We start from the raw sequence: 243,756 nt of genomic DNA, 5'->3' as shown, positions 1-243,756 counted from the left end.
GACTTTAAACGAACTCCGCTCCCTCCCAGTGGATTAATGCCTTTCCCTCACCTTGCTACTCTAGCTCTTTAATAACTGCTTGCTTGAAGGTCACCCAGTGGTGGCCTCTCAAACCTAACAGTTTGTTAAGTCATTCTGGTAATTACTGTTAGCCCAATGACGGAAGAGATTGGTGGGGGCTAAAAATATTTACCGACAGGGTGTTCTGTACAGAAAGGGAGCCGGGCGTGGTGGTGCACACCTTTAATTCCAGCACTCCGGAGGCAGAGGCAGGAGGATCGATGTGAGTTCAAGGCCAAACTGGTCTACAAAGACAGCCAAGGCTACACAGAGAGACCCTGTCTTGAAAAACAAAAACAAAAACAAAAAAAGGGAAAAAACTCCTGACAACGGGAATAGGCTGAAGACCAATAAAGGGTCTTTGAAGTGGGAAAATGGCTCAGTGTAGAGCTCTTCCCTAGCATGCGTGATGCCTTAAAGGAGAGGAAAAGAGGATGACTACGCTGAAGAAGGTGGGTGGGGCTAGAAGGCAAAGTGCAAAAGGCTAGACTCTGACACCTGTGATTACAGGGGGCTCGTCCTGATGACCTACAGCAGTGCTCCCCAACTTTCCTCATGCTGTGATGACCTCAGCCACAAAATTTCCATTGCTCCTTCTTAACTGCAATTCTGCTACTGTTGTGAATAGTGTAAATGCCTGTTTTCTGATGGTTTTAGGTGACACCTGGGAAAGGGGCATTGGACCCTCAAGGGGGTCACGACCCACAGGTTGAGAACTGCTGATCTTTACCAACACCCTACTTTAAAGTAACCTGATCAGTAATCTGTCATGTTGGGTGGCGTCACAACTCAGGGGTTAGGATAGAGATACAGTCAGGGCAGTCATTTCCTGGGTATCTCATACCCACGCCTGACTCTGAGCCTACTGGTGTGCTGCCAGAGATTTGTTGGGTTTCCAAGGCGGGGTGGAGAGGACTCAGCAAGAGAAGCCCTACTTGCTCACTGAGATGTGCGCTCCAGTGTGTTTACTGTTGGACGAGCCCATCAGGGCCTGGCCTAGCCTTTTCTGGCCTCTTATTCTCCGAGGCCCAGTCTCTACTTTGCTGCCTAGAACTCTTAAGACATCATCAGAGCAGAAACGTGTCCCTTCTAAAGGGCCTCTGTTATGGATCTGCACATCCAAGTCATTCCAAATGTAATGTATCTTATTTCTGGGCATATGTTGGCACCCACTTGTAATCCTAACACTTGGGAGGCAGAGCCAACAGGATCTTGATTTAGAGACCAACGTAAGTTCTACCTCAAGACTGTCTCAAAACCTCAAGGCATTCTCTTAGTTGGGCATGGTGGTACAAGCCTTTAACCCTACCACCCTGGTGCCAGAGACAAGCAGATTTCTGTGAGTTTGAGGCCATCCTGATGTACACCAAGGCTATGTATACATATCCTGTCTCAAAAAGCTAAAATCTAACTTCTCATACTAACTCTAACCTGAAGAAAACTGCCAGGCTATTTAAGTAGCAGAGGAATTTTTTCTGGTGGCCATCCAGAATTGGAAAGAGGAGGGACATGTAAAACTTTTTTTTTTCTCCTTCTTCTCTGCTAACTAAAAAAAATATTGCATACACTCTAAGTATAAAATAGGCTTGTATATAATAGAGTACAGAGAAATAACAAGAGGAGAGTTTAGTTCTATAAGTCAGAAAAGGAAATTTAATAAATATTCCAAATAAATATATAATAAAACTATGAAATAAAACATCAAGAATGGGCAACTAATGGCCTGAGGTTTATACAGAAGGGGGCGAGGGATGTGTAATAAAAGCTGTTTATGCTTTAGGAGCTAAGAACCAAATTCTTTTGTTGTTGTTCTTTGCTGACATTTTATCTACCAGGGTGAGAATGATTGGGCCATCATCCTACCCATTCCCAGGCCAAGCTTAGCATGTGCGCCCATTGAAGTCTACCCTAGGTTTTCTACAAAGGCAAGCAGTAATAGACCAGTAACCTTCCCTCCACTCCCCCTACCCCTTTTTTGGCCTTACCGCTGCCCATAACCTATTATTTCATATCAAACATAGCTACTATATTCTATTTCATTGAAAATTTTTGCATAAAGAACCAAAATCTGGTTCCTTTGAAGAAAATGTGTGATAGCACATGCCTCTTTCATCACAGCATGTGGGAGGCAGACACGGTAGATCTGAGGCTAGTCTTGTCTATAGGGAGCTCTGGGTCAGCCAGAGCAACAGAGTGAGGCTGTCTCCAAACCAAAATGGAACCTACAAAACATTTACCACTGCTTACGTCAAACTTGACGTGTGCACTGCTCCGAGCTGCTCTGTCACTCTCTGGGGGATTGGACTCACAAGTGTTCAAGACCACTCACTCTTTGTGCCTTCTAACATGGACTTAAGAGTAACTACAGGATCTGCTTTCTGGTCCTAGGCTGCCTAGATTCTGAGCACTGCATGGCAGCTGTGAAAAACGTGTGAAGAAGTAGAAGGCGTAAGGTCTGGATTGGTGGTTTTGGCTAGTTTACAGGCAGTGATGATGATTCAGTCAGGAAGGAAAATATATAATTTATCCAAAAATAGTTCTAAAATATAGAAAAACATCTCAATCCTTCAGGGCAAAGAACTGCCCCTTATTTACATTCACAAAGCTGTTGGGAGAACTCAGGACTAAGCCAGGGACACTGAGGCAGGGCCTCCTCCATGGGCACGCCAGTGGCCTACCGCACGAGTAGACAAACAGAAAACAGAGGAACATTTGGTCATCTCTTCAAAAACAGAAGAATCATCAGAGGCAAAAGAAATGACTCAATCTGGGGTTAATTCCAAGTTCTCCCAAACCCTAAGGCAGATTTTTGAAAGCTTGGACGAATGTCTGTCTCTTGGAGAAACAGGGTCAGAAGCAGCTGATCTGAACGGCTTATTACCATGATACCAATGGGACACGCTGTTTTTCATTTTTCCTCCTCAAAATCCAGGTGGACAAGGGGCTGGGTGGGGAAATTATCAAATAATCGAAGCACAAGGGAAAGGTTACATGGCAAGAGCCCTACACCAGCTTCTTGGCCTCAAAGAAGCTCTTGAGGTGACGCATCTGCCAGATGCCAGTGAGGATGAGGATGACCGTCTGGGCGATGGACCACCACAGCACCCTCTGGTTGGTGCTCTCACTGGTCAGACGGAAGCGCTCTTCACGATACTGCATGGGACAGTGAACAGAGGATTAGAACGGGCAGGAAAACAGAACCTGCTATTATAAGGCCTTCCATCTGTGTGACCACACAACTCCCAGACCGAATGCCTCTGGAATACCACCTGTAATTCCACTCAGTGGCTAGTCTCCTCACTGAGGCAGAAAGAACAGTAACATGGTGAGTGGGGAGTCAGTGTTAACACTAATCAGGATCACACACGAAAAACCCGAACTGCAGTTTGGGAAATGGAGTGTTTGATGGCTCCAGATTCTCTCGGAAGGTGTAAGTTACGCACGCAGGTGGTAATGACAATTACATGAATCCACTTAATGCCACAGGACTGTACACTTAGAAATGATTGAAATGATAAGTTTTTTTTATATATTTCATAACAAAAAAAACCTCAAGGGGTTAAAAAAAAAAAAGAAAAGAAAACTCAAAGAGAAAAGAAAAACCAAAGGGTCTACAGCCACCGCACTACCCCGAACACTTGAGAGCTGATCTCAGAATCAAAGTAGGGGCAGGACTCATTAGTGCTTGGATGGGGGACCATGTGGAAATACTAGGTGGTCTCAGCTTTTAAAACACACACATAAACACACACACATATATATCATAATTATATATAAATTATGTATATGTATAATTATAGTAAATATAATTATATGTACATAAATTATACACACGTGTGTGTGTGTGTGTGTGTGTGTGTGTGTGTGTGTGTATAGCTGAAGGCATGGCCCAATGGTAGAGATCTTGCCTAACATTCAGGTAAGGCCCTGGGTTCAACCCTTGGCACTGTAGACATAGACATGAAGTGAGGAAAAGCAAACCTCCCCTAGGTAGTAGACTGATAACTCCCAATTCAATCTCTGAAAAAATGTATCTCCCAAGTAGGAAAGGCCCCGCAAGAAACACCGCCTCGTGGGTTTAAAGGTCAACCAACCGCAGCCACAAGCTCGAGGCAATGCCCGGCCTTACCCTCTGATAATCCTGCTCCTTCTGGATCTGCTCCACCTGATCAAGCAGCTGGCGAGCACGAAGCTGTAGCTCTGTTAGCTTATCCTTAGCAGCAATCTCAGGGTAGTTGTTGGCATGCTCCCCCACCTGGATGTCCAGGTGCACCCGCTACGAGGAAACAGGAGGAATGAGTGGGTACCGCCCACTGCCCAACCCTGTTACGGAGTTCCTTTCTTGTCTCTGGCTAAGTGAGGAAGAAAGACAAGCCTGGTTTCCCCAACTCTAACTGTGCCCACCCGCCCCCACCCTCAAAAGCCAGGGGCGAAAAAAAGACAGCAATAAGTCAACTCTGGAAGCAGGTGAGAGCCGCTTAAGACCCACGAGCCTCTTACCAGTTTGCCTCCAGCAAAGAGAGCCATCCTGGTGGAGTTGGAGTGCAGACAAATCTGATGGTCACCGGGTGTGTGGGAAGTGAACGTGAAGCGGCCCTCGGAGCCATATTGGCGGGACAGCACCACCTGCAGTATGCATCAAACCCCAAATTTAAGCCACCACCTTTTATCCCAGCACTTGAGAAGCAGAGGCAGGCGGATCTCTGAGTTCGAGGCCAGCCTGGTCTACAGAGTGAGTTCCAGGACAGCCAGGACTACAACAGAGAAACCCTGTCTCGAAAAACCAAAACCAAACAAACAAGCCTCAGTTTTACTACGGTGTCCCAAAATGCAAGAGCTGGTACCTAGGGACTTTTACCCTGGACCAAGGAGGTACTTTACATCTCTTAAGGACATTAATGGACAGAGAGAGCCTTCCCAACCAGGGGTGGAGGTTTACCTTGCTGTCCGGATCCTTCACCTCTACGTGCATGCCCAGGCCAGGGGTGGATGGCAGGAAGACCTCCTTCTGCTTGTCCCACATCTGAGTTCGATAGTTGCCTGTGGGACAGACACACAGTCACGCCCGGCGCCCCCAACAAATAGTCCCGGGGTGCTGGGCAGGTGCTGGCCTCAAGACACTCTCAGGATGGGGGCGAGCTGACAGGGAAGGAGGGGTGCTTCCGAGGACCAGGAGAAAACAAAGGGCCCTTCCACCCTCAGCCCCCTGACCGATGACCATGGTCTCGTCGGGTATTTCTTCGATGAAGCAGCGCTTCTCGGTCTCGCCGATGTGGAAATAGAGCCCACGGGTACCCGCAGCACACACAGTAAGCACCAGCAGCACAAACCGCACCATCGCCTGCAGTCCCCGGACCCCTACACCTGCCATCGCGCCTCCGCCTCGCGCATGCGCACGCTTGCGCACTGCTCGGCTTTTGCGCCGCAGCCTGAAAACGGAAAGCGCGCCTGCGCAGTGCTGCGGGTCCTCAGCCCCGCTACCCGCCTCCCTCAACCAGGCACCGGACCACAGGCCGTAGTGTTGAACTGCTCTGCGCCTGCGGTCCTCCGAGCGTAGACTAACCTTACAGAGAGAAAAATCGTGCGCAGTGACACTGCCCGAGGCTTTTTTCTGTCTCTTGTTGTTGGGCTTAAATGCCCGTGCGAGGCTCCACTGTGAGCCTGCGCACTGCACACTGTGAGGCCAAGCTAGAGAACTTAACACGTACAGTGCTAGGTGCGAGGAGACCTTGTGATTTGGACTCGGAGGCGCGAGGTGGTCAGCCTCTAGCCCTCGAGGCCTGAACAGCACGAGTTCTTGTCTCCAGTGGCCGAAGTAAAGTAAACCCTGCTCATGAACATGCTTCAGAAGAAACACATTTGTGTCCTTTCACCGTTGCAGGCTTTACTGAGTAATAATAAATTCACAAGTTAGTCAGCTTCTTTGGCTACAATCTGCCAAGTAGTATCCATTTGGCAATCACGTGGAGGTTTCTTGCTTGGTTTTGGACAGGGTCTCAAGTATCCGAGATTGGTCTGGACTTTGTGCTATTTAGCCTGCGCAGCCGTGTTTCTTCTGCCTCCATCTCCTGAGCTGTGGGTCATCACACCTGGTGCTGCTGGGGTGCTGACGACGGCGTTTCCTGAAAGCTGCCCAAGTTCTCTGCCAACAAAGCTACTACCAACCCAAGCAAAGGTTCTTTTATTCCAATCTTAATTACTAATCCTATCTCTCAGGTCCCACTTTATACATCATACAATGATTATATCTAGGCATATGTCCTAGCATCAGTTGTCAAATTGACCTGACGGGGAAGAGGGAGCCTCGATTGAGGACTAGCGTCTATTCGACCGGCTTATGTGCTCGCCTGTAGGGCATTTTCTTGGCTCTTAGTTGATGAAGGAGGAGGGACTAGATCATAGTTGGTGGAAGCATCCCGGGGCAGGTCCTGGGTTGTATAAGGAAAGCAGCTGAGAGAGCCAAAGGAGTCAAGCCAGTGAACGGCACTTCCCCATGGGCTCTGCTTCAGAGTCGGCCTCCATGTTCCTGCCCTGGCTTCCTTCAGTCTGGACCGTAACCCATAAATCAATAAACCGTTTCCTCCCAAGCTGCTTTTGGTCACTGTGTTTATCAAACCAACAGCAACCACACAGACAGACAGTTGTAGTTTTGTTGTAGTCCAGGACAGCCAGGGCTACACAGAGAGAAACCCTGTCAACAAAATAGCTGAGTATCTTCCCAGCTATAGTACCTGAAGCTTTTTGTTTGTTTGTTTGTTTGTTTTTTGAGACAGGGTTTCTCTGTGTAGCCTTGGCTGTACTGGACTTGGCTCTGTAAACCAGGCTGGCCTTGAACTCACAGAAATCCACCTGCCTCTGCCTCCCAAGTGCTGGGATTAAAGGAGTGCACCACCACCGCCCGGTGTACCTGAAGCTTTTAATGAATATAGTGTCTCCCTGTCATTATTTGGGAGCTGGGGTGGGCATAGACAGTCCATACTTTTACAGTAAGTAAGATACAAATTGGTAACTACGGGCTGGAGAGATGGCTCAGAGGTTAAGAGCACTAGCTGCTCTTCCAAAGGCCCTGAGTTCAACTCCCAGCATCCACTTAGTGGCTCATAACCATCTATAATGAGATCTGGTGCCCTTTTCTGGCATGCAGGCACACATGTGGGCAGAATACTGTATAAAAAATAAATAAATCTAAAAAGAAAGAAAGTGGTAACTAAGATAAGGATATTTCTGTGCAGACCTGACTATATTTTGGTGAGGAGAGACTTTTTCAGACTTCGTTTTTATATGCCTTAGGACCACCTGCCCAGGGGTGTTACCACCCACCAATGTCTGGGCTCTTCCACATCAAGCATTAGCCAAGAAAATGCTCCCCCCCCCACTTGTCTAAAGGCCAATCTTACGGAGGCATTTTCTCAGTTAAGGTCCTTTACTCCCAGATGACTCTAGCTGGGGTCAAGTTGACAAAACAAAACTAACCACCACATACCAATAAACACATAATTTAAAAATTAATCTCTAAAAAGTTAATTAAGATGTTAGGGATTTCTCCTCTTACTGGGAATAGAATCCAGGGCCTTTCATGTGCTAGGTATGTGCTCTACCACTATACTACAATGCCAGCCCAATAATTTTTTTTTTTTTTTTTTTTGGTTTTTCAAGACAGGGTCTCTCTGTGTAGCCTTGGCTGTCCTAGACTCACTTTGTAGACCAGGCCCAATAATTTTTTTTTTATTCTTTCTTCCTTTTCTATCTTCTTCTGAGATAGGGTCTCAGAGCTCAGGTTGGTCTGTAACTTGCAGCCTAGGCTGGCCTCCAATTCATGACCCTCCTGACTCAATCTTCCAATACTAGAACTACAAGCATACACCATGATGCCTGTCAGCAGCAGCAGAGACCCAGCCTAGCCCGTCTGCCAGTAGCCTGAGGCACTCCCTGCTTAGGGACCTCTACTGACCTGCCAGTGACCAGTGCAGAGGAATCGAAGTTGGACTAGAGATTCAACAGAGCCAGAGGATTCTGGGTGATATTGCCCAAGATCCTTTTCCTGAGTTTCTGTGATGGTGTTTGAAGGAGAACAGTCATCATGGGTTCATATGTTTGACTGCTTGATTCCCCAGTTGGTGGAAATGTTTGGGAAGGATTAAGAAGTGTTTCTCTCTCTCTCTCTCTCTCTCTCTCTCTCTCTCTCTCTCTCTCTCTCTTTCTCTTTCTCTCTGTCTCTCTCTTTCTCTCTCTCTCTTTCTGCACTTCTGCTCCAGTTGCCATGCCTGCCTGTCTGCTGCCATGCTCCACACCATATGGTCATGAACTCACTGAACTTGTCAGCCCCAATAAACTGTTTCTTCTATAGGTGGCCTTGGTGTCTCTTCACAGCAGTGAAAAAGCAACTACGGCAGGTTCTCTGAAGCTTTTATTTCATGATACCTAAGGGTTCAAAGCATGAACAGAAGAGTAATGGTGAACGTACATAGTAGTTCTCTACTGAACTAGTAATAGGACTTTCTGCTCCAGATGTGCTCAGGGAGCAGAAAGTCTCATGCCAAACAGCAGCTGTTTGCACAATATCCTTCAATGTACTAAATTTCCACAAGGAGACACCGTGCCTGTGCCATTCCTTGGGCAGATGGAGGCATTCCTCCTAAGATAGTTAAGTTAGATCTACGGGCACAGAGTAGGATAACATAGGAAAGTCTATATTATATGCAGGCTACAGGCCTTACCTAAAGCCAGATCCTAGACTTTATCACAGAAGAGAAAAGTCAGGACAAGTCAGAGTGAAGTCAAGGCAGCAAATGTATTAAGTAGTGATAAGAGGCGGCACACGCTTTAGATTTATATATGACTATTAGAAACATATATAGGCCAGTCAGCACACACCAGAGACACGATGCTTCCTTTTGCTGCTGTTTGTTTGAGACAGAGTCTGCCCTGGAACTCACAGAAATCCAACTTCCCCTGCTACGTAAGGGATGAGATTAAAGACATGTGCCACCTATGCCTGGCAGGTGCGGGCTTCTTGAGGTAAGGACTTAGGTGTCCCTCCGACAGCTGTGTGCGTGTGACTCTGTGGCTACCCAAGTTCCACTGGCCAAAGGATGTCATTTGCAACAAAGTTTAAGGATTACGTAAAGTTTAAAAGTTAAAGAAAATTATATGGTCTGGTTTTTTGTTTTGGTTTTTGGTTTTTGGTTTTTCAAGATAGGGTTTCTCTGTGTAGTCTGTCTGGTCTTCTTATATTCCTTAAAATAATTTCTTTTTGTAAATGAAATGGTAAGGTGCCCCGATGAGAGAGGAGAACTAATATAGTTAACTCTCAATGCCACAAATATTTTGGCCCTAAGTAAATAGTTTGTCATTATTTTAATTTGACGTTCTAACTTTTAAAAAGTACTTTATTTTTATTTTATGTACATTTGTGTTCCGTCTTGTTGCATGTCTGTATGAGGATGCCAGATCTTAGAATTACAGATAGCTGTGAGCTGCCATATGGGTTCTGGGAATTGAACCAGGCTCCTCTGAAAGAGCAGTCAGTGCTCTTAACTACTCCATCTTCTCCCTTTTTTATTTTTATTTTTGCATTGTTTTGTTTGAGACAGGATTTCTCTGTGTAGCCTTGGCTGTCCTGGACTCACTTTGTAGACCAGGCTGGCCTCGAACTCACAGAGATCTGCCTGTCCCTGCCTCCTGAGTGCTGAGATTAAAGGCGTGTGCCATCACACCCAGCTAACTTTAATTTTTGATATTAATATAATTACAAATTTATCCTTCCCTTTCCTCACTTCAAATACTCCCATATACCTCTCCTTTTCTCTTTCAACTTAATAGCTTCTTTTTTCAATGTTATAGCAATAAATGTATATATTCACATACATATATATTCTAAATATAACCCTCTCAGTCTGTATAAAGTTATTTGTATGTGTCAGCTTAGATTTTCAAAACATACTTTATTGAAGGTTCTTAAGCATTTCTTTTTTTTTTTTCCTTAAACATTTCAACCTCCCTTCTAACTCACCGACCAGAGGAAGGGGAGAAAGAAAGTTAATAGGAAAAGGGGGTTACGGACCTATTTAGAACATAGTGCCTTGGGCCATTTCCACTCTGCGTTGTCAGGATACCAGCAGTCCAGGCCAATAACCAATATCAAACAGCGACATGAATCCCTAAAGGAGGCACAGAATCAACAGAGGCAGAAACAGCAGAAACAGCAAGGCTCTGTTGAATCAGCACATGTCAGCAGAAGAGGCCAGGGTCAGCTGGGGTACCATGAGAAGCTCGCTGAGATGTTTCTCTCTGCGAAGTGAAGCCCAGTGAGGACCAGCGAGGCGTTGCTAGGCGGCAGAGCAATGCAAAATCGTCTGTCATCCCGCTGTGCATGGGGTTCTATTTACTCCTTCCAAACATCACTCGCCACCTCAGGAGTCTGCTCCAGCAAGACAGCACATGCCCTCTCCCAAGCCATCTTCCAGAAAAACATCATGTGCCCTCTCACAAGACAGCTCACAGCATACTACCACGAGATACAACTGAGTCTTCAAAGAAACCAGGAACTTCCACTTCATGTATGACTCCAGGGCTGACAGGTTGGTACTGGGTAACCAGCTGGCATGCTCTTCACTGAGGAAAACTGTTTCTCCTGCATCCTCAGTTGCCTCCAGCTCTTCGTGTAGAGTCAGGGCCTCGTGGGCTTTTCTCCATCACTTTGGCTTGTCCATTGGTTGGGTTCTTGTTCAGCCCACTGTCATGCCCGTGAGACTGTATGGATGTGTCCTCACTTATGTTTATACACATTCGCCTGCTTATCCTTCCGTGTGAATACAGTGCATGTCAAGACCAGAAGAGGGAGTGTAATATTCTGGAGCTGGAATGTTGTGACAGATGTGGGTGCTGGGAATCAAACCTGGTTTATCTGCAAGAACATCACGTGCTCTTAACTGCTAAGCTTTCTCTCTAGCCCCTAGTTTATTGGTGTTTTTTAAAGATTTATTTATTTATTATTATGTGTACAAGTGTCTGCTTGCATGTATACCTATAGGCCAGAAGAGGGCATCAGATCACATTACAGATGGTTGTGAACCACCATATGGGTGCTGGGACCTGAACTCAGGACCTTTGGAAGAAGAGGCCGGTGCTCCTAACCACTGAGCTTTCTCTCCAGCCCTAGTTTATTGTTTTTAACATTCTTTTTTGAAAGATTTATTTATTATGTATACAGTGCTCTGCCTACATGTACACCTGCAGGCCAGAAAAGAGCATCAGATCACATTATAGCTGGTTGTGAGCCACCATGTGGTTGCTGGGAATTGAACACAGGAGCTCTGGAAGAGCAATCAGTGCTCTTAACCTCTGAGGCATCTCTCCAGCTCCTGTTTTTAACATCCTTGCTTGAGATGTTTTGTTGTTTTTGTGTTTGTTTGCTTTGGCTTTTCAAGACAGAGTTTCTCTGTGTGTAGCCTTGGCTGTCCTAGACTACCATTGTAGACCAGGCTGGCCTCAAACTCACAGTGATCCACCTGCCTCCCAAGTGCTGGGATTAAAGGCATGCACCACCATGGCCAGCTTGAGATGTTTTTGGGTTACGGGAAAGGCATGTTTTTGGTAGGCAGTTTTGGTAGGTGTTTTGTTTGGATTGGTTTGGTTTTTTGAGACAGGGTCTCTCTGGGTAGCCTTGGCTGTCCTGGACTCACTTTGTAGACCAGGCTGGCCTTGAACTCACAGCAATACACCTACTGCTGCCTCCTGAGTGCTGGGATTAAAGGCGTGCACTCCTGAACCCAGCTTGTTTTTGGGGTTTTGTTTTGTTTTAATCCTGCTTCATGCCTGGCACTCAACTGTAGTGGAAGTTTTGGTGTCTTTAAAAACTCAGTTATGTTATGTAATGATGTTTTTGTTTTAATCCCGGGTGGGGATATGGGGCTGCTTCTGATTGTCCACAGCATCTGACTATTTGGCTCATGCGAGCTCTAAGAGAGGCATGATCTTTGTCAGCTGCAGATAGTTTAATTCTGAGGACTCCAGAGAGGGATAAATGCCAGAGCCCCAAGAGAGGCTGGGGGTGCTTTAAGGAAGGAGGCATTGCTGCTTCCCCTTGCTGGTTCTGGTTGCTGTTGCAGTTTAAGAGAAGTCTGAGATATCCTGAAACAAATATTGGACTTGCCCCCAAGAAGCCCGACCACCCTAACCAGCAGGAAGTAGCTAAAGAGACCTATGCCCCTCTCCCCACTATCTTCTTTCTCTCTTACCTGATGCTAGGGTGTTGGAAGGGATTGGGGTGAAGGGATGTAGAGGCTTAAGGAACCCCAATAAAGTAGTATAAAAAATAAACCCTACAACCAACAGTTTTCTTAGCATGTTAAAAGAAATCCATAGGAATCTACAGAAAGCAGCAGAGTCCAGATGAAAGAATGAAAGTCTTTCTCCTATAACTAAACAAGGAAAGCATTCCACTTCAGCACTGCTGTTCAGTAGTGTATGGGCCCTCTAGCCAGAACAATTAGCTAAGAGGCAAGAGCAGAAGGCATCCAAACTGGAAAATTAAAAAACAAACCATTTCTATTCACAGATGGTATGATCCTATATACAGAAAACTGAAAAAACTAGAAAAAAAAAAGAAAGAAAAAGAAAAGAAAAACGGCTAAAACTAATAATTCTAGTTTCAAGGCACACATTTATACCTCCAAATCAATACACTAGTAACAACCAACCCAAAAAGAAAATGAAGAGAGCTTTCGGTTATAAGTGTATTGAAAAGTGTGAACCATCTTGAGGTAGAAGGCTTTTACAAATCGGGGTCTGGTGGCACAGGTCTTTATTTCCCCCTTTGGTTTTTGAAGGCAGGGTTTCTCTTAGAACTTAGTCTGTAGACCAGGCTGGCCTCAAACTCATAGAGATCTGCCTGCCTCTGCCTCCCAAGTTCTGGGATTAAAGGCATGTGCCACCACTGCCTGCTGGCATAGGTCTTAATTCTAGCCCTTGGGAGGCAGAGTCAGGCAGAGGTAGTTGAAGCTCTTTGAATTCAAGACTGGCTTGCTTTACATAGTGAGTTCCAGGCCACCCAGGGCTACACAATGAGACCCTGCTTCAAAAGAGAGGGGACACTAACATTTTTCCCCTCTGTGGTCAGGTGGTCACGCCTTTAATCTCAACACTCAGGAGGCAGAAGCAGGCAGATCTCTAGGAGTTTGAGGCCAGCCTGGTCTACAGATTGAGTTCTGGGACAGCCAGGGCTCTACAGAGAGACTGTCTCAAAAACAAAAATAAATAAATAAATAAAAACAGACAAACAAACAAAAATCTGAACAAAGCAAAAAAAGTTTTGCTCTGCTGGTAACTGAAACTCCCACTTACTGCATGTTAGGCAAGACAAGTGTTCTATCACAAAATCATATCACAGCTCTGTTAGAAATAAATTTAACAGAGGAGGTAAAAAGACTTGTAAAAATAAAAACTATAAAGTATTGCTCAAAATCATTAAAGAAGTCCTAAATGGAGAGATATGAAAAAAAATAGCCTGAATTCATGGACTGGAGAATTCACCAGTGCTAAGACGTCAATACTATTAGGATTAAAAGTGAGATGCCACACAACTAATATGATATGGAGAGGTTTATTTAGGGGAAGGGAAAGGAATTAGGGCCTGAGTGGGCTATGAGGGTAGAAAGAGGCAGAGACAGAGAGACAATGGGAGAGAGAAAAAAGAAAAAGGGAAAAAGGGGTGCCCCTTAGAGAAAGTGCAAGGGAGAGAAGAGAGGCGTGGGGGCGGGGAACACGGCTTGTCCTTTATATCTGGTGCCTCTGGCACACACCTGGTACCTGGCAGCAGATGATGACATCAAAGGTTGCTAAGCAACCTAGAGGCAGGTCATTTATATGCCAACAAACACTCCCCAGAGTCATCTATAGAGTCAACATAGTTCCCATCCATCTCTAACAATCTTTTGAGATGTGGAAAATCCAGCTCTCAATTTTATATGAAGTGCAAGCAGCCTTGGGTAGCGTACATGCCAAGTGCACTCAGTGAGAGAAAGAATCATTCCTCAACAAATGGCACCCAGAGATTTGAGTTCCATATGCAAGAGGATGGCATGGGAAACTTGCTGCATACCTTTCACACAGATTAGCTCAAAATGGATACGAGCTGCTTGTGGTGGTGAGCGCCTGTAGCCTCAGCCACGCACAGCGCTGAGGCAGGAGAATAACTTGATGTCTGGAGTTTGAAGCCAGCCTGGGAAAGACTGAAATTTTGTCTCAATAAACAAAACGGATAGAAAGACAGACAATCTAAATGTGAGCTAAAAACACAAAACTCTTAGAATGAAGTAAAAAAAATAAACCTTCATGACTTTAGACTCGTCAATGAATTCTTAGATATTACATAAGCAACATTTTAAAATCTAGCTTTTTGTTTGCTGCCCTACATACACCTCAGAGATTGTGAGACCTGCCGGCCCCAGCTGACAGACATGTGATACGTGGCCTCTTGCCTGCTGGCTGCCCTTGGGGGTAGCTTCTCTCCCAGGGCCAAAGCTATCAACAACTCTAGACAGCTTGAGCATCAAGGCAGATGATGACCAGCAGCAAGGTCATTAACGAACAGAATGGAAAAAACAATGAAAATGCCATCACCCAAGCTGTTGGCAACCTTGCCAGCATGGCTGCTCGTGGGGCTGGGGCTGTTTCTGCTGCCCCTGGCTCCATAGCTCCTGTAGCTGGTTTTATCCATCTGTGACTGTGTCTATTCCTATGCCCCCCACCCCACCCCACCCCACAGCAGTGAAGAAAGACTAAAAGAAAAAAAGCTGGCTATAGTGGTTCACGCCTTTAATCCCAGCACTCGGGAGGCAGAGGCAGGCGGATCGCTGTGAATTCTAGGCCAGCCTGGTCTACAAAGTGAGTCCAGGACAGCCAAGGCTATACAGAGAGACCCTGTCTCACAGAAAAAAAACATTAGGTTTGGATAGCAACAGACATGGAAAGAGGAAGTTCAAGGAGCTGAGCACTTCCTACACAATCCCAACTGTACCTAGTTCTTACTTTGAATCTTTAGGCCTCTAGTGTTTTATATCTCACTCAAGAAAGGAATCTTTGGAGAAAATCACAGCCTTATGAACAGATGTTGAAGAATGCTCTTCATAGGTTAAGAATCTGAACAGATGACATGGTACCTTTAACTTTGTCTCCGTGGCCACTGCACAGTGACAGTTGCCAAAATAACCCACTCAGATTCTCAAGGCAGAGGAGATTTCCAATGGCCACAGACAAATAGTTCTGCTCTCTTCTGTCATGTCCCAGCTGCCCAGTGGGTTTTTTTCAGTATCAGGAAAACTATGATTCCCCACTAAGAAATCCAGAAATCTTTTCTAGGCGTGGGCTGTGCCAGTTAGTTTTTTGTCAACTTGACACAGGCTAGAATCATTCTGGAAGAGGCAACCTCAATTGAGAAAATGCCACTATCAGATTGGCCTATAGGGCATTTTCTTGATTAATGATTGATGTAGGAGGGCCCAGGCCACTGTGGGTGGTGCCATGCCTAAGCAGGTCACCCTGGGTTGCATAAGAAACTAGGCTGAGCAAGCCACAGAGAACAACCAGTAAGGCGTGCTCCTCTGGGGCCTGCCTCCGGTTCCTGCCTCCAGGTTTCTGCCTTGCGGTCCTGTTCTGGCTTCCCTTCAATAGCTGTAAAATAAAATAAATCCTTTCCTCGCCAGTTTGCTTTTTGTCATGGTGTTTTATGGCATTAGAAGGCAAACTGAACCAAAGGCTCTCCTTTCTCCCAGACTGACTAAACAAAAGCTCTAAGAAAAAATTAAAAACTAGTCTGATGTGGTAGTAGACACCTGTAGTCCCAGCTACTAAGAAGGCAGGAAGATGGTTTATGTCCAGGAGTTAAAGGACAGCGTAGGTAGGTTACAACATTAAGACCCATTTCAATAGAAAAAGTCAAAGGTGAGAGGATCAGGAGTTCAAGGCCAATTTGGGCTACATATATAGTAAAACCCTGCCTCCAAAGTATCAGTATGTAAGTAAAACCAAAAAAACCCTACTGTAGTGATAATTTTTGATTCATTTAAAAACACAGAACTGCTTTCAGCCCAGGTGTGGGATATGTGGCTGCTTCAGGCTGTACATATCAGCTGACTGTGATCTGCCTTGTGCTCTCCCAGGGGTGTGATTTTGTCATCTGCAGTTTCTGCAAGTATATGACATTTGGAGTTCTGGGGGCTCTTGAGAGGGTATATAAAAGCTTGAGAACTACGGCAGTAGCAGCCCTTTGTCATGCTGCTCGCTGCTGTTGCTGGTCCTCGTTTGCCGAAGTTTGTCAAGTGGTTGTACAAAAAGAGAGGAGAAAAAAAAATTGGATATAGTATCAGGGAAGATCAAACCTGACCTAAGGGACTCGAAATCAGCAGGAAGCAGTCCAAACATAATGACGCCCCCTTTCCTCTCTATCCTTTCTCTCCTGCCTAGTGTTGGGGAGTTGTAGGGGTAGAATCGGGGTGGAGAAGGGTGGTAGATAAAAGACCCAATAAATAACCAAAAAGTCCCAGCCACGCCCTACTTTTGTTTTTAAAGAACATTATCAAGAACATGAAGACAGCCAGGTGTGGTGGCACATGCCTTTAATCCCAGCACTCCTGAGGCAGAGGCAGAAGGATCTGGATCTCTGTGAGTTCGAGGCCAGTCTGGTCTACAAAGTAAGTCCAGCATAGCCAGGGCTACACAGAGTTTAAATATCCAAAGCATGTAAACAGCTTCCTATGACTCAACAGAGGACAACAACAACAACAATGTAAATCCAGGTAAGACCCTGGAATAGAATATACACGACATGAAAAAATAAGTACTGAAAAGACACTTGGTGATGCTAGCTTTCAGGAAGAGCACTTATCAGTGTGTGTACGTTTGTGTGTGCATGCACGGCAACCAGCGCTCACTGACTGGGTGACTAGTGAGCTCTCTGGATCCTGTCTCAGCCTTTGTAATGCTAGTGCCCCCACCTACTTTTTTATGTGGGTGCTGAGGATCGGAACCCGGGTCTTCCCATTTATGCCGCAAGCACTTTACCAACTTGGCAAACCCCCCCCCCCCCCCAGGGCTATCTTTCTATCCGTACCGGCCATCTGAAACACTCCGCAGCTATCCTGAGAAAACCAAGCAATGATCCTAGCTGATGGCCCTGACCAGAGAGGTTCCCGAGGCAGCCAGGGCTGTTTGAAAGAGTTCGTAGAAGAGGCTTTGCTATCATAAGCCTTAGTGCATTCTAAATGACCCTACCACCATTTCCATGTAGGTCACAGGGGAGCGTTTCCCCTGGTGGCCCAAAGGGAGAACTGCTGTGATGGTGCTCACTGTTCGGTGCTAAGAGGCATGCTGGGATTGCAAAACTCCCTTTGTATGGTTTAACCAGGATGCCAAGGCACCCTTTCCTGAGGCCTCTGGGAGATGCTATCCTGTGTTGCTTTCCCTGGTGTTGCAACAGCAAGCCCAGGTTTGTTGGATTTTATTCTAGAAAGGGTTTCTCTGTGTAGCCCTGGCTGTCCTGGAACCCACTCGCTCTGTAGACCAATCTGGCTCCAAACTCAAGAGATCCACCTGCCTCTGCCTCTCTGGTGCTGAGATGAAAGGTGTTGGACACCATTGCTTGGCCAGGCCCAGTTTAAAAAGGACTCTCTTGAGTGGTCCTTTCTTGGCTACTCCTGGGCTGAGGCTGTAACACAAAGAAAGCCTTTGTGTAGGCCTAGGAAAGCAGGGTTCCTTAGCCCTCACCTTCAGCCAGTGTTACGGCGTGCGGTGTAAGGTCCTTGGCCCTAAAGACTTGACACCTGTCCATGCAACCAGGACAAAGGAATTTGAGTACCGAGGCTGTCTTTAAGATGCAGCAGCGAGTTCTAAGTAAGGGCTGAGGAGTCTTGGCTTCTTAGGGCTACCTAAGCACTGTGGACATCCAGGGCTGAGGGTTCCAACTCACTTGCGCCACTGCTGCCGAAGATCCGAGCTCACCTACTCAGGACTTCTATTTCAGTAGAAAAGGACTCCCTAGTCAGCTCACTCATAGCACTGGTGCTATCTGCCATCCGTAACAAGGATAAACTGCCTCAAATCATGAGGTATTTTAAAGGCTGTATTTCTGTCCATCAAAAACTTTGCGCCTATAATCTGCACAAGAGTGGAGTTAAAGAACATGACCATGAAGCCGGGCATGGTGGCATTTGTCTGTAGTTCCCACACTTGGTATACAGGAAGAGTTCAAGGCCAGCCTGAGCGACAAGGCACAGTCTCAAACAACAAAAGGCATAAGGACAAAATGAATCACCCTCCTTTCTGAGACTGGATCCAACTAAGTAGCCAGTTCTGGGATTACAGGTGTGTGTGTCTAAACCTGGCTGAATATTTTGTTTGTTTGTTTGCGTTGCAAGACAGGATTTCTCTGTGTAGCCCTGGCTGTTCTGGAAGTCTATGTAGACCTAGCTGGCCTCAAACTCAGAGATGTGCCTGCCTCTGCCTCTCAAGTGTTAGGCTAAAAGGTGTGCGCCACCACCACCAGGTTCTGGCTAAACACTTTTACACGAGGGAGCGTTTCATGCCAGTGGAGTGTGACAAGTTTGCTAGGAGTATTTTCTCTGTTTATAGCAGGTTCTGGAGAGCCAGGATGATCCAGGCGGGTTTCAGCACAGCTTCCTGTCAGAACACTGGTAGGAACGCCCAAGTCACACGTCGCTACACAACACAACTGCTACTCTTCACAAAGACTGCTGCAAAACAAGAGTCCAAAAACGTGGATCTTGTTTTTCAAACTATTTCGTGCAGTGATACATTTTGCCAACCCAACTATTATTTAGTACAGCTTGTCTGGGATACAAAGCCGGTGGGCCTCAAAGTCGCAACGCCCGCCTGTTAAACGCTGCAATTACCAGCGTGCAACCCACGCCCGAATTTCCTAGATTCTTAACAGGCTTTGGAAGCTCCTCACGTGCAACCACTTTTGACAAGCGAAGCACACACAGTGAGCAACAGGCCGGCTTTGGCCAGCGGCAAAGTTCTGCATTGGCGCGAAGCCCCAGGGCCTGAAACGCAATTCTGTGACGTCATGTTACGCCCACAGCCCTTCTTCGCGCAGGCCGCTCCTCTGGGGCTGGGCTACGCGCTGACGCCACACGCCGGGGCGGGGCCGAGAGTTTGGAGCCCGGAGTGGGGTGTCGGCGCCTCACTCGGGTGGAGCTGAACGGGAGACAGGTAACCTTGGGCGGCAGACGGGGTCAGGTCCAGTGCCGGGAGGCTCGGCGCTTGACATCCGGAGCTCGCGGCCGAGAGTGAGGCCTACGCGCCCTTGCAGCCGGGCTGCCTGAGTGACGGGTGTGAAGCCGGACCGAGCCGGGCTGACGGCCGGAGGGCGGCGATGATGGGCGGGGGGACGAGGTTTGACGGACAGGCGTGGTAGCCAATGGCGTGGCAGGGTCCGCCGGGCGGGCGGAGATTGGCGGGCGCGGACTCGCGCCGGGGGTCGCGGGGCCCAGCGCTATTGGCTCTAGCGGAGGAGCCGGGAAAGGCTGCTGGCTAGGGTGTCGGTGGCTCGGCGGCCCGGGAGAGCCCCCAAGGTCGCCGCGCATCACGTGGCCCTGTCGCTTCCTCTGGCCCGCGCGCGTTCTTTTGTCCTGCGTGTTCTGATCCCAGCAGGCCGCCGTCCTTATGATCGCCGCGCCCGGTCACGGCGCTGACCTTGGTGCCTGCGGCAGCCCCACCTGCCGGTATGAGGTAAAACAGGCTGCCGGCCAAGGTGACACTGGTTTCCCTAGAAACACCATCCACGCACCGCTTTCCTCACGAGAGTGTGTGTGTGTGTGTGTGTGTGAGTGACAGGTGTGAGTTATCCTCTGAATGACTGGGAAGCCTCCTACCGTGCCCTCGCATGAGTTACCAGATCATGTTCTTTTTACCCACCGAGCAGTGTGCCAGTCTCTGAAATGACAAGTTCGGGACGAATACTCACGTGGACACAGGTGTTAAGACAGGGAACTCGAGGGTCAGGGCGTAGGACTATCTACAGGGCGAAGGAGCAGGGTGAGGTGTGGAGAAAGGGGATTAAAGGTACTGAGAAGCCACGGGCTAGGTGCTGTGCGCATGCGTAACCCAACTTCCTGACTGTAAGATCAGAAAATGGCGGCGTTACTCATCATTGGAGGGTGGAGTTTTAGACCCTTGACGTCAAAAGGTCACTCAAGGAACACATCTGCAGGCCAAGGTGGTGGAGGGGGGGGGCGGTCAGTGGTGTCAACCAGTATTTGACTGAGGCCTCTACGGACATGAAAAGCCTTATGCATAGTTTGTGAATCTGTTTTGAATGAACATCTCAGCCTCGTGACCTTTAAGAAGCAAGTAACTAAAAACAGAAGTAATTTTTTTTCCCCAGATTTTCTATGGATTTCATTACTCTTCCAGGCCCGCCTTGTGTTTTTGCGTCCTGTGCTCTGACATTGAGCAGAGGGCACTGTTGGAGGCTTCCTGTTTGCATGATCTTGCAGTCCTGCCCTTGAAGGTGGACCCGGCTAGACTACTTTAAGTAGTTGGCATTTCCCATCCTTGTCACTCTGCATAACATATTATGCAACTTTATTTTTTATTTTAAAAAGTTATTTATTTGTGTGCATGTCGTAGTGGAGGTCAGGGGACAACTTGTGGGAGCTGGTTCTCCTTTGACCGCGTGGGTCCTGGGGATTGAGCTCAGGTGGGCAGCTTTGGTGTCGCAGACCCATCGTGCAGGCCCCTACTTTCTCTCTTGCTACCTGCCCGTTGTTCAGGCTTGCTTGTCTTTTTGATAGCTTGACCTTTCATCATCTCACATCTCTTTCAGCCTCTGGTAATTGCCTTTTCTCTGCTGTCTACTTTATCAGGTAACAGTAGGGCCATTCTTGGAAAGATGGTTAATATTTCCATGAAATGTCTTTTCAGCCTTTTGGTGTCACTATCTTTGAAGTGATATTCTTGTGGCTATTCTGTTTCATCCACCTGACTATCAGTGCTTCTCGTAGTATGTTGGGGTTTATTGTGATAATGTTAGAGTCTTAAGTCTTCCTCTCTGCTTATTTTATTTTCTTCTAATTGTATTTCTCGACTTTGTGATGACCTCCTTTGGATTACTTTAGCGCATATATATATATATATATATATATCTCCCAGGCTGCCCTTGAATCCATGGTTATCCTCCTGTCTCAGCCTACTGAATGCTGGGCTTTACAGGTGTGCCTCACCAGAGCTGGCACTCGGGCTGTGTGTAGGTTAGAGCACAACTTTAGGAAGGCACTTCTCTTCCACCATATGGATCCTGGGGCTCCAATTTGGGTTGTCGTCTTGAGCAGCAGAGATCAAAGTGCTGAGCTTTTTGGTAGTTCTTGTTGGGTGACTTTAGATCGACAGTTCTGTTCTTTAGTAGTAGTTGAACACTGTCTGTATTTCTTGGTTTTCCAGCTTCTGATGAGGATTATATTGTTTTAAATTTTTCTACTCCCTTGAGACAAGATCTCACACTGAACCTGGAGTTACACTGACAGTCAGCAAACCACAGTGGTCCTCCTCTCTCGCCCACTCAACTAATCTCCCAGGGCTTCTTTTTCTTCTAATTTCCTTTTATTATCTTGGGCATAGTTCATTACTGCAGCAATCCACAGGTTGCCATGCATCTATGCTGTGTCAGTAACACTTGGCTTTCAAGTCTGCTGGTCTTCTTGAATCTGTTTGGTTTAAGCCTTTTACCAAGTTAGGGAGTTTTGTTTTGTGTGTGTGTGTGTGTGTGTGTGACAAGTTTCCCTACGTAGCCCTGGCTGTCTTGGGCTGGCCTCGAACTCATACCTGTCTGCGTCTTCCTTCCAAGTGCTGGGATTAAAGACATGTGCTGCCCCACCTAGCCCTATCTGGTAGGCTTTTTCGAGACAGGATTTCTCTGTGTAGCCCTGGCTGTCCTGTACTCTCTTTGTAAACCAGGCTGGCCTCGAACTTATAGAGATCCACCCGCCTCTGCCTCCCGAATGCTGGGATTAAAGCATGTGCCATCATACCTGGCCTTATCTAGTAGTTTTAATAGCTGTGATGTGGTGATGTGTTAGTGTAACTGGCTAGCCCAGATATCTCTCATTCTTTTTTTTTTTTTTTTTTTTTTTTTGGTTTTTTGGTTTTTCAAGACAGGGTTTCTCTGTCTTGGTTGTCCTGGACTTGTTTTGTAGACCAGGCTGGCCAAGAACACACAGAGATCCCCCTCCTCTGCCTCACAGAGATAGGATAAAAGGCATGCACCATCACACCTGGCCCTTACATTTCTAAGCAAAATAGAGTAGGCTCTTCCTGACCGCTAAACAGCAGGGCATGCTGCCTTGTATCTTCAGAGAAACTTGTTACTACTACTACTACTGTAGTTTTGAGTTCCCACCCACAGTATTGCTGGAATCAGGCTCCCAGCTGTTGTTGGAGTAGAGGTGGAGATGAAATCCCTGATTTGTATTTTGACATCATTGAGGATGAGACTATGGTGTTTTCTCTGCTGTTTGACGTCATAGAACAATAGGAGCTTTGTGGCTCCTTTTGTCTACACCTGTTGGCATTTCTTAGAACTTCTCTACTGATTAATCTGAAACATGTGACACAAGGAGAGCGCTCTGTCTGCCTGTCTCTTCAGGTTCCAAGATTCAAGGTTCAAGTCAGCTTACTTTGTCCACTTTTGGAGACTTTTGTTTTAAATTTAACATTTACGTTTGGGGATGCGTTTAGCAGGAAACAGAAATTCTGTGTTGTGCTTTGATAAAATGTTGACATTTTGCTTTCTATAAAGATGTCATAATTTTCACTCTTTAAGAACATACATTGTAGTTCTTTGTGAGATAGGATCTAAGTAAGTGACTCAGGCTGGCCTGGAAAGGGAGATGCTCCAGCCTCAGCCTCATAGTGCTGGGAGCATCATTCTAAGTGACTTTACCTCTTCACCTCCACCCTCACCAGTCTGCCTGCGTAGACCTCTGCAGTCTGATGCTGCAGAGCCCCAGCTAGAGAAAGAGCACTTCAGTCTTCAGTGCTCCTGTAAAGTGCTCAGTAAAGAAGCTTGCTGACTTGGAAGTGCTCCTGGATGACAGCCTGCATTAGATGGGCTAAGTAGGCTGGGATGCTAAATGCTGGAGACGCTACTAATGTTTTACAAGTTACAGTAATTGTTAGACCAAGGTTGCTGATGTTTATTTATCTTGGGACCTTGAATTTCTCAGACATCTTTGTTGGCTTCTTTCTAAGTTGACCTACTTGTTAGTTATATTTCTTCAGTCAAAGAAATACTTGAAGTTTACAAAGTGTTTTAATGGGGCTGGGCATGGTGGCATAAGCCTTTAATCCCAGCACTAGAGAGGCAGAGGCAGGTGGATCACTGTGAGTTAGAGGCCTGCCTGGTCTACAGAAAGCAAGTCCAGGACAGCCAGGGCTACAGAGAAACCCTGTCTTGAAAAAAGAACAAACAAACAAACAAAAACAAAAACCCAAAGTGTTTTAATGTTTCTATTATAGTTACAAAAAGAAACGAGAGAGACGAGTAATTACTGTCGCTACTCTGGGTTCAAAGAGACTGAGCAGGTCAGGTCTAGTATGTAATGCTTACTTAGCAAGTTGGTGTCATTGATACCCGTGGCACTTATCAGTAAAGTGCTTACTAGGCAAGCATGAGGACCTGGGTGTGGTGGCACATGCTTGTCATCCTAGGCTGGGGAGGCAGAGGTGGATCCCTGTGGCCAGCAGGCCTAATTTATTTGAAAAGTTCTAGGTGATTGAGCTACCCTGTCTCCAGAAAAGCAGGACAGCACTTGAGGAATGACACCAGATGTTGACCTTGGACCTACACACTCATGTGCAATAGCACATGCACTTACATGTACATATATTTAATATATGCCTGTTTAATAGACTATATCTATGTTTATGTACCATATATATAATATTTAAATGTTCTGCCTCAGCCTCCAGAGTGTTGGGGTTACAGGGTGAGTCATTATGAACACCTCTTAAAAGTGTCTCTTTACACCGGCCAGGCATGATAGTGCACGCCTTTTTCCTAGTACTGAAGAGGCAGAGGCAGGTGGATCACTGTAAGTATGAGGCCAGGCTGGTCTACAGAGTGAGCTCAGGACAGCCAGGGCTATGCAGAGAAACCCTGTCTCGAAACAAAACAAAAGGCGCCTCTTTACTTCCACCCTCAGCAGTCTACCTGCTTATTGATACCTGCCTAAATATTAGATAATCACATATCTAATATGTAGGTTTATTTTCCCTAAGGTCATGCCATTTAACACCTGAAGTTTTCTTGGCTCTTCTCTTTTCATTCCTTTTTAAACTTATTATTCTCTCATATAGTACATCCTGACCACAGTAGATTTCTAATCGAAGGCCATTGAGCCTAGGTCACTTGTTTCTTTTTTCATCTTGTTCCTTCCAAATACATAGGCTTATTCTCTCCAAAAATTTTCTGCTTGTGCTCATGCCATGTATACACCTGGTGCCTGTGGAGGTGGGAAGAGGGTGTCAGATTCCCTGGACCTGGAGTTACGGTGATTGTGAGTTGGGAATCAAGCATGATTTCGCTGCGGGAGCAGTAGAAGCTCTTAATCATTGAGCCATCTATCCAGCCCCAATTTTACTTCTTACAGTTAAGACTTCGATCCGTTTCGATTTTTGTAGTGTGTAAAGTTCCACCTCTTTCTTTCTCTCCCTTCCTTCCTTCCTTCCTTCCAGCTGCATTATGTAGCCCTGTAGACCACAGTGGGTTGGAATTCAATGACAGCTACCTGCTTCTGCCTCCTGAGTACTGGGAATAAAGGCATAGACCACCATTGCCCCGCTAATGTGTTCTTTTTAATTTAGTTTTTTTAGATTTAATTTTTTTTCTGTATGTGTGTGTTTGGCCTGCATTTATATATGTCTACCACATGCATACCTAGTACTGTTGAGGTCAGAAAGCTGGGGCTTTTATGAGAACCACAAGTGCTGAGTCATCTCTCCAGCCCTAATGTGTTGTTCTTAATGTATTAGGCAAAGCCCCTGGAATTGTGCCTTAAGACCTGCCTATAGGGGTGTGTGTGTGTGTGTGTGTGTGTGTGTGTGTGTGTGTGTGTGTATGTGTGTGTTTTCCCCCCACATATGTAAGAGAGTAGGCTGAAGGACAGGCTATATATACCAAGCCAATTGGAATGTAAGTCTCAGTGTGATAACAGGCCTGTATCCTGGTCGTTCCTAGGTAGACTGCCCTTCCTTACTGAAGGGCAACTTTCTGATGAGTCATTTTAAGGAGGGTTTGAAGCTCTCTAGCTGTTTGTTCTGTTGAAGTCATGCTTTCTCTGATATTTCATATTTATTTCTCAAGGGTAATTTATTTGAGGTTAAGCAACATCAAATTTCTCTACTTTTCAGAATACTAAGAGCATAGAGAATACTCTGTGGTTTCTGCCGTTTTGCAATTAATAATAATCCTTTACCAGTCCTTACTGCCTTTTCTGCAGTCATTTCATACAATATGTAAATGTAAAGATCCTAAGTCAGATGCCCCAGAGGTGCATATCTCCCTGGGGCTAGTGCAGGCATCTTAGGGGATGTGGGTGTGCCAGCTGGACAGCCATGCTCTGTCAAGGCTCTGAGCAAGACCCTGGCTGTTGTGAACACTTTTTAAGCTAGAGTATTTTCCCTCATCAGCTGGGCAGGTTTTATCTCCTTAATGTTCTTTTAAAACTTCTCTCTCTCTTCTTTTAAACAGGTACTGGTGGAAGGCTTCAGGGCAAAATGTTTCACTTAAGGACTTGTGCTGCTAAGTTGAGGCCATTGACGGCCTCCCAGACTGTTAAGACATTTTCACAAAACAAACCAGCAGCAATTAGGACGTTCCAACAGATTCGGTGCTATTCTGCACCTGTAGCTGCTGAACCGTTTCTTAGTGGGACTAGTTCGAACTATGTGGAGGAAATGTACTGTGCCTGGTTGGAGAATCCCAAAAGTGTACATAAGGTAAGGCTCACAGAGTAGTTTCTGTGCTGTGTGTGTTGGTCAGCTGCTCACTGGCTGCCAGGTAAGTGAGTGTATCCAGAAGAGTCAGTGGGCAGCAGGCAGCTGGAGCCAGGCACCATCCACCATGCCAGCTGCGTCCGACTCAGTGAGGCCTCAGTGGAGAACAGTCCTCCTGAGTTATACCCAGCACAGCGCAACACTCTGAGCACACAGTGAAGTGTGTGGAGCTCTTCAGGGACGAGAGGAGTTACAAGTGTGATCCTTCGAACGCTCGAGGAAGCACAAGACTGGCCCTGCACCATCTTCCCTGGAGGTTGCTTTACGATGAAGCTTCTGAAGAAAGAAAGTCTGGAAAAGAATAGGACCTCGAGATGCCCTTTCATCCCGACGACCCTGAGAGAACACATGCCTTTGTGACATCTTAAATTCACCACATATGCTTTCTATATAAACATGTTTAGATCCTTGTGTTTTTATTTTTCTCCTGTCTTTGGTTTCTCTTTATCATCTACATGGGCACTTTCTTCTTAGAGCCTTTTTTTCTATGTTTACCTGAACCCCTCCTGAGGGTGACTAGTTCAGGCTATGGAGATGTGCTGTGCTTGACTGGAGAATCCCAAAACTGCCGCAGTGTCCCTGCCTGCCTCCCCTGGGCTAGTCCAGGCACCTAGGAGCGCCAGCATTGGTTTGGTTTGGTTGTGGCCAGTGACTGTTTATAGGTTTCGATGGGCATTTCTTAGGTTTTGGATGTGGAAGCCAGCTTGATGCAGGGGTTGCAGTACGATGAGGTGGTGAGAGTATATATTCCACAGCTCCCCACTTGCTCCTTACCTCCACGTCTTTGGGAGAATGGAAGGAAGCGGCAGTCATGATGTTCAACATCTTCATGGAGGCTGTGCTCAGCCAAGATGTTTATCTTTCCTGTGGATTGGGCCTATCTGCACTATTGAATCACAGTGCCGTCTCACCTGAAGGCATTTTGTGTCGCTAGCCTGTGACTAGGTGTTTTGTGCAGGAAGGAGGGCCACACTTTTGCTTGCTCACCTCCAAACTTTTACTTTGTTATTGCTGCTCTGAGTATCCTGGCAACCTTCTTCATTTTTTCTTTGTGGACTTTGAAGAGAGTCTAGCCAGGGAACCTCTGAGCTTTCTTTCTTAAACATAGTGTTGTTTACAAAATTTACCTTTGCACTGCTAGTGAAAATCATGCTGGGATTTACCACTAAGCAAACTTATTATTTTTTTAAATGTCTTTGCTACATATCCTCACTGTCAGTGACTTCTTAATTTCTTGGTATTTACAGTGTCTTGATTGCTCTTTAGATTCTCAGTACCTTTTTTGGCACCTTGAGTTCCTCTGGGCTTTGGTTCACTGATCATAATATCTCCAGCTTACCTGGATCTTAAACACCTAACATCTGAATCACCAGAGATTCCTTTCTCTTTGCGCCTTTGTTAAGATTTCCACACCCTTCTTGATCTTTTTCCCCCCTCACTGTGCCCTCCAGGCTTCAAGCATGTTTGTTTCCCACTGAATTCCCCCCTAGATGTTGACTTCTTGACTCCATCATCTGATCTCTGTCTGTGATTAAGTTTTATCTTTAAGTGTTGACACTGAGGGTGGACTTGTTCCTGTGATGGCTGAGCCTCTTGGCTGTTATTTGACAGCAAGGTCCCTTGCTCAGTACTTGCCCATTTCCATGGCAACCTGGAAGTCTTGATTTTTCCTGGTACACATATGGTACATAGGCATTTTTTGTGTGAGATGACCCATAATTTAAGTCAGATTTTCAGAGATAACTTGTGACCTACAGAATGTTAGGATCTGTGACCTTAGAAATACTTCATTTTATTAAAAAATGCTTTGGGGCTGGGGAGATGGTCCAGTGGATGAAGTGCTTTCTGAACAACCATGAAGACTTCAGTTCAGACCCTGTCTCTTGCCACTAAGCACCATGTAAAAAGGCAGGCATGGCAGCCACACCTATAATTCTAGTGCTGGGGATGGAAATTGGAGGATCCTTGGGGGCTTGCCTAGGCCAGCTAGTTTAACTACACTGGCAAATTCCAAATCTAGGAAAAAACTCTGCCTTTAAAAAATAAAGATATCCTGTATCAATGTCTAGCCTCTACACACACACACACACACACACACACACACACACACACACACACACAGAGAGAGAGAGAGAGAGACAGACAGACAGACAGACAAATACTTAGGGTGTAGTTCAGTTGGTAGAGTGTTTGCCCAGCACGTAGAATCCCTGCCTTTAGTCCTTAGCACTTTGTAAAACTGGGCATGGTGGCAGATAATAATCTTAGTGTATACATGGGCGGTAGTGGCAAGAAAATCAGAAACTCGAGTTCATCCTTGCCTACTAGAAAGTTAGAGGACACTACACATTGGGATACGTGAGACAACTGTCTTAAAAAATGTAAAGGCTCTAGAGAGGGGGCTCAGCAGCTTAAGGGCACTTGTTGCTCTTGCAGAGAGCCTGGGTCAGTTTGCAGCAGCCGCGTGGTGCCTCACAGCCACCTGCAACTTCAGTTCCAGGGGACAGGGACCTGACACAAAAATAAAATAAATAGTTAAAAAAAGAAAAGAATGCTTTAATCCCTGGTACTGTTACAGATTTGTTTTGGGATTTTGTTTGTTTGTTTTTCTTTGAAACAAGAGCTTCTCTGTGTATCCTGTGGTGTCCTAGAGCTCACTTTGTTGACCAGGCTGACTTCTAACTCAGAACTCCACCTCCCTCTGCCTCCCAAGTGCTTAAAGATTATTAAAGGTGTGCACTACCAACACCTGGCTGTTTCTTTTGTTTTAAATGGTTCATTTATTCCTATTTTAGAATATTTAATTTAGATAGAAATAATAAAGTTAGAAATGCTTTGAGATTTTATTATCTTATCCATTGATTCTATATTAGAAATGTCTGAGGTCAGGGGCTGGAGAGATGGTTCATGGTTAGGAGCACTGGCTGTTTTTCCAGAGAACCTGGGTTCAATTCCCAGCCCCCACATGGCTATCTGTAACTCCAGTTCCAGGGACATCCTCACATAGACATACACACAGGCAAAACACCAGTGCACATAAAATAAAAATAAATTCTTTAAGGGTCTGGAGAGAATGGCTCAGCGGTTAAGAGTACTGACTGGTTCTCCGAAGGACCTGGGTTCAGTTCCCACCCACCCACATGGCAGCTCACAACTCTCTGAAACTCCAAGATTAGACATCCTCACACATACATGCAGGCAAAACACCAATCAACTTAAAAATTAAAAAAAAACAAAAACAAAAACAGAAATGTCCGAGGTTGGTTTCTATAATTTTTCAGAGAGGTCATGGAGGGAGGCATGTTCTGTTGCCCAGGCCCTGTCCCTGAGTCTTGAGTTCCTGAGCTCAGGCAGTCCTGCTGCAGCTGCAGTAGGCTCTCCAGGTGTGGGCTGCCATGCCTTTTACCACCCCAACACCCCCTTTTGTGGTGCTGAAGATTGAGCCCATGACTCTGTGCATGAGAGGCAATGATTTTTCCATTGAGTCATATCCCTGTCTTATCTTAATTGTATTTTATCTCATTTATTTATTTGGTTGAGACTTGGTCTCACATTGTATTCTTGGCTGGAATTCATTGTATAGCATGGATAGCCTGGTTATGCTGAAATTCTCTTATCTCAGTCTCTGAAGTATTGGGATTATAGACTTGTGCCAACATGCTTGGCCATCTATATTTAAAACAGTAGCCACAGAAACAACTTTTATTTTAAGATGACTAAGGATATAGTTTAGAAGTACTGTGCTTGCCCAACATATATGAGGCCTTGGTCTAGTCCCCAGCATTCCACAGAAAAGTAAAAGTATGTGTAATTGGGAAATTTTTGTCTGTGGTTATATTGCAACAGGTCAGAACTTGGTCCCTTCTTCCTGTGCTGCTCCACAGTGTTCTGTCTTCTGACTTGATGTTTTCTACACCAGGCCTTCTGTCCTTTTGTTCTGTATTGTAGGCATTCAAGAATACGTGGGGGCAGTCTGTATTAGCCTTTAAATCTTTTAATATCTTAACATGTTGGGGATGCATAGAATAGTGACATCTATACTTATGTTTTAAAAACAGTCAAAACTAGCCAAGCATAATGGCACATGTGTGTGATCTCAATGGTTTTTGTTAATGTTTAAAACAAGTAGGTAAGCCACTATCAGTCTTGATACTGTTCTTGTTTAATTCAGTAGAGACACTACCAAGCTCCAGGTATAGTATGGGAGATAGGTCTTTCTGACGAGCTACCAGGTTCTGGCCAGGCTGACATAAATCTAGGTGTAGTCCTGAGAAGGTAGAAGGAGCTGTCCCTTCTCCATAGTGCTCCAGCGCCTGTCTTGAAGATGCTGGTCACTGGTCCTGCTTCCCTTTTGTGCCTGCCCAGCCATTGAGCTTTCCCACAGCTCAGGACTGCAGCGTTCCAGCCCCTTTGTCTTGCTTAACACCTTCCCACGGCACAGCCTCCCTTCTTTCTGATTTTGTTAATTGATACCCATATTCATATATATCCCCCCCCTTTCCTGGAACCCCCAACTTCAGAGATCTGCCTGCCTCTGCCTCCCAAGTGCTGGAACTAGAGGTGTGACACCACTGTTGAGCTATCCATTCTGTTTCTTTTGTTTGTTTGTTTGCTTGTTTTTGGTTTTTGGTTTTTCGAGACAGGGTTTCTTTGTGTAGCCTTGGCTGTCCTGGGCTTGCTTTGTAGACCAGACTGACCTAGAACTCACATTGATCTGCCTCCCGAGTGCTAGGATTAAAGACGTGCGCCACCACGCCTGGCTCCAGCCATGCATTTCTTATTCGGCGTTTTTTCATGTCTTGCTTGTTCATTCCTAAAATACAGTAAGAACTATGGTTCCAGGTGGCTGCTGCAGGAATGAGGGCTCGGCATTCAGAAGCTAGATGGAGAGCTAGCAGCTCCACTTGGCCATGCTGCCCTTTCTGGCCTGCCACTGCCTATGCTTGTGAAACAGTACTTGGTTACTTTCTGAGAGTGAATCAGCTAGCAGGGGAAAGACACAAGTCACATTCACCTTTTCACTCCATCATAGTGATGCTTCTTTGCTCTTAGAAAAGTAGGACCATTTCTATCCCTAATATACATTTGCCCATTTCTGTGGAGCCTTGGGAGTCCTCTCAGGGCAGGGACCTACAGGTTAGTCTTACAGGCGCTTACGCTCATTGTACATGGTGTGGAGAGCTTCCTACTGTGCTCTTCTGAAAGGGACAGCTATGCCAAACAGTCTGCAGGACACTACTCTGGTGCTGTTTTCATGGTTATTTCTGGGAGGAATTCAGAAAAGTTTGTTTAACCTATTTTTTTTTTTTAATTTTTTAGACAGAGTTTCATTATGTTTTCCCAGTTGACTGTGCAGAGCAGGCTGGCCTCCAACACACAGAGATCAGCCTTCTAAGTGCTGGGATTAAAGGCATATGCCACGGCACCTGGCCAGAAAGGCATATATCATGGCACCTGGCCAGAAAGCATTTTAGATGATGTCCTTTGGCGTTTAAAATGCATTTTCCAGGGTGGTTTTTTGTTTGGTTGGTTTTGGTGTGCACGTGTAGGGGTCAGAGATCAGTGTTGGAGTCTTCCTTTACTGCTGCCCACCTTATGTTTTGAGACAGGGTCTCAAACTAATTTCAGAGTTTACTGATGTGCAGCCTGGCCAGCTAGCGGTGAACTCTGGCTGTCTGCCTGTCTCAACTCCACTCTTTCCCAGTGCAGAGATTATAGGCACATGTTACCATACTCTTTTTCTTTCTTTTTTTTTTTTCCGAGACAGGGTTTCTCTGTGTAGCCCTGACTGTCCTGGACTCACTTTGTAGACCAGGCTGGCCTTGAACTCACAGAGATCCACCTGCCTCTGCCTCTTAAGTGCTGGGATTAAAGGCCGTGCCTCTCGAGTGCTGCAGTTTTGAGACAGGGTTTCTTATTGTTACTGCCTTGGAGCTCGTTGAATAGGTTGGGCAGGTGGATGCCATTATGCCTGTTTTGTCTTTGTTTTTTGTTTTGTTTTGTTTTATGGTATATAGGGATCAAATTCAGGTCCTCATGCTTGTATGATTGCCACTTTACTGACTGAGCTATCTTTTCAGCCTTGTTTTAATCTTACTTGTAGTTGATTTTGAATGATTATGAAAACAATACATATTTAAAGTCTGTAGTCAGCTTAAGTAGATTTTTATAATTAAGACTTTAAAGTTGTCCAGCCTGGTCTACAAAGTGAGTCCAGGGCAGCCAAGGCTGCACAGAGAGACCCTGTCTCAAAAAACTCAAAAAAAAAAAAAAAAAGAGAAAAGAAAGACTTTAAAGTTGTCGCTCAATGATCTTCAACTTCTTCTATCAGCAGTGGTTTCAACAATTACAGCTTTTTGTGTTTAACTATACTGGCCCAAACTTGTGCACAATATTGTACTTTAATGGATTTGCATTTTTTTTATGGTTCAAGTGGGGATATCTTTAACTTCTGAAAGCAGCAGGAGTTATAAGGCAGCCTCTTCGCCTGTCTCATGTGTCAGTTTACGGATGGTGACAGCTTTGTTTGTGTGAGAGCTATACTGACTGGTGTGTGAGTTGGCTCAGCTCACTGAGAAGAGAACCCTTGAACTTGTGAAGGGCAGTACAGGTTGTTCTGAGCTGTGCGTGAGAGATGAGGAAGGACGGGTGCAGGGTTGGAGGTAGGGGATAAAGTGAAGGGAGTTAGCAAGGCTTATAACCTCAGCAAGTGGCAGGTTGGGAGGAAAGGCCCTCGGGGTAATGTTTAGGTTCTAAAGGAATCTAAAAGAAGTTCCAAGGTCGAATCAGAAGGTGCTTGCTTACTTCGTATTTTGTTAGGTGCTGTGAGTGTGTGAGTTCTCTTGAGTGGGGCGGGAGACTGGCCAGAGTGGCCTTGAGAGCTAACTCAGGCCAAGTGGAAAGGGAGAAACTACTCTTAGGGCTACTACATCTTTCAGGACAGTTTTTTGTTTTTGTTTTTTTAAACAATTTCCCTTGTACTATATTTTAAAGCAAAAACAAAAAGTCAGAATCAAAGTGAGATTACAAAATAAATTTTAAGGGAAAGGTAAGCACCAACAGTAAAAAGACTTGAGTTGCTTAAGAGCAGCCAGAATGTCCTCCTTCCCATGTGAGAAGGTCAAAGAGTGGAATTTGTAAATCCAGGAAGCAACTCCTTCTTTCCACATGGCATGGGGACGAGAGAGGCGTCCTAAGGGACAATGCCGGGGTTTAGAAAGTAGAAGATATCACCTTGTAGAGACAGCCTGCTCAGTCTTGAGGCTTCCCCTCCCACTCAGGGCTTTCTTGAAGCTGGGCTTAGGCCCCTGGGACTCTTGCTTAAAGTAGGTGTTTAGTTGTGAGATGAGGAGGTGGGCACTTGAAGTCCTCAGCATTCTACCAGAAATTCTGGAGCAGCTGCTTACAACCACCTGGGCTAGGGCTCCTCTCAAAAGACCCAGTCATCCTATGGAGTACAAAACTGGTTGGTACTTACCCAGGTGGCCCCTAGCCAGATCAGCACAGGTAACCCCAGATGATCACTTTTCAGCTGGCTGCCTAAGTAATGTCATATGCAGATCTGGCCTGTTTTCCTACAGAATGTCCTAAGTCTGCTTAAGAGAAGAGTCATGGGGTATATTGGCTGCAGCACTTTCCTATGGGAAAAGTCTGATTCCCAAGAGCATTGCTATAACAAACCATTCCCAAACTGCATCTCGAAGTGGTACAGGAAGACAGGCGCAGTAATCTCAGCACTCAGGAAAGCAGAGGCAAGTGGATCGATGTGAGTTTGAGGCTAACCTGGTCTACAAAGCGAGTACAGGACAGCCAGGGCTATACAGAGAAACCCTCTCTTGAAACTTCCACCCACCCCACCCCCCAAAAAAGTGGTATCTGTGTGATATGTATCTTAATTCAATCAGCTGAAGGCCTCTGGTTTCCCATAGTGGTCCCGTGCAGTCAAGACTCCTGTAGCCAGAGTCTTTGAAGGCCCTAGTCACAGCTGGCAGTAGTTGCTGGTCTTCTCGGTTGCTGCAGTCTTAGTTTTAGGGAAGTTCCAGTGATGGCTGAAGGACTGGCTGAAGAGTCCCTGAGATCTAGGCCCAGATCTCAGGCTGCTGCTCTGAGACATTGGTCTGAGCAGGTTGAGAGACAGCCTCTATCCTGAGAGATGGAGAGGCAGGCCATGTGTGTGCATGGAAGGCCACATAGGACTGACTGGCTAGCCTCCAGCCTGCTTCACTGCGGTCACCTATAGTTTAGGACAGTGCATTCCATAGTCAGAGCTAAGGCAGCTCTTTGTTACTCGTAGGTACTTATCACAAATTAATTCACATACCCAGACAGAAAGTTTAGAAGCATTAGATACGTATACTGTACTGTAAAAACAACGTTGTTGCAGTGGAGCTTGCATTCATTTGTTGTTTTTACTGCCATCTAACTGTGACTGCCCTAGTTTTTTTTTTTTAGTTTGTTTGGAATTTTTGCCTACTATGTAACAGTATCTCTCTATTATTTATAGGCTGTCAACCTCAAGAGTACTAGGATTACAGGCATACATCCATCAGGTCTCTAGTTCCAACTGGCTCCTTGTAATGGGTTTGTAGTATTAGCAAGCATGGATCACAGTGTGCCATGAGGGTTTGCATCACAGATGGGACGGTGCTGGGCAGGAGTCCTACCCTGACTGGGAAAGAGAAGTCCTGCCTAGGAAGCGTGGGAAGTTCAGCTCTCCCTCTTGAATTCTTTTGAGCATTTGTACTGAGCCTTACGCTGGTGGCCACTCTCACATTGGTCTGAGACTTGTTCATATTCACATCTGAAATCATTCCCAGGGCATTTGCTGGAAGGACTCAAACTTACAAGTCAGAACAGATTCCTGGGTTTGGAGGAGAGGGATAGAAAGCATGAAGCCAGCCTTGCTTGTCCATGCTGTGGCTAGGACAGCAGGGCTTGCCCCTCAGAGTAGCACTCGCCATCCTGTACGTAGGTGATCACAGGGCATTGGGTGGGCACTGGGTCACTCAAGGACCATCTGCCTTTTCATTGGATCAGAAAGCTAAAAGGAAGTTTTCTGTTGGTTTTCACTTGTTTCCCTGTAGCTTATATTGATAATAGTAAGTATAATTAGCATTTGAACTTAATTGAGGGTGTATTTGATAATGCTGGGCTTCATCAAAAATTTATCTATCAATGGTAGGTAGGCCTTTGAGCCTGCCCCACCCATATCCCTGGATTATTGTCACATGTCCTTTATTAGTCCTTGGCTGGCCCCAGTACAGGACTACTAAATGCTTTTGGTTTCTATAAATAAACTGGGAGCTCAGAGTTCACTTTTTTTTTTTTTAAAGTTCACAAATGATTTACATTTGAAACCTGTCCTGTTTTAAGTCTTCTTGGCAGAAAGACTATAACCTTAAACCCACTTATGACAGGAGGTTGGCAGGAAGCTCTGAGCTCCTCTTCTGTAGGCCCCCTCCTCCTGTTAGCATTAGGTGGCAGAGGTTACCCTCCGCACAGGAGAGTTAAGCAGTGTGCCCCAAGTGTTTTGCCTCATGACCTAGTTCCAGCACAGCTTTCTTGTCTGGTTCTTCCAGTACTATCTTCCCTTCCTGGTGCAGCCATACAGGGGTCTTCAGCATGTGACCTTTCTCCTTTCACCTTTTTTGGGTCCCCCCTGCTCTTCAAGACTTGGTGCCCTCTCTTCTCAGCATTTATATCCGTTGCATATTCTGTGAATTCACATATTTACTTTTCTTACCTTCCTTGAAAGTAGGAAGCTCATTTTAGTTTGTCTTCTTGTTCCCAAACCTTAGAGCAGGGTGCACACGGTTAGCTTTTAATAGATGTTCCTAAAATTGAACCAGAAATGGATTTTTTTAAAAAAAATTTCACAGCCAGGCGTGGTGTCACACACCTTTAATTCTAGCACTTGGGAGGCAGAGACAGGCAGATCTTTGTAAGTTTGAAGCCAGCCTGGTCTACAAAGTAAGTCCAGGACAGCCAAGGCTACAGAGAGATACCCTGTCAGAATGGGTGCCAGGGGTGGGGGAGCATTTACATTTATTTATTTTGATAGTGGGGGTAGGACCATGGCATGCATGTGGTAGTCAGAGGACAACTCTTGGGAGTTGGTTCTTTCCTCCCAACCATGGGCTCCAAAGATTGAATTCAGGTGCCCAGGCATAGCAGCAGGTGCCCTAAACTATAGAGCCATATCATTGGCCCCAGAAATGGGTTTTTTAAAACCATGTTTTTGCTAGGCATAGTGGTGCACACCTTTAATTTCAGCATTTGGGAGTCAGAGGCAGGCAGATCTCTGAGTTCAAGGCCAGTCTGGGATATATAGTGAGACCCTGTCTCAAAACAAAAATAATGTGTGTGTGTGTCTTTCCTTCCCCCCCCCCAACACAAATACACACTGTACAACTCTTTTTTTTTTTTTTTTTTTTTTTAAAGACGGTCTCTCTGGGGAGCCTCCACTGTCCTGGACTCTCTTTGTAGGCAGGCTGGCCTCGAACTCACAGGAATCCGCCTGCCTCTGCCTCCCGAGTGCAGAGATGAAAGGCATGCGCCACTACACCCAGCTCTATACAACTCTTTTTTTTTTTTAAGATTTATTTATTTATTACATATACAGTGCTTTGCCTGCATAGCAGAAGAGGGCACCAGATCTCATTACAGATGGTTGTGAGCCACCATGTGGTTGCTGGGAATTGAACTCAGGACCTTTGGAAAAGCAGACAGTGCTCTTACCCTCTGAGCCGTCTCTCCAGCCCTGTACAACTCTTTTTAAAGAAAAAATGTCTAATTTGGACCGGTGGGTTGGCTCAGTTAGTAAAGCATGGGCCTGAATTGAATCCCTAACACCCAGGTAAAATAAGGACACAGTGGTCAGTGCACACCTGTAGTCCCATTACTGGGGAGGTGGAGACAGTAGGATCCCTGGGGCTTTCTAAAGCAAGCCAGCTTAGCTGCACCGTGAGCCCTAAAGACAGCGAGAGACCCTGTCGAAAAAGTTATGGTAAAGTGCAGTTGTGGAAGATGATACCCCTGCCTACCATACCCACATGCACACAGATGGCCCACATACATAAACATGTATGCACAAAGAAAACATCTGTATACTTTCTGAGAATTTGATTTTTTGTTTGTTTGTTTGTTTGTTTTGTTTTTCGAGACAGGGTTTCTCTGTGTATCCTTGGCTGTCCTGGACTCACTTTGTACTCCAAGCTGGCCTTGAACTCACAGCGATCCACCTGCCTCTGCCTCCCGAGTGCTGGGATTAAAGGCGTGCGCCACCATGCCCGGCTCTACTTTCTGAGAATTTGAAAACCACTTACTAGATGCAAAGACTAGTGCCTTAGGATAGGCACCTCGTGTTCATGTAGCCCCTCTCCTGTCCAGACCTAATTTTCCTGACAGCTTCCTGTCCCTTGAGTGTCATTTATAATCTTGCTCTCCTACTGTGATCTTTCAACTTTTTCTTTTTAAAAAAGTCTTTATCTCTAATGAGATTTGAGTGCTATGAGCTCATTTTATATATAGTCCAGGTCCTTCATTTCTTTTTGTACATTAGGCCGTGAGTTCATATGGAGTGGGCTCCAGCAGCTCAGGCTCCTTCCCATCAGTCCTCACAAAGTGTGCTGCTCTGGGTGGCCTAGGCTGGCACTGCAGCTGAACCCAGGTGCCCTTCTCCTTGGCCTCCTTCTTCATCTGGTGGTTCTCCTTCACAATCGTCAGGAAGCTATCCCTGCTCTCAGAGTGCTTGGTGTGCTCAGTGTACACATTGCTTCTCTTGGTGAGAATCTTGCCCTTAACCTGCTTGTTCACAATGATGCCCACAGCGTGCTGGGTGACGTCGTAGACTCTTCTGGTTGTGCCATGGTAACACTTAATGGAGCATTCCTTTTTGAACTGTGCCTATTCCCTTGATGTCTACAATATCACCCTTCTTGTAGATTCACATGTATGTGGCCAAAGCAACAACTCCATGTTTCCTAAAAGGCCTAGAGAACATAAGCAAATGCGCCTCCTCTTTCCCTTCCTGTTTGTCATTTTGGCGAGTTACTGCAAGATGGCTGCCACGGCCAAAAGTGAGTGCTGTGAACTTTGAACAGTCTAGTGCTAAGATAGGCAAGGAAACATGTTTTTCTCTGTTTATTAATTGCAAAACATGCCAAGTAAGAGGTTGGAGAGGCAGATTACCGTAGAGGTGGGTGTGGTGGACCTGGGGCAGGAGCACAGGTCAGCATGACTCAGAAGTCACCGCCACCACCCTTCATCCCTCTGGAGCCAGAGTCCAGCTCTGTCTCTGTCTCAAGGACAAGAAACCATTCCTGTTGGGGAAGTGTTTGCTGCTGTGCTGTGCTGTGCTTCCCAGGGAACCAGCTGCTGCTTTCCTTTTTTGTTTCTTTCTGGTACCTGGAGACATTTCTGAAAGTAGAAATTGCTGCCCTTTTTATGGTGACCATTTTGTCCAGGTGATAGCAGGGGATAGTGGGGGAATATTCAGAGAAACAGAAAACCAAGGCTGGTAGCTTAGACTTATTTTCTTCACTCACCAGAAGATGAGAGGTAGTCAGCTTATCATTGATGCCACCAGTGCTGCTGCTTTAATGAGTGGCCCTCTGTCATCTAGGTCACACTGAGCAGGAATTAGTGACGAGGGAGTTGACATTTTTTTCTCTTGAACTTTTCTCACATTTGCAGAGGCTTCATACCTCTTGTGCTGGCCAGGCTCTGATGTCTCAGCCTAATTGTTCTTCACCCCGGTGGGTTAAACTTGAGTTGTGGTGGCAGCCTGGGAACAAATTAGTGATAAATACATAGACGCTCAGGTTGAGATAAATGCAGGAGGAGACCAATGGGGCTGCAGTTGGGGTTAAGGACATCTTCAAAATAGCGACAAATCTGGGTGTTACAGTGACACCTGTGTGAGGTGATGAGTGGGCTTCTCAGGAAGCTGTAGAGAAAGTGAGAGTCTAGAAGTGGGTGGTCAGTAAGGTCTCTAAAGACTACAAAGAACTCCAGACCCAAAGCTGGGGCATTAGAGATGACAGTGGCATGGATGTTAGCATCAGGGGTGGGAGAGATGAAGGCAGGGCTGGGGAGTGGGAGTTGTACATAAGATGCAGGGTTGCAGGGGCAAGAGAAAAAGGAATGGCCTTTGGCTTCCCAAGAAGGAAGTTATGTAGGGGTGCTTCTGGCCTTGAACAGGTGTGTGTGCTTTGGCTACCTGTGGCCGCATGTGTGGGCCAGATGATGGCCTTCACTTTCTAAGCCTATTGAAAAGGAGATCTAACTTGTTAAATGTACTTGGTGTATGTAGTATGAGTTTTGCCAAGTAGGTGTAGTCAGCTTACTGTATACTGAGGCCTCTGATGGTTACCCACTCAGAAACCTATTAGTGTGATGCCAGTCATGGTACAAACGGAGAGGTTTTTAGGTGCAGTTCCAACCCCATCAGGGCACTCTGTCCGTAGTGGAGCTGCATTCCCTACATTTTCCTCTTTGGAAAAAACTAGTATAAACCTGTTCTCTCCCTACCCCCACCCTTGCTAACCCCCTCCCACATTCCTCACTGGCTTTAGTACAAGCAGAGTTTCTGTCACTGGAGTTTTACTTAGCATAAAAGAACGTCACAGGGAGCTGGGTGTGACGCTACCATGCCCCACATTTTACATGTGTGTTTGGGATCTGAACTCAGGTCCTCCAATATGACTGAACTGACTGGCTAACACGCCCCAGGGATGATCTTTACCCCCCCAGCACGAGAATTACAGGTGCACACCATCATACCTGCTCTTTTATATGAGCTCAAACTTGGGCCTTCATGCTGTGTGTCAAGCACTTTGCTAAATGAGCTATATCCCCAGCTCTAGTATTAAACTAGTCTTCCTGCCTCTTAACCTTATGAGTAACCTGCGGAACCAGGAATGGTGGCACACAGTTAGAAGCGCTCTAGGAGTGGAGGCAAAGGGGTAAGAAGTTCAAGGTCCTCCTCAGCTGCATAGCAAGTTGAAGACCAGACTGGGACACACGAGACCTTGTCGGAAAATAAAATCAATCATGCTTGGGATTCAGTTTAAAGGTAGAGAGCCTGCTTAGTGTGTGAGAGGCCCTGGGTTTCCCTTGAGGTGAGGGATGCTTTGAGGATAAAAAGAAGGTGCTTTGGGCTGTGCTGTTCTTCATGGGCTCCGTGCTGTCAGGGTAAGGCCATGAGTGTCAGAGTTGGACAATGAGCCAGCTCCTGCTGCTAGTTTGGAGGGATAGAGCCTTCCTGAGGATAGAGCTGCATGTTGTTAGTCCATGCAGTGCTGGAGTGTGATAGGGTTGGATTGTCTCACCCAGTTTGCTTCGGCATTGATGAGGCTTTTTCTGAAGGCCTTGGTGTGTGTGGCCAAGGAGTTTCTTGGACTGATATTTGAAGATGGACCACTAAACCGTGTGGTCTATGGTCATCTCTTCTAGAATGAGGATAGACGCTCACATGTGCTGTCATTGATCACCCTGATTCTAGAACAGGGTTGGACAGTTGAGACGTCCTGGTCATCTTTGCTTCTAAAACAAGCACCTATAGCCAAGGTATGCAGTCTTCATTAATGATTCCTTCCAGAAGAAAGTTGTACAGCCAAAGTGTGCTGTCCTTGGTTATGGCTGCTTACAGACATGGGGAGTTGTGTTGGGCCTGCTGGAAAAGCTCCCTGAAGTCGGAAGCACCTGGGATATCCAGCGAGTCTCACATGTAGCCATCCTCTATTGACAGGGCCCGAATGGGATGCCAGCTAGGGTCCTCTGTTCCACACCCCACACACACCCAGATAGAAATACTGCTCTCCCCACCTTAGAGAAAGAGCATGTGTGAGTTTTGATGGGAGCTAAACTGATAGAGGAAGATTGAAACCGTGGTTTTGAGAAACTTAGATCCTGGATTTGTGTTGCAAGCACTTAATACCATCTTTTGAAAAGTAAAGTTATAACTTTTTTCATGTCCCAATCAGCTTATGTCTGAATGTTTCTATAGGAAGTTTCATGGTAGGTACCTGAAGATAATATCAGATCTCTTTCCCAAGGTTAATAATTGTTACTAAAATTGTCATTGGAGTATAGTTTACATAATACAACATCATATAAAAGTATACAGTTTTTACTATGTTCACAAGGATGTGCAATGGTATTCCCAGTGCTTTTTGTTTGTTTGGTTGGTTTTGAGACAGGATTTTACTGTATAGCCTTGGCTTACCAAAAATTCACTATATAGACAAGGCTGGCCTCTACCATGCCTCTGCCTCCTAAGTGCAACAATTAAAGGTATTCACCGCCATGCCCAGCCCAAGTGGTTTGTTTTTAAAACAAAAAACAAAAACAAAAGCAAAAAGGCGAGATGGCACACACCTTTAATCCCAGCATTCGGGAGGCAGAGGCAGGCGGATCACTGTGAGTTCAGGGCCAGCCTGGTCTACAAAGCAGTCCAGGACAGCCAAGGCTACACAGAGAAACCCTGTCTCGGAAAAAAAAAAGTGGTTTCTTGTCCCTTTTAAACATTTATTTATTTTTATCTGCATTGGTGTTTTGCCTACATGCGTATCTGTGAGGGTGCCAGATCCCCTGGAACTGATGTTATAGACATGTACAGAGCTGCCATGTAGGTGCTGGGAATTGAGCCCAGATCCTGTGGAAGAACAGCCAGGGCTCTTAACTATTGAGCCCTCTTTCTAGTCCCTTAAAAAAAAATTTTTTTAATGAATACCAAAGAAGTATGTTCTTACTGTAGACTGTTACAGTCATTTCAGAAAAGTTCATAAATATTTTAGAGTGAGAGGCTGCTCTGTTGTATAAGAGGTAGTCAGGCTTTTGTGTGGTTGCTTTTGTGTAGCTTTCTGGTTTATATACCAAGAGCATATAGATATATTCATAAATCAGATATGTTGATACCTGCACAGTGTTATGAAAGAGCTAAGTCAACAGAATCCAAATGATCAAATGGGGTGGGGCAGGGAGCAAAGTCACTGGCAGGTCACTTGCCTACCATGTTTAGAGCCTGGTGTTTATTCCTAGCAGGAACTTTAACAATATCATGATTTATTTATTTGTTTACTGATTTTTCAAAACAGGGTTTCTCTGTGTAGCCTTGGCTGTCCCGGACTCCCTTTGTAGACCAGAGTGTCCTTGAACTCACAGCCTGCCTCGCCTTCCGAGTGCTGGGATTACAAGTGTGCACCACCACGCCTGGCTTAGTATTATGATTTATTGAGTCATCTTTACCTGCTGCCCCCAGGCACAGACATACTCCTTTGAGAGCCACAAACATCCCCACACTGACACCCCCGAAAAGCACATCTAAGTAGTAACTTTACAAGTTCATAGGAAGGTGAGTACAAAAGTCTAATAAAGTTTCATCTCTTAAAATTTCCAGAAAATCTAATCAGAATTTACTGGTGGGGAATTATAGACACACAACTGTTGCAGAGAAGACAGTGCCTCGTCCTTCAAAGCTGTGTTATGGTAGCATGAGCCTGTAATCCCAGTACTGGGGAGACCAAAACAAGTGAATCATGAATTCAAAGCCAGTTTAAGCCTAATAGTGACTTCCATACTCAGATCCTGCCCTCACATTCACACCCCCCCCCAACCTGTCTTTTTTTTTTCCTTCCCAGTGGAAATAAGTCTTCATCTCTGATCTCTACACTATTTTAAGAGGTTAAAGAGATAGCTTAGCAGTTAAGAGCACTAAGAGGACTTAGTTTTGTTCCCACGTCCATAATGGGCAGCTTACAACTACCTGCAACTCCATTTCCAGGGCATCCAGTGCCCTCATCTGGCTTCCACAGGTGCACACATGGTGTTAATTACAAATAACGAAGCACGGACATACACACAGAAATAAGTAAAAATCTTAAAATACATATATCTTTAAATGTTTTAAAATTTACATCTTGTGTGAGGTAGGTTAAGTAATATATAGTATATAATTTACAATACAAAATACAAATTAGACTATTCAAATCTGAAGTAAATAAAAATAGGAATATAAGGAAATGACAGTGTTGCCTTCTTGCAGAGGATAGTTCTTTATGACACTTAAGGAAGAGTCAGGTAACTGTGCTTTTTTTGTCTTTAGTCATGGGACATTTTTTTCCGAAACACCAATGCTGGAGCCCCTCCGGGCACTGCCTACCAGAGCCCTCTTTCCCTGAGTCGAAGCTCCCTGGCTACCGTGGCCCATGCACAGTCCCTGATGGAAGCACAACCTAACGTCGACAAACTTGTGGAGGACCACTTGGCGGTGCAGTCTCTCATCAGAGCATATCAGGTGAGCAAGGGCTGGCTGTCAGTATCATATAAGATACAGTATTTATTCCCTGGGCCTTTTTGGGTGTGCATTGTTTTACTTCCAAATGCCAGCTGTTTCCTTTCTGCTTTGTTCTTATGGAGGCAAACATCAAGTATAAGAGAAAAGAAACAAAACTCCTCTAGTTGAACACATTTTTCAATTTAATGGTCTGTTTCATAATAGCTCATGACTTCTTTTCATAAATAGGCAAGCCGGTATCTGGGCATGGAACGTGAGGTTTTGCACAGCTGGTGATGGGGCGGTGCTGTGGGGTGGAGTTGTGTCCCATCTCAGTTGACAACTGAATCCTGTAAGAAAGTAAATCCATAGAGCTTAGAGACAGAAGCCAGTGGGTAGAGAAGAGGAACTAAGTCTAAAAATGTGGTAAAACAAAGATGCTATATCTAAATTCTTCCAGTAAGCAGCCAGCCTCGTTACATGTGTTCAGCAGGGCTGGGCTTTTTCCACCCTGTCCTTTCTCCATCTCAGCACAAAGATGATCTTCCATGCGTGCTTCTGTTGGAGAATTGAGACCTTAAGATAGATCTGAGGAAGCCAGGCATGGTAGCCCACACCTTTAATCCCAGCACTCTGGAGGCAGAGGCAGGTGGATCTCTGTGAGTTCGAAGCCAGCCTGTTTTACTAAGAGTGAGCCCAGGACAGCCAGGGCTACAACAGAGAAACCCTGTCTCGAAAAACCAAAAAACCAAATAAACTTCTCTTCTGTTCTTTTAAATAGTTCAGATAAAGGGCTTTTAATCCATATAGTAGTGAGAGATGCTGTTTATATGACCTACTCTGTAGCACTAGGGCAGAACCTTACTCCTCCACACATTTGGATATAATGAAGGCAAGCCTTTATTAATAAGATGGACCATGATTATACCGTTTCCAGTCACAATCAACACCTAAGCCTTCATTTTCTTCCTCAGGGAAATAATTGTCTTCTCCCAGCATGTCTCATTTTCACTGATCTAGGAAACTGTAAGGAGCCCAAGATTCCTTTTTAAATATTCAAGGTTGTAATAACTTGAGAAACCTTTTCCTTTTTTATCCTCATAAAAGGGTACTTATGCACAATAATGCTGTGGTGGGGGAGAGGGAGAGAGGGATACTGGGAATTGAACCTATGGCCTTGTCTCTACAATTGAGCTGTATATATCCTGGTCTCTCTTTACATTGAGACAGGATCTCACTCAGTTGCCCAGGCAGGACTTGAATTTTTGATTCTCTGCCCCAGCCTTGCAAGTGGTTTAGATTATAGGTCTGTACTAGCAGGCCCAGCTCCCAGTAATGCATTTTAAAATAAATTGTTCTAAACTGTTTTTAAAAGAACTAAATCTGTTGTATGGATTCACTGAGCTATGTTCCTTTCTAAGAAAGATTTGTATGAAATATAACTTTTACCCCTCCCCAGAGCTCACTGGATCTGTTTAATGACTTGCTTGTGTTATTATTCCAGGTCAGGGGTCATCACATTGCAAAACTTGATCCTCTCGGAATTAGTTGTGTAAATTTTGATGATGCTCCGGTAACTGTTTCTTCAAACGTGGGTGAGAATTAATATGTAAATGCTAATTTTAATGTAATTTTACTTTTTTTTGCCCCTTCCCTCTTTTTTTTCTCCTGTCCTTTTGTGTGTGTCCTTCCCTCTCATCGTTGGCCCACTCATAGATACGAGGGCACCATGTAGCACAGCTGGACCCCCTGGGGATTTTGGATGCTGATCTGGACTCCTCCGTGCCCGCTGACATTATCTCATCCACAGACAAACTTGGTGAGGGTCTGCGAGCAGTCAGCTGCGCTGCTTGAGCTCCTCTCGCTGTGCACAGCCTGTACTAGCCAGGACATCCAGACAGGAGGGAAAGGCTCTTAAGTTTCCTTCGTTCTGATCACTTGAAATTCAGCAGTAATACAACCATAGATTTAAGGATATTGTCTCAATTTTCACCCAGATTGTCCAAGTCTCAATCTGGAAAATAAAATTTCAAAGGAAGGTTCTGTGGCACCGAGAAAAACTGGTCCACTGCTTCAGAGAATAGCTCTTCTGGCCCCAGCTTTCCTTGCAAGGCTGCAGTTGTCAGGGGTGTCCCGTTCTGGAGTATGGTGGGGCCTGCTTGGGCTGGAGGGTGTTCATATTCTTGAGGAAGGAATTCTAGAGCAAGGTTTTCCTGATTTGTAAATGCTGGTGATCACACTGAGGAAACTTTGGAAGGCGTTCCCTACAGCGTCAGGAGGCCAGGGCCTTTGGGTGGTGCATGTGTGGAGAATTGGGATTTGTCACTGTTACCAGAAGATATGCCAACCTGTGCCTTGTCCTCCTTGTGAGGTGAATTGGCATTGAGGTGCTCACTGCAGTTGCTTCCAGAGTTAATTTGCTTATGTCACCGTGCTGCTAACCTGTACTAAAGAAATGATGTGACTAATTATGAAATGACCAGAGTGTTCACAGTAGGCACCTTGCATGCTAATAAAATCGATTATCACCTACTTGCTAATACTCTTGGGGAGAAGATGGAATTAGTGTCCTTGAAGGCACCTTGAGGAACAGTCTCTGGGACTCGGTACCTGCCCTGTAGTCCTACAGGCACTGCTGAGATGTAACCCAGCATTTGGATGTTAATCAGCTACAATTAGAGGACATTATTGATGTTGGACTTGATGTTGACAGTTGTAAATTGTTCTTTAGTGTTCGAGAACACTCGTAGATATTACAGGATTTCCTCCATATTGTATATACTCTTTCAGAAAGTTTAGGAAATATGTAGAAAAACAAACTTTGTCTTTTTCTTGGTTATCTAGACAAAAAAAAATGGTGAGGTAAAGGTGCTGGGGAGATGACTTAGTGAGTAGGAGCCCTTGCTATGTAAGATGAGGACCTGCGTTCAAGCACCCGTGTTAACAGCCCGTGGCCACGTAAGCATGTGACTCCAGCATTGTGCAGAATGGAGACAGGAAGATCACCAGCGTCTGTTGTTGCTAGCCTACCTGCTCCACGTTAAGAGAAAGACCCTGCCTCAAGGAAATAAGGCAGAGATAGCCAGTGACCTCCTCTGGTCTCTGTGCAAGTGTACACACACACACAGAAAGGTGTAGACACTTCTTCCTACCAGCAAGTAAGCAGTCAGCACCAGCTATGTTTCCTCTCATTTAATTCCGTTCTGATAGATTGCTCCACAAAAATAATTTGTTTATGGTGAACTCCAAAATAGAAAATCTGGAAAAGATTAAGATTTTGTGATCCGTGTTGGGTAAGAGGACTTCTAGCTTTTATGGCCTGCATTAGGGAAAAAATTATGAGCCAGGAACCATGGACAAAACCCAACTACTTGAGGCTGGCTAGATGGCTCAGCCACAACCTGAGTTTGGTCTCTGGAACACACATGGTGAAACAAGAGAATAGACCCCTGCAGGTGGTCCTCTGACCTGCACACGTACACTGTGCACGTACGGGCATACAGTTAGGTAACAAATCCGTGTAAAGACTAACTTCTGTCCACGTGGAAATGAAACCAGATCCAAGATGGGAGCTCACGTCCCAAGACTGTGTTTATGAGGCACAGTCATAAGTCTAGGCCTCAGTAACTGCTGACTTTCTACACGTTTGTGTTCAGATTCTATTTACTTTTTGTTTGTTTGTTTAAAGGCAAGAGTCTCATTATGTAGACCATGCTGGCTTCAAACTCAGACAGATCAACCTGTATCTGCCTTCCAAGTGCTGGTATTAAAGGTTTGTGCCACCATACCCAGATGTTCAAATGGCTACAAACCCAGCAAAACACTTACATGTATTTACCACCTTAGTGTAAAGGCTGTTTTAAGGATGTAAACAGTCAGTCAGGTGAAGAGAAGCTGAGGGCACGTCTGGAGGTGTCTCAGGTGTTCTGGAGTTGGAGTGCACCACCATCTTGGCATGTAGACAAATTTTTGTTCAGCCGTCACATGTCTCACAGTACATAGCCTGCAGTACACTGTCCTCGTGGGCTTACATGGAGACTTTATTGCACAGGTGTGATCAAGCTATCTTCTGTCCCCTTCAGACTGTGTAGGTCAAGGCAAGCTGTGGGGGATCCCAGCCTAGCAGTCTTGGGGGGGGAAGTTTAAAAAAAAAAACAACTTATGGAATTCCAGCAGAGCCCAGCCTCCTGAGTCTATACTTTACCAGTCTACCCTATCGTTATATATTTATTTTCCCTTCCTAGGCCTTGCTCAGATCTACTTTGGATAGGGTCATCAGTGTTTTTGTGCTTCTGTGAGGATCATAGTTGAAGATGTTATAAATTATAAAGCTTAAGTGCATAGAAATGCTCAGAGCTCTGAAATCCTCTGACCACTGTCTGTGTCCAGGAGCATATGGGTGCACTAAGAGTTAGGAATGAGAGAAAAGCACATTTGTGCTCTGTTTGTTTTAAGGTAGGGTCTCATGTCACCTAGGCTGGAATAGAACTTGCTTTGTAACCAAGGTTGGCCTTGAACTCCTGATTTTCCTGTTTGTATCTCCAAGGGTCTGGGATCACAATGATGTGCCACTTGATCCTGTAAATTTTATTTATTTTAATTAGAAAAATTAAAACCCTAAGCATATCTTGAATTCTCAGTGTAGGCCAGGCTGGTCTGGAACTTAAGGATTTCCTCGTGGGTCTTCCACATTTTGATTAACATGGCCCTTTGCCACCATGGCTGGTTTCCCTTGAGTCCCACCCCATCAAACTCAGGGCCTCTAGTAAGCTAGATAAATACTCTACCATTTCACTACATCCTATCCCTGATGCTGTGAATTTTAAATACTGTGACATAAAGATATAGGTTAAAAAGGGGTCAGTTGGTAGACGTTTGAAACTGTAGGAGAAGTAGTTTGAATAGCCACCGTTGATGACCACAGGTCTTTTATGAGTCCAGACACTACTCAAGCTCCAGCATCTCTTCCTTGTTGGATGGGCTTTATAATCAATGGCTGACCTTCAGCTAGATGCTTAACCTTCTGTGTCTCAGTCATCTAATCTTTAAGACAGGTGTGGTGGTATCACCTAAGATTGTTTCAGAATTAAGCCGTTCATAGAGGAATATACCTATTGTAAGCTCTCTGTGTAAGCCAGCGTGCCTTTGAACTTGCTGCAGTGATATTTCTGTCTCTGGAATTCTGGGCTTATATTTGTGACCCAGCAGCACACCTAATAATCTCTCCTTCCTGTCTGCCTCTCTGCTTTCCCCTTCTCCCTCTTTTTCCACCCTCTCCTCACTTAGGCTGAGCTCAGAGGGCCCTACTGCCTTATCCTCTTGAATAACTAGGACTACAGGCTTTTCAATGAAAAGTTTTTTTGTTTCTGAGACAGGCTTTCTCTGTGTAGCCTTGGCTATCTCAGACTCACTTTATCGACCAGGCTTCAAACTCACAGAGATCCACCTGCCTCTGCTTCCCCAAGTGCTGGGATTGCAGGTGTGCACCACGGAGCCTGGCTCTTTTGGTTAAAAATGTAAAGATTTTTGGAGCAGCTCTTCAGTTAGTTGTGGATTATATTCCACGACTGTGCTCATGATGTCTGGGCTAGGGTTCCTTTTTCCAAATGTACTCAGGTGGGGTCAGGTTCCAAGTAAGCCTCTGGAGGGCCGTTTAATTGTGAGGGTTGGGCTGTAGACCATACTTTCCTTAACATTCCTGTCGCCCACAGCCATGGTTTGCTCCGAGTGTTTTCTGGCAGTGGGGATAAGGCATCCCACTGTCTCCTGCCAGGAGGAAGGCTCGTGGGTTTAGGAACCAAAGTAGAAACGAGTGTGTCTTGCGAGATGACAGAGTTGTTATGAGTGGACAGGTCTAGACATTGAGCCTCCACCATTGTCCTCTTTTGGAGATAGACAGCTTAACCAGAAACAAATCAACCTGCAGCGCTAACTGCAGCGCGGCGCCTGTTGTCTCAGGGTTCGCGTGCTGTGCTAGTCATGCTCAGCTTGACACAGGAGAGGCTTGACGTCTTGTTCCCTTTAGCTCTTGTCCTCAATTGTTTTCTTTCAAGTACAGTACCAAAATAATTTCCTGCCTAAAATTGCCATAATTTGTGATTTCTGTTACATATTCCACAGCAGCTTCTCATAGGGACAAAGTAATTATTTCTCCTAATCTGAGATTTAAGTATAATTAAAAAATTCAGGCCAGGCATGGTGACACACACCTTTAGTCCCAGCACTCAGGAGCCAGAAGCAGGCAAATCAATGTGAGTTCGAGGCCAGCCTGGTCTACAAAGTGAGTCCAGGACAGCCAAGGCTACACAGAGAAACCCTGTCTTGAAAAATCAAAAAAAAAAAACAAAAACAAAAAAAGATTCAGATTAATATTCTGTAAACAAATAAGGAAAAAATGAAAATTCTCAAACATACCCCTTTAGTGTTTGTAAATTCCTAATAATATTAGGATATAAACCTACATTTGGTTTAAAGGTCTATTTATAAGTCCAAAATTATGTCAGCATTTCAGCCACTCATTTGCCTTTGTGGCATTAGGCACAGTGTGTCAGTGTTCCTGACTTTCTTGGTGCACTGAGAAGCATGAGCTGAAAACTCAATACAGATCTGAGGGTTTGGCGGGGGTCAGGGGTTAGGTTTTGGTGGTGGTGGTGGTGGTGGTGGTGGTGTTTTTGGTTGGTTGGGCTTTTTTGCTATTACTGCTTTTTTGTTTAAGATGCAGTCGTTCTTGTTGTTCGGGTTGGTTTTAAAACCATGTACTCAAGTGACCCTCCCACTTCAGCCTTTCAGATGGCTGAGACTACACCACACCACCCACTTCTAGAATTGCTTTTGAATCACGTCTTTTGGAGTAATAGCAGTTTATTTACCATACATTGCCTGCTGTGTGCAGCATGTTGTCCCTCAGATAGCTGGGGAGTAGTAACAAATAAGCTTCCTTAGGTGACTTCAAGCAGGTCTCCTGGAGCTATATTCAAAGGGCATCAAGACCCAGACCAGGAAGCCCCTAGGTGTTTAACAAGAATTGTTTATGCCCAAGAATTGGTAAATCTCTACACCCCCATGTAAGTGTCCTGCATCTTTTAGAAGTGACAAGCTGTATCCTTAACGGCTTTCGTCTACTCCTGTGGCACACCTGCACTCTATAAGTAATTGCTGAAAAGACTCTAAAAGTACTCAGATGCAATGGGAGACAATTGTGCTTTCTATAAATGACAACACAGTGGTTCTCTTTCAGTCTTTGGCTGTGTCCTTTGTCTTTTGTTTTCAAAGTACAAAAAATTGAGTAAAAGTATCTACATACCCAATACCCAGATAGCAAGCACTATTCCGTACTGTTTTTTAAAAAACAAGAACGAACAATTTCAGTTCCTTTTGAGGCCCTCCCCTGTGTCCAAGCTCTGCGGGATCACTGATGGTATTGACCTGGTCTGTCTTGAGTCTGAAGATCCTAGGAAGAAACTTAAGCTCTTCACCCTCACCTTAAGCGGAGCATTGCTGCTTTTGTCCAGACCTTGGATACTCAGGTCTTAGATGGATGCCCCAGGAGAAGGCAGAGCTTTGCCTGGTTTGCACAGCATAGGTGTTTTTGTTGTTGTGGTGGGGTTTTGTTGTTGTTGTTTTGTTTTTGGTTTTTGGTTTTTCAAGACAGAGTTTCTCTGTGTAACCCTGGCTGTCCTGGACTCGCTTTGTGGACCAGGCTGGCCTCCAACTCACAGCGATCCCCCTGCCTCTGCCTCCTGAGTGCTGGGATTAAAGATGTGCGCCACCACCGCCTGACCAGCATAGATGTCTTAATGATACTGCCTGCTTACTGGGATCTCGTCAGTCAGCCTGAACCCTCCAAACCCTCCACTGGAAGGGAAGCACTTGGCTGCCCTTCATCTGCACACCCTGCCCAGTGCAATGACCGTGACTCTGGAGGAAGAGCTTTGTGTATCTGGTAAATGTTTTGAGCTTCGCTGGTGGCCAGGAACGTTGGGGTAGAAGTGCCTGAAAGCTCTCGGTGGAAGGCAGTGGAAGGCCTGCCGAGCCATGTGTACTTCAGGTTCTTAGGGTGGCTTGGGCTGCTGGGTTCTTCTGTTTCAGCTCAGCCATCTTATCCAGGAAGACTAGACTAAAGATCCTTCTAGTCTTTAGAATCAACTGCCACCTGAATCCAGTTCTGAAAGATGGCTCCTTCACCATTCAGGTCTTTACACTTTCTTTCCCTCCATCTTTGGCCACATCTTGTGGTCTAGAAATATGTGTAACTTCCCAGATAAGCGCTGTATCAGCGGCTTCTTGAGGCTAGGTTACAGCAATGGGATCAAATGATACTGCCTGGGCTTCCCAGTGTCAGGGGAGTGGCCTTCCTGCCTTCTGAGTTACCTTATTCCAGCTCTTCTGTGAATAGGTCCCACATTTACCACTCAGCAAAGAACCCCTGATCACAACCCCATCCTTGTCTGTATGTGTGTGTGTCTGTCTGTGTGTGTGTGTGTGTGTGTGTGTGTGTGTGTGTGTATGTGGGTCAGGGTGTATGTCCATATCCATCCATCTGTCCTTCCATCCCCTTCCGTCCGTGTGACAGTGTCTGTGTTGCCTGTTTCTGTGGTGATGGTATAGGATTTTGGTGTTGAGGTTTTAAACTAACTCACCTGTCTTTTTCCTTCTGCGCTCACCCATGCTACCTCACTCTGCCTCTCAGATCTTGCAGTTTTCAAGGAACGACTTCGAATGCTAACAGTAGGAGGTATGAAAATAATGAGCCTTTCACCTTTCTGGAGTTGAGGGCTTTGTTTGAACAGGATGTGCAACTTTTCCTAGCATGTGATTTTGGGAAAGTTGACACAACATCAATCAGTGTTTCACAGTTTGTTAATTATTTTAAAACACTTTTTTTTTCCTTCACTTATTTAATAGCCATGTAGAGCTGTGGCCCAGTGTGGGCTTGTTTCTGTTCACTTTGTGTTCTGAAGAGCATTTTCATCTTATACATGCTTCACTGTCGCTTTGCTGTGAACTTCCATCTGCAGCATTGCTCACCCTTAGCTCCTGCTGGAGCCAGCGGGGTCCTGAGGCCACATTAGCTCTGCATGGTGCCTTGTCCTGTCCTCTACGTTCTGTTTGTGGGTTTTGCTAGACTCTGGATTCCTTCAGGTTCTGCTTCCTGGGTTTCTAAACCGCTCTCTGTTTAAAAGACAACCAGAGTCTTAGTAAGTACTTTCTGGGAGCACTTTGTGATCCCAGATCTGGGCAGATGCCCTTGAGGAATCCAGAGTTGAGGAGCTGGGGCCATCTGCCTGCTGTCTTCTCGACCTGCCCCTCGCTCTCATGGCCAGTTTCTTTCCTTCAGGCTTCTCTTAAGACATTTTTTTTTCCTTTGTCTTAGTCATAGTAGCTCTGAGATGTTACACTTTGCCATTTGAGACAAATGTAGACTCCTGTAATTGTAAGAATTAATTAATGACTTTCATAACCTTTAGCCAGTGTCCCCAGCGGTAGAGTTGTGACTGTAGCACACGTCAGGGTCAAGACTCTGTCTTTTGCCTCTCACCCTACCACAGTGCTTCGCCTCCGCAGCTACTTTTGTCTTCTCCACTTCTGTAACTTGACATTTTATGAGTGCTATAAAAGTGGAACCACAATACAGAACATTTTGAGGTTGTCACTTTTCCCGTGTTAGTTATGTAAGATACACCCAGATTGCTAGTGTTTTCTGGTGAGTAGTGTCCCATGGTATAGAAATGCAGTTGTTTAAGGGACTCCCATGTTGAGTACCTGGGCTTTTCCAGAGCAAAATGTTTTCATTTTTGTGATACGTAGTTTGTTAAATTTTTTCATCACATTGTGCTTTTGTTGTCAATTTAATTTTCTCTTAGCCTTAGATCACAGAGCTCCCCCTGGTATATTTGATGTGCACAGTGGACTGCACCCGTCATCTCACCACTCACTTCGAAGGCAAGGCAGGAGTGTTCTTTGAGTTGGAGGCAAGCCTGTGCTGTAAATGTTCTCTCATTTCAAATAAGTCTAGAATCCATTTTGAATTTATGTGTGTATAAGATCAGTATCTGTAGCTGGAGAGATGGCTCAGCAGTTAAGAGTACTGACCGGGTTCAATTCCCAGCACCCACATGGCAAGTCAAAATTGTCTGTAACTCCAAAATTGGACAGCCTCACACAGATACACACCAATGCACACAAAATAAAAACAAATTATTAAAAAAAGAAAAAGATCAGTGTCTAAATTGAGATTTATTTAAATACTTATTTTACCCATAGTCTCTTAATTGTTTTGGTGCTGTTGGCCAGAAATCTCTCCTTCAGTAAGTTTTGTGCACTTTTCTTGAAAAATAAGTAGGATGTGGACGGTGAGTAAAGGCACTTGAAGCCAAGCCTGATAGCCCTGAGCTTCGTCCTGGGACTCACATGGTGGGAGGAGAGAGTTGACCCCCACAAGCATGCATGCCTTGGGGCCTGTGTCTCACAGACACACATAGTAACTCAGTATAATAATTAAAAATCACTAGGTCTTATTTGTGTGGATTTACTCTGGATTTTCTGTTTTCCTTAGTGGTGTGTATCCTCCCACCAATATCACAGTTAGATTATTGTGGCTATTAGCATCTCACAGTTATTGTAAGAGTTTTAGAGTCTTTTAGAGTAAGTATTTCTATCTATGTAAAAACTTTGACATTTTATTAAGAATTAGGTTAAGCTTACAGGGGAATTGAGAAGTGTTCCTCCATGGCTTGTTTCTTCTAAGTTGTAAAATACCTAGAGTTTGTGATGTCTTGAGGGTCTTTAGTGACATCATGTTTCATTGCTGACCTTGGTAATTTGTGTTGCCTTTGCTTTATGAAGGGCTTGTCAGGGTGTGTTTGTTTCCCTGGGTTTTCACTATTGTTTCATGTTCCTCGGTTGCATTGATTTCTGCTCTTTTAGTTTTTTAACATCTGTTTGCTGGGTTTTGTTTTGTTTTCCCCTTCTAGTTCTGGGGCCAGGGTTAGAAACTTAGATGATTGCTTAAAACCTTTTTATTTCTGATGTATGCATTTCCTGCAAGTTCTTGGTACTCCTTTAGATTTCCCACGTTTTGATAAATTCAATGCCTTTCCTCCCACACGTTGGGTTTTGTTTGTAAAACTTTGGTTTTGGGGGTTTTGAGGGGGGGGAGTTGCTTTGTTTTTTGTTTGTTTGTTTGTTTGAGACATGATCTCACTGTGTAGCCCGGGTTGGCTTTGAGCTCACTTTGTTTACCCCAGGCTAACCTTAGAACTAGCAGCAGTTGTCCTGTCTTGTCCTCAGTGTTGGGAATACAAGCTTTTTATATTTTAAATATATATCAAATCTACTTCTGCATTTGGGATTGCTATCTTCTCAGTATACTGATTCTTCTGTTATAATGTAGTATCTTTCTATACTCCTAGTAATGTTTTACTCTGAAGTCTACCTTATCTGATACTAATATTCCTTACTTTTATTGGCTTGGTGTTTATACAATATATTTTTCTAATATTTCTATCTGTCTATGTTACAGTATTATAAGTAAGGTTCTTGCAAACAATCATGTGCTTAGGTCCTAGTTTTTCTGTGGAGGTTTTGTTTGGTTTTGTTTTTAATCTACTCTACTAATTCTTTTCATTTAGTGTTATTTATATTTAGTGTGGTTACTGATACAATAAGAGCTTCAGTGTGCCATTTAATTCTTTCTGCTTTTTCTATTTTTCATTTTGTTATTGGAGTTGTTAGTGTCAGAGCCAGAGCCCTGGCAACCCTAACAAGCTAGGCTCAGTTACTCACCCTCAAAAGGCCAGTTAAAGAAAGTAAAGCCAGGCGTGGTGGTGCACATCTGTAATCCCAGCACTCAGGAGGCAGAGGCAGGCGGATCTCTTGAGTTCAAGGACAGCCTGGTCTATAAAGAGAGTTCAGGACAGCCAAGGCTTCATAGAGAAACCGTGTCTCAAACAAAACAAAACAAAACAAAAAAACAACAACAAAAGAAATAAAAAATGATGAGAAACAGAATAAGAAAGTTTATTCAATGTGGTCACAGTGGGAAGAGGAATAAAGAGGTTCAGTGACCCTCCAAAGGCCATCTTTGGGGTCCTGACATAAAGTTCAGGTTTAAGTAAAAGAAAAAGAGCAATGCATAACTCAGAAGCCTGGTCAAGGTGTGGTCCTGCCCGTCATCACCTCAATTATGGTTGTCTGACAGGTTGTCAGAACTGTGTGGAATCTCTTTCCAGGAGACAAACTACTGCTCTCGCTGGTACCAGGCTTCAGCCTTTTCCTTTCCCAGGAAGGAACTCCTGTGGAAATTCCAACTTGTTTAGCATAAGCCAAAGGGAGAGTTATAAGTATCACAGTAGAATATCTTTATTCTTGCAAAACAGCTAAAAGAATTTTTTGGCATTTATTTTCTCTTCGTCTATGGATCTTTAGAAAAATGTGCTGTGAGGGGCAGGAGATGGGTGTATCCAGGCCGTGTGTAAACGTGGAGATCAGAGGTCAGTTTGTGCCATTAGTTCTCTCCTCCCACCTTTATGTGAGTTCCGGGAGGTAAACCAGCTTTACTGACTGAACCGTCTTCTTATCAATCTACTTATGCCTTTTACCCACTGAGCCATCCCACCAGCTCTGTTGTGTGCTTTGAATATTTCTTTAGTGGTTGTGGGATCTTACCTAAGTCTGCCATCACAGACCTTCTGGACACTGCTTCTGTCAGGGGCACTACCTTGCTCCTGTTTTAGTCTCAGAAAGGAGGTAGTTTTAAACTCGCTCTGGGGTCTTCCCTAAAACCTCGATGTGGATGCTCCAGACTTGTAACAAGTTAGAGAGACAGAGAGACAGAGATGGAGACAGGGACACCACACAGCAGGAATCGTCTCAAGTTTCCTGGTCTTGTGAAGTTGCCCCCTCCGGATCCTCACATAGAGCAGCATCTGTGGGGCTCTGTTCTCTCTACTTCTTGAGATTTCTCTGCCCCTGATTCTCTCTACTCCTGTCTGAGATGTGGGAACAGAAGCTGTCTGCCTTCTTTTGGCCTTTCAACAGGGTTACCTTACCTTTTTTCCTACATACAAAGTCTGGAGTTTTTAGTTGGAATTAGTAAAGAAACAGAAGGAATGACTTTTCTACCTGCCCAAAGCATATGTGTGTGGGTTTCATTTCTCAAATGACTGGTGATCTAGAAATGGGTCCAGCACCTCTGCAGCTGCTCAGTGAGGCCCAAGAGCTGTGAATTCCACCTGAAGGACCATCACAGAGCTCATGCCTCCTCATTAGTTCTTCATGCTGTGGTATAGCAAGCAGCACAGTTCTCATCCGCACGTGTGTGCATGACAGGTTAACATCACAGCCTGAGTGTTTTCTATACTAAACAGTGTACTGTTTTGACGCTCTGGTCTTCTTTTTTTATTTGGTGATTGTTGGTGTTTTGTTCTGAAATATAGTCTTCCTGTAACCAACACCAATCCTGAGTTCCTGACCCTCTTGCCTTCACTTCCAAAGTGCTAGGATTATAATAACCACACCTGTTGAGTTTTGGTTTTTTTGTTTTTCCAAGTCAGGGCTTCTGTGTGTAGCCTTGGCGGTCCTAGACTTGCTTTGTAGACCAGGCTGGCCTCAAACTCACAGAGATGCACCTGCCTCGTGCCTTCTGAGTGCTGGGATTAAAGGCACGCGCCACCACACCTGGCCCTGGGCTGAGTTTTGTAAGCCTGGGAAATTTTCTCAAAAATAATTTTATTAAATCAAGCATGGTGGTGGATACCTGTAGTCAAAGCATTTAAGAGGCTGATATTGGAGAACTGCTGCTGAATCAAGGCACTTTGGTCTGTATAACATGAGCCTGTCTTTAAAAACACAACTACAGGGCTGGAGAGACGACTCAGAAGTTAAGAGCACTGCCTATTGCAGAGATCCTGACTTGATTACTAGCAACCACATCTATACTGGGATCTGATGCCCTCTATCTGTAGATGCAGGTAGAGCCCTCATATACATAAAGTAAATATTTTTTTTATTTAAAAATTTGTTTTAAAAAACAGCCACAGAAAATATTTTATTTTTTTCTTCATAAACTCTGTGGAGCTGTTGCTTATAAGCTGGGCTATAAAGGTAAGAGCTTTGTGCTTCCTAAAAGCCCATAACTGCTGTTCCTTTATTGATGATAAAAATAACAGGAAAAAGCAAGTGAGTAGGCTTAAATAAACCACTTTCACCACCATCTTCCTTTAGGTTTTGGGTTGGGGGGTTGTTTTTGTCTTGCTTTTGTTTTAATTGAACTTAAAAGGGCTTTTTAAGACTTGGGGATGTGCTGGTCGCAGTGACATAGGCCTTTAATCCTAGCACTCAAGAAGCAGGTAGATCTCTATGAGTTTGAGGCTGGCCTGGTCTACAGAGCAAGTCTAGGTAAGCCAGGGCTGTTATACAGAGAATCTCTGTCTTAAAAAAAAAAATCAAAGACCTAAGAGCTAGGCGTGGTGGCGCAGCACTCAGGAGGCAGAAGTAGGCATATCTCTGAGTTCGAACTAGGGCTATGTACGGAGATGCTGTCCAAAACAAAGGAGAAGATGCAATTCCCCAACTTAGCTAGAATCATGAGAGTCCTGGGCCACTGATGTTAAAGACTGAAAAGGTGTTTTTTACAAATCCCCCCTGAGAACCAGCACGTTAGTACACAGCTGTAATTCTACTACTCAGAAGACAAATGCAGAAAGATTACCTAAACTTCAAGGCCAACCTGGTCTACATAGCAAGGCCAGCTTAGAGCTTCATAGTGACTCCCAAGGGACAAAACAAAAAAGCCACCCTGGAGTTATGCTTGTGTTTGCAAGCTCCTTGTATTGATATGGTTCCCTGAGTTGTGGTCTCGCAGCAGCCCTTACTTATACTTAATTCAGGCAGGAACAATGATCCTGTTTTATCTCAGGCACTCAGACGTCAGGCTCTGCACACTGTCTGCTGGTTCCATTTTCATGTCTAGGGCCTCAGAAAGTGCTGGCATCAGGTCTTTAAGTGCTAGCGACTCTCAGACTCTGCTCTTTACTCTTCTTGAATTGATAAGTTATTTCAGAATAAGTGCCAAACTGGAAAAGGAACCAGTGCTGTCTGTCATTTGATAGTTTGTGCCTTCAGTGATTTCAAGATAAAATGAACATGATGCTGAAGAAAAGAGCCTCCTATTGCTACCAGTTTGAACCGGCTTCCAGATGAAGACCTGTAATGAGTGCTTCAGGAAGAGTGGATAGAGAAAGAGGGGTTGGCCTGTAGCTGACTAGCACTACATAGTAGTATAGATAGTAGTGTAGAGATGCCTACAATATCTAACAATTGGGATTCTCCAGGGAACGCATTTAGCATTAGCCCAAGCCTAAGGGCTGTTTACCTTTTCTTTGCTACCTCAGATGTACCCTGAAGGACAGTTCTCCCACAAGTCACTTGGTTCCTAGTGACTATTTCTCCCTCACTTTGTAAGCCCAGCTCTTTGTCACTCACTTTATAATATGAACTCATATTACTGTTAAATGGCTCGTATTTGATCTGCTGTTTCTCTATCAGTTCCTGATTTCCTACTATAATTCTCTTAACTTTTTATTTACTTTTTGATTGACTTCTTATGACTCTTTCCACCTCCCAAATTGTCTTTTATCTTGGGACTTTCAAGTAAATTTAACTCTAAATTGTAAATAATTGCCAAACACTGGACTAATATGTACAATAATAGCTTTATATAATCTTAGTGTATAGTTATTATTAAAATGGCTGGGTTTGATGGTAAATATTACTTGTTTTCATATACTTATATATCAGGGGTATATGATATATTTTTCTTTTTTTGCTCCTTGGGGCATCCCTTCTCTTCCCTTCCTGTAAACTGTGACCCATGCATGGCTGTGCCTTGTCCCTCATCGTCTGTAGGGTTCTATGGCCTAGATGAGTCTGACCTTGACAAGGTCTTCCACTTGCCCACCACCACTTTCATCGGGGGACCTGAGTCAGCACTTCCTCTGCGGGAGATCATCCGCCGGCTGGAGGTAAGAACAGTTTTTAGGAAAAGCTTACAGACTCGAGACCAGGCTCTTTGTTTGGTTTTGGTCCTGTGTTTTTAAAAAATGGAAAAATAAGCCTCCTCCCCTGTTTTATAGCTAGAAAACTACTTTTGGATTTAAAAAAACAAAACAAACCACCAATGTTTTCAGATCCCTCTATATTTTTTTTTAAGGTGCAGCTTGTCACCCTGGAAAATCCCAGTACCTGCTTACAGTCCTAGCACCCAGGAGGCAGAGGCAGGCTGATCTCTCAGTTTGAGGCCAGCCTGGTCTACAGAGCTATTGAGCATATGAAATGGGCAAAATTCCTGAATAACTTTTAACTGTTGAAGCAATGTGTTTAATATATTGCATCAAGTAAAGTAGGAAATTTTATTGTATATATTTCTACTTGGAAAATTGAACTTACTAAAGATGTATTTGCTAAGCTCTGTGTAATTACATCACAAGTTAACGCGCGCACACATCATGTGTGGGTAGGCATAGCCACCAGCACAGCAGTGGTGGGTTTATGTGCATACCTTATTCTGAGTTGGGATTGCTCTGAGAACAACGGTTATGGCTTAGGCTTTCTGGGATCTCATTATTTCTACTGGCTCTTGCTGACGTGGAAGATAGCCACACAGCCACACAGATAATGCCCCATATAAGTCAGTCCTCATATAAGAGGCTATGTCCCAAGTGACTTGGCTTTTCTATATATGCCAGCCTTTATCTCTCTTACTGATCTAATGCTGTCAGGACAATAACCAGAAGAAAGCTATTTATACATTTATACCAAGAACCTGTCTCACTTTCTAGAGGTCTTAGTGGGGATTCTTCCTCAGGTATGCACACCACCCCATACAAGCCAAAGCATCTAGTCCCTTCTTTTCCAGATCCTTCAGCACCTTCCTTCCCACTTCTGTGGAATGGAAGAGTGGCTGATGTCTCTCCTGATTTATTTCCCATAAATACTCTGAGTCCTGAGTAGTCCTGATACTGGTGTGAAGGGAAGAGGTAGATAGCCCATAGCATACTCAAGGGTTGCCTTCCCTTTCCTCCAGCTGATGGAAGCTGTTTGTCACATCTGGTAGGTCTCTAAAAAAAATTAGAAGCACCATTTTTCAACCCCCCGTAAACTAGTTTCATTAATGTAGGAGCTAAAAACTCCCTAAACTCACACAACTCCCCCAAACAAACGGAGTTATCCTAAGAATGGAGTCAAGGACAGAGGGGGGAAAAACATTATCTGCTGTCCAGATCTCCAAATGCATCTCTGAGTTAGTGGGTAAAGTAATGCTGATAAATTAGAAATCAAATAGAATTTTTATTTCTAGAGTCTCTAACTCAGAAGTTTCTCTGTGCTTTTATCTGTTTAGTAAAGGAATTCTGCTTACTGCACCTAAAGGGAGTAAAGGAGGGGCCTGGACAGCAGTCACCTGTGCAGGCTCAGTGCCGTAGTGACCAGGGGTGTCTTCTTTGCTCAGGCCCAGCCCGTCAGCAGGACACCAGGGTGACAGAAGTAGAGAAGCCAGTTGTTCACTGCACTAGGAGACAGCTCCTGTGACACTTGTGCTGAGTCATACAGAAGCACATCTTGTACTGCTGGGAGGCAGAGGCTGGAGGATCTCTGAGTTTGAGGCCAGCCTGGTCTACGTAGCAAAATGCCAAGACTACATAGTGAGACCTTGTCTCAAAAAACCAAAAAGAAAAAAAAACATCAAGTGGATTGATTAAAACACCTTCAATTTCAAAGGTCTTTCCAGTAATATGATTTTTCCCTTGGCTGGAAAGGCTGTAATCTGTTGTGGACAAAAGTTCAAGCAAAGCCTGCTTTGTCCCCACTGTGCTAAGAAGAGGCCCCTGACCACAAAGTCAACAAGCCTTTAACTGCCAGTGCCAGATGCACTCGCTGTCTAAACCAAATGGAGGCACAGAAAGGAGTGACCAGGGCGGATACTCAGACTATTTGAAGACAGCTGGAGTTGTGGGTCTGTAAAGTTGGCAGCATCAGACACCCTGTTGCCTTTGCTGTCGCAGTGCTGCTCCCTGATTTGCTTTCACACCTGTGTTCTAGGCCTCCAGGCTGGTGGCATAGGTGGCAAAGGCTCAGCAAGGACTGTGTGTCTGTGCAAGAGTACTAGAGTTGGGCATCCCTAAGATGAGTTTACAAGATCCTCTCCAGTTTCATAGGCTCTTCTCGTCTTAACTTTCTTTCCCTAAGAGCCAGCTATGTTGCTGGTCTCTGCCTTTGCAGAACTGACCACTACCGCCTTTCACAGATGTGGCTCCAGGCTTGTCAGGTCTACTCAAGAACTGTTCTTTTACTAGGGTGTGGTGGTGCATACCTTTATTATTACTTTTTTTGTGGTGCATTCTTTTAATCCAAGATTTTGGGAGACAGATACAGGTGGATCTCTGTGAGTACAAAACCAAGTTGGTCTACATAGTAAGTTCAAAGGCAGCCGGGGCTATATAGAGACCTTGCCTCAAACAAACCAAAAAAATGTCCTTTTTCCTACACTGTCATTAGAAGGACCTCAGAAGCTAAGTGTGACATTTATAAGATGGTAATCCAAGCACTGGGAGGCTAAGGCAGGAGTGATAGCTACATGATTTCTGCTTTCTATGGTAGCACCTCAGGTATATGGGAGAAGGAAGTTTGCTCCTCTCTGGCCTGGATAAAAGGGCAATTGGTCAGGAACTGGAGAGATGGCTCAGTAGTTAAGAGCACTGTCTGTTCTTCCAGAGGTCCTGAATTCAATTCCCAGCAACCACATGGTGGCTCACAACCATCTACGCTAGGACCTGTGCCCTCTTCTGGCCTGCAGGTGTACATGGAGATAGAGTACTCATACATTAACTAAATAGGTCTTTTTAAGGGGGTGAGGGGGCAGTGGATACCTTTATACCATGAGGTCTGGTTAAACATTCCCTTGCCTGTATGGAGGGTGACAGACAGGTAGATGGCTTCTTGCTGGCACACTGGAATACAGTTCATGTTCACCAATGACTCTTGTGTCCCTGTATGCACATATGTGGACAGATGGCTTACTGCCAGCACATTGGTGTGGAATTCATGTTCATTAATGATTTGGAGCAATGCCAGTGGATCCGGCAAAAGTTTGAGACTCCTGGAATCATGCAGTTCACCAATGAGGAGAAGAGGACCCTGCTAGCCAGGCTTGTGCGGTCCACCAGGTAAAGAGCTCCCAAGGAGATCCATGGCCCATTTGTGGGATATGGGTGGCCTGTCCTCCAGGGTGGTAAGCAGGCAGGAGAATAGCATTGACCTCCATTGTGTCCTGTTGTCACTTGAGAATCCCTAACATTGAGGCTGGCCCTATGGACATTGCTCTTCAAGTTGCTTGGTTCTCCATCCAGGTTTGAGGAGTTCCTGCAACGAAAGTGGTCCTCTGAGAAGCGTTTTGGTCTGGAAGGCTGTGAGGTGCTGATCCCTGCCCTCAAGACAATCATTGACAAGTCAAGTGAAAATGGAGTGGACTATGTGATCATGGGAATGCCACACAGGTACTTCAGGCCCGTGAGGCCCTGCTGCTCCTTCGTCAAGTGGCAGCTAGAGATCTGAGAGTGCCTGACTATATAAAGATGTGTTGTTTTCCAAGGTTTTTACCCTCCCACATCAGGATGACTGTAGAGTCTGTCTCAAAGCCAAATACAGTTAGACTTGTGTTTTGTTTCTAGTGAGTTTTGTTAAAATTAAATTCAAATGGACATGGTAGTATATGCCTGTAATCAATAGTACTTGAGAGACTAGAGCAGAAAAATCACAAAATTCAAGTCCAGCCTGGGCAATAGTAAGTTCTAGACTAGTTTTGCTGCACAATGAGAGCGTGTCTCATAAGTAAATCAGCCCATGTCATTGCGGCTGTCTCACTTGTAAGAATGACTGCTGTCTGAGATCTGGGGGAAGCACGGGGCTGGGGCTGGTAGTGTTGTTGGGACGTTCTGCCTTTCTCTTGTCTGTGGGTTTGGCTCATCGTGCCTGCTGGCCAGAGACCTGGTGTCCACACCAACTTTGGGTCACAGCTATTCTTGGGCTACAAACCAAGAGATGCTGTGTCCTGGGTAAGGAGCAGGGTGGAACAGCCTAGCCCTGGAGATTACTCACTGTTGCCTATGTCCCAGAGGACGACTGAACGTGCTTGCGAATGTCATCAGGAAGGAGCTGGAGCAGATTTTCTGTCAGTTTGATTCAAAGCTGGAGGCAGCTGATGAGGTGAGGTTCTGTATGGAGATATAGCCACTGTGGTTGTCTCAGCCTGCCTGAGACCCCCCTGGAACCACTGGGGTTCCCGATGTCTTAACCGAAATGCAGCTCCTCCGGACCATCTACAGTTTGCCTTTCTTATTGGAACCAGCCAACCTCCTCTACCCAGCAGCCTTATATTCCTCCTGCTGGGACAAGAACATTCCTCTGCCCAGCTGACCATAGTTGTGCCTGGGAGAGATGATACTGGGGAAAGCCTTCCCATCCTCCTGCACTTGGCCCTGGGAGTTGCTATTGAGAATCAATCTCTCCAGCCAGCATCACTTGTGTTTTTTTGCTGTTCTTTTGTTTCTCTGTGTGCCCTTGGCTGTCCTTGACTCACTTTTCACATCAGGCTGGCCTCGAGCTTACAGACAGCCACCTGCCTCCGCCCCGCAAGTGCATGTGGCTTACTTGTCATTTTTATCATCAGGGTTCTGGGGACATGAAGTACCACCTGGGAATGTATCACCGCAGGATCAACCGTGTGACCGACAGAAACATCACTCTGTCCTTGGTGGCTAACCCTTCCCACCTAGAGGCTGCTGACCCTGTGGTGATGGGAAAGACCAAAGCTGAGCAGTTCTACTGTGGAGACACTGAAGGGAAAAAGGTGAGTGCCCTCAGAGGCCTGTGAGTAACGCTCCTTCAGCCCTGTATTTCACACTGTGTTCTCCCGGTGTAGTCTCACTTCTTCCTACACTTTGATCACCAAACTGGGTAAAGGTGTGGGGCTCAGGTGTCAGGAAACTTCCATGGCATTTCCTTCTTGTGACAGGAAGTGCTGAATACAGGTTGGCTTGCTCAAATATAAAAATTCTTATCTGACCATAATCTTATTTAACCTCAGGATAGAATTCTTAGTTGTAGTAAATTGTATATTTGTGTTGTTGAGTTGTTTAGTTCTTATTAGTAATGTAAAAACTAAGAAAGCAGAAAAAAATTATTTGATGTACATGGTAATGTACATTGGATGATATGTGAAAAAGACACTGTCAGCCTTCTCTCAAGGATCCTTACTCTCTGTGAAGAAAAAAAGGTAAATAAAAGAAAAGTGGAGAGGGGGCAGGGTGTCAGGAAGTCAGTGATCAGTTAGTGAAGCAGAGCTGCAGAATGAACCATGAAGCACTTTAGAATAAGCATCCATAGATGTGGGATCAAGTTAGACGAGGAATAATTGGCTGGGCATGGTGGTGCATGCTTTTAATCCCAGCACTCGGGAGGCAGAGGCAGGCAAATCTCTGTGAGTTCGAGGCCAGCCCGGTCTACAAAGTGAGTCTAAGACAGCCAAGGCTACACAGAGAAACCCTGTCTCGAAAAAACTGAATGAATGAATAAATAAATAAATATTTAATTGAAGAAGCAATATGATTTGGGGAGGTGGAAAGAAAAGAATGTTCCATGGAGATTAAGATGGAGAGAGGGTTGAGACTTTAGCAGGGCACAGTTTGGTAGGAAGAACCAATCATCTTACTAGGGCCTACAATACTTGTTTATTTATTTAAAGACAAAGTCTCACTATGGAACAGGCTGGCCTCGTCTAAGAGGTCCTGCCTCAGCCATTCCTGAGTGACAGGGTTATACACATGCAGTGCACCACCATACCTGGTTTTGCTATTTAAAATACTATAAATCAAGGCTGAAGAGATGGTTCAGCAGTTAAGAACACTGACTGCTATTCCAAAGGACTGTGGTTCAAGTCCCAGCACCCACATGGCAGTTCTCAACTGTCTGTAACTCCTATTCCCGGGGATCCAACACCCTCACACAGATACACCAATGTACATAAAATAAAAAAAATAATTAAAAAAAATTTTAAACATTGCAACTCATTTCAGCCACTCGTTTTGTGGACTCAACAGTCAAGATGTGTTGTACTTGGTCTTTTGCAGGTGATGTCCATCCTGCTGCATGGTGATGCTGCCTTTGCTGGCCAGGGCATTGTGTATGAGACCTTCCATCTCAGTGACTTGCCATCCTACACAACCCACGGCACCGTGCATGTGGTTGTCAACAACCAGGTAACCTCAGCTGTCTGTCTAGCTACATGTCTTCCTCCTCATTTAAAACCTTCACTGTTTGATGAGTGTGTATATAAGTGGGTTTTTGTTAAAACATGTGGTTAGAGAGCTGGCTCAGCACATGCCGGCTCACAACCATCTATAACTGTGCTCCTAGGGATCTGATGCCCTCTTCTGCTGTGTATGCAAACACCCATACACATAAAATAAATAACTAGGAAAATGTCTTTGGATAACACAGAAAGCCACTTTTTAGAGTGGAAAGATTTTAATTACCTTATTTAAGGAGGGCATTGTTTTAAGTATTTTTGTCTAAAGCCATAGTTATAGGTAATTGGTTTTCTCTTTAAGAAACCAGAGTCCTATATACATGCCTTACTATCTACTCTTTATTTACCACATTATTTGCTGATGTCATCACAGTCTTTTAAAACAGCTTAGTAAAAGTAGTTAATACAGATTGTTTCATAAAACAGGCTTCTGATCTTAGGTTTTCTTCTTTCTAGATCTGCTTCAATTAATAATATAGTTCTCACAGCTAAGATTTGTCCAGTGTTGACACATTATCTATTTCCTATTGTGTCTTCCCATTGAATTGTCTCACCCAATACATGTAACTCTCCCTGACAGATACTCAATATAAATACCATATCAGGCATCAAACAGAGCAAGTGCCACTGTGCCCAGTAACACAGAACAGTCCGCTGAAGGATAGGGGCTCAGAAAGCCAAGAAGGAAGGCAAGGGTGAGGCGATAGCAATTCTCTGTGTACTTGATGACCAAGGGAAAGCTTAAAGATCAAGTAGACAAATGGTGGGGGTGGGGCAAGCAGAGGAAGTCTGTAGTCTAAAGGACTTTATCCATCCCAGATTTTAATATGAGCCTGAGCTGCCATCAGCCAGTGTCCAGAGAAAGCTTAGCCTCCAAAGCACGTGGCTGTGGACCCAAGCTCAAGCCCCAGATCCCATAGAAAAAGTTGTATGTGAGGCCTAGAGAGATGGCTCAGCAATTAATGAGCACTGGTTATTTTTCCAGAGGACCCAGGTTCAATTCCCAGCACCTACATGGTAGCTCATCATTGTCTATAACTCCAATTCCAGGAGATGCAAATCTTCTGGCCTCTGTGGGCACACACATGATGCAAATACATACATACATACATACATACATACATACATACATACATACATACATACATAAAACAAACATAAAACATACATACATATAGGCAAAATACTCATACACATATAAATAAATTTTTTAAAAGGTACATATGAAAAAAGAAAGAAAGGAAAAAAAAGTGCATATGATTGCACACACTTATAATCCCAGAGGTAGAAAGCAGAAGACCAGAGGCTCTCTAGCCTAATTCTTGAACTCAGTCAAGGTCAATGGAGACCCTGTTGTCTCGAGCCAAATAGACGGCAACCTCCTGATAAATATAACACCTGAGGTTGCCCTCTGCCCATCACAGCAGGCCTGGAGAGAGGCTTAGTGGTTACAAGTGCTTGCTGCCGCTTGCTGCCCTTCCAGAGACCTGAGCTGAGTTTCCAGCACCCATGTTGTTTAAAATGAAAAATTAATATTTAACATTCCTAGAAATTAATACAGCTGCAGTTTTCTTTACCCAGCTAGTTCCCCAATGATGACACAGAGAGACTATGACTTATTTATAGCTTTAGGGCACAATAACTGGACATTATAAATCTATTCTGATGCTCCATGGCTAATCTATTTTCCTCTCAGCCAAAATTTCCATAATAAGTACTGGGTGTGGTGATGCACGCCTTTCATCCCAGCACTCAGGGAGGCAGAGGCAAGTGGATCCCTGTGAGTTCGAGGCCAGCCTGGTCTACAAAGTTAGTCCAGGACAGCCAAGGCTATACAGAGAAACTCTGTAATCAAAAAAAAGAAAGAAAGAAAGAAAAAAAAAAAAAAGAAAGAAAGATGGAGAGATCCCCATAATACTTGTGTTTTGGTTTTCTCTGGAATCGGGTCTTTTCTCATTAAGCCTCCTGGACCTCTTTTCATGGCTGAATCTCCCACTTCCTCTCTCTCTCCTCCCCTCACTTGGAAACATGTCCCCCCTTATTCTTTCTAATGCCCAGCTACTGGCTAGCTAGCTTTTATTGGCAAAGCAGAGAACAAATGGTTATCGTGTTTTTACAAACTTGAGACAGGAGATTCTTAGAATAAACATTCCAATGCATTGTCTGGATTGAAACCAAATAATGCGATAGAGAAATCAACATTTGAGTAAACAAGAGTAAACTTTACACAGTGTACAATATCATTAATGCCAGCAAAGTTTGGAGGCTTCAACTTCAACCCCTTCTCCCGGCTTCTGTCGGCTCCCACACACGTGTATCAGGCAGCCACAAACAGACACACACATCCATAAAGTAAAATAAGTATCAAACAATCTGTGCCTATTCTCAGTTCCTCTCCCCTGCTCCGGGTAACGACCATTTTACTTCCTCTTATTTGTTGCTACTCTGGGTACGTTATTTACGTGGCCCCTGTAGTACTTGTCTTCTTAAGGTAATAATGTTCCTTCACTAACCTAAGACCTTCACTGTCCATCTATGTTGTGATGTGTTAGAGTCTGCTTTTTAAATCTGAATAACATTTTGTTAGGAATACAACAAATTTTGTTCAGCTATCCATGTGCAGACACTTGAGTTGCCTCTACACTTACCTGTTGTAACTAACGCTGCTGTGGATGTGGCTTACACATACTCTTCAAGACCCTCCTTGTACTTCTTTTGGCTATACACCATGAGTGGAGTTGCTGACTTACAGAGTGGTTCCACTTAAACTTTTATTTGGAGTTTTTTTTGGGGGGCGGGGGGTTGTTTGGTTTTTAGTTCTCACTCTGTAGGCTAACCTGGTACTCATAAGGTAGACCAACCTAGCCTCAAATGTATAAAGATCTTTTTGCCTCTTGAGTGCTGAACAATTTCAGAGTTTTGTGTTTTCACAAATGTCCTTGGATTTTAGCTGTACTTAACTGAGGATGATGACACTCACCATTAAGCCCAGCAGCGAGGCAGAAACAGACAGATCTGTGGAGTTTGAGGCGATCTGGGTCTACACAATGAGTTTCAGGCCAGCCAGAATTACAGCATGAGACCTTGTTTCAAAGAATAATTTAAAGAAAAAAATAGTCAGGGCAGTAGTTAAATAGTTCATTTGGTAACTTGCTTGCCACACAAGCATGAGGACCTGAGCATAGCATTGGGGAGGCGAAGACAAGCACACACTTGGAACGATCTAGTTATCGATCCTAGCCAAATTACAGGGTCAATGAGAGAAGACACCGGACATTGATGCTTAGCCGCCATTGTACTTGCGTGTCCCCACGAGAACAAGCCACACCATATACCACCCCCACACAAAGAAGTTGGGGCGAGAAGGGAGATAATTTTAAGACATTTGGCCTCTCTAACATTATCTTTTCTGTTTCAGTACTAGGGATCAAACCCAGGGCTTTGTACACACTAGGGAAGCGTGCTACCTCTAGCCTATTGTACATGTAGCAGAGGAGTCGGACAGGTGTGCACTTGTGAAGCAAGATCTGAAACTTATACTTGTATACATTTGCATAAAAAGATCATCTAGAATGGAAAATATGGGGGCTGGAGAGATGGCTTAGAGGTTAAGAGCACTGACTACTCTTCCAGAGGTCCTGAGTTCAATTCCCAGCAACCACATGGTGGCTCACAATGTTTACAAGGTTTTCACAGTCTATAATGTGATCTGATGCCCTCTTCTGGCTTGCAGGTGTACATGCAGGCAGAGCACTGTATACATAATAAATAAATAAATCTAAAAAAAAATAAATAGAATGGAAAGTATAAAAATGTTCATACTACAACCTAGCTCCTCTCCCAATTCCCTATGTTAAACATACATGAATTTTGTTATCAGAGTAGAGGAAAACAAGCCACAGCTAAGAAAGAAGCCACTTGGGGCCCATGCTCATAGTAGCTGAGTAGGAAGTACAGGCTGGGCCCAATACTGCCTCCACCTTCTGTACCCTCTACTACCAGTTTCAGGTACTGTTGCCAGATCATTTGTTCATAATTACAGATTGGCTTCACCACAGACCCTCGGATGGCCCGCTCTTCTCCCTACCCAACTGATGTGGCCCGAGTGGTGAACGCCCCCATTTTCCATGTCAACTCAGATGACCCTGAAGCTGTCATGTATGTATGCAAGGTGGCAGCTGAATGGAGAAGCACCTTCCACAAGGATGTTGTTGTTGATCTGGTAAGTGATGCCACAGTAGCTGTGTCCAAGCAGAGGGTCTGGCCTGTCCCTCACTCACCTGGGGCTTTGCAGTGTCATACTGAAGGCAGGATCCTTCTGGTACCAGAGTGATCAGATTCAGGCTCTCCTCTGAATACTGCTCAGGAGAGCTGTATGGCCCATCTGGTCCTGTCTAAGACTGTTTTATAAATAAAAAATTTCTATTCCAAAGTCACTCTCATTATATCTCATTCACTAGAGCAGATTTGATAGTTTAAAAGAAAGAGAAACAGAATCTTAGCTGTAGAGGAAGTAAATTAAGGCAAAGCAGTCACAGTCATGTTGCCATCAAACAGATGAAATGTCAGATAGACACACACACACACACACTGTTGTTCTTTGCACAGACCAGCCACAGCCGCTCACCATCTGCTCTTGCTGTTCTGACAGGTGTGTTACCGACGCAATGGGCACAATGAAATGGACGAGCCTATGTTCACGCAGCCACTCATGTACAAGCAGATCCGTAAGCAGAAGCCCGTACTGCAGAAGTATGCAGAGCTGCTGGTGTCCCAGGGCGTCGTCAACCAGCCCGAGTATGAGGTATGTCCTGGCAGGCCTTTAGTGGTGTGACAAGGTAGAGAAGATTGTTTTAGGCCAGTCTTTTGGGACCCAAGTGAAAGCATGTGAAGACTTGACAACTATAGCATTTCAGCTTCTATGAGGATCTAGGGTATCAAGATGCTTTTTAAAGGTGGAAGCTGAGAAAAGTGCTCTAGAGATGAGATAGTGGCTGCCCAATAGGTTCTCTCTGTCAACACTGTTTGGGTTGAGAGATTATGAACAAGGGCCCATCCAGCTTGGTAAAGATCCTGTACGATCTGCACAGAGTACTCTGTCCCATGCAGACATTATGGGCAGATGTTCTAGGCACATGGGATGGTGCCAGGGCCCAGATTGGACAGCTGCAGAGGGAACAGCTCTAAAGCCCAGTCCTCTAAAAACACATAAAACTGAAACCAGTTCTTAGGAAAAAATGTTTAAGGCTCAGACTAAACAGAATCTCCAGCTCAGTGAGGCAGGGAGTGAGGAGCACAATGTACAGGCATCTTTCAGATGGTGAAGAGGCTGTGTGTGTTGGAGACTAGCAAGTCTGAGTAAACACAGAGGCTGGTAGTTGGGTGTGCAGAAGTGCAGAGGCACTGAAAGGCCGGGGTGCAGTAGGCCTGTACAACACGTGTGCTGTACTCAGCTGCGTATTCCCACTCACTCTTCTAGGAGGAAATCTCCAAGTACGATAAGATCTGTGAGGAGGCATTTACCAGATCCAAGGATGAGAAGATCTTGCACATCAAGCACTGGCTGGACTCGCCCTGGCCTGGTAAGCAAGGGACCACCCCCACAGCGACTGCTTGAGAATCGGCTGTAACATGAGGCCTCTCTTCCAGAGAGCTCCTGCCTTCTCTTCTGTACCTACAGCGCACAGTGACGGCTCCATTTCAGCTAAGCCTCTGCAGTCACCAGGGGTCACCAAGGCTGTATTACCTCTTAGCTTTCATTTACCCAAAACCATGTGGTGCTGTGCTGAAGTTTCTATAAAGGCTGGGCTGTTGCTCTAGTCTGCTCTGTAGATGTCCTTTCCAAAGCAGATGGCATACCTCAGCCTGTCTTCGTTCTCCTAGGCTTTTTCACCCTGGATGGACAGCCCAGGAGCATGACGTGCCCCTCCACTGGCCTGGAGGAGGATGTCTTGACCCACATTGGGAATGTGGCCAGCTCTGTACCTGTGGAGAACTTTACCATCCACGGAGGTAACCAACCCTGCAGTTGGCTGTGGGAAGACTGGCCTAGCTCAGCACCTCTTAAAGAAGACAGGTTCCCCAGCCATGCCCTATAGCGACTCCCCTGTCCAGAGACCCCTGGCTGTGTTGGTAGACTCGGCTCCCACTCAAGTTCCTTCAATTTGAAAGAAGCAACTAAGAGGTCACCACTCTGCTATCCTAATACTGGTGACAAAGGCTGTGTTAGCTGTCTACCTGGGCTGGGCCTGCAGTCCTGTGAATGCTCTCTCTTGCTCTCTTTCTCTGCAGGCCTGAGCCGGATCTTGAAGACTCGCAAGGAGCTAGTGACGAACCGGACTGTGGACTGGGCCCTCGCAGAATACATGGCGTTTGGATCACTCCTGAAGGAAGGCATCCATGTCCGGCTCAGTGGCCAGGATGTGGAGCGGGGCACCTTCAGGTAGTAAAAATGTTTACCCTTCAGTTCAAAATCAAAGGGAGGGGCTTTGGTATCTCTACTCCAGGGATGGGGGGAGTCATTTCCAGATAAGTCACTGCATCCTCAATTTTTAGGATGCCTTACCTTCCCCCTTTTGTTGCGGATGCTCCGTCTATATGCTAGGAGGGGTCTACCCTGCAGTATCTTAACAGAAAGCCAAGTTGTCACAGCGAAGTCTGTTAGTGCTTCAAGGTTCCAGTGCAATCTGTGCTCCTTACTAATCTTGTCCTTCCGCCTCAGCCATCGACACCATGTGCTCCATGATCAGAATGTAGACAAAAGAACCTGCATCCCCATGAACCACCTTTGGCCAAATCAGGCCCCCTACACCGTATGCAACAGCTCACTGTCTGAGTATGGTGTCCTGGGTAAGTCCAGCCCCAACCCCACCTCAGTCTTCTGCATTCCCTGCCTGGTGCCCTAAACATGTCTTTCTTCTTTCCTGTCCATCATAGGCTTTGAGCTGGGCTTTGCCATGGCTAGCCCTAATGCTCTGGTTCTCTGGGAGGCCCAGTTTGGCGACTTCAACAACATGGCACAGTGTATCATTGACCAGTTCATCTGCCCAGGACAGGCAAAGTGGGTGCGGCAGAATGGCATTGTGTTGCTGCTACCTCATGGCATGGAAGGCATGGTGAGAGCTTCCCCTTGCCCACAGTACTCAAGACCTCACAAGGACCTGTCCAGGACCCCACCCCAAACAAAGACCAGATGGTTCTGTTGGTCCTTCCCACCCATTTCAGATGGGAAGACTAGCCCTTTGGAAGGCAAGCATGGCCCATCTCCATGTACCCTGCACAGCTGTCTCTGGATGAGCAACAGATAGTGCTGATGCTCCTGAGTCTTAAACACCCAGATCCCTCACCCCTGCTGCCTGTGCCTTGCTGGTGGGAGGGGGAGGAACCAAATGAGTTCTGATGTCAGGAAACAAAAACAGAAGTACAGCAGATGTTAGCATGTGAGAACTTGCAGACTAACTTGTGTGTCTGGTTTCAGGGACCAGAGCATTCCTCTGCCCGCCCAGAGCGGTTTCTGCAGATGTGCAATGATGACCCAGATGTCCTGCCTGTGAGTAGAGTGGACCCTGCTACTCAACTGCCTGGGCATCTAGGGGCGGATTCCATTTGGATGTCCTGAAGGGTCAGATCTCAGCTGACTCTTGCTGTCTGACTTAGAGATTGGAGTGGGTGGACCACTGTGGCCCCATGCCTTCTGATCTCACTGAAATAGACTACTTCATTTGTTTCCTGCTCTTGCAGAAGGCCTAGAAACCTGGCCTTAACTCTTATGTGACATTGGCACTGCTATGGTCAAACAAGGCTTTACAGCAATTTAAAAAGAACTCAGAACTACTGGGAGTCAGTTTCTAAGGAAGAGTAGACGTGACTGTAGCCAGCACCCGGTCTCCTATATTTCATGCATCCACTGCCAAGCAGTAGTCGTCAGATGCTGCCAGTGGTTAAGTGGGGCTCTGACTCAGGGAACCTGTGAAGTCTGTTCCTCACTGTCTTCAGGGAGTCCTTGAGTCCCCAGTATGACATCCTGAGGCCCCTCTGCCCCAAGTTGCCCCTTCTCCCAGGCAGAATGCTCACAACTGCCCCCGGACTCTGAGTATTTCCTTCCATGCTACAGGACCTGCAGGAAGACAACTTTGACATCAATCAACTGTACGACTGCAACTGGATTGTTGTCAACTGTTCCACCCCTGGCAACTTCTTCCATGTGCTGCGACGACAGATCCTGCTGCCCTTCCGGAAGCCGGTCAGTGCTGGGATCTCCAGAATGAGCAGGGTGCCAACCTTCCTGTGCTAACACAAGGAAGGACTCCCTGGTGCCTGTTGATTTAGGTTGGTTAAGTGGTACCTAAGGGGAATGCAGATGAGATGTGGTCTCAGGAAACCAGGTCCTGTTGCTTTGAATGCCAGGGAACTGCACATTCTCACTCCCAGACTGAGTCCTCATGTGGTCTTGACCATGGTGTGTAAGAGAGTTGACCAGATACAGTCCTCAGCGTAGCAGGGAAAACAAGCATAGTCACGACATAAGACAGCTTGTCATGTGGGTGTGCTGAGGACTAGAAGAGAGGTGAGAAAGAGGGCCCCAGCAAGGACCAGAGATGCCCAGGAGCCCCAGGAAGCAGCTCTTGAGCTGGGTGTTAAAGCATGAATAAGAGTTGTGTGGAGAAGGTAAGTGGGCAAAATGGTCAGAAAGAGGGTGCCTGGGATAAGGGTACAAGAGGCCCCTGCAGCCCTGGGATGCTGCAAGGGCGTGTGCAAGGCTGAGAGTTCCAGGACGTCTATGTCCCTGGCAGCTTGCAGGCCCACAAGGCGGAACAGCCCTGGTGCTAGGCCTTGTCACGGCTGTAGACTAGCTGACGGAGCATTGTCGCCGACACCACCTGGGAGCTCCCGGTTGGGAAGATGGCCCTGGAGAGTAACACCTCCCTGGAGGAGATAAGGAGCTGTGGGTCTCCCATTGAGAGCTGGGAGACGGGCTGGCCTTGCTGTCTCAGGTCATGCCTTAGATGTCCTCCATCTTGTACCTTCGTTCTAGAATCTTTAAGATATAGTCTACTATGGGCTGTTTTGTCTTTCAGTTAATTGTCTTCACTCCCAAATCCCTGCTGCGCCACCCTGAGGCAAGAACTAGCTTTGACGAGATGCTTCTAGGTAGGTGTGGAAGGCATAGGTGTTTCCTGTGGGGGATGTTAGCTCTGGGAGTTGTTTGCTGTTCTGTAGGGCTTTGGGGGCTTGTAGTTATCAATCTCCTGTGGCTCCTTCTGGATTTTTAATCATGACATAAAGACCTCTGACTGTGAGTTCTCCTGGAAGTAGCAGGGCTTGGTGGTGCATACCTTTAATCCCAGCCCTCAGGAAGCAGAGGCCGCCCCATCTCCAGGGCCAGCCTACTCCACAGAGGAAGTCCAAGCCAGCCGGAGTTACATGGTGAGACCCTGTCTCAAAAAAACCCAAAACAACAACAAAAGACACCACAGTGAGTCTAGGGTCACACGTGCGTGCTTGTGACAACTTAGCACAGTTCAGGATTACGAGGCTCAAAGGAAATCCTTGCAGTGAGGAAAGGATGGTGGAGGGGGGAGCATGCCAGCTGCGCTGCTGAGAGGGGTCTGTGGCGTGAGAGTTGTACGTGGAGGATGACAGGTGGGCTCATGAAGCCAGGACTGCTTCCTCTCAACCCCAAGCGCTGTAGTCTTTCACACAGTGGCCTCTTGTCTGTTGTTTTCTATTTGTGTGTGTGTAGTTAAATTTACATAATGTGGACTCGACTGTCCTAACCATTTGTAAGTCTTGAGTGTCACTAAGGAACATTCTTATTGTTGTACAGCCATCTCTCCTTCCATTTCTAGAGCTTACATCAGGTAAAACTGAACCTCTACCCACTAAGTGCCCGCCACACTTCCTGCTCTTGTCTGGCAACCTCGTCCCAACCAGAATCAGTGAGTAGAGCTGAGCAGCTCTTCTCCAAGGTGCTTAAGACCAGAGATGTTTTGGATTTGAGATTTTTCTAGATTTTGGAATATATTTATAGACCCGAGTCTAAATGTGGACTGCACTTATTTTGTGTGTATCTTGTCCACATGTGATAAAAATCACTCTGTATTTCCAGTGTGCCTGTGCTTTGATTGCAGCCCATCACATAGCAGGCAGATAAATAGTCCACTTGGGGTTGGTATTCAGGATGCTTTCAGATTTTAGGACTTAAAGACTAGGATTACTCAGTCTACACCAGTCTTTTTGTAACTGACTTATTCCAGTCAGTATAATGTCCTCAAGGTTCACCCGTGGTGTAGCGTGTGCCGTCAGGGGTCACCCGTGGTATAGCGTGTGCCGTCATGTCCTGTCTTCTTAAGGTGGAAGAATATTTCAGTCTGCAAACTTGATCTTAGCCAACAGATGATATATTTTATGGATCTGCTGTGTTTGGCTTTATTTCTCATGAGTAACACTGTTTAGTTGGGGGGGGCGGGGTTTGCTTTTGGGTTTTTGGAGGCAGGGTTTCTCTGTGTAGCCTTGGCTGTCTTGGAACTTACTCTGTAGACCAGGCTAGCCTAGAACTCACAGAGATCCGTTTGTCTTTGTCTCCCAAGTGTGGGGTTACAGGCGTGAGCCACTGCACCTGGCTGAGTAATACTGTCTTGAACATAGGTATACAAATAATCCTTCAAGATCCGGACATTATTCTTTTGCCATGTGGATTTCCAGTTTTAGAGCACCATTTTTCAAGACTATTCTTTACCATAGAAAAGCCTTGATGCCTGTGCCGAAAGTTATCTGACCGTGTGTGTGTCCCCTCAGTGTTCAAACTCATAAGAGGTTTGCATAGCAAGTGCTCTGCCCACTGAAACATATTACCCACCCTCACTTTCCATTTGATGCCACTTATTTTTTTTCTTTCTTGCCCAGTTCTATTTAGCACTTGTAGTAGCATGTTGAATACAAGTGAGAAGTGGCGAGAGTGGGCATGCTAGCTTTGTTCTTAACCTTAGAGGAACAGTTTCCACTCTTTTACCAATGAATATAAGTTTTGCCATGGGTTTTCATCTATACTGTGTATCATCCAGTTGAATGTTTAATCATGAGAACAGTCACTTAAGTCTTCTGTTTGTTTGTTTATTTTGTGTGCATTGTGGTTTTGCCTGCATGTGTATCTATGTGAGGGTGTCATACCCCCTGGAACTAGCATCTATATACAATTGTGAGCTGCCATGTGGGTGCTGGGAATTGAACCAGGGACTTCCGGAAGACCCGCCTTTTAACCGCTGAGCCATCTCCCCAGCCCCAAGTCTTCTCTGTTTTGTGAGCACTAGTTCTAGCAACAGTTGTTTGAATATGCCCTCTTGAGTGTGTTAACTTTTTTACTTGTAAACTTACAAGTAGCCGTCAGATGGTGGGGTTTTCGGTTTTTGTTTTTGTTTTTTTGTTTGTTTTTTTTGTTTTTTTGTTTGTTTTTTTGTTTTGTTTTGAGATAGAATCTCTCTATTACATAGTGCTGGCTTTCCTGGAACTCTCCATGTAGAACAAACTGGCCCTAAGCTCACGAGAGCCACTTGCCTCTATGTCTCAAGTGCTAGGCTTAAAGGCATGTGCCACTAAGCCTGTTCTATTTCTTTTTACTTTTGGGTTTTTGGTTTTTGGTGGTTTTCTTTTTTTTTTTTTTCTGTTTTTTCGAGACAGGGTTTCTCTGTGTGTCCTGGACTCACTGTGTAGAACAGTCTGACCTCAAACTCACAGCAATCCACCTGCCTCTGCCTCCCTGAGTGCTAGGACTAATGGCGTGCACCACCACACCCGCTCTTTTTGTTTTTTTAAAGGTCTATTTTATTATCTTACATATATAAATATTTTGCATGCATGCATGCGTGCATGTACGTACCATGTGGTACCTAGTGCCTGAAGAGGACAAAAGAGTATCCCCATGGAAGCTGCCGTGTGTGCTGGGAGTTGGAGCATGTCCTCTACAAGAGCAACAAGTGTCTTAACCCCTGAGCCACCTCTCCAGCTGTCCATCAGATTTGGGGGGGAGGGTTGGTTTGGTTTTTGGTTTGTTTGATTGCTTTTTTTTTTTTTTTTTTTTTTTGCGTGTATTGGTGTTTTGCCTGCATGTATGTCTGTGTGAGGGTGTCAGATCTCCTGGAACTGGAGTTACAGACAGTTGCGAACTGCCATGTGGGTGCTGGGAATTGAACCTGGTCCTCTGGAAGAGAAACTAGTGCTCTTAACTACTGAGCCACCTCTCCAGGTCCCCTCCATCAGATGTTTTAATTTATTTGTTCCTAAAGTGTACAGTAGGCAGGCCTTTTTTGGAGGGAGGGGGTCATCCAGACAGGGTTTCTCTGTGTAATAACCCTGGCTGTCCTGGACTCCTTTTGTAGACCAGGCTGCCTCCAACTCACAGAGGTCTGTCCACCTCTACCTCCCAAGTGCTGGGATTAAAGGCATGTACCACCACGCCTAGCTATAGGCAGGCCTTTTAAAGAATAACCTGCTGTGTCCCAGGTTCCTGCCTACAGCGTGTTGTTGCTGTTGTTGTTGTTGTTGTTGTTGTTGTTGTTGTTGTTGTTGTTGTTGTTGTTGTTGAGACAGGGTTTCTCAGTGTAGCTCTGGCTGTCCTGGACTCGCTTTTGTAGACCAGGCTGGCCTCGAACTCACAACGATCTCCCTCTGCCTCCTGAGTGCTGGGATTAAAGACATGTGCCACCACTGCCCGGCCTGTACAGCTTTTTTTTTTTTTGCCATATCATTTCAGTATATAGCCCTGGCTGGCCTGAAAAGTGCTATGTGGACCAAACTAGCCTCAAACTCACAGAGATCTCCCTCCCTCTGTGCTCTGAGTCCTAGGGTTAAAGATGTGTACCCCCACAGCTGGTTCTGCAACGTTCTTAGTCTGAGCCAATGCACAAGCATCATAAGCTTATGAGGGAGAAGCATCTCTAACCCTCAGAAACCATAGATCCCAGGCACTGTGTGACAGCCCTCAGCTCAGCCATAGTAGCTGTGGAATGGGCCTGGAGAAAGACACAGCCCAGCTGTGGAAATTTTCTTGTAGGAACCCACTTCCAGCGTGTGATCCCAGAAGATGGACCTGCAGCTCAGAACCCAGACAAAGTCAAAAGACTTCTCTTCTGCACTGGCAAGGTGTATTATGACCTCACCCGAGAGCGTAAAGCCAGGGACATGGCAGAGCAGGTGGCTATTACAAGGATTGAGCAGGTGAGAGCATGTGGCATAGCAATACCTGTGGGGTACTTGGGGAGCGATGGTGCTTTGGCAGAACATCATTTGCTGAGGTCCCTAACCTCTCTCACCTGCAATAGCTGCAAGACTTTTCCTTCTGGAATTCAGCCTCCCTTCGCTTAACCCTACCCATCCTCTAAATATCCCTTGGTTGACCTCGCCCCTGCTCTCTCCAGCTATCACCATTCCCCTTCGACCTCCTGCTGAAGGAGGCGCAGAAGTATCCCAATGCCGAGCTGGCCTGGTGCCAGGAAGAACACAAGAATCAAGGCTACTATGACTACGTCAAGCCAAGACTTCGGACCACCATTGACCGTGCCAAGCCCGTCTGGTAAGACCCAAGTCCGTGACGCGGAGACCTACAAAACCTTCCCTCAGGTTGGTGGGCAGTTAACCTGGAAGCAAGCAAGCTCTGACTTCATCTTCGTTGCTCCTTCTCTGTCTCTCAGGTATGCTGGCCGAGACCCAGCAGCTGCTCCAGCCACTGGCAACAAGAAAACTCACCTGACAGAGCTGCAGCGCTTTCTGGACACAGCGTTTGACCTGGACGCCTTCAAGAAATTCTCTTAGATGCTCATGGAGTTGATCAGGCCATGGCCCCCCCCATGTCCATGATGCTCTTTGCTTCTCAACTAAAGAATAGTGCCTCAGCACTGCCCACACTTTGCCCCTCGCTGTGCCACACACCTCCCCCTGTTCTCATAGAAGTTAAGCTATTGTCCACTCCAGTGCTCGGCTGCTCCCCAGGCCAGATCCTGCCCAGCCTGTGCTGACTTCTCTCAGGCTGCACAGCTTTCATGGAGACCAAAAGGAGCAGGACGAGGAAAGAAAGCCCTCTCCAGATGTCCTAGGGAAGGCAACTCTGGCCCCACCACTGTAATCCTCCAGGGTAGGAACAGAAAACCTGTGTGGCTTTCCAGGGTACTAGCCATCCTTGTCACCCAGCAAGTCACAGATTCAAGACTAGGGCTAGCTTCATCTTGCTAGGGCCAAGCTGAGGAGTCAAGGAGGAAGTACAGCTGGCAGAGTTCGGGGCTATCATTCGGCTGTAAGTGGAGGGTGGCACGGGGCAGTTGGAGAGGCCTTAGCAATGACCCTGGGTCCAGCTCTGCTCTCCTGCCTTGGGTCTCGGGCTGTGTGGGGAATTTGCCCTAGCAACCATGCCTGGAGTGATTGGCTTTGAGTAGGATCCAGATGCTCCCGTGGGTCCCAAACCCCAGGCACTGGCTGCCTCTTGGTCCTGCTGACTCTTCTCTCCTAATCCCCTAGCCACTTAATTTTCTTTGTTCCCTTAAACACACGGAAACTGTTCATGAATCTTTTCTTTGCTGTGCCAAGGCAGGTCAAAAGCAGGAGATGAGTGGACAAGGCAAGGTGTCCCAAGGAACCAACTGTCCTTCCTCCCTCTTTTGATCTTCACAGGGACAGATCTGATTTATTTATTTTGATTTTAAAAAAATGAAAAAAAGAACAACCAACTTTGCATTGCATCAGCTTGACCCATAAACTAAGTTATCATGGCCAGCCTGTCTGCTGTCATTCTGTGTTCTACCTCCAGCCAGCCTGCCTGGAAACCTTTTCACTGAGGTGTGGTGCCAGCTGCCACTTGCCTACTGGATTGTGCCCCATAGCTTTCTATACCCTTATGGGCAGGAGCAATCATTATGAGGTACTTAATACGAACTGGGTTAGCTGCTCTGCCTCAATGGACAGTACTCTGCTCCCTGGACTGGGCATTTATATTTGAGTCAGCATTCCTCATGAGTTTGTCGTTTTGTTTTTGTTGGGTTTTTTTTCCCCCGGGTCGGGGGAGGGCTCTTTGTCCCAAAACAAACCTTATGTGTAGCCCTGGCTGTCCTAGACTTGCTCTGGAGACCAGACTGGCCTCAAACTCACAAAGATCTGCCTGCTTCTGCCTCCCGTGTGCTGGGATTAAAGGTGTGTGCCAGCATGGCCAGCTATCATGGACTTGTTTTCAGGATTGTCAATAACTATAATGAGTGCCCAGTAGAGAATGTCCTGGGCTGGGAACAATGGCCCTTACTCTCGGGGTAGGGGGGAAAGGACAGGATACTATTTTGCATCTACCTGTGGTGAGCACACACTCGTTTTTGTTTTTTATTTTTTTTATAGCTGGGTGTGGTGGTGCACACATTTAGTCCTGGCACTCAGGGAGGCAGAGGCAGGTGGATTGCTCTGAGTGTGAGGCCAGCCTGGTCCACAGAGTGAATTCCAGGATAGCCAGGGCAGTTACACCAAAATTGCTGTCTCGAAAAACAAATTGGCTTTTCTTATTCACGTACCTCATAGAAAAGGGGGTTTCTAAACAGGATAGAGCTGTATGAAGAACAACTTTAGGTTGGTCCACACTGTGTTTACACACAGGAGCAGTACTGTCCTAACAGCAGGCAGGCGTAGCAGGGACGCTTGTCAGATGCGCCTTTGCAGACAACCCTGGGCCCACTTAGAGCAGCATCCTGGATAGCGACAGCAGCTCTTGCAGGAGGAGGTGCACGTGCAGTCTTTGCAGTCACGGTTCAGGAGCTGCTGGTGGAGCAGGAGCAATTGAAATCCATTCTGAGATGTAATGAAGCTGTTACAGCAGAGCGATGATGAGGTAGACTATTGGAAGCCACGGTCTGTCAGCACATACTTGTACTTGCCTAGTTTCCTTGGGTAGGTAGCATAGAGCTGTGTGGAAGTGTGCGTGCTGTGACACTGATGACCTCATCCTGTCATCTGGTGAGACCTGTACCACCTCCCCTCAACCTAAACACCATTTAGAAAGGATAGCCCAGGGCAAGGTAGCAGGGAGGCTCACCTCATAGACTGAAATGCTGAAGGAGAGGCAAGAGCAAAGCCCAGATTGTGAAAGCCCAGGTAGCACTTCCTAGAAAGCAGGGATTTGACTTGGCTCATGAAGCAGCTCAGTGTGAAGCTATTAGAAGTAAGCAGGAAGCTGGGCGGTGGTGGCGCACGCCTGTAATCCCAGCACTCAGGAGGCAGAGGCACGTGGATCACTGTGAGTTCAAGGCCCAGTCTACAAAGCAAGTCCAGGACAGCCAAGACTTCACAGAGAAACCAAGTCCTCTATGTGTGGATCAGTGACTCTGAGCACCATAAAGAAGAAATGACTTCATTCTTTTAAAAAGGCCAGATGTGGTGGCGCACGCCCTTAATCCCAGCTCTCAGGAGGCAGAGGTAGGCAGATCTCTGTGAATTGAAGGCCAGCCTGGTCTACAAAGAGAATCTAGACCAACCATAGCTACACAGAGAAACCCTGTCTTGGGGGGGGGGGGGAGTAAGTCAGGCTGGAGAGGTGGCTCAGAGGTTGAGAACACTGGCTGCTCTTCTGGAGGTCCTGAGTTCAATTCCCAGCAACCACATGGTAGCTCATAACAATCTATAATGAGGTCTGATGCCCTCTTCTGGCATGCAGGAACACATGCGGGCAGAACACTGTAAAAAATATCAGTATCTTCAAGAGTGCGGTAGACATGCAAAAAGGAAGACCTCAAGGGAAGATTCTTTGTTTTGGTTGTGGGTTTTTTTTTTCTTTCTTTCTTTCTTTCTTTCCAGTTTCACCTTCCATAGTGTCTGCTCTTACCTCCCCTATCCATACCCCCCCCCTTTCCCTACCCTAACCCTAACCTATTCAGTTTGTTTTGTGACTCACCAAACCTAACCAAAGCCATCTCTGTAACCAAAGGTTTGGAGCTCTCCATTAGAGCCTGGTGAGCTCAGCAGAGTACACAGAACGACAGTCCTTCCCCCACAGAGGAGTCTTGGATCCATTCCTCCCTTCTCTGTGTCTGTCTGTCTCTCTTACACCACACAGTTGCTTTTCCAAATGGTTTCTTTATACCCCTTTTAGCCAGGTTAACCTTCCTCCATCTCACCTCCCCAGTACTTCTGCCTAAATTTTCCACCTATGGAATTCTCCCTCTACTGTTTTTAAACCCATGTCCTACTGTTTCCTCAGCTTTAGGTAGCCCCCTTCCCTGGTTTCCTGGCTTGTATAGGTACTCCTCTTGGACTATACTAAAGAGTGAGAACATGCAGTTTATCCTTCGGAACACGGGTTACATCAGAATAATTTCTTCCAGTTCCATCTATTTCCAAGTTCCATAATTTCATTTTTCTTTGCAGCTTAATGTTCTAGTTTTCTTTCTGTTGCTATATAAAACAATCAAAATAAAAGCAACTTTCAAATCAGTCTGTCATTGAGGGAAGTCAGGGCAGGAAGACCAGCAAGAACTTAAAATAGGGGGCTGGAGAGATGGCTCAGCGGCTTAGAGCATGTGTTCTCACAGAGGTCCCAGGTTCAGTCCCCAGCATCCATTCGGTGGCTCACAGCCATCTATAACTCCAGTTCCAGGGGACCAAATAGCTCTTATAACCTCCTTGGGCACTTGGTATACATGCATATAAGCAGGCAGAATACTCATACACATAAAAATACATCTCTAAAAGCAACGTGGGGGCCAGAGAAATGGCTCTGTGGTTAAGAGCACTGACTGCTCTTCTAGAGAACCTGGGTTCAGTTCCCATCACCCGCATGGCAGCCCTCACCTGTCTGGAACTCCTGTTCCAGGGGATCTGACACCCTCACAGACACACATGCAGGCAGAACAATGCATATAAAAATAAATCAAATGCGGGGATTGGAAAAATGGCTCAGCAGTTAAGAGCATTGATCTTTCAGAGGTTCTGAATTTAATTCCCAGCATCCACGGTGGGATTGACAACCATCTGTGATTGTAGTCCCATGATATCCATCGCCACCTTCTGGTGTGCATACATCAGACAAAACACCCAAACACAAAAACCCCCCTCTTTAAACAGCTTTTTTTGAAATTTTTATTATTATTTTACAGTGCTCTGCCTGCATGTACACCTGCACACCAGAAGAGAGCATCAGATCACATTAGAGATGGCTGTGAGTCACCATGTGGTTGCTAGGTATTGAACTCAGGACCTTTGGAAGAGCGGTCAGTGCCTCGAACTCACAGGGATCCACCTGCCTCTGCCTCCTGAGTGCCGGCTTAGCAGTCAGTGCTCTTCCAGAGGTCCTGAGTTCATTAGCAACCCCATCTATACTAGGATCTGGTTCCCTCTTCTGGCAGACAGGCACACACACGCAGGCAGAATGTTGTATACATAATAAATACATCTTTAAAAAAAAAAAGAAATAAACAATTTCAGGCCGGGCATGGTGGCTCACACCTTTAATCCCAGCACTCAGGAGGCAGAGGCAGGTGGATCCCTGCGAGTTCAAGGCCAGCCTGGTCTACAAAGCACGTCCAGGACAGCCAGGGCTGTTAACACAGAGAAACCCTGTTTCAAAAAGACGAAAACCATAAATTGAAGCAGAAATCATGGAAGAATACTGTTTGCTGGTTCATTGGCTATCTTGGCTCACATTCCACTCAGCTAGACCAAAACCACCTGCCTAGGGGTGGCGCTGCCCACAGTAGGTTGGGCCTTCCTATACAATAATCAATCTCTCACAGACATGTCCACAAACCACCTGTCTTAGTGAGGGTGACTACTGCTATGATAAAACACCATGACCAAAGCAGCTTAGGGGGGAAAGGGTTCATCAGAGTAAGTCAGGACAGCAACTTAAGGGCCAGAGCTGATGCAGAGGCCATAGAGGAATGTTGCGTACTGCCTTGCTTCTCATGGCTTGCTCAGTCGGCTTGTAGAACTCAGGAGGGTCAGCCCAGGGATGGCACCACCCACAGTGTGTCAATCAATTAAGAAAATGCCAGCTGGGCGTGGTGGCACACGCCTTTAATCCCAGCACTCAGGAGGCAGAGGCAGGTGGATCACCGTGAGTTTGAGGCCAGCCTGGTCTACAAAGCGAGTCCAGGACAGTCAAGGCTACACAGAGAAACCCTGTCTCAAAAAACCAAAAAGAAAAAAAAAAAAAAGAAAGAAAGAAAATACCTTACAGACTTGCCTATTTGGAGGCATTTACTTCATTGAGGTTCCCTACTCCCAGATGACTATTTTGTGTTAAGTTGACATAAAACTATCTAGCACACCAACCTAAAACTGTTAATTACTCACTGGAAATTCTTTTGTCCCCTCCTGGGTAATTCTATAATGTCAAGTTGACAGTTTATGCTAAGTAGGACACAGTAATACTGTGCTGTGCATATGGTTGTGAGCCACCATGTGGGAATTGAACCCAGGTCCTCTGTGTAAGAACAAGTATTCTTAACCACTGAGCCATCTCTACAGACCCAGATGGAATTTTAAAGTGGTATAAGTCTGCATTTCCATAATGCCTACAAATGTTGAACCATTTAAATATGTTCCCTAGCCATTTGTCTTTCTTCTTTTGAGAACTCTTTTTTTCATTCTGTATATGTTTTCTTAGTGTTTGCTTCATTATACAGTATATATTCTAGACACTAATCCTTTCCTAGATGTAAAGATTTCCTCCTTTTCTGTGGTGTCTTTCTTGTCTAGTGGCTGGTTGTGAAGTCTAGACCACCTCCACCTCCTGGCTCCACCTCCACAGCTCTGGGATTTATGCCTAGAAAGTCAAGAACAGCTTTTTTTGGAGGGGGCATTTGCGGGGTTTTTTTATTTTGTTTTTTTGAGACAGGGTTTCCCTGTATAGCCCTGGATGTCCCAGACTCACTTTGTAGACCAGGCTGGCTTCAAACTCACAGAGGTCTGCCTGTTTCTGCCTCCCAAGCACCACCGCGCCTAGCTAAGAACAGCTTTTTAACCCAGGTTCCAGAGATGGAGCACAACTTCATGCTTGCAGGCCGATTAAAATATCACCCCAGCCTCTAGGGGTTTTGTTTTTGTTTGGTTTTGGGGAGGTGGCAGTGGGGGTGGGAGACATGATTTCTTTTGTTTGGAGATTGTCTTGGTCACTGTTCTGTTGCTGTGAAGAGACACCATGACCAAGGCAGCTCTTATAAAAAGAAACCATTTAATTGGGAACTTGCTTAAGTTTCAGGAGTTTAGTCCATTGTCAGCATGCCAGGGCGCATGGCAGCAAGCAGGTAGGCCACTGGAGCAGCAGCTGAGAGCTACTTCATGATTCCTAGGTGTTAGGTCTCAAACTTGGGACAGATGGCTGAGGTGCCTATTTAACAAATCAAAGTGGAAGCTGGGCATGGTGGCGCACGCCTGTAATCCCAGCACTCAGGAGGCAGAGCTAGGTTGATCTCTATGAGTTCAAGGCCAGCCTGGTCTACAAAGTGAGTCCAGGACAGCCAAGGCTACACAAAGAAACCCTGTCTTGAAAAACAACAACAACAAAAAAAAGGCTCAAAGTAGATGCTGACCTCCTAGTTCTCTCTCCCAGTGTCCCTCAGTCCCTCCATGTTACAGAGCCCAGCTGACTGGAATACCCTTCCCTTCTATGCCCTCACTCCCCACCCCCTCCTGTTTTTTACATGGCTCAGGGTCATGTCCATGTCCAAGCTGGACTCTCCCAGATATTCCTGCCTATGGCTGTGTTCTCCCACGTGTCTGCAATAAACTCTCTCCTCCACCACACCTAGGAGCAGTCATGTCTTTCTGTAACTCTGGCTGTCTTAGAAGTTACTCCATAGACCAGGCTGGCCTCGAACTCATGGAGATCCACCAGCCTCTGCGTCCTGAGTGCTGAAGTATACCACCACTGTTAGCATATAGGCGGAAATACACTGGCCTGCCCGCAGGGACCTAGCAATTGCTTATGCCACGATCTGCAGATGGCAACAGGTGTGTGTGGCCAGATAAAAGAATTGCTCACCATCCCATCCCTCTCTGTTCCCGGCATTCTCTCTCCACCCCTTTCTCCCCTGTCTGCCCTCATGTCTGTGCTCGTCTGTCTGCCTCTACCCCTTCTCCAGGTCTCATTCCTTTCCCTTCCCCCAATAAACCTCCTTACCCCAGATCTGTTGCGTAGCATTTCTCAGGGGCACACATTGGCATGGGCCACTATGGTACTGTTAGAGTACAGGCGATTCTGCTGGCCTGCCTCAGTGACCCAGCAGCTGCTTACGTCATCACCTACTGCCGCACTAGGTGCACCAGGTGGGCTGCTGGATAAAAGGACCCCCACCCCCACCCCAGCACTCTGTCCCAGTCCCTCTGTGTTCCCATGGTCTCTCTCCCCTTTTCTGTCCTTCTCTGGGCCCCACCCCCTTCTCTGCTTCTTTCTTTCTTTTTCTTTTCTTTTTTTTTTTTTTTCTTTTTCTTCTCATCTGGGGTCCAAACTGGAGAATGGCATAACTGTGTCCCCTTTGGGGAACTAGACTGGTCTGAGCCAAGCTGCTGATCTGGCTTTGCTAAGTATGTGTGGATCACTTATTTTTGCTGGCTTTTGACCCAAAATTTGATTCCAGATTCCTGAGTTCTATTCCTCATCTTCAGCTGCTGCTTCCCTCTACCTGCTCTAACCTTGACTGTCCTGGACTCGCTTTGTAGACCAGGCTGGCCACGAACTTGCAGCAGTCCTCCTGCCTCTGCCTCCCCGTGCTGGGATTAAAGGTGTGCACCACGCCTGGCTAATAAGTAATATTTTTTTCTTTTCTTTTTTTTAAGGATCTATTTATTTATTGTGTATACAAATCTTATTATAGATGGTTATGAGCCAACATGTGGTTGCTGGGAATTGAACTCATGACCTTTTGAAGAACAGTCAGTGCTCTTAACCTCTGAGCCATCTCTCCAGCCCTTTTTTTTTTTTCCTTTTCTTTTTTGGTTTTTTGAGACAGGATTTCTTTATGTTATCTTGGTGGTCCTGGACTGACTTTGTAGACCAGACTGGCCTGAACTCACATTGATCCACCTGCCTCTGCCTCCTGAGTGCTGGGATTAAAGGCATGCTCTACCACGCCCAGCAATAAGTAATTTTTTTAGATGATAGAACCTTACAGTGAAGTTAGAAATGGCAATGCGTACATTGCACATACACACGCACGTGTACTGCAGACAGGTTGTGCTTGCTGGGCAGGCCTGACCTGTTTCCTGGAGAAAGCCCTGGGGTCTCCAGCAGCGGCAGTTGGTGAGACCGGAAATGATGAACAGCCTGGGCCGGGTGTTGGGCTCACCTAATAAAGTGAGTTTTCAGGCATCTTTTCCAGCAGCAGGGGGCAGCACAGAGAACACTGCAGCAGGAGAGTGTGTTGCAGAGAGTGGGCCACGTGTTAACAGGCATCTAGGCAATCAGATAAGAAAATTCAGGACACTGGAACATTAGCAAGAGTTTGCATTTAGATCACATAACCGCCGACAGCAATTGTATGAAGCTAGGAAAGTTGTCCTGAAAGAAGAAAGCAGAGAGGTGGAGAGATGGGATCAGTGTTTAAGAGTGTTAAATGTGGGGCTAGAGAGATGGCTCAGTGGTTAAGAACACCACCTACTCTTCCAGAGGTCCTGAGTTCAATTCCCAGCAACCACATGGTGGCTCACAACCATCTATAATGTAATTTGATAACTCTCTTCTGCAGATAAAGCACTCATAGGCAATAAATAAATCTTTTTTTTTTTAAGTGCTAAATGCTCCTACAGAAGACCCACTTGGGTTCCAGTTGTCCACATGGTAGCTCACAGCTGCCTGAACTCCAGCCCCAGCCTGAGCACTGCACAGGCACAAATATAAAATAAGTCATACTACATAAATAATGAAGACTAAAAGGAAGGAAGGTAGGAAGAGAAAAACATGGGTTTTAAGAAGCACAACCAAGAATGACCACTAGAAAAAGTAAGTGGAAAACAAGCCCAGAGCTGCTCCAGGGGGTCATGTCAGGCCCCTCTGCTTCAGCAGTCAGGACTAAGGTCTCAGTCAGCCTTTCCCACAGCCCTGAGGGAATGAGGAAAACAGTTAATGGCAGGTTGGAGAAATAGTGACTGGCCTGTCAAGGAAGGTGAGGACAAAAGGACAAGGACAGTGGTACAAAAATGCAGGTTGTCTGGGCTGCACAGGAGTCCTGGAGTTCGCCACATTAACACACTCTAGCCAGGAGCATTCTAAAAGGTTGAGCCAGAAAGGCTGCACTGCTCAGTGGGGTGTCAATGCCCCACACCCCACCCCACCTCACGTACAAAGGCCCAGAGTGTGTAGTAGCCCTCAATGGGATCCTTGGAGGTGTCCAGGGCCTGGTCAGGGGTCAATAAAGTCAAGTCAATTTTCAAAGCAAAAGACTTTGGGTTTTGGTTTTTTTTAGAGACAAGGTTTTCTCTGTGTAGCCCTGTAGCCCTGTGTAGCTGTCCTGGAACTCACTCTGTAGACCAGGCTGGCCTTGAACTCACAGAGATCCCGCCTGCCTCTGCCTTCCAAGGTGTGTGAGCCATCGCTGCCTGGCTAAAACACTTCATTGTATTTTGTCTGTGAACTTTCATTTTATTTTATTTTATTTTTTGGTTTTTTTTTGTTGTTGTTGTTTTGTTTTGTTTTTTTCAAGACAGGGTTTCTCTGTGCTGCCTTGACTGTCCTGGACTCACTCTGTAGAACAGGCTGGCTTTGAACTCACATCAGTCTGCCTGCCTCTGCCTCCCAAGTGCTGGGATTACAGGCATGTGACCTTTTTTTTTTAACTTTGAGACAGTTCCACTGAGTTTCCCAGGCTGGTCTTAAGTGTGTCTCAAGGTCTTGAGTAACTAGGATTACAAGAATATTGGTCCCTTTTCTCATCACTGTTACCAAAGCAACATAAGGAAAGAAGGGTTTTCATGGCTCACAGTCTGAGGGTAACGTGGTGGTGGGGAAGTCATAGGAGCGCCAGTGTGTGAAGCAGCTAGGCATATTGTGTCTGCAGCCAGGAAGCAGAGAGAAGTGAACGTTACTTCTCAGCTTACCTTTTCTTCTTCAATGTTATTTTAGTTTATTTTCAGACAAAGTCTCTTTTTGTAGTTCTGGCTGTCCTAGAACTCTCAACATAGACCATGCCAGCCTTCGACTCAACAGAGATCCATGTGTTTTAGCCTCCTGACTGCTGGGAATAAAGGCACGTGTGGCCATACCCAGCTCCCTCTACCCCCGTTCTCTGAGTGAGTGTTCTTCATGTGTGGGAGGTACGTCCATGTGTGTGTGCATGCATAAGGAAGCCTGAGGTCAGCTTTGATGTAATTCAGCCTTACCCATGAAGGTGAGGCTTCCCACTTCATACCAAAGCTTACTAAGATAACTAGTCTTCTCCCCAGCCATCTTGTCTGGAGGTCCCTTGGCTCTGCCTCCTGAGGCCAGAGTTACAGGTGGACCTCCAAGCCCACCAGTCATTTACACGGTGTAAGCGAGGGCACAGTGTAACTACCAAACTAGACCACTGCATGGGTTGCAAGAAAGGTCTATTGGGGATCAAACTACCAAGACCATCTCCTGGCAGGGTCGAGAGGATGCAGAGAGAAGCAAAAGCAGAGAACCAGGAAGACTTTATACGGCCGTCAGCAGGGTGGGGGCCATTGAGCTGGTACAGGCTGTTCCAGAACTAGAAGCTCTTGCCCCAGGTCGTTGACTTTTGGGGGTGGATCAAGAGGGGTTTCTGGGACACAGATACCAGCCTTTAGGCTTCTTTTTACACAATAACAATCCTTCTGTTTACCTGGACAAAGTCCTCCTGCTTAGGACATTGTCACCAGCACTGCCATTTTGGGTGAGCACTTTAGACATAACCCATGGGTTCTGGGACCTGAACTCCAGGTAAGCACTTTACCACCGAGCTGGCTCCCCAGCCCACTTTTAAGATGGTCTTTCTACCTGAATTAACTCAGTCTAGAAACTCCCGTTGAGCCATACCCCAAGGATATCTCCTGGGTGATTCTAGATCTTACGTTGACGCTTAGTATTAACTATCACAGTAAGTCTGCACCACTGGGCCTGCATAAATAATATGTTCCCTCAAGCTCTTATCACACGCGCATACAATGTCCTTCGATCATCTGTCTCTACTAGGCTGTCACTTCCTCTATGTCCTTTCTAACCTGCCAGTGTCCAACTTCCTCCAAGTAGCCTCTCTACCTTAAATTTTTTATTATTTGTGTGTGTGTGTGTGTGTGTGTGTGTGTGTGTGTGTGTGTGTTATGTATATGTGGACACATGCCATGGCACACACATGGAAGTCAAGGGAAGTTTTGTGGAATCAGTTCCTGGGATCAATGCTCAGGTTGTCAGGCTCTCAGTGTCAGGCAAGAGGCCCTTTACTTACTGAGCTATGCCGCTGGCCCAGTTCCCTCCCACGTTTGTGGTTGGTTTTTGTTTCGGATCTAGACTCTGCCTGTGATTCATCTTGAATAATTGTGTAGGAACTGAAGTTTAGGTCAGAGTTCTTTTTTTGGCCATTTGTGTCTAGCAGTTCCAGAACCATTTGAAACAAAAGATCAAGGCTTCTGCATTGAATTTGTTTCATGTTTTGTTTTGTTCCTGAAACTGAAAACCAAATTTAAAGCCTTGCAGTTGCTGAGTAAGTACACTACCACCAACCTAAATCCACAGCCCTTAAGTTTATTTTGTATGTTTGAAAAAAAAAAAAACAAAATGACAACAACAAAAAACAAAATGAAACACACACACACAAAAAACAAAAACAAAAATGACTGGAAAGCCAGGAGCACGAGTCCACATCTGTAATTCCACCACTCAGGAAGCAGTCACAAGTTCAAGACTAGTCTAATCTATGTAGTGAATTATGGGCCAGCCTGAGTTACAAACTCCCACTGCTAAAAGAACAACTTAGCCAGGTGGTGGCGGCGGCGGCGGCGGCGGCGGCGGCGGCGGCGGCGGCGGCGGCGGCGCACGCCTTTAATCCCAGCACTCGGGAGGCAGAGGCAGGTGGATCACTGTGAGTTCGAGGCCAGCCTGGTCTACAAAGTGAGTCCAGGACAGCCAAGGCTACACAGAGAAACCCTGTCTCGAAAAACGAAAAAAAATAAATAGAGAACAAATTAGCTGGGCATATTTGTTAGCATCTATCTCTGTTTACTGTTCTGCCCATTGATCTCTGTCCTCTCGTCACCAGTCCTACACTGCATTGATTATACTAGTGCCATAGTTGGGGTATGGAGATTTTTGCATTGAAAGCTCAGTCCTTGATAGAAGCAGTGTTCAGAGATGGGGTTTAAAGACGGTGACTGGATCAGAAGGGCTCGGTCCTCTCGAATGGACTGAGCCACAGATAGATTTAAAGTCTGAATAGGCTTTTGGAGGTGGGGACTGGAAGTACGGCCCTGAGAGCTACTCCCGGTGCCCAGTCCTTTCCTATTCTGTGGTGATGCTGTTCTCCTCACCACAGCCCCACTTAGGGGCCCAGACAACCGTGCACCGAAACACCTGAACCCATGATCCCAAACCAATTTCCCCTTGAAGTTGTTTTCCCTAGTATTTGGTCACAGAGCCAGAAGGTCTAATACGAGTCACGGTGTGATAAACTTTGAGACCGGAAAGACTGATCCTGTAAGCTTTTCAAAAAGTGTGCTATTTGACAGCAATGACATCTCACCACATAGTGACTAGCAGGGCTAAACTCCAAATACTGACATCATCGAATGCGGACAAGGATGTGGAAAAACAGGAGTGCTTATCTACTGCTTATGGGAATGCAAGATAGTGTATGCACTTTGGAACTGAGAAGTGCGCTTTCATTCAGCAATTGAGGGGGTACTTGCAGGAGTCACAGGAGGCAGGAAAACCTCAAAGAGGATACAACGAAAACTAGATTCAACCTGACATAGTCTACCAGGCTAGGTCAAACGTCTAGAGAGTCTGATGCCAGGCAGTTTATTGCCAGCATATTTAAATATTTTTTTATGTATATGAGTGCTCTATCTGCATGTATGCCTGCATGCCAGAAGGGGGCATCAGATATTATAGATGGTTGTGAGCCACCATGTAGTTGCTGGGAAATGAACTCAGAACCTTTGAAAGAGTAGACAGTGCTCTTAACTACTGAGTCATCTCTCTATCCCAGGCAGCATTTTTTTTTTTAATTTATTGGTTTTTCAAGACAGGGTTTCTCTGTCTAGCCTTGACTGTCCTGGACTCACTTTGTAGACCAGGCTGGCCTCAAACTCACAGAGATCTGCCTGCCTCTGCCTCCCGAGTGCTGGGATTACAGGCTTGCGCCACCACGCCCAGCCCAGGCAGCATTTTTAAATACAGTAGAACATGGGGGAAAGTTTCCAGGTAACAATCATTCCAATTCCGGCTACACAATAAAGCTCAAGGTGTGACCACATAGAAACTCCTTTGTGCTGGGGCACATCTTTAATCCTAGCACTTGGGAGGCAAAGGCAGTTAGAGGCCAGCCAGGGCTACACAGACAACCCTTGTCTCAAAAAAACAAAACAAAACAAAATAAAAAAAAGAAAAGAAAGAAGCTCACCACGTCATCAAGAACCTTTGTTCCCCCAACAAAAACTAAAATTCTCTTACAATGCACCCCTAGAATTTCTACACCCCTGGAAATTAACCCAACTGGGGCTGCGGAAACAGCTCAGCGGTTAGGAGCACTGACTGCTCTTCCAGAGGACCTGCCAGCTCACAACTGTCTGTAACTCCAAGATTTGACACCCTCACCTAGACATACTTGCAGGCAAACACCAACACACATAAAATAGAAATAAACAAAAAATTTTTAAAAAGAAAAAGAAATTAACCCAACTGAGCAGAAGAAAAGCCCACACAAAAACCTGCATGTAACGCTGTGGCAGCTTTGTTCATACTTGCAAAAGAACGAGATGACCTTCAGTAGGAGAATGGAAAAGCTATACAATAGAACACTTGACAGTGGTAAAAAATAAAAAATGAAAGAAGCTGTTGAGCCGTGCAAAATGAGATACTGAAACCTTAAATGTATATTGATAAATGAGTAAGACAATCTGAAAAGGAACCGTTGTACATGACGCCAACTCTTTGACCATCTGAAAAAGGCAGAAGTCTGAGGATGGTGTGAATAAAGGCGACCCGAGGCCAGACAGGAGGTAAGGGACAAGGGGCCATGGGTACTGAACACAGTAAAACTACATGATAATAAGATAATGGCAAATGAAGAATTACATGCTTTCCAAAATGCATAGAGCTGTAGAACACAAGAGAACTTTGATGTGAACTATAAACTGGAATCAATAATATCATACTGGTATTATTGTCCAGTGTGAAACTATAATAATGTCACACTGATATAGCCTGTTAATGAAGGCTGGAGTGTGCCAAGGAGGGGATTAGTGGGAATTTGGTAATAGGCTGTTTACTTATGTATTCCTCTCTGTGTGTGCATACACGGGTGTGCTTCCCATAGCACACGTGTGGAGGTCAAAGGGGAAATTGTGGGGTCAGTTCTCTCCTTCCTTCACCTTGGGCCTGTGGATAAAGCTCACGTCATCAGGCTTGGCAGAGTCCACATTACCCATGGGTCATCTTGCCAGCCCACTCAGGGCTACTTTGTTTCATTTTTGTTGCTTTTGTTTTATTTTATTATATTTGTTTGTTTGTTTTTGTCTTCTGTCTTTGTTATTTTGAGACGGGATCTTTCTATATAGCCCTTCATGTCCTTGAATTCACTATGTAGACCATGCCATCCTCAAATTCAAAGGGATCCACCTGCCTCTGCCTCCCTAGTGCTGAGATTAAACTTGTGGGCCAATATGCCCGGCTATTTATATTATGTTAATGACATGTATTTGTGTGTGTCTGTGTGAGGGTATGTGCACATCGAAGCAGGTGCCTGCAGAAGCCAGAGGGTTCTGATCCGGAGCTGGAGTTACAGGCAGTGATGGGCTTCTGATACTTGTGCTAGGAACTGAACCTAGGTCCTCTGTAAGAGAAGAATGCGCTCCTAACTGCAGAGCCATCTTTCCAGGCCCTCAGTTCTATTTTTGTTTGATTGCTTTTTCAAGACAGGGTTTCTTCTCTGTTTTTTTTTTTTTAAATATTTATTTGTTTATTACATATATAGTGCTCTGCCTGCATGTTCATCTGCAGGCCAGAGGAGGGCGTCAGATCACATTATAGATGGCTGTGAGCCACCATGTGGTTGCTGGGAATTGAACTCAGGACCTCTCGAAGAGCAGTCTTAACCACTGAGCCATCTCTCCAGCCCCTTCTTCTCTGTTGTTACACAGATCCAGGAATGGCAGCTGTGAGCCATCCAACATGGATGCTGGTGGGAACCCAGCTCAGCTCCTGGAGGAGCAGCAAGCGTTCTAACTGCTGAGCCGTCTCACCAGCCCCACTGTTGAAGCCCATTTTGAAATCTTTTCAGATAATTCTAAAATTTCTGTCACATTGGTATTGGTATCTATTAACTATCTTCACAAATTCAGTTTGAGATCTTCCTGAGTCTTTGGTTGAAAATTAGTCAGGCGTGGTGGCACAGGCCTTTAATCCCAACACTTGAGAGGTGGGGATGGGGTGGGGAGGCGTGGGGGTGGGGGTAGGGTGGGGGGGTGGGGGTAGGGTGGGGGGGTGGGGCCAGATGGAGCTCTGTGAGCTTGAGGCCAGCCTGGTCTGCAAAGTGAGTTCCAAGACAAGCAGAGCTGCTACACAGAGAAACCCTGTCTTGAAGAAAACCAAAAAACAAAAAGAAATAAAGAAGAAGAAAAGAAAACCAAATATTTGGAGGCAGATCTCTGAGTTCAAGGCCAGCCTGGTCTACAGAGAAAATTCCAGGACAGCCAGGGCTACACACAAAAAAAAACCCTGTCTTGAAAAAAGAAAAAGGAAGCCGGGCATGGTGGCACACTCCTTTAATCCCAGCACTCGGGAGGCAGAGGCAGGTGGATCGCTGTGAGTTCGAGGCCAGCCTAGTCTACAAAGTTAGTCTAGGACAGCCAAGGCTACGCAGAGAAACCTTGTGTCCAAAAATCAAAACGAAACAGAGAGAGAGAGAGAGAGAGAGAGAGAGAGAGAGAGAGAGAGAGAGAGGCCCTGAGGGACAGAGAAATAAGGAAGTAACCACAGCCAAAAGAGATGCAAATGACAGATGGTGGCTACAGAGGGTTGCATCTGATTCCACAGGAACCTGGAGCAACAGCTGTAGGGATGGATGTTCCAGTGTTCATGACTGCCATAACAAGGTGCTCTAACAACAGGCAGTTGCAGAGGGTCCAGAGCAGCAAAGACTGAGGCAGACTGTGAGCAGGCCCCGGGGGATGTGCCTTCCTGCCTTTTTAGCTGCTTGTGGCTCCACTTTCCCTTTATTACTGCTCCATCTCTGTCCTGCCTTCACATGGCCTCCAGTCTCTCTCCCCAACACTCTTATATGTTGGCCCTCCTTTTTATGCTCTATTTTATTTGTGTTTCTTTTTTTCTTCTTCTTCTTTTTTTTTTTTTTTTTTTTGGTTTTTCGAGGCAGGGTTTCTCTGTGTAGCCTTGGCTGTCCTGGGCCCGCTTTGTAGACCAGGCTGGCCTCGAACTCACAGTGACCCACCTGCCTCTGCCTCCCGAATGCTGGGATTATAGGCGTGCGCCACCACACCCGGCTTTGTGTTTCTTATAGTAGAGATAGAAGGTTAATGGGGAGAGAAGGCAGAGTTCTCTTTACTACTTCTAGTGTGTTAGGTTTTCAGGTTCTTTGGTGCAACACCAATCTCAGTCATCAGGATATCCAGCAGCCCAGCTAACCGGGAACAGCAAACACAGCAGCAGCACAAGCAAGCAGCCTTCTTCCTCCTCTGACCAGCTCCTCCTCTCTCTGGGACCTGGTATTTATACCTATTCTGAATCCTCAGAATTCCACTAACTGCAGCTGGCAAAAAACATACGCCCCTGTCCTAGCTGCGCAAGGCTGTTACCGTTATGCCCAAATTTTGAGAGACTCCCCGAACAGACCATCTAAGAAATGAGTCCAAACGTAAAGGCAAGAAAGTCTTTATTACAGGTTTAAACCCAGGCCACACCCCCTATGCACTGACACGGCAGATGTACGGAAGTGACCCCAAGTCTCAATTGAGAGGGTTTTTTTTTAATAGGTTTTAGACAAAGAAATGGGTTTTATAGTATATGGCTGGATGGCATTTGGGCAGAAAAGCTGCAAGCAGGGAGTTACAAGCCTTGGTGTCTCATGGTTGGCTAATAGGTATAGGGGCAAGTTGGCCTATAGAAAAGATTAAAGCAGTCATGAGGGCGTTAGGAACTTTGGCCTGGTGTCTCCTAATTGGTTGTTGCTATGTGCCAGACCACCAGCAGAGAGTATATTTGGACTTTCCCAAGGTGAGCTGATTGTGTTGCTAGGGAATTTTTTTCTGTTTAGACTACTTTGTGGTTTTTCTGGAATCTGGGTTTAGCTCTTGGCCAGGTTTAACAAAAAATGGAGTTTCTTTTTTCTCTCTCTCTCTCTGTCTCTTTTGTTTGCTTGTTTTGTTTTCTTTTTCAAGACAGGGTTTCTCTGTGTAGCCTTGACTGTCCTGGACTCACTTTGTAGACCAAGATGACCTTGAACTCACAGATCCACCTACCTCAGCCTCCGGAGCGCTGGGATTAAAGGCGTGCGCCGCCACTGCCGCCACCACCACCACCCGGCTACTCTTCTGAAACCTAAGGTAGAAAAAAGTAGATACTTTGTTCTGGTGTCTAACCTGGCACCTGGGGACCTGCAAACGTACATGTGGAAGGCGATTTTAACGAATTCTGCCCAACCCCCGCCACCCAAAAACTCATAAACTTACTTAAAACATTATGAGATGGCGGGCGGTGGTGACACACGCCTTTAATCCCAGCACTCGGGAAGCAGAGCCAGCAGATCTCGGAGTTCGAGTCCAGCCTGGTCTACAGAGTGAGTCCCGGACAGCCAAGGCTACACAGAGAAACCCGGTCTCAAAAAAAAACCAAAACCAAAACCAAAATCAAAAAAACAAAAACAAAAACCAACCAAACCAAACCAAAAGCACTATGAAACATTTGCTGTTAAGTCTATTGCCCGGTTCTCCAGTATGAACTCTCGTTGCAATGTCAAAAGGCTGGATGAGCCTGCCAGGCTTACAGAATGACAGAAGTATCTACAGGTCCATTTTATTTGCCTAGGAAATAGTTTTTTAAATTAGTTATGTGCGCAAGTGTTTTGCTAGCTTGTTGTATCTTTGCATCACGTGCTTGCGTGATGCCTCTGGAGGTCAGGAGAACTGGGAATCCTGGGGAATTCCACCTGTTGGAGCTGAGAACCGAACCCAGGGTCTCTGGAGGACCAAACAACGCCTTTAACCACTAAGCCACCTCTCCAGCCCTTAGGGGGAAAAAATCGTGATTTCAACTGAGAGGTGAGCAGGCGGCACTCCAGGAAGGGACCGTTCGGCTGTGTAGAAGGCTACTCCGGCAGGCTTATGTTGTTTTCATTTTCAACGATAGGCTTCTGGGTCCCCGCCTCCTAAGATGTGTATGTCCGCCATGAGGGACTCGAAGGTTCCGGAGGGACTTAGCCAGCATTCAGTAACGAACAGACTAGACTGCCAGGCTGAGGCCAGGCCCAGGCCCAAGCCCAGGCTGCCCCGCCGTGGCCCCGCCCCCGCCATGGCCCGGCCCCCTTGCTCGGCCCCGCCCCAGTGGACAGCAGCAGGAAGCGTGCGGGCTCCTCTGACACCGCGGTCGCAAAGGTGCGGACGGGGCGCGGGGTGCAGGCCGGGCGCACAGAGCTTCCTGCGCGACAGCCAGTTGCCTCCAGGGCCCAGCCCCGGCCCAGCCCGGCCATGCAGGCCCGCACTCGCCCCTGCCCGAGCCTCCGGAGCGCCGCTCGGGGCTCCGCTGCTCTGGCCTGGGGGGCGGGGCCGGCGGCGCGGCGTCATGCATATGCATGAGCAGCGCGGCGGCGGCTCCATTGTGCCCTCGGAGCGGCGGCGGCGCGATGGCGCGGGCGGCGGCGGCCGGAGGACGGCGGGCGGCGCCGAGGGCGGGCTGAGCGCATGGAGCGGCGCGGGCCGGGGGCCGCGGCGACGGGCCGGGCCGGGCCGGGCGGAGGTGAGCGACTGGGTGGCGCGGGACACAGCGGGCAATTGGCGGCCGGTGGGACGCGCAGGTGCGGCAGGTGCGGTGGCAGGTGCGGCCGGTCCCGGAGCACCGAACGAGGTTTTGGCTTGGCCGGGCTCTGCCGCCCACCTTTGGGTACCTGTCCCCTGGGCCGTACAATCGGGCTCACTCACCCTTCGGCCGAGGCTTTGTTGGGGCTGGCCCAGGGGTGCAAGTGGCCTTCGGTGGCCTCCTGAGCGGAAGAGGCTGATGGGCCCTCTCCCCCAGCCTGTCGTTCCAGCTCTGGAGCCGGGCAGACTCACCTTCACGGAGCACCCCTCGGATCCCACTTAGGTGCTCATCATCTGGGTGATGGGGAGGGGGGGAGCGTTGGAAGCCGTTACTGGTCGGAAGAGGAACCGCGCTGTTCCTAGGCTGAGGACGCTGACCTGTCAGTCCCTGGCCGGGTTTTTGACGGGAACACCCTTTTCCGTACTGAATCTTAGCCACGAAGGTGCCCTACTGTCCCTAGATATTTTGTTTTTGGTACCCTGAACAACTACTCCCAGGTGACCAGTGCCGCCGCCGCCGCCGCCCCCCGCCCCCCCCCCCCGTATCCCTTTCCCTCAAGGTATCCTTTTTCCAGCACCCAGTGCCTTTCTTACTCAGTCACCTGCCCTGTCACCTGCCCTGCTTGCTTCCCTGTCCTGCTCCTATCCCTCTCAGGCTTCCTTCTTGTAGTAGTTAGAGACCGTCTTTGGTGATGTCTTTAATTCGTTTGTGTTATTACAGAAATTATCACAGGGACACAAATAGCACATGTGACCTGATCTAACACCGTGATCGATGTGGCTAGGGTGCACACAAGAGTCACCACCAAGTCCTGTCAGAGCCAGAACCAAGGGCATCCCTTGACACTTGAGAATGGTACCGAGGCAGGGAGGCTTAGTCTTACTCACCAGAACTGACCTCAAGGCCCTCGACGAGCTCCCTAGGGGTGGAAGCAGGTAAAGACTTCTGAGAGACAGGCTCAGCATCCTGATTGCTAGGGTTGATCTCTGAGAGCTGCTGACACAGAAGTGGCCATACAGCCTAGAGCGGCTTCCAGGTTCCCGTTTTAAACGTTGTAAGTTGCAGTCAGGTTTGGTTGTCCCTTTGGCTGTTTGGTTGGGCTATTGGCAGATGCTCCTTCCTTCATGAACTGTTGTCGGCACACTGAGGCTAGGAAGTTGTGTAGCCTCATGTGCAGTGCGGGCCTTCTGGGCACTTACCTACCCCTTCCTTTCCTACTAGGGCCTGCTTCTGCCACACTTCAAACATGTCATATCCTCCTCCCCCACTCACCCCTGTCACGTGATTTTTACTGTGCTGCCTTGAACTCCCAGGCTTAAATGGTCTTCCTGCCACAACCTCCTGAGTGGCTAAGACTACAGGTTCACACTGCCTCACCCTTTTCTGGAACTGTCATTTCTCTGGGGGCCCTTTCATCCCAGTTTCTTTTCTTCCTTTTGTTTTGGGTTTGTTTTTGTTATTGTTTTTTGTTTTTTTTTCCCCTTGACAGTGTTTCTCTGTGTAGCCCTAGACCAGGCTGGCCTCGAACTCACAGAGATCTGCCTGCCTCTGTACCTGAGTACTGGGATTAAAGGCGTGTGCCGCCGCCGCCGCCGCCACCACCACCCAATTGATTCCACTTAAGTTGAAGCCTAACCCTGAAACTTTGGAGGCAGTGAACCCTGGTTCTTGAGCTGTTGAGAAGGGCTGGCCTGGAGCAGGAATGTTCTGAGACCATTCTTAGCTGCTCAGACAGGCAGAGGTGGATGGAGCTGGGAGACTTGGGGTGTAGCTGCTCTGGGACAGCTGGAAAGCAAGTTCTCTGGAACTCTGTGCTTGAAGGAAAACATGACCTGACACCCCAGGAAGCCTTGTACTCCTAGACTGACCTGGGGTCAGAGCAGCTTGGTTAGGGGACCTAGCTTCCAGCTGAAGCTGGCACACTGAAGGTCCAGGGCCGCCTCCTCCTCAGCTCTGCCTTGGGTGTGAGAGAAAGGCAGAATGCCTCCCTGTAGTCAGGAGACGAGGGCCCACTGGATACCAGATCTGGGGGCTCAGGGCCTTCCCACCAGACTTATATGTTGAGGTGTGGATTTAAGAGTTTAGCAGGAAGTCCTCCCAGCACAGAGAGGCGTTTTCAGGGGGAACTGGAAATGTCTGTGGTCTCTGTCCACCGCAGAGACGCATTGTGGGTGGAATTCCCCGGGCCCATGTGATGTAGAAGGCTACTGTAGGTGTCTCCCCACCCCGCTCCTGCCCTTCTCTCTTCTCCCCAACTCTGTAGTTCCGAGATCAGAGGCTTCCAAACTGTGGTCAGGTGTGTCAAATATGCGAGGCTCGAGACCCAGCCTGCCCTAATGGCTCTGGGTGGGGCCAGCAGCCTGTCTCACCAGCTGCTGCCTTAGTGATTTGAAAGGAGGCAAGGGCTCATGCTGGCTGAGAGGTTGTCCCTCTCCTGTGCTTGGGACAGCAGAGTGGCCCTGGCCAACCCAACCAACTTTGGATTACCATAGCCTTTTAGAGAGGAGAGGTGGTTGCCACTGGTGGTGTAGTTTTGTAATTATGTAATTAATTATTTTCATCTTGAGACAGAGTCTCACTGTGTAACCTAGGCAGGCCTTGAACTCATGACCCTTCTGCCTGCCGCCCTCTCCCAGTTGCTGTGATTTTCTGTAGGCCCCACTACACCAGGCTAGTTGAGAACTCATCATCTAGCCAAGACTGGCCTTGAACTGGTCCTCATGCCTCTACCTTCCCAGTGCTAGGATTATAGGCATGGGCCACCATACCCTGCTTTGACTAACGTTTTATTGTGAGATAATTGTAGCTATATTCAGTTGTTAAAAAAAAAAAAATCACAGATTCATTGTATCTCTACCCAGTTTCCTCCAAATTGTAACATTTTGCAGAACTGTAGTAGATCACTGTGGGATGACACAGTGCTACAGTTGGGAGGCGCCTTCCTGTTGTGGGTTTATATCCACACCCATCTATCTTTCTTCTGCTGAAGTTATAGACCTGGAAAGACCAGCCTCCTCACCCTTCATCAATCCCGGCACTCAGGGAGGCGGAGGCAGGTGGATCGCTGTGAGTTCTAGGCCAGCCTGGTCTACAAAGTGAGTTCAGGACAGTCAGGTCTACACAGAGAACTCCAGTCTCAAACAAAACAAAACAAAACAAAAACTAACCCCTGGCCAATGTCAACCTGTTAACAGTTTCCCACTTTGGCAGGTGAAGGACTCAGACTGTATATATAGCATCAATAATTGGCTTTTTGGGAGATTTATCTAGAATAGATTGTAGTGTGTTAGCAGTAGTGCATCCCTCCTGGCACCTGAGCTGTGGGAGTCCTACACTGATGCAAATATTCCTTCAGTGATGGACACCTGGGCTGTTTGCAGTCTTTGGCTGTGACAAACAAATATTCACGTACAGATTTTCCTGTGAACTTAAGTTGACATCTCTCTGAGCTACATGCCCCAGCGTAGAGTTGCTGGTTTGTACTGTGGTAACTGCAAGCTTGGATTTATAAGAAATGGTGGGCTGGGCATGGTGGAGTATATATATATATATTTTTTTAAAAGATTTATCTATTTATTATGTATACAATGTTTTGCCTGAATGTACACCTGCAAGCCAGAAGAGAGCATCAGATTTTATTATAGATGGTTATGAGACACTATGTGGTTGCTGGGAATTGAACTCAGGACCTTTGGAAGAGCAGGCAGTGTTCTTAACCTCTGAGCCACCTCTCCAGCCCCCCCCCCCCAATGGAGTATATCTTTAATCCCAGCACTCGGGAGGCAGAAGCAGTCAGATCACTGTGAGTTTGAGGCCAGCCTGGTCTACAAAGAGAGTTCCAGGACAGCCAAGGCTACACAGAGAAACCCTGTCTCTAAAAACCAAAAAAGAAATGGTAGGTGGTGGGGGTGGGGGTGCTTTGATCAGGATGGAAAGTGATTAAATAAAATAATTAATGGAGGAAAAAGAAAGACAGGAAGGAATGACTAGACTTTCCCACAGTAGCTGTGCCACTTATTTAACGTTCTCACGGGCAGTGTGTGAGGTCTAGCTTCTCCTTGGCAGCATTTTGTGATGTCACTTTTCATTTTACTTGTTCTTTTGGATGTACAGTGATATCGCCTTGTGTTTTAATCTGAGTTTTCCTTACAAGATGATGAGCACTTTTCTTGGGTTATTTACCATTTATGTTCTCTTTGGAGAAGTCTATTCGTCTTTTGCTGATTTTCTATTTGGATTTTGTTTTAATAATTTAAGCCAGGTGGTGGCAGCACACACCTTTAATCCCAGCATCCTTCGAGGACAGCCAAGGCTACATAGAAAAGCCCTGTCTCAAAAGTTCAGATAATAATGTAATAATTTGTTATATGTCCTAGATGCCACCTCTTTCGGAACAGGTAGCTTGCCAGCATTTTTTCCAGCTTGTATCATATAATCCTTTAAACAATGTTTCATAGAAAAGTTTTACATTTTGATAAAGCCAACCTTATTTATTTATGGAGCATACCTTTTGGTATCAAATCTCAGAACTTTTTGCCTGGCCTGAATCCTGTGGAGTTCCTTTTACCTTTCCCAAACTTTTTACACTTTTGTATTTTACATTTAAACTCGGCACCTAATTCATTTTGATATGTGGCGTGAACTGATTATTGTTTTAGGGTTGAGACCCAGACCCAGAACATGACAAGTGCAAACACCAAGCCAGTGAGTGCTCTGCCGGGCCACTGTGAGCTGCCCCTCCCTGTCGTGTTTGTTTGTTTTTTTAAGATTTATTTATTTACTGTTTGTACGGTATTCTGCCCACATGTGAGCCTGTATGCCAGAAGAGGGCACCAGATCTCATTATAGATGGTTGAGCCAGCATGTGGTTGCTGGGAATTGAACTCAGGATGTTTGGGAGAACAGACAGTGCTCTTAACCTCTGAGCCATCTCTCCAGCACCCTCCCCCAACCCCCATCGTGCTTTGTGTCTGACGCTTTTTGTTTACCAATAAAAACTCTTGTTGCTCCTCCCCTGGATTGCTGTGGTCCTCCAGGAGTGTTGTGTGGCTGTTTTCCCATCTCTGCCCCTTCCATTAAGTCCTATTCTGACTCGATCCCTGTAACCTGTAACCTACTTCCTGACATTCACATGGTGGTTCCAGGCCCACATGTCAGGTCTTGGGAGGAGTCTTTGTCTGTTGACATGTTTCTCTTCCTATCAGGTCACCCTCCCAGGATCCAGCGGTAGCAACAGAGATGCCAGCCTCTGCCACCAAGCTGGCACCTTTGTGGCCTCTGTTGCTTAGACAAGACTTGGTCCGGGAAAGGCCAGAATCAAGTCTAGTTGCCTCTGAGGATTAGGGAACAGACTGCTGTGGTTGGAGCCTCTTGGCCCCTTCTAGCCTGGTGCTGAGTGCGGGAGGACCACCCCACCAGAAGCCTAAGACTGCTCAGGCAGGACTGAGTCACCCTGTCTCACCTGTTCTGGGGCTTTGTGTGTGTAGCTCTTGAGTGCTCAGCACACAGACATGTTTGTCCCAGAGCCGAGTGGGTGTTAATGAGGCTGAGTGGCAGGATGGAAATCACCAGCTTTCAGTATCACACAGCACTTACCAGGGCAAAGGGTCAGAAGGAGCACGCAGGCCTTCCCCAAGGGTTCCCTGAGACATGCCTAACACATGGCTTGTGTGCCCCTCTGGTAAGACCAAGAAGAGGTGGGCATGAAGGTGGTTCAGGGTATGTTAGGGCCTGAGCAAATAAATGAGGCTCTAGGGAGGGCGCAGCCCTGGAGGACAGCTGAGCTGTTTTAGGAAGGAGCTTGCTTGTGTGGGAGACATGGCTTTACCCTGGGGCTGTGTTCAGTCCTGTGACTTAGTAGCTGCATGAGAGCACAGGCCCAGCACAGTGAGCTGTAGTCTCCTGACGCCAGCCACTGGCCTTCCCTGCCATAGTCTCCCTTGCCCACCAGCCATTGCTGCAGTTTTCTGAGGATGAAGCCGAGTTGGTCCCATCCTGTGGATGTGGCTTAGCCTATACTCACTCTCACTGAAAGACACTAGTTACAGCAGGGGCTTTTGTGTGTGCAGATACCCCACACACACCTGTCGTGCTGTGTGTGTCACTGCCCTGTTGGGAACTCAGATGAGTCTGTGGAGGGCAGGACTCGACCCTGTACGTATACACACACACACACACAAACACACACACACACACACACCTGCTCCCCTCAAGTCATCTGGGTCGGTTTGAAGGTTCTGTGGCCTAAAGCCCCCTCTGCCACCCTCTTGGTAGGAAAGAGCTGCCAGCCAGGGGCTGGGTTGGTGCCTGTGTCCTGCTTCAGCCGTGTCGGTACAGCTTCCCCAAGGCCAAGCTGGTGGATGGACTGCTGTTCCACATCTGCTTCCTGACCTTCCCAGCCCCCGCCTCAAAGAACACTTTGGCTCTGCTCCTTATCAGGTCTCTGGGCTGCCCAGGGTGGGTGCTACCCCCGTTGGCTCTCTGTCCTCCACCCCAGGGCCTGCCGAGGGGTTCCTGACTTTATATGGAAATGGTGTGGGAAAGGGTCTGTGGAGAGGGTTTGAGATCAGAAAGCCCTTTTCCAGGCCTCGTCCAGTGCCTTAAGATGACAAGGCCTTTGTTAGGGTTGCTTTCCACTGCATTCTGGGCTTACATCTGCCAACACCACTGCCCTGGCTGTGTCCACGGTACCACATGGTGCTCCTGCTGCGTCTAACTCCTGTCCTCTCCTCCTGTCTAGCAGCCGGAGCAGCAACTCCCAGAGAAGTTCCAGCACATTGGGCCTGTAGGCTGCTCCGTCACCAATGAACCCCATGAACCCCATGAAACCTGTCCTGCCCCCTGCACCACACGGGTGAGTGTGGACTTCTGTGGCCTGCCTCTAGCAAGCCCTGGGCCTCCTGACCCTGCCTTACCAGCTGCTCTCTCTATAGTGATGGTTCATTTGCATATGAGTCTGTGCCTTGGCAACAAAGTGCCGCTCAGCCAGCTGGGTCACTGTCCGTGGTCACTACTGTGTGGGGAGTTGGCAACGCAACCCAGAGCCAGGTGAGTGTGCACCTGGGCTGTCCTCCCCTAGCCCCCAGGATCCAGTGCCTCAGCAGTGCCTTTACTATCTTAGGGATAGAACAAGGGACAAGCGGACTGGCTGAAGGACAGGATGGGGTTCCCTGAGGGTCTCAAGTCACTAGGAACCTTCCCTCTGTACTGTCACGGGGTTGTCTTCCCCTGGCTCCATAGACCCTTCTAGTCAGAAGTGTATACAGATACTCCTCCCACCCCAGGTGCTCCCCCACTGCAGGGCTTCTCTTGGCATCTAGCACTTTAGAGGTGTGTCTTGAAGTCTGTGGTTTGTCTGGTTCCCTTTGGTGACTCCTACTTCCTTGTAGGTTTTGGGAAACCCCATGGGCCCTGCCGGAAGCCCCCCTGGTGGCTCCATGATGCCTGGTGTGGCAGGTGGCAGCTCTGCCTTGACCTCCCCGCAGTGCCTGGGACAGCAGGCGTTTGCTGAAGGTGGTGCTAGCAAGGGCTACGTACAGCAAGGAGTGTATGGCAGAGGGGGCTTCCCTGGAGGATCCAGTTTCAGCACTGGGTAAGCGGGCCCCTCACCTGGCCAGTAGCTTGAAGCCATCAGCCTGGCAGGTGCTCCAAAAGGGTTGGGTGTTACCTCTTGCCTCCTCCACTGTCTCCAATAGCTACAGTGGAAGATGTGTTAAGAATGAAAGAATGAGCCGGGCGTGGTGGCGCACGCCTTTAATCCCAACACTCGGGAGGCAGAGGCAGGCAGATCGCTGTGAGTTCGAGGCCAGCCTGGTCTACAAAGCGAATCCAGGACAGCCAAGGCTAACACAGAGAAACCCTGTCTAAAAAAAAAAAAAATAATAATAATAATAATAATAATAATAATAATAATAATGAATAAAAATAAAAATAAAAAAGAGGGCTGGAGAGATGGCTCAGTGGTTAAGAGCACTGACTGCTCTTCCAGAGGTCCTGAGTTCAATTCCCAGCAACCACATGGTGGCTCACAACCACCTATAATGTGATCTAATGTCCTCTTCTGGCCTGCAGGTGTACATGCAGGCAGAGCACTGTATACATAACAAATAAATAAATCTTTTTTAAAAAATTTAAAAAATAAAAGAAAGAAAGGAATGAATGTGTGTCCCAGATCCAGCCGTTGCAGAGAGTGAGGCAATCTTGTATCACCGTCTGCAGGTATGCGGGCGGTCCTGGAGGCCTGGGCCTCCCCTCACATGCTGCACGGCCCTCAACTGACTTCACACAAGCAGCAGCTGCAGCTGCCATGGCTGCTGCTGCAGCCACAGCTACAGCCACGGCCACGGCCACCGTGGCTGCCCTGCAGGAGAAGCAGAGCCAGGAGCTAAGCCAGTACGGAGCGGTAAGTGCGTCCTCAAGCTCCTTCGACGTGGTGGCAAGGACCGGTGAGCTTAGTGGACTTCGCAAGGCAGTGGGTTCTGGAGACAAGTGTGGACTGTGCTGAGGTCTCATGAGGCCAGTGGAAGAAAGAGGCGCAGGAAAAGGGAGGCCCATGGCCACAGCTGCGAGTGGGGTCTGGACCATTCCTCTTTTCTTTCTTCTCAGATGGGGACTGGGCAGTCTTTTAACAGCCAGTTTCTGCAGCATGGAGGTCCTCGAGGTCCCACGGTGCCTCCTGGCATGAGCCCTTCCGGCATGGGAGGAATGATGGGCCCCTCCAGCCTCTCCTCCATGGCCATGACCCCTACCCGGGCAGCAAGCATGACACCCTTATATGCAGGACAGCGACTGCCTCAGCATGGGTACCCTGGGCCTCCTCAGGCCCAGCCACTGCCCCGGCAGGGGGTCAAGAGAGCCTATTCAGAGGTGAGTGTCTCGGCTGCTCAGCCTGGCGTCCTGGATGATGACTGAGGGGTCCAGCAGGATCGTGGGGACCCCTCTTTTACATATACACACACAACTTGTGTGTGGGCACGCACGGCAGACTGCTTCCCCCTGATAGCTCTGTCTTTCCCTGGGCATCTGCTTCTTCTCAGGTGTACCCTGGGCAGCAGTATCTGCAAGGAGGCCAGTATGCAGCCAGCACTGCCCAGTACGCTCCTGGCCCTGGGCAGCCCCCAGGACCCGCTTCCGCTTACCCCGGACACAGGCTACCCCTGCAGCAAGGCATGGCCCAGTCCCTGTCTGCACCTGGCCCCACAGGACTGCACTACAAGGCAAGACCAGCTCCCGTGGGCCCGTGATGGGTTGAGTGCCATAGGACTCAGTGGGAACCTTTCGGCAGATTGGCCAGGGAATTCTAGTCGGTACAGGAACAGCTCCCAGGGTGACCAGTCTGGTCCTGCGGTACATGCATATGTCTCTTTCCATGGATACTTGGTGTGGGGAGCCCAAGCAGGCTTTTAAGCCATCCTTGTGGAGTTGTGCACTTTTTTCCCTCGCTCCTCTGCTCCACACCCTGACCCCTGTCTAGGAGCCAGGCTCCTGCTGGTGGCAGGACACCCTGACTGGGTACATGGAGAGTGAGCACACCTCACTGGGAGCCTGGGTAGGCAGATGAGGAGGCTGAGAAGGGGAAGGCACAAGTGTGTGTGCAGTTACTGTCAGTCCTTCCAGTGTGGAAGGCCACTCCTGTTTCTGTAGTGTTAACTTTTTACATTGTGAAATCAGTGATGTTTCTTATAAATTTTGGGGAGTGTAGGTAATGTACAGGTCAGCAGCCCTGTGTGGCGGAGGGCCTAAGGGGTCAGTGTGGGGCAGGCTGGAGCCCCAGGCACACTCAGTTTTCTTTCCCACAGCCCACAGAGCAGTTCAACGGGCAGAGCACCAGCTTCAACGGGGGCAGCATCAGCTACAGCCAGCCTGGCTTGAGTGGGGTACGGGGCTTGGCAGGGTGGATGGGCCGGGAGGCTCACAGGGTGGGCACATGGAAAGAGGGCACCGAGGCAGGGGGAGGAAGTGTGGGCGCCCTACCTGGCGCTCTGGGGCTGCCTCCTGCCCTCTTGTGCTCTGATGGCTTCCCAGGGCGCCCGTGAGCAGACTGCCCTCCCCCCTTGCCGTTCTGCTTTGACTGTTTACGCTTAACCTCTACAGCCTTCCCGTTCCATCCCTGGTTACCCCAGCTCCCCACTGCCGGGGAATCCCACGCCACCCATGACGCCCAGCAGCAATGTCCCCTACATGTCCCCAAGCCAGGAGGTCAAGTCTCCTTTCCTGCCTGACCTCAAGCCAAGCCTCAGCTCTTTGCAGCCTTCCCCCTCTGGTGAGTGCGTGAGGACGGCAGCCCCTGAGGTTGGCTGGGGTAATCAGGACTCAATTCCCCGGAGCTTGGGAGCCCAGGGACTATTGCTAGACTCCAAGGAAAGTCCAGGCCCCAGCTTCATAAAAACTGCAAGGGTTAGGTCATGCCGGCCTGTTTCTCACGGTGGCCCTGTCAAGATCTCCTGGGTGCTGTGGATACTCTGTCTAGAAAAGTGTGTATGCCCCCCAAATGAACTCTCAGCAGCTAGTCCCTGCCTTTGACCCTCTGCTTCGGGGGAACCACAGGGCGATGGCAGGTGGGCCGGTCTGAGTGTGCTTGCTAGGTTGGAAGTATGTCCTGTGACTGTTGGAACGTGATGGAGACTGCTCAGTGACCAAGGCAAGATCGAACGTGCAGACTGCGGGCACAAGTTCTAAGAAAAACCATGGATGGGAGCCCCAGGGTGGGGGGGTGTCTCAGTCTTCTTGGGAGTTTGTGGCAGAGGTTGAGGCAAGAGCCCTTGGTAGGGTACCAACCTCACGGCCAGCACACCTCTGCCCTCAGGAAGTGGTCCTTGTGATGAGCTGCGCCTGACCTTCCCAGTCCGGGATGGGGTGGTTCTGGAGCCATTCCGCCTGCAGCACAACCTGGCTGTGAGCAACCATGTCTTCCAGCTCCGAGATTCTGTCTATAAGACCCTGATGCTGAGGTGAGTCCTGCTGCCATCTTGCCCCTGGGCCCTGCCTGCACCGTGTGGCCTCCCTATCATCCTCTTCCCTGGTAGGCCTGACCTGGAGCTGCAGTTCAAGTGCTACCACCACGAGGACCGGCAGATGAACACCAACTGGCCAGCATCCGTACAGGTCAGCGTCAATGCCACACCCCTCAGCATCGAGCGTGGAGACAACAAGACCTCGCATAAGCCTCTCTACCTGAAGCACGTGTGCCAGCCAGGTCGCAACACCATCCAGATCACCGTTACCGCCTGCTGCTGTGTGGGTAGCCTGCAGGGCTGCGGGCGGGGTCTGGCAGGGTTCAGGCTGGGGCCAGCTGAGACACCACCCGGACCATCATCTCTCCTGGAGGGCTTGGGAGCTCATGGGGGCGGGTCTTTATCCTTGAAGAACAAGGTGTTGCTTCTCTATTTTACTCTGTCCTTAGCCTTTAAGAAAGTGGAACCAGCTGGGCGTGGTGGCGCACACCTATAATCCCAGCACTCAGGAGGCAGAGGCAGGCGGATCTCTGTGAGTTTGAGGCCAGCCTGGTCTACAAAGTGAGTCCAGGACAGCCAAGGCTACACAGAGAAACCCTGTCTTAAAAAACCAAAAAAGAAAGGAAGAAAGAAAGAAAGAAAGAAAGAAAGAAAGAAAGAGGAACCAGTTAAATACACTCTGTTTTCCAGTTAGATTGCATTAAAAAGATTTAATGCTCATGTTAATTATGTCAAAGAAACAAAGCTGCACAGAAAGCTCATGGAAGGTGGTCCACCTGTGCTGGTCTGGGCTTACCAGGTTCCAGTGGGTAAGATCCCAAGCTGACCATGAGCTGCAGGCTCCCAGGAGCCCAGCTGATTGAGAGGCCTAGAGACAGGGTGGCTCACAAACCACATTGTTCCAGAGAGTAGATGTGACAAGCAAGGGCGTGTGCCTGGGCCTCAGGGTGATTAGATGGAGGAGAAAACCAGACAGTTGGCTGAACAGCAGCAGAGTGCTGAGATAGTGTAGCGTGGCAGAGACTTGGGAAGGCCTCGCTGCCAGGAAAGTGGTTGGCCTGGCTTTCTCCCATGCTAAACTCTTCCCTTTCTGCCCGGCACCCCTCGAATTCACTCCTAAGCATGGCCCTCTGAGCCATATGCCACCTTGCCCAGCCTTCCCGCTCTCTGTAACGTCTCTCGCTCTGTTGCAGTCCCACCTGTTCGTGCTGCAGCTGGTGCACCGCCCGTCTGTCCGCTCTGTGCTGCAGGGCCTCCTCAAGAAGCGCCTCCTGCCAGCCGAGCACTGCATCACCAAGAGTGAGTGCTCCCAACTCCTCAGCCCACTGCTGTGCCGGGCTGACCCCTGCTGTGTGGCCCAGAGGCATTCCCCCTCTGCTGGCTCTGCCCCGGGGCCCTGGTTACCAGGCAACTCCTTAGAGCCATTGGTTGAGCAATGACTGGGTCCCTGGTTAGCCTACCAGTTCACAGCCTCAGGGTGTTGGGGACCTTTACTCAAGTCCTTTCCCCTGTCACTGTCAGTAAAGCGGAACTTCAGTAGCGGCACCATCCCTGGCACCCCTGGGCCCAATGGAGAGGATGGGGTGGAGCAGACGGCTATCAAGGTGTCCCTGAAGTGCCCCATCACCTTCCGCAGGATCCAGCTCCCAGCCCGTGGTCATGACTGTCGCCACATACAGGTGTGTGGCCCCTGCAGACCTTTGTTGAAATTTATTGTCCCTAAAATGTTTTGAGTTTGTGGAAAAACCAGAAGGCTGACATAGTATTCAGTGGGATGTGACTGCCTAGCAGCACCAAAGGAAAGGGCACCTGGGAGGGGCTCGGCTCCCAGCTGATGTTCACAACTGTGACCTGTAAAGCCTCAGAGAGAAACAGCTTATCAGCAACTTAGAGAAGTTCTCTGAGCCTGGTGTGTCGATCCACACCTGTCTCCCGAGTGCTGGGACTATAGGCGTGCGCCACCACGCCCTGCTGGCAGTAGGATCTTAAGTGTGAAGCCAGCCTGGGGTACCAGTGAGACTCTGTCTTAGATTTCCCCCTTGAGATAGGGTCTTGTGTATCCAGGCTGGCCTTAGCCTCTGTGTGGCTGGGGATGAACCCGAATTCCTGATCTTTTTGCCATAACCTGATGTGGCAGACAGACACCACCACACTCAAGTATTAGAAAAGCAGTGTTCTGAGCTGACACTTCAGCAGCATCCTCTTTGGCAGGTGGAACCTCAATACCTCAGCTGTCAGACCAGAAAGGCAGACCTACCACAGGGCCCTGGCCTCCTTGCCCTCCCAGCACACACCTCCCCCCCCCCCCCAATTTTAGTTTTGCTCCTTTGAATCATAATCATGGGCCCAGTGGTGGTCGCGAACGCCTTTAATCCCAGCACTCAGGAGACAGAGGCAGGCGAATCACTGTGAGTTCGAGGCCAGCCTGGGCTACAAAGTGAGCCCGGGACAGCCAAGGACTACACAGTGAAATCATGTCTCAAAAAACAAGAACATAAAAACAAAAAAAAAGAAACATAAACATGGTGTTCCCTATGTATATATGTATGCTTGTGATATGTAGCTCCAGCTGTCCTGGAAAGCTCTTTAGGTAGACCAGGCTGGCCTCAAAACACAAAGGTCCACCTAGCTTTACCTCCTGAGTGCTGGCATTAAAGGTGTGTGCCACCCCTGCTTGGCACAGCCGCCCTGGGTCAGGAGGCTCCTTGTGGTACAGCTGTCTGGTCCTTGCTTTTGTCCTAGGGCATGGCAGTGTTTGGGGGGCTGCTTGGGGTATCCCAAACTGGATCTATCAAGAACTGCAGTAGGGAGCCGGGCATGGTGGCACACGCCTTTAATGCCAGCACTCAGGAGGCAGAAGCAGGCATATCGCTGTGAGTTCGAGGCCACCATGGTCTACAAAGCGAGTCCAGGACAGGCAAGGCTACACAGAGAGACCCTGTCTCAGGGGAAGAAAAAAAAAAAAAAAAGAACTACAGTAAGGCTGGAGAGATGGCTCAGAGGTTAAGAGCACTGGCTGCTCCTCCAAAGGTCCTAAGTTCAATTCCCAGCAACCACGTGGTGGCTCACAACCACCTATAATGAGATCTGATGCCCTCTTCTGGCCTGCAGGCACACATGCGGGCAGAATACTGTACAAATGATAAATAAATCTTAAAACAAATTTAAAAAAAGAACCGCAGTAGAGTCCTGATCCCTTAAATATGCACCTAAATGAGCCATGCTTCCCAGAAGCCGGGACAGCCCCGCCACTGTCTCCCTGTCTCTCTGCAGTGCTTCGACCTGGAGTCGTACTTACAGCTCAACTGTGAGCGGGGGACCTGGAGGTGCCCAGTGTGCAAGTGAGTCCATCTTGGTTATGAGGAGGGGAGAACTGCCACTTCCTCAGAGGGTTAAACATCACATAGTATCAGCGCAGAGGGCTCCTACTAGGCGGTGTGCACGGCATCCCCGCACACTGGACTGCCACAGTGGTTTACCCAGGCTCAGGGGGTTGATAGGGACTACAGCTGAGTGGGCTAGGCTCCTGAGCGGCTGGTCTCCTTTGCTTTCTACAGCAAGACGGCACTGCTGGAGGGCCTGGAGGTGGACCAGTATATGCTGGGCATCCTGATTTACATTCAGAAGTAAGTGTGCTCTTGCTGCCACCCTTGCGTCTACGGCCCACAGAGGGCAGACCTGGGGCAGGTGCACCTTTCCACGGTGAAGCAGCTCCAGGCCGGTGCCCCTCACCCCCACATAAACACACACAATTCTGCTAAGCACCCTGAAGGGTCTGGGAGCAGAGTGTTCGAGTGCAAGGTCTGTTTGGAAATGTCCTGACAGCTGAGTGGGGCAGCGGGTACCAGACGGTGGCAAGTGACCGGCACCCATCTGCCCCGCCTTAGCTCAGACTACGAGGAGATCACCATCGACCCCACGTGCAGCTGGAAGCCAGTGCCTGTAAAGCCTGACCTGCACATCAAGGAGGAGCCGGACGGGCCAGTGCTGAAGCGCTGCCGCACCGTGAGCCCTGCCCACGTGCTCATGCCCAGTGTGATGGACATGATCGCTGCCCTGGGCCCTGGCGCTGCCCCCTTTGCCCCTCTGCAGCCCCCTTCGGCCACTGCCCCCAACGACTACCCCAGCCAGGGTGAGTATAGCGCCCGGACTTGACCACCAGGTGACCTTGGCAAATGCCTCACCCTCTCCAGATCAGCCACTGCCACACAGTTACAAGTAGCATGCTGAGGATGCGTGCTCTTCATAGCCCATCGCTGGCATGGTGGGAAGTCCATCTGGGCCGTGACCCTAGCAAGCAGAGTAGTGAGGCTCCCACCCTTTTCTGGTTTGGAGTAAGGCTTTTCACTGAACTACTGTGGACTTCTCACTGAAGTACTTCCATGTGGGGTACCCCTCAAGGACCCACAGTGCACATGTGCTGCACTGTTATGGTGGGTCCCGTTTTCGGGGCTGCCATAGTTCACGCCCTGACATTGGTGGGAAGAAATGTAGAAGTACTGCTTGGGTGGGTGTATCCCGGGAATGCCACCTCCCCATTTGGCACCATGTGGATCTGAGTTTTCTGTTCTGACTTTCCTTTTGTAGGTTCCAACTTCCTGGGTCCCGGAACCTTCCCAGAATCCTTCCCATCTGCTACACCCACCACCCCAAATCTTGCTGAGTTCACCCAGGGGCCACCCCCCATTTCCTACCAGTCTGACATTCCCAGCAGCCTCCTCACTCCAGACAAGTCTGCTCCTTGCCTCCCAGGCCAGGTCAGTGCTGTGCACAGAGGCCCATGGGTGGGAGTCTCCCAGGGAGTCCAAGCTCTTTTAACAAGTTCCTTTTCTGTCCTCAGATGGCACCAACAGGCCACCTGGACCCAGCCCACAATTCTGGACCACCAGGGCTGCACACCCCCAACCTCGGCCCCACCCCAGGCTCCCAGCTACACCATCCAAACCCTCCCCCTGCATCTCGGCAGCCCCTGGGCCAACCAAACACAGGGCCCATCAGCGAACTGGCCTTCAATCCTGCCACGGGCATGATGGGGCCTCCCAGTATGGCTGGGGCAGGGGAAGCCTCAGAACCAGCTCTGGATGTGAGTAGCCTGTCGTGTGCTGGGGTGGGAGCCGTTGGGGCTGTCTGTGCATCGCTCCCTGGGTCTACCCACCTTGCTTCATAGAAGGGAAGACAGTGAACCTTCAGGAGAGGCTGTCAGATAATGTCACCCAAGGGCAGCTGTTCCACACAGGTTGAATATCTGGAACAGCCATGGGTACCAGCTTCCTATGTGTGGTTAATGAGCGACCCATTCTTAGAGGCTTATGGAGCCTGGATGTGTGAGGCCTCCAAGGAAGCGCATGGCACTATCCTCAAAAGTCCAGCTTGACTTGGGCAGTCGTTGAGTTTTGCATCTTGACAGCTCAGGCTGTGTATGAGCAAACGCATAAAGGACAGTGTGCTTGCCAGGCGAAGTGGCGCACACCTTTAATCCCAGCACTCGGGAGACAGAGGCAGGTAGATTGCTGTGAGTTTGAGGCCAGCCTGGTCTACAAAGCGAGTCCAGAAACCCTACATAGGCTACATAGAAACCCTGTCTCAGGAAAACAAAACAAAAACAAGTGTTTTCACTGCCCCTGGTCCATAATAAATGGAGCAGGCCAGAGCAGAAAGCCCCAGGGTGAGGAACTCTGCCACCTCTTTGGCTCCTGGGAATGACACTGCAGACCTATTCTCAGATCTGTGCGTCTCTGGTACACACCTGGTCCACCTCAGGTGTGGGAGTCAAGCAGCATCATAGAGCCACATGGCTTCAGTCAGGCAGCCGGCATGTGGCAGGGGAAGAGAAGACCGCATGCCACTGGACGTGAGGGCCTGAGAGCAGTGCTGCTAATGTGTTTGCTTTGTCCTCAGCTGCTCCCCGAACTGACCAATCCTGATGAACTGCTCTCCTACCTGGGTCCACCCGACCTCCCCACAAACAGCAGTGATGATCTGCTCTCACTCTTCGAGAACAACTGACCCTGTGTTAACCCCTGGCTGTTGAGGACACACACACCCAGCAGATACCACCACCACAGCCTTCCCTACTCACCAGCCCCACAGGACGCCTGGTGGCTCTCCCTGAATCTCCCACGCACACACCCTGAGCTGGGCCTGCCACTGCCAGCCTCTGGTGAACTAGAAGCAGCCCTGTGCTCCGAGGGGCCCTAGGCCAGTGGTCCTCACGGCCTCCCTCCATCAGGTACACTGCTGCAGAATGGATCTTGTAAGGTCCTGCAGGCCCCAACAGCCCGTGTGCATAACCCTGTCCCCCGAGACTCATGGCCTTGCACTTGTCCCTCACCCTGCCTGCTCCCACCCAGCCTGCATCTTGTCCAGCACTGACCCTTCTGTTTCTGCTCCTCCTTGGAAGAGCCGGCTGGCGAGGCTGGCTCTGTACCCTTGGGCTGCCACTCCAGCGGTCTGAGCGTGGCAGCCTCAGAACCATTCAGAGGGCCAGCCTCTGGGGCCTGGCGCTCTCACCCAGCAGAACGTGGTGCAGGGGGCCCCTCCCTCCATCCTGAGCTTCAGGCAGAGGCTGGGGTGGGGGCAATAAAGCACAACAATGTACATAGTGTAGAAATGCTCACAGCTGGGAAAGGGAGGGCACGGCTAGAAGTCAGCATGCTCCTCTGTGGCCTGGCCTGGGCCTTCCCTACGGTGTCTGCCCCTCACTGGGTGCAGTCAGCTCCGGAGAGGTTCAACCGCTCTAGGGGTGGGCTTTCAGACTCAGCTCTATGTAAATTCTCCAGTGAGCTGCTCCCCCAAGTTCCTCTTTTCTGTGAAAGTGAAGAATTAGTACAGCTGTGTTTTTTAAACCACCTCATCTCTACCCTACTGCCCACACTCAGGTGGGGGAGAGGCCATTGCATCTGCTGGCAAAGCGCCTGGGCCTGCAAGCAGGGCGCTGGCCTGTTGTGTCTCCTGTCTGTGCGAACTATTAAAGGACTCCCTCTTGGTGGGCCTGGCTGAGTCCTTCCTTTGTGCTGAGGGACTGTGGTCTTCCTGTTCTTAACACCCCGAATAAAAATCTAGATGTTTTCACCCACTCTCAGGCTATCCCTGAGCTGTGGTAAATTTCCTTTACCCTGGAATTTTCCAAATTGGCTTCATTGACAGAGCTATTTTGTAAGTGTCTCAGGCTTGCCCTGGAGACATTTGCTACCAAGTCACCTTCCCTGGGTGTGCCGTAGGGCAGGGAGCCAGCTGTCTGTCAAATGACTGCAGCACAGCCAGGGGCCTCAGCAGCACTGGGCTGTGAGCCTGTGCTCACTGCCCCTCTTGGCCTGGGCCCCGACGCCCTGCCCAGACAGCCTTCCTGTGCAGCCGGAAAGGTGAGGACCAGGGAGAGGTGAGGGGAATCCTCGGCTGGCTGCCAAAGCCTGCTCTGCAGCACGGGAGGCCGCCTGTCTGGGAGCGTTGCATGGGAGGAGAAAGGAATTGCCTGCTGAGCCCTGGTAGCTCCCAGTATCTGTGACATTTGAGAACACACCGGTGGCCCTCTTACCACTGGAGCCTATTCCAGCTTTTCTGTCCTCTTGCTAAGAGTGGGGGAGGGGACAGAAGTGGAGAAAACAACGATGGGCCAGGGCCAAGGGAATGGGAGGACTGCTCTGGGCTCCGGCCTCCACTGCGGAAGGGGAGGAAGAGCTGGCCCTCTTGGGATTGGATCAGACTATTGAGCTCATGTTTACTCAGCCTGTTGCAAATCTGGTGTTCCTGGTTCAAAATGGAAACCACAGCAGGCATGATGGTACGCACCTGTAATTCCAGCACCCGTAGACAGGCTTGCTGCAATTTTGAGGCAGCCTGGTCTACATGGGGAGATAGGGGCTGAAGAGGGGCGGGGTGGGGCGTCAATCAAAGGCTACAGTTGTAGGAAGTGGGCATTTCAGCCACCAACTACATAAAATGAGGATATGGCTGCTCCAGGGTGTGGTGGAGAGGTTTTGTTTTTAAGATTGATTTATCACCGGGCGGTGGTGGCGCACGCCTTTAATCCCAGCACTCGGGAGGCAGAGGCAGGAGGATCTCTGTGAGTTCGAGGCCAGCCTGGTCTACAAAGTGAGTCCAGGACAACCAAGGCTACACAGAGGAACCCTGTCTTGAAAAAAAAAAAGATGAAATTCTTAGGGCTGGAGAGATGGCTCAAGCAGTTGAGAGCATTGGCTGCTCTTCAGAGGACCTGGGTTTGACCCTTAACACATGGCAGCTCATAACCATTCTAAATCCTGATCTAGGGGGTCTACCAAATGCCTTTAGCTAAACTGACTAGGAAAACAATTGAAAATTAGAAGATGCCACCTGGTGGTGGTACACACCTTTAATCCCAGCACTTGGGAGGCAGAGGCAGGTGGATCTCCATGAGTTCGAGGCCAGCCTGGTCTGCAAAGTGAGTCAGGACAGCCAAGGCTACAAAGAGAAACCCTGTCTAAACAAACAAAAACTGAGGAGCTAGCTGTGTAGCTCAGATGTTCCAGGCTCTGCACCCAGCACCACAGGCAGGCAGGAAGGAAGGGAGAAAGAAAAATGCTCATACCAATCTCAAGAAAATAAAAAGATAATAAAAAAGAACAGTTATATGAACAAATTAGACAACACAGATGACCAAGACCAAGTCTACAACACATGAATCCTCAGCAGATGTCCAGGAAGGTGGTGGAGTCCTCAGAAGCCTTCCCTTGACAGAAAGTCAGATGTGGAATTATATCAGAGAATGGCCACAGAAACTGCAGAGCCTCAAAAGAGGGAACGCCTCAATATGCTGTGCGTTGTAGGCCGGGCTCCTCTCTCCCTGCCGCCACCCTCTCTGCCCCATACCCACTTTAGGTCTCCTTGGTTCAAAAGAATAAAAGGTATCTCCACTATCAGGAATTTGTTAGAATAATTTTCTGTTTTCCCCTATTTTACCTTTTGTCTCAGAAGTTATTGGTCACTTGCCCCATGGTTTATTTTTGTTTTGATTTAACTGTCATAAAGAACACACAGAAGTGACCAGGCTATGGTGGTCCATAGCTTTTTTATTTTATTATTTATTTAATATTTGTAGATTCATTGGCTGGGTGCAGTGGCACACTCCTGTAATCCCAGCACTCAGGGAGACTGAGACTGAGGCAGGTGGATCGCTGTGAGTTTGAGGCCAGCCTGGTCCACAGAGTGAGTCCAAGACAGCCAAAGCTACACAGAGAAACCCTGTCTAGAAGAAACAAAAATGAAATAAAAATTATTTGTTACATCTTTTCCACTGTTCGAGCATCTTTCTGTGTAGACCATCCCCTGAGTGTCCCACTGAGTTTGGTCTCTTTCTCACCGCCACGCCTCCTGTCGGTCAAGAGGCAGGTCTATTGTGATTAAACACTCTTAGGAGCCCAGGGTGCAGCTGAGTGTCAGATCACTTGCTTAATGCAAAGCTCTGGCTTCCAGGCCTGGTAACACAGAGGGGGGAAAGGGTGTTTTTTGTTTTTGTTTTTCGAGACAGGGTTTTCTGTGTAGATCTGGCTGTCCTGGACTAGCTTTGTAGACCAGGCTGGTCTCGAAGTCATAGTGATGTGCCTGCCTCTACCTCCCGAGTGCTGGGATTACACGAGTGTGCCACCACGCCCTGCTGGGGAAAAGACTTTTGCTTGAGAGATACTTTTTTTTTTTTTTTGCCAGTGAGACTATGTGCCCAGGGATGGCACAACCCACACTTGGCTGGGCCCTCTCATGTCAGCATTAAGACAGTTCTATGCACACCAAGTGTGGGCTGTGCCATCCCTGGGCAAGTGGCCCTGGGCTGCATACGAAGGCTATTTGACCATGACCATGAGCCAGTGAGCAGTACCACTCCAGGATTCCTGCTAGAGTCCACTGAGTAACCTGGAGAAATGGGCAGAATCTAGAGTGCCAGGCCTCTTACACGGGGGTGGGGGTGGGGCTGTCCTTGGAGGCTGGGTCATGGAGGACAAGGTCCCGAGGAACAGTGGAGGAGAGTGCTATGCTTGGGTGCTGCCCCCTTGGGGCCTAGGCGGCATTGCAAGCAACACAGGTAAGGGAGCTCAGCCAGAGGCCACGCCCTTAGAAGGGCCATGCGGAGATAAATGCTTTGCTGTCACTGTCCTGAACTTTTTCAAGATGTCTGAACAAGGGGAGCTCTGTAGTTTGTCCTGGTGGAATAAGAAGCTGAAGAAAAAGAAAAAAAAATTTTTTTAAAAAGCTGCTGGAGGCAGAAGACTGAGCTAAGACTTCCGAAGTGGTGCTGCCCAGGGCAGGAGCCACTCCAACCTAGCCAGAGATCAGGCTTTGGGAATGCATTGGAAAGAGACCCCATGTCCCAGTCACCCTGGAAGAAAGAGCATCTTTTTCCCAGTATTAAAGCAAAAGTCAAAAAAAAAAAAAAAAAAGTCCCAGAGAAGGCCCTGTTTTCTTGAAGAAAATACCATGATTTTACAGGCCAGAGCTATTCAATCGCAAGCCTGAGGCTGGGAGTGAGGCGAGCTCCACCTGGAACTTGTTTTTTGCAGGAACTCCCCAGGAGCAAGCTGGGATGCTGGGCTGGTTAGCTGGTGTTGACTTGAAACAGGCCAAGATTCGCTGGGAGGAGGTTGTGCACTCACTTGTAGCCCCGGCTTCCAGGAGGCTCAGGAGGAGGATGGCTAGGATTTGCAGGCCAGACTGGGCTACAGAGTGAGATCTAGCCCAGCCACTATACATCAAGATCCTGTCCTCTCATCCTCCAAAAGCAGAGATAGAGACTAAAGAGGAGCTCTGTCAGGAAAACTGTGTGCTGTTTTCATCTGGCGGTCTGCTCCTGCTGGGGTCAAGTCCGTCCAGTTTGTGTGGAGGGACACCTGCATGAGGCTGTGAAGTCTAGCTTTCAGTTATTTAAAGATGACATCTCCCTGGCTTGCACTTCTCCCGTCCCCATGGTGACGGCTGGTCTGGAGCAGTCAGTGTAGCTCTTGGGGAAATCCCAGAGCAGTTCTCCCAGGTCCCCTTGCTCGCTTTAACACATGAGCCCCAGTGCCTATGCCCTTGCTCAATGCTTGTGGGAGTCAATGCAGGGTTGGCCCTGCTGGCCAGTTCCAAGCAGCACTACTCAGCCTGGCAGACGCACCTGGCTGGGTGTGGCTCAAACCCTTCCCTTTCCGTGCTAAGAAGGTGCTGAGCAACTGAGCCATACTCCAGCTTCCATGGGTTCTCAAGAGAGAAAGAGGAGTACGGCTCAAGATTTGGAGAAACCGGCGGGGTGTGGTGGTGCACACCTCTATTCCCAGCACTTGGGAGGCAGAGGCAGGCGGATCACTGTGAGTTCGAGGCCAGCCTGGTCTACAAAGCGAGTCCAGGACAGCCAAGGCTACACAGAGAAACCCTGTCTCGAAAAACAAAAAACAAATAAAAAACCCACAAAACAACAACAAAAAAAGATATGGCGAAAGCAGAACCCTTATGAATTGTTGGGAGCCTGTTATGGTGTCTCCAGCAATAAACAGAACCATCCTGCGATCCAAGGTCTTGCTACAGGTGCCCTTTTTGGGGCCTGGGGACATAGCTCAGGTGGTAGATCGCTTATCTAATATGCATGGAGCCCTGGGTTCTAAGCCTCAGCACTGCATAAACCAGGTATGGTGGTGCCTATCTGTAATCCTGGCCACCCAGGTTTATTCACTTGTGTGTGGGGCACCTTTATTTGTGTGTTCACACTTACTTACATGTTTACATGTATCTACTTGTTTGTGTGCGTGTGGGCACATGTGGAACTTAAAGAAAAACTTTTTGCAAGTTGGATCTTTCTCACTCCTTCAGCATTGTGGTGTGTGTGTGTGTGTGTGTGTGTGTGTGTGTGCATGTGGAGGTAAGTGTGTGTGTGTGTGCATGTGGAGGTAAGTGTGTGTGTGTATGTGGAGGTAAGTGTGTGTGTATATGTGGAGGTAAGTGTGTGTGTGTGTGCATGTGGAGATAAGTGTGTGTGTGCATGTGGAGGAAAGTGTGTGTGTGTGCATGTGGAGGAAAGTGTGTGTGTGTGCATGTGGAGGAAAGTGTGTGTGTGTGCATGTGGAGGTAAGTGTGTGTATCCATGTGGACGTAAGTGTGTGTGTGTGCATGTGGAGGTAAGTGTGTGTGTGTGCATGTGGAGGTAAGTGTGTGTGTGCATGTGGAGGTAAGTGTGTGTGTGCATGTGGAGGTAAGTGTGTGTGTGCATGTGGAGGTAAGTGTGTGTGTGCATGTGGAGGTAAGTGTGTGTGTGCATGTGGAGGTAAGTGTGTGTGTGTGCATGTGGAGGTAAGTGTGTGTGTGTGCATGTGGAGGTAAGTGTGTGTGTGCATGTGGAGGTAAGTGTGTGTGTGTGTGCATGTGGAGGTAAGTGTGTGTGTGTGTGTGCATGTGGAGGTAAGTGTGTGTGTGTGCATGTGGAGGTAAGTGTGTGTGCATGTGGAGGTGTGTGTGTGTGCATGTGGAGGTAAGTGTGTGTGTGTGCATGTGGAGGTAAGTGTGTGTGTGCATGTGGAGGTAAGTGTGTGTGTGTGTGCATGTGGAGGTAAGTGTGTGTGTGCATGTGGAGGAAAGTGTGTGTGTGTGCATGTGGAGGTAAGTGTGTGTGTGTGCATGTGGAGGTAAGTGTGTGTGTGTGCATGTGGAGGTAAGTGTGTGTGTGCATGTGGAGGTAAGTGTGTGTGTGTGCATGTGGAGGTAAGTGTGTGTGTGTGCATGTGGAGGTAAGTGTGTGTGCATGTGGAGGTGTGTGTGTGTGCATGTGGAGGTAAGTGTGTGTGTGTGCATGTGGAGGTAAGTGTGTGTGTGCATGTGGAGGTAAGTGTGTGTGTGTGCATGTGGAGGTAAGTGTGTGTGCATGTGGAGGTGTGTGTGTGTGCATGTGGAGGTAAGTGTGTGTGTGCATGTGGAGGTAAGTGTGTGTGTGCATGTGGAGGTAAGTGTGTGTGTGCATGTGGAGGTAAGTGTGTGTGTGCATGTGGAGGTAAGTGTGTGTGTGCATGTGGAGGTAAGTGTGTGTGTGCATGTGGAGGTAAGTGTGTGTGTGCATGTGGAGGTAAGTGTGTGTGTGCATGTGGAGGTAAGTGTGTGTGTGTGCATGTGGAGGTAAGTGTGTGTGTGTGCATGTGGAAGTAAGTGTGTGTGTGTGTGTATGTGGAGATAAGTGTGTGTGTGTGTGCATGTGGAGGTAAGTGTGTGTGTGCATGTGGAGGTAAGTGTGTGTGTGCATGTGGAGGTAAGTGTGTGTGTGTGCATGTGGAGGTAAGTGTGTGTGTGTGTGTGTATGTGGAGATAAGTGTGTGTGTGTGTGCATGTGGAGGTAAGTGTGTGTGTGCATGTGGAGGTGTGTGTGTGTGCATGTGGAGGTAAGTGTGTGTGTGCATGTGGAGGTGTGTGTGTGTGCATGTGGAGGTGTGTGTGTGTGCATGTGGAGGTGTGTGGGTGGGCATGTGGAGGTGTGTATGTGGGCATGTGGAGGTGTGTGTGTGCATGTGGAGGTGTGTGGGTGGGCATGTGGAGGTAAGTGTGTGTGTACATGTGGAGGTGTGTGTGTGTGCATGTGGAGGTAAGTGTGTGTGTGTGCATGTGGAGGTGTGTGTGTGTGCATGTGGAGGTAAGTGTGTGTGCATGTGGAGGTGTGTGGGTGGGCATGTGGAGGTGTGTGGGTGGGCATGTGGAGGTAAGAGGACAACTTGTGGGAGGCTGTCCTCTCCTTAATCCACGCAGGTCCCCGAGGTCGACTTCAAGTCCCTCTGAGCATCTCTGTGGCATCTACCTTGCTGAAGCAAGGTCTCCCTAGTGACTTCCGCTTGCCACCTCACCTTTAGAGTGCTGGCGTCACAGATGTAAGCCACTTCACCTGGCATTTTACGTGGGTCCAGGAACTGGTATGACAAGCACATTTACCTGCTGAACCATCTTGGTGGGGGGATGGGGGAACATACCAGTAAATTAGGAGTCAAGAAATTAAACCCAGAATACGTAAAGAACTCCCAGAACTCAAAACCAACCAGTTAAAATGAAGGCAGTGAGATAGCAGGTGCTCTTAACCACGGCACCAGCCTCCCGGCCCTGTCTCTACCTTATTTTTGAGAGGGTCTTACTGTACTTGGAGTTCAGCTTTGCCTAGACTGGTTGGCCAGCCAGTCTCCGTTCCCTGCACGTGGGCTTACAGACCTGACTTTTATGGATGTGCTGGGGACCCCAACGCAGGTCCTTGCACTGGAAGCACTTTACCATCGGAGACACTCTTAACAAAAAGCCCCTTTATAGGATGCTGTATGAAAAGCTACACTGGTTCAGAAATGCCCAGTTTGGCAGTCAAGACCCTTTGTTGCAGTTCAACCAAATGTGCTTTTGGTATGATTCATCCAAATAAGGCATGGCCAGACCCACATTCTTGAGGTTCTGTGTCTAAGGCCTTACAGCTTGAGGCTAACTCCCAGAGACGAGGCTGGTGAGCTACTAAGGAGCCTCCACAGCAGTGACTTTCCCATACCCGTGCTTTGTCATTGTTCTTTTGTTTTTGAGGCAGGGTCTCACAGACAGCTCAGGCTGTCTGGAACTCACTATATTCCTGTCTCTGGCTACCTGGAGACAGGATTACAGGCGTGTGCCACCATGCTGGGAAGCGCTTGTACTAAGTGTATGCCTTAGGCCTCGGGACGAAACGAGAAAACCTTGTTGTGATGGGGGGGGGGGGAAGAAAAGAAAAATCACAGGTAGACTCCAGCCAGAATTCTGTTTAAATAGCTTCCTCCTGGAGAAAATGCAGCTATTTTTGGAAAGTGGGACATTTAAAAAGTATTTCATAACCTTTAAAGTGAGGGGGCTGCTTGTGCCGGTTCCCGAGAGTTTAAGAAAACGGAGGCGCTCAAAGGAACCTATCAGGAAACCGTTGCCATTGCAGGATGCTGATGCGGATCCTGGATCTCGGCCCAGGGAAGCCTATTCGCATTTCCGCAGCGCGCCGCAGGACCCCGCCCGACCTTCAAGAGCCGCTCGACCTTGAAGTCCGCGTTAGCCTCAGTTACACCCTCTGTGCAATGGGAAAATAACGCATTATCACTGGGTAAGGCGGGAGGCCCCGACTTGCTCCTAAGGACAGCCAGACTGTGTGGCGGCCCTCCCTAACCGCCCTCGGACTCTTCCCCCACCGACCACGCCACAACCTCCCCATAGGAGCCCGCGGGCGGGAACCTGCCTTCGCGCGCCACGGCGCATGCGCGCCTCGCTCCCCGCCCCCACATGTGCCGGCGTGCGCCGATAGGCCCGCCGCGCCGTCACTCCGTCTGGGAAGCAGTTGTGATTGATCAAGGTCCAGGCGCGCGACCGGGCAGTGGGCGGGACCGGGCCGGGTATAAAAGAAGCGGCGGCCAGGCTCGTGCCGCTTTGCAGACGCCGCCGTCCCTTCACGTCGCTTGCTGCAGCCATGGTCAACCCCGTCGTGTTCTTCGACATCGCGGTCGATGGCGAGCCCTTGGGCCGCGTCTCCTTCGAGGTCGGGTTGGGCTGTGGCGCTCCAGGGTGGGTTCCTGGGGGGCGTGGAGGGGAAGGCTCCCTCTGGTCGCGGGCCGACCCTCCTGAGGAGCGAGCGCGGGCGGCGGCGGCGCCATTTCCTGACGAGGGGCCATTTTGGGAGGCCGGCGAGGCGCGAGGAGGCTGGGCGGGCGGCGGACAAAGCCGGGCGGGGCGCGGCCGTTGGGGGGAGGGGGCTGTCCCCTCCCCCGCCCGCCTGGGCCTGCCCGCCGGCGCACGTGGCTGCGCCCTGGGGCCCTGCGAGGCCGGGCGCACGTGCTCGGTGCGCCTCTCCCATGGCGGAGCCGTTGGGCCGCGCCCTGCTCGGCTGCGGTGCCGGCCTCTTTTCCGACCACTTAACCGGAGCCATTGCCTTTTAGTCGGGTCTGGGCAGAGATCATGGCTAAGGTCTCAAGGACGAAGGCTCAGTGAGCCGGTAAATCTAGGGGGTCCCACTAACAATGTAGGGTGTGCTCGACTATGACTTAGGCGTTTCTCCATTTGGTCTGAAGCTCCAATAGTTTAGAGAGACCTAAAACATCCCTCCGCGTCCCCCACCCCCGAGCGGAAACGGGAAAGGCCTGGCCTTTGCTGCTGCCCAAGGACCGCCTCCCGTCGCAGTGATGGCGCAGCGGGGGAGGCGCTCTGGAGCCCCTCCCGATCACCCTCTGCAACTGGCGTGTTATAACTGGCAACGCTGCAGGTTTGCGTTGACCAAGGTGGATCGCCAGCGGTTAGTTCGTTTTGGAGGTGCTAAGTGGTTGCTTAAAGATGAGTTAGTAATTAGTGTCCTAAGCAATTGGCGTGCTTTTACAAAAATACTCTCGTTAACTTCGGTACGATGCCTTAGGCCGTAATGAAATGTATTACTAAGTGCCTATTCTGTTAAATGATCCTCCAAAGGTATCATTTGTTGGGTTTTGATGCTAGATTTCCTCACACTTTGCTTGCTACATGGTAGGTAGGCACCTAGAGAGACATTAGGTTCTAATTAGACTTCAGTCAGCGTTTTCTGTAGTGAGCTGATAATTGACAAGAGCTCCTGTGGAAACTTGGCCTACGCTGAGTGCTGGGTAGGAGGTTAGTATCAGGTTAGCCAGAGCTTAATGGGATTGAGACAAGACCTGCGGGTCCGTAGGTGAAAATAGAGATGGGACTGCCAAGGGCTTGTGAGATCTGAGAAAAGGAGTTTAAACGTTTTCTCATATGAACTTCAGCTAAGCCTCTTAGTAGTATGTCAGAAACCCAGATACCAAGAAAAGGCCACACAGCTTATTTATCTGGTCATGCATTGTGTGACAGTGCTTTCAGAATTCTCGATTTTCCATTCCTACATGAAGTTAGGGGCAAGGAGGAGCCAGAAGCCTATTCAAAAGTAGGTGTGACATGTTAAAAGCTCTGAGTCATGGTTAAGGAGTCTGTCACTATTTAAGTCATGACCAGCCGCAGATTTTCTGAATATTTTTGGTTCTCATGTTTCTCAACCCAACTTTATAGGACTTTACAGTTATTAGGGGTGAGGTTTTTTTTTTCCCCTAGGAATTACATATTACCGAAATAGTATTCTCTCCTAGTGAGAATGAATTTTTGACTTAGAAATCCTTAAAGTCAAGAGTGTTAAGCTTATGTGAGAATATTCTCCTATGTATTAATTAGCTGTTGTTTTTCCTTTACAGCTCTTTGCAGACAGAGTTCCAAAGACAGCAGGTTAGTTTCATTTTCAGAATTTAACTTTTGTGGATATAGCTATTTTAGGAAAATGTGTGTGTGTATGTACATGCATTTTTGTTTTTAACAGAAAACTTCCGTGCTCTGAGCACTGGAGAAAAAGGATTTGGATATAAGGGTTCCTGCTTTCACAGAATTATTCCAGGATTCATGTGCCAGGTATGAAATTGAATGTAAGTGTGTACACTTACAAGCACATGTGGAGGTCAGTTGTTGCAAGCTTGATGGCTGATCCTTTACCCACTTAACTATCTATTTCAGTGGCCCCAGCACAGGTTTCTTGTTGGTTTTGAGATGGTCTTATGTCATCTAGGCTGGCCTTAAGTTCTCTATCCTCCTGCCTCTTTCTCATGTGTGCTGGGATTCCAGATGTGTTACACACCATCTGGAGGTGTACCTTGGACTGTGGTAAGCCCTGTCAAGTGCCTACCACACAAGAATCTCAAAACTGAGGACCTGAGTCGCAGAGCTCTTGTAAAAAGCTGCGTGTGGTGGCCCATGCTCTAATGCTGTCAGCCAGTCTAGATATGCTTTTAGCCCCAGGCCAATGAAATTTGCCTAAAACAAAAAGTAGGTGGCCTCTCCAGGAAACAGTTAAGATCCTGTGATTTATTATGCACACGGCAAAAAATTAGAAATGCATAAAAGCTAGACTGCAGATACAATGTTAAGAGTGACAGATTTCTATCTTATGTTCACAGGGTGGTGATTTCACACGCCATAATGGCACTGGCGGACGGTCCATTTATGGGGAGAAATTTGAGGATGAGAACTTCATCCTGAAGCACACAGGTCCTGGCATCTTGTCCATGGCAAATGCTGGACCAAACACAAACGGTTCCCAGTTTTTTATCTGCACTGCCAAGACTGAGTGGTAAGCAGCACAATGAAAGAGCATGGAGCCCTGCTGGGGCGCACATGTTTCTTGCTTCAGTGTTTCTTCCATTCTATCTCTTAATGGAATTTAAGAGTGCTGATTGTATTTGTGTTGGGTTTTTTGTCGTTATTGTTTTGTTCTTTAATCTTAGTGTGTGGTGTAGTTGCTGATAGTGGTATTCATTCTTCTACAGGCTGGATGGCAAGCACGTGGTCTTTGGGAAGGTGAAGGAAGGCATGAACATCGTGGAAGCCATGGAGCGCTTTGGGTCCAGGAATGGCAAGACCAGCAAGATGATCACCATTTCCGACTGTGGACAAATCTAATTCTTTTGATTTGCGGGCATCTTACCCACCAAACCATTCCTTCTGTAGCTCAGGAGAGCGCCCCGCCCCATCTGCTCCCAGTACCCTGTAATCTCTGCTCTCACTGAAGTTCTTTGGGTTCCATATTGTCCTCATTCCCCTCCAAGTTTAGCTGGATTGCAGAGTTAAGTTTATGAGATTATGAATAAAAAGTAAATAGGAACTGCTTGTCCTCATTTGTGTTGTATTGGTGTAGGTCTCCAAGCAACTTGGTTACTTGTCTATGAAGATAGCAGCACTTTGAAGTTTTTGTCTTCCCTATCCCAAGAGGTCCTAACTGACCCTGAGTATCTGGGGGTGGGGTTAAGGAGCCAGGACTTTGCAGAGACTGGATAGATTAAACAGGAATTTCTGTAAATTTGTTTGTGTAGGGGCTGTGTGTGCCCCGACCTGCAGGGTTTGACTAAAACTCGGGAGGGAGATCACCTGTTGAGAAATCCAAGACACAAGGAAGGAGAGCAAGTCTGATTGATCAAGCTCTCAACTTTATTAGGCAGCAGCTTTTAAAATTCAGAAGGCAGGGAAGCATATCGCTATAGCAACGCAGTTGCGGGTTTTTCTCAAAACATAGGGAATTCCAGGCAGGATGGTGACGTCCTGCCACACAGGGTATCTTGCTTTGTCTTCATCTAGCTTTAGTCTAACTGCTGACTCAACAGGGGCCACTCCATCCCTATCTGTAGCTGCTGATTCACAACAGGGTCAGCTAGTTTCTGGTGAAAGGTAAGCTCTGGGAAAGACAGACTTAAAGGTGCAGACTTGGGCAAGATGGCAGAACATTGGTCATATGGTCTATTGTCCCCAATGTGTGTGTATGTGTGTAAAGCAGGATAAATGTCTCTACCAGCTAAACCATCTTTTGAGGCACAGATTTGATAATCTGGAGGTAGCAGAGAGATCAAGTTTTGAGTAGACAAGTGTAGGCCTGACAAACCTGAGTTTATTCCTTGAAACCGACATGAAGATGAAAGGCCAAAAAGGCATCTGGCCAATGAAATTAAACTTCATTGGTGCTGGAGAGGGATATGTTTAGCATATTCTAATTCCAATTATACATAAATTATATCTTTTTGTTTTTTTGAGATGAGACAGGGTTTCTCTGTGTACCCTTGGCTGTCCTGAACTCTGGTCTAGGCTGGCCTTGAACTCAGCCTTCTGAGTGCTGGGATGAAAAAAAATTTTTTTAATTTAGTTATTGGCCTGGTGGTGGTGACATTTTAATTCCAGCACTTGGGAGGCAGAGGCAGGCCAGCCTGGTCTACAGAGCGAGTTCCAGGACAGCCAGAGCTGTTACACAGAGAAACCCTGTCTTGAAAAACCAAAAAAAAAAAAAAAAAAAAAAAACCAGTATTCTGTCCACATGTGCCCCTGCCCGCCACAAGAGGGCACTGGAACTCATTACAGATGGTCCTGAGTCACCATGTGGTTCCTGGGACCCTTGGAAGAACAGATGGTGCCCTTAACCTCTAAGCCATCTCTCCAGCCCCTCTTTTTTTATTCTTAGAGCCACTTTAGGTGGCTGGAGAAATTATAAACTCAAGCCAACTGCCAGGTTCCACCCACAGAACACTTCTTTTTTTTTTTTTTTTTTTTTTTTTTCCCCTTTCAAGACAGAGTTTCTCTGCAGCCGTGGCTGTCCAGGACTCCCTTTGTAGACAAGGCTGGCTTTGAACTCAGAGATCTGCCTCCCTCTGTCTCCTTAGTGCTGGGATTAAAGGTATGCCACCACACCCACCTGAACACTGTTTTTCTTAAACATTTTTATGTGCATTGGTGTTTTGCCTGCATGTGTGTCTCTGTGAGGTTGTCAGATCATGGAGTCACAGACAGGTGTGAGCTGCCATGTGGGTGCTGGGATTTGAACACTGGTCCCCTGGAAGAGCAGTCATGGCATCTCCAGCCTCCACAGAACACTTAACTGCTGTAAAATGGGACCTAGCCCCTGATTTTTTTTCCCCCCCTTAGGAAGCACAGAATCAAAACCTGGCTCAGTGCTAAGACTAAATTAAAAAGTGAGGTTAAAGTGGTATCTGGCAGATCACTCACTGAAAGTATGTGTGTGATGTGTCAAAGACAGGGAGAGAGGACTACAGAGATGGGAGTGGGCAGGCTCTCGCTTTCTAGCTCAGCTGGCTTGGAACTCACTTGGCCTCAAGCTTGCAGCAACCCTGATTCACTTATTCTCCAAAGTGCTAGGACTGCGGGGCATTGTGGCACATGCCTTTAATTCCAGCACTCGGGAGGCAGAGGCAGGTGGATCACATCGCTGTGAGTTCAAGGCCAGCCTGGTCTACAAATCGAGTCCAGGCTGGCCTCGAATTCAGAGATCCAGAGATCCTGCCTCTGCCTCCACAGTGCTGGGATTAAAGGCATGTGCCACCACACGGGTTGTGGGTTTTTTTTGTTTTTTGTTGTTGTTGGCTTTTTGAGACAAGATTTCTCTGTTTAGCCTTGGCTGTCCTGGACTCTCAGTGTAGAACAGGCTGTGCCTCTGCCTCCACAGTGCTGGGATTAAAGGCGGGCATGGTCGGCTGGCTTGTTTTTTAGAAACAGGAAGAGTATTACCAGTATAGCCTGAGTTACAGAGACACCATCTCAACAAAACAAGGCCATGGTGGCTTAAACCTATAGTCTCAACATTCTTGCAGAGGCAAGAGGATCACAACAAATTTGAGGCCAGCCTGGTCTACACAGTGGGTTCTAAGCCTGTCAAGACCACAGAATGAGACCTTGTCTCAAGATTAGTACTCCAGACCAAACAAGACAATAAATGGAACTATTTAAAATGCCACATAGTTTGTGTTGAGATTTAATCCCCATTATGAAGTACTAAAAGGGCAGAAAAAGGTCGGGCAGTGGTGGCGCACGCCTTTAATCCCAGCACTTCGGAGGCAGAGGCAGGTAGATTGATGTGAGTTCGAGGCCAGCCTGATCTACAAAGCCACTCCAGGACAACCAAGGCTACACAGAGAAACTCTGTCTCGAAAATAACAAGAGGGCAGAAAAAAAATACCTGACTATGGTGTTTAGAGCTATGTTTTTTCGGTTTCCCTTTTTATAGTCTTCACTGACCTGGAACTTCCTCTGAACTCATAGCCCATCTCTCCTCCTATGTGCTGGGGTCAATGCATCACCACCAAAGATACAACACCCCCTCCCCCCAGACAGGATTTCTCTGTGTAGCCCTGGCTGTCCTGGAACTCACTCTGTAGACCAGACTGCCATGGAACTCAGATACACCTGCCTCTGCCTTTTAAGATGTTTTTTTTTAAGATTTATTATTATGTATACAGTGTCTGCTTGCATGTGCACTTTTAGGACAGAAGAAGGCATCAGATAACATAGATGGTTGTGAGCCACCATGTGGTTCCTGGGACTTGAACTCAGGACCTCTGGAAGAACAGTCAGTGCTCTTAACCTCTGAGCCATCTCTCCAGCTTGTCTTTTAAGACTTTTAAGTAGACCTTTTAAAACTCAGTTCCTTGGAACGATTCCACTGGCATAGTCGGCAGGATTCCAGCAGACACTTTAATCAGCAAACCAGCAATTCAGCAAAGGGGAGTGCAACCACAGCTGCTGGAACCTGAAGCAGCAGCTGGAACCTCAAAGCATTTGCTGGAGCAGTTCTCTCTAGGAGCGTCTTGAAGTGATGACAGCCAAGACCAAAAGGCCCCGCCTCTTGCTTTGTGTGTGTGTGTCTGTGCGCGTGCGTGCGTGTATCTTCTGAGAGCCCATATAGGATGTTTATCAGTTAGCAAAGACCATGCCCCTGCAAGAGACGGTTCCTCTTCCAGTGAACAAACATTACCTGTTCTCTCACAAGTCTGCTTTCAGTGGAAAAACACTGCACAATCTTAGACAAGTCTGTTTCACATCCCACACTTGGGATCAAAACAAAAACATGTTTATATCCACTATACATACTCAAATTTTTAAAAAGTACACACACACACACACACACACACACACACCCGCCCCACAGAGACACACATCTGTAGTAACCCAGCACCAGAAGATGGAGCCAGGCAGATTCCCAGAGTTCCTTGGCTAGCCAGTCTAGCTGAATAGATAAGTTCAGGGTTCAGTGGGACCCTGCTTCAAAGGGAGGGTAGAGTGTGACTGGAGAAATCATCTGATGCTGATCTCTGGCTTCTACACACACACACACACACACACACACACACACACACACACACACACGACTGTAAATCAGTAACAATTCTACAGAATTTAGTTTCTTCAAAAATTGAAGTACAAGAGAAATATACCTATAGCTTAAACAAGTGAACTTAAGTTCTTAAAAAATGCAAAATACAGGCTGGATGTGGTGGCATATACCAATAATCTAGGCATCTAGGAGGTAGAGGGAAGAGGACCAGGCATTTAAAGTGCACCCTCAGCCAGGCAGCACTCAGGAGGCAGAGGCAGGCGGATCTCTGTGAGTTCGAGGCCAGCCTGGTCTACAGAGCAAGTCCAGGACAGCCAAGGCCACACAGAGAAACCCTGTCTTGAAAAACAAAAAAACAAAACAAATAAAGTGTATCCTTAGACAAACAGTGAGCTCAGACACACTGGGCTATATGAGGCCCTGCCTCAAAAAAGCCAAGACCAGGCACAAAACCAGGATAGAACTTGTCTAGATCTTTTTTTCCCCTATAAAGATTGGTTATTTACTATGTATACGGTGTTCTACCTGCATGCATGGCTACACTCCAGAAGGTAGCACCAGATCTCATTATAGGTGGTTATGAGCCACCAGTTGTTTGCAGGGAACTGAACTCAGGATCTCTGGAAGAGCAGCCAGTACACTTAACCTGAGTGACCTCTCCAGCCCCAACGTGGCTAGATCCTAATTCAAATAAAATGTAGGGGAAAAAAACCAAAAACAATAACTGTCGATAGGCACAGTGGTGCACACCTGTAATCCCAGGACAAGGGGAGGCAGAGGCAGGCGGGCCTCTGTGACGACAGCCTGTGCTACAAAGCAAATCCAGGACAGCCAGGGCTACACAGAGAAAACCTGTCTTGGGAAAAAAACCCACCAAAACCACAAAACAAACAAACAAACAAACGCCTGAATGGTACTTGGTAATGAAACCATTAGTTGTCTGAGAGGTCTTTAGTGGACTCAGAGTAAATCTCTACAGGACACACACATGAAAAGACTGTAATGGGACCTGCAGCGTTCCATTGGTAGTAGCAGGTAGGACATGGTTAAAACTGACTACAAAAACTAAATCTCGGAGACCAGAACACATGGCTTTGTCACACTAGTGCTATTCTCTTTATTTCTGTGTATTTGTCAGAATTTCCATAATAAAATATTTCTTCAAAATATGAATTGTTTTGATACTGTTATATTGAAAACACCCATTTCTCACAACCACTTATACTGAAGAAAAAGAAGATTTTGGCTCTCTTATTAGCTAGTGAGTTAATTTACATCATCTTTGAAGTTACTGCAGGTTCCTGGGATCAGTGAGAGACCACAAAAAGATAGAATTCCAAGACCAAAGCAGAAAAGTTTGATTTAGTAGCATCACTTCTAGGTCAGAGTGTGAACTCTGGAGGCAGAAAAACCTCGGTTTATGTCCTAACCCCACTGTCCCATCCGCCAGCTCAACAGGCTTCTCAGCAGATCATTAAGTCCTGTGGACACTAGGAAGCATGCCCAGAAAATAGGTGACAAATCCCTGAATGAGCAAAGCAGTTATCACAGGGACAGCATGGGGTAAAGCACCCTGAACACTCACATCCCCAGGGTCTAACACCCTTGCAAAAACCATTTATTTCCTCACTGCAGGCATTAGTTCACAAAGTTTTTCTTTCTTAGTTGCATGTAATAAAGTAATATTTCTAAAAATTGATCGTATCCAGGATTCAACCTAACAGTACCAACCAAGGCTCACTACAGTCCAGTCTTTGCTTTAAGATTATTCTGAATAATTTGCAACTTAAAATTTCAATGTCTGAACAAAATCTTTTTCTTTTTTTTGAAATAGTCTCTTGTAGTCCAGAATTTTGGAAAAGGTCACCATGAACCCTGAAGGCCCTGCCCACATCTGCCAATTGCTGGGGTCACAGGCCACATGGCCATGCCCAGCTGTAAGTAACGTATTTCCAACACATCATGAAGAAATATTGAGACAAATTAATTTTGTAAAAAATGTTTTATCAATTCTATTTTTGTATAAAACACAGGGAGAAACCTGGCCAATCAACACATGATTGTGACCACAGGGAAAAGGACTTATCAAACTTTGCAAGTCTAAAAACATACAAATGCTTCTTTTATCTTGTCTACAGCAATTGTCTAATCTTTCTCATGAGACTGTCCTTAAGAATTCCGCATACCCACTGGTGTCCTCTGTCGCAGCTACAGATCGGGGAGTCAGCTCATGTCCTAGGCAGTTTTCTGCTGTCCCTTCTTCCCAATCAGAGACTTGTGGATGTGTGGGATCACTCCTGGAACAAAAGTTTTAAGCAACTGTTATTTTTAATAATTCTTCATATCTTAATGCTTTACTGCTAAAGTCAAAAAGCAGCTATAAAAAGGATGAAAAAATTTTTTTATTGTTTGTTTGTTTATTTTTGGTTTTTTAAGACAGGGTTTCTTTGTGTAGCCTTGTCTCTCCTGGACTCACTTTGTAGACCAGGCTGGCTTCAAATCCACAGTGATCCACCTGCCTCTGCCTAGGATTAAAGGTGTGCACCACCACATCCGGCCTCAAAGGATGGAATTTAGTTAAGGTTCTATCCCTTTTCTCCTTTGGATCCTATTAAAGCCACAGGAGCCTGTGAGCTCTTCTGCAGGACAAGCAAACATAGCTCCCTACAGCTATCACAAGGTTCTGTAAGGAACGTTCAAAATACATGAGCACCACCAACTCACCTCACACCTTTACTGACCCCAGGACAGAACTATTTGAGTCCTGCCAAGTCTGCCACACTAAACAGTCCTCTGGATCATGTAATGTCTCTAGCATGTTCACAATGTATGTGAAATATACTAAACCTTAGGGTTGAACCATCGCACCATCTAGATAAAGAATAAGCTAAAATAAAAGCAGCAGTGCACATGACAAGAGAATAAATATTTACTCAAATCACTATGAAAAGAGGCTTAGAGGGCCCCGAGTTATGGCTCAAATTATAGTGTTTACCCATAGCATTTATGAGGACCTAGGTTCACCCCACCACCAACAGAGCTGTAGTACACTTAACACTTGCAGAATTAAAATCCATATGGTTTCTAGTTAACCATTCAAATAAACAGGACCACTGATCTGAATGACATATTTGTTAGAAATAATTTAAGCTTTGGGGCTGGAGAGATGGCTCAGCAGTTAAGAGTACTGTCTGCTCTTCCAGAGGTCCTGAGTTCAATTCCCAGCCACCACACGATGGTTCACAATCATATCTATACTGGGATCTGATGCCCTCTTCTCGCACGCAGGTATGCATGCAAACAGAACACTCACAAAAAATAAATAAATCTTTTTTTAAAAAGAAAAGAAATAAACTAGGCTTAATAATACATACCGCCTCCAGCTATGGTAGCCTTGATAAGTGAATCCAACTCTTCATCTCCTCGGATTGCAAGCTGCAAGTGACGTGGGGTGATGCGCTTTACTTTGAGATCTTTAGAAGCATTACCTGCCAACTCCAGCACCTACAGCACATCCATAAAATAACATAATAGGGAGACATTGGGTTTCCGAGTGTAGAACGAGTTCTCTAGCTCCTGTGCAGAACGGTTTTTCCTGTGTCACTGTATGCCTCTGTGACTTTCAACTCCCACCATATTTATTCCCTCTCAAATACAGTGTGCAAAAATCTGCTTCTTAAAAAAAAAGTTGGAGCAACGAGTAGTGGTGCACGTCTTTAATCCCAGCACTTGGGAGGCAGAGGCAGGTGGATCTCCTTGAGTTCAAGGCCAGTCTGGTCTACAAATTGAGTCTGGGACAGCCAAGGCTACACAGAGAAACCTTGACTTGAAAAATCAAATTAAGAAAAAAAAAAAAGAATTTAAGGGGTCTGGAGAGATGGCTCAGAGGAGCACTGACTGCTCTTCTGGAGGTCCTGAGTTCAATTCCCAAGAACCACATGGTAGCTCACAACCATCTATAATGAAACCTGGTGCCCTCTTCTGGCCTGCAGGTGTACAGGCAGGCAGAGTACTGTATGCATAATAATAAATAAATAAATCTAAAAAAAAAAAAAAGTTGGCCCAGTGGTGGTGGCACACGCCTTTAATGCCAGCACTAGGGAGACAGAGGCAGGTGGATCTCTGTTCAAGGCCAGCCTTACAAAGTGAAGTCTAGGACAGCCAAGTGTACACAGAAATCTTGTCTCAAAAAACCAAACCAAATCAAAAAGTTGTTTTGTTTTTAAAGTCAGGGCCATGCTGTGCAGCACTGCCTGCCTTGAACTCAGTGATGATCTTTCTGTCTCAGCCTCCTGGGTGCTGGGATTAAAGGTGTGTGCTGTTATGCCTGATACACAGAAACCAAGAATCTAAAGTGAACATTTAGAAGTCATACATTTTGATATATTAATTTAGTCCATTTGCTGTCTATATAGACAATTTAGTAAGTGCACTTTCTGTAACAGTTGAAACCTCTTTTTTTTTTTTTGTGGAGAGGATTTTGAGACAGGGTTTCTCTGTGTAGCCTTGGCTGTCCTGGACTCACTTTGTAGACCAGGCTGGCCTGGAACTCACAGAGATCCACCTGCTTCTGCCTCCCAAGTGCTGGGATTAAAGGCATCACCATACCTGGCCTCAGTCGGAACCTCTTTAACATTCAAAGAAACAAACCAAACCAAAAGTTTTTTTTTTGGTTTTTTTTTTTGTGTGTGTGTGTGTTTTTGGGAAGGGAAGGGCCATGCATCTAAGGCTGCCCTTGGCTTTCTGATGCTCCTGGCCCCGCCTCCCAAGTTTGGGGATTACAGTCATGTGCTACCACTCCTACCTGCATAGAAATCTTCTCAAATGTGAGCCCCAAAGACCTATAACTAATAAGATAGGCACCTTTTATTCTGTAGTAGACATTTTCTTTTGTTTTTCCAGTCTTACATATCCCGGGCTGGCCGTGAATTTGCTATGTAGCCAGGGATGACAATGACTTTCTAATCCTTCTGGCCCCATCTCCAAGAGCAAGAATTACAGCTACACACCACCACTCCAAACATATGTGGCACTGGGGATTAAACTCGGGGCTTCATGCATGCTAGGCAAGTACTCCACCAACTAATCTATAGCCCTAGCCCTATTTCAAGACACTTCAAAGTTCTAGTCAACCACAGCAATGCATCGCTGCTCTGGTTTTGAACAAAGGGTCAGTCTTTGGAGCTGAGGCTGGCGTTCCTTCTGCCAAAGTCTCTGTAGTTTTGGGATTACAGTGTACCAGCTTGCCCAGTTAACACAGCGTTTGTTATGTGTCTTTACCTGTATCAGCTCTACTGGCCCTATTGCGCTTTTTTTTTTTTTCTTGAGACCCAGTTTCTCTGTATAATAGCCCTCGTCGTCCTGGACTCGTTTTGTAGACTTACTTGGCCGACCTCAAACTCAGAGATCCCACCTGCTTCTGCCTTCTGTGCTGGAATTAAAGGTGTGCGTCACTGTATGTGGCTCTGACTCTGTTCCGTGTTTGACAGAAATAACAGAAGTAACTCCACAGAGCACCCTTATGTAAGCAGAGCACAGACAATGTTCTATATCTGAATCAAATGTTGGGCAAGCTTCCAATCTGCTAGTGCTTCACCTTGGGCCTCTGGCTGGTCTAGCGTGAGCAGAGCATACCTGCTGCCTACCAAAGCTTCCCTGCACCAGCATGCTTTGAAAGCGCTCCAAAGGCTCTAGTGAGAGCCAAGACTGAGAAATAAATGCTCCTGAAATAAACGCTTGGATTAGGGTCCACAATTTTATCTCTGCTAAATAACAGAACTCCAAAATTTTGTTTTGTTGCTTTGTTTCTCTCTCTCTTTTTGGCTTTTCGAAACAGGGTTTCTCTGTGTAACCTTAACTGTCCTGGACTCACTTTGTAGGCCAGGCTGGCCTCAAACTTACAGTGATCCGCCTGCCTCTGCCTCCCAAGTGCTGGGATTAAAGGCATGCCCCATTACCACCAGGTCGAAGCTCCAAATTTAAATACCTAAAACATGTTCACTTTCTAAAAAATCTATTATGAAGTACCTATGTTTTATTTTTTTAAAGATTTATTATGTATACAGTATGATCAGATTATACTATAGATGGTTGCAAGCCACCATATGGTGGTGGGAATTGAACTCAGGACCTCTGGAAGAGCAGTCAGTGCTCTTAACCGCTGAGCCATCTCGCCAGCCCCAGCACCTGTGTTTTTATTGAACTGGTGGACAAACACATAAAAACAGGTGCAAAACTACCACCCCCCCCACCTTTGCAATCCAGAATTCATGGTTAATTATGAGTTTTGATACATATACGACAATTGAGAATGATGATGACGTACTGACAATGAGGCCACATCTAAGAATAAAGGGAGTAACTTAAAAGCATAAAAAACTAAAACTAGAGGGCCTCACACAGTTATTAATGTATCTACCCTCTTACTGTGCTGTACTGGTAAGAAGTCTACTGCTACCCTAAAAACCTTAGCCAGCTGTAAAACATGTGATCTCAGTGACTTGGAGGGACTGTGACAGGACTACCAGTCTAATGCCAGCTAGGATAGGACTGGCACGATGCCTCAGTGGTTAAGAGCTCTGGTTGTTCTTCCAGAGGGTACTGGCTCAATTCCTAGCACCCACATGGTGGATCATAACCAGCCTTAACTCCAGACCCAGAGTATCTGAAACCTTCCTCTGGTTTCTGTGGGCACTGAATGCAAGTGGTACACAGACATACAGGAAAGTAAAACACCCCATTATATTAAATATGGCATTGTATATCTCTTTTTTTTTTTTTTTTGAGACAGGGTTTCTCTGTGTAGCCTTGGCTGTCCTGGACTTACTTTGTAGACCAGGCTGGCCTCAAACTCACAGCGATCTGCTTGCCTCTGCCTCCCGAGTGTACTCTTAACTGCTGAGCCATCTCTCTACCCATGCCCCCCTCTTCCCCCCCCTTCGCTTTTTAATTTATTTTCTGCCAGCATGTGTGCCTGTATGACAGAAGAGGACACCAGATCCCATTCTAGATGGTTGTGAGCCACCATGTGGTTGCTGGGAATTGAACTCAGGACCTCTGGAAGAGCAGTCAGTGCTCTTACCTCTGAGCCATCTCTCCAGCCCCATCTCCAGTCCCCTTATTTATCATGTCATTTAAAAATGACCAAGACTCTTTAAAATTGGCCCAGAGTAGCCAAGCATGGTGGCACATGCCTTTAATCCCAGCACTTGGCAGAGGCAGGTGGATCTCTGTGAGTTCAAGGCCTGCCTGGTGTACAAAATGAGTCCAGGACAGCCAAGGCTACACAGAGAAACCTTGTCTTGAAAAACCAAACCCCCTCCCAACAACAACAACAACAACAAAAAGAATAAAATTGGCCCAGAGCGATAACTTGATGAGACTGCCTGGTCTACACAGATTTCCAATCAGCCAGAGTTACCTTGTCTCTACCAATCCCAATCAACCAACAAAACCCCTCCAAAGTAAGCAGCACACAGAGGAATTACCAGGCCAGCAAGCACCAGGCCAGCCTGAGCTGCTGTCTGAAAAAAGCAAAAGAGAAAACAAAATAGGAAGCAGGCAGCGTGGAGGTCTATCTCTGCAACCCCAGCAGGTGGACACAAGGAACAGAAGTCACGGTCATCCTCTGCTGTGTTGGATACTTCGGCTAGACTGGACAACACGAGGCTCAAAAAACCAAAAGTGGCGGTGGTGGCGGCACACACCTTTAATCCCAGCACCTGGGAGGCAGAGGTAGGTGGATCTCTAAGTTTGAGGCCAGCCTGGTCTACAGAGTGAGTTCAAGGACAGCCAGGGCTACACAGAGACCCTGTCTCAAAAACCCAAAAGAAGCAAAAACCAAAAGTGCATTAACTTCTCAACAAGAATTCTCTCTGGCACTCTCAGGCATTTACTTTAGGGCAACCTTTGGATCCCCACACAGGACATTCTCCACAAACCTCAGCTGTGAGGTACTCCAGAATTGCGGCACTGTACACAGCAGCAGTGGCACCCACCCGTCCATGGCTTGTGGTGCGCGTCTTCAAGTGTCTGTGGATGCGGCCCACAGGAAACTGAAAAAGAGATGTCTTGTTGGGAAGCGTTGCAGAGTTTTGACAATATATGGTTGACTGTAACTGAAGGCGTAGCAATACTTACTACAGGGCAAATTTACTTGGTAATGAACAGTCTTGGCTAGGGTCTCTGTGCTGTAATCAGCCTCAAATTTTCAAGTTTTAGACAACATAGTTTGACTGTAAAATTATAATTATACCATGCTGTTACCAATTACAGGCTCAACACAGCCCAATAATCACAACCATATCTAATCAATATTTTCACATAAAAGCCACATGACTCTGGATCTCCACCATTTTCCTCTGATGCTAATTCTGTTCTTTCCTCAGTTTCAAAGGTCACATGATAGTTAAGGAAAATCAGTCCCACTCTTTCATTGTGATATTTGTCCTAGTTTTGGGGTGCTGGTAATGCAACCCAGAGCCTTGCATATGCAAAGTAGCTCTACACAGAGCTCCATTCCAAGACACCACTCTCCAGTCACTTTACTGCCTTTCAATAATGCCAATTGCTTCCTTTCTGGCTGCTATCTTTATACTTGGTTTGGTTTTGGTTTTTCTAGACAGGGTTTCTCTGTGTAGCCCTGCCTGTCTTGGAACTCTCTTTGTAGACCAGGCTGGCCTCCAACTCACAGAGATCTGCCTTCCTCTGCCTTCTGAGTGCTGGGATTAAAGATGTACGCCACCATGCCTGGCACAGTACCTGTTTTTCTTTTCTTTTCTTTAAAGATTTATTTATTTATTTATTTATTTATTACATATACAGTGCTTGCCTGCATGTACACTTGCACACCAGAAGAGGGAACCAGATCTCATGATAGATGGTTGTGAGCCACCATGTGGCTGCTGGGAATTGAACTCAGGACCTCTGGAAGAGGAGACGGTGCTCTTAACCTCTGAGCCATCTCTCCAGCCCAGTACCTGTTTTTCAAAGGCAAATTTCAAAAACAAATCCTGAAACCCTAACTTTTTTTTCCTTTTTTTTTTCTTTTTTGTTTTTTTTTCGAGACAGGGTTTCTCTATGTAGCCTTGGCCATCCTGGACTCACTTTGTAGACCAGGCTGGCCTCGAACTCACAGCGATCCGCCTGCCTCTGCCTCCCGAGTGCTGGGATTAAAGGCATGCGCCACCACGCCCGGCGAAACCCTAACTTTTATGTGTATTTTTTGGTTTTTGGTTTTTTGTTGTTGTTGTTGTTGTTTGGTTTTTCGAGACAAGGTTTCTCTGTGTAGCCTTGGCTGTCCTGGACCCGCTTTGTAGACCAGGCTGGCCTTGAACTCACAGTGATCCACCTGCCTCTGCCTCCTGAGTGCTGGGATTATAGGCGTGCACCACCACGCCCGGCTCTATTTTTTGTTTTTTATTTTTGCTTTTTGAGACAGGGTTTCTCTGGGTAGCTCTGGCTATTCTGGAACTCACTCTGTAGACCAGGCTGGCCTCAAACTCAAGATCTGCCTGTCCCTGCCTCTGGAGTGCTAAAATTACAGGTGTGCGCCATCACCGCTCAGCTTATATCTATTTATAGACTTGTCTAAGATAGGGTTGCATCTCAAGGCTTCCTTCAAATTCTCAATCCACTTAACAGTGTCTGCAGCACTGGCTTTCTAGGTATATGCTACCTGCAACTGACTTTTGTTTGTTTGTTTGTTTGAGACAGGCTTTCTCCATGTTGTGTTGGCTGCTCTAGACTTGCTTTGTAGACCAGGCTGGCTTTGAACTCACAGAGATCCGACTGCCTCTGCCTCCCAAGTGCTGGGATGCAACTCAGTTTTCTGTTTTCACTTTTCCCAACTCAGATCTGGCCTCTGATAAATACTATTTTTGAAGTCCATGATATTTCAGTTAACAACTCTAGAGGTCAGTTGTAGACCTCATTCTCAAGGGGAAATAGCATCTCCAGAATTAGTTATAATTTTCCTTCTTTTTCTTTCCCTTTCCCCGCCTTTTCTGGTTTTTCGAAACAGGGTTTCTCTGTAGTTTTGGTTGTCCCAGACTCACTCTATAGACCAGGCTGGTCTCAAACTCAAGAGATCCACCTGCCTCTGCCTCCCAACTGCTGGGATAACAGGTGTGCACCACCACACTCAGCTAGTTATAATTTTCTTTTTCTTTTAGATTTGTTTGTTTGTTTATACAGTGTTCTGCCTCCATATATGCCTGCACACCAGAAAAGGACATTAGATCACATTATAGATGGTTGTGAGCCACCACATGGTTGCTGGGAATTGAACTCAGAACTTCTGGAAGAGCAGACAGTACTCTTAACTTTGGGCCACCTCTCTAGCCCCTAGTTGTAATTTTAAAAAATAATAATTCAGTTAATTTTATTTCATGTGAATTGGTGTGAGGGTGTCAGATCCCCTAGAAACTGGAATTACCGACAGTTGTGAGCTGCCATGTGGGTGCTGGGAACTGAATCTGGGTCCTTTGGAAGAGCAGACAGTGTTCTTAACCGATGAGCCATCTCTCCAGCCCCCTAGTTGTAATTTTCTTAAGAGCACAATCAATGCCTTACTCCTGGTTTTGTATAATTTGTAAAGTATGCTGTCTGTCAGATAACAGGACTCCCAAACCATCTCTTACTAAGTCTTAGAGACTATAAAGAACTTTATTTTAAATTAATTAATTAATTTATGTGTATGGGCACAAAATATGTGATGCTAGGTCCTGTAGAGGCCACTGAATGCCCTAAGACTGGAGAACAGTTGTGATCTGCCACAGGGGTGCTGGGATCCAACCAGGACGCTCTGCAACAATAGCTTGTTCTCTTAACAGCTGAGCCTTTCCAGCCCTACAATGAGGTCTTTAAGTCACTGGGTGTGGTGGCGCACGCCTTCAGTCTCAGCACTCTGGAGGCAGAGGCAGGTGGACTGATGTGTGTTCCAGGACAGCCTGGACTACAAAGCAACTCCAGGACAGCCCGGGCTTCACAGGGAAACCCTTTCTCTCCCTCTCTCTCCCCTCCTCTCTCTCTTTCACACAAACCAAAAACCAAAAACCACAAAACAAAATGACAGGGTCTTGACAGCCCAGCAGGGGTGGGACACACCTTTAATCTCAGTACTCAGGAGGCAGAGGCAGGTGAATCTTTTGAGTTCAAGACCAGCCTGGTCTACAATGCAAGTTCCAGGACAGCCGGGCTACACAGAGAAACCCTGTCTTTTTTTTTTTTAAATGTATGAGTGCTCTATCTGCATGTACACCTGCATGCCAGAAGAGGCCATCAGATCCCTGTATAGATAGTTATGAGCCACCATATGTGTGGTTGGCAGGAATTGAACTCAGGACCTCTGGATGAACAGTGTTCTTAACCACTGAGATCTCTCCAGCCCGAGAAACCCCGTCTTGAAAAACAAAGACAGGGTCTTGCTAAATTCTCTGGCTGCCCTGGACCTTGATTCTGTTGCCTCTGACTCCCAAGTAGTTGGGAGCACAGGCTTGTGCCTACGTCTTGGGTGCTATGGTCGTATGTACAAGACCAAGCTGAGTATCAGAACCTAGTGGTACGCCACTGGACCCCAGCACTGCCAGAGAAGGCATTCTGATTACTAGCCTGAAGACAACCCGGGCTGCAAGACTCTGTCTATAAATGCTGGCCCCCAAACAAAATAAGGGAAACACATTTGGAAAGGGACCACCAATGCTCCTGTGTTTCTTACTAATTCTTTGCTCTTGCTTTGGAGTATGGGCGACCCTCCAACTTGCAGAAATCTCCCGAGTACTGAGATTACAAGCTTGTACCACACAGCAGACTTGCTTTCTGTTTTTTGAGGCATAGTAAATGTTGAGCTGGCCCAGTCTTGAAGACATTATTTAGCCCAAGTTGGCCTTGAATTTGTGATCCTCCTGCCTCAGCCTCCAAAGCAGCTGGCATCACAGGAAACACTCCCTTCGTTTCATTTTAAATTATTTAGTTTTACTTTATATGTATTATTGTGAAGGTGTCAGATCCCTTGGAAATGGAGTTTCAGACAGCGGTAAGCTGCCATGTGGGCACTGGGAACCGATCCTGGGTCCTCTGGAAGAGTAGTCAGTGCTCTTAAGCACTGAGCTATCTCTCCTACCCCCTCATTTTATCTTTTAAATGTTATATGTACGGGTATTGTGCCTGCATGTATGTCTGCATGCCACTTGCACATTTTATCCCCTGGAAGGAGAGGAGAGGAACAGACAGGTGTAACTGCCATTTGGGTGCTAGGAACTGAACCCATGCCCTCGGGAAAAAATGCTAGTGCTCTTTAAAAAAAAAAAAAATATCTTTTATGTATGTGTGAGCTCTGCTTGCATTTACACTTGCAGGCCAGAAGAGGGCATCAGATCACATTATAGATGGTTGTGAGCCACCATGTGGTTGCTGGGAATTGAACTCAGGACCTCTGAAAGAGCAGTCAGTGCTCTTAACCACTGAGTTGTCTCTCCAACCCCTACATGAATCGACTGGTTTTTGTTTTTTCGTTTCTTGAGACAAGGTTTCTTTGGTTAGCCCTTGTTGTCCTGAAACTTGATCTGTAGACCAGGCTGGCTTTGAGCAGAGATCTGCCCAACTCCCAAGTGCCAGGATTAAAGGTGTGTGCCACCACTACCCAGCTACATACATGGTTTTAATTCTTTTTTTTTTTTTTTTCTCTTCTGAGACTCGGTTTCTCTGTGTAACAGCCCTGGCTGTCCTGGACTCATTTTGTAGACCAGGCTGGCCTTGAACTCACAGCAATCTGCCTGCCTCTGCCTCCCAAGTGCTGGGATTAAAGGCGTGCGCCACCACACCCAGCTTTTTTTTTTTAAATCAAGAGTTTTTATTTATTTATTTACTCACTATGTGTACAGTGCTCTTCCTGCACATTTGCATGTACATGTGCAGGCCAGAAAAGGGCGTTAGATCACCTTAAAGATGGCTATGAGCCACCATGTGGTTGTTGGGAATTGAACTCAGGACCTCTGGAAGAACAGACAGTGCTCTTAAGCTCTGAGCCATCTCTCCAGTCCCGTTTTTAATTCTTTTAAAACCAGACTAAAGTATTTATCTACCATTTGGGTCCTGGGTATTATGCCTTTACATGTTAGTCCCTCTCACCAGCCCTTTTCTTTTTTCTTTTTCAGTTTATTTATGTTTATTTTTGTGCACTGGTGATTTGTCAGCATGTGTACCTGTGTGAGGGTATCAGAAGCCTGGGAGCTAGAGTTACGGAGAGTGGCTCATTGTTGTTTTGATGCAGGGTGTCTCTGTGTAACAGCCCTGGCTGTCCTGGAACCTGACCCGTAGGGCTGGCCTCGAACTCAGAGATCCACCTGCCTCTGCCTCCCAAGCAGGATTAAAGGCGTGTCGTCACCACCAACTGGCACCCTTTGTTTCTTTTCTTTTTTTTTTTTTTAAGATTTATTTATTTATTATATACACAGTGTTTTGCCTGCGTGTACGCCAGAAGAGGGCACCAGATCTCATTATAGATGGTTGTGAGCCACCATATGGTTGCTGGGAATTGAACTCAGGACCTCTGGAAGAGCAGACAGTGCTCTTAACCTCTGAGCCATCTCTCCAGCCCCACCCTCTGTTTCTTAAACCAACACAACAGTCTCCACGTGACTACTGTCACAGTTTAAATACACTTGAAATAAATTTGGAGGATTTAGTAGTGCTCTAAAATGATAATGTATGCTTTACAGCTAAGTTCCCGAACTGCAGATGACTCAGTGGTTAGGGCCCACACTCCCTTTGCAGAGGACCTGGGTTTGCTTTCCAGCACACACATACCGCTCACTCGAGTTTCAGCAATTCCAGGGCTGCCTTTGGGCCTCCACACATAGTGTAAATACATGTAGGTCAAACATTCATACACAGGAAATTAAAATCAAAGAACTGTTGGAGGTTAGTCTGGTGCTATGTATTTTGATACTAATTACTGGCTCCCAAGATCTAGCTGCTGTCCTGAGCACAATCTCACACACCCCGAGTATTGCTACGTAACCTTGCCTCCCTAACTGGCTGGATAAGGACCTACACCTGGACATGGCAGAAGGAAGGGGCGGAGCAAAAGTTCAAGAGCTTTCCCACAGAGACGACCTTGGGAAGAAGCAGAGAGACTCTGAAGGAGGAAGGAGGAACTCTGTGAAGTGCCACGTGAAAGAAGTGGCCCAGGTGAACAACATTAGCAAGTATTTTGGGACTACAGATGGGAGGCAGCCTAAACAGAAAGCATTAGAAGCAGACCGCCTGGGGTGGAGGCTGGGAGACAGCGGAAGGTGGCTTAGGAGGGAATGTGTGCCATGCCCCAGGGGATAGAAAGGTTGTTCTAAAATATATCATGTGTCTGTGTCTGTATTGATTGTGAAAGTGGGTAAACAATAACCACGGTAATAATTATAAGCCTAATAAACATTTATTAGGCCTACCATTAAACTAACAGAAGAAAGAGCTAAAGTTCCTATCCCTCTGCCGTCCGTGTCACATAGATTATGTCATCTACTTGCTGACATGTTTGCCGTAAGAAACCTGATTTTGCTGTTGTGGTGGTGCATACCTTAGACAGGAGGCTAACATGGGCTACAAAGGGAAGCTCTGTGAAAAAACAAAAACACACACAAGCAAAACATCACACAGTACGGACAATTTTTCTCTTAAAAATGATTTATTTAGAGCTGGTTACCTCCTTCCATTATGTAGGTCCTGAGAATTTAACTCAGGTCAGGTCATCAGGCTTGATAGCAAGTGCTCGTCTCATTGAGTAATCCTAATTTCCCTATTAAAAAATGTTTCATGGGGGGATGAAGAGATGGTTCAGAGGTTAACAGCACTGGCTGTTCTTTCAAAGGTCCTGAGTTCAATTCCCAGCAACCACACGGTGGGGTATAACCATCTATAATTAGATCTGGTGCCCTCTTCTGGACTGCTGGCTCACATGCAGGCAGAATACTGTATAAATAATAAATAAATAAATCTTTAAAACAAAAAAGTGTTTAATGAGTCTGGAGGAATGGTTCGGTGGTTAGAGCATTTGCCGCCCTTGCAGAGGGCCTGGGTTCAGCTCTGAACACCAACATGGTCTATGTGTAATTTCTGTTCCAGGATCTCTCTCTCCTTCTCCTCTTCTTGGGCACTATCTGTACATGCTCCACAGACATACAGCAGGTGAAACACCCACATACATAAAATAAAAATAAGTAACTTGCCCTGGAATGTAGCTCAGTCCTTGCCTACATTGTGCAAGGCTGGGCCCATTATTTATTTTTTTAAAGATATAATTATTTTTAGCCAGGCAGCAATGAAGCACACCTTTGATTCCAGCACTTGGGAGGCAGAAGCAGGCAGATCTCTGAGTTTGAGGCCAGCTTGGTCCACAGAGTGAGTTCCAGGACAGCCAGAGCTACACAAAGAAAAATCCTGTCTCAAAACAAATAAAACCAAAAAAAGATCTATTTATTTTTATTTTACAGGTATGAGTGTTTTTCCAACATTTATGTCTGTTTACCACATGTATGCCTGGTCAAAGAGGTCATCAGAGTGTTGGATGCCCTGGAAATGGCGTTACAGATGGTTGTGAGCTGGAAGGTGGGTTCTGAGAATCAAAGCCAGGTCCTCCAACAGAAGAGCAGTGCTCTGAACCACTGAGCCAACTCTCCACCCTCCCCCAACTTTTGGTTGTCTTCCCCTGCACCCCAAGACAGGGTTCTCTGGGGAGCCCTGGCTGTCCTGAACTTGCTTTGTAGACCAGGATGGCCTCAACTCAAAGCGATTTGCCTGCCCCTGCCTCCTGAGTGCTGGGATCACAGACGTGTGCCACTCTTCTCCAGCCCCCTTTAAAGTATTCCTTACATGTAGGGAGTGACTTGAAATTTTACTCATCTGGAACAATTGAGCTTGTCGGTTAAAGTTGTAATAATTCACATACAAGAAATTCAAGATACTTGGGATCACTAGGCATGGTAGTACACGCCTTTAGTCTCAGCACTAGGGAGGCAGAGGCAGGCAGATCTCTGTGAGTTCGAGGCCAACCTGGTCTACAAAGCAAGTCCAAGACAGCCAGGACTACAAGAGAAACCCTGTCTCAAAAAAAAAAAAAATTTACTTTAAAGTATGTGTGTCTTGAGCTGGGCATGGTGGCGCACTCCTTTAATCCCAGCACTCGGGAGGCAGAGGCAGGTGGACGGCTGTGAGTTTGAGGCCAGCCTGGTCTACAAATCGAGTCCAGGACAGCCAAGAAAAAAAAAAAAGCATGTGTCTCCCTGGAGCAGGTGTTGTTACGGGTGGTTGCTGCACTTCCAATATGGGTGCTGGGAACCAAACCCAAGTGTTCTACAAAAGCAGTACACATTCTTTTTTCTTTTTTGGTTTTTCAAGACAGAATTTCTCTGTGTAGCCTTGGCCTCAAAGTCACAGAGATACACCTGCCTCTGGCTCCCAAGTGGTATACCACCACAGCCTGGCTACAAGAGCAGTAAACATTCGTAACTGCTAATTTAGCATTCCATGCCCAAGAACAGATACTAATAGGGGGGAAAAAATCAACAAATTCATTAAGATATCCTAGTCTCCTATAAAATACAAATGAATGGCTTACTTTATGATTTAAATTTAAGTCTTAACCAGTTAATCTGACACTCAAGGAGTATCATAATAAAAGGATATTTCTGTAATTAATGAAATATCTCTGGGTCATGAATGGCAAAGATAAAGAAAATAATGAGCTGTGACAGACTTGGTCCATCCATTACCTGTAGCCCAGCTCTTTGTGAGCGAGACACCGCTTTGGCCTTGGCCTTCCCGCTATCTTTTCCAGCTTTGCCTCCAGCCTAGAGGAAGAGAATTTGGAGTTGAAAATGTTACCTCAAAAAACAAAGTCACAAAACAAAATTCTAGTTTTACTTTGGGTAAAAATTATCTATTAATAACTAAAAACTTAATGTATCTAGGTGATCTCCTATGTCACCGTATATATGTATTTCCTCTTATTAACATACTACAATCAAACATTAAACTTATTCAAAATTTAAGCTATCTATACATTTAGACATATCTTACAAATGTCTGATTGATCATGTAAGTTTCATACATTTCAGAAATATTTAACTTTTTTTTGTTTTTTCGTTTTTGTTTTTTTGTTTTCGAGACAGGGTTTCTCTGGGTAACACTGGCTGTCCTGGACTCACTTTGTAGGCAAGGCTGGCCTCGAACTCACAGAGATCCGCCTGCCTCTGCTAGGATTAAAGGCGTGCGCCACCACACCTGGCATCTTTTTTTGTTTTTTCAAGGCAGGGTTTCTCTATGTAGCCTAGAACTTTCTCTGTAGACCAGGTGAGCCTCCAACTCAGAAATCAGCCTGCCTCTGTTTCTTAAATGCTGGGGTAAAGGCATGAGCCATCAAGGCTTGGTTAACAGTTAACTTTTTAAAAAGTCAGCATAATATTTCCATAGGAAATTGAGAATTTAGCTCTTTTGAGAGAAAAAAAGAAGTATATTACCAAAAACTGGGCTAAGCAAACCAGTACCGAAACCTCAAGATCCACTAATTCCATTGCTAGTTATCACGTCCCAAACAAGCCAGGACGCAAACGCGCACTTGGACAGCTATGTTACAGCTGCATTGTTTACAACAGCCACACACAGAATCAACAAAGGACTGAGCTAAAAAGCCTGGGTTCCTAACTAGTACCACTCATTTTATTTTATTTTATTTGTTTTTCTGAGACAGGGTTTCTCTGTGTAGCCTTAGCTGTCCTGGACTCGCTTTGGAGACCAGGCTGGCCTTGAACTCACAGCGATCCACCTGCCTCTGCCTCCCAAGTGCTGGGATTAAAGGCGTGCGCCACCACGCCTAGCGATGGTAGCACTCTTTAGGTGGTGGTAAGACAGAAATGAAGGATACTCCTGTTGAGCACTGAGGATGTGTCCTTACAGAGTATGTTATCCTTGGCTGCTTTCTGTTTCACTCTCTGCTTCCTGGCCAGCCATGAATGCTACCATAATGTTTTGCCCAAGAATATGGGACCAAGTGAGCATGGGCTGAATCTTCTGAAACCATGAGCCAAAATCATTCCTTGCCAGGCGTGGTGGCACAGGCCTTTAATCCCAGCACTCGGGAGACAGGCAGGTGGATCTTTGTGAGTTCAAGGTCCAGCCTGGTCTACAAAGCAAGTCCAGTACAGCCAAGGCTACGCACAGAAATCCTGTCTCAAAAACAAAACAAAACAAAATCATTCCTTTTTAAAAACCTTTCTGTCAAGAGTTGGCCATGGTGATCAGAAAAATAAGTAATAGAGAAATTTAGTTCCAGGAGTGGGGCTATTGCCATGAGCAAACTTGACCTGTGCCTCCTCTCAGGCTTCTGGAACTGGCCTAGAGGAGGAAATGTGGAAGACCTTTGGAGATGTGGGCTATAGAAGCCCTGGGATGCTGTAAGCAGAGCTCAACAATTTTGGTGGAAGCTCAGAAGAATAGAGCACAATTAGAAATACACAACAACTACCCAGATCTAGCCAATGGACAGGACTTTCTCCACAGTAGAGTGGAGAGTGGGGTATGACTTTCACACGAACTCTGGTGCCCCATATTTGACCACCTCTCCTGGATGGGGAGGCCTGGTGGCACTCAGAGGAAGGACAGCAAGCTACCAAGATGAGACTTGATACCCTATGAGCATATACAGGGGGAGGAGGTCCCCTCAGTCAGACATAGGGGAGGGGAGTAGGGGGAAAATGGGAGGGAGGGAGGAACGGGAGGATACAAGGGATAGGTAAACAATTTAAATGTAATATGAATAAATTAATTAAAAAAAAAAAAAGAAATGCACAACAAGCCAGCCATGGTAGCATACACCTTTAATCCCAGCACTCGGGAGGCAGAGTAGGTGGATCTCTGTGAGTTCGAGGCCAGCTTGGTCTACAAGGCTAATCCAGGACAGCCAAGGATACACAGAAAAATCATTAAAAAAAAAAAAAAAAAAACCAACAACAACAAAGATGATACAAGGATTCAGATGGGAACAACGATTTTATTGGGAAATGTACTAAGACATTATATGCTATAAACATAATGTCCCATTCATATTATAATTGTCTGTATTTTGTATATGTACTAAAATGTTATGAAAAACTGAGTTTAAAGGTGTCACATTAGTGAATTTACGGAGGGAATTTCAAGATTTCGTAGCACCCAAGCTTTGGTATTGCTATTGTTATCTGCTGTAAACAAAGATCAAGAGCAAAAAGCTCAACATTTTTAAATAAAAATTTTAAAATATTAATTTTATCCTTTTATGTGTATTATGCCTGCACGTATGTCTGTGCACCATGCATATGCCTGACACCCATGGAAGTCAGAAGAGGGTCGTGGATTTTCCAGGTCTGGTTGCAAGCTGCCATGTGATGGGAATTGAACCTGTCCTCTGAATAGCAATCCTCTTAACCACTGAGCTATCTGTCCAGCCCAGCAGGATTATAAAAACCACCACGGGCAAGGAGATTGTGATACAGAAACATCATTAAAGACACACCAAAGCCCAAGTAAGTGTTCCTACCATTCCAGAGTCTGAGACAGGCCTTTTCTCAGCTAGAGACTAAGTTACATACCAAGTTCCAGGCCAGCCTGGGCTACACAGTTTTAAGTTAGACTCCTGTGGTAGTAGGATCTGGAAGACCACAACCTATTGAACGACTACTTCTGTTTTGTTTTTTTTCCGAGACAGGGCTTCCCTGCGTAGCCTTGGCTGTCCTGGACTCACTTTGTAGACCAGGCTAGCCTCGAACTCACAACAATCTGCCTGCCTCTGCCTCCCAAGTGCTGGGATTAAAGGCGTGTGCCACCACCACCTGACTTGAACGGCTACTTCTAATATACAGATTCTAGATACCTTTTTAAAATATAGTGATAAAAGTAAACTTATAGAAACAAACAATAAATTGTTACCTCCCAAACCATATATAATTGTTTTAACTTTACAGTTAAAATAGTTCTTATCCTAAACTTCTAGGTTAAAAGTTTCTAGACAAGCCAGGCATGGCACCTCTGCAATCCTGGCATTTGGGGCGACAAGGTGGGGGGCATGCGACAGCAGACAGGCAGGTGGATCTCTGTGAATCTGAGGCCAGCCTGGCCTACAAAGCAAGCCCAGGACAGCCAAGGCTACACAGAGATACCCTGATGGGGAGGGGGTGGGGTGGGTGAGAGTTTATACAGTGGGAAAAGAACACATTGGAATATATTTTCATTCCCAAAAGAATTGAAAACTGGGGGCTGGAGAGATGGCTCATAGGTTAAGAGCACTGACTGCTCTTCTGGAGGTCCTGAGTTCAATTCCCAGCAACCACAACCATCTATAATGTGATCTGATGCCCTCTTCTGGCCTGCAGGTGTACATGCAGGCAGAATACTATATACATAACAACAAATAAATAAATCTTTAAAAATCTGAAAACTGGATACCTTCCTATTACTCTAATTGATACACTATTATTTCCTGCCAATTAAAAAAAATACTTACCAAATACAACCAATGCATTTGCCCAGTATTTTTTTGGTTTTGTTCTTGTTGTTTTCCCAAGACAGGGTTTCTCTGTATAGCCCTGGCTGTCCTGGAACTTACTCAATAAACCAGGCCTTGAACAAGAGATCCTCCTGCCTCTGCCTCCTAAGCGCTGGTATTAAAGGCAAGCACCACAACGACCAGTGTATCCAGTATTTTATATTTTAAGTTAATGTGTCCATAGTTTTAAATGGATATTAAAAATCTGTCACTAGAATTTTTAAGAAAAACAAGGATCATGAAAATCAACTGCTTGAGCAAATGAATTTATTTACAAAGAAGTAACCCATGCTGCTTGTCAGAGTACTCCCCATAATCCACATGTAACAACTGCAAAGACAGAACTTTTGTAGCTCAAAGTTTGAGGGTTTGGTTTGGTTGGTTGGTTTTGTTTGTTTTTGTTTTTTCGAAACAGGGTTTCTCTGTGTAGCCTTGGCTGGCCTGGACTTGCTTTGTAGACCAGTCTGGCCTCCAACTCACAGCAATCCGCCTCCCTAGTCCTGGGATTAAAGGCGTGTGCCACCACAACTGGCTCAAAGTTTGAGAATTTAACAGTCCAAACTTGGCAGGTGGATCTGTTAGCCAATCTGTTTCTACTTGATTAAACACCTCACATGTCACTAGCAACACAAGACAAATTATTATTTGTGGCATGAAGTACCTGTTGAAGGTAATGTCTTGTGAAGATGTAGATGAAACTCAAAGTAGTAATATTGATGTTATAATGGATATACTAATAGGTTTGCTCAGGAGACAGTGACACAAGTGAAACTTAGCTAAAGGAGCATTGCCTCTAAAATATCCCCAAGACAAGTAGTATGCTAACCAGGCCTATTAGGGATAAGTGAAATTTAAGATGATAGGATGTAATTGTTTGTTCACCAAGACTGACCAGCCAATTAGACTCCATTTCCATGACAAAGGAGACAGCACTGATTTATGGCCAGCAGTTAGGCCCAGATTCCCATACCCAAACAAACCCTGCTCCAGTGGGCAGAATAGGGTCCCTGCCATCACTAAGTACCACTCAGCCATTTACTCCCCTGTGCTTTTATCAGGAAAAAAACGTAATTCTGCCAGGTGGGCAACATGGCCCTGGGTAACAACTACTCGGAAAAAGAACACTGGCATACTTAAAAGTAATCCTGACAATATGTAATATTTTTGCTGTATAAATCTCCTATCCGCCTAAGTTGCTAGCCTTGCCGACTCCACACTCTGCTTAAATTGATTGAAGTGTAACCTGGGACCCATAAAGAGATTTCAGGATGTGTCTGTGGAACGCACACGCCTAAAGTGTACAAAATTAAAAATTTTGTTATTGGGTTGGGTCAGCCCAACCGGACAAGCGTCATTAAAGAGCTTTTTCTCTTTTTTTCTTTTCTTTTTTTTTTTTGGCCTTTCGAGACAAGGTTTCTCTTGTAGTCCTGGCTGTCTTGGACTTGCTTTGTAGACCAGGCTGGCCTCGAACTCACAGCGATCCGCCTGCCTCTGCCTCCCGAGTGCTGGGATTAAAGGCGTGCGCCACTATACGTACCCGGCAAAGAGCTTTTTCTTAATTATAACTAATCCCTAAATATGTGGAGATATTCCTTACTGGGAAGGCATGCTACTTCTGTAACAGTTAAAGGATACTTCAAACAAGGAATCGGACATAAATACAGTAACAATCTTCATGCAACACATAAGTTTCTGTTGTTGCTTTTTAGCACTTTCCCCTTCCCCTCAGTTTTAGAATGGGGCTAGAGTTCTACTCACTTTCGTTCCTTAGAAGCCGCTTTAAACTAAGATATAAACTACAGAATGAAAAGATACTTTAAAATGAAGCCATGCAAATAAACTCCTACTGCAAAGAAGTCGGGGGAACAACCAGCCAACAGCGACCGGACCAAGCGATTCTGGTGGGCAGGACCAGAACGCCTCCGGATCTCCAGCAGGGGGATTACGTAACCCGGGAGCTGGAGACTCAGCCCGACCTCCTTCCTCCGCGCGCCGCAGAACCCGCCCCCCTGCTCCTGCCTCCCCTGTCGCGGTGCGTACGTCACCGCCCACCCACGGCTCCACAGGTGGAGGCGCCGTCCGGGCCTTCCGCGCGCCTACTCCCCGCGCGACCCCGCACTTACCATGGTCTTGGCCGCGCGACGCCCACTGCCGCCCCGCGCCGCCGCCGCTCTCGCAGCCGGACCGCCGCTGCCAGAACCGGACAATGCCCGGGACCCGCCTCACGCCGCCGCGACCAATAGCCGCTCACGTTGTTCGTTTGAACCTCGGCGGCGGGCCAATGGTACGCCTCCTTCTAGCCATAACTCCGCCCCCCTCGGTGCCGCCTCCCTAACGGTTGTTTGTTTTTTGCACACGGCACTTGGAGGCGGGGCCTCCAACTCCGATTGACGAGCTCTCCGCCTTTCAGTTTGCGCGGAATTCTGATGAGCAGAGGAATGAACCAATGAGAGGAGGAAAGCCAATGAAAACATTGCCGGCGGCACTCGAGGCGGGAAGCTGGCAACAACTGCACAGTGAGCCAATGGACGAGAGTGATTCGGCGCCTCTGTACCTTTCCCGCCCATTCAAGAGCCCGCTCGGCCGGCTTAGTTTGCTTTGTTTTGTTTTGTTTCTGTTGCTAGAAGTTTAGGGGAGGCGTCCAGATAGCACGAAAGGAAAGGTTTACAGTGGAATTACCTTCGTGCAGAAACTATTGTGAAAATTTTGAAATAGGTGTGAATCGCACTTGGCATGTAGTAAAATTCTCTAGCCTTCGCTGACTCGTTCAAACAACAAGGTTTCATTATTTTTTTCGGTCCTTTAACCTGGGCGATTCGGGAGAGGCATGTCTATTTCTCAGCTGGAGAAAATGAGTTTAAGCAAACGTAGCATTTGCATACAGCCCACCAGAATGCTTAGATTTGTTGTGATTCCAGTTTCAAATGCTTTCATAGTAGGAAGCACAGGTTAGTTCTGGTAGTTAATTGTGAGCAAAATTATCTTTTGGTTTTGTTTTGTTTTAAAACTTTGTTCTTGTGGTTGGGTTTTCCCAAGTTCAAGGCCAGCGTGGGCAAAATATAGAGACCCTGCCTGCAGGGAAAAAGAAGGACCCTACTGAAGATACATATTTATTTATCATTTACACAGTGTTCTGCCAGCTTGTGAGCTTGCATGCCAGAAGAGGGCACCAGATCTCAGTATAGGTAGTTGTGAGCCACCATGTGGTTGCTGGGAATTGAACTCAGGACCTTTGGAAGAGCAGACTGAGTCATCTCTCCAGCCCTGAAGACATTTTCTTTAACGTCTACCATTGGCATGCCAGTTTGAGCTGAGTGCCCTCCCTCTGTATGCCTATAGCATAGGTTATATATTGTAAGGGTCTCTGTCATTCTAAGTCACTAAGATAGTGTCGTCCATACGAAGGCCAGACTGGATCTTGGCTCCTTTACTTACCACTTAATGTGATTTAATCAAGTATTTCATGTCACTAAGCCTATTTTTTTGTTAATAAAACTGAAAACAGGGCCGGCGTGGTGGTACACACCTTTAAACCCAGCACTTGGGAGGCAGGGGCAGGCAGATTGCTGTGAGTTTGAGGCCAGCCTGGTCTATAAAGTGAGTACAGGACAACCAAGGCCACACAGAGAAATTCTGTCTCAAAAACAAACAAACAAAAAACAAAACACACACACACACAAAAACCTGAAATGGGGGTGGAGGTGTGTGGGGGCAGGGATGTTATGGCTCAGAGGTTAAAAGCATTGGCTGCTTAAGTAAATACAATAGATTCTCTAAAACTAAAAAATAAAAAATAAATTTAAAAAAAAAGCATTGGCTGCTCTTTTAAGAGGTCTTGAGTTCAATTCCCAGCAACCATGTGGTGGCTCACAAAGTGAGTTCAGGACAGCCAAGGCTACACAAAGAAACCCTTTCTCAAAAAAAAACCCTAAATATATAAACAAAAAACAAACAAACCTTTTCAAAAGGATTATGTGTGTGTCCACGCGCATGAGTGCCGGTGCACACGTGCGTATGTGTGGAGGTCTGAGGGGATGTCAGATGGCTTGTTCCATCTCTTTCTACTTTATTCCCTTGAGACAGGACCTCTCACTGAACCTGAAGCTGCCATTTTGGCCAGGCTGGCTAGCCAGCACACTTCCAGGACTCACTTTTTTTTTTCCTCCTTTATTAATTTATTCTTGTTACATCTCAATGGTTATCCCATCCCTTGTATCCTCCCATTCTTCCTTCCCTCCCAATTTCCCCTTATTCTCCTCCCCTATGACTATTCCTGAGGGGGATTACCTCCCCCTCTATATGATCATAGGGTATCAAGTCTCTTCTTGGTCAGGACTCACTTTTTATGAGTAAAACAAGAGCCAGAGGCAGGTAGACCTTTGTGAGTTCAAGGTCAGCCTAGTCTACATAGTGAGTTCCAGGACAGCCCAGAGCTACATACTGAGACTCTGTTAAAAATAGAAAGAAAGAAAGAAAAAGAAAGAAAGAAAGAAAGAAAGAAAGAAAGAAAGAAAAAAGAGCCGGGCATGGTGGCGCACGTCTTTAATCCCAGCACTTGGAAGGCAGAGGCAGGTGGATCGCTGTGAGTTTGAGACCAGCCTGGTCTACAAAGCGAGTCCAGGACAGCCAAGGCTACACAGAGAAACCCTGTCTCAAACCCCTCCCCGCCCCGGAAAAAAAAAAAAAAGAAGAAAGAGAAAGCTCAGGCAGATGGATCTCTGAGTTCGAGGCCAGCCTGGTATACAAAGCAAGTCCAGGACAGCCAGGGCTGTTACACAGAGAAACCCTGTCTCAAAAATCAACCCCCCCCCCAAAAAAAAAAAAAGAAAGAGAAAGAGAAAGAAAGCTCATAAGCACTGGGAGTGCCTGGTCATGGGAATTTACTTTGGTTCCAACTTTAACTTTGTGCCACCAACAGCAATAATCTTCTCTTAATTGCTGAATGTTTCAGTTAACCCCTCAGTGAAATAGTCAGAAAATGCCAGATGTGTTTCCCCTTCTGTGTTGATTATGAGAGCAATGCAAGTTCACACTTTCCTAAAAATCATGAAGCTGAATTTTGTGGACCTTCCTGGCAGAGAACAAAAGGCCCTACAGGCCCAAACGTTCTGCTTTCTTCACTTTTTTTTTTTTTGCCTTGTCGTCTCTGACATACACTCCCAGGACTGGGATCTCTGCCTCTGAAGTCATTTTGCTGGATGTTGCTAAGAGATTTCTCAGTGGATTGTTCATGCCCCACAGGGTATGAACTGCCTGTTTCCTGCAGGGTTATCAAGGGAGCTGCCCTTACAGTTGAAATTACTGATTAAAAACAGTTCTTTTTTTTCCCTCCCCTAGACAGAGTTTCTCTGTGGCCTCAAACTCATAGAGGCCTTCCCGAGTGCGGAGATTAAAGGCATGGGCTTGAAACAACAGGTTTGGTTTTGTTTGTTTGTTTTCGGGTTTTTTGTTTGTTTGGTTGGTTTTGGTTTTTCTTTGACACAGGATCTCACTTTATAGCCTTTTCTGGCCTGGAACCTGGCTCCTCCTGCTTCGGTTTCCTGAGTTCAGATTATGAAATATGCACCATCAAGCCTCACTCAGTACTTAAATTTGTATATTCTGAATCTGCTAGAGGCCTCCATGGCTGAACACTCACATTCATCACCTCAGCCAAGGAAGTCTGCAGTGCTACGGTGCGGGTCCAGCACGGTATACTGCAATGCTGCCGGCTGCAGAGAGCCAGCTCAGTTCTGCATCAAACTTTTACACCAGTCTGCAGCTGGCTTCTGCTCCGGGACCTGAAGCTTTTGGTAGATAATTTAGAAAAATCATTTATAAAATCATTGACTTTAGATGCAGGCTGTAGCTCAGTGGTAGAGAATTTGCCCAGTATATGTGAGGCCCTGAATTCAATCTCCAGCAATGCACCCTCAACACACATACCAAGTATACACTACATACACTGTACTTTTTTTTTTTCCGAGACAGGGTTTCTCTGTGTAGCCTTGGCTGTCCTGGACTCATTGGTAGACCAGGCTGGCCTCGAACTCACAGCGATCCGCCTGCCTCTGCCTCCCGAGTGCTGGGATTAAAGGCCTGCGCCACCATGCCCAGCTCACACTGTACATTTTTATTGGTAGTGGTTGTTATTTTCTCTTTTATGTATCATATAGTTTTTAAACTGGCTTAAGTGTTTTTAATTATGTGTATGTGTTTGTTGTGTGTGGAAATATGCACATGACTGCCAGTGCCCTTAAAGCATGCATGAGTCTGGCCATCTGTTATTAAAACAATGCCTTCCTTGGTAACATATTGGTAGTTACTGAAACTTACTGAATTAAACCCAGTAATTTTTTAAAAAGGTTTATTTATTTATTATTATGTATACAGTGCTCTGTCTGCATGTACACCTGCAGGCCAGAAGAGGGCACCAGACTTCATTATAGTTGATTGTGAACCACAGTGTGGTTGCTGGAAATTGAACTCAGGACCTTCAGAAGAGCAGACAGTGCTCTTAACCTCTGAGCCATCTCTCCAGCCCCCTGCCCAATACTTTCTTCTGGACATCAATAGTCTTTGTTTTAAGACTATTACAGTGAAAAATGTCACTCTCCCAGTTGCTGAAGTGTAGGAAGACCACATGTGGCCTTGAAGGGGAGCTCGGGAAGGCCAGTATTAATCCCAAGGCTGTGTGTAGCCACCATTGGGGTTAACGACAGGAAGAGTGACTGTTCCCTCCAGCTCTACTCTACCAGACTACACTCTTAGCAGTGATGTCAGACCTGGCCCTTAGCCGGAGGGGAGCAGCTTACAGAGGAAATAGAAGAGCCATCTCTCCCAAAGTCTGTGGCAGTCAGACTGTGAGAACACTGCAACAAAATCCCCCAGAATCCCCTGAACACTGTTTCCATCCTAAGTCTTATCCACAGAGGTCACGTCCAGTGCATGAGGACTTGGGAGAGTCCAGCAATTGTGTCCGAAAGAGAAAGGTATACAAGGCAGCAGAGACAGCGGCCCTGATGAGTCACTGGCCCCCATGATGTCACCAGCCGGCTATCCACTCTGGAAGCCAGCAGCTGCTGTCCTGCATTCCCGCTGTCTGACAAGAGCTCTTCTTCCCTCAGGAGACTGCTTGTGTTCCTCTTCCAGAGCATTCAACACACACTCTCTCTTCATAACGTCTGCACGAAAGGATAAAAGACCTGACTTTCTGCTCTGAACTGCTGATAAAGGTTTGGATGGTGAGATAACTTAGCAAACAGAGGTGCTTGCTGGGCAGCATGATGACCTCAGTTTGATTTCAGGATGCACATGGCGGAAGGAGAGAGCCGACTGACCTCCACATGGGTGTCATGGCATTCACATACACGTACGTGTAATAAAGATACCCCTTAGGCAAGAGTGTGGTTGAGTCAGGAAGCTAACGTGCTGCTTTTGCAGAGAACCTGAGTTCACTGCATTCACGTCTGGTGGCTCAAAACCACCTAACCTCCCGTAGCAACCAGTGCCTCGTCCCCACACACAAGTACACAGACTCATAATTAAAATCATGGAAGCCTTTTTTTAATCGTTTTTTAAAAAATTTATTTATTTATTGTATACGAGTGCTTTTTCTGCAGGAGAGGGTATCAGATCACATTATAGATGGTTGTGAGCCTCCATGTGGTTGCTGGGAATTGAACTCAGGATCTCTGAAAGAGCAGTCAGTGCTCTTAACCTCTGAGCCATCTCTCCCGCCCATGGAAGTCTTTTTAGGGAGTAAATAACATATAAAAGAAAAATCAACCACCAACAACAAAAGTATATAGCGTATGTAGTGTGTACTTGGTCTATGTGTTGAGGGTGGGGCTCTGGGAATTGAATTTATGGCCTTACATATGCTGGGCAAGTGTTCTACCACTGAGCTACATCCTACACCTAAAACCATGGAAATGATTGTTCTGAATTCTTTATCAAAACTTCAGGTCCAGAAGCAGAAATTAGCTGTAGATAGGTGCAGGGGCTTTATATAGAGGAAAATAAGACAAAAAGCAAGAAACAAGAACAAAAACTTAAGAAAACATCAAAAGGGGCTGGAGAGATGGCTCAGAGGTTTAAGAGCACTGACTGTGCTTCTGAAGGTCCTGAGTTCAATTTCGAGCAACCACATGGTGGCTCACAACCATCTATAATATGATTTGATGCCCTCTTCTGGCCTGCAGGTGTACATGCAGACAGAACCCTGTATACGTAATAATAAATAAATAAATCTTTAAAAAAGAAAAAAAAAAAGAAAAGAAAAGAAAGAAAGAAGGAACAGAAAACATTAAAAGCTGGGCATAGTGGCACACATTTGTAACCCCAGCACTTGGGAGGCAGAGGCAGACAGATCACTGTGAGTTTGCGGCCAACCTGCTCTACAAAGTGAATCCAGAACAGCCAAGGCTACACAGAGAAACCCAGTCTCAGAAAAGAAAGAAAGAAAGAAAGAAAGAAAGAAAGAAAGAAAGAAAGAAAGAAAGGAGAAAGAAAGAAAGAAAAAGGTTGGAGAGATGGCTCAGAGGTTAAGACCATTGTCAGCTCTTCCAAAGGTCCTGAGTTCAATTCCCAGCAACCACATGATGGCTCACAACCATCTAGAATATGATTTGATGCCCTCTTCTGGCCTGCAGGTGTACATGCAGACAGAACCCTGTATACATAAATAAATAAATAAATCTTAAAAAAAGAAAAAAGAAAAGAAAAGAAAGAAAGAAGAAAGAAAGAACAGAAAACATCAAAAGCTGGGCATAGTGGCACACATTTGTAACCCCAGCACTTGGGAGGCAGGGGCAGACAGATCACTGTGAGTTTGAGGCCAGCCTGCTCTACAAAGTGAGTCCAGAACAACCAAGGCTACACAGAGAAACCCAGTCTCAGAAAAGAAAGAAAGAAAGAAAGAAAGAAAGAAAGAAAGAAAGAAAGAAAGAAAGAAAGAAAGAAACAGAAAGACAGAAAGAAAGAAAGAAAAAGGTTGGAGAGATGGCTCAGAGGTTAAGACCATTGTCAGCTCTTCCAAAGATCCTGAGTTTAATTTCTAGCAACCACATTGTGGCTCACATCATCTATAACTAGATCTGGTGTCCTCTTCTGGTGTGCAGGCACACATGGGGGCAGAATACGGTAGATATAATAAACAGATCTTAAACAAAAAAAAATAGAGGGCCGGGCGTGGTGGCACATGCCTTTAATCTCAGCACTCGAGAGGCAGAGACAGGTGGATTGTTGTGAGTTCGAGGCCAGCCTGGTCTACAAAGTGAGTCCAGGACAGCCAAGACTACACAGAGAAACCCTGTCTCAGAAAAAAAAAAAAGAGTTGTGAGTCGCACTCAGGAGGCAGAGGCAGGCAGATCACTGTGAGTTTGAGACCAGCCTGGTCTACAAAGTGAGTCCAAAAAACAAAACAAAAACAAAAAACAAAAACAAACAAACAAAGAGTTGTGAGTCACCATATGAAGGCTAGGAACTGAACCCAGGTCCTCTGGAAGATGAGCCAGTGAGTGCCCTTACTGCTGAGCCATCTCTGTAGGTCACCACTCCACTATTTCTTGTTTTTTTTTTTTTAAATAGGGTCTCATGTGTAGGCCAGGCTGGCTGGTCTTGAACTTCTAGAGAGCTAAGGACGTGGATGACCTGAACTTCTGATCCTCTTGGGTTCTAGGGTTCCAGGTGACCACCACTCCACCTGATTTCCGAGGTTGAACCCAGTGCTGTGTGCAGGCTGGGCAAGCACTCTTTCAACTGAGCAAAAACTTGGCCCTTCTTTTGCTGTGTTCGAGACAGTCTGTCGCCCAGGCTGCGCTCAGACTCATTACACCGTGGAGGATGATCTTGAACTGTACTGCACTTCCTGCCTCCACCTCCCAAGTGCTGGGATCACAGGTGTGGGCCATAATGTTCCACCACCAACCGTTGCTGTTTTGGTTTGGTGTGTGTGTGGGGGTAGTGAGTAGGTGAAAGGGGGTGTCACTATGTGGCTTTGGCTGGCCTAGAACTCACTGTGAAGAGCAGACTGGTTGCAGTCTTGGGGTGACCCTTTGGCTTCCGTCTCTGGAGTGCTAGGATGACTGGCATGTGCCACAAATTGTCTTCTTTCTTAACATTAACCATAGTCTCAGCTGGGCAGTGGTGGGGTACAGCTTTAATCCCAGCACTCAGGAGGCAGAGGCAGGTGGATCTCTGTGAGCTCGAGGCCAGCCTGGTCTACAAAGTGAGTCTAGGACAGCCAAGGCTACACAGAGAAACCCTGTCTCAAAAATCTAAACCAATTCAACCAACCAACCAACCAAACAAACAAACAAGAACAAGCTACATCACAGTCTTGGACTGTTTGTTTTATGTTTATTTATTTATTGGTTTTTTTTTGAGACAGGGTTTCTCTGTGTAGCCTCGACTGTCCTGGACTCGCTTTGTAGACCAGGCTGGCCTCAAACTCACAGCGATCCGCCTGCCTCTGCCTCCCGAGTGCTGGGATTAAAGGCGTGCGCCACCACCGCCCGGTTTGTTTTATGTTTAAAGATTGGGTTTTGTTTTATTTTTACATATATGGATGTTTTGCCTGTATGTCTGTCTGTCTGATGCCTGAGGGAGCCACAAGAGGGTGTAAGATCCCATGGGATGGGAGTTCCAGGTAGTTGTGAGCTGTCATTTGGGTGCTGGAATCCAACTTAGGTCTTCTGACAGAGCATCCAGTGTTCTTAGCCACAGAGCCATCTCTGTGGCCCTGACTCATTCATTTTAAACGAGCCTGTTCCTCTGCAAGGGTAATGTGTGCCTCCAGCAAGTAGAACGTGCACAGCGTGTGAGCGTCTAATGCTATCTTTGTCACAGCCAGAGTAATAAAGATGTTTTCTCTTTGTTTGTGTTGTTGGTTTAGTTTCAGTTGTTTGTTTTTAAAGATTTGTTTATTTATTATATGTACAGTGTTTTGTCTGCATGTACAGCTGCATGCTAGAAGAGGGCACCAGATCTCATTACAGATGGTTGTGAGCCACCATGTGGTTGCTGGGAATCGAACCCAGGACCTTCGGAAGAGCAGTCAATGCTTTCAACCTCTGAGCCATCTCTCCAGCCTTTTTTTTTTTTTTTTTTTTTTTTAGGTTTTTCAACACAGGTGTTTTCTGTGTAGCCTTGGCTGTCTTGGACTTGCTTTGTAGACCAGGCTGGCCTCGAACTCACAGCGATCCACCTGCCTCTGCCTCCTGAGAGTGCTGGGACTAAAGACGTGTGCCAACATGCCTAACTTAGTTTTTTGAGACAAGGTTTCTCTGTGTAACCCTGGCTGTCCTGGGATTTACTTTGTAGACTAGGCTGGCCTCAAACTCATATATCTGCCTGCCTCTACCTCCCTGAGTGGTGGGAGTAAAGGTGTGTGCCACCACACCCGACTTAAAGACATTTTAAAAAATTCTTTCTAGAGACAGGAGAAGTTTCAGTTCATTTGTGTCAGTGGAATTTAACACACGGAAGCATTAAGCTATTTTTTCAATTTAATTTGTTTAAATGTTGTGTGCCATGTGGCAGTTTAATGATTAAGCATGTTTATCAGAAAATATTTCAGAGTCCAGCGTGATGGTGCTCAGTCTTTTAATTCCACCATGCCTGGCTATATTTTTTCTGTTCTGTTTGAGGCAGAGTTTCACTATATAGCTCTGGTTGTCCTAAAACTCACTTTGTAGATAACAGGCTGGCCTAGAATTCATAGAGGTCAGCCTGCCCCTGCCTCCCAGCTTTCCAAGTGCTGAGATTAAAGACACAAAGCTTTTATTTTATTTTAAATTATGTGGGTATGAGCACTTGAGTGCAGGTCAGAGGTATCTCAGTTCAGTACTGGGAATTGTACTCAGGTCCTGTGCAAGAGCAGTAAGTACTTAACGACTGAGCCATCTCTCCAGCTTTATTTTCTTGATAAAAATCAGTGCATATAGCCAGAGGTAGTGGCACACACCCTTACTCCCAGTACTCAGAGGCAGAGGGAGGCAGATCTCTGAGTTTGAGGCCAGCCTGGTCTACACAATGAGTTCCAGGACAGCCAGGGCTATACAGAGAAACCCAGCCAGGGCTATACAGAGAAACTCTGTCTCAAAAAACAAAGCAATAAATAAACTGGGCATGGTAGCACATGCCTTTAATCCCAGCACTCAGGAGGCAGAGGCAGGCAGATCGCTGTGAGTTCGAGGCTACCCTGGTCTACAAAGCAAGTCTAGGATAGCCAAGGCGAACACAGAGAAACCCTGTCTTGAAAAAAAGAAAGAAAGAAAAAGATCTAACCATATAGCAATTCCTGAGATTCTGGCCATGTCCACCAGGTGGCTCTCATTTCCAAAAGTCTCAGCTCTTCCTGTGAAGCTAGATTTGGCTTGGTGGCCCTTAGAAGTTTTGATGTGCCAAAGATCCTCCTCTGGATGCAGGCTAGTTTATTTTATTTTTGACAGGCTTTCTCTCCGTAGCCCTGACTATGGACTCAGTGTGTAGACCAAGGATCTGGACTTGAACTCAGAGATCCACTGTCTTTCTTTTTCTGGTTTTCTGAGACAGGGTTTCTCTGTGTGTAGCCTTGGCTGTGCTGGTACTTGCTTTGTAGACCAGGCTGGCCTCGAACTCAGAGACTCACCTGCTTCTGACTCCTGAGTGCTGGGATTAAAGGCATGTGCCACCAACGCTGGGCTTTTTTTTTTTTTAAATGTGTATGGGTGTTTTTACCTGCATATGTCTGTGCACACCCATAAAGGCTGGGGGGCAGGAACTGAGTCCCCTGAAACTGGAGTTACAGATAGTTGTGAGCTGCCATGTTGGTCCTGGACATCAAATCCAGACCCTCTGCAAGAGCAGTTAAGTGCCCTTAACCACTGACCCTCTCTCCAGCCCCTCCTTCCACTTTTTCGGATACATGGTCTTGCTATGTAGTCCAGGCTTGTCTCAAAACTCTTGTTTCAGCCTCACATGTGCTGGAATTACAGGAGTAAGCCACCACACCTGGCCTTACAGTTATCTTTATTGTTTTCTGTGTATGTGTGTGGGTACATACCATGGTGCATGAGTGGAAGCCGGATGACCCCTGGAAGTCAGTTCTCTCCTTCCACCATGATCCCTTCAGCCCAGCAAGCACCTTTACTTGTCATCCCACTGGCCCCGCAGCTCATCTCTAAATTCAGTCCTCAAACCAAGAGCATCAACACTGGCAAAAGGCTTGTTAGAAGTACAGCTTCTTTCCTGGGCTGACTCAGGACTCCAGTGTTAACCCACACTAGGTTTGTTTTGCAAAGCGACTGAGTAACTGAAGACAATGCTGGAGGGTTTTCTGTTCCAACTTTTCTCAATAGCCTCTTATTTTAAGCACCACAGTGGCATGCACCACTTAAGTCTGGAGGTTGCAGGAAAGCTGTGTTGAGGATTGCTTTGGTAGACCCCCAAGGCTTCAATCCTCTCCCCTTCCTTGTACCTTATGATCCCACAAGCCCCTTGTTCTCAGTCCACTATATAGTGAAACCACCCTAGGGGAGCTTTAAAAAGGTCCACACACCAGAACCGAAGATTCTGGCCCGGCTAGCCTGGTCATGCGAACTGGTTGTCTGTTCTGCGCAAATAACCAGTGCCAGACTCCACAAAGGCATCATGACAAGAAAAGCAGGAGTATGTACGTAAGTGTTGTCTCTGTGTATATACTTCATAAAACGTCCCCCGACCCCCGAGACAAAGGCCTTACAATATAGCTGTGGCTGGCCTAGGATTTGCTATACAGACCAGGCTGGCCTTGAATGAACTGCGATCCACTGGTCAGGATAAGAGCCTGTGCCACCACACCCAGCTAAGCTTTCATCACTTACACAGTGATGCTGCCTAGGTCTCCAGGGTGAGGAGAATCCTAGGACCTTCTCAAGGAGTCTGGCCAAAAAACACCTGATAGCTCGTTTACTGTCCTCACTTAGTCTCATGTCTATGGTGTGCTCTGGAAGCCAAATGGACCAGGGTCACTGCTCTGACAGTAGATCAAATGTGTGCTTATCTGCCTTGAAAAAAACATTTCTAGTCTGGTATTGCCCAGGAAGACTCGCTTGGATATGAAGTGTAAAGCAATTCCTAAGACAAACAGCTTGTGCACCTCTGGGCAGGACCACTGGACACAATCATTTTGCTTCTCCTCCTCTACCATGTGGGCATGAGAAGATTGGCCTAATCTGCTGCTTAGTCAGTCCTTCTATGGTTGATCAACAAGGGAACAAATGGGGCAGCAAGCTTTTGTGAGTCCTCGTCTGTTGACTTACTCCACAGATGCCTTACTAGTTAGGACCACAGAAACTCAGATGATCTGAAAGTGGCTAGATCTCAGGCCACTCAGGTGGGGCCGCCTTCACACCCATAGCCATTTGTGACCCACAACGGATGATAACAGCTCCGTCCCCAATCACCATGCAACCCCTTAAATAAGAGACAAGGGCACAAGACTGTCATTCACTTTTCCGCATACTTTATTTGTTACAAACATACAATTTTTTAAATATAGACTGTAAAACTCCATTTGCAAAAGTCTGCTATTGGAAGGAGTGCACACCAGCAGGAAGGATTCTTAAACATTTTATTTCTATGAGTTTTTCTGTCAGTTTTGCTAGTTAGTGGTAAATACGGGACCCGCCATTTTACAGACCTGTCTGAAGCTTCTGGCTGTATTCACATTGCTCTTTGAAGCAGCCCTGCTTGTCTCACAATTCATCAGAATCTGAGCTTCAACCTACAGGCAGTGAGATCACCAGCCCGTCCGGACTCTGCTTTGAACGGTTTTCAGGAAGTGTGGTTTCTGGATGGGTACTGCACTTCATGGATTTGTCTGAATTGCCCATGCAGCTGTGTTTGTTAAAGTGCATTCTTCTTTTAAAAAATAAGAGGAATAATCTTTACTCTTTAACCAAGGTACTTAAAAAAATGAACTTTTTGGTCTCTCAGCAGATATTTCCCAAATTGAACCTACCGCTACAAATTTTAGTGTTCTATTTACAAACGTTTATAGGGTTCCGGGTGGAGGGGACCTTATAAAATCAAAGGTGCAGCTTCACTTGAAGCAGAAACCAGCTCTACAAATCCATACACAGGTGTACACACTGGCTTATGATGCATAATAAGCATGGTGGTATTTACACAGAGACTAAAGACATGCCCAAACCCTCTTTAATTCCCAACCTAAGCTAAGGGGACATCTAGACCAGGAAGCTGTCTCCTGCTGTCAAGATTTGGTTTTAACTCATTCAAATGACTTCTGTAGATTCCCAACTAGAAGGACCCGAGTCCCAGCTTTGGAGTGAAGAGCCTAGCCTAACAGAGCCACTGGCAGACAGGACAGGCAGTGAGAGCCCTACAATACAAAGTGTGTCATCTGCACTGTACTCACAAGACTGGTAAGACGTCTGCATGATAATTCACATGAGTGAATGCCTACCTAACACAACTGTCCTAACTTTAGGGGGGAAAAGTCCAAATACACCGACAATCTTCATTTCAAACACCAAGGTCATGGAAAAGTAACTAAAATATACTTGCCTGCCACCAAAATATGCAAAGCCACAGACTCTTTGTTTAAAAAAAAGAAAAAAGTCATGCTGATCCACAGCCAATATTTTAGACTTTTTGCCCAACCTCTTGAGAGCGTTGGTTCAATGGATAGTGATGTGGGCTTGGAGAAAAGGATTTGTTTTGTTTTGTTTTTCAAATAAAACCTCCACATTCCTCCAACACACTGCTCAGTATTTTCTTGGATTCCCTGCACTTGTACTCCTCTAGGACAGACATTTTTAAAGGGAGGAAGCAAGCCTCCTGTCATTCTCTTTCCAAACATTAAGATTTCACTAACTATTGTGATCTTGCAACACAGGGCACAAAATATTTTGCCTTTAAGAAATAAAAAGTGTGTTGAAAAAGTTAGCCACTGACGAGCCCTAAAGTGAGAGAAAGGGTCCGCCTGCGCCTTCTGTGCTTCCCGAGTGGACACTGAGCAGAGAGCTCTGCTGCTGGACTCCAGCCCCACTTCCCAGGGCACAAAAATGTAGAGGCCATAAAATTTGATCACATAACCGTATGTTTATAGTTAAAGCATTTGAATCACAAAAGGGCTTTAACTTCTAACCAAGTTCTGTCCTCTTTATTAGAAGTCCTACTGAAACTACAAATATGGCATTACTATTGTTTAACATGGCTCTACCTATTCCAATTGGAATGTCTAATTCAAGAGGCATTTGCTTTTCAAATGAAAGTAAAAGTAAATGCAAGTGGTTACATATTACACTGGTGGCTATTTACTACTTTATTAGGAAATACAAAATACATTCATAAAGGCCGTAATAAATCTTTATGGTGCAATTTTATTATTTTTCCACTTTCCAGATTTATTTAATTTAAAAAAATTTTTTTTTCAAGACAGGGTTTCTCTGTGTAGCCTTGCTTTGTAGACCAGGCTGGCCTCAAACTCACAGCTATCTGCCTGCCTCTGCCTCCTGAGTGCTGGGATTAGGATTATAGGCGTGAGCCACCACCGCCTGGCCTGAATTTAATTTTTAAAGTATTGACAACTAGATCTTATTTGTTCACATAAAAGTTTATTAAATCCTTCAGTAATGAAACTAGTTCAAAAACTGAGGACTGAAAAAGGTTACTTTAAATAGCAAAATCGGAGATATCTATAGAATTCACCATTTATGAGTCTAGCTATTCTTAAAAGTTTCTGCTTTAGAATTCATTGTTCACAAGTCTACCTATCTCTTGGAACTTCTAGGGGGCTAATATTTGAAAATAACAGATTTTTTAAATTAAGAAGCAAGGGAAATGGATTTATACTTTGTCATTTCCACCTTATATCTGAAATCTCCAACAGGACAGGACATGAACTTTCTTTTTCTCTTATATTTTAAGGTAAACGTGGCTCTTTTTTTCTTTTTTCTTTTCTACAAACTCCCTCCCTCCCTTCCCTAGCCCCCTCCCCACACCCACTGTTCAGTCTACTGAAGGGAGTTACGACTCTTTAGGAAGACAGCTAATTGACTTACAGTACTCTAAAACCAACCCTGAAAACAGATAATCTCATTCACTTACTATAACTTCAGTGCTGTTGTTGACAGGAAAGAAAAGGTTACCTTAAGGCTCAAGGGAAAGCAACTTATTAAATTGTGAATGCAGCATTGTTTACTCTCCCATCCATTGGAAACTAGCAAATGCACTCTAATCAAGAATACAAACTCCTAACATTAGCAAAGATCTCTATTCTCCTTACATAGAACAGTACTCAGAAGTGGACTGTCTGGGGCCTGAGAAACCCTGATCCACACCACACATTACCCATGTATTTCATGTTCAAAAAGTGCTTTATCTCTGAAAACTACGTCAGGGTTAAAATGGAAATATACAATGCAAAGTCACTTGACACCTTTTCAAGTGAAGTAAGTACAAAATGGAAAAGGAGCAAAACGATGGAGGCTCTGCTCTCGGAACAGGCCTTATGCACGTGACTTTTAGGGTATACTAAATCAAAATTGTCTTAAGAATTAGTATTAGTGGGCTTTTATACCACTATATTTTAAAACCTGAGATTGGACATCAAAGCAGTTAACTTTGTTACTCATCAGAGCAATTCTGATACTTTCTAAAAATAGAAGAAAACTCAATTCAGGGTCAAAAACATTAACTCTCCCCAATCAGAAACATGATAGTAAGAGTGTCGCAGAACGACACTCTCAGCAAACAGGTCATATTAATACAAGCATAAGTCACTTCTTCCCCCTCCTCACTGGTCAAGGCCACACAATTTTCAAATCAATATCTACTGAGAGATCAGTTGTGCATTGGACAAAGTACCATAATTGGGTTAAAAATGAAAGCAAAATTTACAGTGAAGAATACTTATGTGCATGACGTACACACTCCAGCCTCTCCTTACTTCCATCCACCTCAAGAGCAAGGTGGATGCAAAGAGTGTAGACTGTTCTACGACCCCCGGAAAGCCAGTCAAGGTCACATTAACAAAGCATCCTCAGCAACTCTAGTGCCTGAAGTGTGCAGCCATTTACAGACCACTCAATATGAGGGCATTATTATAACCAGCCTCTTTTGCCCACAACCCTGCATTTTCAGGTAAGACAGGATAATTGTTTTGTTTTGAGAAAACCGAAGCTTGAATCTTTTAAAAGACCTGCAATTTACTGCAAAGTGATCAGAGGTAACAAAGGAAGCAGAAGGCTAATGGCTGCCTGCACCAAAAGCCTCTCAATCATTTTGCAGTAAATAATTATGGAAAGTGACATGACAAGTAGCCATGTGTGTTTCATGGCTACAGTCATTTGTACCACCTACATGCCTCCAACAGATACATAGGGTGTCTGGGTTTTTGGTTTGCTTGTTTGGTTTTTGGTGCTGTACAGATTATGTTTTGTTTCGTGCAGAACGTGCACTAAAGAATTTGCTGACAAGAACTGCCATTAGACTTGCTGAAATGATGTGTAGGGACAATAGAAACCAGAAAGTAGTAGGGTCTCTGCATAGATTTTTTCCCCCCTCCTCTCTTTGATTTTCTTAAAAATGCAGTAGCCTGAGAAACAAACATCAACAATAATTTGAATTGGAGTTCTAGCTCCAACTTCTCAGGAATGTGACTATTTTCATTAGCTGGGATATCTGCCAAATTTGAAAGAAAAAAAATACAACTCTAAATCGTTCATAGTAGCACTTCAAAAACGGTACAGAAAAGTCAGTTGCTTCCCATAATTTGTACAATGCCATTTCTGAAAGAAGTTAACAAAGGCCAACGCCTTCAAAAAGCTACTATTTATGACCGACTGACTGCCATGTTTGCAGATTTCTATTGTCCCTAGTCCCTGGGATGACGATCAGTGAAATGCTACACTGACCCCATCCTTCTGCTATCTTCCTACAGTGGGAAGAGAGGCCATGAACCACCCACTGCAGGAGAAACAAACCTCAGAGATGGCTAAGACTTAAAAACCCACCACTATGACATTTACCACTTAATCTTACAAAGGCAGGTCAAAATTTTAATATAAATTACTTTTGCCAACACATAGCTTATGCATTCTTTGCTCCTTTTTTTGGAGGATTCTCAAATTGATATCTAAAGATTTACATATGATATATTACTGTTATATGGTCTAATGACTAAGAAAATTTCTCTGGTAACCAAAGCTGACGCCATATATGGTAGTGTTCTTGGCATATACTCTATATGCCTCAGACCACTTCCACATTCTTTCTATTCAGCTAATTATAGCTTAGTAGCCACTGGTGAAGGATTGTGAAGACCCTGTCATTTCTACAGAATAGAAAGGCAAGGCTAGTTACTGCAATTCAGCCAAATAAAAAAAGAAAAAACAAACAAAAAACAAAAACCAACCCCTTGAAAAGGAGAGGTACTGCACCTTTGCAAAATTCAACTGGCTCACTGCAGCTGAGCAACAGAACCACGACTGAAGCAAGAAAACAAGTTGGTCTATACAGGAATTGTACATGATTTCAAAATGAAAAACGTTACAGCAATCAACGAATAGCTGCAACCTTAATTTTCATTGCTGCCTCAGAGTTTGAAACTATAAAGTTTCTGCAAACCTAATGCTAGCTTCTCAGCTCCTTTACTAAAAGTAGGAATTTGTTCTCCGCAGCAAAGAAACAAACACTCAAAACATATAGTTAAATACAGCAGGACATTATTGAAAACAGCTGCCTTGTAGTACAAAATACAGTACAAGTATACGGATGTCATTAGAACATCAAAAATACTATTGCTCCCATACAATTTAGGAAACATTCTTTGCAACGGAGAAAAATTTGAAATAAAAGTTTTTTAAAAATCTGTTTAAAAATTCTACTGTGGATGATGAGAGTAGAGAAATAGTCTGTAAGGGCACCAATGTTTGTGGCTCTTCCATTTTTAAGTCTAAGATCAACAATATTCTGAATCAATCTATTTTTTTCAAAGCCTAATTTTATATACACAAATATTTCCCTCCCTCTCAGCCACAGACACGAAAATGACCTTTTTGTGTATCACTTACTTCCCAATAAATACAAAAAGATTGTATAGATTGAATAATACCAAAATAAGATAATAAAAAGGATATGCAATAAATTAAAAAGGCAGCTCAAATAAAGGGCAGGCATGCAGTTTAAAAACAAAACCTAAGATTGTGGAGGTGGGGTTACTTGCCTCCTGGTTCTTGAGAAGGTGTCACACAAATACCTGAAAAACTTTGGAAAGAACATTAGCTCCCATTCGATTCAAAGTTGCCTAGGTCTATCACATTTCTAGGAATACCTTTTGATGGGGTGGGATTAACTTGATTAGAAAAATCATTTATACTGAAAATCCATTTAAAATATAGAAGAGGCGATCCTTGAAAACCCCAACTTTTATTCTTGAAAGACAGCTGGATAACAGGCAAATGCCAGTTTGTTGAAATTTCAAGATGGTATAAAAATGCTTCCAGGATAGAGTCAGCGTTCACTTCAGTTCCATTCAGAGATGGATTTCAGCTTCCACCGGGTGCAATGCTTGAATCATTCATCCACCATTTGCCAACTTTGATTGTGAGGTACTGAATACAATGGATCAAGTTCTTAAAAATTTATTTTAAAAGAATAAATGATGCTGGAATTCTGGACCTGAGGATCGTCAGTATCTCAATAAATCCACAGACTGAACTGAAGGTAAATTAAGACTTCAGTTCTGGTTATTTCCAACTTCTTTGTGAGGATATATATTCATTCCATTAAAGCTCAGGCGTGTAGCCACACTGTTCCTTTTTGCAGATAGTCAAGTTGTAAGGTTTAAAATGCAGCCAGACAGTGGCTGTAACAGCCGAATTAGCCATAATTCACTAGCGCATACGGTGGAGCCACAGGGATCCAGCTCTCAATCACGCTAAGCCATTTCTCGGTAATGACCTCCATACTTAAGAGATCGAGGGAAGAACTTTAGTGAGCAGCAACCAATCCACTCAAACAGTCCGCCTTGTGCTTTATGCCTGACTTCTTGTGCCTACCTCAGCAATCCCCATCGTATAATTGCTTTTGTTTTTGAGAAAAAAAAAATTTTTTTAAACTGTTTTAATAATGGATTCTAGTTCAAGCTTTGATACATGAACTCACTTGCATCCCGGAAAACAATTCTGCAAAGAAAAGACAGGGGCCTTGGTCCAGGTTCCATGCAAAACCATTTTTAAAAATGGATCCAATTGATTTTTGAATTCTCCGATGGCTTCTTGAATTCTTCTCTTGCCCTGTCCATGATTGTGTAAAGTTGCATTCCTTTTCATAAACCTGTGCCCTCAGAACTGGGTAACTGCAAAGGCCTCTTTCTTCTCAAAGATTCCATCAAGACCTAGATCCAAAAAGCTGATTTCGATGGAGGTGAAGGGATAGATGCTGCAATACTGGGGCCTGGAGGGATCCTAAGACCAGATTACCCAGGTACAACACAAATCCAACCATTACCAATGGAGGAGTCTGGGTAACTCAGATGTGGTTTTTGTCCCAGATGTTCGAAGATCTATCCCCTCCAGTGTTTTCCTGATGAATTTACGAACCTTGGTTTTAAACAACAGAAGCTGAGACTCTTGCGCAGGTGAGGAGATGCTGCTGTCCTCTTTGCAGGTTGCTGGCAGTTCCTTGGAACTTAAACTGCTTTTCTCTAATTGTCTGTGACTGTTTTCTTATGGTTATTTCTCTTAACTATATTATTTAAAATTTTTTTTTTCTCCGTTTGCGGCCTCCCTTGATCCCTCTCTCCACTAGCTCACTGGGGACGAGTAGGAAAGGGAACTCTCTAGCCAAGGGTATGGTGGTGGGGTCGGGGAGGCCAGTACGGGAAGCTGCCCGTTTCAATCTTCATCCACTTCCTCACCCTCGGACTCGTCGCCGCCGCCGCTGCCCCCACCGCGTCGCTCATAAAGCTTATCCCTCTGTCGCTCCTGGATTTCCTTCATCTCATCTGCATACCGACAGAAGGCGCCTCCAAACTTGCCCCAGGCCTTGAAGGGCACGGTGATGGCGTTGCGGTAGGACGGCTTCACCTCGCTCACTCGCAGGAACACCCCGTACTTGTTGCAGCCGACGTCGAAGAAGAAGCGCTTGGAGTCCACCGTGATGGAGGTGCCCTCCGGCAGCTCCCCGTACAGGCCACCCCCAGGGCCGCCGGCGCCGCCTCCCGGGCCGCCGGCCAGCTCGTCATCCTCGCCCCCGTAGTCGTCGATGAGCTTGGCCAGCGCGTCGCGGAACTCGATGAGGCCCTGCGCGGGCAGCGCGATGGTCTGGCCGCTCTGCAGGCCGCCGGGCCCGGGTCCTCCGCCGAAGCCGCCGCCGCCGCCGCCGCGGTTCACCGTCTGCCGGATGCGCAGGAAGCGGCCGCGCTGGTTCTCCTTGAGGTCCAGGTAGTACTTGCGGTTCTCGCGCACCAGGAACTCGCTCTTGAGCGCGCGGCGAGGCCCCCCGCCCTCCTCGGCGCCCGCCGCCAGCTGCTCCGGGCTGCTGGGACCCAGCTGCGCGTAGTGCTCGATGAAGTCGCCCAGGGAGTCGCGGAACTCGGCGGCCACCGCCATGGACAGCGTGAGGCGGCTCTTGGAGCCGCCCGCGCCCACCTCGGCGATCTTGAGGAAGCGGCCCTTGGCGTTCTGCTTCACGTCCAGGTAGAAGCGCTTGTTCTGGATGTCCAGGCGCTTCGAGGCCAGCTCCTGCGTCTCCTGCTCGCCGCCAGGCCCGCCGCCGCCGCCGCGGGGCGCGGGTTGGAAGCCGCCGGGCCCGCCGCCGCCGCCGCCGCCGCTACCGCCGCCGCCGCCGCGCTCGCTGCCGCTGTCGCCGTCCGCCATCTTCTCGGCCGCCGCCTCGCCGCCGCCCGCTGCGCTCGCGCCCCCGCCCTCCGCCCTGCGGCTCGCGCTCCGGGGCCCCCCAGCCTCGCCCGCTGGCTCCTCACGCGCGCCCGCCGCTCATCGCCGGCCGCCGCCGCCGCCCCCCATCGCCTCCGCGCCCCGCCCCCGCGGCTTCCGTGCAGCACGGCCCGTTTCCGGTGCGCGGCTCTCGTGACGTCACTCCACCCCGCCTGCCGCCGCCTCTGGGCCGGAAGAACCGCACACCACGCCGGCAGGGCGCAGAGGTGACGTCACTGGCCGCGCCGGGGAAGCGCCCTGCGGCTCTCTGGGTGACTCTTGTCTGCGCTTCTGCTTGCTGGTCTTGGGGTCCGCTTTCTCTATGTTTTATTGATGCTCATAGTTTCAGAGAATTTAGGCTATGATTAGGCTGCTCTGTTGCTTCTGGGCTGTGTTGAAGCAGAACATTATGCTGAAAAGCATATGAATTACTCAAAAGTGGTGTCTGGGAAGCAGAGACACAGAAAAAGGTCGGGTCAGGGAGGAGGGATCCTTCCAGAGTAACCTGTTTTTTTCCAGTGAGATCCTACCTCGCAGTAATGCCACCTGATTATTAACCCACAGTGATTAATGCATTAATTAGGTCAGAGTTTTAAGGATCCAGGCAATTTTCAATGACGAAGTCTTCAATAAAGAAGCCCATGTGGCGTGGTGGCGCGTGCCTGTAATCTCAGCGCTTGGGAGACGGAGGCAAGCGTTCGAGGCCAGCGTGGTCTACAAAGCAAGTCAAAGACAGCCAGGACTACAAGAGAAACCCTGTCTCGAAAAACAAACAAAACAAGCCCGTGTTTCTAATCAAACTAGGGGACCATCTTACTTTATAAACTCCCTGCATGGAGTACACACAAATAACTCTCCCTTTTTGTTTATTTGCGACGGGGTAGTCTCATGACAGGATCTCACTATCTAAGCTAGACTGACTTGAGTCTAGCTTAAGTCTACCCGAGTTCTCGCATCAATTCAATCCTAGTTAATGACGTTCTTCTAAAGTGCTAGGGATTCAAGCTCAGGTCTTCATGTTTGTGTGATAATCACTTAACTGTCTATCCTGTGTTCTATCTGGTGAGTCTTTCTTTTGAAATTTCATTTGTACCTAAGCCTAGGATCTTCTGCCTTTTCAATTTTTTTAGGAAGGGCTTTTATTTGAGAGTCTTTATGGCTTGACTTTTAGATACATGGCTATGTTTATATTTAACCCTAGTTTATCTGCAGTATAGCATAATGTCTAGCGGGAAGTTAAGAATCTAAGGAATTTCCTTCAAATGATTAGCCTATTGTCCTAGCTCTACTTACTGAGTAATCCTTCCAAGATGGATGATAGCAGGTGCAGCCACGAGTAGGTTATTTTGGGGCAGAAGGAACATATGTCCCCAGATGGTGAGTTGTGCGCTTTGGCTGGGGCCCAGGGTCTGTTGGGAGTGGGTTGTGAACAATGGGACTGGGGACAGCTGTTCTGTGGTGGCGATGGGAGATCCTTGGTTGAGTGGACAGGGGCCACCATAAACTGTATAAACAGGAGTCGCCCTCTAGCCTTGTACTTCAAGGAAGTGGCCCAGGGCAACGGAGAGCATGGGACCCAGAACAAGCCCTTGATTAAAAAGCAGTAGCTGTTGTAAAATAGTTCACATGGACTTTCAGTCGCTGGGCAGTGCTGGTTGGGAAGGAGGGAAACTGGTCTTTGGGTCAGGATTGAAAAACTATATGAGGTCAAGAGGGGAAAAAAGTAGGTGGTAATTTGAGGTGAGGGCTCTGGTGACCAGAGACTAATGCTGGCAGGTAAGGCTGATCGCGGGCGTGGGCTCTTTGGATGGAGATTCTAACCCAGCATCAAGCTTAGACTTCACAAGACTGCAAATGTGGCAGGTGTTAGATGCTCCTCCGCCTCCCTCAGGCACATGGATTCAAGGAAAGGTGTTGCTTTAATGTGCTGTTTGGTAATGTCAGTCGTTTCCTCCATTTCTTCCTTTTTTGGTGGACTTAAGGGTTAGTGAGACAGATCTGTTAACTGTTTGAGAAGCTGGCTGGCTGCCTCTGAGCGAAGGTGCCAGTGGTGAGCCTAGTGTTGGGGTGGGTGGTAGAGAACAGCTTAGAGACCTCCAGCAGACAGGTAGACTGGACATCACGCCCCTTGGGGCGGGGTGGTGATGGTGGTGGCTCACATAAAGCAAGCGACAGGAGACCAGACTGGGACGCAAGCACAGCAGATGCACTGGAGGTCATGTGACAGTTAATGCTGATTTGCACATGAGCATCCAAGTTGCACCACAGGTCACAGTGCTCAAACTTCCCACTCTTAATTACTGTGTCTTCAGCCCAATTTCACATTGTAACTGGGGGAGGGGCTGGAAAGCAGATGTTGAAGCACTCAGCAGTGGATGTGGGCAGGAAGTGTGGCTTGAGGAACCACCCTGTGACAGGGCAGGAAAGGAAGGGAATGGTCAAAGGGCACCAGCTCTCTCTCTAGAGAGGTTCTCAGCCTCCCTAACGCTGTGGTCCTTGAATACAGTTATTACTCATACTGTGGTGACCCCGACCATAACATTTATTTTGTTGCTACTTCATAACTGTTGCTTTGCTGTTGTTATGAATCAGAATATGCATATGTGATATGGAGGATGTCTGATATGTGACCCCCCCGCGAAGGGGGGCCAAGTCCCACAGCCTGAGAAACGCTGCTCTAGAGAAACCTGGTTGGCATGAAGGGTGGAGCATAGAGACTCATCCAGAATCACAGGTGATGGTGGGCACTTGGGAAAGAGACAGGGTAGACAGTGACAAGTATCCTTTGCCTTCTGAGAGAAGGGAGAGAAGAGACAAAGCCGGGGCCTCTGGTGGGAGGGGGGACGTCGAGGAAGCCTGCCTGAGGCCACATGCTGACTTGGCCGGCAATGGGAGAGGAACTGCACAGAAGCCAACAAAACAGCCATTGGCCAGGAGACAGAGGCTATGAATGGCTGGGGTTTTTGTTGTTGTTTTCTTTTGTTTGGTTTTTGTTTTGTTGTTTTGTTTTTCAAGACAGGATTTCTCTGTGTAGCTTTGGTTGTCCTGGACTCACTTTGTAGACCAGGCTAGCCTCAAACTCATAGAGATCCACCTGCCTCTGCCTCTGCCTAGTCAGTGCTAGGATTAAAGGCTTGCGCCACCACCCCCTCCCTGCATATAGCTAGTTTTAAAAGGACCAAGGTTTGGAGGAAGCAGGACCAGGAGGCAGGAAGGGACCATATATTATATATTATATATTATATATTATATATTATATATTATATATTATATATTATATACATTATAGGGAGGACATGGTTTTGACCCTTGACCTCCTCCTCACCCCAATTTTCCTCTTAAATTTGAAATTTAAACAAAAAACCACTTGCAAGGGCCTGAATAGGGATCAGTGGGTAAAGTGCCTGCTGCTTCTCTGGCTGCCATGTAAAGGCTAGGTGTGGTGGTGTATGCCTGTAACCCAAGCACTTGGGTCAGAGTCGGGTGGAGCCTGGGGACCCTCTGGCTAGCCAGTTGAGCTGACTAACGAGAGACTCAGAAATAAGATGGAAAAGTGATTGAGGAAAATGTTCCAATTCCAGCCTCCACATCTGCAGGCATGGATGAGCACACCCACATGTACACCCACACATGCATACATATATAGCACAGCATCACACACACACTCACACACACACACACACACACACACACACACACACACACACTAGTTATAAGAGTAGTATTCTTCACACAAATTCACTTAGATATTAACATGTCAGGACATTTACCTCTACTCTGACACTAATCTCTCTCTCCCATCTCAGGCTTGGCCTCTGTCTTTCTATGGCTGTCCTTTTCTGTTTCTCTGTGTCTCTGTCTTTGTGTTTAGATTTCCTTCTGAACTGTTTGGGAGTAAACTAGTATGCCCATTCACCCTGCAACATTTCCGTGTCTGTTACCAGAACAAAGGCACTCTTAGCTAACTGGAGCACCATGGTCTAACCCAAGAAATTAGCTCAGCCACACCTGCCGTTAGCCCATCTGCAGACCCAAGGAGACTGTGCCAAGTGTCCAGACTGTGCTCTCCGTAACATGGAGAAGCCTACAGGATTCAGGTCACAGAGTCTGCTCTCCTTGGTCCGTGACCAGCTCTGGGCCTCTGTTAGCCATGTCAGCAACATTGTGAAGTATAAATGTTAGTTATTCTGTAGATCTGTCACCTTAGTCTGGGTTTAAAGGTGCTTCTTGGCTGAACTCTGACCTGTCTGCTGCCCTGGCCCTTCCAACTCCCCACAGTGCGTTCAAGGTTGTCCCTGTGCCAACCAGTCTGTGCCTCAAGCTAGAAGGAGGGTGACGGCATGGTGGCAGGCCAGGATGGTCAGGGCAGGGGCTGACATGAGGATGTAGGGCCCTACAAAAGGGTTTGTGAGTGTATCTAAGCTAGAGCCTTGCTCTCCTCCAAGGGCCTCTGCTCCGACTTGTTCACAAGCTGCAATTCCCTGGTCTTTATCGCCTTCTGCCATTTGGGATAAAAGCGACTAGGGGAAAACAGCGAGGCCTTCCACAGAAGCATGTGTGAGCTGCCGAGAGAGCAGATCAGCTCATGCCCCAGCCCAGGCCTCCCATGCTGCAGACACATGCTAGCTTGTGGGCCAAAGGCACTGTTCAGGTCTCCATTGGTGTCTTAGATTTGCGTGGCTGAAAGCAACTTTGTGATTCATGAACAGTCCACAGTCATTGCCTCACCCTGACTCTGTGCCACAGCTGTGCTAATTATTCTGGGCATTCTTGTCCTCTATGAGGTGGAAAATCAATTCCGTGCATGAGTGCTGGATTTTAGGAAGGACACTTTCTCAGCCTCTGGACTTAGCTGTCAACTGTGGCTTCTGTAGCACTTGAGAGGCTGGGCCACCACATTAAGCATGGCTATCTCTAGTCTCCAGGATGCACGTGCTGTGACCTAGGGCCTTTCCACAATCCAGCTTCCCACTGCTTAGCACCCTGAGTGACTTTCTTTACTCTGCAGGTCACTCCTACCGTCCACCTGCAAAGCGAAGATGCTCACCAAGCTACCTGAGCAGCCTATGGCTTGGTAGATAGGTCTGGCTTATCCAGGGTCAAAACCACTTTCTGTTGTTGATGTTATTCATGGAAGTTACTCCGCTTCCTTCATAAATCTGGCTCCCATAAGGACAATCTTTGTTTTTTAGCCAATGTTGAACTGTGACAACGTACAAACGAAACACAGATACGCTTTTGTCCTTCTTTAGGAAGCATATTTGTTGTTTAAAAAAAAAAAGAAAGAAAGAAAAGAAAAAAGAAAGAAGAAGAAAAAACTGAAAAAGCTGAAAATCCATATGGAGTGAATGATCTTGGCATGGGGGGGGTCAGAGAGAGTGTGAGGTGGTCAGGGGAGGTCAGGACTCCTGTCGTTTATATCCCAAAGCAACAGGGGAAGGCCGCACACCCATGGCCCCGCTGGGGTAGTCTTTTCTCTCATGGGCTGCTTCTGCCAACAGCTGGCCATACGGTGCCTCCGTGTAGACTCCCAGCTGCCCCAGTCTTGACTGAAGCCAGCTGTTGTGTCCACAAAGCCTCCAGTTAGGGCTCTCCTTCCAGCTGTTGTGGGGAACAGGTGTGCCCTTTTCAGACACACTATAGGTCACTTGTGGGTTTGCTGCAGAGCCAGCCAACAGCCCACCTGCTCTGGCTTCTCACTCACCCACAAAAGCCCAGTGCTCCCCGTGTCCACCGCCACCCTCCTACACTCCCCCCCCCCCACTTCCTGGGGATTCTGTCTCCCCTGAAACTTCCAGAAGGCCAACTGGCTTAGAATCAGGCCCCTGCCTGGCTACTCCGTCTGCCCTTCTGCCTGATTAGAGCAAGGGTCTCCCACAGGCTGGACGGTGTCCAAGTCTGCACTGAGCACAAGGACAGCCATGTGGCACGGGAGAGGGTGTCTAGGGTCACCGATAAGATGACGATGGCCTGAACAGTCCCCGTGGTCTTCAGAAGTATCTTCAGCTGAAGGAACATAGGAAAGCAGAGCGTTTCAGCCCACCCTGGGCTGCTGAGATAGCTTCGTGGGAAGTGCCTTACCATGCAAACCTGGCAACCAGAGTTCCGTACGCAGAACCCAGGCAAGGTGAAAAGGACAGACCAGACTCCACAAAGTTGTCCTCTCATTTCCACATTGTGCTATGGTTCATGGGCATCCATCCACATAACACACACACACACACACACACACACACACACACACATACATACACACATAGAGAGAGAGAGGGAGAGAGAGAGAGAGGGAGGGAGGGAGGGAGGGAGAGGGAGGGAGGGAGGGAGAGAGAGAGAGAGAGAGAGAGAGAGAGAGATTTTTTTAAAAAATTAGAGCCTGGGTCAGAGAGACAGCTCGATCGGTAAAGATTTCTACTGTTAAACCTGACAAGCCAAGGTCCCTGGGACCCATGAAAGGAGAGAACTGACTTCCCACAGGTTGTCCTCGGATGTCCAAATGTGCACTGTAGCAAGACTCTTCCTCAGAAATTCAAAAATTAAAAATAGCTGGGTGTGAATTTTGAAAGTCAAAATGGGAGACTCAGGAATTCAAGGCCAGGCTGGGCTACAGTATGAAACCCTGCCTCAAAACAGACAGACAGACAGACAGACAGACAGACAGATAGATAGACAGACAGACAGGGAGACAGGCAGACTGACTGACTTTTGTGTTTTTTTTTCCTTTTTTTTTCTTTTTTCTTTTTTTGGTTTTTCGAGACAGGGTTTCTCTGTGTAGCCTTGGCTGTCCTGGACTTGCTTTGTAGACCAGGCTGGCCTCGAACTCACAGAGATCCGCCTGCCTCTGCCTCCCAAGTGCTGGGATTAAAGGCGTGTACCACCATGCCTGCCTCCTTTTTTTTTTTTTTAAATACAGGGTTTCTCTGTGTAACCCTAACTGTCTTAGAACTCACTCTGTAGACCAGGCAGAGATCTGCTGCCTGTTTCCGAAGGGCTGGAATCAAAGGCATGCACCACCACTACGCCAGGCTACGACCCAGCAAATGCACAATTTTTAAATGTCTTTACTCGTGTGTGTGTGTGTGTGTGTGTGTGTGTGTGTGTGTGTGTGTGTGTGTTGTGTTGGGTTTTGTTGTTTGTTTGTTCTTTTTTCTTTTTTTTTTTGACACAAAGTCGTATTCTGTATACTTAGTTGGCCTGATATTCAATATGTAGCTTAGGGTAGCCTTGAACTCATATCAGTCTTCTTGCCTTAGCCTCCAAGATATTGAGATTACAGCCTGTGCCACCATTCTAGAAACAGTCAGATCTGAGTGGCAAGTGATGCCACTATTTCCCTCCATTATTCTTCATTTATTGTTTTCTCTCTTCCTTATTATGTTTTTAATTTTTATAATAGCTTCTCACTGTGCAGCCTTGACTGGCCCTGCATTCACAGAGATCCACCTGCCTATGCCTCTTGGGTGCTAGCATTAAAGACACGAACCACCAAGCCAGACAGGGTGGTCTCTTGTTTGTTTGTTTTTATTGGCTTACAAGCTAATGGACTTTTGTAAAGCTTCTTCATACATATTTAGTTTTGGGTAACCCACCCCACACCCCTTGGCCTTTCTTTGTTAAAGGATGTCTTTATTATAGAAAAGTTGGAAAAGGAAAAAAGAAAATGTGAATGGTTCTGAGTCCCACTCACCACCCAAAGATATCATGTCTAGCCTGACAGTCTTTTCCTCTGCAGACATTAGCGCCAGTGCACCCACTCACATGTACGTAAACACAAACTACATCCTGGGAGGCATGCTGATGGGTAACATTGTGTTGTGTACAGAATTAGTTCACTCTGTCCGTCCATGTGTCTGAAAGATTTCGTCTGAGGACCCGGCATGCAGGACTGTGTGGCAGGTAACGGACAAGGAAAGGAAGCCCAGGAAGGAGCTCAGGCAGCTGGAGCCTGAAGGCTCTCTGTGGCAGGACTCCCTCTTAAGAAACCTTGGTCTTTTCTTTTCTTTCTTTCTTTTTTTTCTTTTCCTTTCTTTCTTTCTTTCTTTCTTTTTTTTTTTTTGAGACAGGGTTTCTCTGTGTATCCTCGGCTGTTCTGGACTTGCTTTGTAGACCAGGCTGGCCTCGAACTCACAGCAATCTGCCTGCCTCTGCCTCCCGAGTGCTGGGATTAAAGGTGTGCACCACCACGCCCGGCCTCTGGCTGATCTTTTCTTATAAGGCCTTCCTTCAATTTATCGGATAAGAGCCACGTACACTATGGAGGGCATATATCCCGTCAGCCAAGTTAAATCTTTTTTTTTTTTTAATTTTTTAAAAAATCTTTATAGCAGGCCGGGCGTGGTGGCGCATGCCTTTAATCCCAGCACTCGGGAGGCAGAGGCAGGTAGATCACTGAGTTCGAGGCCAGCCTGGTCTACAAAGCAAGTCCAGGACAGCCAAGGCTAACGCAGAGAGACCCTGTCTCAAAAAAACAAAACAAAACAACAACAACAAAAAATCTTTATAGCCTGGCTCAGTACGCACAGCTGTACCCAGCACTGGGGAGGCAGAGACAGGCAGATCCCTGAGTTCAAGGCCAGCCTGGTCTACAGGACAGCCAGGGCTACACAGAGAAACTCTATCTTGAAAAAATAAAAACAAAACAAAAATCATACTTAACTTAACCAGAACCTTATGTAGCTCAGCCAGATCAGCTTTTCGGAACAGGCTCTGGAGCAAGCGTCACACTTTATTTTATACTTTTTATATTTTTATACACTTCCCCACCAAAACCAACAAAAATCCACGATGGACTTAGAGCTAGGAAAGCAATTAGCTTTATTTCCTCTTTCATAACTTGTGTTCACCGTATATATTTAGTCCTTCTTCGTCTCTAATATTTTTAAAATATTATTTAATCATGGCAAGAATACTTTTTGTTTTGTTTTGTTTTGTTTTCTGAGACAGGGTTTCTCTGTGTAGCCTTGGCTGTCCTGGACTCACTTTGTAGACCAGGCTGGCCTCGAACTCACAGCGATCCGCCTGCTTCCGCCTCCCGAGTGCTGGGATCACAGGTGTGCACCACCACGCCTGGTGGCAAGAATACTTAACATGAGATCTACATTTTTTTTTCTAATTTTTCAAGATGTGATTTTACTATGTTGCTCAAGGTGGCGGTAAACTTTTGGTCCTTTTACCTTCCAAAGTCCTGGGAGAGATTTGCTCTCTTAACTGAATTTTTAGTACACAGCATATTGATAGGAGTTTTGAAATGGCTTCTCTGTTGCTCAGACTGCCTAGACTCATTATCTTTTTTGATTTTTTATTGTTTGGTTTTCTTTCTTTCTTTTCTTTGTTTCTTTTTTTTTCTTTCTTTCTTTTTTTTTCTTCTTTTTTTTGACAGGGTTTCTCTGTGTAGCCTTGGCTATCCGGGACTCACTTTGTAGACCAGGCTGGCCTCAAACTTACAGAGATCCGCCTGCCTCTGCCTCCTGAGTGCTGGGGCTAGAGGGGAGCTCACTCTCTAGTTCAGGCTAGCCTTGAACCTAGGATGGTGTTCCTGTCCCGTCTCCTCAGCACCTGGATCAGACTTGGGCCACCACGCCTGGCTCCATAGTGCTAATTGATCTTGAAGAACTGACACTTCACATCTGTGGATCAGCAGTTCTGGTTCCCTCTCGCCATCCCCTTGACAACCACCATCCCACTGTTGCTGAGTCTGACTGCCTCGGAGCCTATGTAAGTGGTACCGGGCACTGTTTGTATATCTGTGAATGGCTTACTTTGTTGAGCACACTGCTGTTACGGTTTGTCCATGCTGCTTGCGTATTGCAGATTTCCTTTCCTCCTAAGACTGAATGTTTCACTGAGCGCATGTGAGGTGCCATGCTGTCTTTTTACTCATCCATGTATGAAAAGTGAGGTTCCCAGAGCTTGGCTGCTGTGGACAATGCTGCTATCTGTGAGCATGGGAGGCATATCGCCTTGAGATCCACATGAGATCCGCCTTGAGATTCTGGACTAAGGATGTTGCACAGTGGTGGAGAATTTGCCTAGCATATATGAGGTTCAGTTTCAAGAACAGCCAAATAAATAAATATAAACCCAGCTGTGGACAGCTGGATCATACAACAATTCTGTTTTTAATTTTTGGTGGCATCTCTATACTTCGTCTATAGAAATAGTTACATTGTACTCTTCAAAAAGTTCTTCCTGGCTGGGCATGGTGGCGCATGCCTTTAATCCCAGCATTCAGGAGGCAGAGGCAGGCAGATCACTGTGAGTTCGAGGCCAGCCTGGTCTACAAAGCAAGTCCAGGACAGCCAAGGCTACATAGAGAAACCTTGTCTCAAAACAAAACAAAACCAGAAAAGCAACAGAGATCCGCCTGCCTCTGCCTCCCAAGTGCTGGCATTAAAGGTGTGGATCACCACGCCCAGCAGCTTGTTCTGTTTAATTGTCAATATATTTTAAACAGTTTACAGGGAGCCACAGAATCCCTGGTTCTCAGAGCAGCGACCTAGGGAGTGTGGGACATTGTGAAGCCTGAAGTGGGGCCAAGTCCTTGTGATGTTGCTCCAGTTCCCTGTAGACTTTTGTGTCACTAGGAGCCGTGACCTGCCCCCTGGACACTGCTCAACTTGAACAGGAAATAGGGCACACTTCATCTGTCAGGAAGGAGCTGGAGCAAGTTCACCTAGGTGAAGGGTGACAGAGGATAAGGTGGCTCTCGGGAACCCTCCAGCCATCTCAGTGGATTGGGCAGGAAACCAAGAGTCACTGAACCGAAGGCCGCAGCCCGTTGCTGCTCCCAGGCTCTCTTGCCCATCCTGCGCCTGGCCACCTTTTGCTGTAGGGACAGTCTAGGGCCACACCTGCATCTTAGCAAAGGCCCATTGGGAGCCTCATGTGTTTTTCTTTTTCATCTGGCAGACTTGGGTGTTAAGGACCATCTTTTCAGTTAGACAAGCAGCATGTATGTGAAGCCAGGACACACCAAGATGGGAGAGCCAAAGGGCAGGGAATAAGAAACAAAGAACAGGAAACAGAGGACAGGAGAGAAGCGGAAAGGAACAAGGGAGAGCGGGAGGGACATTTGACCCACAGGGACAGAAGACTGCTTCTGGATAGAGAGGAGTCACCAGTGGCCTCTAGGCAAATGGCAGTTGATAGGGGGAAAGGAGGAAGCCTGTGATAGGATGAGTTGATGTGGGTTTTTTTAAATTTTATTTTGTTTTTGTTGTTGTTGTTTTTTTTTTTTTCTGAGATAGGGTTTCTCTGTGTTAGCCGTGGCTGTCCTGGACTCGCTTTGTAGACCAGGCTGGCCTTGAACTCCCAGGGATCCACCTGCCTCTGCCTCCGAGTGCTGGGATTAAAGGGGTGTACCACCATGCCAGGCTTGATTCATTTGTTTTGACTGGACATGTTAATTAGGGCAGCCGAAAGGGGGCTTCTGATTGCTAAACTTCAATACTTTGAAGCGCTCATCCTTAGGAGGAGGAAGTGGCCACACGATGGAGTAGACCCTGAGCGCTAACTCTAGTAATGTGATTTAGCAGTTTAGCAAGAGGGAGAAGCATAAAAGGCAAAACCTGTCTGTGCCCCGCCGCCCAATGCCCACCCTGCCACCACCCTTGCTTGCCTGCTGAGCTGGCCTCCCACCCACTTGGATTTTTGGCAGTGCTGACTCTGCCAAGCATCGCGCGCATCTTGTAATCGCGCCCCCCAGCGCCCACTCTGCCCAGTTGCATCCTAGGACTACCCCACAGCAAATGCCGGCCCCTGAGCCTGGAAGGTTTTCTTTTAGCTTTAATTGATTGGCCGTGGGATCATTTCAAGCTCTCTAGTCCACTTTTTCTCTCCCCGTTGTCCCACTCTGCAGTTTGTGTATGGGAGTGGGGAGTGGAACGCTACATTTGCTCTGCCTTGGACTACATGTGGTTGAGACCAGTCCCCTCAACTCCCTGTAGTTCCCTGCCCCTCTGGCCCCACGGTCAGAAGGCCAGCCACACCATCTGTTCTGGAGTCACCAGCTATGTCTGTATTTACCCAGGATCAGAAAAGAAGCCCACCACACCAAGCCATCCGCCAAAGCCTTGAATATACTTTATCAAAAAGTGTGGCTGCTCAGCCGCGTGCAGTGAGTGGCTAATGCCTGTAATCCCGGCACTCGGGGAGGCAGAGGCAGGCGGATCGCCAGCCTGGTCTTCAAAGGGAGTCCAGGACAGCCAAGGCTACCTTGTCTTGCGCGGGGGAGGGGGGGGAGTGTGGCTGCTCTTTTGTCTTCAAAGTACAAAAGGGTAAACCGTGCTTGGTGTCGCCTGCCTTTATTCCCAGCACTCGGGAGGCAGAGAGGCAGACGGGCCTCCAAAGTGAGTCCCAGACAGCCAGAGATACATAATGACACCTTGTCTCAAACAAGAACGGAACAAAAAGACCAAATGAGTTTTAAAGATGCAATTGAAAACATGCGATTCATACACATGGAGCTATACTGTAACTAAAGAGCAGAGGCCTGAGAGTCCTGGGGGGGGGGGAGGGCAGCTGTGTATGGGCTGGGGGGGGGACCTGGAGCCCCCACCCCTTATAATTTCATCTCAGGCCTAGATCGCCTTCCTTGAGGAATGAGACAGCACTTAACCTAGCAGGACAGTCGTGCAGATAAACTGGACCATCTTGTGTAAAGATTTATTTTTTGTTTTGTTTTTTTCAAGACAGTTTCTCTGTGTAGCCTGTAGCCTTGACTGTCCCTTGACTTGCTTTTGTAGACCAGGCTGGCCTAGAACTCACAGTGATCCGCCTGCCTCTGCCTCCCAAGTGCTGGGATTAAAGGTGTGCGCCACCACTGCCCGGCCTTTGTGTAAAGATTTTGAAATGTCTGGAAGTCATCCTAAATTTGGATTTGGGCAAACCGTGCACTTGGGCTCACATACTCAGATGGGGAAGTAAGAGAGTCCTGGAGAAACCCATTCACCCATTCCAAGAATGCGCTTGGCCTCCCACTGAGTGCGGCATTCGTTTAGGCTATGAATATTTATTGGCCACCTGCTAAGCGTGGCATTCTGAAAAGGTGACCAGCCTTTAGTAGAAGGAGGCAGGCTCAAACATCCTGAGGCTTGGAAAGAGCAGGCCTGCTTCCAGAGGCTTGGTTTTTAGGGATGGAGATGCCCAGGAGGGATTTTTTGGAGTATCTTGTCCCTTCCAGAACCCACTTACTAGCTATGCTCAGAAAACAGAGAAACCAGTGCCGTTAGGGAGTGTACCCAGAACCCATGGGGTAGAAAACCACCTAGACTTTTCTAAGGGAGGAGCCAGGCTGCAGGAGCAGCTGGAAAGAGCAGAAGGTGTGTCCTAGGCAAGAGCTGGACCCAGTGTTCTGGAGAATTGAGGTGTGGCAGCCTGGGAAAGAGATGGGGCCTGTGAGCCTGGTCGAGGGGACAGCGGCTGTGAGTGCAGAGTGGCCTGTGTGGCCTCAGCACACCCAAGAGTGCCCCGGGAAGGGAGCTTGCGGGGTGGGCGTGGGGTGCTGCTGTGGGCTTCCTGTAGTCCCAGCTGTCCCATCTGGCTCAGTGAAGACCAGGCCTAGGGCCTGTGAGTCAAGGGCCTTGTGTCTTCCTGAGAGGTCAGAGACCTCACACCTATGCTTTCCCAGCTACTGTCCCCTCTCTCCCCCCTCCCCACCCCCCAACAAGGGGAGGGCTGAATTAGGGAAAGGGGAAGAGGTCTATGATAGATGGCACACCATGCAAGGATGGCACAAGAAATAGGTCCACCTGTGCTCTCCCGCCCCCTGGTGGCCACCCCATCTTAGTGGCACAGGGCCGGACCTATCTTCCTAGTCAGAAGTGGGCATCCATTGGTTCCCACATGCCTGAAGTCTCTGCTGAGCACCAGCCGACCCTCGGAGCTCTGGAGCTGCGCTGTCCACATGACAGCCACAAATGCCCTGACACTTGAAGGGCAATGAGTGCAGACTGAGATGTACAGTTGGTGTAGACACATTTTGGGTCAAAGACTTAGTATTTTAAAAAAGAAAAATGGGGGGAAGGGAGGTGCCAGTAGGATGATTCAGCGATTAAGAACATTGGCTGCCAGGCATGGTGGCTCACGCCTTAATCCCAGCACTCGGGAGTCAGAGGCAGTGAGTTCGAGGCAGGCCTGGTCTACAAAGCAGTCCAGGACAGCCAAGGCTACACAGAGGCTACACAGAGAAACCCTGTCTCGAAAAACCAAAAACCAACCAAAAAACAAAACAAAAAAAAAACCAAAAAAACAAAAAAAGAAAAGAAAAGAAAAAAGAAAGAAAGAAAGAAAAGAAAAAGAAAAAGAACACTGGCTGCTTTTGCAGAGGACGTAGGTTCGGTCTCAGAACCCACATGACAGTTCACAGCCTTGTATAATTCCAGTTCCAGCAGATCCAACATCCTCTTCTGGCCTCCTCTGGCAACTGTAAACACATGGTGCACATATATGCGGGCAAAACACTTATACAGATAAAATAAATGCTTTTTTGCTTTGTTTTGGGTTTTGGTGTTTGGTTTGTTTTTTGTTTTGTTTTGTTTTTGTTTTTGTTTTGGTTGGTTTTTGGTTTTTCGAGCCTAGCTTTTAGTGGCTGAGCCATCTCTCAAGCCCTGTATTTAGTTTGTTTTTTTTTTTTTTTTTTTTTTTTGGTTTTTTGAGACAGGGTTTCTCTGTGTAGCCTTGGCTGTCCTGGACTCGCTCTGTAGACCAGGCTGGCCTCGAACTCACAGCGATCCACCTGCCTCTGCCTCCCAAGTGCTGGGATTAAAGGCGTGCGCCACCACGCCCGGCTAGTTTGTTTTTTTTTTTTAAGACAGGGTTTCTCTGTGTCATTCTGTCCATCCTGGAACTCACTCTATAAACCCGGCTGGCCTTGCCTCTGCTTCCCAAGTGCTGGAGTTAAAGGCGTGCACTGCCATCACCTAGCTAAGTAGATCCAGTTTTGTGGTTGTTGTTGTTATTGTTTGTTTGGTTGGTTGGTTTTTTTTGTTTTGTTTTGTTTTGTTTTTCAAGACTAGGTCTCTCTGCGTAGCCTTGGCTGTCCTGGACTCACTCTGTAGACCAGGCTGGCCTCGAACTCACAGCGATCCGCCTGCCTCTGCCTCCCAAGTGCTGGGATTAAAGGCGTGCGCCACCATGCCCGGCCTGTTTGTTTTTTGAGACAGGGTTTCTCTGTGTAGCCTTGGCTGTCCTGGACTCACTCTGTAGACCAGGCTGGCCCCAAACTCCCAGCAATCCTCCTGCCTCTGCCTCCCGAGCGCTGGGATTAAAGGTGTGCGCCACTGTGCCCAGCTAGGATATCTGTTTGTAAAAATAAAATATAGGGGGCTGGAGAGATGGCTCAGTGGTTAAGAGCACTGCCTGCTCTTCCAAAGGACCTGGGTTCAATTCCCAGCACCCACATGGCAGCTCATAACTGTCTGTAACTCCAAGATCTGACACTTTCACACCAATTTTTTAAAAGCCTTTTAAAAAATAAAATAAAATATAGTAATCATTTTTATATCGACTATACACTGAACTGCTAATGTTTTGGATAAGTTATGGCAAATAAAATATGACTAAAATCTAGCTCATCAGCTTCTCTTTGTTCCTAATATGTCTGCCAGAGAGCATTTCGGTTCCTTCCTGGCTGATCTTTGCTTCTGTTAGGGAGACCTCTCCTAGATCATTGGTTCCTGGACATTTGGATTTCAAAGACAAGCAACATCTCCACATCATCACTATCAAGTGTCGTCTTATTTCATGCTTTGAAAAGTACTGCTCAGGGCTTGGCAAGATGGCTCAGAGGTTAAGAGCACTGGCTATTCTTCCAAAGGTCCCGAGTTCAGTTCCCAGCAACCACACAGTGGCTCACAATGATCTATGGTGAGATCTGGTGCCCTCTTCTGGGATGCAGGTATACACGCCAGCAGAATACTGTATACATAATAAATAAATAAATCTTAAAAGGAGGAGGAGAAGGAGGAGGAGAAGAAGAAGAGGAAGAAAGAAAGAAAGAAAAATACTGCTCAGAACTGGGTGCAGTGGCACACACCTTTAATCCCAGTACTCGGGAGGCAGAGTCAGGTGGATCGATGTGCGTTTGATGCCAGCCTTGTCTACAAATTGAGTCCAGGACAGCCAAGGCTACACAGAGAAATCCTGTCTCAAAAAACAAGAAAGAGCCGGTTGCGGTGGCGCACATCTGTAATCCCAGCACTTGGGAGGCAGAGGCCGGTGGATCACTGTGAGTTTGAGGCCAGCCTGGTCTACAAAGTGAGTCCAGCCCAGCCAAGGCTACACTGAGAAACCTTGTCTCAAAAAACAAAACAAACAAGAAAGAAAAAAAAATTCAAGCCTGTCTTGGGCTACCTGCTGCTACTTCAAGGCCAGACTGGGTAATGGTGAGATTCTGTCTCAAAATAAAAAGTGCGAACAGGGATGGGGGTATAGTTAAGCAGCAGAGAGCTGTCCTAACATGTGCAAGGACCTGGATTCAACCCCCAGACCTAAAAAAGAAAAATCCTGTGTTTTCTCCTCAAAAAGTCCTACCTCACATCTTTCAGGAAAGGAATTTTTTGTTTGTTTGTTTTTGTTTTTGTTTTTGGTGACAGGGTTTCTCTGTGTAGCCTTGGCTGTCCTGGACTCTCGTTGTAGACCAGGCTGGCCTCAGACTCACAGTGATCCACTTGCCTCTGCCTGTCTACGATGGTCATTTTTAACCCCAGAAGCATAGAAGGCTGTCTTCAGAAGAGAGAGGACAGAGACATTTCCCCACAGACCACAGAGCACTTGCTGGTGTCATTGGAGGCAGAGAGAGGGTTCTCCAAGACACAGCTGCTCTGCTTCTTTAAAAATGTGTACTTATTTATTTCAGGAGGGATGTTTTGCCTGTTTGTGTGTTGGTGCACAACATGCATGCTAAGTGCCCACTGAGCGTGTGATGGCTTAAAGAAACTCCATTTTATCACTGTGAGTTCAAGGCCAGCCTGGTCTACAAAGCGGGTCCAGGATAGCCAAGGCTACATAGAGAGACCCTGTCTCGAAAAACAAAAAAACAAAAAAACAAAAAAAAAAAAAAGAAACTCCGTTTTGTTCTAGGTATCCATCTTGGTACCAAATAGCCATTTGTCTCTCTGGGTTTTTTTTGTTTGTTTGTTTGTTTTGTTTTGTTTTTTAAGACAGTGGTTCTCTGTGTAGCCTTGGCTGTCCTGGACTCACTTTGTAGACCGGGCTGGGCCATTTGTCTCTGACTCGAGTTCCTGGAAGATAATGCCTCAGAAACTCTGACTCCTAGATCCCGCCACCCCCACCCAGAAATGTACAGCCGTCACAATCTGCTGTGACCCAGTGATGATTTGGCTCCTGTAACTTGCTGATTCACTGTGACCCATCTATCTAATCCTGGTAGAGCAGGACACATCCTGTGGCTTTAGCCTTTAAAAGCCTGTCCTGCACTCGCTTCTGTGTGGCATGACACTGATTAGAGTTGGAGACTGCAGCCGGCCCTGCTAGCAGTTCTTTTTGTTTGTTTGTTTGTTTTGTTTTTCGAAACAGGGTTTCTTTGTATAGTCTTAGCTGTCCTGGACTCACTTTGTAGACCAGGCTGGCCTCGAACTCACAGCGATCCACCTGCCTCTGCCTCCCGAGTGCTGGGATTAAAGGCGTACGCCACCACGCCCGGCCCTGCTAGCTGTTCTAACAAATTCCAATAATTATAATCTGAATTGAGTCTGGTAGCCTTTCCCAGTCATCCTGAACTCTATAACAAGGGCAGAAGAAGACATCAGATCTCTTAGATCTGGAGTAATGGATGCTTGTGAGCCACCATGTGGGTGCTGGAAACTAAACCTGGGCCGTCTGCAAGAACAGCCAGTGTTCTTGACCTCTGAGCATCTCTCCAGCCCCAAGGTACTGTCTCCTAGATTGTAAGTTGGCACTCCAACGGAAAGGAGTTGCTTTGTTCCTTGTTTGTTTGTTGTTTTTGAGACAGGGTCCCACTATGTAGACCAAGCTGGCATGGAACTCAAAGAGATCTACCTGTCTTTTCCTGACAAATACTGGCATCAAAGTGACGGACCACCATACCTGGCTTTTCAAAATTTAAGAGTTGTCACCAGTGTTTCAGGGTATTTGATCACATTGTGAACCCTGAGACTGCGAACTGTAAAAACCTGTTTCTAATTATGATGTGGCTCAGTCATTGATCCTAGATTTCTGTTCACTGTAAACAAGTGCTTGTGGTGTAGCTTAGCCCTTTCCACACCTTTAATCTGTCTGAACCCGTCGGACAATCAACTGGGACCCTTGGACCCCTAGGGAGAGAATGGGGGACAAGAGACGCGAAGAACGGACAGCAAGTCAAGGAGTCTGATCAAGCTGACAGAATTTTATTTTCTCACAGGCAATTATGTACCATTGAAGCAGGAGGCTGAGTGGGGTGATCCAGGTGGGCGGTTTTTGCAAGATATCAGGAAGTCAGGAAGTTTGGCAGGGCGAGGGCCCCTGTGGTTCTGGGCCTGGGTGAAATTGTTAGGCATCTGGAACCACAAGGTGTTATCTATAGACTTTGTTTCCCTCATCCTCTGAAGGCCTCTGTAATTCCGGGAATACTGAGAACAGCTGGAGAGTACCTTGAGGGAGGGGAAGAGATTACAAGGCAGCCTCCGGAATGTTCCCTGAGGCAAGGAGGGAAAGAGGTCAAAGGCAGCCTGCCCCAGGTCTGCTCGATGTATTATGCCAAGGTCCGAGATGCTTGCCAGCTATGGTCTTGGCTCCCAATATTAATCCAAGAGCTTTCTGTAAACAGGAGTAAATAAAGTTAACCCTAGGTCAAGAGGCGGAGCAAGCAACCAGATTGACAGGAAGTGAACATGGGGGGGAAAATCATAGAGAATGAGAGCAAATCCAGAGGATGGATAGAGAGACATGCAGGAAGTAGAAAGGAGGGGCATGGAGTTGAAGGGTATTTAAGACTGTATGGAGGAGGAAGGGCTTTTTCCTTCCGGGACATCAGCTGAATTGGAAGGTCAGCTGGGTGCTTTCTCTGCCTCTCTGAGCTAGCCGGCTTTCACCCCAGCATCTGGCTCCTGAGTCTTCATTGGTGAATCGAACAGTTTGGATTTTGTTTTTAAAACAACACACCAATAAAAGATTTCTGAGTGTGTGCAACAAAAACATCAAAATCTGTTAGTGTTATTTTTACAAAACTGTGTTTGTTTCTCTGAACCCAGCTATCACACAAATAACTGAGACCCTTTTATATTGGGTTATAAAGGTTTACGGTACAATCTTGGGACATGTAGGTCTGTTCTTAACCTCCTATACTTAACTGACTCCATCTTTGCCAAAAAATCCCTGCACTACTTGCTTTTTTTTATTTCTTTCTTTGCCCAGCTGAATCTTCTTCATCTCTCCTGCACCTCTGCCTGCTGCGGGAATCCTCCTGAATCCCCTACTTCCTCCTCTAACTCCTCTTCCCCTGGCTGGCAGGAAGTCTAGGCCTGTTCTCTCTCCTGCTCAGCAATTCTCTACAAGCTGCTTTATTGACATACTAGGGGACAGGTGGGGAGCAGAGTTCATACAACGTTGAGACAGGAGATTCTCATAACAAGGCTTGAAGCCAGATATGAGGGGGACAGAAATCAGCATTTGAATCACACACTAACCTTATGCTGGGCTTTACTGCAGCCTCGGTTCTAAACACACAACAGGCACCCTCTAGGCTGTGCACGCCCTCAGACCATGAAATGCCAGCAGGGAGTGCAGCGGAGTTTTAGCAGAACCAGCGGGATCTGGCATGAATTCCTTCCGGAGTGATGGCACCTAGGCTTTGAAGTAGCCTTTTGTGAACAGACAGTCACTGTTATCCGAGATTTATGGGGGTGCTCTTGTGAAGGATTCACAGAGCCATTGCATAAGTTAGGGCCTAGCAAACCAGGAAGTCTCCTGTGGCTGAGAGCTGAAGGAACCTTCAGACAACTCCTAGATCAGATAAGAGGTTTCGGTATGCGGAAACCTCCTTGCTAAATGTGCCTTTTGTGTGACAATAAAGAGCTTCTGAAAAGCTCCTAGGTGCTCAGTCCTTCTAGGGTGATCCATCCTGCCACTGAGAAGCCTAAACTCATCCTGCAGTGTCCCTCTCTCTCTCTCTCTCTCTCTCTCTCTCTCTCTCTCTCTCTCTCTCTCTCTCAGATCGGTGCACCCGAGTAACCCAGAACACAGACAAGAACGGAAATACCTCCCTCAGATCTGACACTGTTATAAGTTACGAGCTGCAAGGTTTTTTATGGCCCAAAGTTTCTTCCTCATAGACAGAAAATGATTTAACCACAGAAAACAAAGGCCCAACACTTTTCCTACCATCGTTCCTCAGCATACATCAAATTGGTGTCTGGAACATAATTGTGTTAAAATGTTTGATTTTTGAAAATTGCAGTTTGGGTTGCTGACTTGAGTTTCACAAAAAAAGAATTTGGGGTTGGGATTAAGATAGAATTTCCAGCAATTTCTGAAATGGCCCTAAGCATACTTCTGCCGTGGTATGAATTGATGCTCTCAGCACAAACAATCATAAAATCAAAATACCGATTAACTCAAAAGAACACTGAAGACACTAAGTTATCCCCAAAAGGCTTCGTGAATGGAGAGTTTCCCAGGAGTCTCCAAGGAGCCTCTTGTGAAGGTGTAGGGGCAAAACTAATGACACATCCTATATGTAGTCTATATTCTGCAATTAATTATGGTCTGTATGCGAACGTGTCCTCTAGGTGCCCTTCTCCCTTCGTCCTGGGAGTGACACCTGCCAGCAATCCCCAGAAACTGCACGGGAACAATGAAATACAATTAACTCCCAATGATCCCTGGAGATCTGGTCTCCACCCAGCCTGCCTGAAAGTCTACATTCCTGAGACTCACGACCCCCACTTATGGTTTTTTCCTTCCCTGTGACCTCCACCCCTGATTACAGTTTTTCCTTATAAACCCATTACCCTTGAAGCTCCAGTATCATTCTCCTATTCTGCTGCATCAGGAAGGACTGTGATCCAAAGCTCTGAGCCCATAATACAGGACCCTGTGTTTGTTACATCAGTATCGAGTCCTGGTGGTCTTTTGGGGGAGAGGAATTGTCTCGAGATCTGGGTAATCTCAAAGGCACCTACATTCCTGGCTGTGATCACCTCTGAGACTGCCTAGGGTTGACACAGCCTGTGCCCGCGATGGCTTCCAGGCTACAGGCACTGTGGAAAGTGTTGAAGACACACAGTCACTGAAGACTGTGGCACACAAGTACTGTGTGAGAGAATAACCAGGGCTCAGTGAAGACCGTTCAGCTCCAGAGGCTCTGAAAAGTGTCCTGGCTAAATAAACCGTCAGAAAGCCCTGGGATGGCCAGGGTGTGTCCTTAGCGACCAGGAGAGACTATTAAACACTTCCACACTGTTATACAGTTACCAGATGAAGAAACTGTCAGGTCCTGCACTGTAGCTTAGGACTTGTTCAGGATACATGAGGCCTTGGCTTCAAACCCAAACACCACAAAAGAAAAAACAAAACAAAACAAAAAACCAAAAAAGCCACAAAAAACAAAAACAAAAAAACCAAACCAACAAAGGCATGGGGAGGAATACTGACAACACAAGGAGTGATATCAGCTCTACCCCAGGAGGGGGCACGGAGCGACACCATTGCTTTACAAGGAGTTTGGCAGAATAGTTAATTTATTTATTTATTTTTCTTACTTAAGAGGAAAGTAGATTACTTTTAGGGCATCGGAATATATTTAAACTTTGTTGTCCAATTTGTTTAAAATTTTTCTGTTTGTTTGTCTTCTCTGTGCACGTGTGCCAGAGCTCAAAGGCACACGTATGTGCCATAGTGCTCTCGTGCCAGTCAGAGGACAACTGGTGGCAGTGAATTCCCTCTTCCCAGCACATGGGTCCTGGGACTGAAGTCAAGGGCTCAGGCTTGGTGGTAAGTGTCTTTAACCATTGGGCCATCTCACTGGCCTGTTTTTTTATTTTATTTCATGGCCATAGATGCTTTGTCTGTCTGTCTGTCTGTTTGTGCACCACTTGTGTGCTTGGTGCCCAGTGAGGTCAAAAGAGAGTGTCGGATCCCTTACAATCGGAGTTGTGAGCCGCCGTGGGTGGGCGCTTGGAGTTAAACCTGGGTCCTGTGGAAGAGCAGTCAGTGTCCTTTGACTGTTGAGCCCCCCGGTATGTTTATTTTGTGATTCAAGGTCTCACAGAATCCAGGCTGACCTTACACTCACCGCGTAGCCAAAGAGGACGTTGAACTCCTGATCCTCAAGTGTGCTGAGGTGCTAGGCACGCATCTCCTCACCAGCTGCATCAGACGTTTTAGCAGAGCGGTATCCGCACACCTTCGTCTTTACCGGTCTACTCAATAGGAGCACTCACGGGAGAAGCAGCATTAGCCAGAGCTCCAGACTTGGAGATGGCCAAGGGTCATCAGCAGGAGACAAATGGCGTAATCGTGTGATGAAATACCAGAGTTCTGAACCAGGCCATCCACCGCTACACACCACAACTCTGACATCCGTATCTACATAATGGGCTTCATTAACGGGGTGACCAACACCTTTATGTATTTATGAAGTTCCGGTAGAGAGCGTCTACTTGACTGAACTGCTAAAAAGTAGTTGGTAGCCGGGTGGAGAGATGACTCAGAGGTTAAGAGCATTGTCTGTTCTTCCAAAGGTCCTGAGTTCAATTCCCAGCAACTACATGATGGCTCACAACCATCTATAATGAGATCTGATGCCCTCTTCTGGCATGCAGGCACACATGGGGGCAGAATACTGTATAAATAATAAATAAATAAAATCTTTTTATTAAAAAAAAGTAGTTGATAAGTCAAGCCATCGGAGTATGGTTGTTTCTATTGCTGTGTCTTGTTTAGCTTGATGTCTCGAGATATATTGTCTCACACTGTAACCCAAGCTGGCCTCGAACTCTTTTTTTTTTTTTTTTTTTTTTGCCTCGAACTCTTAAGTAATCCTCCTGCCTTAGCCTTTTGAGTACTGGGATTTACAGGTATGTATAGCAATGCCTGAAGAGATATGTGTATTAGTCAGGGTTTCCTAGAGCCACAGGACTTATAAAACGAATCTCTCTCTGTTTCTGTTTTTACACACACACACACACACACACACACACACACACACACACACTTAGGATGACTTCGCTGTTGGTACAACTAATCCAACATTGGCTGGCTGTGAATGGAAGGTCCACAAGGCTGATTGTCTCGGCTGCTCTTCAGAATGTACTGGAATCCTGAAGAAGTAGGCTCTAATGCCAGTGAAGGGATGGGCTTGCTACCAAGAGTGAGAGCAAGCAGGCAAAAAGAAAGAAAACTTGGGCCAGGCATGGTGGCACACGCCTTTAATCCCAGCACTCGGGAGGCAGAGGCAGGCGGATCGCTGTGAGTTCGAGGCCAGCCTGGTCTACAGAGTGAGTCCAGGACAGCCAAGGCTACACAGAGAGACTCTGTCTCAAAAAACCAAAAAAAAAAAAAAAAGAAAGAAAGAAAAAGAAAACTCCCGTCTTCCATGTCCCATATGTAGGCTGCCAGCTAAAGGTTGGCCCAGAATGGTGGATCTTTCCAAATCAAAGATTCAGATTAGAAGTGGGTCTCCCGAGCCGGGCGTGGTGGCTCACGCCTTTAATCTCAGCACTTGGGAGGCAGAGGCAGGTGGATCGCTGTGAGTTCGAGGCCAGCCTGGTCTACAAAGTGAGTCCAGGGCAGCCAAGGTACACAGAGAGACCCTGTCTTAAAAAAAACCAAAAAAAAAAAAAAAAAAAAAAAGAAGAAGAAGAAGAAGAAGAAGAAGAAGAAGTGGGTCTCCCTCTTCAAATGATTTAATTACCAAAAAAAAAAAAAAAAAAAAAAAAATCCTCACAGCTGTGCCAGCTTCTCGGGTTTGGTTAATTGTGGGTGTTCAAGTTGATAACCAAGAATAGCCCTCATTTAAGTCCACATCAGTGAATCAGTGTATATGTATACATGAAAACACAGGTTAGTTAGCCAGGCATGTGGTGAACGCCTTTAATCCCAGCACTTGGGAGGCAGAAGCAGGTGGATCTCTGTGAGTTCGAGGCCAGCCTGGTCTACAAAGTGAGTCCAGGACAGCCAAGGCTACACAAAGAACACTGTCTTGGGAAAAAGAAAGAAAGAAAGAAGGAAGGAAAGAAAGAAGTGGGCTAGAGAGATATCTCAGTGACTAAGAGCATTTAGTGTTCTTGCAGAGGACCCAGAGCCTCAGCACCCATATCAAGTAGCCCGCAATTGCTTGTAACTCCAGTTCGAGGAGATCTGACACCATCTGGCCTCTGTGGGCATTTCACTTACGTGGCTTGCATAAACCACACACACACACACACACACACACACACACACACACACAAATAAATAATATAAATAAGTCTGTTAAGGAAAAAACTAAAAACCAGATGTGGTGGTGCACACCTTTAATCCCAGCACTGGAGAGGCAGAGGCAGGTGGATCTCTGTGAGTTTGAGGCCAGCCTGGTCTTACAAAATGAGCCCAGGACAGCCAGACCTGTTACACAGAGAAACGCTGTCTCGAAAAACCAAAGTAAATAAATAAATAAATAAATAAAATAAAACTATCTGGTACTGGGGATGTAGCTCCGTTTTTTGTTGTTGTTGTTTGTTTGTTTGTTTTTGTTTTGTTTTTCCGAGGACAGGGTTTCTCTGTGTTAGCCTTGGCTGTCCTGGACTCACTTTGTAGACCAGGCTGGCCTCGAATTTACAGTGCTGGGATTAAAGGCGTATGCCACCATGCCCAGCAATGTAGCTCAGTTTTTAAGTTACCACACACAGATTATGTGGTCCTGAGTGTTGGGTCTTTTCCTCTCTCTTCCTCTGTCTCTGTCTCTCTCCCTCTCTCTCCCTGGGGTACCCCTCCCCCTCTCCTTCTCTCCCCATGCTCATTTAATAAACCTTATATGATCTGACATGTGTTGTCTTATTATCTTATTTCTTATTATTAATCATAAAATTTGTGGCCCTGTAGGAAAAAGGCTCTTCCAGAACTGTCTTAAGTCTGTAATCCTTCCCTCTGAACTCTAACACACTTCCCTGTTCCAAATTTCACTCTAATCTCCCTCCTCCCTCCATCTGAACCCATCACCGCCCTGCCTTCAGACGGTGATTCTCAGCTGAGGTAATCTAAAAATGTCCTCTGGCATTTTTTCTTGGTCTGTAAATGTCAATTGAGCCTCTGAGGAGCCACATGACCCCATTCAGGAAGGTCCCTTATCTGACATCCTGGTTTCCTTCCCAGATTGTGGTCGGACCCTCGTCTCTCCTAGAGCCACACCCATCGTGCTGCAGAGCTGGTCAGACTTTGGGGGCCTGACTCATGCTACCCAGACTCCTAGCAGACAAATGTACAATTCAAACTGCAGGTACACCGAGTTACTAACTTATCTTTGCAGAGTCACAGTTTGTCTTAGTGCTTTTTTTTTTTCTTTTTGGTGCGTGTTTGTTTTGTTTTGTTAGGCAGGGTTTCTTTGTGTGGCCCTGGCTGTCCTGAAACTTCCTCTGTAGACCAGGCTGATCTCAGAGATCTGCCTGCCTTTGCTGGGATTAAGGGCAAGTGCTACCGAGGCCTGACTTGTTTGTGTTTTTTTGTTTGTGGGGGGTTTTTTGTTGTTCTTTTTTGCTTTTGTTTTTTTGAGACAGCATGCCAGCTGTTCCAGAAATGATTTCTGTAACAAGCCCAAATGGCTAGAACTCGGTAATTATCTGGTTGTTGCCCTAGTGTTTGTCCCCAGTTAAAAAATAGGTTTTAAGCACAGAAAGCCACAGCCACTCACCTGTAATTAATGCCTGGCTCATAGTCAATGGCTTTCCTGGGTGGCTGGGTGGTGGCTGCCCCTTGCTGGAGCAAGCCTTGCCTCACTTGGATGGCCTCGGTTTGTGTGACACAGACTCTGGGTGTGTGGCTTTCCTTGTTGACAATGGGCTTAGTCACCGCCCTGGCTGGGGAGTCCTGGTGACACTAGATCTTCACAGTGGATGTCGCTCGCTTTAGGGTCCTTGTGGTCTGTGGTGGAAGGATTTCCCATGAGCCACCGGGGTGGAGAGTAGAAGATAGGCAAGTGTTGACAGGACGGAAGTGAGCCCACCCTGGAGGGGGGGGAGTGAGCGACAGCTAAGGAGCCGTTGCCACGTCTACATTTCAGGCAGGCTTTACACTGTTTCTCAAGTCTCTCCAACAAACTCCTTCCGTGAGGGACTTTGTCCTGTCCCTCAGCAAACAAGCCTGTTTAGCTTGACCTTTGCAGGACAGCACAGTGGTGCTTGTCTTTGTTTGTTTGTTTGTTTGTTTTGTCTTCAGAAAAGCTTCCTGAAAATAATGAGGTTTAGGGTCCTGGAGATGACCTAGGGTAGTTATCAGTTAGTGATCTCCAGAGCGGCTCAGCCTGTCAGGGCCAGAGCTGTGACTCACTTCCGGCTCGTATTTAGAGTCCTGCGATCGCAGGCATCAATTTTACAAGTTGCTGATTATGAAGGAGCCGGCCAGCTCCCGAGTCCTCTAGTCCCACTAATATATAATTAGTTCCCTAACATCGGGAGAGGTTTCTGCCTGAAATCTAGTCGATAGCTCTACAGTAGTGTATACTATACAACTAGTACCGTAGTGCATGCCGGGAAACAGCTACGCAAGGGGCTGCAGCAGGGTGGTCACTGGAGCCCACGAAACCGTCTACCAGCATGGGAATACCTGACCAAAGAAATAAAAGGGGCCGGGCGTGGTGGCGCACGCCTTTAATCCCAGCACTCGGGAGGCAGAGGCAGGCGGATCGCTGTGAGTTCAAGGCCAGCCTGGTCTACAAAGTGAGTCCAGGAAAGTCAAGGCTTCACAGAGAAACCCTGTCTCGGGAAAAAAACAACAACAACAACAACAACAAAACAAAACAAAACAAAGAAATAAAAGGGGTGGGGGGAGAAAGGCACACTACAGAGACAGAAACCAGTAGCTGTTCCACCCAAAAAGCTGAAAGCAAGCCGGGTATGGTAGCACACGCTTTTAATCCCAGCACTCGGAAGACAGAGGCAGGCAGATCTCTGTGAGTTCGAGGCCAGCCTGGTCTACAAAGTGAGTGCTGGACAGACAGGGCTGTAACGCAGAGAAACCCTGTCTTAAAAAACAAAACAAACCAAGCCAGGTGGTGGTGGCGGCGGCGGCGGCGGCGGCGGCGCACGCCTTTAGTCCCAGTACTCGGGAGGCAGAGGCAGGTGGATCATTGTGAGTTCGAGGCCAGCCTGGTCTACAAAGTGGGTCCAGGACAGCCAAGGCTACACAGAGAAACCCTGTCTCGAAAAACTAAAAACAAAACAACAACAACCCCCCCCAAAAAACAACAACAAAAAACCAAACCAACCAAACAAACAAAAAACAAAACAACAACAAAAATACCCAAACCAAACAAAATACAAACAAAAGGCTAAAAGCCTCAACAGTCCCAGCGCATTGCAGAAGGCCTGGAAGTGCCCTGAGGAGCCATAGGTATGCAGAGTCCAGCCAGGCAGGATGAGGACGCTGGGGTGTGGTGGTAGCCGTAGTAGCTGCAGTCACCCAGGAAGAAGGAGCTTTAGCCAGGGTGCCCCTTCTCCCAGCATTCCCCCATCTGAGCCCGCAGCCCATCAGAGGGTGCTGCGCTCTCACTCAGGGAATCTTTCTGCCGCAGTCACTGCTGCACACGTCACAGACGTACCCGGATGTATGCTTCCCCATGTCTCATCAAGTCGGTAATGGAAACCCCCACCGTGTTCCCCTCTTTGTCTGTTCAACACACCATCAGACCCCTTTATCTGTGCTTTGTCTCCAAATAAAAACTGTAAAAAAGATCATAATTCTGCCAGTGTAATACAGCTGTCCTGTGTGCCACCAAAACCTCATTAATTCTTTCTCCCGAAGAGATGACAAAGTCCCTTTGGGAGTACTTACTCTTTCAAGACATCCCATAATGTAATAAATATGATAATATAGCTTTAACATTTTAGTACTGATATTAATTCAGTCAGCGTTATGTTACATGATAAAGGAAAGCGGATGTGTGCTTCATATATGTGTTTGTATGCACAAACATATTCGCAGTCCATAGGACAGAAAACTCATGACACTTGTCACCCTCACTGTTCAGCTGTCACATGGCCAGAAACAAGCAGCCAGCACCGTGACATTCCTTAGTTTTCCAAAAATGTTCCAAAACATCATGTTTAGATTTACTGAATTCTTTGACTCGCACAAATCTTAAATGCTCTTGATTTGTGTATTTCTATAGAAATATAATTTACTTATTTATTTTGGTTTTTTTGAGACAGGGTTTCTCTGTATAGACTTAGCTGTCCTAGACTTGCTCTGTAGACCAGGCTGGCCTCGAACTCAGAGATCTGCCTGCCCCTGCCTCTGGAGTGCTGGGATTACTAGTGTGCACCACCACACCCGGCTGTAATTTATTTTTATTTTATGTGCACTGGTGTTTTGCCTGTATGTATGTATGTATGTATGTATGTATGTATGTATGTATATGTGAAGGTGTTAGACGCGCCGGAACTGTTACAGACAGACAGGTGTGAGCCACCATGTGGATGTGTAAGGAATTGAACCCGAGCCCTCTGGAAGAGCAGCCAGTGCTCTTATCCACGGAGCCATTTGTGTGTGTGTGTGTGTGTGTTTCTTTCTTTTTTTAAAAAAAGATTTATTTATTATTATGTATACAGTGCTCTGCCTGCATATACACCTGCACACCAGATCTCATTATAGATGGTTGTGAGCCACCATGTGGTTGCTGGGGATTGAACTCAGGACCTCTGGAAGAGCAGCCAAGTGCTCTTAACCTCTGAGCCATCTCTCCAGCCCCGTGTGTGTGTTTCTCTAAACAGTGATGTAATGTTAGTTGTAGTCAAATTAGAGAGCCAGCTTGAGAAACATCAAGGCCACTAAAGACAGTCAACCACTCCTGGTATCAAAATATATGTTATTATTTAGGGTTCTGTGGAGTAACATAACAAAAGAACGCAAAAATATAAATATATAAGACAAAAAGAGTACAAGTTGAGTAGTCTCTGTGCTTTACTCTGTATTTAGTTTAAACAGTGGCTTTTCAGGCCATGTATTGCCCTGAGAGATTCCATTTTACAAACAGCATTTGACTCTGTTTTAAATGAGCACAGACAGGGCTCTGAGTGGGACACACACACAACACCTCTGTCTAGCACTTCCCAATGGACACAGACTGATACATAATTTCTTCTTATAAGTATAAATGGTGGCATAACAAATTCAAAATAAATTGGGGCCATATGATCTCATAGGCGTGTTAAAAATCATAGCAGGAAACCAGACCCATGAGAACTTATCAACCATACTGTACTCAAGAGAGTGAAACACGCCTGCCCCAGACACATAAAGTGGGGGACGCCGAACGCTTTGGTGGCAGTAGTTCCCAACAACCTGCCAGACCACCCAGTGTGTTCAAGGACTGACGGACGGAGAACTCCTGACTGTGCCAGAAGCTGCAGGTCTTCCAGGTCCCCGCTCCTGGTGCAGTCTGTTTGATTTGCCATCCACCCACCCATCTGTTCAGTTCATTTGTCTGTCTGGCCATGGCTCTTATACCTTACATGGACAGCGCCACTCGACCGTGACGTTCTGCTCAGTGCTGACCCTGTGAGCAGCACCTCCAACTGGTTGCAGGGCACCGATTCTGCGTGAGTTGCTTCATAGTTTTTTTTTTTTTTTTTTTTTAGACAGAGTTTCTCTGTGTAGCCTTGCCTGTCCTAGACTTGCTTTGTAGACCAGGCTGGCCTCTAACTCACAGTGATCCACCTGACTCTGCCTCCCAAGTACTAGGATTAAAGGCATGCGAAGAGTCTCTTTTTTCTTTTTTTAAAAAAATATTTATTTATTTATCATCCATACGGTATTTTGACTGCATGTGTGCCAGCAGGTGAGAAGAGGGCACCAGATCTCATTATAGATAGTTGTGAGCCACCATGTGGTTGATGGGAATTGAACTCAGCACCTTTGAAAGAGCTTTTAACTTCTGACCCATCTCTCCAGCCCTGCTTCTGAGTCCTAATAAGGCCCCTTTGACTTCCTTGAACTCTGCTGTGGCCTGGAGTTCTTGTAGCCCTTCTGTAGCCTACACACACACACACACACACACACACACACACACACACACACGTAGATATATTTACCATGTGATATACAATGTGGAATCTGAAAGCTAACATTGGTAGCTAAGATTAGAACTAAAGAAGCTGTGTTTGCTTTGGCCAGCTATCCTAGGGAATCGGGACTATGAAGCAACCATGAAGCCAGTGAGACCAAGTTAGCTTGTGAATTTATCGTTATCCAATAAACGTTGATGTTGTGGAAGCACAGACAGAGACATGTCCGCCTATGTTCCTGACACAGCACACCTTCAGTGATGGCTGTCTTTGTGCTGAAGAGGCAGAGAGTTCAGCAGCTTCTCAGGGCACGAAGCTGAACGCCTCTGCAGTTCGGCCCCGACACTGGAGGCCTGAAATCTCCCTGGAGAATTGACCGGTTTGAGGTCCGTGTGGCAAACCTGAAGATGCTGATGGCCGGTGCCCTCCAGTGATGGCGGCAGTGACAGACGCACTCACATTCTCCACCTGCTTTTTCTTCCTCCACCTTTTTCTCCTTCTGGGCCTCCAGCCCTTTGGATGGCGCCACCCACATTCAGGGTAGGGTCCCTCCTCACCTCCTACATATTAATCCTCTCTGGAAATGCCCCATCCCCACCCCCCGCCAAGACACCCAGAGGTGCACATCACCATTCCTAGACATCTCTCAATCTAGCCAATTTGACAATGAAGACCAAATAATAGTTGTATCATTCACTCCCAAACATCCAGAACTCTCTGGAACTCACCCTCTTGCTCTGTACTCATTTCTACCTCATCCACGCAAGCTGCTTGTAACCAGCTTTAAGGTCAGAGGAAGGATAGCAGGCTACCAAGAAGAGACTTGATACCCTATGAGCATATACATGAGGAGGAAGTCCCCCTCAGTCACAGTCATAGGGGAGGGGAGTAAGGGGAAAATGGGAGGGAAGGAGGAATGGGAGGATACAAGGGATGGGATAACCATTGAGATGTAATATGAATAAATTAATAAAATGAAATAAAAAAGAAACATTAAACTATGTTAAAATGAAAAAAATAAAAAGTAATGAGGCATTCACACCCCGAGGCTGCTGGTGGTCCTGTAATGTCACCTCTGCCCCCAGCTTGACCTACAGCGCCACCCCCAACGTGTCGGCCTGTGCTTGGCTTGGGGTGGTGGAGGTAGAGTAAGGTTGACCCGGCTTTGGGGGAAGGACACGCAGGCTGGATCCCAGTGGGAGAAGAACTGCAAGGTTGTGTTTTGGTCACTTGCAAAGTGTATGACTTTTTTTTGGTGACCCACTTTCGTCCCCGGTAAGGAGGACAGACTAACAGGTGGCACATGGGAAACGGAGTTACAGAACCAATAATCCCCAGCACTGCCACAGGGACCGTGCAATTTGTGTTATCTCCATCTGCAGGACTATACTTAGTGAGGGTTTAAACCGGAACAGATGGTTCTGCTCGTCTAAAGTTGCTTCTGGAATATTCTGACCTTTTCCTCCCCCAAGATAAAGTGAGAGCAAGAGCACACCGCGGGGGCATTGCTCGGTTGCTCTGTACTCCTTAAGTCTCAGGCTCCTCTCTGCCCCTGCCCTGTGGCACTGGGTACCTGTGGCCATCTCTAAGAGGAGCTGAGGGTGGAAATGTCCACAGAAGTCTTCTTTATCCCTGCCTCCCACACCACAGATGAGGCAGGTCCTACCTGCACGCTCGGCACAGGAGGGTCAAACTCCACACGCCCAACCTGAGAAATTACCATCCACCAATGGACAGTAGACAGCCACGTGCCATCGGCCACCAGTGGAGAGACTGGGTGAAAGCAGTGACTGTAGCTGGTGAGCTCTGGTGGTTGATGCTGCTCCTGAGAGTCCTAGGTGGCTTGGTGGCAGACAGGAACTGCAGGCTCTCCCCAGTGGAGTGCTGGCAGCCTCCTGAGAAGCCTGCGCTTGGCTAGAGAGCTACCCATGGGCCCCTGACATCACGGAGAACTTGTAGCCTGTGTGGTGCACTGACACCCCAGGAGCTCACATAGATTTGTAACATTCACTATAGGGAAACAAGAAAACACTTGCCAAAATAAGATGACTGTAATAAAATAAAATAAAATAAGTGTAAGCTCTCAGAGCTCCATGTTTTCCTCCTGTTTCCCAGGTGGCTCTCTTGCCACCCTTGGGTTCTACTGTGCATGCTGTTTTGACTATCGTCGCCTGAACCACCTCTTTAGGAGTCACTCTCCGTGTTGTTTATTCAATCTTCTCACCCATCAAAGCCTGGCAAGCACACTGCTGGGAGCTATGATGGTACACGGTATGAGTTGGGGGGCGGGAGGGGGTGGTGGTGTCTCTGGCTCCGATTGCCTCTTACTCACTGTTCTATTGCTGCGAAGAGACACCACGACCGTGGCAACTCCTATAAAAGAAAGCATTTAACTGAGGCTTGCATATAGCAGCAGAGGTTTAGTCCGTTCTCGTCATGGTGTGGAGCGTGCTAGTGCACAGTCATGGTGCTGGGGAAGTTGAGCGGTCTACAAGCAGATCAGAAGGCGGCAGGAAAAGAGAGATCCTGTGACCCACGTGGGCCCTGGAAACTCCAGAGCCAAGCCCAAGTGATGCACTTCCTCCAATAAGGCCACACCCCCTGCAACAAGACCACACCTACTCCAACAAGGCCACACCCACCCCAACAAAGCCACCCCCACCCCCAACAAGGCCACACCCCTACAAGGCCACACCCACTCCAACAAGGCCACATCTCTTCATCTCTTCCAAATGGTACAACTCCCTGATGACAACACAGTCAAACCTATGGGGCCTATGGGGCCAATCTCAGGCTGGTCTCAAACTCACAAAGACCCGGCTGCCTCTGCCCGGGATTGAAGGCGCGTGCCAGCCTTGCCTGGCCAATGGGGCCATCTTATTCAAAGCACCACAGTGGCTTATGGACTTAGGCGAGACAGAGCAAGGTTCCCCGTGCCATTCCACTCCTCAGCTGATCCTGGAACTGAGTGTCACCAGCAGCTATGACAGAGCTTTAGGAAATCACTGCAGCATCTGAGGGAAGGGAGAGAGACAGTTCAGTGTGGGCAAAGCTTTGTCCCCTTGGGGGTTCCTCCTGCCTACCGCAGGATAAGACGCACCCATGTAGCCATGGACCAGCTGTCAGACCACAGCATACCTCTCGGTTCCCACACTATGGAACACCAGACAGAGGGACTGTCGGCAGGCAAAGGCAGGGCCTGCTGGTCTCTGCTTGGATAAAGAACATTCTGGTGACTTCCAGACAGCAGTCAGTGGCCCTTGGCTTGTTTCATATGCACACCTTGCCTGAGAAAAATGGTGCTGTCCCGAGTCCACCTCTCCTCCTTGCTTATGAGCAAGAGGGAAATCAGGACTCAGAATATTGATCGAAGAATTGACTTCCGAGTGTATCAAATACGGAAAGATGGTCTATCCACCAGGACTGGGGTTTAACTCTGAGAACAATATAAAAGTGAGCCTTTTCAGTTATAATGAAACAGCATGGCTGGACGTGATGATGGCTCAACGTGCCTTCCTCTGCATAGCGAGTTAGTTCCAGGCCAGCCAGGCCTGTATAGTAAGACTGAAAAAGAAAAGAAAATTTCTGTGTGCCTATCTCAGTAGCACAGTGATTGCCTGGCATGAGCCGGCTCTCGGTTTGCACCGCTTCTTCTTTTTTTTTTTTTAATTTTTAATTTTTACTGTTTTTGTATTTTTTGTTTTGTTTTGGTTTTGGTTTTGGTTTTTCGAGACAGGGTTTCTCTGTGTAGCCTTGACTGTCCTGGACTCGCTCTGTAGCCCAGGCTGGCTTTGAACTCACAGAGATCCACCTGCCTCTGCCTTCCAAGTGCTGGGATTAAAGACATGTGCCCACCATGCCCTGACCCATTTCTTCTCAAAGGAAAGAAAGAAAGTGAAAGTCATGGTGATGGTGGCGTGAGCCGTGGTCCAGCTACTCCTGCTGTTTGGGCCCAGGAGTTAGAGGTCAGCCTGGGCAACAGAACGAGAGTTCATCTGTTTAAAAACAGGGCAACCAGGTGTGGTGGCACACGCCTTTAATCTCAGCATTCGGGAGGCAGAGGCAGGCGGATCTCTGTGAGTTCGAGTCCAGCCTGGTCTACAAAGTGAGTCTTGGACAGCCAGGACTACATAGAGAAACCCTGTCTCGAAAAACCAACAAAACAAAACAAAACAAAGCAAAACAAAAAAACATGTACACAAATGTTCTAGCATCATTGTCCAAAGAGGCCAGCACAAATACCCATTGACAGACGAGGAATAAACAAAATGTGGTTTGTGCACATGGCCCCGTGGGAGGGCCATTTGCCATGTGAGCCTAAAAACCTGAGTTTAATCCCTAAAATCTATGTAAAGACGGAAGGAAATAACTTTGTCCTTTGGCTTTCACACACAGGCTGGTCTTGTGTATGCATGCGCGCGCACACACACACACACACACACACACACACACACACACACAGAAACAAGTATAAAGATGTTAACATCTAAACAAATAAAGAAATATCTAGAGGTGCTTTGACAAGGATTCTCTACATCAGTGGTTCTCAGCCTTCCTAATGCTGTGACCCTGTTTCTCATGTTGTGCCTGTCATAGTTTGGTTTCCATGGTGGCGACAGATATCATGACACAAAGCAACTCAGGGGAAGAAAGAGTTTGTTCACCTTACAAGTTATATAGCCTAGGAAAGGCAAGGCAGGAAACTAGAGTCAGCAAACTGGGGGCAGAAACTAAAGCGGAGACCACAAAGGGTGATGCTTACTAGCTTGCTTTCTGTAGCTTGCTCAGCCTGCTTTCTTTCTGTCTGTCTTTCTTTCTTCTTTTTTTGTTTTGTTTTGTTTTGTTTTTTGAGACAGGGTTTCTCTGTGTAGGCCTGCCTGTCCTTGACTCACTCTGTAGACCAGGCTGGCCTCAAACTCACAGTGATCGCCTGCCTCTGCCTCCCAAGTGCTGGGATTACAGGCATATGCCACCACAGGCCCCGGCTCAGGGCGTGGCTCCACCCACAGTGGGCTGGGCCCTCCCACATCAGTCCTTAGTTAAGAACTTCCCCACAGACATGCCCAAAGGCCAGTCTGATGGAGTTAATTCCCTTTTCCTATATTACTCAGCTTGCGTCATGCTGACAACAACTAGCCAGCACAGGGACAGGGGATCTGTGGGTCTGTGCATGTGGGGGCGCTGAGGGGCTATGGGAATGAGGGTTAGATAGTCTTGGGATATAGGACGAAAGGGCTAAATGTATAAGGGACTAAAGGTGTGTGGGTCTCTAGATCTGGGGGCCGTGGGTCTGAGAGACTGGGGGTCTGTGGAGCTATGGAGTCCAAGAGTCTGAGTGACTATGGGGCTGAGGAGCTGAGGGACTGATGGCATGGTGGTGCATGCCTGCAGTCCCAGCACTTGGGGCCGAGGGTGGGGGGAGGCTGAAGCAGGAGCACTGTCAGGAGTCTGAGGCTGGTCTGCGCTATAGAGTCTCACACCAATATGGACCCCAGAATGAGATCTTAAAAATAGAAGAGCTCTCCGGGCGGTGGTGGCGCACGCCTTTAATCCTAGCACTTGAGAGGCAGAGGCAGGTGGATCTCTGTGAGTTTGAGGCCAGCCTGGTTTACAGAGTGAGTCCTGAAGAGCCAAGGCTACACAGAGAAACCCTGTCTTGAAAATAAAAAATATAGAAGAGCTCTGGGCTGGAGAGATGGCTCAGAGGTTAAGAACACAGGCTGCTCTTCCAGAGGTCCTGAGTTCAATTCCCAGCAAGCACATGGTGGCTCACAACCATCTATAATGAGATCTGGTGCCCTCTTCTGGCATGTAGGTGTACATGCAGGCAAAGCACTGTATACATAAATAAATCTTTAGGGAAAAAAATAGAAGCGCTTTCTCTGAAAGGCTGTTGAAAGCTGAAGGAGGCTAAAGGGTCTGAGGGGCACTGAAGGCCAACAGGGGCATGTACAATGCTGAGGAAATGCTTAGTGGACCAGAGACATGGAAATGTGTCTACCCTGGCCTCCCTCGGTGGCTGACCCATAAATCCAGATGCAGCCCTGCTTTCTAGTGATCCGAGCTGCTGAACCCGTTTTTCCAATGGTTCTCCCAGAAGAGGAGAGTCCATCACTTCAGATGCCACATCTTTACCTAGCACCCACCATGGACAGCTAGCAGCTGGACCATGGCTAACTAGCAGCACACCCTGTGAGACATCAGGGCTGCTCTGTTCTGATGACACTGGAGCACCAAGAGCCATAGTCCTGGCGGGGAAGGAAGCTCTGCTGAGGTATAAAGACTGGTGACCAAGCAGGACGGTGGTGGCACATGCCTTTAATCCCAGTACTCGGGAGGCAGAGATAGGTGGATCGCTGTGAGTTCAAGGCCAGCCCGGTCTGCAAAGCGAGTTCCCCACAGCAAGGCTACACAGAGAAACCTTATCTCAAAAAAACAAAAAAACAAAAAGACTGGGGACCATTGTTGATTGTTGCCTTGGGTGTCCAGGGAAGTGTTCACGAAGAACACTTTTCTCAGACCATAGGCCTATCGCTGGCTTGGGGCCCTGACATCTGAGGTCTTGTCAACCTCTTCAGACTGGGCCTTCAAGCCTCCTCCTTTAGTTTATGTGGCCCCACAGTGCATTAGCAGAGAATACTGGGTAACATTGGCCAAGGCAGTGGCAGCCACACTGGGCACAAATATAGCATCTTTATTGTGTAATGTTCCAGGCAGGGGTGGGCAAGTCCTGGCGTTTAGTGTGGCCAAGGCCAGGGGTTTAGAACTGTGTGGAGACCAGGCTAGACTGTCTTGGGCTTGCTCAGTGGCTCGGCCAGAGGAGGGTGAAGGTATTGCGGGTGCATCGGAAATCCGGCTCAGGCTGCTCTGGCCTGGGCTCCACAGAGATGAGGCGCCTGGCACCACGCTGGCTCAGTGGGATACAGTCAGAGACATGGACCTCCAGGGTTCGACCCTCTCTGAAACAGGAAGAACAGAGGGTCAGGGTGGCAGAGCTCCCTATGCCCACATCCCCCCAAACGACCCCAGACTCACCCCTGGCAGTGTGCGGCCAGCATGCCCACCAGCTCCCCGATACGATTGTCTAGTGGCGGCTGGGAACGGTGTAGACACACGACAAGGTCATCATAGCCTTGGGCGTGTAACACCACCAGCTGGTCTCGTCCACTGGTTACACTCAGCCCCGTCACCTGAGCAGACAAGCTTGGGGTCAGGTTCACAGCAAGCATCCTGCGGAGCCCTGCCCTTGGCAGAGTGTCCGCTCCAGTGTCCAGCCACCCCCTGCCACCCTTCCCTTCCCTCTCTGATCCCCACTGATGGGGGTGAGGACTGGCATGATGTCACCCAAATAGGAGTGTGTGCCATAAGGGACATGTTTAGATTCTGGTCCGAGTGTACTATGTGACTGCATAGCTGAGGATTGGTTTTTATTTTACTTTGGGGGACATTTTTATTGCCACACTGGCATGTAGCTACTGTATCCCATAGGGTGACACCAGTGGTCCTTTGACTTTTACAACAATGGAGTCACCAGGGGTGGGAGGCTCAGAGGTAACACAGCCTGAGCCCTGTCCCAGGTTGCTCCTTGTCCTGAGAGATAGAAAGTTCTTGCGGGGGACAAAGCTGCCATGCAAGGGACCAAGTAGCCATAGAACCAAGCAAAGGAAGGGACAGGGTCTCACAGGGCATGGCTGAAAGTTATGGTGAGGGCTCAGACCTATACAGGCAAGAGACCCCCTAACACAGCAAAGGTATAAAGAGAGACCATTTGGCTTGGCTGGAACATGAAGGTATGAGGTAGGGGGTGTCCAGGTACTTGAGAGAGAAAGCCACTACAGGAATTTCAGAGGAACACCACCATCCATTGGCTGAGAATGATCTGGTTTATCTATCTATCATTGGCGGACAATGTAGAGGAGAGTTAAGTCTCCCAGGCCCCTCGAAGACACTCTACAGGTGGTGTAGAATGTTTACAGTGTCTCACCGCATCCAGGGGCACAGCCCGCATCACCCGGTACTGTCGTCCAGGCTCCAGCTTGTAGAGATGCCGGTCCGTTAGCAGAAGGGCCCTGTCCCGGCTCTTACGGAATCGATTCACCTACAGGAGAGTAGCCTGAGCCCAGGTTGGTACCACCCATCCTTCTCCAGGCCCAGTGATCCCAGCCTCCTCCCTCTCTGTGTTCTTTCCTTTCTGCCTGACCAAGGGCGGGAGTTCCGAGAGTACCTGACGCAACCAGGCCTGGCCTGGGGGCTCTCTCAGCTTTCTCCCGAGTCCCTCCGATCTTTGTGCCCCAGGACCTCCAGGCTAAGTACCAACCTTGCGCACATGGCTAGAAAAAAGCACAGTTCCGAAGCCATCCTTCGCCCGAAGCGCCTTTAGTTGCTCAGCAAACTGATGGGCTGCTGTGGGGTTGTCAGTGCCCTGCGGACAGATGATGGATGGAGGGTGCTTGGGATGGGATCTGGGATCATGCTTGGCTGATTAAAAAAAAACAAACCTCTCAGCAAAACACCACACAACTATCCTTCACCTTGGGGAATCCCGGCAAGGCGCTGAACATAAGCAGCTGAGCACACGGCTTCTATGAGAGCAAAGGGCACAGAACTACATTGTTTGGACAGGCTAGCTACCTCTTTTTTCTTCTTCACACTAGCCTGGCTGGCCTAGGTTGTATTCGTAATTCTAGAAAAAGCCTCCAGAAGGCAAGAATGGGTTGCGTGTATCACCCAACCACACAGAATTCCCCTGGAGACCAAGAGATAGTGTCACAGCTGTGGTCAGTTGTCAACGTGAAATGCAGGGCAAGAGGGAAGTTCAATTAAGGAATTATCTCCTCCGGCGGCCTGTGGCTATAACCGTGTGGCACTTTCTTGGTTGCTAAATGATGGAGGAGGGCTTTGCCCACTGTGGGCGACATCATCCCTAGGCAGGAGGGCCTGGGCTGCCTAAAATGATAGCTGACCAAGCCAGAGCGAGTGAGCTAGTAAGCAGCGATCCTCCATGGTGCCTTTGCTTCCCTGGAAGATACACTCACTGTAGTCTGTAAACCAAAATTAACCCTTTCTCCCCAAGTTGTTTTTGGTCACAGTATTTATCACAGCAACAGAAGGTAGGCTAGAAGAAATGGCAAACGTACGGCAGCAGAAACAGTGGTATGTGTGGTATGCATGTGTGAGGATGTGTGTGCATACACACGTGTGTGCTTGCGCCTGATGGGGTATTGTAACCGAGAACTGAGGGGCACTTATACTTGAGAACACAGGATTCTTAGTGGTCAGTGGCCACTCAGCAGAGTCCAGGAAGGGGAACAGTAAAACAAAACAAAGAACAAAACAAAAGAAAAAAACAAATTTCCCAAAACCTGAAGCATGTGCCGGAGCCCTTAGGGCAGGGCCAAGGAGGTTCAACAGGCCAGGCAGCTCTAGGATGGACAGAACAGCTGGTTAAGACCCACCATAGTGTCAATTCTGAGCACGTCCATTGCCCTGGACCCAACCCATACTCACAGAGGACAGGTAGTCTTGGGCCCAGGCCCGCTGGCAGCCCCAGTCCTGACGTAATCCTTGCAAGGCCCCCATAGCAGCCACCTTGGCCTTGATCTGGGTCATGTCTGAAGGAGGGATGTTCTTCACTAACTGCCGTGCCCGCCACCTGGAAGAGGAGAGGGATCAGAGGATGTCGCCTGCCTCTGCCTCCCAAGGGCTGGGATTACAGGCGTGCATCACCGTGCTCAGCTTGCTATCTTGTTTATACTTTCTCCAGCCCTTTCCTTAAAGAACCGTTTCTTTGTTGTTGTTGTTGTTCGTTTGTTTGTTTCTTGCTTGCTTGTTTGTTGTTTTTTTCTTTTTCTTTTCTTTTTTTTTTTTTTTGAGACAGGGTCTCTCTGTGTAGCCTTGGCTGTCCTGGACTCACTTTGTAGACCAGGCTGGCCTTGAACTCAGAGATCCACCTGCCTCTGCCTCCCAAGTGATGGGATTAAAGATGTGCACCACCATGCCTGGTAAAGAGCCATTTCTTTTTGTTTGTTTGTTTTGTTTTGTTTTTTTCGAAACAGGGTCTCTCTGTGTAGCCTTGGCTGTCCTAGAATCGCTTTGTAGACCAGGCTGGCCTCAAACTCACAGCAATCCTCTTACCTCTGCCTCCCTCTCCAGTGCTGGGATTAAAGGCATGTGCCACTACTCCCAGCTAAAGAACCATTTCTTAATCTGATGTTGACTGTTCTTTGGGTCCCAATCCCTGCCTACCTCTCTAGCCTTGGCCCTTTGTACCCAGTGTTTGTCCCCAGGAGACAGCCTCCAAACCCGTAGCCATTCAGTGCGCCTCCTGTTCTGACACTTGCTTTGTGTTCTCCTTCTGGAGATCTCCCACTCAGGCTTCGAGGTCCATCCCCCGTCATGGAGTCCCCATATCCCAGCCTTGACTAACCAGCCTGCTTTGTGAACAGTCATGGTACATGGTTAGGCAGTTATGATGTGTCTCCCAGTCAGGCTCAAGTGTTCAGAGGATGCTGGCTGGCTCTATGGTAGACTGAGGATGGTACCTGCTGAAGAGTACATGGCAAGTGTCCTGAAAGGGCTGCAGCACCGCAGGAGGTGGTGGCCACACGAGGTCACGGCCATAGAGTGGGGGCTGCCGTGCAGCCTGGAACCGCCGCTGCAGTTCCACCAGGTGAGCACGCACCTTGTGTCTCCGGAACCAACGCATGATGGTGTAGATGGCCCTTAGACGCCTGCAGCGCCACCGAGCCAAGGTGCCCCGCCATGCCTGGATGGAACACATGGGGTAGGCACAGGGTCACTACCAGCAAAGCACTGGCCTCCTGATTCTAGTGATGGCCCTTAGTCTTTCCTGAGGGGACTACAACCTCCTCCCTCCCCCCCACCCCCCGCCCCCCCAGGTTGTCTCTGAGAAGGCTGACCATGCCTCCTGCTCTTTGGAGCCAGTTCTATCTGGAGGCTTGATCTTGGATAGGCATGTGGCCGTGAAGGATGGACAAGCCCTGCTCACAGCTCTGCAGGCTCTTAATAAAGAGCAGCTTAGCCGGGCATGGTGGCGCATGCCTTTAATCCCAGCACTTGGGAGGCAGAGGCAGGTGGATCGCTGTGAGTTCGAGGCCAGCCTGGTCTACAAAGTGAGACTAGGACAGCCAACGCTACACAGAGAAACCCTGTCTCGAAAAAAAAAAACCAAAACAAAACAAAACAAAAAAGTAGCTTATCTGTACCAGACCTTGTAGGCTCCCTAACAAGACAGCTTGTGTAGGAGAGAGGAGACGGCAGTGTTTTCTCCACAGCTCCCAGAGACAGAGGGACTTCCCCAGAATATGACCGTCAGAATTCAGACTGAATTTCTTACAAGGCAGGTAGCCACGGCCCCACGTGTGACTTCCAAATATCAGGGGCGCCATCAGGAGTGGGAACGGGGAGGCATATGCTGCAGGATCTGTGTGGGCACCCGTCTCCACCATGGTGGGTGTCCACCCAGCACCCTTTCCTCGCACCTTCTGCAGCAACAACACAATGATGGGAATGAGGCGAGCTCGGCTCTGCTCCAGAGTGACCAGCGTCCTTGGAGATCGGATAAACAGCTTGCTGTGGCCAAAGGCCACGTCCCCTTGCAGCCCATGCTGTTCCAGAAGGGCGCTCACAGCCTCCTTGTCAGAGCCCAGCAAGTGGTTGGGCCACGTGTACTCACAGGTCATTTTGTACCTGTCACCACGGAACAGGAGGGTGGGTGCTTGGCATCAGGCCGTATGCATGAGTCCCCCTCTCTGATCCACCCCGGGGGAAGAGTGCAGGGGTGCTAGGAATCCTCAAAGCATTATGATGCAAGACATCATTTCGGGTCCCCTCTGCTCCTACCCCCTCTCCCACCCCCCCCCACCCCCCACCCCCGATTCCACACAGAGGCCGCAGCCCGTGTTGTGACATGTGTGGGAGCCCGTACCTGAGCAGGAATCGAGGGTAGGGCTGCCGGGAAGCAAAGCCAGCCCTGCGGACCCTCACGTTCTCCAGTAGGCCCAGGTATTCAATCTGATGACGACAGTGGCCTTCATCGAACTGCCCGGCCACCTTGTCCTCGTTGGGTTTGATGCAGCGGACATAGAAGGGCTCCTGCGGGGACAGGGGACACTTAGGACCCCAAGCCCATCATTTCTGTGTGTCCTGCCCTAAGAAGCCAGGGCTTCTCCGGCCCCCAAAAGCCTGGGTTAGCAGAGCTGGGACAGGCGAAATTCAAACAGACCAAGGGCACTGGAGGCCTGGAGCCGGACCAGGGCTCAGAGCTAGGTGTTAGTCCAGGAAGGAGGTAGGAGTCCCCTTACCCCCATTATCCTTCTCTTCCTGGATGGATGTTCTGTGGTCAACACACGCTTTCCCCCAGCTGCTCCTCTGACTTTTGGCCTGATGTTCTTATCTGTGTGGCTCCCAGTCCCTCTTACCCAGGAGGCACTAGGGGTAGGGGCAGTGGGCTATGGGTATGCTGGTTTTAAAATCTGTCCTGTGTTCAATGGTTGTTCAAGTCTGATCTCTGAGCCCCATACCTAACCTCTGCCAGAGCCAGGTCCCCGGTCGGGGCAGACAGAATAGAAATGTTCTCCACGGCCGCGGGCGTGGTGGCGCACGCCTTTAATCCTAGCACTCGGGAGGCAGAGGCTGGCTGATCGCTGTGAGTTCGAGGCCAGCCTGGACTACAAAGTGAGTCCGGGACAGTCAAGGCTACGCAGAGAAAGCCTGTCTTGAAAAACCAAAAAAAAAAAAAAGAAAAGAAAAGAAAAGAAAAGAAATGTTCTCCACAGTGTGTACCCAGGGCACTGAGGAGGGTTTGAAAAGTAATACCTTAGAAGCCAAGTTCTCCACGAGGGCAACCATGGAGTTCTTAAAGAGCGTGCCGGCTGTCAGGGGGCGCTTGGTCACCTCTGTGATGTCCTGTTGCCCATCTGGCCACATGGCCCGCAAGGTGGGATCCGCACTGCAAACATAGGCTACATTTACCCAGCTACCCTGGCAGGGCAAACCCTACGTGGCCCAGGATGGCTCCAGGAACTACATAGTTTTAGTCTTGAGCCTCAGGCTGTCTGTCAGTTAAGTAGGGATTAGACCCCCGAGTCTCTGAAGGCTCATAGTCCCGGCCCAGCAAGCTCCACTCACCTATTGTACATCAGCCGTTTGAAGTCCTGGAAAAGGGAGTCTCTATTCTTGTCAATGAAGCCCTCCACAGAGTACCTGACAGAGGCAACGTGGGTAAGTAGATCAAAGGCCAGCCAGCCAAGCTACCTTGAAGACCCCCCACCTTCTGCCAGCTATCTCTAATTTCCTGGCTCAATTTCTTCCAGCCCTCTACCCTCTGCTCCTTCCCTCACATCTGTATTCTCTTTTGTAGCCTACACCTTATCCCCCTCAGGATAAGTTTCCCTCCTGAAAAAGGACTCAGTGGCTAAGGCCCCAGGTCTGAAGCTAAACTGCCCCAAGATCAAATCCGAGCTCCCCCATGTTTGCACTGGGTGGCTTTGGAAAAGTTATCCAACCTCTCTGCTCTTCTATGTACGTTAAGTACTTGAACCAAGTTTACTGAGCTTCTACAAGTACCAGCCATTACAGTGAGGATGAGCAAACCCAACTTTGTGATGGAAGATCCTCAGAATTATTATCCAGTTCTTGGACTACTAGAAAGTTTATCAACATTCAGGAGGCAGAGGCGGGAGGGTCTCTGTGAGTTTGAGGCCAGCCTGGTCTACAGAGTGAGTGCCAGGACAGCCAGGGCTATAACAGAGAAACCCTGTCTTGAAAAACCAAAAAACCAAAAACCAAAACAAATCCAAACCAAACCAAAACCCAAACAGTTGCTGTACTCAAATCCACTTTAGAGAGGAATGAGAGGTGAATTATCAGTCGTCATGGCAACCTCAAAATGAAAACCTAGGCTTTGATGCTCAGAGGTTTTTCTCCTGGTTAGTTTTTTTGTTTTTGTTGTTTTTCTTTCCCCAGCTTCATGCAAGCTAGGGTCATCTGAGAAGTGGGAACCTCAGCTGAGAAAATGTCTCCCTCAGATTGGTCTGTAGGCAAGTATGTAGGGTGTTTTCTTTCTTCCTTCCTTCCTTTCTTTCTTTCTTTCTTTATAATCTTCAAAAGATGTATTCGTTTATTTTTATTTTTTGTGTATGGGTGTTTTGCTGTGTGTGTGTCTGTGCATCACTTGTGTCTTTAGTGCCCATGGAAACCAGAAGAAGGCATCAGATCCCTCAGGACTGGAGTTACAGTGTAAGCTGTTTTGTAAGTGTTGGAATCAAACCCAAGTTCTCTAGAAGATCAGCCGGTGCTCCTAAGCTCTGAACCATTTCTCCAGTTCTGGGATATTTTCTTGTTTGATGTGAGAGAGCACAGACCACTGTGAGCAGAGCCATCCCTGGGAAGGTGCTCCTGGGTTATGTGAGCAAGCCGGCTGAGCGAGCCAAGGAAGGCAAGCCAGCAAGCATCATTTCTCCTGGCCTCGGCTTCAGTTCCTGCCCGTTTCCCTCAATGACGAACTACAGTTGGTTTATGTGACTGAGAGAAAGCTTTTCCTCCCAAAGCTGCTTTTGCTCATGGTCTTTATCACAGCAATAGAAAGCAAGCTAGGACAGGTGTCTGGGGACTAATTATAAATGCAGGATTTTCTTTCTTTTTTTTTTTTTTTTGGTTTTTCGAGACAGGGTTTCTCTGTGTTAGCCTTGGCTGTCCTGGACTCACTTTGTAGACCAGGCTGGTCTCAACTCATAGCTATCTGCCCACCTCTGCCTCCCGAGTGCTAGGATTAAAGGCATGTGCCACCACACCCGGCTAAATGCAGGATTTTCTTGTAAACATTTATTTATGTATAGTGGTCTGGCTGCATGTATGCTTCATGCCAGAAGAGAGCACAGATCTCATTATAGATGTTTGTGAGCCACCATGTGGTTGCTGGAATTTGAACTCAGGACCTCTGGGAGAGCAGCCAGTGCTCTTAACTGCTGAGCCATCTCTTCCCCAGCCCCCTGGAAGTCACTGTGTAAAGTAGGTTGACCTTGAACTCACAGAGCTCAGCTTGCCTCTGCCTTCCAAGGGCTGGGATTAAAGGTGTGCGCCACTGTGCCTCTTTTAACCTAGGTATTTTTAAAGAGTTTCTATATGCATACATCTGGAACACAGAACTTTGTGTCCTTCCTGTAACTATGTTTCTTGGGACTGAAGGTGAGACTTACGTGACACTCCCTGCATAGTGTTTGATCCTGAAGTCTCGGCCAAACTCCATGGTCTTGTCCATATGGGAGAGCTATGGGACAAGCAAAGGCAAGACACAGACAATGGCGGGGCAGCTTTGTAGTCTCTGTGAGGGTACAGTCTCACAGTCACCCTTGCCGGACAGAGGTAACTGTGACCTTAGCACCATCAGACGAGGTTGGCCAAGACCCCCCATGAGGCATGAGCTTCACGACACTTCTTTGTGTCCCACCCTCTGTGCCGCATAGGGACAGCTAAAGCACCTGGCGGCTGGAATAGTGCGGGTGGTGGCGGTGGTGTGTGTCCAGGGTCTGCAGGAAGATGAGGTCAGTAATGGGTCCCGCTGTGCTGCAGGCTTCATCTAGCACGGCCAGGATGCCTCGGCGGGGCTGCTCTACCAGCTCCACGATGGTGGCGTTGTTGAAGTACTCAATCTGGAGAGGAGACCACCAGAAGAGAGGCTCTAGGCAAACTTCTGACACTAGCCAGTCACCCCCCCTTGCCCCAGCTCAGTGCAGTTCAGCGCCCTCCATGTCAAATGAGGCTCCTCCTCCCTGAAAGCCACTACCCCCCCCAGCTCACCCCCCACCCCACCCTATCCTGCCCAGCTGAGGCTCCTCCTCCCTGAAATCCACTACCTCCCCCCACCACAGCTCACCCCCCACCCCCACCCCCGCCCAGCTGAGGCTCCTCCTCCCTGAAAGCCACCACTTCCCCTCCCCCTCTACCCCCCCCACTTTCCCTCCCCCCCCAGGCCCAGCTGCTATGCTCACACTCTGCCAGGCAATGCCCTCTCGCTCATATTCCTCCTGTTCTTGCTTCAGGATAAGCTGGATAAAGAGCTGCTGGAGCTTCTCGTTGCAGTAGTTGATGCAGAACTGCTCAAAGCTGGGGGGGGGGCGGGGCAGGGTAGGCAGTGATGGACATCGGCTTCTCTCCTAATGACTCTGCACTGTAGGCTATGAACTCTCCACTCTACCACCCCACACCCCAGAAAGGACTTGGGAGCCACCATCAGGAGAAGTGAAGGGCCAGGTGTGGTGGCCCATGCCTTTAGCCCAGCACTCAGGAGGCAGAGGCGGGCGGATCTCTGTGAGTTCGAGGCCAGCCTGGTCTACAAAGCAAGTCTAAGACAGCTAGGGCTACACAGAGAGACCCTGTCTCGAAAAACAAAACAAAAAAGCAAAAAGAAAGAGAGAGCCGGGCGTGGTGGCGCACGCCTTTAATCCCAGCACTTGGGAGGCAGAGGCAGGTGGATCGCTGTGAGTTCGAGGCCAGCCTGGTCTACAAAGTGAGTCCAGGACAGCCAAAGCTCCACAGAGAAACCCTGTCTCGAAAAACCAAAAAAAAAAAAAAAAAAAAAAAAAAAAAAAAAAAAGAAAGAGAGAGAGAGAGAGAGAAGTGAGCTCTCAAATTTTGCCTGCTATCAGCTTACCTAATTGGCTGGGGGCACAGCCAAGGCAAGCTTAAAGTACTCAGGGGCTGGAGGGAGAAACTAAACATTTCTTCCTCCTAGCCTAACCAAAGTTTCTAGTGGCCACAGTGGTTGCGGAGTCCAAGGTACTGATGTGGTTGGCTGGGCTGCCTACCTGTTGACAGGGAACACTTCAAAGCCGTAGATGTCCAGCACACCAATGACTGTGTCCTTGCCGTCACGCCGAGGGTCACGCCCCCGAGGTTCCATGATGCCATTGATCCTGGTCACAACCCACTCAAACAAGCGCTGGTACATCGCCTGGAGCAAAGCATTTCATTCGTTCATTCGTTTACTTATTTGTTTTTTAGTTTTTCGAGACAGGGTCTCTCTGTGTAGCCTTGGCTATCCTGGACTCGCTTTGTAGACCAGGCTGGCCTCGAACTCACAGAGAGCCGCCTGCCTCTGCCTCCCTGAGTGCCGGGATTACAGGCATGTGCCGCCGCTCCCAGATTATTTTTATTTATTTATTTATTTATTTATTTATTTATTTATTTATTTATTTATTTTGTGCTTCCAGCTATGCAGCTGCCACGGTTTCTCCCTCCAACTCCTCTGAGAATACCTTTGCACAGGCATCCCTGGCAAAGCTGGCCTCAGCCACCGTATGGTTCTTCTCGATGAGTTCTCGGCCTCCTGAAGCTACCGTGCGAGCCAGCAGGGTTCGAAGAACGAGGTCTCTGGGTGTGGCTGTCAGCTTGGCTACATAGCCCACTAGGGCCTCCTCAGCCACTGTCAGGCCTCCTTTCTGTGGCCCATTTTCCTCTGTCTCTACAAACTCGATGTTTCCCTGGTGATGAAGGGAACATGAACAGGCTAGGCTCCGTGTCCCCCAAGGAGTCTAGATGCCTTTGCATGGATAGAACGGATGGCAGAGGATGCATGTCCACTCAGATAGTACTGTCTGCTACTCATTGTGGACCACTAGTGACTCTAAAGCCTTCAACTGAGGCCTCTCAGAGACAGTTGAAGCCGAAAGATGCTGAGGAACAGCTCACAGGCTGCAGAGCTAGAGGCTTGATCTTCAAGGCTCAGCTGTTAGGGAGCACGCATGGTCTAGGCTCCCAGCTCTCTACCAGACCCTACTGTGCATCACCAACTCAGACTCAGAAGAGGAGAGAGGCAGCACAACTGGAATATCCCCAGTGCATCCAATCCTTCCCCACTGGAGATTCCCCCAGGCGGAGAGTTAGTCCTCCCGGGTCTCCCAGGTGCCCCAGGCAGAGAGTTAGCCCTCCCAGGTCTCCCAGGTCCCCAGGTGGAGAGTTAGTCCTCCCGGGGCTCCCAGGTCCCAGGCGGAGAGGTAGCCTTCCTGGGTCTTCCAGGTGCCCAGGCAGAGACTTAGCCCTTCCTGGTCTTCCAGGCCAAGCTCACCAGGTGCAATATGGCAGCTAGGATGCGATGGGTGGACTCTACTTCCTCTGGACTGAAGCCAATGATCCTCATGGCCTCCATCACTGCCCGGTGGCTCTTCTCATCACTATCTAGGGCCTAAGGGAGAAGCTTTTTATCACCCAGGCCAAGATGGACTCAGGACACCTGCCCTTCCTTAAAAGACCTCAGGCCCCCCATCTCAGGCACCTGCTCACCCTAGCTGGTCTCTTCCATCCATCCCTGTTCCTCCATTCCTGGCGCTTGCTCATCCTGAATCCCGACCCCTCCCTGAGCTGCTTTCTCTTCACCTCCCACTGACTCGAGCTGTTCACACCCTCTGGCCCTACACCAATCACTGCCCCACCCCCTGAGTCTGACTGAGACCTGTACCCCTTGCCCTCACATTGTGCACACCCATGTTGAGCCCAGCTCCCTGGCGCGTGAAATTATACACAGCAGGATTTCTCTCCAGATGCAGCCCTTGCAGCTCGTGGTCCTCGCTGCCTCGAAGCAACTGGAGGGCACAGAAGTCCTTTAGTTAGGCACCGGGTTTCAGTGACCCTACTCCACCAACCCCGCCCCTCCCCAAGAGAAACAGGATGACTCACACACAGAGAACCCATAGAAAAACTGCCTGTACCACCGGCAGAGAACTCTTATAGTCTCTGGATCTCAGATGTTGGGGACGTCTCCGTTCTCAAGCATCTCCCACCCTTTGGTGTCAGGGGTATTGTGTTTGGGATAGAGGTAAAGCGAATAGAGGCAGTGGTCAGGAACAGGCTAGTGTGGGATGGAGAGGGAAAACTGGAGGCAGTGAGGAAGGGATGGAAGACAGGCCCAGCCTACTGCCCTTCCCTGCCTCTCCTTTTTTTTTTTTTTTTTTTTTTTTTTTTTGTTTGCTAACTCTCCACTCACGGAGGCTTACCTGGTAGAAGGCGTGGAAGTTTCTCTCACCCACATGCTGCTTGAGGACCCTAGACTGAGGCAAGAGGGAGAGCTGGAGTCCAGTCTGGTAATGGGTCTGTACCAGGCACCCCACCATATGTTATGAGGCAGAAAGCAGGCTGGGAATAGGGATGCTGTGACAGAGGTCCACTGAGGGTGACAGAGGGCCACTGAGGGCGACAGAGGGCCACTGAGGGCGACATAGGGACACCGAGGCCCCTAGAGGAGCCACTGAGAGCTCTGCTTTCCTAAGCTGCAACATCAAGTCAGTATGTTCCCAATCCCTGGGCACTCCATGGGGGGGGGGGGTAGGGGGTTGGAAGGGTCTCCTCAGCCAACCTACTCACCTTCTCCAGCAGGTAGCTGTGGATGTGTCCCCCAACCGGATCCCCCTTGAAGTCGAAATTGATGTCCATGTACTTGCCAAAGCGGCTGGAATTGTGGTTGCGGTTGGTGCGGGCATTGCCGAAGGCTTCCAGCACGCAAGTGGACTTAAGCAGCACATCCTTCACCCTGTGAGCAGACGGACCAGGGTTCAATGCAAAGACATGTGCCCCCCCCATCTAGAAAACAAGCAGAGCATCTCAGGATGGGCCAGGAAGCTGAGCCAGCTGTGAAGGAGTGAGCGGTCCACCTTGCTCCGTTTGCCTCTGCCCTGAAACCTGGGGATGCTCTTGTCCAGCTTGCTGGTGTCACACACTGTCTGCATCGCTCTGAGTCCAGGACAAGCACCCAGCAAATGCTATGTGCTGTTACTTGTGGCCATCCCCCCCACCCCATGCCCCACCGGCTTTGCAGTAGACCTTTATTGGGTAGCAGTGATGGACACATGCTGAGGACTGACACTCCTGCAGGGGTCCTGCAAGCTCCACCACAGCATCACTACAGGAAAGGACGGGCTAAGACCCGGGAGGGTACTCTTGCTGGGTCTGGATGGGGAGCAGAACCTATTCCTAGTTCCTAGATCAGGCAGCTGGGATTCATATGCCTGCCTGGCTCTCCTCACCAAGCTGCCGATTTCTTCAGGCCTCTGTGGGCTCCCCAAGATGCTCCCTGTTCTTCCTTGAGACACTTTTTTTTTTTTGTTTCTCGAGACAGAGTTTCTCTGTGTAGCTTTGGCTGTCCTGGACTCACTTTGTAAACCAGGCTGGCCTTGAATATACAGTGATCCACCTGCCTGTGCCTCGCTGAGTGCTGGGATTCAGGCAGGAGCCACCGTCCCCAGCACTCAGACATTTTTGCTAATTAATGTTGATGTCACCTCCTCCCCAATTGGCAGTGTAAATACTTTGGGTGTTGGGGGAAAGTAGCGGTGGGCTCGCCTTCTTAGGATGTAGGGAGCACCTTGGAACCTTCCCAACAGAATGGCTTGATCTGGCCTTTACCTTTCTTTTCTTTTTCTTTTTTTTTCCCTCCTAGTCCACAAGGCCCCTCCCCTAGCAAAGAAGCCTCACCCCTGCAGGGACCCCTGAGTGCTCACCTCTCCACCTCAGCCCTCTGGCTTGGGTTGGTGACAGCAGCGATGTACTGCATGATGTGCTTGCTGGCTTCTGTCTTCCCTGCCCCACTCTCCCCTGCAGAACAGACGGGAAAGGATAGAACCAACTGTGTCGGGTACCTCTAGCCCAGATCCTTATCCTTGGCCAATCCTTAGAGGTGGAAGCACCACCGCCCTCCTTTATTAATCAAACATGGCTCTGGCACCTGGTTCTCAGGGACAGGTACCTGAGATGACGATGCAGGTGTCCCTGGCTCTGCGCTTCATGGCTCTGTAGGCAGCATTGGCCACAGCATAAAGATGAGGCGGGCGCTCATAGAGCTCACGGCCCTGGTACTTGGCAATGGCCTCCGGCCCATAGAGTGGCAGCTCCTGGTAGGGGTTCACGGATACCAGCACCTCACCAATGTAGGTATAGATACGGCCCTTCTCAAACCTAGATTCAGCAGAACAAGGCCTCAGTATTTACATCCATGAGAGGGGTACACGAGACTCCCCCAAGCAGTCAGCACCCCCTCCCAGAAAGATCATAGAGAAGAGAAAGGGGGCCTCATTGACTTAAGGCTCGTTGGAGCCATCCTGAGTAACTCGAGCCCCCCAGAGCAGTCCTCAGCACAGAGCAGAGTGAGTGGGCCACATAGCTCTCTCCCAGGATGCTCAGGTCTCAGGAATCAGGACCATACGTTCCACAAAGAGCCCTGGGTCTTTCTTTCACAAGCATCAGAGGTGGCCCCAGGTGACTCCTGCAGGGCAGTTGAGCTGATGAGATTAAGAAAAGGGGACTCTTCCAGAGAGGGGGCGCCTTGGTTGTTTCCTGTCTCAGAGTCTAGGCGGGACCAGAGCCGGAAGGGGACTCGCCCTGCTCCACCCAAATCATAGGGTGGAGATTTGCTTGTCTTCGTACCCCCCACCCCACCCCAGCCCAGCCATGGCCACCGCCCCTTTCCAGCACATCTTCAGATCGCTCCACCCTTCCGTTCACAAACCAAGTTACCAGCGGGCACGCAGGACTATGCTTCTCTAGAATTTTGTGTTCTGGGAGGAGTACTTGCCTGGCTGCTCCTTGGGGCCCCAACTGCCCTCCTGTGTGAGGCCCGCCCAACCCCAGGCGGCCTCTTCAGGGTTCCTCTTTCTCTGCCACTACTGACATGGGTACTCCTCCCAAAGACTACAAGTTGCGTGACCTTCAGCCACTGTCCTTCGAAGCTCCATGTACAAAGCAGAGATGGCATGCTTGTGGACTTGCTGGTCACGCCAACGAGGCAGAGTAACAAAGCGTTGAACTCATTTCCTGGACAGCCCTCTCCATGTGTCAGCCTGGGCCCTCCATCTCTGTGCCTAATTAAGATTCCTGGTCCTCAATTGCTCTCCGAGGAGCCTCCTAGCACACAGCAGACCTCCCTAGGAGGCAGGCATGAAGTCCACCTGCACACAAGGCCATTTGACAGGCCATGCTTCTAGCTCCTAGACCCCCCCCCTTCCCTGCCTTTCTCAGTGGGAGAGCAGGCTGCAGTGTCAATTCGACTAGTCATAGCTTGTGACCCCTCCCACGAACAAAGGCCAACCCAGAGCATCACGTTTATTGGGACCCTAGGGTGGAGCCACTTCATCTTGGAGTTCCTAAGGAAACTCAAGTCAGGTCCCACATGAGACCCAGGCAAGAAACATCAGCAGCTACAGAGAGGGAAAAGGCCATATTGTTCTTAGCTCCCACGCCTTTACCCATTTTTCTCAGGGGAACATCACACTCTGGGTTTGCCAACTAGGGTGTGGTGAGAGCGGGTGGGCAGCTCCATTTCTGAAAGCTGGTTACTTTCTGAGTGGCCATTATCTCCCGGAGATGCTATTATTTCAGCCTGTATTGTCTAGGTCTGTGTAGCCCTGTCACCATTCTGATGATGGGACCACTGTCACCTGCCTTGTTTCCCTCAGGTCTGCATGGATGAGAGGGGAGGGAGGGAAGGAAAGGAACGGAGCACCTCCCCCACCCCTCGACTTCCCATCTACCTGAGCTGTAGGTTCTTCATGAATTCCTCCGTTGTCAGTTGGTCCAAAAGCACAAAGTCAGGCTTTCCATACTCAGGACCTTCCTCGTCCTCCATCCTGCCCACTGGAAGCACCCAGGTCGCAGCGCCAGAACGTTCTGTACAGAGATGAAGGGGAAAACAGAAAGAGGAGTCCCAGCCCTGCCTAACTCCTACAGTGCTGAGGTAAAGTAGGAAGTGGGTTCTGCCGGGGAGTTTGGCCCTGCCCACTCGTTGCTCCCTTGGTTCAAGTGCCATTTCCTGCTCCCTGGCCTGCAAAGTCTGTGTTTAATGGTCCGGTCCTCTGCTCTGACGGGGTCCTTATTGACCTCCTCAAAGCCCTTTCCAAGGTAGGCATGGTGGTAGATGCTTGTCACCCTAAGCACTCCAATGATTAAGGGCAGGCTGGGGATGTAGCTCAGTTGGTAGAGTGCTTGCCCAGCATCCACAAAGCCCTGGGTTCAATTCTCTCAGCACCATATAAAAACTAGGTGTGTTAGCACAAGTCTGCAGTCCCAACATTTGGAGAAGGGCCAAGGGTTCATGGTAGTGCCTTACGACATAGCAAATTTGAGACCAATCTGGATTATACGACACCTTGTATCAAGAGGGGAACAGAGTATGGTGGCTCATGTCTTTAATCCCAGCACGCTGGAGGCAGAGGCAGGCAGATCTCTGAGTTTGAAGCCAGCCTGGTCTAGAGTGAGTTCCAGGACAGCCAGGGCCACACAGAGAAACCTTGACTCAAAATTAAATTAAATTAAATTAAATTAAATTAAGTTAAATTAGAGAGAGAGGCGGGGTACATTTACACCATGGAATACTACTCAGCTATTAAAAACAAGGAAATCCTGAAATTTACATGCAAATGGATAGAACTAGAAATGATCATCCTGAGTGAGGTAACCCAGACCCAGAAAGACACGCATGGTGTATGCTCACTTATAATTGGACTCTAGCCCAACATGGATGTCCCCTGAAAGTCTTCACTGAGCAGGAGATTGGGACAGATTCGGGGACTTCTTATTGGGACTCCAGGTGAGAGAGGTATGGGAGAATGGGGAAATAGAAGGATCCAGAGGGTCCTAGAAACCTACAAGAAGATCATCAAGACTGGCAGATCTGGACCTGGGGGGAGGGGGGGAGTCTGCTCAAACTACTGTACCAACCAAGGACAATGCACGCAGTAGACCTAGAACCCCTATCCAGATCTAGCCAATGGACAGCACGTTTTCCACAGTTGTGTGGAGAGCGGGGACTAATTCTGGTGGCACTAGGAAGAAGAAGCAGGCTACCAGGATGAGATTTGATAGGCTGTGATCATATGGTGGGGGGACGAGGTCCCCTTCTGTCACAGACCTAGGAGAGGGGAATAGGGTGAAAGAGGGAGGGAGGAATGGGAAGATACAAGTGAGGGGATAACAACTGAGATGTAATCTGAATAAATTACTTAACTAAAAATTTTTAAAATTAAAAAAAAAAAAGGTAGGGTAGGGCACAGAGCTGAGGCAGAAGGATTGCCTTAAATTCAAGGCCATCACAGTCTACAATGAGTTGTGGACCTGATATAGCAAGACCCTGTCTCAAAACAACAGGAGCTCCTGCTGCCACTAGATGGTTTTGTTTTGTTGTTTTTTGTTTTTTGCCTTTTCGAGACAGGGTTTCTCTGTGTACCCTTAGCTGTCCTGGACTCCTTTTGTAGACCAGGCTGGCCTCGAACTTACCGTGATCCACCTGCCTCTGCCTCCTGAGTGCTGGGATTACAGGGATGGGCCACCACAGCCGGCCTCGCCACTAGATTTCTGAGTACTGATTTCCACACTTGGCTGCACATAATCTGCTGGCTCATAGAGATTCCCTGTCGCCTGTCTCGCCCTTTTTCTTCTTCTTTTCCCTCTAGCTCTATAGCCCAAGCTGCCCTCCTGCCTCAGCTCCCCAATGTAGCTAGGATTGTACCAGGCCCACCAAAAGGGATGGTTCTTTTCTTTTTTAAAAGATACATTTTACTTGTGTAAGTGCTTTGTCTGCATGTATATAAGCGCACTATGTGCATGCCTGGCGTCTGTGCAGAGGGCTGGAGAGGTGGGCAGTTGTAAGCTGCAGTCTTCTGGGTAGCAGTCAGTGCTTTTAGCTTCTGAGCCATCTCTCCATGCCAACAGACATTTCTTGGCACAGTCGTGGTTACCCAGTTGTATGTCTGCCACCCCAGAGCTCAACATTAGACAGAGGTGGCCACAATAGAATTTAAACCATAAAGGCTTCCTGTCTGACTCTGCAGATGAGGCAGCAGTGGGAGCTCAGCACCCTGGGCTTCCTCACCTCAGTGTCAAGGGTGGGGTACAGTACACTATGAAGCCTTCTAGTGGGCTAGCCTTCTGTTGGCTTACATATACTCAGCTTTGTTCTCTCATCCAGCCTCTGAGGTGAGACCATACCTCTTGGAGCTCTGAGGTCTCTTCTTAGCTCTCACAGGCCTCAGCCCATCCTTGAGCTTGTAGATGAATGGGACACTTAGAAATGGTTAGCCGACCACTCAGGGTTCTCTGTGCAGTCCTCCTGATCACAAGGTCTGCCCCAGCAGGGCAGCGCTCGCCCTCTCTCTCTCTCTCTCTCTCTCTCTCTCTCTCTCTCCTCCCTTCTCTTATCCTGGGAGAAGCCTAGATGGCAGGCCTCCATGTTCCCAAATATGAGTTATTTGTGGGCCAACTTTGAGAGGTCTTGTATTCAAACATACCTGACAATCGTATTGTTTTGTTTAGGGTTTATCTTTTTTTTTTTTGAGACAGGGTCTCACTATGTAGCTCTGGCTATCCTGGAACTAGCTCTGTAGACCAGGCTGGCCAGGAACTCAAAGATCCACCTGCCCCTCTGCCTTCTGAGTGCTGGGATTAGAGGCCTCTGCCACCACTACCCAGCTACTGTATTTCAATGTCATTTGATTTTTCAAATTATTTGATACTGTTACATACCTAGTGAAATTGTAACTTCTTATCCACCATGTGGCGGAAGAGGTAGTGCTAAGATGAGTCACTGGACCAAAAATGTCCCAGATCTAGGAGTGAGGCTCTGGCTCCACCATGGGGCAGTCCAGGGCTCTTCTACAAGCCCCAGACAGGGTGCTTCCCTTTAGGCCTGGCACGGGAGCCTTCCATGCCCTGCCTCCTGGGGTGGTGCTTTGATAGGGTTTCCCCAACCTGGGGATTCTCACCCTTGGGTTTCACTTCCCAAAGCCCCAGGCCCTAAAAAGACCCAGGGCCTTTGCTGATTCAAACAAGAGCGGACGTGGTTGAGTTCCAGTAAAATCTGAGACACAGAACTCTGTAATTGCCAAAAAAGCATACCTGTCATGATATAGTGTAGTCTGGGGGTTTCCTTCTCCTAACCACTTAAAAATGCCAAGATCATTCTTAGGTCAGAGATTGACCCCGTGGGTGTGGTAGCATTAGACTCCGGTTGTTTCTACATGCTAGCAACAGCAACACATGACTGATCCTCTCCCACTCGGGGGGTTTGCATAATCATGCACTGACTCCCACGACTCACACAGGAGTTGCTCTCACTTCACACTATTGAAACCAAGGAGGTGATATCACATTAAAGTCCTTCCTGGATTGAACCAACTTTGGGGGCCCTTTCAGCACCAAACTAAGAGGTTCTGGTTTTAAGAAAGTGACTGGTCAGAGTGGGCGTGGTGGCGCATGCCTTTAATGCCAGCAATCAGGAGGCAGAGACAGGTAGATCTTTGTTAGTTTGAGGTCAGCCTGGTCTACAAAGAGAGTTCCAGGATAGCCAGGGCTGTTACACAGAGAAACCTTGTCTAGGGGGGCAAAAAAAAAAAAAAAAAAGGACTGGTCACTCTTGGACAAGTGATAGTCTTTTGAAACTTCAAGGCATGGTCCTTATAAAATCAAACTAGCAAGCTGGACGTGGTGGTAGATGGATCATTGTGAGAGGCCAACCTAGTCTACAAAGGGAGTCTCGGTCAAGGCTACACAGAGAAACCCTGTTTCAAAAGACCAAATAAACAAATAAACAAATAAATAAACTAGCAGTGTACATACAGCACAGGACAACAGGGTGAGGCTACCACCCACCCCACTCTAATTTGGTGGTGACTGAGGAAACTCTGGTAGTTTTATTTCATCTAGTTCAGTGGAAGCCTCTTTGGCCAGCACCCACCAGTCTGGTCTGGTTTTTGCCGCAGCCTTGCCAAAGTAACTGTTTCCCCAATAAAACTGAACCATAACCCAGGTTCACACCTTTAATCCCAGCACTAGGGAGACAGAGGCAAGTGGATCTTTAGGAGTTCGAGGTCAGACTAGTCTACAAAGCAAGGCTACACAGGGAAACCCTCTCAAAAAAGACCAAAACCAAAACAACAAAACCAAGAAACTGAACCACAGCCTTAAGAAAAAAGTAATAGCCAGGTGGTGGTGGCGCATGACTTTAATCCCAGCACTCAAGAGGCAGAGGCAGGTGGATCGCTGTGAGTTTGAGGCCAGCCTGGTCTACAATGCGAGTCCAGAACAGTCAAGGCTACAGAGAAACCCTGTCTCGGTGGGAAAAAGTGATATATATAAACACACACATATATATGTGTAGCAATTCTGATGCTCTATCTTCATGCACACAAGAGGGAGTCAGACCCCACTACAGATGGTTGTGAGCCAGCATGTGGTTACTCGGAATTGAACTCAGGACCTCTGAAAGAGCAGTGTTCTTAACCACTGAGCCATCTCTCCAGCTTATACCACAGCTTTTTATCTATTTTTAGTTTGTATGTGTGTTGGGGTGAGGGGTACTTTGCATATTTGTCTGACAGTCTCTACTCTGAGTAGTTTTTATTGTGCCCAACAGGGATGTGGGGGGCTGGCATCTCTGGACACTGTTCCATTCAGTTCGTCAGTAGCAATGAAACCTCAATGGTCAATTTTGCCAGGCCTTGCCCATATTTACTGACAATGCCTCCTTTGTGAGCCATACTTTCACAATAGCTGACACTAGGGAACATCACTTTTAAAAAAAAAGATTTATCTATTATGTATACACTGCTCTGCCTTCCTGTACACCTGCACACCAGAAGAGGGCATTAGATCACATTATATATGGTTGTGAGCCACCATGTGGTTGCTGGGAATTCGGGACTTTTGGAAGAGCAGACAGTGCTCTTAACCTCTTAGCCATCTCTCTAGCCCTGGTTTAGTTCTTGATCCTGACACTACTGGTATATGAAGTATAAGATTATGTTAGCCTTGGCTATCCAGGACTCACTCTGTAGGCCAGGCTGGCCTCGAACTCAAGAGATCCTTCTGACTCGCATGAGTATGTCACCTTGCCTGGCAAGGTATGAATTTTAAAAACTTTCCCAGCACTTGGGAGGCAGAGGTAGGTGCATCTCTGTAAGTTTGAGGCCAGCCTGGTCTACAAAGAGTACCAGGACAGCCAGGGCTATTATACAGAAAAACCCTGTCTCATAGAACCAAAACTCAAAAAGTTTCAAACAGCCATGAGTCATACGGGTGCTATAAATTGAACTCTTCTGGAAGAGTAGCTATAGCTTTTAACCACTGAACTCTCTCTCCAGCCTTGACAGGATTTCTCTGTGTAGCCATGACTGTCCTGGACTGCTTTGTAGACCAGGCTGGCCTCAAACTCAAAGATCTGCTTATTTCTGCCTCCCTGAGTACTGGGATTACAGGTGTGAGCCAGAGTGCCTGGCTTCTCCAGCCCTCTTATACTGGGAATAAAAACTTTCTGCACTTTATCCCTTCAACTTAGGCCTGAGGTGACTACCACCCCAGTGTGCTATCTATTCAACCAAGTGTAAGTTCCAAATGGCCAAAGCACATCTCTGCAAGTGCTTGAATAATGAAACAGCAAGGCACCTTGGTTCACTTGGGCTGAGCTGGCCCCACCAGAGCCAGACTTAAAAAAAAAAAAAAAGGTGGGGGTGGGGGGACTAGAGAGATGGCTCAGTGGTTAAGAGCGCTGCCCGCTCTTCCAAAGGTCCTGAGTTCAATTCCCAGCAACCACATGGTGGCTCACAACCATCTACAGTGAGATCTGGTGCCCTCTTCTGGTGGGCAGGCATACATGAAAGTGAAATACTATACTTAAATAAAGCTTTAAAAAATATATATATATATTTTTTTTATGTACACAGTGCCTGCCTACATGTACACCTGCACGACAGAAGAGGGCATCAGATCATATTATAGATGGGTGTGAGCTACTATGTGGTTGCTAGGAATTGAACTCAGGACCTTTGGAAGAACAGTGCTCTTAACCTCTGAGCCATCTCTACAGGTTTTAAAGCACATGGAACTCGGAAAGAAAACACACTACGACAAATCATAAACAAAACCCTATTTATTTTGAGACTGGGCCTCTTGCTCCACTTCCAAAGTGTTTGTTTGGCAGGTGCGCTTCCCTCAGCTGACCACAACATCCATGGTTTATTATATTCAGAAGTCAGAAAAACCTTAGGCACAGCCAGGTTCCTTCGCCTGGGAGGAGGGTGTCTACCACACACACAGCACTGGTCCCGAGATGCACAGCCGCTTGGGCCAAGGACCAGAAATTGCTGATCCATTTTGAAGGGAGGGAAACAAGCAGGCTTCAGACCCTGAGAGATTGTCTTTCAGTAGCCTGGAGTCTCATATCTTAGTCGCCGTTCCTTTACCTGCAGAGACAGAAACACCAAGTTATGTTTTGAAAATCAAGCACTTTCACAAGACCAAGGGCTGCTATTAATGCCCGCCACCATGATGGGCAACAACCACACCCAACACAAGTTTCTGAATCCTGGCTGCACCTCCAGTGAGACAATAGGCCTGTGGCCCACCTCCAATTCCTGCTAGACCTATCATGACTGCACAAGCCGGATTCAAACCAGAGGCAAATGTCATCTCCAAGACCCAGATACCAGAAATTTCAAAATAGTTCCATGAACTTCAACACTGCTAACTTTTTCTTTTGGTTTCTATGTCTGTAGCCTTGACTGTCTTGGACTGGCTTTGTAAACCAGGCTGGCCTTAAACTCAGAGATCTGTGCCTGCCCCTGCAGTGCAGGGATTGAAGGCCTGCGTCACCACACCCTGCTATAGGTATCTTTTCTGATTCAATCACATGGCTCATAACATGGAAATGTCGCTGGGCGTGGTGGTGCAACGCCTTTAATCCCAGCACTCAGGAGGCAGACGCATGTGGATCAATGTGAGTTCCAGGCCAGCCTGGTCTACAAAGTGAGTCCAGGACAGCCAAGGCTACACAGAGAGACCTTGCTCCAGGGTGTGGTGGTGTTCATAGGTTTCTTGTTCTTTGAGACAGGGTTTCTGTGTAGCCTTCACCATCCTGTACTCACCAGGCTGGCCTTGAACTCATGGCGATCTGCCTCTCCAGTGCCGGGGTTAAAGACATGCACCACCACACCCTGCTTGTTGTTTGTTTAAAATGTTTTTGTTTGTCTAGCCAGATGACTGGTCAACTACCAAACCAAACAGAAGCAAATCCTGGGCTTTTTGACACTGGCCCATAACTCAAACTCTATCTAGGGAGGTGGACTCTTCTCTCCCCCGCCCCCGACCCCGAGACAGGGTCTCTCTGTGTTAGCCTTGGCTGTCCTGGACTCACTTTGTAGATCAGGCTGGCCTTGAACTCACAGCAATCCGCCCGCCTCTGCCTCCTGAGTGCTGGGATTAAAGGGGTGCACCACCACACCCGGCTCAGGGAGGTGGACTCTTAAGATGAGGAGTTCAAAGGTACCCTTGGCTACATAGTAACTTTGAGGGCAGCCCAATTTACTGGAGAATCAGAAACAAATTTCAGAAGTGACCAGAGAGTGTGCCTTACCCCCTCAGAAGTTCCACGGAACAGCCCGATCACTCTGAAGCATCAAGTCTCTTGTAGCTTCGGCATCTTGGGTTTCCTAGAGAAAGAAAAGTCAGTGAGCCGCATGCCTAAGACTAAGCTGACGACCCCACAGGTACCACACCACGAACAGATCTCTCCCTTCAACCCAAGCTTCCCACCCATCTAAGATTCCACCCACTCAGGACTGGTACCCCAGAAAACAGGGCTAAAGGTACCTGCTATCACATTTTATTTTAATTTTATCTTTTTTTGAGACAGGGCCTCTCTGTGTTAGCCTTGGCTGTCCTAGACTCGCTTTGTAGATCAGGCTGGCCTCGAACTCACAGCGATCCGTCTGCCTCTGCCTCCCGAGTACTGGGAATAAGGCATGCGCCACCACGCCCGGCCTGCTACCACATTTTAACCACACAGCTCCTGCTGGGGAACCCTGGGCATACAACCACCTCACATGGTAATGTGTCAGAGACGTCATCACCAAGCCTGTGACTACCCAAGTTTGACCTCCAGGATCCACATGGTGGAAGGAGAAAAAGAAATAGAATTAAACAGGTGAAATGAAGGCCGGGCGTATGCACACCTTTAATCCCAGCACTTGGGAGGCAGAGCTGAGTCCAAACCATGCAAGGCCCCAGCGAGGCCCCTGACATGAAACATGTCCCAGGCCAAGCATGATGGCACATGCTTAAAAGCCCAGAACTGTTTAAGGCAGAGGGAGGATTGTGAATTCAAGGTCATCGTCAGGATAGTGATTAAACAGACAGACAGGTGGTAGGTGGTGGCGCACGCCTTTAATCCCAGCATGCGGGAGGCAGAAGCTGGTGGATCTCTCTGAGTTCGAGGCCAGCCTGGTCTACAAACTGAGTCCAGGACAGCCAGGGTTGCTACACAGATTAACCCTGTCTCTTAAAAACCAAAATAAATAAATAAAAAGAAAACTCAATGACGTATTTGCCTCTACACCACATGCAAAGCTTTCCCACCACAGTTAGAAAAAAAAAAAAGAATTAAACAACGAAGTGCAGCACTGTATATTCTATCCACTTGTAGCTTACCCACCCACGTGGCACGTGGCTGCCATATTGTCTGAAATTTCTATAACCTTGCCCCGGAGAGAGCAGGGCAAGGCCTCAAACCACTTCATAACTGCTCTGGCAAGCACTATAGGAATGCACAGGGTCACTGCAGACCCAAGCACGCTGGAGGCTTGCTAAGGAAATCACTGAAACCCTGCACAGCCAGAGTGCCTGGAGAACTCTGGAGGACAGAATTAGAGATGCTGAATTTGGCTCTCGAGGCCCCATTTTGGCTGGGGGAGTAAGGAAGGCTCTCTGGAAGAGGCCATCTTATTTAAAAGGTTAGACAGTGTAAGCTGACAGTATAGAACAGTGTTTCTTAAACTCTCACGACAACGGAAATAATGTATATAACATACATACCTATGTAAAAATAAAACATATATGGCCCCTTCCTTCCTTATTCTTCTCAAGATGTATTTTCCAGGCTGGAGATCAATTCTGAGATAGGATGTAGGCTGCCGTCACATTACATAATTCGACAGTGGTTCAGGGAAATGAGGGCCCATTTCCGGACAGGCAGAGCCGTACCAGGACATCTTCCAGAAGATGCTGGGTGGGTCAGCCCTTCCACGCTGTGGGACCGTCCACCAGGCCTCGAGTTCCAGCTAGGAAGGGGGGTTCAAAGGCACATTCTGCCCCAGCCTGTGCCTCACCCAGCTCTAGCCCCTCGAAACGCTCTCCTATAACAGAATCTCTTGAGGGGAGCCCCTCCGTGCTTCGGCAGGGCTCGCGGAGGTTTGGACCGAGTCCCCCTGCTGAAGTCACCCCGTGACACGTGTCTCCCCGGGGAGAACCATCCCTGCTCCACCGCAGTCTGCCCTTCTGCTCCCGCCACTGAGCTTCGCGATCCCTACCTGGACTCGGGAAGGCCTGGCCTGGCTCCTGGTTGCTGATGGAGGTAGATGGAGAAAGGGCGAGGACAGGAGCGCGAACAAGGATGCCCCAACCAGGCATGGCTGCTGATTGCGTACGCACACGTTTGCTTAAGGTCACCGCCACAGCAGCAAGCCGCGCATGCGCAACGCCACCGCGCAGCCCAGCCCCGCCCCGGAGCCGGCTGCGCGGGCTCCAGGATGGTGACGTCAGCCGTCCCAGGGCGTGGCCTCGAGCGCGGGCTGTTCCCATTGAGTCACCCAGGTGGTGGTGGCAGGCGACCTCAGGCGGACATCAGGCCTGGTACCCAGCCCCTTTGTAGTCTGGGTGCCAGGGCTAAGTGCTTGGAACAGGATGGAGCGTTGACAGCCATGGCTGTCCCATAGAGATAGGTGTCCCCGCTGGGCAGCACTTGAGCGCGGGGCTCATTGATGGGCCAAGGCTTCGGAAAGCGATGCGCAAGAGAGGTAGAAAAGAAAACCTCAGTGGAGCCGGGCTTTAATCCCAACACTTAGGAAGCAGAGGCAGGTGGATCTCTGTGTGTTCGAGGCCAGCCTGGTCTACAAAGTGAGTCCAGGACAGCCAAGGCTAAAAGAAAAAAGAAAAGAAAGAAAACCTCAGTCAACCCTATCTTCCACAATTTTCATTTTCTCTCCTTTTTAAATATATACCTGTCTTGTTTTTTCTTCAGATATGTACTGCTTCATGAATTTGCTGCAGAAATAAGCATTGTAATGTAAAAATCTTTTATTCACCTGTTTCTTTTTTAATTATTAATTTTTTTATGTGCACTGGTGTTTTCCTGCATGTATGTCTTGGAGTAATAGACAGTTTTCAGCTGCCATGTGGGTGCTGGAAATTGAACCCCCATCCTCTGGAAGAGCAGTCAGTGCTCTTAACAACAGCCATCTTTCCTGCCCTTTATGCACCTGTTTCTGTTGTTGTCCAGGATTACTGCCTCTGTCTGCTAACCTAGGCCTAGTTCTGGAAGCTTCTAGCCTCCATACAATCTAACTTAGGCCTAGAATGTTTTGAGCCTCTGAGAATTACTGCTTAATAAGCTCACCCTTTCTTGTTCTTTTTTTTTTTTGTTTTTTGTTTTTTTTGTTTTTTGAGACAGGGTTTCTCTGTGTAGCCTTGGCTGTCCTGGACCCACATTGTAGACCAGGCTGGCCTCGAACTCACAACGATCCACCTGTCTCTGCCTCCCGAGTGCTGCTGGGATTAAAGGCGTGTGCCACCACCACCCGGCTCCTTTCTTGTTCTTTCTGAGCTCATAGCTGGCTGGTTCAACTCAGCTGTTTAGGCTCAAATTCCTCTCCCAGCTGACTGATTCAACCTGGCTTCTCTCTTGGCCCCTGAATTCCTCCGCTTGGCCTCGAACTAACTCTAGCAATCTTTTCTAATCTCCTCGCTCCTTCTCATTCTCTGGTTCATTCTGTCTTCACCTGAGTTCTCTCTCTCTGCAACCTCTCTATTACTGTCCTGGTAAAACTGTTTGTTCTCTCTCTGCAATGCCTCTTAAGTAGCTTTCCTTTCCTTTCTCTTCTTCTGAGAGTTGGGTGTATCCTAATCTGTCAAGTCTTGCTCTGATTCATCACTTTTTCTGTCACTCAATCAGATATTACTTTCTTTTTAAAGATTTATTTATTTATTATTTATGCAGTGTTCTGCCTGCATTGTGAGTTTGCACACCAGGAAAGGGCACCAGATCTCAGTATAGGTAGTTGTGAGCCACCATGTGGTTGCCAGGAATTGAACTCAGGACCTTTGGAAGAACAGACAGGCCTCTTAACCACTGAGCCATCTCTCCAGCCCTAGACATTACTTTCAAACATGGGTGCTTCCTACTACAAACTGACTTTACCTTCATTTGGGATTAAAGGCATGTGCCGCCACTCCTGGACCTAAGCTTTTCTTTACCTGAAACTTGGTCTATACCAGGCTGGCCTTGAACTCAGGTCAGCTTTCCTCTGTGTTCTAGATTAAAGGAGTGTTTGTATTCCTGGCAGATCACACAGACCTAGAAGGTCTTTGGATGTGATCTCTTGCTAGAGCAGCGATGTTCTAAATTATACTGCAATCTCTACACCGCAAGAATTAAGAATCTTTGTAATGGCTGGGCATGGTTGGCGCATGCCTTTAATCCCAGTACATGGGAGGCAGAGGTAGGTGGATCACTGTGAGTTGGAGGCCAGCCTGGTCTACAAAATGAGTCCAGTACAGCCAAGGCTACACAGAGAAACCCCATCTTGAAGAAAAAAAAAAGCTTATGGCCACACTCGGATCAGAAGTCTCCTGAGAGCCCCCTCTCCAACACACGCAGGGGCCTTGCATTTGCAAGTACTCTACTTGGAGCTGTTAGAGCTCAGCTCTTTCTTGAAAAAAAAATTTTAAGGTGAGACAGCTTGGTTCTGACTAATTTACTAGTGTCATAAAACACAGCTCACAGGGCTAGAGAGATGGCTCAGAGGTTAAGAGCACTGGCTGCTCTTCCAAAGGTCCTGAGTTCAATTCTCAGCAACCACATGGCAGCTCACAACCATCTATAATGAGATCTGGTGCCCTCTTCTGGTGTGCAGGTGTACATGCAGATACAGAATTCATATACACAAAACAAATAAATCTTTAGGCCAGGCATGGGCGCCCATGCCTGTAATCCCAGCCCTTGGGAGGCAGAGGCAGGTGGATCTCTGTGAGTTCGAGCCCAGCTTGGTCTACAAAATTAGTCCAGAACAGCCAAGGCTACACAGAGAAACCCTGTCTGGAAAAACCAAAAAAAAAAATAATAATAATAAAATAAAACACAGCTCACACCTGAAAGGAGTTAAGACTTTGATTTTGGCTCAGGAAGGTGGATCTGCAGCTAGAGTCCCTTGGCACTGAGCTGAGTCTGAACCGTAGTAGACACCAAACAGCGGAACAAAAACTGACTCTAGCAAGTTGTCCCCGCATCTCCACTTATGGGCTGTGGGATGTGCATGCCTATATACTATACACACATTCAAACAACACATGTAAAATATGAAAGCCATGTACAAAGAGCTTATTATCAGGGCTAGAGAGATGCCTCAGCAGTTAAGAGCACTTGCCACCCTTACAGAGGACCCAGCTCCAATCCCCAGCACCCACATGGTGGCTGCCAACTATCTTTAACTCCTGCTCCAGGGAATCTACACATTCAAGCAACTGGAGTACCAGCCTGTACCCCCCCCAGGCCCAGCTGGGAGTCATCTCTTTAAAATGCAGTTGCCTAGGGACTGGAAACTCCCATCTTCCAATGTTTTGGTGACAAGAGCTTGTTCCTTGACTCCAGATAAGGAAACCTGCCTGCTTTGGGCCACTGAGATGGCTCACTGGGTAAAGGCATTCGGCACTAAGCCTGATGGCCTGGGTTTGATCCCTGCCATATGTGTGGTGGAAGGAGAGGACCAACAAGCTGTTCTTTGACCTTCCATGTAAAGCATGACATGCATGCACACATAAATTAAATACAGCTTTAAAACTTAACCTCTAGGGGGCTGGAGAGATGGCTCAGTGGTTAAGAGCACTGCCTGCTCTTCTAAAGGTCCTGAGTTCAATTCCCAGCAACCACATGGTGGCTCACAACCATCTATAATATAACCTGGTGCCCTCTTCTGGCCTGCAGGTAAGCAAGCAGACAACACTGTATACACAATAACAAAATAAATCTTTAAAAAAATAGTAAAAAAAAAAACTTAACCTCTATTTGTCTTAGTCATTAACAATTTTTAAAATAATTTTATGTGTATGTGTCTTAGTTAGGGTTACTATTCCTGTCGTAAAACACCATGACCCCATCTCAAGTAATGGGCAAAGAGACACCTTGTTGGTCAGGGGCAGAGCAGATGGCAGTCCTTTATTCATCTTAGGCTTGGGAACCAAAGTTTTTTTTTTCTGGTTTTTTGAGACAGGGTTTCTCTGTGTAGCTCTAGGCTGTCCTAGACTTACTTTGTAGACCAGACTGGCCTCGAACTCACAGAGATCTACTTGGCCTATGTCTCCCAAAGTTGTTTTATGCCTAGGACACATAAAAATCCAATCCAAAGTTGGGCATGGTGGCACACACCTTTAATCCAAGCACTTGGGAGGCAGAGGCAGGCAGATTTCTGTGAGTTCGAGGCCAGCCTGGTCTACAAAGAGTCCAGGGCAGCCAAGGCTACACAGAGAAACCCTGTCTCGAAAAACCAAGAAAAAAAGAAAAAAGATAAGCAAAGCAGCTTATGCCCTCTAACTTTTTTCCCCTTAGATTTATTATGTATACAGTGCTCTGCCTGCATATATACCTGCAGGCCAGAAGAGGGCATCAGATCACATTATAGATGGTTGTGAGCCACCATATGGTTGCTGGGAATTGAACTCAAGACCTCTGGACAGTGCTCTTAGCCTCTGAGCCATCTCTCCAGCCCAGCTTGAGCATTATAAAGAGACATGGAACTGGAGACTAAAGGGTAGAGAGGAGTAGCCTGTTGTGAGTGGCCAGCCCTGCCACCTGGGGCCATGGTGAGATGCCAGCCTGAGCTGCCACTGAGGGCCACCTCTGAGTCTGTGGCTATGCAGCAGCAGGGGTCGGTATAGATGTCCATGGCTTATATTACCACTAGAGATCATGCGATGTCTCTGGTTGGGACAGCTGGTGAACATATGGATGTCCAAGTGCCGTGCAGAACTGGCCCTGCCCCTCACTGGCTTCAGACCCCTGGAGAGCTGGCCCCACCTCTCACTGGTGTCAGCACTTGGGAGATCGGGGCAGTCTCTGTGCGTTGCCTAGGCAGCACAGTAGAGCTAGCCCTAGTGGCAGAAGTATGGTGAGCCAGCCCTAAGGGCATGTGTGTGAGAGAGATGACCCTACACCTCTTATGTGCTGTGGGGTGGCACAGACGCAGAGGTGTTGGAGGTTGGCCTGATATACTTTGATGCTAATTACTGCTTGCTGTCTCTGAGCCGTTCCCTATCCTTTACAAACCAATGTTTTAAAGAATGTGTAAAGAAGAACTTCTAAAGAGGCTATTAGGAATACACATATTAAAGTATCTGACAAATTGAGCAAGCAATGTAAAAAGAACAAGTAAAATCAGTAACACACACACACACACACACACACACACAC

At 47.3% G+C, this 243,756-nt stretch overlaps 7 protein-coding genes and 1 long non-coding RNA gene across 23 annotated transcripts; 3 read left to right on the top strand and 5 right to left on the bottom strand.

Moving 5' to 3' along the window:
• Positions 1 to 1,685: 1,685 nt before the first annotated feature.
• Positions 1,686 to 5,471, bottom strand: TMED4 (transmembrane p24 trafficking protein 4). The gene is made up of 5 exons (XM_084799296.1): positions 5,272 to 5,471; positions 5,000 to 5,100; positions 4,561 to 4,686; positions 4,190 to 4,336; positions 1,686 to 3,213 (listed from the first exon to the last, which is right to left on the bottom strand). Exons 1-5 carry the CDS (start codon positions 5,429 to 5,431, stop codon positions 3,064 to 3,066), a joined length of 684 nt encoding a protein of 227 aa, XP_084655422.1. The 5' UTR covers positions 5,432 to 5,471; the 3' UTR covers positions 1,686 to 3,063.
• A 13,685-nt stretch (positions 5,472 to 19,156) lies between these two features.
• OGDH (oxoglutarate dehydrogenase) lies at positions 19,157 to 80,525 on the top strand. 4 transcript variants are annotated; one of them, XM_084797311.1, is made up of 24 exons: positions 19,157 to 19,290; positions 25,826 to 26,073; positions 43,235 to 43,426; positions 44,910 to 45,000; positions 52,095 to 52,139; positions 59,312 to 59,427; positions 62,471 to 62,625; positions 62,809 to 62,955; positions 63,574 to 63,664; positions 64,128 to 64,307; positions 65,587 to 65,715; positions 69,808 to 69,987; positions 70,417 to 70,569; positions 71,245 to 71,347; positions 71,649 to 71,777; positions 72,057 to 72,207; positions 72,487 to 72,614; positions 72,702 to 72,880; positions 73,243 to 73,314; positions 73,879 to 74,007; positions 74,843 to 74,915; positions 78,814 to 78,977; positions 79,178 to 79,332; positions 79,451 to 80,525. In XM_084797311.1, exons 2-24 carry the CDS (start codon positions 25,852 to 25,854, stop codon positions 79,569 to 79,571), a joined length of 3,105 nt encoding a protein of 1,034 aa, XP_084653437.1. In that variant the 5' UTR covers positions 19,157 to 19,290; positions 25,826 to 25,851; the 3' UTR covers positions 79,572 to 80,525. The 4 variants fall into 4 exon arrangements, with proteins under 4 accessions (XP_084653437.1, XP_084653439.1, XP_084653440.1 ...); XM_084797312.1 differs by lacking the exon at positions 19,157 to 19,290 and adding an exon at positions 19,591 to 19,809; XM_084797313.1 differs by lacking the exons at positions 44,910 to 45,000; positions 52,095 to 52,139 and adding an exon at positions 45,122 to 45,224.
• Positions 80,526 to 98,479: 17,954 nt separating this feature from the next.
• ZMIZ2 (zinc finger MIZ-type containing 2) lies at positions 98,480 to 116,986 on the top strand. 7 transcript variants are annotated; one of them, XM_084797318.1, is made up of 20 exons: positions 98,517 to 98,537; positions 105,232 to 105,396; positions 105,698 to 105,811; positions 105,891 to 106,005; positions 106,347 to 106,549; positions 107,176 to 107,359; positions 107,563 to 107,823; positions 107,994 to 108,173; positions 108,756 to 108,833; positions 109,051 to 109,219; positions 109,763 to 109,907; positions 109,983 to 110,193; positions 111,104 to 111,209; positions 111,432 to 111,589; positions 113,184 to 113,251; positions 113,468 to 113,536; positions 113,798 to 114,042; positions 114,498 to 114,667; positions 114,751 to 114,993; positions 115,809 to 116,986. In XM_084797318.1, the coding sequence occupies exons 3-20, from the start codon at positions 105,762 to 105,764 to the stop codon at positions 115,914 to 115,916; spliced, it is 2,763 nt and encodes a 920-aa protein (XP_084653444.1). In that variant the 5' UTR covers positions 98,517 to 98,537; positions 105,232 to 105,396; positions 105,698 to 105,761; the 3' UTR covers positions 115,917 to 116,986. The 7 variants fall into 7 exon arrangements, with proteins under 7 accessions (XP_084653448.1, XP_084653444.1, XP_084653445.1 ...); XM_084797319.1 differs by lacking the exon at positions 98,517 to 98,537 and adding an exon at positions 98,598 to 98,898 and having other exon boundaries at positions 105,701 to 105,811; XM_084797316.1 differs by lacking the exon at positions 98,517 to 98,537 and adding an exon at positions 98,598 to 98,898.
• Positions 116,987 to 125,141: 8,155 nt separating this feature from the next.
• On the top strand, positions 125,142 to 128,564 carry PPIA (peptidylprolyl isomerase A). 5 transcript variants are annotated; one of them, XM_084797334.1, is made up of 5 exons: positions 125,142 to 125,435; positions 127,103 to 127,133; positions 127,225 to 127,313; positions 127,856 to 128,028; positions 128,225 to 128,564. In XM_084797334.1, the coding sequence occupies exons 1-5, from the start codon at positions 125,157 to 125,159 to the stop codon at positions 128,355 to 128,357; spliced, it is 705 nt and encodes a 234-aa protein (XP_084653460.1). In that variant the 5' UTR covers positions 125,142 to 125,156; the 3' UTR covers positions 128,358 to 128,564. The 5 variants fall into 5 exon arrangements, with proteins under 5 accessions (XP_084653460.1, XP_084653461.1, XP_084653463.1 ...); XM_084797335.1 differs by having other exon boundaries at positions 125,251 to 125,409; XM_084797338.1 differs by lacking the exon at positions 125,142 to 125,435 and adding an exon at positions 125,839 to 125,862.
• A 5,983-nt stretch (positions 128,565 to 134,547) lies between these two features.
• On the bottom strand, positions 134,548 to 155,411 carry H2AZ2 (H2A.Z variant histone 2). 3 transcript variants are annotated; one of them, XM_084797340.1, is made up of 5 exons: positions 155,257 to 155,411; positions 149,328 to 149,405; positions 140,505 to 140,618; positions 135,939 to 135,999; positions 134,548 to 134,861 (listed from the first exon to the last, which is right to left on the bottom strand). In XM_084797340.1, the coding sequence occupies exons 1-5, from the start codon at positions 155,257 to 155,259 to the stop codon at positions 134,800 to 134,802; spliced, it is 318 nt and encodes a 105-aa protein (XP_084653466.1). In that variant the 5' UTR covers positions 155,260 to 155,411; the 3' UTR covers positions 134,548 to 134,799. The 3 variants fall into 3 exon arrangements, with proteins under 3 accessions (XP_084653466.1, XP_084653465.1, XP_084653467.1); XM_084797339.1 differs by having other exon boundaries at positions 135,939 to 136,068; positions 155,257 to 155,410; XM_084797341.1 differs by lacking the exon at positions 140,505 to 140,618 and having other exon boundaries at positions 135,939 to 136,068.
• A 933-nt stretch (positions 155,412 to 156,344) lies between these two features.
• On the bottom strand, positions 156,345 to 238,769 carry LOC311606222. Its single transcript, XR_014782267.1, has 5 exons — positions 238,607 to 238,769; positions 238,113 to 238,357; positions 236,656 to 236,731; positions 233,950 to 235,486; positions 156,345 to 156,363 (listed from the first exon to the last, which is right to left on the bottom strand). It is a non-coding gene; the product is annotated as an uncharacterized lncRNA (long non-coding RNA).
• Positions 167,579 to 176,117, bottom strand: PURB (purine rich element binding protein B). The gene has a single exon (XM_084799295.1). It carries the CDS (start codon positions 175,981 to 175,983, stop codon positions 175,000 to 175,002), a length of 984 nt encoding a protein of 327 aa, XP_084655421.1. The 5' UTR covers positions 175,984 to 176,117; the 3' UTR covers positions 167,579 to 174,999.
• MYO1G (myosin IG) lies at positions 212,927 to 228,984 on the bottom strand. Its single transcript, XM_084797315.1, has 22 exons — positions 228,788 to 228,984; positions 227,008 to 227,216; positions 226,763 to 226,856; positions 225,630 to 225,795; positions 225,263 to 225,316; positions 224,741 to 224,851; positions 224,338 to 224,454; positions 223,529 to 223,753; positions 223,079 to 223,224; positions 222,263 to 222,377; positions 221,753 to 221,923; positions 221,471 to 221,541; positions 219,402 to 219,476; positions 219,090 to 219,222; positions 218,200 to 218,366; positions 217,754 to 217,961; positions 216,794 to 217,017; positions 215,760 to 215,904; positions 214,570 to 214,674; positions 214,237 to 214,350; positions 213,288 to 213,442; positions 212,927 to 213,211 (listed from the first exon to the last, which is right to left on the bottom strand). Exons 1-22 carry the CDS (start codon positions 228,880 to 228,882, stop codon positions 213,055 to 213,057), a joined length of 3,057 nt encoding a protein of 1,018 aa, XP_084653441.1. The 5' UTR covers positions 228,883 to 228,984; the 3' UTR covers positions 212,927 to 213,054.
• Positions 238,770 to 243,756: the final 4,987 nt, after the last annotated feature.

This window comes from Acomys minous (genome assembly GCF_964271855.1).
Source record: "Acomys minous genome assembly, chromosome: 10".
NCBI lineage: Eukaryota > Metazoa > Chordata > Mammalia > Rodentia > Muridae > Acomys > Acomys minous.
The sequence above is the reverse complement of the archived record's forward strand: the minus strand, read 5'-3'. Positions and strand labels throughout refer to the sequence as shown.

Coding starts and splice junctions, on each gene's coding strand:
- TMED4 (XM_084799296.1), bottom strand. CDS start 5,431: ATGGCAGGTGTAGGGGTCCGGGGACTGCAGGCGATGGTGCGGTTTGTG. Junction 4,337..4,560: donor TCTTTGCTGGAGGCAAACTG/GTAAGAGGCTCG, acceptor GTTTCCTCGTAG/CGGGTGCACCTGGACATCCA. Junction 3,214..4,189: donor AGGAGCAGGATTATCAGAGG/GTAAGGCCGGGC, acceptor TGTCCCATGCAG/TATCGTGAAGAGCGCTTCCG.
- OGDH (XM_084797311.1), top strand. CDS start 25,852: ATGTTTCACTTAAGGACTTGTGCTGCTAAGTTGAGGCCATTGACGGCC. Junction 59,428..62,470: donor AGATCATCCGCCGGCTGGAG/GTAAGAACAGTT, acceptor ATATGTGGACAG/ATGGCTTACTGCCAGCACAT. Junction 79,333..79,450: donor GACCGTGCCAAGCCCGTCTG/GTAAGACCCAAG, acceptor TCTGTCTCTCAG/GTATGCTGGCCGAGACCCAG.
- ZMIZ2 (XM_084797322.1), top strand. CDS start 105,762: ATGAACCCCATGAACCCCATGAAACCTGTCCTGCCCCCTGCACCACAC. Junction 113,252..113,467: donor TGGAGGTGCCCAGTGTGCAA/GTGAGTCCATCT, acceptor TGCTTTCTACAG/CAAGACGGCACTGCTGGAGG. Junction 114,043..114,497: donor CAACGACTACCCCAGCCAGG/GTGAGTATAGCG, acceptor TTCCTTTTGTAG/GTTCCAACTTCCTGGGTCCC.
- PPIA (XM_084797334.1), top strand. CDS start 125,157: ATGTGCCGGCGTGCGCCGATAGGCCCGCCGCGCCGTCACTCCGTCTGG. Junction 125,436..127,102: donor TTGGGCTGTGGCGCTCCAGG/GTGGGTTCCTGG, acceptor TTTCCTTTACAG/CTCTTTGCAGACAGAGTTCC. Junction 128,029..128,224: donor TGCACTGCCAAGACTGAGTG/GTAAGCAGCACA, acceptor ATTCTTCTACAG/GCTGGATGGCAAGCACGTGG.
- H2AZ2 (XM_084797339.1), bottom strand. Junction 140,619..149,327: donor CACAAAGAGCTGGGCTACAG/GTAATGGATGGA, acceptor TCTCTTTTTCAG/TTTCCTGTGGGCCGCATCCA. Junction 136,069..140,504: donor TGGAGTACCTCACAGCTGAG/GTTTGTGGAGAA, acceptor GATGTGCTGTAG/GTGCTGGAGTTGGCAGGTAA.
- PURB (XM_084799295.1), bottom strand. CDS start 175,983: ATGGCGGACGGCGACAGCGGCAGCGAGCGCGGCGGCGGCGGCGGTAGC.
- MYO1G (XM_084797315.1), bottom strand. CDS start 228,882: ATGGAGGACGAGGAAGGTCCTGAGTATGGAAAGCCTGACTTTGTGCTT. Junction 225,796..226,762: donor CAGAGGGCTGAGGTGGAGAG/GTGAGCACTCAG, acceptor GTCTGCTCACAG/GGTGAAGGATGTGCTGCTTA. Junction 223,754..224,337: donor TAGCTGCCATATTGCACCTG/GTGAGCTTGGCC, acceptor CTTCATCACCAG/GGAAACATCGAGTTTGTAGA.